Genomic DNA, 217,399 nt, shown 5'->3' on the forward strand with positions numbered 1-217,399 from the left:
TGCCGGGCTGCCTTTTGTCCCGGCCTCACTTTCCTTCTCCGGACAATCCTGTCACGAGGGGTCTCGAGCCCCTCGCCCCCTCCAAACCGGACCCGTCTCCGGCGTCAGTGACAGGTGGGTCCCGGTTGCGCGACGGGTTCGCACGGGCCCACGGGTCCGTGGCGCACGCCGCGGATGCGAACGTGCGCGTAGCTTCGCCGCGACGTGCACGGATAAAGAAGCAGGAGTCCCCCCCGGAGACGGAGACGCGGAGAGAGAGGCAGCAGGCAGGGAGGGGAGCATGGCGAGCGTCAAGCAGGGCGGGGACGCGGCGAAGGCGGCGGGAGGCGGAGGGGGGCTTGGGATGCCGGCGGCGGAGGTGGAGCAGGTGTTCCGGCGCTACGACGCCAACGGCGACGGCAAGATCTCGGCGGAGGAGCTGGCGTCCGTGCTGCGGGCGCTGGGCGCGCCGCCGGGGCCCGGGGAGGTGCGCCGCATGATGGACGAGATGGACGCCGACCGCGACGGCTTCGTCGACCTCGCCGAGTTCGTCGCCTTCCACTGCGGCGCCCAGCCGGCGGAGGGGCAGGACGACGGCGCCGCGGAGGCCGAGCTGCGGGAGGCCTTCCGCATGTACGACGCCGACCGCAACGGCCTCATCTCCGCGCGGGAGCTCCACCGCGTCCTGCGCCAGCTCGGGGACAAGTGCTCCGTCGCCGACTGCTCCCGGATGATCCGCTCCGTCGACGCCGACGGCGACGGCAGCGTCAACTTCGACGAGTTCAAGAAGATGATGGGCGCCGGCGCCGGAGCCAGGCGCTAGCAGCCAGCCAAGGCCCAAGGAGGAGGAACCTCCCTGCATGACTCCGATCCACACCCCCAAAGGTTTATTTAACCTGTCCTCCCTTGATGTATGTGTGGTTTATCTGCTTATTAGCTTGATTAATTAAGCCTGATTATTAGCTTCTACTACTAAGGTGAAGTGAGTAGCCTGCATCCATCCAGCTGAATGCCCTTCGATTTTACTTTAGGCCTCCTTTTACTGTAGTACTACATACCAAGCAAGCACGGTTTTGGAGGCACTCTGATCTGATTTCATGGTGAACAGCGGAGGTGATGTTGTCGTGTAAAGGTGTGATGACCTGCTACTGCTTTTGTGTCTGCCTTCTCTGCTCCTATATTATGATGTAATCTACTAATTGACTAATCCCTGCTGTCGCTAAACGGCTAAAGGAGGTTCCAACTTTTAATCCCTTTGTTTGTTTTTGTTATGGCAAGCCCTTTGTTTAATTTGCCAGGGCCAGGTGTGGGTAATATATGATCACCCTTCACTGGACCTCAAAACATATCGTTTGCTACCTGTTAAGTAATCCAGTTGTCCTGTACATGCATGCACATTTTGAATGATTTTGCCAGAAGATCCATTTAACTTGAGCTGTTTTTAATGACTTTGGTGGAGCAAATTTGCGGTACCATGAGACTGGGGAAGATATTCTCTATATTTTCAATCGGTATGAAATTCAAAGATAGACTCAATCCATGATTTTCGTTTTATAAGCTCAATATGTCTAGTAATGCCATCTTATCTTTCCCTGAAGCTTCCGTTCGAACGAAGATTTCATGATTTTTAAATGTTTTCAAAACTCTTGTGAAGTTCCAGCATGTTTCCCCCCCCTATAACATACATAGAATTTTCATGTTACAAAGTTCCAGCATGTTTTGGTCCGGTGGTTTGAGCATTTCAGGGCCTCGGCCTCCACAAACAAAATGGCCCAGTGCAAATTGGATTTCTTGGTTATCTTCGTAGCAATCATATATCGTACAAGTATTCTTTTCAAATAAACCTACATGAAGTTTGCCAATCATATATCCAATTATTTATCCTTAGCCTAGGCATGACACAATTGGAGTTTAGTCGTGCCATGCCGTCATGTTGGCATGAGCAGCCCGATGTCGTGCTGGCTTGCCAGCACGAGCAGCCCGGCGTGCCAGTGCTGGCCTGAGCCTGGCAGCCTCCACTGCCGTTGCTGTTGATGAAGGTCATGGTGGCGAGGTGCGGGGGAGGCCGCGGTGGTGGGAGCTGGGACGGCGAGGGGCGGGAAGGACGCATGACGCTAGCTCGGACGACGAAGGGTGGGGAGGCTGTAGTGGCGGGAGCTAGGACGGCGAGGGCGAGGAGCTCTGGTGGTATGCGCGCCGTTTGGTTGGCTGGAAAGGACGCGGCTGGGGCTGCAGCTGCGGCTGGCACTGTACTCACTGGAAACAAAGCTGCGGCTGGGCCCAGCAGCTCCAGCCCAGCCAAAACCGCGCATCCGAAGAGGGCGATGGTTGGTGGTAGATGGGACGGCAAGGCCACACGGGGAATGGAGCGGAGTGGCGGTAGGGTTGCAGTAGTTCGCAAATTTTTTTCGGCTACTGTAATATTTTTGTTTTTATTTAATAATTAGTATATTTAATTATAGACTAATTATGCTCAAAAAATTCATCTCATCATTTATAATTAAATTGTGCAATTAGTTATTTTTTAAAATTATATTTAATGCTTCATGTATGTGTTTAAAAATTCGATGTGACGAAAAATTTTAAAAAATTTTAGAAACTAAACAGGGCCGCAATAGAGATGAGAGAGGGGGAGGTGGGGTGAGGTGGTGGCCAGTTGGAGGATGTAGGAATAAAAATAAGAATTCGGAGTTCAAGTAGGTATACGAGATATATGAGATTTTAACATACTAAATTGTATCAACTACCAATCCATCAGTCATGTCGTGCCCAGTTCATATCGTGGTACTGTATGTTGGGTTTCGATTCATGCAGGACACGACTGCCTCGTATTTTTGGGAACGACGCCCTGTTTAGTTCTCAAAAAATTTTGCACAATACTTATCAAATCGAATTTTCGAATGCATGAAATATTAAATGCAGTTGAAAAGAATAACTAAGTACATAGTCTAACTGATTAGTATGAGCTAAATTTTTTAAACCTAATTAGTCTATAATTAAATATTATTTATCAAATCAAATAATAACAAAATATACTACAGTACCGAGCATCGAAGTGCCCGCCGTGTTGGACCACTGTGCCGCGTGGGGCCATCAAACGGACCATTTGGCTATCGATGCTTGAGCGCTCATCAGGGTTGAGTGCTTGACGAAGTCGATGGCCCACCAACGTTTTTTTTTAATCACCCACGTTAGAGTTGTAGGCCACACATACTGGTCGGTGAGCAGTGGGTATCTGTACCACCTATGTAAGACATGGACAAGTGTGTCTGAATGGGGATCGCAGGGCCGGCTCTAAGAGTGTTAGTTATTTGGCTAACTAAATTTGATGTGGCAACAAAAAGTAAGAGAGAGAAATCAATAGTGATGAGTAAATAACTGATCTATTTCACGTAATCTGAGAGGAGCATGTTGATCTAATAGTATAAAGTAGTATTTTCTTTTCTCTCTCATTTTTATATTAACAAACTAAATAGCTAGTACTAGTTATTACCATTACGAACGCCGAGAAGGATAGGCGCTGCCACCGCTCTGCGGCCATGGAGCTAGACCCAAAACTATATAGATAATTAATATATATAATTTTTTATTTGATATAATAAATCTTTGAAAGTCCATCACAAACCAACCCATTAGACCATAGCGTAGAGTCATAGGGAAGTCCTCCAGCCCGTAATCTGACCATCGGCGGAGTGCAGCCATGTTTCGACATTTTGTTTTTGTTTTCTGTTGGTTGCCGCCGCAGAGATCCTGGCATCCTGCCTATGCACTCGCGCTATTCTGGGTTCTGGCCGAGAGAGGAGATGCCGGCGTCGATCTTAGTTATTGAACATTTTGTATGAAGAAATATCCAAAGACGGTTTTTTAGAAAGCACTGAAGCATTATATTTTTATTTGATGCAATCATACTGGTTGTTTAGTTTTTTTATTACACTATTGTTTATGTTTTACTAGCTATACATATATTGCAAAGTAATTTTTTATTTGTAGTACTATATACTTTTGATACTAAAATTAGTTCAACGTGCTCTTCTTACTTGCCGAACGATCCTTAAAATTGTAAAGCCAGCCCTGTCTCAAAGTTCAGGTCACAGAGTTGGAAAAAAACACATGAGAAAAAATGAAACAGGTACACCTGTCTTTCTTCTAAATCTGAAGACCATGTCGCTAAGGAGAATTTTTTTAAATAATATTAATTTAATAATTAATCACAAAAATAAATGTCAAGTTTAAAAATTGCAAAAATAGGTGCTTGTCGGCTATTGGGGAGCCGACAGGCCAGTTATCGGCTCTTGAATAGCCGATAAGGGCCTGTCGATTCTTGAGTAGCCGACTAGCGTGGTCCACGTCAGCTCTGCCCGCTAGGCGAGCTGCCAGCGTGGCCTGTCGGCCATTCAAGGGCCGACAAGCCCTCTCGGCCCGATAAGGCACATATCGGCCTTTGGAGGGCCGATAGGCCTATCGGCCATTTACAGCACCCGATTCACCCTGCCGCCCATTCACTGCCGCCGCTTTTTACCGCTCCGCCTCCGCCTCCTCCTCTCGCGCGGCACCGCCTCCGCCAGAATGGCTCGCGCGTCGCCGCCTCCGCCAGATTCGTTCGCCCGCCGCCTCTGCCTCCTCCGGTCACACGCCACCGCTCCCTGCCCTCCGCCGCCTCTGCTCGAGCGGCGCAGATGCCGCGCCTCCGCGGGCTCCCTTAGCCACGCGCGGCCGGCGGCCGGCGCTCGGCTCGGCGGTTTGAGGGGGCCGGCGGCGGCAGCCAGTGCCGCACCAGCACGCCGGGCGGCGCCCGACAGTGAGTTTTTTTTTCAATTTTGTCATTTCTAATTAAGCTATTTTTTAATTTCAATTTGTTTTACTTATAGTATTTGTTAATAACATTATTTTTATTGTAGCTAGATTTATATATTCGGTATTAAGTAAATCATGATTTTTGTATAGAATTGTATTTAATATTTAATACATATTCGAATAAAATATAGTGTACGTACTTATTAATTGTCAGAATGAAATACAGTATTATTGCACAATTTTAGTACTTGGATATAGTGATTATTTAGTTAATTTTAGTTAACTTGTAGATTGAAAATTTAATAGATATTCGAATGAAATATTTAATACATATTGCAATGAAATATAGTTTAGGTTATTATATATTTGTGTCAGAATACATATTGTAATGAAATATAGTGGACATACTTATTGCTTTACATTTAAATGAATTAAAAATATTTGTAAAGAGATTTGAATTTAAGACCCGAATTGTACCAGCAAGTTTTTTAGTTTAAATAAATTACAAATATTTCGATGTGTCTTATGTCAGATTATGTAATGCATTAGCAGGGATGAATTCGGAACTAGTACATATCAGAGTTCATCATGGCAATGGGTTCATCAATTATTGTGACTCCGGGGTAGATTTAAGTCAGTTTCAATATGTAGATACAACTGTGAGCAATCCGTTACACATGAGCCATGGGTATATGTTAGGTTGGATCTACACTATCGGTGGTCCTTTCCTAGCCCTCTTTCCTCTCTTGAAGCCGAAACCCTTCCTACTAGATGATCCCCCACTACCCATTACTACTCCAGCAAAATTTTTGTTACCACCGGCCCGAATCGAGGTGTATATATAGGCAAAATCGGCGCTGGTGGGACCTACCGGGACTTATCGGCCCTTGGGTGGTTGACAAGGGCTTGTCGGCCCTTGGAGAGCCGATAAGGGCTTGTCGGCCATTGGCGGGCCGATAAGACTCTGTCGGCACCGAAACCCTTATCGGGACGATAGCCCAATCGGCCCGACTAGTGCCTGTCGGCCCTTGAATAGATGAAAAAGCCTTTTGGCGCCGACAGGCCGCGTCCGCAAGGGTCGTGTGGGCCACGTCGGCAATCGGCTTTTGAACAGCCGATAACAGGCCATTCGGCTCCCCAATAGCCGACAGACACCTATTTTACAATTTTTATGTTTTAGCATTTATTTTTGCGATTAACTATTAAAATAATATTATTAAAAAATCACAGAGCACCGACGTGAGACAAATGAACAGTAAGCTTAACCAGGTTTTGTTAGGATTACCAGCTTACAAAGCTTTAGCCGGTCTAGAAAACAAAGCTCCACCAATACAAAAAAAACATTTCTACATGTGGAGAAATAGCATTTCTTGAGGCGGTAAGATATAAATAGTATTTCCAGAGGCGGTGAGAGGTCTGCCTTTGAGCCTACGCCGTGGAAATGTGCATTTTCTATATTTCAGAATCACCAGAAAAGTATTGGAAATGCCTGAGATTCAATGCTTAATATTTGCATGGTATGGTTATCATGCATTTTGTCTTTATGTTCTCCTTGACTATGGTCTATGGGAAATTCCCTCCCCATCTAGAAGCTAGGAAATGGGTCCCTATATATGGGCACGCAAACTAGCGGCTTATGATTGTTGCTAGTTGGAGTAGGAGCCATGGGGCCAACCAAATTTCAACCACCAAGACAGCGATCTGAATAACCCCCGAGGCATCTTCCGTGGAGTATCCAGCAGCAGTGTCTTTTCAGAACACATGCATTCAGTCCTTGCACAGCATCATCATGGTTTTTTTTTTACAACAGAAGATTCTTTTGATGGTCGGAAACGGGCCGTGTTTGGATAGATTTCATGGATTTACTGTACCACATTTGACCAAAAATTTAGAGTAGCAAACGAAGTCTAATTACAAAACCATCTCCACAACTCTCCGTGTAAATCGCGAGACGAATCTAATGAGGCCTTTGACCGCGCGATTAAAGAATGGTTACTGTAGTATCACTGTAGCAAATTATAAATTAATTACCGCCATTAGATTTATCTCGAAAAGTTACACTCATCCCTGAAAAGGTTTTGCAAATAGACTTCATTTAGTACTTCATACATACGAGATTCTCTTTTCGAAAAACGTGCGCGAAAAATTTTCTGAGTAACCAAACACGGCCATCATAGCGAAATCACATCGGAGAAACTGACATGCATGGATGATCGAAGTAAACTGATGAACATTGGCACATTTGCATGCTGGATTAGCTGTATAGGACGACTGGACATTCTTTCTTCAGATGAGATGAGATACCCTCGTTGTTGGTGTAGTTGGACAAGGGCTGTGTTCACTTCCTCCAAATTTCTCCAAACTTTCCATCATATCGAAATCACATCGAAACATTAAATATAGAAAATAACCCATGCATAAGTACTAAATGTAGGTAAATAAAAAAACTAATTGCATAGTTTTGATGTACGTTGGGAGACGAATCTTTTGAGCCTAGTTAGGTCATGGCAGGACAATATTTACCACAAACAAACGAAAAGTACTACAGTGTGCTACAGTGTCCGATGCGACTTTTTCTACCAGCTTTTCGCGGATCTAAACACACCCAAGGTAAAAATTGGCGAAATGAACTATTTTAGCTTTGCCTTATAATGTCTTCATAAATTACCTAGATTCCAACAGTCAGATTTGACTGCCATCATTTTTATCATTAGAAATATAGGTTGGCCTTAGGAAAATGAATGAACAAATGAAGGTGACTTAGATATTGCATTTCCGTAAGTCACTTGTAACACTAGACACAAAAAAGAAGACACTAAAATAAAATAAAATAAAACAAAAACATAATAAAACAAAAAAAACAAAACAAGACACACAGATCGATCCTAGATGGGATCCAATGGTTCACGTTGGTGACTTACGCAAATATAAGATCTAAGTCACCTTAAAAGGAGTAAATCTCATAAATTAATGCCTTGAAGATCATTTCTCGGTATTATAATTGTATTTAAGTTTAGCACATAGGAGTACTCAAATTGTTCATTGGTGACCAGTTATGTTTCTCAGCACGCACCATCAAGCATAACTGAGAATAAATTTTCTTCTGCATTTTACAACACTGATTGAGAGGACAATGCGCATCCCAATCAGTGTTGTAAAATGCAAAAAAAAAAAGTGGTTTCCGGCTGGTTTTGCCTAACTTGAATTTCTTAGAACCTCCAGGATGGCAGAAAGCAACCGATCATAGTTGAATGGGATATGCAACATCAAAGCTAGGCATCCTTATACAATTCATAATGAAGGTAGTCGGTCAGCAAGCTAGAAACACATCAATTCTATATAATTATAACAACAAGTATGTGAAATAGGCATTAATCTGCTACATTATGTGAAATAGACATTAATCTGCTACACATGAATATATACTTGTCTACATGGAACACTAGCAGATCTTCTATGAATTCTAGTTGTACCTGAATCTATAATTAAAAGTAGTCTGGTAAAGCAGCCTGTTATTAGATGATAATAGACACAAAATTCTGATTTTATGAATGGTGTGGAATATTAACCCAGCTTTTCTTAGAACGGACCTTTTTCCCCAGATCAAGTCCACCCCATTTAAATTAATTTGATTCACTAGAACATGGAGTTAAGGTGTATAACATACCTACACGAATATACAGATTATCTATCTGATTAACAAGCTTGGGAGGAAAACCTCACCTCCCAAGTAGAGTTTTCTACGTATCCACATCTGAATGCAGGCGGGGCGGGTTGTGGCCCACCGCAAACCCACAATGCTTACTGCAAATGATTTTTTACGGGTTTGAGGCTGGCCACAAACTTAATCTAGCGGCCAACAATTCTTCATGGGCTTTGTGGACAATAAATGCTAATCCCGCATATCCCGCAAAAGTTGGCCGCACTGCATGCACGCTAAATACGGTATACACAAGATATACTCTGAATATTATATTAAATAAAAATGAAAAAAGAACAGCAAAAACAACATTGAGAACGGATGTGTCGTTCAATGTTACATCATTAAGTCATCACGGATGACACAAAAACAGTTACATCATTAATTCATCATCTAGGATGAACAAGGTGTGACAGACAGCACTTATAACACGAATAAACAAGAACCAGTAACTTCTTCCAATAAACTGTTAGTTTCTTCCAGACTAGGATGAACAAGATATGACAGTTACTTTTAGTAGATCGACTTGCAAACAATAGGCAAGCGGTAAGCTGAACCAGCACCACATGTCACTGAGGCCACGGTGAAGCAAACAATTAGCTGATAAGGTAACACTAGTATCTTCAGCGTCAGGACTTGAGTGCCCGTGCAGCCTGGACCAAGCTCTATCTGCTGCCCTGTGAAGCCTGCAATATAGGTGACATCTGATCATAGTAATTTAGAGTTGGCTCTGATTTCAGAACAATCATTGTTAGAATAACACACATTATATGCAAGCTATGCACAGAATTAGTGACCACAAGCATTGACAGTTATTATGTGTACTCTCTGGTGAGTATCCAGATCAAAAATTTCTTAACACAATACTACTCCTTAAGTTCAGAAAGTGGGAGACATAACACCTTAAATTCAGAAACTAATGTAACAATAGGAATTAGCATATATACACTGCGTTCGACAGGCTGGAGCTGGAGTTGTATAAGAGAAAAACACTGTTACTTGGCTAGTGGCTGGAGGCTGGAGCTGGAGTTGTGTGAGAGAAAAATACTGTAGGGCTGGAGCCGAACACGGTGATACTAAAGAGTATTGGTTGACATCTGGTCACAATTATTTAGCTTAGAAGCAGTATAAAATAGAGAAACGATGTGAATTATTTAGCCTTTAATTCAAAGAATTTGGACCAATATAAAGTGACAGATTCAATAGAACAAAAGAGCATACATCACTTAGAGCTGGTTGAGGAACTTGTTTGGCAGTCTCAAAAGAATCCAAGATGGGCCCGACAACGGCCGGAAGAAAAAGACCTGAAATCAGAGGGAGAAAATCGAAAGAACCATAAGCGCCTTGAATATATCAGTTTGACAGTCAAGCTTTTTTACAGAATAAATAACTCCAAAATTGCCTAACAAATTAACTGTAGTTTATTAAACATGGTATCGCCAAAAATAAGCTAAAATCATGGCTTCATTGCTTGCAGCAGCTCCACTCTTTCATGCCATCATAAATTAAAGGCTGAAATAACATATGTTATGTTAAGAAAATGGATGATGATTTATTAAACATCAATAGTAGGGTTCAAGTTTGTCAAGTCTGAAAAGCAGGATGCATGTATAACAGCACAAGTTACTAAAAATGAGATACCTAATCCCTTATAGGCACACTGCTGCATAACATATTCAACAAGAAAATACCATATTCAAGAAAATATCTGTTAGCTTTTATTCTAACTGACCCTCATCATCACTAATATCACCTTCTGCAATCTTGAAATTAGTATGGCCTGAAATAAGACAAAGAGGTGAATATATATTTTAGAATTACAATCTTGAACAAGCATATTATTAAAAACAATTAGCAATCTCATATGACTTTATACAACCTTGAATCCGAGTCCCTGATAGTTTCCCTAAGTGCTGACCTTCGGTTCCCATATGACTTTATAACATCCTCGACAACCGTAGTTCTGGAAACTATGGTAAACTATGGGTTTAAAGTAGCAATGAATCTCGGAAAAGGTGCATGCTCAACTAAACTGAAAGGTAACTCCTGCAATACTATAAAATTAACCATTGCTCCGTCTGCCGCCTCCATCTAGTGCCGCTGGAGCAGTGGCGGCGTAGGGCGGAGATGTACAGGAGTACAGGAGTAGAGCTCTCGACTACTCGCTGCAAAAAAGAAAAGCAAGAAATCACGGAGAAGAAAGCCACGCATAGCAAATAAAAAGGATTGGAAACGAAAGTTGAACAACGGAGCAAAGCATTACCAGATCTTTTCCGCAAAGGGAAAGTGAAATTAAGGGTAAAAGCAGCAGATCTGCTTGCAGGAGCAGAAAATTAATTAGCTAGGTGGCCGTGCGCTTGCGTGTTAATTTGATCGATCGATCGCTTACCCGGTGCTCCCGAACTCGTAGCTTGTCGTGGCTGGAGAAGATGATGAGCGCGAACTCGGCGTCGCAGAGCACGGAGAGCTCGTAGGCCTTCTTGAGCAGGCCGTTGCGGCGCGACCTGCTGGATGTAGTCCGAGCGGGTTGGAGATGCGGCGCCAGCGGACGGGCGGAGATGCGGGTGACCTTGCGCCGGCCCCGGCCACGCGCGCGGCTGCGATGGGAATGGATGGCGGCGCCGGCGGGCGAGCTCGCGCCGGCCCGGCCACGCGTGCGGCTGCGATGGGATGGATGGCGGCGCCGGCGGGCGAGCTCGCGCCGGCCCCGGCCACGCGTGCGGCTGCGATGGGATGGATGGCGGCGCCGGCGGGCGAGCTCGCGCCGGCCCCGGCCACGCGCACGGCTGCGATGGGGACTGCGGCGCTAGGGTTGTTGCAGCTCTTGCGGGCCTTGCGGGTTCCATCTATTGTTTACGGGTTTCAGTGGGCTGCTCCATGTTGGGACACAACAATATTGCAGCTGGGCCGCATTGGTCACAAAATCTGTTTTTGCGGGGCGGGTTAGCAGGTTTGTTTTAAAACCCGCCCCACCTGCAATATGATATCCACATGTGTGTTCCACTTTCTTTTTTTCTTTGAGAAACATGTATGTGTTCCACTCCACCGTGAAATAAAGGTTACTTTTTGCTAAAGAAAAAGGTTGCTTACTACGCGAGAGACGCGAAGGAAAGACAATGTTAACAGAAGGACGACATACATGTACATGAACGAGTGACATTTCTAAGGATTTCTATTAATAAGTTAACATGTTTTATTTATATTAAGAAGTATAGATCGAAAAGAGTGGTACATCTGTATGAGAATTTAGACATGCTGCAGTAGAACTGACAATTTTATTAGTAATGATTCAGTACTAGCTAGGACAATACATCAGATACATGAACAACGCTTTTATTGGTGACAGTTTGATAATGCGTCCACCTCTCAGGACAATGCTCATGTCACTTTCAGTACAGTTAAGCAGTGCAACTGTGCAACGAAATATTAAAGCCCCTAAGTTCCAATGTGTGAACATAGAACCTCCCTTTCACTAATTAATTAGTCAAGACACTCACGAAAACACCCGCAAATTCTCTCCCCAATAATCTTATACAGAATTGTCAATATTCCTCATCTTGTTAAAATCATTGACTGATTAGTATGGTGGGGCAAAACGTGAGATATATATCTGCAACAATTGATTGTAAACGTGATAAGCCATCCTTATTTTTAACAGGAAATATCTATCCTAGGGAGTTTTTCCGGGGCTACGGGTTTCAGAAGTCATGAGGACTCCTGGTGGAATAGAGCCCATAGAGGAAGACAGGAAGAAAGCAAGAAAGGATCTACTAACTTTAGTATCTAGGGAGTTTTTGGACGGCCCATTTAGACCCCTAAAACTAGGGTTCTTGCTATAAGAAAGTACTACATTGTAGGGGTCGCTCGGTCGCTCGGTATATATAGAGTGCAGTATCAGCAGCAACGAGGACTAAACATGCTGGTGGAGAGGAGCAGCATATGCTCCACATAGACCTGGGCATGGGTCACCCGACCCGAACAACCCGACCCAACCCGCCCGAAAAAAACCCGACCCGACCCGACCCGAGCTACGTGGCGGGTGGGCGCGGGCCGTATTTTTTGACCCGCAACAATCAACGGGCCGGGCACGGGCCGTGATTTTTGACCCAAAACCCGACCCAACCCGAAAAACCCGACCCAAAGACCAAAAAACCCGACCCAACCCGAAAAAAACCCAACCCGACACGCCCGCGCAGGGTGCACGGGCCAACCCGACCCGACCCGGTGATAGGTACGGGTCGGGCACGGGCCGTCCTATGCGACCCGTGACCCGACCTTGACCCGACCCGAATCCGACCCGACCCGACGTTTGCCCAGGTCTAGCTCCACAGAACAGAAAAGAAGCACAAGTAACCAGCCGGCCTTGATTACGCGCAGTTACTGCGGCCACCTCTTCACAACCCCCACCTACTTCAATGCCGTGATCTACTACCAGCACACGCTAGCTAGTGACCAGCGCCCTCGTGCCTCGCCACCACCTCCCCAACCGTGAATTGATTCGAAACGAACACCCAGCAAGCAGCTCGAGCTGCGTCGCCATTGCAGGCTTTCAGCTGAGCCGAGCACTTCTCTCTCTCTCTCTCTCTCTCTCTCTCTCTCTCTCAGACACAGAGGGAAAACAGGAGAGGAAAACGGCAGGTGCGTGAAACCCAATCCGGCGCATCCCCGCCTCCATTAATAGGGGGGATGCGTGTCGCGGCTACCTCAGCGACGCGAGCTGCCTAGGTGCCTCGCTCCTCCTCCTCCTTCTCCTGCGCCAGCTAGCTGCGCTGGCCACTCAGTGGAGACTGGAGAGAGGAGCCGCCAGCAGCTAGTAGGAGACAGGAGGAGACAGAGGGGAGTGGGCGGAGCAGCTAGAGATAGCGTCGTCGTGGAGATGGACGGCGGCGGCGGGGAGGCGTGGCGCGGGGCGGTGTCGCCGGCGGCGCGCTACGCGGAGTCCGGCGGCGCCAGCCTGACGTGGGAGAACCTCACGGCGGTGCTGCCGGGCGGCGGTGGCCGAGCCACCAAGAAGCTGGTGCAGGGGCTGTACGGCTACGCCGTGCCCGGCCGCGTCGTCGCCATCATGGGGCCGTCCGGCTCCGGCAAGTCCACGCTCCTCGACTCGCTCTCCGGTACGTCGTGGTCCCCCCTCGTCTTCCTCGCTCGCGCCGCGTGCCCACGCGGAAAGATTCAATACGCGCCTCCGTACTCCTACGCGCCTCCGTCCATCCTCTCGGACTCATTGGACTGTTTGGATCAACCTCTAACAACTAGTATTAATTAGCAGCAGTACTGTCATCAATTCAAATGGTTCCTGAGTAACCAAAATTAATCTTTTTGATCGAGCATAGAGAGGCTTTTTGAAGATTAAAACATGAAAGATTTCTATGGAGTTTCGATCCGTCGTTGAGGGCGATGGATGGATGTGCATGAGGAGATGGATTGATTTTGCATGAGCGATCTGCAGGGAGGCTGGCCAGGAACGTGGTCCTCACCGGGAAGGTGCTGCTCAACGGCAAGAAGAGGCGGCTCGACTATGGCGTCGTGGTGAGCATCACCTACCTCGCCATGCAAATAATCTGTCGATCATGCATGCGTTTCATACCCAACTTTCAGCTTTCGTCATGTCATGGCCAAAGAAAATCCCTAACTACTACAGTCTACATATATATCATACATATGTGCTTGTTTAGTTTGTTTCTTGCTTCAGTTTTATAAATTGATCATTCATACTCGATCCAATTTGAATTAAAACTTCTACAAGGTCGCCGGGCTGTCAGCTCGGATCATAAGCATCTTTACTCCACAACAACCATAAGGCTTGATGTGGATGGAGTGAGCTTACAAATATCTGCTGATAGTATTCAGACCCAGATCTTGTTTGGAGAGCAGGGTGGTGCATTGGTAGCTGTAGGTGGGTGACCTCCCTAGAACACCTGTCATCAATCAGAAGATTGAATTCAGGATCCAACGGTTGTGGTTTTATGGCAGCAAAATAGTATCCCACCTGTCTCAGAATGTACACTTAATCATCAAACCCCTTCTTAGTAGAAGTTATTTGGATGGGTGGCATGCACCAAACGAAGCCATTTAGGACTCGTCAGACCTTGATGTGTCTGCCCTTTTCTAATTAGTTTGCTGGTGGTTCCACATCAGAATTCTTTTGTCCCTCTTTTACCTACTAAACTTTCTTAAAGTAGGTACAATTTCCCTTTCAAAAAAAAAGTAGGTACAATTTCCAAACTAACCATCCTTGTATTGTTTGTGTCCGCGCGATCAAGAGGCTATAGTTGTATATGCCATGATGGAGCAATACTGTTTGTACAAAATCTCCCCTATTCAGGACTTCTAAATTTGCCTGGAGTTTGAGTATGCAAAATTCAGCACAGTTCCTCATATACAAATCCTCTGTTTCAGAGGAAACCTATTCCCTAGACTGTCCACTTCTCTGTCTTCCCAATCTGAAAACAACTAGCAGAGTGACACTGCGAATTGAATGCCCAACTAATTCCGGAAGTAGCATTCATTGCCCATGTAGTTGTATATCCCTTTCAAATCCTTGAATGGATATGTCATCACAAAGTTTGTCAAACCGTTATGGCAACAAGTTCTGGAGAACGTCGTTATGGTCAACAATTAACATTACACAATGGACTAGTCTATTCAGTATTCACTAGGCTCTAGCTCAACTACTTTGAGGTGTACAGTACGTGCCTGAATTAGTATGAAGCAAGACACATCAGGGAATCTTAATTTATTTTCAGAACAAATATAAACTGCAGAGGGAATATCTAGTTCTCCCAGGCAGCTTCTTCCTAAACCATGAAGCGCTGCATGAATGGCCATGAAAAAAATCTCTGAATAAAAAATGTGTATTGTGAAGCATGCTATCATAAACCATCCCTCAAAATTTCAATTCAAATATCAACTTGAAAAAAAAAAGACTACGAGGATAAGTGGGTATCCTCTAAAATTGTTGTCCCACAGTACCAATTAGCCGTGCTGACCTTGCGATAATTTGCATAAATCCTTATACTAGTCAATATTAGCAGGATGGACATAGGTTGTTTTGGAAAGCACAGAGAAATGTTTTTCACAGAGCACTGTGACTTCAAAGCTACTACAGGCAAATTATATATGCACTGAAAATTTTGATTGGATCTCTTTTGGTAAATTGTCTAGTAGTATTATCCAGTACGCGCATTATTTCTTGCCCCTACCAATCTACCTTGCCCTGTTCTTATATCACAAACAACAGCTGAGTTTTGAGTGAGCCTAGTCGATAGAATTTAGAGCTATGCTTACGTACAGTTTGCAAGTCTTGTGTTTAGAGACATAAAAATTCCAAATTAATGGATTTTATTTAGTGTGAGAAGTTAAGCGGTCATGGTTTCTGAAGTCAACGTTTGCGTGGACGCTACATGGCAGGCGTATGTGACCCAAGAGAACATACTGTTGGGCACGCTGACAGTCCGGGAGACGGTGACCTACTCGGCCCTGCTGCGGCTGCCGTCGAGCATGCGCAAGTCGGAGGTGCGCCGCATCGTGGACGACACGCTGGACGAGATGGGGCTCCGGGAGTGCGCCGACCGCCACATCGGGACCTGGCACCTCCGCGGCATCAGCGGCGGCGAGAAGAAGCGCCTGAGCATCGCGCTGGAAATCCTCACCCGCCCGCGCCTCCTCTTCCTGGACGAGCCCACCACGGGGCTCGACAGCGCCGCCGCCTTCTCCGTCGTGCAGACGCTGCGCCAGCTCGCCGTCGACGGCGGCCGCACCATCGTGTCCTCCGTGCACCAGCCCAGCAGCGAGGTCTTCGCGCTCTTTGACGACCTCTGCCTCCTCTCCGGCGGCGAGTGCGTCTACTTCGGTGATGCGAAGCTGGCAACGCAGGTACGTACATCTCAATGGCGAATGCTGTATATTTCTTTGCATTTTTGTGACACTGACAATCTGACATGTTGTTACGCAATTTGTGCATGCAGTTCTTTGCGGAAACAGGCTTCCCCTGCCCCAGCCGGAGGAATCCATCCGACCATTTCCTCCGGTGTGTCAACTCTGACTTCGATGATGTCCCTGCCACCATGAAAGGATCCATGAAGCTGCGAGCAGTACGTGCCCTAAACTCAGAGCCGTTTCTGTTTTTTTAATGCATAATGGTGGTTTCTGACGGAATTTTGGTCAAATTTCGTTTAAAGGAGGCAGAGCTTGATCCCCTGCTGAATTACTCCATGTCAGAGATCAGAGAACGGCTAGTGGAGAAGTACAGGATCTCCGATTATGCCATGATGGTCAGGAACACAATACAGGAGATAGCCAAGATTGTAAGCACCAGTTTATTATATTTATCTGCATTAAAAAAATTGTTCTGTCCATATTTTCAACAATCTGTTGTTGATGTGAATCTCATCCGTGCAGGAGGGTGTGGTGGAGGAGGTGATCCGTGGCAGCGAGGCGAGCTGGTTCAAGCAGCTGCGCACGCTGACGAGCCGGTCCTTCACCAACATGTCCCGGGACCTCAACTACTACTGGCTGCGCATCATCATCTACATCGTCATGGCCATCTGCCTGGGCACCATCTACTACGACGTGGGCACCAGCTACACGGCCATCCAGGCGCGCGCCTCCTGCGGCGGCTTCGTGTCCGGCTTCATGACCTTCATGTCCATCGGCGGCTTCCCGTCCTTCATCGAGGAGATGAAGGTTTTCACCCTGGAGCGCCAGAATGGCTACTACGGCGTCGCCGTCTACATCATCTCCAACTTCCTGTCCTCCATGCCGTTCCTGCTCACCGTGTCTTGGGCCAGCGCCTCCATCACCTACTGGATGGTCAAGTTCCGGCCCGGGTTCAGCTACTTCGCCTTCTTCGCCCTCAACCTCTACGGCGGCGTCTCCGTCATCGAGAGCCTCATGATGATCATCTCTGCCCTCGTGCCAAACTTCCTCATGGGCCTCATCCTTGGTGCCGGCGTCATTGTGAGTTTGGCTTGCTTTAGTGGCCACAGTTCATCACTGACACTACTTCATTTCACTCATGCTGATATTCTTCCATGGTTTTCAGGGGATCATGATGCTGACATCAGGATTCTTCCGGCTGCTTCCAGAACTTCCCAAGATCTTCTGGCGCTACCCGGTGTCCTACGTTGTGTATGGCTCATGGGGATTGAAGGTATACAATACAATGCGCTTCTAATTTCAGTATAACTGTATAAGCCCACACTAATTGAATCAAGAAATGCAAACCGGAAATTCAGATAGCAAAAATGTTCATGATGTTTGATGTTGCGCGCAGGGAGGGTACAAGAACGACCTGATCGGCCTGGAGTTCGAGCCCATGATGCCGGGGCAGCCGAAGCTCAAGGGCGAGTACATCATCACCGAGATGATGGGGCTGAGCCTGGACCACTCCAAGTGGCTGGACCTCGCCATGATCTTCGTCCTCCTCTTCGCCTACCGCCTCACCTTCTTCATCGTGCTCAAGGTCAAGGAGGCCGCCGCGCCGTACATCCGCGTCGCCTACACGCGCTTCACCGTCAAGCGCCTGGAGCGGCGCGCGTCGTTCAGGAAGACGCTGGCCATGACCTCGCTGTCCAAGCGGCACAACCAGCCGCACCCCATGGCCATCCAGGAGGGGCTCAACTCGCCCATGCCGTACTGAGCTAGCTGAGGAACACGAAGAGCCGCTGGGAGCTAATGGTAGCATCACCGGTTACTTGTGGATGTGCTTACAGATATTATATGTTTGTTCCATTGTTTAGGATTTGGAGCGTTCACAAAGATGATACCCACGATATAGTCTTCAAAGCATTCGTTTCACTGTAATAACTCTCTCTGAACACGATACACATACAAGATAGTGATGTGCCTACTTGTTTTTTTGTTTTACCTTCTGTTTTGTAAACATTTAATTCGTGCAATGGTCTTGGGGGGGAATCATGCAGGGAAAAATACTGTAGGATTTTTTAGTTTTTTTTTGTAATGTATGGGTATGTGAATAATGTTTTGTGCACTGTTTGGAGAATAAACTTTCTGGCCGAATCTTAATCTTATGGTGCTTCCTCTGTCAAAGATTTTCTGGACATCGGTGCGCATTTGCACTCATTTTGGCTGTTGCACACTTGCATTTGGCATCTTGAGAGACTTAAAGTCGTTATCATAAGACATGCATGCTTATAGTAAAAATCGATTTTTGTGTTAATAGGATGACTACTTATATACTTAAATTATGGGCACCGATACAAGCTCCAAATGCATAATTATTTGAAGTCCCCCCACCCCCTCGCTCCCCCTAGCGACTCGGGGGGCGACCTGCGCCGCCGCCACCACTCCCTCCCCAGGCCGCCGCCGACCGTTCGGGCGGCGGCGGCGGCCCGCAGCTGAGCCGAAGCCGGCCCAGCTCGCAGCTTCCCCTCCCTTCCTCCTCTCGTTTCCCCCTTGCCTCCCTCCTCCAGCCCCAGTCCTGACTGCCGCTCGCCGCCGGCCGGTAGGGCCAGATCCAGCCTCCCCCTCGCCGGATCTGGGGCCTCCCGGGTTGGATCCGTCCATCGCAGGCCTTTCCCGGCGCGGAGCCGCTTTGGCCCGCGCGGGGGCGTGGCTCGGCCGGCGGCCGTCTGAGCGGCTTACGGTGCTCGGCCGCCGGTAGGGGGTGCTGCGTCGCCTCCTCTCGCCAGGGCGGCTGCTCGCGGTGCTCGGCCACCATCGCGGCCGTCCTCGGCGGGCGCTGGCGGGGGCGCTGAGTCGCTCCCCCTTGCTCCGGTGCTCGGCCGCCGCCGCGGCCCTCGCGCCCTGGCCGTCCTCGCGGATGCCGAGGGGGGTTGCTCTGCTGCTGTTGGGCGGCCGGGGACCGCCGTCGCCGCCTGCTCCCCCCGGAGCCCAGGTCGCCGCCTCTTGGTGCTTCACCTGGGCGTGGTGCCTGTGACAGCCCAGGTTTTTAATTAGCTAATTTAAGATTGTTAGCACCAAATCATGCAGTATTAATCAGAAAACTTTGAAACAAATGCCTGAATGTCCGTGTGTCTAAGTGTATATGTGCATAGGTCGAAAACTTTAAATAGTTTTTAAACTGATGCAAGTTTGCTTGTGAAATTTCATAGGCACCTCACTAAAATCATAATAAACCAAAGTCTAGTTGAACCCATGGGAAGAAAGTGAGTTTTTGCACATGAAATGATAAGTCGATCCACATTACTTTTTCTCCCATAATTAATTTCAGAAAATGCTGAAACGATCCGAAAATACAAAGTGCAAACCATAGCTTAAATTAATTTTTGCCCAAAACAAAAGTTGTAGAGTTTCATATAACAAACAATTGTCATGTTCAAAGTTTTTCAAGTTAGCACACAAAATTTGGAGAAAAATTCGAAAAACAATGTGTTTAGGGTAATTTCTTTTGCATTTAAATTTGAATTTGTAACTTTCAAACCAAATCTCAAATGGGAAAATGCCTGAAACAAAAGTTGTAGAATTCGACATTTTGAACAACTTTCGTATTCAAACTTTTTCGAGCTTCCATTGAAAATTTTGAGAAAATTTAAAGTCAACTCTCTGACTTCTCTCTCTTTCTCTCTCTTCTCTCTCTCTTCCTTCACTCCCTGCACTCGAGCACCGAGCAGAGCCGTGCTCGCTGCGCCGCCGCTGCACGCCCGCGCTGCTGCGCGCTCGCTGCGCCTGCCGCTGCTGCCACGCTTCAAGGCCGACGCGCCTGCCCTGGCCTTCAATGTCGAGCCTACGCCGTCGCTGACGCCGAGCTCAGCGAGCACGCTGCACCCGACGCCCGCAACGCGACGCACCGCTGCTACCACCAGCCGCACGCGCGCCTCCGGCCAAGCCCGGGCCGCTGCCCGCCTGCCCGAGCTGCCCGGCCTCCCCAGCACCACCTCCCCTCCCTCGTGCGCCTATATGAGGCCGAGCTCGGACCCTGCACGCGTGCGCCCAGAGCTGCCGCCGCCATTGCCGTGCTGCCGCTCGACCTCGCCGTCGAGCTGCCCCCTCCGCTCGGCCTCTACCCCTGCCCACCCCGGAGCAGCTTCACCACCACCCACTCCACCTCCCAGGGCTGCCAAACCGCCGCTCCTTGCCCCCCACGGAGCCGGAATGCGCACTCCATCGCCGGTGCCCACCATTGCCGCCGCCCCTTCCCCTAGCTCAACGCGGAGCCCCCTCCTCCGCCCTCCCTCGACCCGAGCTGCCCCCGGGAACGGGTCCCCCTCGGCTCACTGGTCCTCCCCGACCAACCCACCGCCGCCCCAAGCCACCAGAGCGGCGCCGCCGCTGTCCGCCGCCGCCGTGGCCACCATTTGCGCCGCCGGCTGCCTGCCGTACGTGGAGCCGCGCCTCCGCCCTCTCCCTCCCAAATCAAACACCCCATCGACCTTCACCTCGCCCCAACGGAGCTCCCAAGCCCAGCCACCTCCGCCCATGGCCGCCGGAGCGCCATCGCCGCCGGCCAGACCCGCCGCCGCCCCTTGCCTTACGCCGGCGAGCCCCGTCCGGCCATCCCCGCGAGCCCCGAGACCACCCACAGGTGCGCCTCGACGCCCTCTTCTTTTTCCCCCACATCTCCCTCGCCGTCGACAAGCAAGCACGCCGGAAACCCGGTCGCCGCCAGTCCCCTGCTCTGCAAGTCCGGCCAGGGACCTCCTTGCAAAGAAAACAAAACTTCCAGGGTTTAAACTGCAAAATAGACATGAACATTAAGCTGCAAACTTTGAAATTCAATAACAATTCGTAGAAAAATCTGAAAAACGCAATCTCAACTGTTTTGGAATCCTTGTTACAATATCTACAAGTTTTGTTACATGCACATCTTCAGAATTTGTCTACATTTTAATCTAGGAAAAAGATTAGATTAAATGGGCTATGTTTTTTCTAGGAGTTATACTCAGTATCTATAGCTGATTTTTGGCTAGATGTTACTTCGTGCAATGTGTAGACCTGTGTAAAAATCTGAGCACCAATGGACACACCTAACTAGATGAAATCCTAGTCTTTGCTAGATCTAGCATAACACCTTGCTATTTATTTCTGGATGCTATACTATAGATATGTGCATGAAACTTTTTCCATGTTTTTGTAATGCTAGGTAAACACCACTGTCCAAGTTTGGTTAATTTTTGATCGGTCTAGCTATATGTGTGATTTTAATCCATGTTTAATAGTGCTATTTCATGATAAATAGTTCTGGTAACTAGAAAAATTTGAAAAATTCACAGCATACTTTACACCATATTAGAAATATTCAGAAAAAGTTTTAACACCAGAACTTGCATATCTTGTTGTGTATAAATAGGTTTTGTTTCTAGCAGTGTCTATTTGTTTTATTTTTTCACGATTAATTTGCTGACTAAAATTTCTTGAAACTTTTACAGTAGGATTCTTAGCATATCTGGAATACTCTGTAAAATCATGAGCACCATTACGGTCATATTCCGTCTTGTAGAAATGAATCTTGTTATAGAAGAATCTGTGTATTTTAAATTTTCATGTTAGATATGATTAATGAAAATGGCTGAAACTTTTATAGTAAGCTTTTTGTTTAGTTTTGTTCTCTGCATAAAAATTTCAACACCATAAACTCTTCCTAGTAATGATAGTAAATAAACTAAGTTTCTATGTGAAAAATGACAAAAGACAAAAATAAGAAATCCAACTTGCTCTGTAAGTTTAAGCCAAGTTAATTACTACTCTATAAACGATTGCCCAAGTAGGTGTAACTGAAATATTTTACAGCTTTATAGTGAAGTAAATAAAAGTTGTTATGGTCACACAACTCATGCATGCGCATTTCATATAGATACGCCTACTCTCACCGACGGTACGTACGAGCTGGTGCCGGAGTCCGAGAGTGAGCAGCGTGAAGCCCAAGCTAATCTAACTGAAGCCGCCGAAGACCCGAACCAAAGTTCGGAAGAGCCCAAGGCTAACTTTGCTTAGCAAGGCAAGCCCCGGAGCATGTCCTATCTATTGTAGATTTATGCAACTGCTTATATTTCTATATACTTGTGCATTTACGTTTACAAGAGTTGATTGAAACCTTAGTTGCATGGTCTTAGGTACCTATGCTTGAACACTAGTTGGTTTAGGTCGCTAGTTGGCTAGGCTAATGGTTCGGTAGAAGTCGAGTGATTTCCTGTCACTCGCGAGAATTATAGGAATTGAATGTCCACTACATACTGCAACTATAAGGTTCACGGGCGGGGTTGTGGTACTTGTGATACCCCGTTTGTTTAGTGAAAATGGATAAGGCCGTAGTGTGTGGTAGTGGTGGTTAAGCTTTTGAACGTACTAACCACATGCCGAGAATATGGTAATCGGTAAGCTTAAGTATTGGATTGAACCGAGGCCGGAACATACTCCCCACCGTCTTGAACTCGTTCACATCTAGCTAATGGTGAGTACAGAGTCGTCGTACTGCTATACTTGAGGGCGGTGGGCCTGTTCCGTGAAGCGGGAATTGAAGGGAACTGTTGCGTGGGTGACTCTGTCCCCATGCGTGTGTTTAGGTCTGCCTGGCCAGGTTAACAAATTCGATTCGAATCGTCCGCTTCTCACGGTTTGGGACTGCTTAACCCTTTTGCCACATAGAGTAAGAAGTGGAACACTGAGGATGATGAATATGGTTGAATGATGAAAAATAATTGTTTTCCACCATATATGCTATTGGATAGATGCTCACTTAGAATGGTCAATGGAACTAGAATTTTGAAGCTAAAACCTGAAATTAAGGATTCACTCTTAGTTGCTTTCGGCGAAACAAACCCCTCAAGCCAAAAGCCTAGCATGTCTAGATTAAGGGCTAAGTATATCCTTAGTCGGGTAAGCCTTGCTGAGTATTAGTATACTCAGTCTTGCTTGTGGCTCAACTTTGTTTTCAGGTGGTACGTTTGAAGATCAGGTAGCTAGCTTGACTTGGCCGTGTACTTTACCCCTTGGTTGGTCGGGGGAATGGGATTCGACTCCGGCCGACGATGACAATGCCGAGTGATGTCATGTACGGGCTTCATCATGACATCTTGTATCGTCGTTTAGAACTCGCTTTATTTTTCCACTGCAGTTGAACTCTGAACTACTTTCAATTTGATTTTCAAGTACCTTTTTAAGATTTCAAACTCGGTTTGTAATATTTAAGTTAAGACTCTGTGATGTAAGAATATGTGAAATGTTGTACTCTCCGGACTCATTTTCGTGTGAGTTGCATGTAAGTTTTGGGTTTCGAATGCAGCTCAGGTGGTTTTATCGGGACTCTACCCGACTGGACTGTCGGATTACTCCGTTTGAAGTGCGTGTTAGCCGGGATTACTTTTATGGTGATGGTTAGCGCACTTGAGCCGGATTAATTCGGGCGGTACTGCCACAGTGCCGTGTGTCCTCGCCGCTCTCGGTGGCCGTGTGGCCGTGGCTGCCGCTGCCGGACCCTTGGTGTGGCCCGGGGCTCGTGGCGGCGCCGCCGCTTGCTCTGTTGGCCGTCGGCTCTAGGTCGGAAAAAGGCGGTGGCGAAAGCCTTGGATCCGCTTGCGGACCGTTGACAACGACGCTCTCTTGCGCTGTTTACCTTCTTGAAGGCGTCATTTTTCCACTCTTTTCCTCCCTCTCCAGTGAGCCTTCCGGGTGAAAACCTAGACCATGTAGTCGGACAACGACGGCACCTGTGGCGTCGTTTCCTTTCTGGAGGTGTTGTTTTGGAAGCTCTGCTGGTGGCGGTCATCTGCTCTCCTCAAAGAGTTCCTGCTTCTACGCCTACCTTCGCTTCATCTCATCTGCATCGTCCGGGTCGCGTTTGGTCGTCGGATTCTCTTCGCTGGCAGATGCTTTGCCGCCGTTCCTGTCTAGCAGATACTTTGCCGCTGTCGTCGTTCCGGGCGGATGCTTTGCCACCGTGGTTGGTTGTTCGGGTGGATGCTTTGCCACCTTTGTTAGGTCGTCGGCCTTTGCTGTCTGGACGTTGTTGTTTGTGCTTGCAGGTTTAGTTGTAGGGTTGTGGGTCGGGGTGTGGGTTGTGCTCCTTGTCGTCTCCGTGTTGCTGCGCTGCTGTTCGTGTTGTCGTTTTGTCTTTTAGTTTGTGTGTGCATTTTTTTCGGTGTTTCTCTATTTTTAGTCGTTTGTGCTCTTGTGTCGGTCAAGCTCTGCTTGGCCGCATCAAGATTGTGTCTAACTGCTTTTTTCTTAATGAAAAACGTGCTCAGGGACGGTCGCAAAAAAAAATTATTTGAAGTTTCATATGCTTCGCCAAGTTCAAGCTCTGAGAACTACTACTTAGGCCCGTCTCAGTGGAAGTTTTATGGGCACAATTACCAACACTAGAAACTAGATAACCGTGCCAGATGAGTTTTATGATGATAAAACTCTCCTCACATCTCATGAAACTCCAGCATTCTCTCTCCTTGCCATGTCAGCAAAATTGATGATATTTAATGATATGAAACCCTCCATGAAACTCCCATTGAGACTGGCCTTAGTACTAGTCTATGCTTACTCCCTCCGTCCCAAAATAAATACAATTTTAAGATTGAACACGTAAACCAATGCTAAGTGCAAATTACCAAATTGCTCCTTGTCTTCTGTAAGAAAAATCTAGACATCGACTTGTCTTTTGTATGAGAAGTTTTCGGAGATTCTTATCTTTTGTGGTTGTTAGATCAAAGTTGTATTTTTTGTGGGATAAATTTTGAAACATAGAATTGCATTTATTTTGGAATGGAGTAGCAGTAGTCTATTCAAATAGAAGTGTTAATAGGATAGGATGACTCAAAAAATGAGCACATCCACACATGCGCTAAATCTTTTTGTTTGTTACTACAGGGACTCACAAATGAATATACCTTGTGTATACGGACACGGGACACCGCAGAAAGTCAAAAGCAGAGATAAATAAAACAAAATAAGAAAAATCTCCCCATTGCTCCTCCTGCTCTGCTTCGTTTCCACGCGCACGAAACCCTAGATAAGAATCCTCTCGATTCCTCGGTTCTCCTCGCCGCAATTCCCCCCTCTCGCCGCCCCCGGTTCCGCCCCAAGATCGGCCCGGTTCCGCCGCCCGGACCCCGGGGGACCCCCTCTCCTCCTCGATCCGTTCGGGCGGCCGGCCGGCCAGCGTGAGTGGCAGGGATGGTGTTCTACTTCAAGGCGCGGCCCGAGGCCGGCGACTACACCATCTTCATGGGCCTCGACAAGTACGAGAACGAGGACCTCATCATGTACGGCTTCCCCGAGGACATCTGGTAACCACCACCCCTCTCCTGTTTTCCTTTTGCTTCGCAGATTTTTGGGGATTAGCTCTGGTGCGCCTCCATGCTTTACTGACGAAAAATAGCGGATGCGAAGCTTGTGTGGGTTGTAGTAATTCGAGGTTTCGTGGAAGCTACAGGCTGTGCTTGACACTCTGTTCAGCTTGTTATTTTAGACCATTTAGTCAGCGCAATGGAATCATGAAAAGCTGAATTACTACTTAGCATTCCATTTGTATATTTTTGCTGTTAAGATTTAATGGCTCCTGTCTTGTGGTCTAGGTCAAAACCATCGCATTCATCAATTCGTGCGGTTGTGTACTTGTGTTCCTAGATTCAGTACTACAGTGTGCTCTCAGCAGAGTGTGAAATTGTTTGTTTCATGCGTTTTGTACTGTTTCATACTGGATAACTGCTAATGCCTTCCTTTTCTTTTTTCTTTATACTGTGAATCACCTTTTTGTACTTATCATGGCATATGTGGTTTCTTCATTATCTTTTCTCATTAAGCCTTATAATTAAGTGCAGTTTAAGTTTTCAGAATCATCTTGTCATGCATTGCACCTTATACTTGTTCTGGTAATGCAGGTTCCATGTAGATAAGATGTCCTCTGCGCATGTATATGTGAGACTGAATAAAGGCCAGACAATGGATGACATGAGTGAAGGTCTGCTGGAAGACTGTGCACAGCTTGTCAAAGCTAATTCCATTCAAGGTTGGACAAACTATGTTACAAATCAGTATTGTACATTTGTACCAAAAGTTCCATGCTGGAAGATGCTGAGTATATTTTTGTACAGGCAATAAAGTCAATAACATTGATGTAGTTTATACTCCATGGTACAATTTGAAGAAGAGCCCTTCAATGGATGTGGGTCAAGTTGGTTTTCACAACCCTAAATTGGTGAGAGCTCATCCCCTTCTTTTTTTTATTCATTATTCTTACAGCAGGATTACATACATATGATTTTTTTTATGTTTTGACAACAATCTAAAATTTATGTCATCTAATTCCAACTATTATATTTTTGAGGTACACTTATGATAGGATTCCGTAGGTAAAGCTAGTATCTTGATCTGCATATAGTCTAAAAGATGCCCATATTGTAACTTTGTGAGCACTCAGAGGGAAGAGTTTATTATTTTAAGCAGTATTGAATGGAATGTAATCTTTGTTTATATTTTTATCTGTACTTCTTCTATAACGACTTGAAGGGTATGCAATGCTTGGAATTCCTTTTGGTAGCATGTTTACTGTTACTATTCTGAGTTATATCTGTAATGTTTATCCTTTATTTTCAAAGTGCAACAAGCTTTCAAACAGTATTGAGATCTTGCATATCCATCTCAGTTGTGTCCTGCATAGCACCAATAAGTCATGTGATAACACTCTGACCCAATATACTACCTCCATACTGCTACCTCAACTGAGAGAACATATCACCATCAACTAACACCAGTGACAATGCAATCCATTAACATCTAAGAATTATCAGCACCGAATATAACAATGACCATCAACCATTGAACGAATAAATTTGTTAGAATGAGAATTTAATTTAGACTGCGGTAGCATTTTGAACCCGATATGAGGTTTTAGTGGGTGTTGCATGTGAAAAACTTTAATGTTGTGGTTCCTAATCAATTTGAAATAGTATTAGCTAGCTTGCTTGTTTATATACCTATGCTGTCCATTTTTGCAAGGCATCCTTATTATGAAAGGGGTTTTAAAAGTAGATTTTGAACTTTATTTCCCTTACAGTATGTTGCCAATTGTTGAAAGCGAATGCATCGATACTACATGTTCAATGTGTATATTTTAATAAAATCAGTCAAAACTTCATATATCTGACCTTTTCCAATCAAAATACGCCTTACGAAAGTAGACTAAGCAAAACCTCTTGTTTATCATTTTTCTTGTACGGAACTAGATTTTTTTTTGGATGAATAACATATTAGCTTTTTTTAATCATTTTTCAATAGAGTTATTTTTGGTACAGGGCTCAAATTGATGAATTATTTTGCAGGTTCGGACCATTAAAGTAGAAAAGAGGATCAATGAGATTGTGAACCGCTTGAATAAGACAAAGGTGGAGCGGAAGCCTGACTTGAAGGGTATAGCACATTACTTCGCAAGAATTCATTATGCTCATTTTATTCAACATGATACCTACTAGTTTCTTGAAACAGAAAATAATTAAATATTTCCTTTTTGTTCTGGGATTTTCAAAGTCAGTGTTTCATTCTTTTTTTTTTGCATGCTGTTGTTTCCTTGGAGACTGTCCACCAATGGAAATGAGGATGCAATGTTATGTAGGCTGAAACAATAAAATGAATCTATGGTACAATAGTAGCTAGATATGCAAAAAGGAGGTGTTACAATAACTATAGAACTTGACATGGATATCCCTTCTATTGTATTGAGAGAACAGTGCTGTTTCCCTATCTGGTTGGTGTTTATTAGGTCTATGAACAAAAGGCATGATTGATGAATTATTTATTTTATACCTAACCATAGATTTTGGTGCCACCTTGGTTTGATTCTTTGGCTTGCCACACCTACAGTTTTTTTAGTTTTCTCCTCTAGTATTATTGTGTTTGTTTTAACCTTGCATGTTGACTGCATAATCACGTCATCATTTGCTGCAGCTGAAAGAGAGGCTGTGAGTGCTGCTGAAAAGACAGAAAGAAAGGTACAGCTTAGAGACAAGGTAAGCTATTTTGTTCTTCTGCCAGGCAGTGTTTCCTTGTGTTTTTATGTGCTAGTTATGTGTCACTAAACCAAAGGTCTGCACAATTGATTCTCTTGTAACAAACACTAGGATTTTATTGAATTATATTTAAAAGGCGTACCCAGTGCCATAGGCTTCCCGCATCTGCCGGGGGGGGGGGGGTGGAGAGGAGGCTGGGGAGGGGTTGTTTCAAGCACCAAGCCTTTCCCGCACAAATGTGCAGAGGCTGCGGCGGTGGCAAATTAAACTGGTTGTCATGCATCTGCTGCTTCGTAGTGCCGTTCGAGACTGATCACTGGATGTGTATTTGATTAAATTGATTTCTGAATTGCTGAACTTTGACATTGAGTATGACTGGATTTCGTTTTCTTATTTTGTTTCAGAAACGTAGGGAAGAAATGGAAAGGCTTGAGAAGGAGAAGCAAGCGGAAATAAGGAGCTACAAGGGGCTTATGGTCCAAGAGAAGATGACTTCTAACAGGCAAATCGCATCTGGCAGCAAGACCCTCCAAGAGCTCGAAGAAGACTTTTTTTGAACAACATACCTGTATTATGGTTAAGGAAACGTACACATACCAGTACAAGTATGTATAAGGATACAGAGTACAGCTGTCCCCCCTAACTTTACAAAAAGGACCTCGAGAGAAAAGAAAATTGCAACTAAGTCCTTGGTCCCTTTCCCCTTCCGACGCCGGCGACGCCGGAAGGAAACGCAGCCGCCGCGATCTGAAGGAGCTCCATCGCTTGAAAGCTTTAGCAAGCTGCAGTTGCTGTCCAACACGAAGGCTGGAACGATATCATCGTTGAAGAAACCTCGGCCGGGGACGCGCCCCAAGCTCCACAGATCTCGAATCGGCTCCCGCCATCGACTAACGCCGAGAGGAAGTCGAGGCCGATCTGCTTGCCATCCGACTGCAGCTCCCACAGCCATCTCTGCACCTATGACGAAACGCGTCACGAGCACCGCCGCATCGACGAAACAACGGCCGACGCAGACTCCTGTACAGGAGCCGGCGAAGCCGACTCCACCTCTACGAGCTCGTTGGCGGCACTGGAGTAGAGCACCACTAAGGCGAGGAAGAACTCGAGAGGACCTTATTCCTTCACTGCGCCGCCGCCACTGCTTCGCCGCCACAGTCGGACACCGAAACCTAGATATACTAGGACCTAAACTACACTGCACCGCCGCATCGACGAAACAACAGCTGACGCAGACTCCTGTACAGGAACCGGCGAAGCCGGACTCTACCTCTACGAGCTCGTTGGCGGCATCGGAGTAGAGCACCACCAAGGCGAGGAAGAACTCGATAGGACCTTATTCCTTCACTGCGCCGCCGCCACTGCTTCGCCGCCACAGCCGGACACCGAAACCTAGATATACTAGGACCTAAACTACACCGCACCGCCGCATCGACGAAACAACGGCCGACGCAGACTCCTGTATAGGAGCCGGCGAAGCCGGACTCCACCTCTACGAGCTCGTTGGCGGCACCGGAGTAGAGCACCACCAAGGCGAGGAAGAACTCGAGAGGACCTTATTCCTTCACTGCGCCGCCGCCACAGCCGGACACCGAAACCTAGATATACTAGGACCTAAACTACACTGCGCAGCCGAGAAGCACCGATCCCATTCACATCCAACGCCGGAACGGCCATCAGATGCGGAGAGGATCGGCGTCCTCGCCGGCGGGAGCACACGGGGACGCGACTGCCTCCTTTTCGCCTCTCCCAAACTGTAGCACTCGCTCGGGAGCGAGAGGAGCGAGCCAGAGACGGAGAGAGGGGAGCTCGAAGAAGACTTCATGTGAGGAGACCGTGGCAATTTGTCATGCTGAAGCTCTCTAAACTGCCTCTGTCAAAGACAGGACAGGTGTCACCAGCTTGCTTGCGATTGCGAGCCACTGTCTGTGATGGCTCATGGGTTGGGCCATGACATGATGTGATTGTTGTCCTTATGGTCTCTGTAGACCTGTTTGATTGGTGAAACAACGAGAATGCATGCTCAAACTGTCTCTTGATATAATGATCAGTTTTTCATCGATCTTAAATGGTAATGGTAATGAAAGTTAATTCTCTTTGATTTTTCTACGATAATAGTAGTACTAACAGTAATGGTGATTGAAGTCACAAATGAGTCTCTGGACAATTGAATATATTCACCGTGTTCGGCTGGTGTACCAGCCTTCAGCCCTACAGTATTTTCCTCACACCGCTCCAGCACTAGCCTCTAGTCACCAGTCAGTCAACAATGTTTTTCTCTCACACCACTCCAGCTCCAGCCTCCAGCTTCAGTCTGCCGAACAGAGGCATTAGTTATTATAAAAATACACTAGAACGTATGAAAATACTTTTGAGTTGAGGCCCTGTTTAGATTTAAAAACGCAAAATCCAAAAATTTTGTAAATCGATTGCATGGTGTATTAAATGTAGTCGAAAAATAAATTGCATTACACAAATGGACTGTAAATCGCGAGACGAATCTAATGAGCCTAATTAGATCGTGATTAGACACTAAATTGCTACAGTAATGCTATAGTAGATATGTACTAATGATGAATTAATTAGGCTCATTAGATTCGTCTTGTAGTTTACAGAGAGATCTATAATTAGTTTTGTGATTAGTCTACATTTAATACTTTAAATGTTAAAGATTCTCTTTTAAAAATTCAAAAATGCAAAATGCAAAATGCAAAGTGATCTAAACAGACCCTCTACACCCATGATTTTCATGTTCCAAACTACATATTTTAGGCAAAGTAAAAAAATATGAATAAATATTGTCCAAAACTTGAAGTATTTATGATCGAAGGGAGTGATTTCAAGCAGGGAGGGGAAGTTCTCTCTTGGGCCTTTTGCGTGTCAGGTTTTCATTTCACCCAACAAAAGATGGTTCTTCCTATTGTTACCACATGGAAAATCACATACTAAAATTTTGAATTAATCCGCTTGAAAAGAGAATTCTTAACCTGCATCACACGGCCGGAACAATACCTTTCTCTGAAAGTGGGCCCTCGCGCTCATAAATCCTCTTCTCCCTTCCCCCAAAACCCGGCACAACAAGCAAAGGGGAGGGAACACGACTCTAGCCATGGCGCAGCAGCTGCTGCTCCTCCTGCCCGCGCCTTCCAGAGCCTACTCGAAGCCCCTCCCCTCCCAATCTCCCACGCTCGCCTCCCGCTCCCTTCGCCACCACGTCTCCGTCTCCGCCGCTGTCCGGCGCGGCCTGCTCCGATGCGGGATGAAGCGTTCAGGTGAGCCGCCGGCGCTGCTCCGCTTCTCTCCCGTCGGTTTCGAGCGAGGCATTTCGACGAGCCGAGAAATTGGTCGGCTGACATGGCCTCCGTTTGTGTGATCAGGCTTGGTGGCGGAGCTGGAGATTGCCAAGGATAAGCAGCCGCAGAGCAGGCGCGCCAATGGCATCTTCTGGATCTTGCTGCTCAATTTCGGCATCTACGTGGCCGACCATTTGTTCCAGGTACCCCGGAAACACCTCGCCGAAGCTCAATTTTTGCATAAAGATGCACATAGCACATGTTTTTTTAGGTCCATTCACGGGGTGGTAGAAATTTGGCATACGTAAGAGCAATAGAGTATACGCATTTGACTTGCTACTTAACTTTTGAAACTATTCACAACTAAACTGATAGGTGCCGATGTTTTGGGTGTGTTCGTTTGTCTTTTAGATGTGGATGAGGAGAGGTTGTAGTGGGCGGGACATTTCAGAACCACCCTGTTGTTAACTTTTATAGCATTCAAGCTAATACACTAATCATAATCACGCCCTACTGTCTCGGGCAAATAAATATCTTGTATCTTTTGTCTCACCATGATTGACAAGTAAATATACACTAATCAATCATTTAAGCTCAACACATATATGGATTTTAATCTGTTTGACATCAGCATATTTTCTTTTGTTATTCTTTTGAAGAATTTGAGGCACGCTTGTATATCCCTATATTATAAATGTTGATTCAAATTGTTCTGGCAATCTTGGCTAAAGGAAACATATTATGGCAATCTAGCAACATTGGAGCTTCACCTCTACATATTATGACAATGACTTATTTGTTGTCCAGAACTTTTATGGACCTTATGCGTAGACCATATAACAGTAGCCTTAGAATTGTAGGATTCCACAAGGATGAATTAGAGCTGATATGACCACACTGTTTCGCCGTAATAAGAGATTTCTTGAAATTGTTCACTTATATCTTAAGCCCATGGAATATATACATTTTTTTTTCTTCCTGTGCTGAACTATATATTTACTTGTCAAATGTTCCCTTGCATTTCAGATTCGGGAAATAAAAGCACTGTACCTGTATCATGCACTCCCTACATGGTATCAGTTTGTGACATCAACATTTTGCCATGCCAACTGGTTAGTTTATCTTGCTATTCTAGATTCATTTAATTTCCCTTCACTGCTTGGTAGACATTTTTGTTCCTTGAACATGCAGGAGAGCTGCGTATCTTTATATTAATAGACAGGAACTGCTTGGTAGACTGGTAGTTCTTTGTTCTGTTTTATGAATCTATGAAGTTTATCACGATTGGCCGATATATTATAATGCTGTTCTTTTACCTCTTTTTTGAGGGTATCTCATTAAGTCATTCTTGATTATCTACAGGAATCATCTTTCAAGCAATCTCTTCTTTGTGTATATCTTTGGTGAGAGTTGATTCAGAAAAAAATGCACTGCTTGCTACTTCTAGTTCAGCTAAGGACACCTAGTGCTGACCTAAATATACAGGAAAGCTTGTGGAGGAGGAAGAAGGTAACTTTGCTTTGTGGATGTCTTACATTTTGACTGGTGCTGGGGCAAACTTGATTTCATGGTTGGTTCTCCCAACATCCTCTGTGTCACTTGGAGCATCTGGTGCTGTTTTTGGCCTTTTCACCATTAGTGTTCTAGTTAAGGTGATTAACTCAATCTTTTCTTATTTCAAAATTTCTTACTTAACAAGGCAGAACCAGCCAGCCAATGTACTTCTTTTGAAATGTTTCCTCTATATACCATGGCAGATGTCATGGGACTGGAGAAAGATCATTGAGGTGCTTATCCTGGGGCAATTTGTTGTTGACAAGGTACCTCCATGACACTATTTTGCGATTTCCTTAACTATTTTTGAAGTAGAAGAACGGATATTTATTGCAGAACTGTCTTGAAATGGATGGTTTTATTATGTCACCACCTTATTTTACATGGAAAATGAACACTTACAGTATGAAAAGGTTTCCATGGAGGGCAATGGCAGGAACAACTGTGCTAGAGAGCAGTTATCGATTACAGTTTCAACTTTCAAAATCAGAACCAGGTTCAAGATAATTGAACATGCACTGAGCCAGGCAAATTTGCACCCTGCCACCCTCCCCAGGGGAAGTAGTTAAACATTTGACCATATTTTGTTGTGTTTGAATTGAAAACCTCTCACAATGTGCAACTCCACTGGTTAGTTACACATCCTCACAATGCTCTGAAAGACTAGAGCCGGTTCGACAGGAAGATTTTGAAAACGCAGTGCACCCAGGTAAATAAGGAACAAGGTGAATACAGACGTTAAACGAGCATCCCACACTCCGAAGGTACCCCACATAGGCCTTCCCCAAAACCCCCCAGTCACTAACGTAAACAAAGTAGAAAAAGCACCAATTTCTGTACCGCTTGGATAGTAATCCTAGTGATGATTTGAAGCACATCATATGTTAGTAGTTAAATTACACTAAAGTATGTACTCGCTGTTATGAAATGCTTAGTGGATTGTTGTCTCTTTAAGGCGTGACAATTGTTACAAATGAGATAGAGGCTAAACAGATCGATGTATTGGATAGCCCCAAATGGGGTTTATATAGTACATGAGCACCCAAACCCTAGACAATAGGAAAAGACTAAACTACCCTTGACTCATTTACTCTTATACCCTTAACACCCCCTCTCAAATGCAACGTGAATGCAATGTTGTTGCATTTGGAGAGTTGATACTAAGCACTAGACTCAACAAAAAAAGAAAATGATACATCCAAAGTCTAAAATCAAAGATGACATCAAAGCGTGCAACTCTTGAACTTGTCGATGTAGCAAATGGTCTCCTCCACAAGACAGCTGTTTTGGAGATTTTGAACCCGATGAGATTAGTGATGTGCCAAATCGAGCCAAATGAGAATAGAGATAAACCACATCTGCAAGACGGCATGCTGTGGTACTATCGTGTTGATGACTAAGAAGGCCACTTGGTGATGAAATGTAGCAAGAAGGCCACGAAAAGGCCAAATGGCAAAGATGCATCAACCACGACGACGAAGATGGGTTGCCACAAATCATGGCAAACCCGAAAAAGAAAATGGAAGTGGCTGATTTGGCAATGAATTTTGTGGACACGCACGGCATTGACAAACTCAAGATGTGTAGTGGACTTGGATAGACAATGGTGAAACAGAAGACAAACGAAGATGACTTGATATAGTAGTCACTAGCAGCAAGACAGATGCTATATAGCAGCAGCAAAAGGCGCTCTGCCTCAAAACAGCAGCAGAACAAAATATGGAGATGTTCAAGCAGCTGATAACTTGAAGTGTAGAAGCACCACATATCCAGGGGAAAGCCCCAAAGAACAAGGATATGAAGAAATTCTCCCAATTTAAGTAGCAGCCTGCAGCAATTTGGCAACAAGATAATGATAATGGTGGGATGAACAACCACCTGCAGATAGACATAGGAGATGACGGGCAGAGAGCTGCTACACAGAACAAAGGGCATTAAAGGATGACAACGTGGTGGAATCATGAAGTAATCACAAGGAAACAAGCTGCTTGGAGATGATGCAGTAATGGCATATGCCACCAATTTGAACAAATGCTGCTACTGAATTAGGGGGCCACATGAGAGCAAAGCAGTAGCAAAGATGACAGATAATCCCTTCCTCTATTCTCTCCCAAATAAGCAGCATGAAGCTACAGCAAAGGATGTGACTGATTGGAAGAGAAGAGATGAGCAGAGAGGGAAAATATCACCGCTGGGAAGAGGCTCATGGCTGCAGCAGATCGAGGGCCAACAGCTCGGCCGAAGCTCGCACGCGGGCGGACGGACGATGCAGAGCAGGGGAGCGGACGGATCCATGGGAAGACGTGCTGCTGCTGCTGCGGAAGAAGGCGTGACGACGGGTGGACGGCCGACGGCGGAGGGAGGCGCGACGGGCGTGCGGACAGCGCGCGCCGGACGCAGACAGCGCGGACAGGCGGCCGCCTCCAGCAGCCGGATCCGCGATGGGCCGAGTGGACGGCGGCAGCGACGGGCGCCGACCGCGAGGACGAAGACGGCAGGCGGAAGAGGCGTGGACAGCCGGATTTGCGACGGGCAGATCCGGCACAGACGGGCGGAGACGAGGCCGGACAGCGCCGGATCGAGGCGGCGCAGGTGGACGGACGGCGGAGACGATGCCGGCGGAGGAGGCGAGCGGCGACAGGCTGGACAGAGGCGCCGGAACTGCTGCTGCTGCTACACTACCTAAAAAAAATGGGTTTGGGGGGGGCTGGACGGAGGAGTTGCCGCCCCTGGGAGGATCGACCCTCCCAGGGACGGCGCAGCGGAGATCGACGGGGGACTACCGGATCGGGGATTTCAACCTTGGCTGTGATACCATGTTACAAATGAGATAGAGGCTAAACAGATCGATGTATTGGATAGCCCCAAATGGGGTTTATATAGTACATGAGCACCCAAACCCTAGACAATAGGAAAAGACTAAACTACCCTTGACTCATTTACTCTTATACCCTTAACAACAATAACCGAACCCATAACATGTACATTGCAGTCTGGTTGATAATTGCTATGTTCACAGTTGGCTATTTTGATAATGTTTGAAGTTCAGCTCTGTCAGTGCCAAACAAGAACTTCCCTTGAACGTCTGAAGTTCCTCTGATATAATCAACTTTCATTTACCTAATAGGTCATGGAAGCAGCACGAGCAACAACAATCACGGGCCAATCATTTCAAGTAAACAACATTGCTCATGTGTCAGGTGCTTTGATAGGTGCAGCGTTGGTGTTCCTGGTCAGCAGAATCCCCTTTTCATCCAACGATGATAGCCCGAAGACAACAAAAGAGAGTAAATAGGAAAAAAAATGATCAACTGACATCATATTATCATTCATTACATTTATTTATATGATAGCATGACATTGTTCGAGACATTTCTGATTTAAATGAAAGATCATCTGGAAGTTCATTTCTGGATCAATGCAAGCATCTTGTTTGTCTGATACTTCAAATGCTTTTCCTTCATTCCTTTTACAAGAATCAAAGATTGATAGTTGTGAGCAATAAAAAATTGGATAATCCGCCACATGATTAAGCCAACTGTGCCACTGTGGATTGGGGAACTATATGCTTGTCTTTATTGGCGGAAGTTATGGAATTTTGCATTTAAGTATCTGAAGGGAATCGGGTAGGCTACGCTAGCATCACTACCGCATATACCCAAGATACTTGCGAGTAGAAGATCATAGATCGTTACCACTAGACGCGCAGCGCAGCGGAAGAAGTCGCGTGTCGATGTAGAGGAAGTAGTCGATCACGTCCCACGAACCGAGCTCCTCTTGATCCCAGCAGCCAATCAGCGCAGCAGTCGCAGCAGCGCCTACACGGAGTCCACACGTACGGGGATGAAACGCCGGGCGTCGGTGTGCTAGCACCGCACGCACGGCATGGGCGGCGGCCGAGAGAGAGAGGGAGGGGCGGCGGCTAGGAGGTGGCGCGGCTCTCAGGTCGTCGCCCCCCTAGCCCCTCCCAAGTATATATAGGGCGTACTAATGGGCTTCTATCTCATAGGTCCATTAGTAACCCTAATCTCTCTTGGATCAATATCCTCTTGGGCCTTTAAACCGTATTGTGATGATGGGCTCTTGGGCATATCACCAACAGTATCCATTTCAGAGCGTACAAGGGAAATTGCTTAAGCTTATTCAATATTTCTAAATAAACTCCGTCTTAACTCTTGCAAGGAATTCACCTTTTTTGTAACAATGTCAAATATATAGACAGATACAATACGGTAACTCACAACGTCATCTTCTACAAATTATCTCGAACACAAGTGTCCTCTCTTCGGTTTCCTTCACATCAGCCCTTGTCATGAATATTTTTTTCTGCCTCCACCCGTCAGTAACACTGACAGTTGATGGATTCACAAGGAATAATATGGTTTGCAGGAACCAAATTTGATAGATGGTGAAGTGTGTCCTTGGCTGTAGCGGATCCAACACCTACGGCCGACCTACCTACCTCCCCGGCGGCGCATCACGTCCTGGTACCCTCCACCATGGCCGTTCCGGCTGCCGCCGGCAGCTCCCAGCCTCGCCACGGCAGCCGGCTCGACCTCCGGCCGGTTAACGGACCGAGCGGGCCCGACGGCGTCGACCGTCTTCTCGTTCATGCACGTCATCAGCAGGCTGCTGCCGGTGACGGTGATCCCTCTTCTCCTCCTCCGGTGGCCGTTGTTCGCCGCGGCGTGCCGCAACGTGCTGTCCTCGCCGTAGCTGAAGTAGTGGTAGTAGTAGCCCGACGCCGCGCTGGAGAAGTTGCCGGACGCCGCGCCGTCCGCGGTGACCACGCTCCAGACGACGCTCGGTGGGTACGCGCATCCGAGCTCGCTCGGAGTCGCGTCGTCGTCCTCGGCGCCAGGGCTCCCTCCGCCGCCAGCGGCCGCGCGCGGAGCATTTCCGGCGGCGATTGTAAAAGCAGCGTTCTGCGTCGCTGGACCGAGCGCGCTCCCTTGGCCGTCGCCCAACGGCCTGAACTCATCCAAAGATTTCACGCGCCGCCGCTCGCCGGAGGATGCCGTCGCTGCGGGATGCAAGACCACCGGCACGGGCAATTCGATCGAGCTGGCGGCCCGGCGGTGGCCGTGCCCTGCGATGTCAATGGGGGAAGACGCCTCCATTCTGGCAAGGATTTGGTCGCCTTCGAGGAGCCATCTGCCACTGCCAGCCCTGACCGTCACTGCCGTGGCCTCCTCGAACACGAGCTCCGGGATCATCTCTGCTTCGGCGTTATATTTCTTGCCACCGGCACCGAGGACGTCGTCGCCGGCTTCCGTTTCGTCGGCGCTCACCGACTCCCCGCTGTCGCCGCGGGCGCAAGCGCAACCCGCCACGGCGAGCAGCCACCGCCGCAGGTTAGAGTTAGACGACGAAGAAGCGCGCCTACGCTCGGCGCGCCCACTCTCCGCCCCGGAACAAGGCTCCGTTTCGGCGACCGGAGTGGCGGCGCCGGCGCCGCGCGACTTCTCATCCGATGGCTCGATGGGTACGGGCAGCAGCGCGGAGCGGCTGTTCCAGCTCGCCTCCGACGAGCTGGTGCCCGCCGTGACGACGGACCGGGCGTGCTCGAGCGTCCCCGTCCTGAACGCGGACGACGACAGCGACAGCGACGACGACGAGCGCTCGCACCACAGCGCGTCGTCCCCGTAGAAGTAGCGCTCGGCGGCGAAGACCCCGATCTCGTCGGGGTCGTCGGCGGCGTCCCAGCAATCCGGCTTCACCGCCGCCGGTGCTCTGCGTCTGTCCCTGCCCGCCTGCTGGCACACGGCATCGCATCTGCACAGAGCACGGGCGCCCTACCTATATCTCGCGCCCAGAGCGTGCGGGGAGATGGTCTCGTGGAGGGAGCTCTCGCGGACGCCATTGTCAGGGCTTGATTGCTATGGGTCCGACCGTGAGAAAATTCCCTGGGCGGCCTTGTCTGTTGGTCGCCGGTAGCTCTCGGGAGGATTTCCTTCCTTATCTTTGTGGCTGTTCTGCTCCGACGCCTCGCTGTCGCGGTCTCAAGAGCCATGGCGCCTCCTCCCCTTCGGACCCAAGATCGGTGAAATTGGCCAAGCAAATTTGGCCCACAGAGTAGCAAAGAAGCGGCCAAGTTCAGAGCCTCAAATTGGTCTACTCTCTTAAGGACTCTGCTAGCGAAAGGACCCTACCATGAGTGGAACAGCAAGCAACTAGCACGCAGGGCCCTGTTTGCTGTTTGGTTCTCTCCGCAGCACAGGTAGTACAAACTTTGATCAATAATTAGGGGTACTAAATAAAAACAGTTTACAAAACTAACTCCACAACCCCTGCGCTATTTTGCGAGACGAATCTAATGAGGCCTTTGACCGCACGATTAGAGATTGGTTATTGTAGCATTACTGTAGCCAATCATTGATTAATTATTGTTACTAGATTCGTCGCGAAAAGTTACATCTATCTATAAAAAGGTTTTGCAAATAAATTTTATTTAGTACTTCATGCATGCAAGATTCTTTGGTAGCGCGAGGAGCGCGGAGAGAACCAACCAAGGCCCAGATGTCTCCATTATGAACAAAGACACATTTAGGACATATTTGGAAGGGAAGTATGACTCCAAAAATTGTAGGAATTTGTTTTTAAATTTGCAGTAAATTCTAATTAGTGACTTGGTTCCCAAATCACCTTTTCAATTCAAACTTATGATTCTTTTTTAATCCAGATTAACAGTACTACGTAGGATAGAAAAAGAGAGGAATCTATGTGCCACTATGAAAAATAAACTAATGTGGGCCATATAAATCTACATTGGTAAAATTGGTTGTAGGACACCTTTCGAAGTTGGCCATATAAATCCTAGCATGTGTGGTAAAAATTTTACTACCTCTGTTCTAAATTATAGGTTGTTTTGACAAATCTAGATATATAATTTTTACTATGCATCTATATAAATACTATGTCTAGATACATGACAAAAAATATGTATCTTGATTTGTCAAAATGATCTATAATTTGGAACGGAGGGAGTAGAAAGTAGGCAATTCTTACACTCCCTGCATATATACGTGGTCAAATGCTCCAACAACGGCCAAGTTTAGCCGGCCATCCCGGTGCCTAGAAACGAGCTCCGCCTCTCGCGTGCAGCTGCGCATGGCCTATTTCATTCATCCACTTCTTTCACCCTCTCTATTTTTAAGTTGCTCGAGACTTGACATCTCTGAGGTTGCTAGCAGATCGCATCAGAGATAGCTAGCTCGCTCGATCATCCAAAACTAAACAAACAGAAGAGGATCGGACGGGGGCCACCATGCCGCAGTTTCGTAGTAGCCTCGTCGTCGCGCTGCTCCTGGCCGCCACGGCCGTGGCTGCCGTCGCCGTTGCAGGCAGCGGCAAGCCCGGGTTCGTCGTCACCGGCCGCGTCTACTGCGACAACTGCCGCGCCGGGTTCGAGACCAACGTCTCCCACAACATCCAAGGTGAGAGCCTCGCTCCTGCAGCCATTAATTAATTGTTTGGGCGTTGCCGCCATTGCCATTGCCGCTTGTGCCGCCACTGCCATTGCCGGTTTGGTGCGTGCATGCAGGCGCGACGGTGTCGATGGAGTGCCGGCACTTCGAGACGCAGAAGCTGCACGACAAGGCGGAGGCGACGACGGACGCCGGCGGGTGGTACCGGATGGACATCGGTGACGACCACCAGGACGAGATCTGCGAGGTGATGCTGCTCAAGAGCCCCGAGGCGGACTGCGCCGAGGTGGAGCGCTTCCGCGACCGCTCCCGCGTCCCGCTCACCCGGAACAACGGCATGGAGATGGGCGGCGTCCGCTACGCCAACCCCATCGCCTTCTTCCGGAAGGAGCCGCTCCAGAACTGCGGCGAGCTCCTCCGAGGATACGACCTCTACAACGACACGTCCGAGAACCCCTAATCTAATTGATGGACCACGCATTCATCAACATCAATTATTCATGGGTGGATAATGGATATTAGCAAACAGATTTAATTAATTAATTCCTTCTTAGAAATAAAACACTATTAGTATTTTGCATCTTGATTTCCCTTGCATTATACTATTGGTAGTTATTATCAACCGTACCGCTTTTAGTAGACTACTCTTGTACTAATAACCTTACACAGACAGAAAAGGATGGAACAAGTATGTTGCAGAATTATTCTTGATCTTGATAATCTTTGATATATCGAGCGAGCTCTGAAATTTAGATAGATCCTATATTCCTATAGTATGTAGCTGTTATATTCTGTTATGTGAATGATAGTTTCAGAGTTTGGGCTGCAGCCCAAATGTCCATACAGTTAGAGGGTGTTTAGTTGGTGAAAAAGTTTGGGTTTGGATACTGTAGCACATTTCGTTGTTACTAGACAATTAATACCCAATCATAGATTAATTAGTGTTATTAGATTCATCTCTATTGAATCAGTTAGACTATGTAACTAGTTATTTTTTTCAACTGCATTTAATACTCCATGCATGTGTCCGAAAATTTGATGTGACGGATACTGCGCAAACTTTTTTGGGAACTAAACACCCCCTTAGTTCATCTGCAGTCCAAAACAAAAGGAAGCGCCCTCAACAGACTGGAAACAAAGCCGTGCTTCAGAGTTCAGACAGAGTACAGAAAACCGAAAGAGAAAAAATCGTGTGCGTTGCAAATTCTACGGGGGGACGATCAGAGCGGCGCGTGCCTCGCCCTGTTCCCGCTGGCGCCTGGGGATCTCACCGAGGGTAGCAACAGCGCGTGCGAGGCGGCGGCGATGGACGTTGATGTCAGCGCCGGAGACCTGCCCGAGATTAGGAGTCTAAATAAATTTAATTAGATTTTCTGTAGGTTTGATAAGGTTTTATTTACTTTATTTTAAATTTAGAGCATTTATCGCAAGCTTAAATAAAATATTTAGCCATAAAATAAATGTAAGGAAAATAGGTATGTGCATCTCATGCTGCTTTGCATCTTTTATTTGTTTGGCGTTCAATTTAAATTCGAATCCTTGTGTTTGAATTTAAATTGAAAGAGTTTGAATCGTTTCAGAAAATGAAAAGGCTTTTCTTTTTCCCCTTCCCCTTCTCAGCCCAAACCGGCCCAACTTTCCTTCTCTCCCTCTTCCATTCTTTTCTTTTCCGCGGCCCGTTTCCCTCACGCGTCGGCCCATCTCGCGGCCCAGCCCGCTCCGCGCTTTCCTTCCCTCTTCTCTCACCGACGCGTGGGCCCAGCCCGTCGGATCCTCCGTTTTCCCCGCGTCGTGCCCAGGAAGGACTCTGAGTCCGCCCCGATCCCGTGCCGCCGCGGCCTCGGCGTGGCCCGCACGTCAAGGGGACGTCCGCCCCTATAAAAGCAACGCCGCGCCCCCCTGGAACCCTAAACCCGCAGCCGTCGCTTCGCCCTCGCAAAACCCTGGACGCAGCCGCCACCATTGTCGAGCTCCGTCCGAGCTCGAACTCCGCCGCCGCGCTGCCGTTTCGTCACGCCTCTGCCGTCTTCAAACCATCCAGGAGCTTCGCACTGAGGTAGTGAGGCACGCCGACCTCTTCTCTCCCTCCCTCTCGTTCTGTTCCGCCCGGGAGCGTTCGCCGTCGCCGCCGTTCCGACATGCGCCGCCGCGAGCGCTGCTCTGCCCGCCTTAGCTCGCGCCGCTGCCCTAGATCGATTGCCCGTTCCGCGCTGATGCTTCCAGTGTTTGCCGTGCTCGAATCGAGCCCCAGACAGCCGTTTTGGCCAAGTCCGGCGATGCGCCACCGCCGCAGCCTCGCCGCCAGCGCCGCCCGCTCAGCCCCAACCCTCGGTGGACGTCCGATCTAGATCAGGTGGCCCAGATCCAATCTAAGCAGAGTCAAACCAGATGCTTACCGGTCAACCAAGCCCGTTTTGCACATAAACCCCTCTGTTTTATCAAAATTAACACGTCGTCCACTGTTGTTGAAAAGTATTTACGAAAAAGCCCTTTCTTTTATGTTTTAGCCCCTGCGTATAAGATTTAATTACGTTTTAGCCCTTAGATATTGTTTTAGCCATAATTTTTCCGTTTTAGATCCGTTTTCGATGATCTTTACGCTCACGCGATCGTTGCAACGAGTAGTATAGTTTAGTAACCTCTTTTTTACTATTTATGTTGTCTAGTGTACTGTTTCTTATTGTTTGTACTTGTTTGTTTGTTTGTGCGTGGTTGGTGCGATAGACGATCCGCAGTTCGAGGAGCAGCAGCAAGATCAAGACTTCGGAGGACCGGACCAGCAGCAGTTTGAGGAAGGCAAGTGGACCCTTGATCATGTTTTTGACCCATGAAATCACCAAATCTATCACATTTACTTTTATGTACATGCATGTGTCTATAATATGATGGGAACCAAGTTAAGGACATGCCTAGTATTGTTTACCTTATTCCTTGATCAACTTGGGTTTATTTTCATATTGGGTAGCTATGCTAGTCGCTTTACCTTGGTTATGGTTGGATAATGTTAATACCAATGCTATACTTGTTTACTTCATGTTCATGATGACTTAATGTTGTTAATCAAGATCATATGTGTTAATTGGAACATGAAGAATCACCCAAGAAAACTGTGCAACCACAATACTATATGGCTCTGATCTTGGTTAAGTAACTAGATGATCTATATGTCGTGCCTGGGGCGTTTGATTGGTGGATTTTTGGGTTATTGAGCTTTGAGGAGCGGGTGAAGGAAGCTTCGTCTTCTGAGGTACCGCAGAAAAAGGGACCAGTGCGTACATATAGTGATTCTTTGGAAAAATCTCGTAGTGAATCCCTAGCCACTCACCAAAGGAAGTGTTTAAGGGCTTTACAAATCCGGGCGACATGGGAAACACGAGTTGTGGGTAAAGTGTACAACATCTGCAGAGTGTAAAACTGATATATCAGCCGTGCTCACGGTCACGAGCGGCTTGGACCCTCACATGATAATTGAACTTGAAGTTGATCTAAATCGATGCTCTAATTTATGGTTAATTGTTGTTTATCTTTACATATGCTTATCTTGTGGGTTTAGTGGTATATACTTATATCTAGATAATGCTTGCTAATAAAATATGATCAACTAAAATTGCTGAGTGCAGTTAAACCGTGTCAGCTATTCTTTAAATTAGCCTTGCATATATTATAGTTGTTTCCCTACCACTTGTTGAGTACCAACCATAAGTGTACTCACCCTTGCATACTTGCTTCTCAAACCATAATAACGACTGTCCGGAGTATCCAGAAGACTTCGAGGATTTCTAGATGTATGTCTCCCAGTTATCTGTCTGTGCTGAAGAAGATTCCGCTGCTACTCTATAGACGTTTACTTATTCGCTTAAGGCATTCGGTTTTGTAATAAAGACTTTAATACTCTCTTTACGCTTGCACTCGTTGTGATATTCACTTTATGGTCAATCATATATGTGTAAACTGATCCTGGCGCACATATAAGATGCATTCGGTTTGTCTTCGTAAACCGGGTGTGACACGGCGCCCACGGCCATGGCGGCGTTCAGGGCGTTGGTGCAGGCTGTTCGGTGGTGCAGGCTGTTCGGGCGCCGTAGATTTTGTGCTCGTTTAATTTTTGTTGTGATTCTGATTTCTGACGAATTTGTGAAGAAATTTTTTTACCTTGCAACATTGCATGAGAATTTCACTGAAAACTCGCTATCTTTCTCTCCAAATCAACGCTGATTCCTGATTCCAGGAGGCCGCCAACCGTTTTTTTTAATTTGGTTTCAATCGGACGAACTTGAGCCGTCTGATTGTCTTTTTCCTCTGTCATCTCTAGTTTCAGACGTTGGTTCACAAAAACTAGTTTGGGCCTAATCTCTCGTGGGTTGAATCGACACACACGATGTTGTTCACTCTGCTTCAAAGCCCAACTGAAGCGGAGCCATTTTGGCTAGTGCCTAAACAAAATGGGTGCAATTGGGAGGGTTGGGTGTTGTGATGGTGAGCACAGCCACAATTTTTTTTCAGAAGGATCTGAATTACGACAAGGTTAGATTGGAATTAGAACAAGTAGCATCATTTATCGAACCCCCTGCAGAGCAGGTCGAGGGTCTGACCTTTTTTTCCTAGCGTCTGCGCTCCTTTTGGCCCAATATTTGAAGAATGGGCCCACCCACTTCACGGTAATGAAAAAACTAAAAATTGTGTGCTGAATTTGAACAGGGGAAGCTTCCCCTTGCAAAATAAGAGTAATGGTGAAACCATTGAACTATAACCTAATATATGAATACCAATCCGAAAGAACTCTTAATAAAATTCAAAGTATTTAAATTTTCCAAATTTGAGCATCAATCTGACAGAAAAATTACCGAATTTCGGTGATTTTAGATGGAGACATGATGAAATACAGAGCAAGGTAAACAATTTTGTCGCTACGGTAAAAAATCTTTTTCACAAATATCTAAAACCTATGTGCCTATGCCCCTTCAAATCATTAGCACAACACTACGTCCAACAGTGAATGGCCATCTTTTGCCAGCGCCCAGCATAAACTGTTCGACAACGTTTCATCCCTGGCATTTCTTCATCATCCCCTTGCATATATGCAGCTTTGATCTTTTCTTTCACTGAAAAGTGATTCCATGTAATTCCGTGAAGACCTCATTTCTCTTGCTGCGATATTATGGCCGACAGGATCGAAAACCTTGAGAATAAAGCGAAATAATTTTACTGCAGCAAAATTCCTTTTTTTCTTTTCCCTCCAAAAGATCAAGAGAAAGAATGGAGGAGAGCTCACCACCAGGCACCAGCACCTCTCCCTGTCGTCTATCCATATTCCTGCTTCCAAAGCAGGTGGGTGGTCCCTGGATCGCTCGCGTCCATTCTGTCCGGGCATCGCCGTGCACCTCGCCGCTACGCCGCCGGGCCTATTTATACCCCTGCCCGGCCTCGCCATTCCTCATCACAAGCGAAGCAGAGCACAAGCATCAAGAAGCACCACACCTTCTTCAGCACCAGTTCCTGCTCGTGATCAACAGGATCAGCATGTCTTGCTGCGGCGGCAACTGCGGGTGCGGCGCCGGCTGCAAGTGCACCTCATGCACCGGGTAGGAATCTTATCGAACCTCACAACACATGATGATACCCTGTATTTTTATTTTCCATGACAAAATCTGCAGTTACTTTCCTTGGGGATAAAAAATCTTCAGTTACTGATCATATATCTGACGACTGATCGATGTGTATGATGCAGCTGCAAGATGTTCCCTGACGTGGAGGCCACCTCCGCCACCACCACCATGGTCATCGCCGCCGCCACCAGCAAGGCGTAAGTCGTCGGGATCATTTGTTTGATTCTTCTTCGATTCATCGCCGCCGCTGTTGTCCTTCAGTGCGCTCGCCGCTCAACTCAACCTCACCTGCGCGTCCGTTGCAGGAGCTCCGGCGGGTTCGAGGCGGCGATGGAGAGCGGCGGCTGCGACTGCAACACCTGCAAGTGCGGCACCAGCTGCGGCTGCTCCTGCTGCAGCTGCAACTGAGGCAGCGCCGCGATGGAGCACGAGGGGGAAAGAGAACCCCCACAGCGTACTATACTATATAGTAGCAGGCCAGCGTTTAAATAAGATCTTGATTGGAAACTGGAAATCGTGGTTAATTGAACACTACTGTATCAAGGAAATTGATGTGCCTGCCTGTTGGGGAAGAAGTTACATGCCCTCTTGAAATGAAGACATTACTACAGTTTGGCTAAGATCTTTCTGTCAATTGCACGAGTGAATATGACACTGCCATCTCACGCGTTAAGATTCTTGCAACATATCGTCTGTTTTTTTTTTGAAAGAAAACAGGAGGGGCAAGCCCCTACTGAAGATTTTATTAAAAGAAAAAAGCTTCAGACAAGAACAAGATACAAGATAGGAAAAAAGAAGAACAAGAATTACAACGCATCAAGCCAGGCTTGCATGGCCATATCGTCTGTTCATCGCCTCTTTGTCCAAAGATCAGATAATAATCGTCACGTTAACTTAGTTTGTCCAAAATAGCTATTGATGTGAATCCAGAACAAGATAAGTCTCTCTCTTTTTCATTTTCTGAACGATAAGGATATCCCTAACTTCAGTTATGGAAGCCATGTTCAGTCAATAAACCACCATCTTCAGTCTTGGATTCCTGATCGGCATTTTTGCTCTGTGTGAATGCCCTGACCAGTGACCACCTGCGATTGTGTGATGATGCCCTGAGAAACTGTGATTTATTGGAGTGAAGGGAAAACATATATGCGAGTTGCAGAACCTGGGGAGAAAATATTGTGTGCGATGATTGCTGGAGCTTGTGGACCTTCATGACCAGCAAGTGTCTGAACTTTCCTTCAGAGTTAACATTGCCAAAAATAAGCTGATGATATGCCCTCCGATTTCTGATCGTCAACTGACATCAGACAAGTTGTTTTGGTTGCCTCAATTCGTCGGGCGTAAAACGAGTCATTAGCTGCAGCGTCCTCATCAAATCCATTGGTAGATCTCAATGCAGCAATGGATCCTCAGCGAGTGAAAGTTGTCATTGTTGTAATGCTGTGGATCGTGAAGAACATGAGGAATTGAGGAGACCGTGAAGAACATGAGGGGGGCGGCGAGGAGCTGAAGGAGCTCTCCGTACGGAACAAGGACAGAGCTACGGGCTGCGGGAGAACCCGCTGGGTCGCCATCAACGCGGCCGTTGGCTGCCGGCGGCGGCCGGCGGGGACAGAGGCGACAGGCGAGCCAAATATTTGCAAAAATACCCCCTGATTGATCCAGACCTTTGCAATAACCCCCTATTTGGATCGCGATTAGTAATCGCGTTCGGAATATTTACAGAAACCCCTAGGTATTTACAAAAAGAGCCCCTCATATGATTATATTATTTCACAGTAGCCCCTCGTTTCGTTTACGCTGCTTCCTCCATTGACGGCTCCCTCTCCCGTGCCCAATGGCTTTCGCATCCGCTGCTGGAGTCGCCGGAGATGCGCAGCCGCCCCTTCTGGTGGTGCTCCTCCGCCAAATCCTCTAATGCTCGCCGTCGTCCTCCCTTCTCCACCCCTGGGCCCTGGATGTCGAGCTGCCCCAGGTACGTGTCACGGCGATGGCTTTCGAGCACGCCCGTGGCATTGATACGCCGGAGATCCGCGCCTGCACCTTCCCTTGCTCCTCCGGATCGGCAGATCCTCCTTGCGCTCTGCGCCGTCCTTTCGTTTTCCGCCTCTGGACGTCGAGGCTCTCTGACTCCGTTGCTGTCTGTTTGGGGCGGACCATGGCAGCTCGACTGGAATCGCGCGGCCGGTGACCCGTCGCCATTGAGGGCAGGAGAACCTCGCTCGTCATAGGCGCCCCGGGGATAGAGATTCCGCGACAGCACGACCGTTTCCAGCCGCCACGGCATGGTATGATCAGAATCTGAACTCTGAGCATGAGAGATGGTAAGCCTTTTAGGATGGATTAGGTTTTTTTTAGAAGAATCGTGAGTCAGGGACCAGAAATCAGCTGCCTCCGTGAGGCTCCAGCAATAACGAAATTCCTTGAGAGGCATGTGGATCGAACCTGAAAGATCGAGAAGCACTTTCTACTCTGCAGCGCTGAGTGCTCATTCATTCATAAGTTGATGACTGCCATTCAGTTTCAGTATCTCTGCCTTTGGTAAATTTATGGCCAGTGGATAATGCATTTTCTTTTTCTGTCAGCCTGTGCTAATTTTGTTCCTCTTAGGCGGAGATATCATTTTAGGCTTCTATCTTTGTTGTTGTTTCCTCGATCTACTGCTCCTTAACTTGTTCAATCGGTTCTCTGCCTCTTCGTTTTACTATAGTATTTATGTTTTATTGTTGAATATTCAGATACTTGTTGCTCTGTAATTCGTGATTGTCAATCTGTGCTTATTCTGTATTACATAGTTGCATAGGGTTGTACTCCCTCCGTTCTTTTTTATATGACACCGTTGACTTTTTTCTTCAACTTTGACCAACAATATTTAATTAATCAGTTAGTTAAATGAAATGAAATGAGTACCTTTATGTCTATTATCAAGAGTCTCTTGAATCTAACTTGAAGATTTGGCTATTTGCATAAATATTTGTAGAAAAGACGAATAGTCAAACGAAGAAAAAAAAGTCAATGGTGTCATATATTTAAGAACGGAAGGAGTAACTGATAGTTATCGCAACATGTCAATGTTAAATTCCTGCTGTGATTTAATATCAATATCCCTGCATTTGATAAATTTATGACCAGTGAATAGCGCATTTTATTTTCATCCTTGGTTAATGTTGTTGCTGTTTAGGCACAGTTGGCTCTCTTAGGGAAGAAAATATGGTATCCTCAATAGCAGCATATATCGGACAGCCAAACTTAGTGGTGGCTTATCTCTAAATTAGGAAGTAAGTACTGGTATGTCAACTATATGAATCCCACACACATCTGAGTCTTCCTAGTTTGCTACTCCAGTTGAAAATATTAAGGAGTACAGTGTTTGCATCACATATTCGATCAATAAATTGTAAAATAAGAGAACGAGGGAACACAAGAACCCATATGGTTTAGCAATTGCAGACCTCCTCTATTCATTCTGTTCCAAATTTGAGCATTAAAATTTGCTAAAAACAAAGTTTTGTAGCATCAACTACAGAGTATTTATAAATCATGACATCAAAGATGCATCAGAGCCTTCCGTGACAGATCCAGGGCCTTGCGTGATAGCTGCAAGCAGCCTTGGCACTGGGGGCATATCTATCTCCTGTAGACCCTCAAGAACACGAACCACTTCACCCATTGTCGGCCGATGAAGCTCATTATCTTGGATGCACCAAAATGCAACTTTGCAAACCCTTTCAGCCTCTTTCAAATTGAAGTCACCATGTAACTGTGGATCCACCAGACCTTGCACGTCTCCCTCGTGAAGCTTGCTGATAGCTTGCACAGGGAAATATTCAATTTGGTAATTGACGCTACTATATGCTTCAGGTGAATTTCTCCTACCTGATATGATTTCCAACAGTACCATACCAAAGCTGTAAACATCAACTTTTGATGTAATAGCTACTCCCCCAAGCCACTCAGGGGCAAGGTACCCTGCAGTTCCTCTAAATGTAGTCAGAACCCTGCTAAAGTCCCTTCCTACAAATGCTGCCATCCCAAAGTCTGCAATTTTAGGAACAAATGATCCATCTAGAAGTATGTTTTGTGGCTTAATATCACAGTGTATGATGCATTCTCGGCAACTCTGATGCAAGTAGGATAGTCCTCTAGCAACTCCAAGGACTATTTGGTGCCTGGTGTTCCAATTTAGGGCAGCAGCATTGCCCTGAAATAGATGGGCGTCGAGAGAGCCATTTGACATGTGTTCATACACAAGTAGCCTCTTATCACCTTCACAGCAGAAGCCAATCAATTTGACTAGGTTGATATGTTGGATCAGCCCAAGTGAACTCACCTCAGCCCTGAATTGCTTTTCTCCCTGACGGGCACCATCAAGCCTTTTCACTGCTATAGCAGTCGAGTCACTTAGTGTTCCCTTGAATACACAGCCAAAACCACCTGCTCCAAGCTTTTCCGAGAAATTTTTAGTAGCATGACCTAAATCAGTGTATCGAAAGGCTATAATTCCACCATCACCTTGACTGTCGTATGATGGCGTGCCACACCACTTGAATTTTTTTCTGAACAACAGCATGAGGATTAGTAACCCAACACCCATTATGCTTGCTGCAATAACAACTCCAATGCTTGATTTTCCTTTGTTTCTTCTCAGACTTGGCGAATCATTGGCGGCAAGGCGAAGATAAAGAACATCTTCGGAATTATTGTCGATGCCATCATTCTTATTTACACTAAACAACTCCCCATGCCAGACGAAGCATCTGCTACTGTTGTAGGAATAAGCAGTGCAGGAGCAGGAACTGAGGCAAGCTTCTTCACATTTGCTCTGATTGGTCGCACCATCTATGCTTTGGGGGTTATAGGGCAGTGTAACATGAGCAATGGGGTGGAAACCATCTGTCGAGCTTGTTGTGTTCTTCTCACTACTAGTGCAATGTAACTGGGTGTTTCTGGTGCAGCCTCCAGTTCGATCATCAAGCGCCCAATCCTGCAGTGACTTCTGGGAGAAGCTCTCCATACAGTCACAGAATGGACGGGAGGTGCCATTGCAAGTCGTGAACGGCCCGCAGGTCGCATACGGAGTGCAGGGATCAGCAGGTTGAGCAAATATGGCTTGCCAGGACTGTTCAGCCTGTGACCAAACATTCATCTTGATCTGGCCGGAGATGTCCAGCGAGACGAATGTCAAGGACGAGTTATCCAGTGAAGTGTACATGTAGTACTCCTCTTCATCATCATCAACGTATGTGGGGTCAATCAAGCCTTTTGTCTGTGGATTGGATTGCAGCATAGTCTTGAGTATCGGTATGAGCTTCAGAGTTGACGCTCCGGACGCCCAGCGCCAGTACATGACCGACGGGTTGCGGTGCTTGAGGACCACCCCGCTGGTGTCGATCTCGATGGAGTAGGAGCCGAGGTCCGGATCGATGAGGCTCTTCCTCGTGACGGCCCGACGGCTGAAGCCGGTGAGCTTGTTCCTGCCGAACTTGGCTCCTGGGAGCACCACGTCGGTCGGGTAGTCGAAGCTCTGCCACAAGGTGACATTGGATGATGGGCTTCCTAGGAGGGCGAGGTTCCCAGTGTCCAGGAGAACGGCGCTGGTGGTGTTTGTGCCGGCTCCTGTTGTCCTATTGGCAACAATGTGAGTGGACCAGACTATGGATTCAGGACTGCCATGGCTCACGATGGTGAGGTTGCCATCGCTCGAGATCTTCAGCTGTGTTAGCTTGGGGTCAGTGATTGGCTGCTCTCTGTTGGCGACCCAAACGGTCGTGAAAACTGGGATGTTGTTGAACCATATGCCGAGGTACCAGCTGGGGGAGGTGGTGTTGCCGGACTTACTGGTGACGGGGTCTGTTGGCTGGAAGAAGCCGAGCGCGAACTTGCCGTTGCTGGAGACGAGCCTGTCGCCGACGGCGAGCGCCTGGCCTGCCACGAGAGTATCGGTTGTTGCGCCTGCAGCGGGAGCTGGAGCTTGCACCGAAGCAAGGAGAAGAAGGCCGAGGGGTATGTGCAGGGGATTCATGGGCAAACAAGATCGGAAGTAGTACGAGCGACGATGGATGGACGTGTTTGTGCTGATCGGAGAAGGAAGAAGGAGGGGATGTATAGAAGGAAAGGAGGAGGTTGCAGAGAACGCTAAACTCGGCGACGACTCTGCTAGTCAAATCCGGTGCGCTGTGCTCTGGACAAGCACGAGCACTACCAACTTGGGCTCCCACTTGTGGTGGGTACACTGCACAAGGCCGTTGTGCTCTGTGTCTCGGAAATAGTGCGAGGCGGTATTGCCAATTTTGCCGTGAAAACAACGTGCTGGTGGCCGACTAGCTGCCGCCGCAGGCTACGAGCAGCCACGGAAAGCAAGAGAAAGAAGAAGAGCACGCAGCTTCTTCGGCTGCTGCTGATGAAGCTACTCATCGGCGTCCATGCTTGGTCTGAGGGGCCAAGTGGACTCATGTTCTGACAAGGTAGAGACACGAGTTGAACATATATTATTGCTGACATGTGTCTGATTGTTGTGATTTTTAGGATTGCATTTGTATCCAAGTGCTAGTAGGTGAAAGTGCTAAATATTAGCACTATTAGCTCATTCAAACGGCATTACTAATAAACTTTAGCATGTGTATGAGTTACTAATATGTGCTAAAATTTGACATTCAACTTTAGCTCATCCAAATATACCGACCCTATGTTCGGTTAGCTGTACAGCAGTCCCGTACCGTAATCCAAAGACATGCATGTACTGTCGCCCACGAGGCTGAATGTAACGAAATGAAGTATCACTGTATATATACTCATCTTCCTGCACGCGCCACCAGCTAGATTTTACTGTTGTCTGTCTTATTTCCAAATTCATTTGGACTTGATTATATTTGTAGGATCTAGAAGACAAACTACACCCACCACAGTGTTCAGTGCAGACTGCAGAGTTGCCAGTTGCTTAAGCTTCCTGTTCGCCCGTGAGGACTGAAGGACGGAAGCTGCCATCCAACTATCCGGTCCCAACTATCCAGAGGCTTATTTCGTAAATGAGTGTGCACCACGAGACAATTCTCTTGAAGCAAGGCTTATTTCGTAAATGAGTGTGCTGTTGGAAGGAAGAAAGTTATTCAGAGAATAGCCGAAGACGGAGAGGAAGTCCACCAATAGTTCCACTTGCCAGACCATAATGGACAGCCTGCCAAAAGTGTCAATCATCACAACAAGCCTTTAGGCCATACCACAATGGACAGCCCATCAAACCATCTACGGACGAAACGTCCGACCTGAACATGCCGTCAAGCACTCGGATTAGATTAGGGATAACAATGGTGCATGGGACCCAGAATGTCAGATACAGCATAGGCCCAGCAACCACAGGTGCAGTCTCCCTACAGTCTAGACCAACACCTCACCTGCGTTGGCTCTCGTTCAAGTTTTCACTCATTCAGGGTCACGCGTCGGACGCCACCGGCACAAGCCTGGAATGAAACGCGAGCGAGAGACAACCAGGCGTCCATGCCCCATCCCGTGAGCTGTCGCATGTGCCGTGCCGTGCCGTGCCGTGCTTCCAAAGAGCCGCAACACCAGCACGCCACAGATCTGCCGTTCCGCCTAACAATCTCCCGAACAAACTGGCTCCAGCGAATCACACAAACTTCACTTGCGGTAAAAGCATTACACCCAGTTGGATGGTGAGTTACCCGTGATAGCATCAGCATTAGCATACATGCACTGGAACAACAAAGCCAGCCCAGAAAGAACCTGGTCATGAGAATCAACATCGACCGACGTGGAGCTTCTAAACAGATCATCCATGCAGGGTATATCAACAGTCAATTAGCTCTCTTTGAATTGCACAGCAAACGCGCACATCAAGAACATACTTATCAAAGAATCAAAGATTCCAGCTACCAAAAGCTAGACTCGGGTACACCACACGCAAGTCAGCGACTTTGGTCATATAACTCGGCCAGACTTTACAAATTGCAATAGACGTCATAAGGACAAAGAAAAAAAGAGGGAAAAAAGAGGAAAAAATGGAACTCCCTCACGAGGCTCCGCTGTATCCTGAGCTGTAGCCGCTGCAGGCACTTTTCTTCATCGCGCCCGACTCCATCTCCTGGGTTTGGTGGCCCTCGCTGCTCGAGGCGGACGGTATCTGCCCGTATTCGCTGGTCGGGGCGCTGTACTGGCTGCTGGTGTAGTTGGTGTTGAAAGCCATCTTCCTGAACTTCTTCATGTCTTCGTTGTATTGGCCTGAGTCATAGTCGGAACTGCTGTACGACCCGAATAAGCGGCTGTGACCAGGTCGGACACCTTCGTTGAGATCCTCCAGCGACACATCGCCTTCCAATGCCCGAACAACCTGAACATCAATCAGGCAGCAGACTATTAGACCACCAAGTGAATATGAGCACATGGTGACATGGAGCTGTATGGATCGAGATGTGGTATGTAACATGTTTTCGTCATTCAAACTAGTGAACAAAGTTTCGTCATTCAAATCTCAGAAATCAGAACATCATCATTTGATCAACACTTGAATCAACACAGTAACTTTCATAGTTTTACAGAAATCATGAGCTATAAGCCTCATAGTAGTCCCAATTAACAATGCCCAAAGTAGATGTTGTAGAAATTAACAATGAAAAGTGTGATGAAAATTTACGGACACTTTCTAGGACAGTTAAAAAGATGTTTATGAATTACCTGGCTCATGCGTGGACGCCGACGTGCAGAATGGCGTACACATGCAGCAGCACAAGCTATCATTCTTGCCATCTCATTAGGATTGAAGTCCTTGCCTAACCGAGGGTCCACCAAAGAATCATATTCACCATCCTCAAGTGCTCGCATCAGTAAAGGCCTTGCCTGCAGGTGGTACAGTAATGTTACTTTCAGGAAGATTACAATGTAATAGTCCAAACAACAGATACTTTCTCAAGGCAGTAGACTACAAGCCCATAACATTTATTAACAACAGGACAACATAGTGGCCAGAAATATGCTTCTTGGCTAATAGAAGTCAGAAATAAAAACTTTTAAAAACGAGATACATTAATGAGACTTATCAGTAAAACTAAGTGTCTTTACTTAACATAACAAATAGCAGAAGAAAACTTTCATTTTGACCTAGCAGTTAAGAGGCATTATGAAAACATCAAAGCTAAGAAAGATGTCTGAAGTAATTACCCAGTCAACCAAGCTGTCATCCATATATGTTTGGGTTGTGTCAACTGGTCGCCGACCAGTTATTAGCTCAAGGAGCATGACTCCGAAAGAAAATACATCTGATTTTTCTGAGAGCTTGCCGGAAGACGCATACTCAGGTGCCAAATACCTAAAACCAGGAAGATGTATATTAACAAGACATATTTGAATGTTGGAATAACTATCATGCTAGCTGAGAATATGATGCAAATGTTAAGTTTACAAAATCTCTAGGGTGTTGTATCATTAAGAAAATTAACCATATTGTCAACCCTAATGTAAGTTATATAAGTAATGGCATCCACAGCTACAAGAATTTCAGAAGAACAGTGGTGCATGTGCCTAAAACCATATTTCAATTACAAAGTAGCTTTTGTACATACCCGAATGTGCCCATTACTCTTGTTGAAACATGGGTGTTGTTATCAGTAGTGAATTTTGCAAGTCCAAAATCCGCAACCTGTAGAGGGTCATTCAAGCAACTTGTTAATTAAAGTGAAGCTAAAAAATAAGAGTGGTACATTCAAGCAAGAAGGCTGTATAATTTCTCATCAAATGTGAGTATTGAAAAATTCCATTAACATGACAAAATTCAAAGCGAGCAAAACTTTAATGTTACCAAAATAGAGTAAATAGCAGAAACTACATTAAAACATCATTCAAGCCTTTTAACAGAGATGATTTGTGGACTGCCAAAATGTCCTAATGTAATATAGTTTTGTCAAGGTGGTAAACGCAAAATAAGAATTGCATAAGACATATTTTAAGTTTTAACAGAAACAGACAGAGAAAAAACTCAGAGCATACCTTAGCTTCAAATTTGAAGTCAAGAAGAATGTTTGATGCCTTTATATCACGGTGAATGATCTTCGGATGACCTGCACACAAAGAAAATGTCATATATAAGGTCCTCCTATATATCTAAATTTAATGAAAGAGATATTGTAATAAAATATAGATGGCAGTAATGGATGTAAACTCACAGTCTTCATGAAGGTACGCTAAACCCTTGGCAGCGCCCAAAGCAATCTTTAATCTAGTGGGCCACTCCATTGTCGGTCGATCTTTCCCTGCAGAAGGTGCAAATATGTTATAAGTTATAACAATGCGAAGGAGAACATGAAACAAATGAAAATAGAAGTCAACTTATATCATGCATGTGCATGTCTCAATCAAATTTTAGGATAAGCACTTAGTTAATCCATGGATTGCCCTATAGGGGGACTTTGCGCAAGCAAGACACTTGGTCGTAGATTGCCATTTTGAACATGAAAAAAGGCAAGCGAATACTGCCAAAGTGACCCGCTGAGCAGATTTTTTTTTTTTTGTTTTCAGGAGATGATGGCATCAAAAAGGCTAGAAGGTGGCTCTGGTGAATAGCAAACCAGCAATTGTTTCGTGCCAAAGGGAAGGTAGGTGAGTTTTTTATTTAGCAAACTGTCACAGGCTATAGAATTTCCTCCAACTGAACAATCTTAGACGTTCTAACTTTGTAACATGGTCTGAAAGAGAAACCAGGTAAAAAATTCAAACATTTGAAATGCATGCTCACAGATGGTGAAGCAAAAATGGAAGGAAAAACATACCATGTAAGTGGAATTCCAATGTGTTGTTGGGGACAAACTCATAAACAAGCAACCTCTTGCCTCCAGAAATGCAATAACCAACCAAAGACACAAGATGTTTGTGATGTACTCGGCTGATAATCTCAACCTCAGCCTGGAACTCACGCTCTCCCTGGCCACTTCCAAGCTTCAATTGCTTTACAGCAATCTCTTTGCCATTTGGCAGCAATCCTCTGTGGACGTACCCAAAACCACCTTGTCCAAGGAGATTAGCATCAGAGAATCCATCAGTTGCCCTCACCAACTCTTCATACGTGAATGTGCTCTTCGAGAAGCCAAGGGCAGCGCCAGGGGATGGTGGAGGTAGGATCTCGCCACCAGAGTAATTAGAACCAGACCCACCGCTACTGTTTAACATTGCCGGAGGAGGTGGCGGTGGCTGTGGAGGGCGGTTGGCATATGCTGGCGGAGGTGAAGGGTGCATCTTGACAACATGTTCAGGTGGTGGTGGAGGTGCATTTTGCTGCTGCCAATTTTGGTATGTTCCACCATATGGATCCTCTGCGGTAAGATAAAAGATCATGTGAGATAAATTATGTCAACATCTTGCAACAACTTACATTCTTCAAAGTTCAACTGGTATTTGATTTAGATAATGGGCATGACAACCATCAACAGTTACAAGATAATGTAATCTCAGGAGTAATTTATTGTTGAACTCCTGTCGTGGCTACGGGTTTACCATCACGACTAAGGATTATCAATGAAAACGAAATTCAGGTCCGATTCTCTTGAAATTGAAAATAGCATGTATACTTAGTGAACTTAATACTTTTCAACCTACTTTGCACATGTCAACAAGACCTACGCGAAGAATCGGGCACTCACACACCTAACACCCATGATGCCGCGACCTAAGATCCACCGCCAACCGAATTGCCAGGAAGACAAGAATTGAAACCGACAGCAACGTGACTAGTAGCTACTCGACACCGCACGCCAGACCTGGATATAGACAGCGACAGGCAGGCAGGCACGGGAGGTGTAGTAGTACGAGAGATCTGAAACTCACCCTTGTACGGCGGCGGAGGTGGCGGCGGGTACCCGTAGTGCTGTTGCGGCGGCGCGCGGCGGCGCTTCTTACGGAGGCAGCAGAGGCAGATGAAGCTGGCGAGGAGCAGCAGCACGAACCCGCCAACGGCCACGCCCACCACGAGCGACGTGGAGGGCCCGTTGCCGCCGCCGCCCCCCGAGTGGGACTTGGGCGGGGACGGGGAGTGGCTTGGCGTGGACGGCGACCTGCCGGACGACGGCGTGGAGGGGGACTTGCCGCCCCCTCCCCCGGACGACGGCGGCGAGGGCGTGTCGGAGGGCGGGGACGGCGCGGCGGGCGTGCCCCCACCGGGGGAGGAGGGCGACGGCGCGGAGGGCGTCGCCGGGGTGGAGGAGGAGGGCGAGGGCGGGGACGCGGCGGGGGTCGCGGGCGCCGGGACGGATGGGGAGGAGGGCGGCGGCGCGGCGGGGGCCGGTGGGGACGGCGCTGGCGGGGCGGGCGACGCCGGGGTGGACGGCGGCGGCGCGGACGGGGTCGGCGGCGGCGGGGTGGTCGCGTTGGCCGGCGGGGCTGGCGGCGTGGTCGGCGCCGGCGCGCCCGTCGGCGACGACATCGCGCCCCGGAACCCCCGCTGCTCCGGCTCCGGAGCTGGGACTGGGAGCTGGGGCCGGCCGGTTGCTTAGCGCGTAAGAGTGAAGTGGCGGATGAGGAGAAGGACGCCGAGATGCTTCGCGCTCGATTCGCGTCGAGAGTGAGAGAGAGAGAGAGAGAGAGAGAGAGAGAGAATCGCAGGAAAGCTAGCTAGTAATCAATCAGCTAGCTAGTAATCGCAGCGGGAGATGGGGAGGGAGGAGCAGCAGCCGCAGCCGCAGCCTGGGCAGGCGAGTAGGCAGGCGGGGGCGGTCGGGCGTTAAATGGAAGAAAGTGAGACGGAGGTGGGAAAGCGGTAGGTGACAGCGCGGGCGTGGTGGGCCCGCCGCCCCCGCGGCTCGCTCGACAGCCAGCGTTCGTATCGGGTCGGGTCGGGTCGGTCGTCCAGTTGCGTACCGGGATTCTTCAGCTGCACGGTCACCGACAGGTGGACGAGGCTGCCGCGGTGGGAGCACGGGGCCCACATGTCGGCGAGCTCGGGGGAGGATGACGTAGGGGGCGGCGTCGGTAGCGCCTCCCTCCGCGTCCGCCCGCGGGAGATGGTGGTGGGAACGGACGGGGGTGATCCACCGGATAAAAAGCGCGCGTCACCTTTTGCATGCAGCGTTTACGCCGGGTGACCGTGGTTTTACTTTTACTCCCCCGCGTGGGCCCCGCGGGTCAGCGTCAGCCTCCGAGCCAGTCCCACTCCCACCGTCCCATGTTTCGGTTGCTGACCCGCCATCTGGCTGCTTCACCGCCGCCGCCGCGGACCCGCGGTGCGGCGTCGTGTTCCGAGCAGGGTGCTCTCGCCTCCTACGTCATCACCTGAAAAAGACATGGTTGCTGTGGCAAATGCCAATAGGAGCATTCGAAGAGCTGTGACCTGTGAGCACGCGGCGCTCATACGACACCGTCAGGTTGTCACGTATGTTCACGTGCGCGCTCGCTCTGTTCCGTCTTCACCTGCGCGACAGCAACGTCCCCGTCGCTAGCTCGCCAATTGCTCTCGCCTCGTGGATGGCCAACGGGGGATATATGTGTTTCCGATCTATCTTCTCATCATTTCTCATAATCGCTCGACCCTGGATTTCCACGGGTACTGTAGCGTGCGTGCGGTGTGCGTGTGTTGTGGTGTGAGTGCTGCAGTATGGCGCGTTCCGAAACTACTCGGGTAGACTCGTTGAGTCCGGTCAACGTGGGCGTCCAAAATCTTACATGGCTCCCCGGTACTCTTGGGTGCTTTCAAAAAAAATAATAATTTCAGCACAAGTTGGATCGGATCGGAGGTAGTACTTTTGAATCTATCCGTCCAGGGAAAATATCAAAAAGACTTTGCTCGTTCACATGTATGGTGTCGACATAGTTATTATTAGTAGGTAAAAGCCAGCTCGGTCGGAGTAGAATACAAATGCGTTGTGGTCATTCGTTTGTTCTGAAATACTTTGCTGATTTACATGGAACTCACCATCTCTGTTGTTGCACCGCTAAAGTAACCTTTTCAAATCCTCTACGAGTATGACAAAAGTGTGGCATAACCCCATTGCGGGATGGTCCCTTTGTTCTCTTTCCATGCAGTGTAGAGTAGCTCACTACGTACGACACTGCATATCAACGGTAGCTGGTTAACTGTTCATTTAGTGCAGATTTTCAGAAGTTAGGGAGGCCATGACCCCCTTTCAAATGCACTAAGCTCCGCCAGTGCTGCATATGCTTGTTACACATGTCTTGATCATGTTCTGATTCATCGTCTTCCACCACTGCTTCGTTGAGTTGATCTGCTAGGTTTTGTGTTCTCCATTAGCTGCAATCCCATCAAGTTTGACCATGAGGTTGACATAGTAATTTGACCGAGGACAAACATAAAGGTTTGCTATATATACTTTGGGACTGCTGACGGAGTAGTTCCCTCTATGTGTAATAGCACCATGTATTAAAGCCGAATGCTTAGAGAGTTTTCTTTTTCACTTAGAGAGTTTTCTTTTTCACAATCGTTTTAACTTTCTAGATTCATAGCAAAGTGTATGAACATAGAAAAGCTAAAACGATTAATAATAATTTGGAATGGAGTACAGAAGAGGTTCTATATTATTTCATGAAAAATCTAGTTTACACCCTTGAACTATCGCGAAAGTCCGATTTTCAACCTTAAACTACAAAATCGGATAAGATTGGCCATCCAACTATAGAAACCGGAAAAATTTGACCTCTTGGGTGGTTTCGAAGGTGGCTTTCCATTTTATGAAAATTAAAAATATTTAAATTTAAACTAAAAAATTCATAAGTAATACATTTTAAATAAAAAATACAAACTTTCCTATGGGATCAAATTTTTTCCTAACAATGTAACCTATCTATTGGCACTGTAATTGTCAGTTATGCGAATCCAATTTTTTTATGTTCATAATATTTGGTTGCTTATAATTATGTCTATTATTTTTGAATAAATAAGATTCAGATAGATCAATGATAGATAGATTATATTTTTAGAAAACAAATTGGTACTAGTTTTATTTTTTTTTGTTTTAAAATAAATTAGTTTTGTTTTTTTAGATCTAATTAGATTTTTTTTATTTTTTTAAAAAATACAAAACCACCTTCAAAACCACCCTAAAGCTCAATTTTGTCCGGTTTTGATAGTTGCATGACCTATCTTATTCGGTTTGTAATTTAAAGTTGAAAATCGGACTTTTACGATAGTTGAAGGTTGTAAACCGAATTTTCCCCTATTTCTATATGCTCCGGCCTCTAGAATGTCCTAGGAGATGGAGACTATATGTCTGGACAAGCCCATTCTCGAATGAACACGTGAAGAAATGAAACGGTCTGAGTCTGACCTTATTAGCCACCCATTCTTCCTTCCCTTCCTCTCCACCTGGGATATATGGGACTGGGAGGGAGCATGGTGTAACTTACCAGCAAGTCATCAGGAGCAGAAAATCGAAACGGCCGCCCGGCTCCGGTGAGCCGGATATATCAACGGCGTGGATGAGCTAACGCGGAGGACTGGAGGCTTCGAGATACGTGAACCGACCAGCTGTTTTTTCATTTTTAGAGTCATACGGTCCAAATACAATTTATAATACCCTGCGCTTACAGAGCCACAGTTGTAATATAGAAAGAGGTGTTCTGGAATCTTCAGAAAACCACGTGTTCTCCTCCGCGTGCTTCTCGTCTTCTCCGCTTGGACCAATCTTCCCTGGCAATGGAGGAGGTCCTGTTCCATGGAGACACCGCCGGCGCCGCGGCGTGCGGCCACCGTGCTGGTGCCCGCTTGGCGCAGCCCGGTGGGGGCCGCCGGTGCCGGCGCTGCAGCGCCTGAGAGTGCGCCCGTACGCGGACAAGCACCAGGAGGCAACAGCCATGGAGGACATCGCGGCCCATCGTGAAGCTCCTCGTCGCCCCATACCTCAAGGTCGTTGGCTCCTCGCCATGAGTTGGCTCAAGCTCCTCGTCCCCCCATGCCTCGAGGATTCCACGGTGGCCGAATCCGACTCCGATGGCACGGCCTCCGACGCCGACCACACCATCACCTCCCCTGGTCCCGAGCTGGCCCGCCATCGCCGCCGTAGCCCACCCGCGCCACCCAAGAAGCGAGCGCCGCCGCCGCCGCCCGAGTCGTCGGGAGAATCCCGGCCCCTCGTCGACTCCGCCTCCAATCCCTCCCTCCGCTAGGCTCGGCGACTTTTGATGAGGAGGGCGAGGAGCACCGAGCACGCCAAGCTGGAGGCCCCAGCTGAGGTTGCGTCAGCGCAGGCTCCGGTAGAGGCTAGGCGGGAGCAGCAGCAGCCAGCAGGCGTGCAGGCCATGGTGGTCACCGTGGTGCGGGGCGTGGAGGCGAGAGAAGTGGTGGGCATGCAGGCATGCCGCCGCAGGTGCTAGTACACATTTGCAATTACTGATTCGTTCATGTTCTGTCCTACGCCTAAACACCACCAGCTCACTTGCAAGCCACGTATCTTTTTTCTGTTCTTGATTGATTTCTTTCCTAGGCCGTGTTCAGTTCCATTTTTCCAAATTCCAAATTTTTTTTCCGGCACTTGCATGGAGACTTAAATCTAGACGAAATAAAAAACGCATTGCGACTGCTGTCTGTAAATGGCGAGACGAATCTAATGAACCTAATTAGGCTGTAATCAGATGCTAAATTGCTACAGTAATGCTACAGTAAATAACCTCTAATGATGGATTAATTAGGCTTATTAGATTCGTCTCGCGATTTACAGACGAGTACTGTAATTATTTTTGTGATTAGTCTATGTTTAGTACTTCAAATATAGAAAGATGCCTTTTCAAAAAATTTACAGGCTGCAACCAAACACGGCCTTCTGACATTTATTGGTCCATTTGAGCCGGTTGCTTGTATTGCATGAATTTCCCATTTCAAATTGAAATATGTTCATCTTGTAAATCAAAGAACGTTAAGAACTTTTTATTCCATTGAAAACTGTGTGTACCAATTTGAGTTTGATTCTTTGTGTGGATAAAATATGTGCATTCTGGACTCTGTGCAATCTAGTGCATGACTTCGAATTTAAATTTACTGATGAACAAAAATACGTGCAGCTCTAGATTTAACATCTTTGAATTTAAATCTAGTTGATATGATTTCCCCCCTAATGGAAAAAATCATGTGCATGACTTTGAATTCGGTTTTTTCATGCACTAAGTTATGTGCATCTTTACATTTAATATTTCTGATTTTATTCATGCACCAAAATATGTGCACCTTTATATTAATATTTTCTTTTTTTTGTTGTGGAACTATTTGCATCACCTTGCAAATGGAAGTGGAAACTCTATCGGTCTATCCGTGCACAAAAGATGTGTCAGGAAATGTGCATCCAAAATTTTTTGTGTAACTCCAGATGGGTTTAGTTAATCTTGTGAATATGTGCATGTGGCCGAATTATGTGCTTTTGTCCCTCGATGAACTTTTTTAGTTTCATTTGTACAAAAGTATTTGCACCCTCAAACCTACATTTAAATAGTTGCACCTGTTGTAAAAAGATATCTGCACCTTTTTCTCGTATTCTTTTTTTACATTTCTCTACTCCTATTATAATGCAGCAGTAGTTCGTGCGTCGCCCTTCGCCTACGCCCCGTCCCCGTCCCCGTCCCGCTTCCTGCACTCTCGATACAAAAATCAAAACCACCGCCTGCCCTGCGCATCCTCCGCCCGCTCCAGAAACCGCTCGCCTCCCACGCACGCTCCAGAAACCGCTCGTCTCCCGCTCGCCTCCCACGCGCGCTCCACTTCCTCCCCAAGAGCGCCTTCCTCGTCTCCCTCCCCCACGCGCCCACGACGGCCTGAGCTCCCACCGCCGGACCGCCGTGGGACCGGGCCGCATCTGCCGCAGCCGTCGCCTTCCCCCCTCAGGCAGCAGGGCGCCCGCGCGCCCCCCGTGTCGCCACCGCCGCTGGCCCCTCCGGAACGCGCCCCTGTCGGTGTCCCCCTCCGGCCGCAGGGCGCGCAGGCGCCCCCGGACCCGCGCCGATGCCGTCTCCTTCCAGCCGCAGTGCACGCAGGCACCGCCGGACCTCGCCGCCGACGCTGTCTCCCTCCGACTGTGGGACACGCAGCCGCCTCCCGGCCTCGCGGCCCCCGAATCACGCCTCCCGGGCTTCGCGGCCACGGTCGCACCATGGAGGACGACATGAAGGAGGCGAGGCAGTGGCAGCATAGAGCGTTCCAGTGGGGGATGCTCAAGGTGTTCCTGCTGCTCGGCCTGGGGCTGACCGTGGCTGGCATGCTCATGGCGCGGCACGGGCACGCGGCGGCGGTTAAGCTGTTCCGGCCATGGCTTGGAGGCGGAGCCTCCCCTGCTGCCGCTGCCGCCAACACTGTGGCGGCGGAGGGACTGGATCACTCGATGACGGACGAGGACCTGCTCTGGCGTGCGTCGTTCCGCCCGGGGGTGCGGCGGTACCCATTCCGGCGTGTGCCCAAGCTGGCCTTCATGTTCCTCACGCGCGGCCCGCTGCCGCTGGCGCCGCTCTGGGAGCGCTTCTTCCGGGGGAACGAGGGCCGCTACTCCATCTACGTCCACGCGCTGCCGTCCTACCGGACCAACTTCACCTCCGAATCCGTCTTCTATCGACGCCAAATCCCCAGTAAGGTTAGCTAACCTCGCTCAAGATTGATCTGGATGAGTCAACAGCAGAAACAAACCCCGCATCCCATTTTAGTGCCAGTACATTGAGCTTAACCTACACCGTTCAATGAATTCCAAATCAACATTTATTATCCAGTACAGTATTATATTGTCACAGCACCACCAGTGATGTACTGAACTACTACTACTGAATATGCTTTCTTTAACGGTGAGTAATCTTGTTTCTAAAGCATATGTGTCACAGTACTGATGGTACTTCGCTGAATACTGTCCGTGGATCAGGATTATGCAGCTTACTTGAGTGCACATCATTTGATGTTTTCTATACATGTGACAAGAATCAACCTCTTCCGCTATAAAATTGCCGATTCCGCAGGCTGCCTGCATTGCATCTCCGTTGCAAGGGCCTCATAAGTCATAACTTCTCTTCTTTAGGTGCCGGAGCTTGGATCCCTGGCTTGCAGTCCACCTGCCCGCCCCTGCCCCTGCAGCTCGTCATCTTGATCGCGCAGCTCTCATCCACCCAGGCGAAATCAGATCGCCTGGAGCATGACAAGCACCCGCTGGCCTTCCAGAATAGGTTCTAGAGCATGCCCTTCTTGAACTTTGTTTATATGTTCACATCAGACCCATATCAATTGTTGTTGTTTCCTGAATTTAATTATTGTAGAGGCTTAACTCTGATCTTAACACAAGGCGTATAAGAAAGCAAATGGTGTGGAGCTCTAGATATTATAGAATTCGAAGGGAGTGTGTGAAACTGCTTACGATTCCTATGGCCGAAGGGAGCGTGTACAATTTTTTTATATACCTTAACATGATGGCACTGGTCCTTTTGTACTGCTTCTACCATTATCTCTGTGAATCTAAGTTCCCCAAATCAGTGGTCAGCTATGCAATCTTTGCAAACACTCACTTTAGTATACAATAAAAACTGAATTGCCCTTCCTAACATCACTTATCAGTTATCACCCAAAAGTAGGGGTTTAGTGATACAATATGCATGGTTTGAAAATCCCAGGCAAATCCAGATTATGCCTTTTCATTTCTTCTGCTTGAAAAATATTTGGCTTCATCATAGGCTTCTTGCTTGGATTGTTCTTTGTGCCTACAAGGGTTTCCGTTGATATGCAGGTCCCAACAATTTCTATTTTTCAAGTGAGTATAAATGGTTGAATGATTGGGTAACACTCACACGTAAGTACAGTTCCTGTGAACTTTAAGGTGCTCTTTTATAGAAACCTACTCAAGTGGCGAATTATGGTTTTGGAGAGATGTGACAAATATGTTGCATGATTTTTTTTCTTGTTTCATTGAGAGTGTAGATTACTTGATTTTTATGTCGGTGCAGTTTTTTTAGGGAATCACCATTAACACAGGGAGACTATCTTAGAATGTCTACCATGTCATCTAGGTCCATTTTCTTAAGTATGTAATCTGATGCATGACCGGAGGAGGGGGGCGGGGGGACACAGTTCGGTGTGTCTGATGATGGAATAGGAGGCGAAATGGATGTAATTTCAGTTTGCTTCCTGTTATTTGTTTTCCAGGTGTTTCTGAATTGCCCATCTGATTTCTAAACCTTGCCGCTATCCTTCTGTTCAAGGTATCATCCTATTTCCCATTCAAAATAGAAGTTGTTTAACAGTCTATTCGGTGAAATATCAGTGGCATTTGCCATATTAAAGCTGCTTGATTAATTGTCTAATAACCGATCAATCTGTAAATCAGGGCTACAATGCTCCATACTCTGTAAAAAATTCCATTTGAGTTGTCAAACTGCAAACTTTGATCAGAGATAATAACACGTCAATATGATTAGTAACACATTACAACGATGGTTGATGCAGTACAATAAATACACAATAACGGAATGTAAGTATGAGCATAGTGATCTTAGATATTTAGCCTTCACTAACCTAGCAAGCTGCAAAATAGGCTCCCTGAATATGTGGACTTGATCTACTTACTAAATTTTTAGTTTTTATGCGCAGAGTGTTGTCATTCTGAAAATGCTGGTGGCATCTCTCTGATCCTTGCAGGTTTATAGTGCCCCATGTTTGTGCTTGATATAATTTGGATATAATGTCCCATGTTTCTTCTCTTTGGTATTTGATCTTTGCATCGACTTACTCTAGCTCTGAGATTGTCTCCATTTCTGTAGATGGTCATTGCGTTCCTCCAATGCCTGCAAAATTAGGATATCTGATGTAACAAGCATATAAAAATACTTTCTGCAGGATGAAGCTAAAATCACACAAATGGAAAACTACTTCATCTCTGATCATGCTTTAATATTGGTTCCCAAAGTCTTTTTCATGCTTCATATAGTATGCCTCTTCATATTCACCATATGTACTGAAATTTGTAATTGTAAGCATAAGTTATAGAGGAAAGCACCCCAGTAATGAGTATTTAGAGATGGTCTGATCATTTAAAAATGCTTCTCTCCGTATTTTTTTATAAAGTGCCGGCAATAATTTAGACATCCATTTCAAGTTATGAATAATAATTTGAAATTAAACAAACATGCTCAAAATAATTTCAAGTTATTGTATGTGACAATTGCACTGGAATGGTCCAGGGTTATCACACACAAAAATATTTTTAATAAAGCAACTCTACTCCTGTCAACTAATAGTTGTCACCTCCTTATAATATTTACAGGCAGGTTTCGCCGGTGATGATGCATCAAGAGCTGTCTTCCCTTCCCTAGCATTGTGGGAAGACCACGCCATATACTGGTGTCATGGTAGGCATGGGCCAAAAGGATGCTTACGTTGGTGATGAAGCTGAGGCAAACATAGGCATCTTGACACTGAAACGATTGAACATGGCATCATCAAGAATTGGAATGACATGGAGAAAATCTGACGTCACACCTACAGCGAACTCCGTGTTACCTGAAGATCATCCTGTGTGTCGCTGACAGAGGCCCCTCTCAGTCCCAAGGCCAACAGAGAGAAGATGACGCAGATGATATATTTTTCATATAGATCTACCGACAACATTTCTATTGATTTTTTATATTGACACACATCGCTTCTGGAAATCATAAATTAGAATGATAATTAATATTCTGTATCTATATTTTGTACCACTATTTATACCACCGTGGCAACGCACGGGCACTCTACTAGTTTTCTATAATATTTGTGTTTAGAAATTTGTGATTTGCACAATTTTGTGAGTAACCAATTGTTCATAGGCAATATTTTTTATAATTTATGCAGTGGCATGTTGAGTTGGTGATGATGAACAATTTGCCTTAAATCTTGTGATGTAGGAAGATTAGTGCTTCATGCCCACCAGCAAGACTATTGTACATTTCTGGTGAAAAAAATAACTAAGCACAAAAATATATGAATAGTGCGCATGTGTCAGAAAGAAGGCGAAGCGCCCCGACGGAGATCTACTGTTACAGATTCTTTTTCTGGAACACTCCTTCCACGGTCTCCTTGATACATGTGCCGCCAGTGCGCTCTTCATTTTTAAATGGTCCGGCTGTTCAGCACTGTTCCGAAATACATTTCGAATACACAACCCGTACCTGCACCCCACGAATCTTGACGCCATCCTGTCCGTACACATATCCGGCTCCCCGGCGCCGCGCGTCCAAAACTCCACTCTCACATCAGGAGCCGTTCAATTCGTCGAGCGCGTAGGAAGCAGGAGCTGGACAGCTCAGGAGCAGCTAGCTAGCTACGCTTGAGTCCTCATCAATCACATGGGTTCGAGCTCTCAAAGTTGAAAGTTGTCAGGCGGCAGCCAAGTGGAGCTACCGCCCTGATTAATTTGGCCGCCGGCCTGGCTGCTGCCAATCTATACGCGTACAACATTTAGCTAGACACCGAGACGCAGCTGAGTCAGTGTGGAGTTGACGGCCGGGTTACTCATCATTTTAATTATTCCTCATTAGGAGGAGTTGACAACACAATTAGATAGGGACTCGTTCGAGCTCCCAAAGTTAATTGCGATATAAATTACGCAGAGAGTGACAGCAGAGCAGGGGAGGATAAAGAAGAACGAGGGCCGTGGCGATACAATAATCCGCGCCGCACATGCCGCGTACGCGAATCCTGCTGTCTGCATTGACGAGTTGATCATTCGAGTGCCGGCCAAAGGATATGCATATAGTAATGTATTATATCCAACGGATGATCTACAGCAGTTGGGTGTTTCATTTATTTGTATGTCTCCATCAGCAGATGTCTTATTTGCATGGGATGGAATGGAATGGATATTAGGAAACATATATATTTTCCCTTGCAACTGATGATCTACAGCAGTTGGGTGTATCATTTATTTTTAGTCAGACTGAATAACGGAGAGGGGTTGATTAATATTATTTCTTGTTTGTTACCAAGTCTACAGGGGAAGAGTTGTGTTTATATTTTCTATTGATAGGTTTATGAGAATGCACCTTGTTCACTCAAAGGGCAATGCAAAAATACTTTCCTTGCCACTGAGGGCAATCCGAAAATATTTGTGGCGCTGAGAGAAGCCATCAAAATATCTATGGCACGGAGGGAATTTACTCTTATTTCAACCATGGTAAAATTCCACCTGAACGATAGTCTATACCAGCGATAATTAAGAAGGTACAAGCTCTCCTTGACATTGATTGTGACACCAAGATACTACTTCAGTTGTTGCGGTCTTTGCTCAATCAGCCAGCACAATGATGGTATTTAAATTCCTACCAAATCTCTAGTCCTGCCAAACGTAATTGTCCTGTGGTCATCATCATTAGGCTTCAAGGGATGGTGTGTATTTGGATGCCTTTGTAACGAACATGGCACTATTTATGCCATTTCGAGTGATTTTGGTGATCGAATGACAACACAACACTTGGACTAACATGATTGTTAAGATGATCATTCTCAGGCTTTCAGGTTCAAGTGATGACAAAGAGAAAGAGAATATAGGCACAACACTTTTAAGAACCGACGCATGAAGCATCGGTGCATCCGATGGTTGTCGGAAGAACCGACGCCATGGCAGAAGGGAATCAAAGCCAAGTCAGCTTATAGGCACTGGATGAACCGACGGGTCAAAAAGGGGCATCGGTGCATTGGGCGTCCTATGTTCCAGAGACGATGTCAAGAGCCCAGGAGAAGATTCTTCAGCACCGGTTAAACTGGTGAAGCATCGGTACATACCATCGGTGTAATGACTTCAGCTGTCAGGAGAAGATCCTTAAGCACCGGATGAACCGGTGATGCATCGGAACAAAGTATCGGTTCAACCGGTGGTCACCGCGTCAGCTGTCAGAAGTTCAACGGCTACTTCGGGTTATGAGTGACCGGAAGAACCGACGCTACCTCAGCCAGAGGCATCGGTTCATCCGATGATACACAGATTTCTGCTGACCGTTGGAGCAACGGCTACAAGACTTGGTGGCCTATATATACGCCTCACCCCGACCATTTGAAGCTTGCTGGAGTTGCTGAACATCCCACACACACCCAAGAACATCTCCAAGCCATACAAAAACATCAAGATCATATCTTTAGCCCTTAGCACACTTTGAGAGTGTTGTGTAAAGGATAACTCTTAGTGAGTGAGATTGCAAGGCCTTTAGCCTTTGTGCTGTGGTTCTCTAGTGAACCAAACAAGAGCTTAGTGCGCCGGCCTAGTTGGAGCTTTGAAGCTCGCCGGCAACGTCATCGACCATCCGACTTGGTGTGGAGCGGCGACGACATCTTTGTACGGGGGACGTGGAGACCCCCATCCTTTGTGGAGAAGCTCCTTAGTGGAACCCGTGGCCAAGGTGACCGTGATTGTGTTCACGGAAGAGACTTTGTGGCCGAGTAGCAATACTCTTAGTGAGTGCTACAACAACGTGGATGTAGGTGTGTCTTTGTGGCTAACCGAACCACGGGATAAACACCTGCGTCAAGAGTTTGCTATCTCATATCCCGCTCTTTAAGATTCCGCATTACATACTAGTAATTTGTGTGCCTTTACCTTCATAGAATAGTTTCTTGATAGAAAAGGCTATAGGTTGCTAAACTTTTTTGGGATAGGGGTTTTCACACTAGAACAACATAGTTGCACATCTGGATAGCCTGTTTTAGTTTAAGTTTTGTGCAAACTAGTTGGAGTCATAGGTCTAAGTTTTTATTAGTGCCTAATTTACCCCTCCCCCTCTTAGTCTAGAGCACCAGATTCCTTTAAGTCTTCTCTGCTCGGAGGAGAATGGGTGTGGCTTCTTGGTATGTGCAGTGTAGGCATCTCAACTGCAGACCATGCATGTGCCTGCCAATCATATGCGCACAAGATGCTCCCTCGGCAATTTCCCCGCCATCATCCTCTCAACTTAATTTGCGCGCTTTATTTGTAATCAAAATTATAAGGTCTTAATTAATAATTGTAATTTGTACATGGTGTCCATGACAAAAAAAAAGAAACATTATTGGTCTTGAGCTCTAGATGCTGATGTTTCGCAAAACAAGCGTATGGGGAATGTTTTCCTGTTCCTGCGATGCGTGCACAGAAGAGAGCAAGGTAGACACGTTTGGTTGTTGGTTTGTTATATCAAGATGATGATGGTTAGATGCGTCGCATATATATATAGCCAGACACATCTTGTACGAAGTATTCCAGAAATAATGTTTTCTTTTCTGATAGATGTACTAATGTCGACAAACACAAGATAGCATGTCTGAATAAGTGTGCACAAACAATGCACAACATTTTCTTTCGAGAAGGATAAATATGTCTGAAGTCTGAACTGAAATATATGATGCTTTGTTGGCAAAGCTTGCAGTACTGGACAGTTTACTACTATACTCTCAACAGTACTACATGATGTTGTTCTCTCAGGTCAGTCTTCCGACTACACATGACATGAACAGTCACCTCGATTTGACATGAACTTCTGCTAAGAAAATCATGTCATTGGTATCCTAAAGAAGCAGAGATGAACTGTTAATGTTTGCTACGAAGATAGGCACAAGTGGAAGAGGACGGCGATGGCGATTAGCTGCAATCACGGTGCCGGGAACTGAAGGAATGCCTTATTATGAAAATCACCCGGGCCGGGGTACGCGGCGCAGAGTCAACACTGCAACCATGGCCGGCGAAGGGATAACAGCTGCACAAGAAACAGAGAGGTTTCACTTTCACCTTCTAATCTGTCTTCCATTCCATGATTGGAAACAGCAAGCCGTGGAATTATTGGCAGGTACGCGGTTTCCACACATGATTTACGACGACGCCTGATCGGTGCTCGCTGTCGCCGAAGATCACCATGACAGCGATGCTAGCTGGTAGCCTGCATGCTCTGGCTGGTGAAACTTGAAAGGGACATAAATAAGCTATGACTGATTAAAGAACTGATCTTTCAGTTTTAGCCCTTGTTTAGATTTCAAAACGCAAAATACAAATTTTTTATAAATCACTTGCATGATGTACTAAATGTAGTTAAAAAAATAAATCGCATTACACAAATGGACTGTAAATCACGTGACGAATCTAATGAGCCTAAATAGAACGTGATTGGACACTAAATTGCTACATGAATGCTACAGTAAACAAGCTCTAATGATGGATTAATTAGGCTCATTAGATTTGTCTCGTAGTTTACAGACGAGATCTGCAATTAGTTTTGTGATTAGCCTACATTTAATATTTTAAATATTGAAAATTCTCTTTTAAAAATGTAAAAATGTAAAATGTAAAGTGAAGTAAACACACCCTTAGAATCGAGACAGTGACAGAGAACTGTGAGGAGTGACATTGCCGATGCACAAGCAACAACCTTTTCTTCCCGATCTCAAAGGAAAAACGGCTTCTTAAAAAAACGGCATTTTACGATATTGATTGATGGAAGAAGAAGCCCAACTAAATGCAAGCCCAGAAAACTCTGGGCTTGGTGGCTATTTGGCATCTCAATTTTCAGCCCAACCCATTTGACCCAACCCGTGTACTGTGGATTGGGCTACTCTTGGGCTCTGACTGTTCTTCCGTCCTAGTTGGACCATTATGGGCTTCTATGATTATCCTTGATTTTCGTGCGTGCTTGGCTAGTATGGATTGTTGATTTTTTTTAATATTTCTAATAATAAAAAAACGTATTTCTAATGCTGTTTCTTGCATTAAGCCTTAAACAAGTTCAAATAGGTGGACAATAGTTCTGTTTAATTACTGTTTAGATATATTACTGCTCAGTGCATTTTATAAGTCTTGATTCCAAGTAACTTAACTTTGAAATCTTGTCATGCACTCGAAGATTTCAAACATAGTAAGAGTGCTCGTCCTGCGGTCCCGGTGGTAGCAAAATTAGCTAATTACTTCCTCCGTCCACAAAAGAATGCAATTCTTGTTTTTTGAGGAGTCAAATAATTTAAACTTTACCTAAATTTATAGAAAAATGTAATAACATTCATAATACAAAATAAGCACCATTAGATTAGTTATAGATTATATTTTCATAGTAAATTTATTTGAAGATATAAGTGCTAATACTATTCAATATAAATTTGGTCAAATGTGAACTAGTTTGATCGGCACGAATTCCATAATTGTATTTTTTTACGGAGGAAGTATTATATTCTATGGCCGGCCCGTTATTATGCACACTAATTAGGTGTAGTCGATATTACTATGAGCCAGGAGCTAGTGACAGAGGCACAGCTTTAAACTTGGTAGACTAGCAAGCTCCAGTCCAGTCTGACACGTCTAGTACATCCACAACACAGACGCACAACGGCACCACTCTGATCCAGGCGTGCGTGCCTCGATCGTTTTTGTGTTTTACCACACTCGGGCCCACGAACCAGTGGGACCACTGCACGCACCCGGCCACCCTCATTCTCCAGGAGCGCCGGCCGCGACATTGACGCATGCAAGACCTTGCACACTGCGCGCGTGGCATCTGCATCCATCCATGGGCAATGGAGCCTTGCCCCTGGCCCGTGCACGCCGCGCAAGCAAATGCGATGTCGCGCGCATGCATGTCGCCGGCCGCCCCGTACATGTACACATGCTGCCCGCCGACAGCTCCCTGGACGCGTATGTCGCCGTGCATCGCCGCCGGCCAGACTGACCACGCTCTCAGTCTGCCACAGAGCCCACAGCTGATGAGAGGGGTAATTTTGCTACTGGACACTCTATAATATTGATTTTTGCTAATGGACACTACTCAATTTATCTTTGCTCATGGACACTCTTCAAGTATGTATATTTGGTATAAGACACTTCAATCATTATAATAATTATTTTTAAAAGGAAGAAGGGAGGAAAATTTCAAAATGACCATATTACCCCTAACTTCAACCCTAACCAGTTCAGCCCATCCAACCTCCCTATCCCCCCACCCACCTCGGTCCGCCGCCCGCCTCCCACCCCCAGGCAGAGGCCGATGCGCCGCCTCCAATCGTCCACTGGCTGCCCCCCACCCCACCCGTCCGCCGCTTCGTCAGGGGCAGGGGCCGACACGCCGCCTCCACCCGGCCGCCGGCCGCCCCCCGCCACCACCCGTCTGCGCCCAATCTATCTCGCTCGCGCTTGGCGCCCCAATCCCACCCACCTGCTCTCCTCGGCCGGACTCCTCGACCGCATCCGGCCGCCACGCGTGAGCCGAGGCACGCCTGCGCCATGACCGGAGAGGGTGGCCCACCGCGCCAGGCCGGGGCCGGGGGCCTGCCATGCCGCCGTGAGTGGCGTCGCGCGCTGGGCGGGCGACCGCCCAGTTCGGCATGTGGAGGAGGCAGCGCTGCAACGAGCTGCCCTGCGAGGCCCGTCGCCGCAACCTACCGTGCGCGTGGAGGAGGCCGCCGCGCGAGAGCTGCCCTGCGAGGCCCGCCGCTCTGAGGTCTGAGCTGCCCTGCGACGCACGCCGCTGCGAGCTGCTCTGCGTGTAGAGGAGGCCGCCGCCCCGCGCGCTGCCCTGTGCGTGGAGGAGGCGGCGGGCGACCGTCGAGGCTGCACCGAGCGAGGAGGGTGGCCGGCATGTAGATTTGCAGGACTAGCAGCAGCAGGCGGCGGCTGGTGGCAGAGCTATGTGCGGTGGCCGTGTCGGCAGCGAACGCGGCCTTCTGGTGATGCGCGGTGGCGCTGGTGGCGCTCGTGTTGCCGGGCGCGTTGCATGCGAAGGCCGTGCCGCGCGGCGGGAGGTGATGGCGGCGGCGCAGGCGCGCTTGTCGGAGGGGCGGAGCGCGCCGTCCCGGGCGCGGAGGTGGTGCTGAGGAGCGCCGAGTCTTCCCGTCGCTCCATGGCTCGGGCATCCAAGTCGGCGGCGACGGTGCGTCGTCCACATGAGTACTGCCTGACTGGATCGAGAGGGAGGCAAGGCGAGCTCGAGGCCATCGCGGGCGCGGCCAGGGCCCGTGCTGCCTCGGCCAAGCTGGAGGCGGGCAGTCAGACGGCGGCCGCGGTTAGTTTGGCAATTTGGAAGTGCATCGCAGGGCAGCTTGCTGGCGGCAAGGTCATTGCTATTGAGCAGCCCCCTTTGCAGGGGTATTTTGGTCAATTTACTCGTTTTCTCTTTCCTCTAAGTTAGGAAATGATTATTATAATAATTAAAGTGTCTTGTAGCAAATATGCATATTTGAAGAGTGTCCATAAGTAAAGACAAGATTAAGTAGTGTTCACCAGCAAAAGTTAATATTGTAGAGTGTACAGGAGCAAAATTACCCAAGAGAGAGAGCAACGCCAACGCAATAGGCAATACTGAGAGGGTGTTTAGTTGGTGGAAAAGTTTGAGTTCGGGTACTGTAGCACATTTCGTTGTTATTTGATAATTAATGTCTAATCATGGATTAATTAGCATCATTAGATTCATCTCGTAGGAATCAGTTAGACTATCTAATTAGTTATTTCTTTCAACTGTACTTAATGCTCTATTCATATGTCTAAAAATTTAATGTGACGGATACTACGAAAAAAATAGAACTAAACAGCAGCCTGACTGCATCGAACCTGCATTTGGCCGGCCCATTGGACCCTGCTGCTACCGGCTTGGCCGCCGCTGACCCTGTGAGGGGCTGAGGGCAGGGCAGGCATCCGCTGCTGCGGGCACACCGGAGCCGACCAAACTCTGTGGAGCTAGAGCTGCATCAATGGCGACGCCTTGCCGCGCCGACAGAGGTGGCAGGCTTTGGTGGGGCATGGTGCACGCGAGCAGACGAGACGACGCAGCGGCCGCTGCCGGCCGGGCGGGCCGTGGAGAGCGAGGGGGTCGGAATAGGGTACGTGGTTGGTTCCAGTTCCAGGCCCAATCCTCGCCTGCGGCTTTTAATTTCGACCCGCTTCGGCGTGGGAAAGTGTTAATTTCTGCACGCCCTTGACCTAACCTAACCTAAGATTTTTTAATTTTTATATTATTTTTTTTCCGATTTATCAAAAATATATGCCGAAAATTTATTTTTGCAAAAATGTCATCCAGCCGCCAGTTCATCCGGCAGAAGGTAGGTACCACCAGAAAAACCGGCGGCAGGTGCACTGTAGAAAACATACCGCCGGTTCATCCGGCGAAAGGTTACTGTAGTGGCTTACTGCCAAATCAACCGGCGGTACTATAGCAATTCGTTGTAGCACATTTTCAAAAAAATTATAACAAATTCATATGGATTCGGATGGAGATAAAATTTATAAGAAAATTATAGACCTTGACGAGATCTACAGCTTTGTAATTCAAACTTTTTTCATTTTGAATCATTCTGGTGTTTAAATAATCGACACAACATTTAGATCTAAAAAATCAGATCTAAACAAATCGTGCTGCTCATCGGGAGTGCACCGGGAATCAGATCTAAACAACTTTGTAATTACAACAAGTCTAGCGTTGTTTAGATGAAAAATTCCCGGTGCACTCCCGATGAGCAGCACGACTTGTTTAGATCTAAATGTTGTGTCGATTATTTAAACACCAGAATGATTCCAAATGAAAAAAGTTTGAATTACAAAGTTGTAGATCTCGTCGAGGTCTATAATTTTCGTATAAATTTTATCACCATCCGAATCCATATGAATTTGTTATAATTTTTTGAAAATGTGCCACAGTGAATTGCTACAGGATGACATTTTATCACCGTCCGAATCCGGTTGAACTGGCGGCAGGATGACATTTTTTGAAGAAAAAAAATCGGCATATATTTTTGACAAATAGGAAAAAAATAATATAAAAATTAAAAAAATTCCTAACCTAGCCTAACCTGACCTGCCTACTGAAAGTCGAAGGCTCTCCATGGCCCATGGGTCCAAGCTCCTCCCCGGATTGTGCTAGTCTCCCTCTCCGCTGGCCGGGGCCGGGGCCTCCGGCGCAGTGGAGTTAACTAGGTAGGTTGGCGCGCTTTGCGCGCCTGTAGCAAAAGATTTGATGTAAAATAATAATAAAAATATATTATCGTATATTACAGTTAAAGCAATATCGTGCTGATATATTTTGGCAACGTGTTGATGTATTGAATGAAGTGTGATAGGTATAGTTGATAGATTATCATATAATTATATTTTGCGAGTTTATGAAGTGGAATTAAAATCCAATAAGTAGTAGGGGCTAGCACGTGTAGACGTAGTGTATGAAATATGGTTATTGTTTTCATGTAAATAAATAATTAAATATATTTTGTGGGTGGATTCCAATTAAATATTATGTGGGTAACACCTAAATAATAGAGGTAAATGTAGTATATAATTTTTTTTCATAAAAAACTAAACATTTAAACACATGGGGCCACTTTTTATTTTTTTTATTTTAAAATTCGAATTATATTTTTTATTATGAACAGTACCCGGGGGCCCACATGAGTAGTACGTTTTTATTATTTTTTATTAATAACATTTCGTTGTTATTTAATAATTAATATTTATTTATTTTTTAAAAATCTAAAATTAATTTTTTAGAATTAATTTTTAAAAAAATATCGTTCAATATGGACATCTTATTTTGAAGATTTTGTTATAAAAAAGATAATGGTGCAATTTAAATTTAATTTAGATATCCGGTTTAATATCTATAACATTTTTTAGTTATGAATTTGCATGCATATACTCCCTCCGTCTCACAAAGATTGTTTGTTTAGAAAATTTCAGATATACTACTAGTAGTGAAAAATGATCATGTTACCTCTAATTAACTATAGTAGTTGTGATTGAAGACCACACTGTTTATTAGGTTATCTAGATCCTCAATAAATACAAGTGCATTGGAACCAGAAAAGCATCTATGCATTTGATTGGCTCTATGACCTTCTCAGTGCAATTATTTCTTGGTAGTTGATATTACTTTGATTATATGGAATTTACTACAATCTAAACAAACAGTCTTTGTGGGACAAAATTTGAAGGCTAAACGAACAGTTTTTGCGAGATGGATGGAGTAGGTGACATCATCTTTCTTGTCTTTTTCTGCATGCATGCAAACAATCCCAACTATTTAGATGGCACCATAATACTCAAACAATTAAACGGATCGGGCTAACCTTAAAATCAAATGCTTCATGTGTCCAGTGACACGTAATCGCACCCCGCCTCGCTCGAGCCATGCTCCGCGGAAACGTGGATGGTGATCCCATATCCCACGAGCCAGGCCTGGTTCAACCTCGTCGTGCAGGATACCAACCAGGCCCAATGTGAATAAGATCGGATCGGATCTGTACGTCGAATATACTACCGTATCTCAACTTATCTCCAACGAACGAAATCTGCACCATACGCTCAGGCTTCTCATTCGATCACGTCACCGGCAATTCTCATCCATTGGATTTTGATCGAACTGTCCACAACTAATGTAGTTGAGCTGGCGTTTCTCTAGATACTTCGTCATGTGCTCGTCCTCGGCGTCTTCCGTCGTTCCGTGAGAGCTGGACTGGACTCGCCGCCGCCGCCTTGACCATAGTTGCATCCCCTCGCCTCCCGCGGCTGTCGAGGCGCAAGAGGGAGCTCTACCCGATCCACTTCAACCACAACCAGCACCATCGAGCTTCCCACATTGTCTCCCCCTCCTTGCTCTCAACTGCCAGCAACTTCGACTTCTCCGGCGAGTGTCGTCGTGGCGACACCGCTTTCACCAAGCTGGCTAACCCTCCTCCGCACCCGTCTTCCATCCCTCCAGCAGTCACTGATCAAAGTTGTTGTGCCTTCATCCTCAAAGGTCGTCAGCCTCTTCCGCGATTGCTGTTTGCTGTCCACACCCCACACATGGCTTGCAAGCTGCGGCGTCTACGCCGGCACTGTGCAAGATCCCGCGACAAAGAAGGAAAGTGGCAGCAATGTTGTGCGGCTCCCCATAAAGACGTAGGGCCATAGGGGGCGTCGACACACACTATGCACAATAACTGCTTGAGGAAATGCATCCAAGATACGTGCTCATTAAGTAGCTTGTTTTCAGGAGTTTGAGCCGAGTAGAACTTGCAAAGCTCATTTAGCTTGAAATATGGAAAATTGACTCTGATTCAAGGGAGCATGATGCAAGTTTCCTCACAATATTGAGATTTACTCATTTCTTCATGAAATTACAGATATAATTTTCGTTGTCCTAATGCTTCAGTGCATAGTTTCTCCAAATATGGTTGTTTGCAAGCCCACCTGGTGTGAAATTTTTTTTGAATATACAATGCCATTGATTATTGCTATAAGAGTAAGATTCATTTTTTTTATCTGCTAAATCATCAACAAGTTACAGAAATCAATGGGATCAGATATGGCCTGATTGCAACATCCAAGACATTCCTAGGTACTCTCTCCGTCCCAGAATATAAGTATTTGTTGACTTTTGCTGATCACATTTGACCATTCGTCTTATTTAAAAAATTTATAAAAATGTAAAAACAATTATGATATACTTAAAATATATACGATGATAAAACATGTCATAACAAAATAAATAATATTTTCACAAATTTTTTGAATAAGACGAACGGTCAAACATGAATCGCGGAAATCGATAAATGCTTATATTTTGGGACGGAGGGATTATGTTCTTATGTTCGTACTTCAGTTACCAACTGCGCTCCTTACTTTTTGGTATGAATTCTTATAAACATCATAGCTGCCAGTTTTGCCTTGCTCCCTAGCATGGGTAGCTACTGACAATGTGAATTTGATTTAATATGTACACATTCAGTGAAAGCTGATTGGGGCATCATAACGTTTTACTCCAGTTGATTCTAGGCAGTACTAATATCCTACTATTCCTGTAGGAAATCTCCCAGCTATAGCAATCAACTAAGAAACGAAGGTCTTGCTTATTACTTCCTACTAAACACCTGATTTCCAAATGTAACATTGTGAATCCAAGTATCAGACCACTTGTTACAATGTAGAATTATTAGGATTCTTATCAAGAGATTACCAAATCGATTAGCGCACTGCTTTCTTAGGATTTGACTAGCACATGTTGAGTATTTACAAGCTGCCAAATATTGCCAAACCCATCAAGGTCAAGCTTCAGTTCTTGCCTCCTCGTTGGTAGTATTGGTCTTGTTCTCATATGGCATTTCCAAAGTTGAAATTGAGAAGTCAATCCTTTCAGTTACAAGTAGCCTTCTCAACTTGCATCTGGTATTTCTACGTACAGGCTATTCATTCCCAAGTCTTGGTTTTGACATAGGAAATAGAGGTTCCACAGCAACATAGTTTCTCGATTGAAATTCCAAAGTGAGAATTGGAGTACTTTCACAGAAACAGGCATACCCATGATTTTGTGGATGGTTGATCCCTATGACACTCCTTATGTAAATGTTGCATGAGTATTTGATGCCCTTTTAGAAGATTGTAATATCTCGTCTAAAGTCAAAATTTGACATGCCTGCTGGATTTTTGTAATATTTCTTCCTTCAAAAGTTTTGGGATAATGTCAACATGTTTTTGAGGTAGCTCTCTCGATCACAGTAGTCAAAACAGCAGAGACAAGTAGTACACGACGGGGATGCATATCCCATACTATTTCTTGGCTAAGCTAATTTACTCAGAGAATAAGCAAAACAAAACAGGGAGCACTAAGGCACTAATCAGAATCACTTGTCCTATTACAAATAAAGCATGTGGAAATTTCATGTGAATCATTCACGCATATGCTGTACTACTTTAATGCTCCCAGACGCTGACACTGAAAAGCAATCGTGACATGATAAGGTTACATGAAAACACTGGCCAAACGATTAGCTTACAATTAAAAAAAACACTGGCCAGACTAGGAATGGCGCGGCAATGCCGCGCCCAGAGTTCTAGTTTGTCCTTATTTCCCGTCGTATTCCGATGCGCAATGTGGCAGTGTCGTCGTCGATGGCAAGTCAAGAACCGTATTAATGCTTGTGATAGATGGTTGCGCCCATGATAGCCAATCGATTTGAAAACCATGGAAAGGAAAGCCACGGCTGGCGTGACATTTGAGCAGGCCTGTGCTAAGCTGCTGCTCAGATACTACTAGACGTTCTCGTCGTCTTCCGAGATGTACGGTTCCTCATGCGCATGATATTTGTGCGAGTAAATTCCTTCTATGCCACCGAGAAATATAACCCATCCCTTATGTGTCATTGAAAAATAGCTCATCCCTTCTATGCCACTAGTTTTAATTTTTCATCCCTTGTGTGCCATTCCGTTACTAACGGCGTTAGTTGGGTCATTTGCTGCCGTCTCCATCTCGCCGCCGTCTCCTCTTCATGGACTTCCCTCCTCGCGCCGGCGCCGGACGAAGGGAGCAGGGAGGGGGTCGCGCGGGCGAGCTGCGCCCCGGCCGTGGCGACAGCGCGCGGGAGAACAGGGCCTCGCCGCGGAAGGCCTTCGCGCGCCAGGAGAGATGGGGCGGTGCGGCTCGCCGGCACCCAGGCCACCGGACGCCGCCGTGCCAAGCCCCGACCGCCGCGCGCAGGGGAGGGAGGCAGGGAGCAGGAGGCCCGGCGCGGAGAGGGAGGCCCCGCTCGACTCCGCCGCCTGTAGCCGCGCTCCGCCTACCGCTGCCATGGTCGTCGCGCCGGTGCACGAGGGCCCGGACATGAGCCTCCGCGCCACCGCCCGCTCGCCGCGCCGCCGGCTCGCTAGCTCGCCGTGCCCGCCCCGCGCACGCGCTGCCTCCCTCCGCGGCCCGGCTCGCCGCAGCTCCTCGTGCGGGCAGCGAGCAGGGACCGGCCGGGGAGGGAGCCCACGCAGCGCCGCGCCGCCCACGTCCGCGCCGCCTGCCCGAATGTCGCCCGCCCGAGGAAGACGAATATGACGTGCGCGTGCGCGGGCAGGGCCGCGACCGCGGCGGCGGCGATGGCGTCCGGGGGCGAGGCGTCGCGCGGCCGCCACAGCAGGCACGGGCGCACGAGCACGACCGCGGGGTGGTGTGCAGGAGCAGCGCGCGGAGGTCGGGGCCGGCGGCGAGGAGGAGCGGCCCGTGGCCGGCGGCGGCGAGGAGGAGCGGCCCGTGGCCGGTGGCGGCGAGTACCTCCACGCCCTCGGCTTCGTGTACCGCGACCTCAAGCCGGAGAACGTCCTGCTCCGGGGCGACGGCGAGCTCCAAGGACTGCGTGGGCACGCACGAGTACCTCACGCCGGAGCTCGTGAGCGAGAGCGGCCACGGCAACGGCGTGGACTGGTGGGCCTTCGGCGTGTTCCTGTACGAGCTCGTCTACGGCCGCACGCCCTTCAAGGGCCACACCAAGGAGGTCACGTACCCTCAGCTCGACGGCGAGGCCGACACGGCCCAGCTGCGGGACCTCGTCGGGCGGCTCCTCGAGCGCGACCCGCGCCGCCGCATGGGCGCCGCCGAGATCAAGCGCCACCCGTTCTTCACGGGCGTGGACTGGGCGCTGATACGGTGTGTGGCGCCCCCCGTGGTGCCGGACAAGGAGTCCCCCGCAGGCGTGGACAGGAAGGCAGCGAAGCTCGGGAGCTGGAGCAGCATGGGCAGCAACTGCAGCAGCAAGAAGCGCAAGAGCAGCAGCGTCAGGCACAACTAACGGCTGAAACTGACGGAATGGCACAGAGGGGATGAAAAATTAGAAACAATGGCATTGGAGGGATGACTATATTTTCAATGGCACGTAAGGGATTGGTCTAATTTTGCGATGGCACACATGGAATTAACTCTATGCTCATGGCAGGCATTGAACAAGTTCAATAAAATCATACATAGCCACTCATTTTGTACACGCATGCATAAGCATAGAAGCTACACCCTCCGTCCCAAAATAATTACACATCTAGAGTTTGAAATTTGTCCCATAAAAATTGTTACTTTGACCCATCTTTCATAAAAGATAAGAGTATCCAGAATCTTCTTATAGAAAAGACAAGACAATACCCAGACTCTACTCATAAAAGACAAAATGTATTTTGACAATTTCACACCATATATTAGTTTCCGTGTCCAATTTTAGAAATGTATTTATTTTGGAACGGAGGGAGTAGTTGCGCTTTGAAGAAGAAGATAGCCCCACACGGGCGGGGCAGCACACCCCAAATATGGTCCAATATCAAACCACCCCCTCTTAATTTATTATATATGAAAACAAATCCGGGGAGATAACGTGCACCCTCCATCGCCTTTCAAAACTCCACCTGGAAATTAACCAGCACGATTGCAATTGGAGAAAGTTTGAATGCAAACCTGGCCGGCCGTAGCGGTTTTGGCGCCAGGTGCTAGGCGCTTGGAAAGGAACAGGCACCAGACTGGGAGGCCTCATTTATGTCGTCGCCTCCCTTGTTCACGATGGGATAGGGATCTGATGCAGCGTAGTAGCCTTGGAATGAAGAGCCCGGCCGGTTTGGATTGGCTCAAATCCCATGGAATGGAAGCTCTGTACTAGCTCCTAGCTGAAACTCTGTGCACACCTTGGGAGCCATACTCTATTGCTGCCTTCAAATTCCATGCACATGCCATTTCTCTGTTTCTTGCAGGCTACTGTAGAGTCTAGCATACTCCAAGCACAAGTAGTGGTGGTAATTGAGGCATTTGAAATGTTTTCATTTGAAATGTTTTGAACAGAGACCTTTATTATTTTGAAATTGAAGCTGTGAACATCCTAAAAACTGTCATCTAAAATTACCCAAATAAATATATTAGGTGTACCCATAACACAGTCTTAATTTAACACAGAGTAGTGGAGTCTTACTTTACCGTGTGCTGTTTGGGCCAGCATACGGTAAACATTGTCTTTGCCGTGTGGTCAAAAAGATTTCACAGCAAAGGATTTAGCGCACGGCAAACACCGTGTTTCCGATAGTGGGTAGAACCAGTGGATCAAACATTAAACGTGACGATCAATCAGGCACAGCTAACCAGCCAGCATCAAGCTTGCTAACCTCACATCACAATCAAGTACAGCAGCTACCGTCTCACTCAGGCTCACCAACGATCATACTCCAGTTAATACACTACACTTAACATCCCAACTAATCACTCTCAGGCGCATGCACTAGTTGGATCCAACTAGCTAGTACGCCGGCGCACGGCGACGGTCCGGCTAGCCGCCGTGGAGGACGACCCAGATGTCGGAGAAGGCCTGGAGGATGACGGGGTGGAAGCGCGGCGCGTTGAGCGACAGGTACGACCGCAGCAGCCGCTCCAGCTCCGCCGCGCCGAACACCTGCTGCCCCACGATCATCTCCACCATCGACTCCCGGAAGTCGCCGTACGGGTCCCGCGACCGCTTCACCACCACCAGCCCCCTCCGCACCTGCTCCGAGGCCGCCGTCGTCGTCGCCACCAGCGGCCGGAACCCCGGCTCCCTCACGGCGCCGGCGCCGCACGTCGCCTCCATGCAGCTCACCGCTGGCCGCCGACAGCGCCGCCGGCTCCTCTGGCGGCGGCTCTTGTTCGTGGGCGGCGGCGGCGGCGGCAGCAGCTTCCGCCTGGACGTGTAGAAGGCGGCGGAGTCGGAGGACACGAGGCTTCTCGAGGATAGGAAGGCCTCTGTGTCGTCGTCGACGTAGCAGTCGTCGTCGGTGTCATCGCCATCATCCTCGCCGGAAGAGGTGAAGCCGTAGGGGTTGGAGGAGAGCGTCCTGACGCCGGCGGCCATGCCGACGACGGCGTTATTGGAACGCCGCCGGCTGCCGTGGCGGGAGGAGGAGGAGCTCCCCTCCTTGCGCGGCTCCTTGTCGCCGCGCGTGCGCTCACCGGGGGGAGGAGGGTGGCGCAGGCGGTCGAGAGCGGCAGAGAAGGGCTCGGCGCGGGGCCGCAGGGCGCCGGTGACGGTGTAGTTGGCGGCGGTGGTGGAAGTGGAGGAGGTCGATATCGTGGTGGTCTCGGTGGCGGTGGCGGCGGCGGCGGCGGTGGCTGTGAAAGCCGCGGAGGTGGACGAGGATGAGCTGCAGGGGGAGCGGCGGAGAGAGTTGCAATTGGCGGGGCGAAGCAGCTGGGCGAGGCGGTCCTTGAGGCGCCGGCCGCCGCTTCTGCTGCCGCAGTCCATGGATTGGGGACGTTGAGGAGCTTTTGGTTGCTGACTCTTGTGTCTTGTCTTGAGGGGTGGTGGTGATGGCCTGATGGGTGAACGCGCCGTGGTTGGGGCGACAAACAAAGGAGCGAGGCAGAATGCTACTGTAGTGATGATACTGAACTGCTATGCTGTTCACAACATGCATCCCAATGGGAAATGGTATTTATAGCCAGCTGCACATCAGCACATGAGGCCGGCATTTGTACACACTCCCTTAGTACTGTACTATGGTCATGCTGCCAACTACAGGAGTAGAACGGAGCATCACGTGGAGCTCGGATCATGCCCACTTTTTTTAGTGTGAAAATGACTAATTTTAATGTTTCGGACCGGGATGATATTTTCATGCCTACAGATTAGAACCAGCACCATGCGTCCATGCCCGGTCCTAAATCAACATCAGGCTGGACCAGGCTCATTTTATTCAATTCAGATCTACTGTCAACTACTAGTATTATTACTCAACTATCTAGTGTCAGCTCTTAAGGAGGAGTACTCCGGTATCATACTTACAAATTCACTCAATTTATACTACAGCATATTTAGATAAAATGCAACTCCAATCATCGCCACTATGTTAGAGATTCAGTCCATCCGTGCATATATATGTGCATGGCCGTATGGGCTTATTCGTTCAAACAATGGTTTTTCTATTTCAAAAATAAAAAAACAAACAATGGTGGCTGCTGTCAGATGTTCTTTACCATGACTTCACAAGGATTCACAAAGCTCATATTTTGCCACGTACTTTTGTGTAGACTCTAAAGTCATAATGCCCACCTGGATTTGATCAGCTCCAATTATAAGAGAAGAGAAGGCGTGTTGATCGAATATTCGAAATTTTGAATACATTCATTTAAGGCTGTGTTTAGATGCCGTAAAGGCAAAACGCAAAATTTTTGTAAATCGCTTGCATGGTGTACTAAATGTAGTCGAAAAATAAATCGCATTATAAAAATAGACTATAAATCGCGAGACGAATCTAATGAACCTAATTAAGACGTGATTAGACACTAAATTGCTACAGTAATGCTACATTAAACATACTCTAATGATGGACTAATTAGGCTCATTAGATTTGTCTCGTAGTTTACAGAGGAGATCTGTAATTAGTTTTGTGATTAGTCTACATTTAATACTTCAAATATTAAATATTCCCTGACAAAAATGCAAAAACGCAAAATGCAAAGTGATCTAAACACACCCTAAATGAAGTGTTCTGGAGTGGAAAAACAAATGATTTTTTTGAGGGAACAAAACAGATGATTTTATTATAAGGAGGAACAAAACAGATGACTGGTGGGAGAAACAAGAGATGAGAAATCGCGTCCTTGGGCAGCAGTTGTTGTTGTTTTTTTGTTGGAGGCCCTGTGCAGCAGTTTTTTTTTGGAGGGCCCCCTGTGCAGCAATTGTGCTCACGCCGCCCCGCCCAACATGCTGGGCCGATTTTATTGGACCGAGGCGCCTGCTGCTGGACCTCACCGGCCCACCTCCCAAATCCGCCGATGGCCAACCGTCGCGCCCCGCGCGCGCAAACGCCACCAAACCGGGGGTTTCCTTGGGCGTCTCCGGCTGTCGACTATTTGACCGGCTATTTGATTTTTTTCATCGATGAACAGTTTCCGTACAGTGGTCGCTAGCGTTTCTTTCGTCGCTACTCAGTAGCTCGCACACTCGCCGATCCTGATCAGTCTCACGCACGTCCTTCCCAAGCGTCTGGTGCCATCCCCTCTCTCTCTCCTCAAATCTTGTTAACGCGAAACAATCACACACTAAAATCCGAGAGCTCCGTACGTCAAGGTCGGACTGTACTTGATTCGAATCGAAGCGTGCCAATCAATTTGATCTGTAAATTGACAAGAAAACAGCAAATCGTCAAATACAAAAGCGTATCGGTTGGATTTCCGAATCACTCTTATACAGCGTATCAGCAAAGGCTCTGCCGATACAGAAAACAACAACAGATCGGGTGATAAAAACGTGTGGTAAAAGCGATCTGAAAGGAATCGGCAAGAAGCTGCCGATGCCGATATGCAGCTAGACAACTAGATCTAAAGCCGACACGTGCCAAATAATAATATGCAAACCCACGAATATATGGATCTATACAAAAGCTAAGCTTACAACCAATTTTATCAGTTTTTCAAGATCTAACACTAAAACAAAGGAACTGATAGCCGATTAAACAGATTGCTAAGCTGGATAAATTTTGAACAAATCTAAAAGAGAAAACAGTGATGCGCCCGAGATCAAAATTTAGATAAATTCGATAACGTTTGAATAGATCTGAACGAAGCCGCAGCAATGCGCCCGGAAGCTAAAATTCAGATTTACTCGATAAACGAAAATTTACCAGCAAACTAAGTCGCTCGAATGTGAGACGTCCTTGATCAGCTTGAAAGAATTTGCGGAAAAGATAAAAGATGGCGAAGCCGCCGACGGAAAAGTAAATTGTGAAAAAAGTAAAGTTGTGTTGTTTGGATGTGTATCAATCTTCTACAGTGACCGGGAGTTCATATTTATACCCCATACTAACAAAGTCCTAGCCAATTATGACAAAATACGATTCTAATCTAGAAAATAAAATTAATTCTAAAACAAGATATCTCCTGTCAAACCGAAACCAAAATACCTAGTCAACTTTACCTTCCTTCAGTCAACAAGATTTCTATTGGCGATGCACGATCACCCTTTCAAATTCAATATAACACTCTTACTTAACACGTGTTAAAATCTGGTGTTATCAAATAACTGGCTCAAATCGCACACCGCTGGAGACGCCATTAGCGCTCGCGCGCGAGGACTGCTAGCAATCAATCAATGGATCAGACAGCCCCCTCCCTCCTACTGTCCGACTCCCACCTTTGTGTTCCCGGTTTTTTTTAAATAAGGCAATTAATCTAAGGGCCCCTTTGGAGGGCTTCGGGGTGCTCCAGCTCCACTACTGTAGCGCACTGTGCTGCTACTGTAGTACCCCGGAGCCGGCGCCGGTGAGGCTGCGTTTTGGCAGCTTCACCGGCTCCAATCTTCATTTCGGCTCTTTGCTACAGTATAGAACAGTACAACTATAATAGTATTTCCTGTAGCATGAAGCCACAGCCGCGCGGGGCGCGGAGCCCTCCCCAAGGCGGCCTCCAACGGTCCCCCTATCCTTCCCCCCACCCCATATCGAGGGAGCTATAGGGGAAATCGTTTCCAACGGGTCCCCCTATAGCTCCCTCTATATATGGGGGGAGTTCCAACTCCCCTCACATATAGAGTGAGTTCCAACTCCTCCTATATTCTAATCACACCATTTCATCACGATATTAATCTCGTTTGAGCCTCGTAACATGATAATAATACGTATTATGACAGTACAAATACTGTATGATTTTTTTAAATTCAAAAATAATAAAAAATAGTTAGTTAATGAGTGATAGTATATAGGGGAAATAGACATGGGGGAATGGTTAGAGAGAACGAATTATAGGAGGAGAAATTTTTTGGAGGGAACTAGTAAAATATAATGAATAGTACGTTTTGTAGGGAACTAGTCTGCTTTCCACCTTCCGCACACTGCTCCTCGCGCAGCGCAAGCCGGCAGTCCACTGAGACCACTACGGGGACACCGCCGACCTCATTCTTTTCATAATTCAATATAAGCCACTGGGTCAGATAGGCCGGACGCTTCTGGTCGACAACTTCCTCGTCGCGTCCGGGACGTCGATGGCATGCCCGCACGCCAGCGGCATCGCGGCCTTGCTGCGCGCCGCGCACCCCGACTGGAGCCCGGCCATGATCAAGTCGGCGATGATGACTACGGCGAGCACCGTCGACAACACTAACAATCCGATCACGTACGATGGCTTTAGGAACGCCACCTTCGCGAGCCCACTGGCCATGGGTTCAGGCCAGGTCGACTCGACCCCAACGCGGCCATGGACCCGGGGCTGGTGTTCGACGCCGGGCCGGAGGACTTCGTCGCGGTCCTCTGCGCCGCCAACTACACGAGCGCCCAGATCATGGCGATCACGAGGTCGTCGACGGCGGCGTACGACTGCTCCTTCGCGTCCACCGACGTGAACTACCCGTCCTTCGTGGCCACCTTCGGCGCCGGCGCCACCTCCGGCGACGTGTATTTCAAGAGGACGGTGACCAACGTCGGGGCGGGCTCCACGGTGTACCACGCGTCCTGGACGTCGCCGAGCAACGTGGACGTGTCCGTGTCGCCGGGGACGCTAGAGTTCAGCACGGTGGGGCAGACGGCGACGTTCGAGGTGGTTATCAAGCTCACAGCGCCTACCGGCGGCGAGCCTGCTTTCGGGGCCATAGTTTGGGCCGACGTTAGTGGCAAGTATAGGGTGAGGACTCCCTACGTCGTGCTTTAGTGTCCGCGCACTGGTTGCGAATGTGCAATATGAGCCCCTGTTCCTGGATGTGTTCTTGTCTGATGACATCTCGTCTAGCTACCTTCGCTACGAAGCAGTGAAATGTTGTTACTCCAAGAGCTGCAAAATCCACATTTGGTATGAGCTATGTCTAATCTGACCACTCGAATATTCTGTACAAGTTCTAACTGCACACTGCTGTACATAAAAAGTTTACACACACACACACACACACACAGGAATAATAAGATATGGTGCTAGCTAGGATAATAGTATGATATGATCTGATTATTTGCGCGCGTACAACACAAACAAAAGGGCAGGATCATAGCAGGACGGAAGCAGCACAATGACGCCCATACTATGATACTAGAGTCCGATCGTTAACAGGTTTTTTAAATAAAACATCTACACCTCACCAAGATTGTCTGGGTGGTGTAGTTGGTTATCACGTTAGTCTCACACACTAAAGGTCCCCAGTTCCAACCTGGGCTCAGACACGATCCATTTTTTTTCCTGTCTCTGTTTCTCTCTTTATTTCTCCCTTTAGAACTGAAGACGAGATTTGCATATATTGCACTACTAGTGATTGTTTGGTCAATCGCTAGATTTCATTTTTACAATTGCTGCGCTCCAAAAGGCCATGGGCAAGCTGAGATCTTTATTCAGCTACCAGCTGAAACAAAAGCATACATGCACTGTGCTTAGTGGCGCGCCTTCCGCGCCCGCCACCCGGCCCTGATGCTGGGCTTCCTCTGCAATGACGTGTCCCGCGCCAGCTCAGGAGGTGGCGGCGGCGATGAGGATTGCTTGCACTCCATTAATTTGTAAAACTTTGTTGTGAAATTATTTCTCAGCTCTCACATGCTTGCAACTGAAATTTCAAATTTCTTTGATATGTAACCACCACCACCACATACACACAACGTTACATTTTGTCTCTGTACGAGACGTGTTGCTCGTGCGCCTGCCTGCATGCCCTGGCTGCATTATATATATACACGCACCCTAGCTCAGGGGTGGATCCAGCGTGGGGTAGGAGGCTCAAGCCTTCTACCCAAGAACTCCATGGAAAGAAGAGGAGTCGAAGAGGGACAAGAAGAGGAAAGAAGGGAGTATAGCTGTCCAAACGTGCCGGCACGGCACTACACGGCACGGCCCGTGCCAGGCACGGCACGACCTGGCACGGCACTAAGTGGCACGGCAAACTAGCCGTGCCGTGCCCAGTAGTGCCACCGTGCCGGTGTCAAGGCACTAGCACGACACGGCTAACACTTTGCCGTGCCGTGCCGTGCCAAGGGGCACAGTAGTGCCAGTGCCGGCACTAGCACTATAGCCAAAACACATCATTCAACTCTAAATTTCAAGCACTTTCAAGTCTCAAACATATAGAAGCAAATAACAGATAAGAAATTGAACTGAATCAAACTCAGACACAAACCAAACTCAAATAGTTAACAAAAAATCAATTTTATTAGGAGCTTGTGCAATGGCTGCCTCATTAAAAACCTCTCTAGGTAAAACTCACCCTTGTGAGAAACCCTAGAGAGGGAAAAAGAGTACAGCCAAGCTCCAATTAAGTAGTTCATTACATCACAGTTCAAACTTAAAGTTCTATAGTCCAAGTCCTAAATATTACAGGCCATTACATAAATGATCATGAATCAAGATAAAGTTCTTCAAAAGCTTCCTCAAGCTCCTTGTCCTCCACATTCTGTTGCAGTCTTGCTTCTGCAGCCTCCCAGTCTTTGATGCAGGTCAGCATCTCCACCATTTCAGGCTTCAAACTCCTTCGCCGCTCCTCGATAATCCTGCCTGTCATACTAAAAGTGGATTCTGAAGATATGGTAGACACAGGAACAGTTAAGATATCTTTAGCCATGATTGACAATACTGGATATGTAAGTTTGTGTTGATGCCACCAGTCCAAGATGTTAAAGTCATCAGTTAGGTGGTTTACAGTGTCACAGTCCAAGTAGGACACAAGTTCAGAAGCATTAGAAGCTGATGACCTTACTGCATTCAGTAGAGAAGTTGCAGATGTATCTCTAGACATGTTAGGATTACCAGGCAAGATAACACCACCCAAAACAGGACCATCATCATCATATATTTCATCCCAAGCAGATCTTGACTTACCAGACAGGACAGGAGGGTCAGTCCTCCTCAACCTAACAGCACCATATTTCTCATCATATTTATTGTAAACATCAGCAAGTCTAGCTCTAGTGCCAACCAAATAAGCAGAATAATCAGTACTGGTGAGATTACCTAGCCTTCTTAGCACCCTAGTAAAACCTTTCATTTTAGCTCTGGGGTCCAAGATGAATGCAAAAGAGTAAAGCAAAGGTATGTCCCTCCAATACTTATTATATTTGTCTATCATAGGTTGCACCACAGATCTGATGTGCACATCATTAGCATAGTTTTTTAGGTGCAGAGAAATCTTAACAAGATAATGAATCATAAGTGGAGATGTAGGATAGTACACACCAGACAATGTGACAGTAGCATCATAAAACAACTCAAGAAAGGATAGCACTTTTTGTGCCATCATCCAATGATCCTCAGTTAACAGCAAAGGCTCACCTTCATCCCTAGGATACTGAGCTTGGATGAAAGTAGTGAAAGGGGACTTATGAGGAAACAGATGTTTAAGCATTAGGTAGGTAGAATTCCACCTAACCTCCATGTCCAGTTGAAACTTTCTAGGCCTAACACCAGTTGCAATGCAGTAGCTTTTATATGCAGCAATCCTCTGATTAGATGAATTTAAAAATGATATTGCAGTTCTAAATGTTTCTATCAAAGGCTTAAGAGTAGTTAGTGCCTCCTTGACAATCAGATTCAGAATATGACATGCACAACGCTGATGCAAGAATATAGAATTGACTGCATTGTTTAAACTAGATGATGCATACTCTGATTCATCAATTACTTCAAGACCAAGGTATTTAGACAGAATAGGTTTCAGTTTATGCATGGCTGATGCATTAGACGATGCATTGTCCAAAGTAACAGCAAACACCTTTTCAGACAAACCATAATCAGCAAGAACAGATGCTACACGGTCAGCAATATTTTGTCCATTGTGGGACACATCAATAAGAACCAGACCAAGCACCCTCTTCTCTAGTTGCCAGTCAGAGTTTATGTAGTGAGCAACAACACTAATGTAATCCTCTTTGGCATTACCAGACCAAATGTCGGAGGTTAGACACACACAGTTAATAGAAGTAGTAAAAGTCTCAACAAGTTTAGCCTTGCAATCAGTGAAGTACTTTAGTATGTCTCTAGAGGTGGTTTGCCTAGACACTTTAGTATATTTAGGATTGTGAGCATTTTTAATGTACTCGACAAAAGCCTCAGATTCACCAAGAGAGATAGGAACATCTAGTCTAGCAATCAATCGAACAAGTTCAGTACGAGCGCGCATAGGACAGTAGTCCCAAGTACGCATACTACCATCAGAAGTAAAAGAGATTTGAGACTGAGACATGCGATCCTTTTCACGCTTCTTAACGCAAACTAAAATGTGCCGGGATAAGTGACCAGTGCCACCACTAGAGAAACCAGAGTAGACCTTAGAGCAGTGAAGGCATCGAGCTCCATACCTGACCGTCTTACCATTGATTTCCTTGAATAGTTTCTCATAGTCAGCCCAGACAGGAGAGGTAGAGGGGCGTGGGCGCTTGGCGGTGTTACCGTCAGGTGCAGGTGGTTCCTCAACGTGTTCGCCGTCGCCGTCGACGGGAATAGCATCATCAGCGGTTGCGCCGAATAGGGCAGCGCGGTCCTCGTCCATGTTGTCCTCGTCGTCATCTCCGGCCAAGCCGCACAACCGCCGCTCCTCGTTCATGCCCACCTCCACCGTCTCTTCGTCAGATCCGGCCATGCTCAAGCGCCAGTGACCTGGTTCCTCAACAGCTACAATGCAACACAGAAAAGAACAGGGGTTAGGGTTAAATCTTGGAGAAGAAACGGTACTGGATGACTGGATCTAGGATTAGGGTTAGGGTTTGGGACTTACCTTTGTAGCTGGAGCACCAGGTGCACCGGCGACGTGGATGAAGCACGGATCCAGCCCTCCGCTTCCGGCCCTGGTTCCTCAACGGATCCCTTCTACATCTACAGAAGAACTGAAGAAGTGAGTGAGAGTCTGAGACTGAGAGAATAGGTACGAAAGGGAGAGGATTCGTTTCACTTACGCTAGATCCGGATCCGGAGCACCAGAGTCCGGCGGCGGCGATGGCGACGGAGATGACGAGGAGGACGACAAGGAGATGAGGACGCTACATGGTCTGTGCGAGATCGAGATGATGGGTCTCCAAGGCCGTGCCGTCTGCTAGTGCCGGCACCAGGCCCCGGCCTCTCACCGGAGTTCAGGAAGACGAGGGGAGAGGCCGAGAGGCGAGAGGGTGAGAGATCAGAGACGAGAAGAGGGGCGAGGCGAGCGGCTGGCCGGCTGCCGGGGGGAGGAAATGAATCAGGGTTAGGGTTGGGAGGGAGGGCGGCCGGCGCCGGGGCTTATATAGCCCAGCCACCAACGGGCGGATCGACTCCCCAACGGGACGATCCAACGGTCACCGGAGGCGCGGGGGGGAGGCTGCGGCGTGCCCATCGGGCCGCCTCCGTGCCTCACGGGCCGAGGCCGTGCCTCCCCGTGCCGCCGCTTCTGTCGGGCCGGGCCCGTGCTAGTGCCGTGGGCCTTGATCGCGGCCCAGGCACGGCCCGGCGCCTGGCACGGGCCCGGCACTAGCCCGCCTGCTCCCGGGCCGGACCGGGACAGTGCCGTGCTTTCTTGGGCCGGGCCCGTGCCGGCCCAACGGGCTCGGCCCAGTTGGCCAGCTATAGAAGGGAGAGAAGAAGAAGAAAGGAGGGCTGTAAGAAGGAGAAGGGAGATGAACTCCCCCAAAGCGCAAATTCTGGATCCGCCACTGCTCCAGCTGGTCGTTTTCAGTCTTCGCCTTCGCCGCGGGCTTGGCACCCTCACCCCCCCTCAGTCATACCTCCTCCATCCTTAGCTTTGCTTGTCGCTGAGCCGATCATGGCGCACGCTTGCAGCTGCTGCCTTGTTGCGGTCCTCCTCCTGATGATGATGTTCTCTACAATGACCGATGGTTCTGCTTCAAGTTCAAGAAGGCCACGCGTGGAACCTCCAACTGTATGGGGGTATAGAACATTTATTGTTCTGCTGGATCGGAGCGTCCCCCAGGTGGTGCCACCATGAATGTCGCAACTCACCGAGCCTGGCATGAGTCCTTCTTGCCGTCCAAGATGACGGACCTCGGCGAGCCGAGGCTGCTCCGGTCGTATACCTTCCTCATCAACGGCTTTGCCGCCCGTCTTACCAAGGCGGAGCTGCAGCAAGCCCGGCTTTATCCGCGGTTTTCCCAACACCATATGTTACCTTCAGACGACGCAAACACCAATTTACTTGGGCTGCTGGAGAACGGCGCGGCCACCAGGAAAGACAACACTACGGGGCCAGGGTGATCATCGGGTTTTTGGACGGTGGGATCGACCCACGTCACCCATCATTGAGCGACATTGTTTATGACGGCGGCGACGTCCCCAAGTGTTGGAGGGGCTCGTGCCCCCCCCCCCCCCCCCCCCCCCCCCCCCCGAACAACTTCCCCTGCAACAGGAAGCTCATTGGTGTCGAAAACATGGTCGACTGCTATGAGAGGGCACCTCCTCTAGACGGGGAAAATGACCACATACGGCACCCACAAGGTTACCACAGCCGCGGAGAACTTCGTGAACGACGTCTCCATCAATGGAGTCGCCAACGGATCTGCCTCAGGGATGCCCCCTTGGGCGCACGTGGCCGTCTACAAGGTGTGAAAAGACAGCGGCGACTGCCCCGACGAAGCCATCCTGGACGGCATGGAGGCGGCGGTCCAGGATGGAGTGGACGTCATCTCATTGTCCATCGGTGGGCCCTCCAGCACGATGTATGATCACGATGTCGTCGTGATAGTTTGACATCCCAGAGTTTTAAAATGCTAAGCAAGAAATGTTAAACCTGTCATCACGCATCATTAACCAAGAATCATTGAAATGAATGCACGTGTATGCATGAATGTCTCTATGTATGTGTGTTTATGTGTATTTGAACTCAGGTGAGAAAACTTAAATAACTTTTAAAATAATGCAAGTTTGCATCTGAAATTGAATTGACATATCACTAACATCTTGGTCAACCAAAGTCTAGTTGATGTCATGGGGAGAAAATAAAATGTTACACATCAAATGACGAGTTCTTCAAATCAAAGTTTTTTAAATGTTTAAAATAGCTTTCCATTGTAACAAACAGGTTTTAAAAATAAAATTTAAACCGTTATTCAAATGAACTTTTGTCCAAAACCAAAGTTGTAGGGTTTTGAAAATAAAACAATTTTTTTGTTCAAATATTTTCAAGTTGCTATGCAAAAAGTGAAGAAAAGTTTGAATTTCGAAATGTATAGGACATTTTCAAATGCACTCAAATTTTAAAATTCTATCTTTCAAACGAAGCCTCAAATGAATTTGTGCCTGAAACAAAAGTTGTATCATTTGAAGTTTTGAACAACTTTCGTATTCAAAAGTTTTTCGTTTGACCTCGGGAGCAAGGAGAAAAATTGAATTTACAAACAGAACTTTGGAACTTCAAGTTAATTACGAGTCTGCCATTACTACATCTCTCCCTCCTCTGTTTCCTCTCACGCCGTGGTGACGCCGTGCCGACGCCGTACGCCAGCGCCGCCACTGGCCGGCCACACGCCGAGCTCTGGCCAAAACCGCCATCGCCCCCCCTCTCTAGCGCTGCGCAAGCGTGCCACGCACCCCCGGCGCCCCTCCGTGCGACACGCCGTCAAACGTCGTCGTCTCGCCGTTGCCGCTCTCGACATCCGAGCCACGCGTCGCCACGCCACTGTCCCCACCCATGCCGTCCTTATCTCGCTCGCAGGCCAGCTCGCTCCTCTCCCGAAGCCTCTCCGTGCTGCCTGAGCCGCCCACGCCTCTCCCTCTCCCTCTCGCGCGAGCACCACCACCCGCCATGGCGCCGCCACCCTTACCTCACCGTGGAGCCTCTAGCTCCGGCCTTCCCCGAGCCAAATCAACCCCGCAGAGAGCTTCCTCTCACCGCAGTGAAGCTCACCGGCCCCTCCTCTGTCCACTCCGGCCACCGGAGCTCGCCGGAGCAAGCCCGCCCCGCCGCCGCCCCTGCCTCCACGGCGCCCCGCGCCTCCGCCTCTCTCCAGCCCCAATCCTCCTCGCAGCAAGATCCCTCTCGCCGCCCAAAGCTCCTCGGCCCAGCCAAGCCGCCTCCGCCCCGCCGGAGCACTGCCGGCGCGCCATACCCGCCGCCGTGGACAGCCTGCCACAGTCAACCTCTGCCCCAACTGAGACCACCAGAAGGTGCGCACGAGCCCCCTCTAGCTTTTCCCCCACCCTAACCTCGCTGCCGGCGATCCCCATCGCCGGGAATCCGGCCGCCGCCCCTCCTCTGCTCTACAAGTCCGGCCAGGGACCTCCTTGCAAAGAAAACAAAACTTCCAGGGTTTAAACTGTAAAATAGACATGAACATTAAGCTGCAAAATTTGAAATTCAATAAAAATTCATTAAAAAATCTGAAAAATTCAAAATCAAGTGATTTGGAATCCTTGAAACTATATCTACAACTTTTGTTACATCCACTTTTGCATTTGACCAATAGTTTTATCTCTATATTAAATATTAGTTTTATACACATTTGTATGTATCTCAAGTTCTACCCATGATATTTAGTTGATTTTCGTACAGTGTGCTAAAACCTAGATGAGTAGCTTACTGTAAAAATTTGAGGACTTTTTGACAAATCTAGCTATAGGTTTCATTGGATCTTGGTTTATGCCTATGTTAAATAGAATTAAATCCACAGGGTTCTATACTAGTTTTCTTGAGCTGAAATTTTTTTAAAAGCAGACTTATCTTAGTTTCTAGATGCTATAGAAAAATTTTGGGAATTTTTAGTAAATTATAACTAGTCCTTTTGATTTATTCATGAATAAACTTTGTAAATCGAAAGCCCTAGTTTCCTTCATTAGAAAAATCTCATAATTTTTACTAGAGCTTGGTTTTCAGTACATGAGCATGTTTGTAAAATTTTAGCCACTCAAACTAAGTAGTTTACTCTGTAGATTTTTAGTTAGATAAATACCTAGGAAAGGAATCTAAATTCCTATGCTTGCTGTATAGCTCAATAAATTATGAAAACTTTAACACAATCTCATCTTAAGGAATCTAACCTACTGGTAAAATTTTATTACCAGAACTTGCATTCTTTACCCTAGAGATTTGTTTTTGTACACTAGTAGTAATAGATTCATGAGTTTTTATGATTTATTTGTTACATCAAATGACCTGAAAATTTTACTGCACACTAGTGACTCAGTAAAGCATCTCTCATAACAATATCAGCTCCATTCTATGCTTTTAGCTTTAGTTATAGTTTTCTCTTGTTTTCCATGTGTTAATATGATGAAAAACACTTTTTCTGCATTTTTCTGTACTAATATAAAAGAAAAGCAACACACCCAGCTCTTTTATGAGTTAGTATAGATAAAATTCATACTCTATAAATGACTGCCCAACAGGCTGAAAAAGAAAGTAGTAGCACCCTCCAACTTGATTTTAGTTGACCTTCATCTATATCAAGAAATAAATGCATTATATTCGTCTCATACATATGCATTATTGCATTTCACTTAGATACGATAGATGTACCACGTGAAGGATGTGATGTTGAAGCCGAGCCAGAAGACGGTGAATGGTGGATATGTTTAGAAGATGGACGGATGGATCCCGATGTGCACGACCGAAGGAAGATGCTCGTTGAACAATTCTTCTCTAACTAACACTGACCTAGTGTTAATCCCAGGCAAGCCCCGGTGCATCAATCCCAGTATTTTAAATGCTATTCAAATTATGTTCCTATTATGTATCTGTGCATTTACGTTTACAGGAGTTGACTGAAACCTTAGATGCATGATCCTAGGTACCCAGGTACTGGTTACTAGAAGTTAAGTGCGAGTAGATGCCTTGCTAATTAGGACCGGTAAAAGTCGAGTGGTTTCCTGCCGCTCGCGAGATGATAGGTTCTCTACTACATACTGCAGAATATAAGGTCTACGGGCGGGGTCAGGGTACTATGTTTCTGGATGAGACCCCGTCTGTTTAGTGCAGAAAATGCTAACGCCGCAATGTGTGGTAGTGGTGGTTAAGCGTTTGAACGTACTAGACACATGCCGAGAATATGATAATAGGTAAGCTTAAGTACTGGATTGAACCGAGGCCGGAACATACCTCCCCACTGTCTCGACTTTGGTCTCATCTGGGATGACGGGTGCAGAGCCGGGCTCTGTAGTCGAGGGCGGTGGGCCTGTTCCGTGAAGCGGGAATTGAAGGGAAAAGTTGCACGTGTGACTCTGGGAGTAACCACGTGACGTGTGTTTAGGTCTGTCTGGCCAGGTTAACAAAATCGATTCGAATCGTTCCGCCGCTCACGGACAATGAGACTGCTTAACCCGTTTGCCACATAGAGTAAGAAGTGGAAGATGATGATGAATTTGGCTGGTTGGATGATAAAAGATAATTGTTTTCACCATGTATGCTATTGGATAGATGCTCACCTAAAATGGTTAATTGAACTAGAACCTGAAAGCTAAAACCTGCAATTAAGGATCTACTCTTTACTGCTTTTCGGCAAAACAAACCCCTCAAGCCAAAAGCCTTGTATGTCTAGATTAAGGGCTAAGTATATCCTTAGTCGGGTAAGCCTTGCTGAGTATTAGTATACTCAGCCTTGCTTGTGGCTTTATTATTCAGGTGGTACATCGGAGGTTACGGTTGACGTCATGTACCGGCTTCATCATGACGTCTGGTTTCGACGCTAGACTATCGTTCGTTTTTCGTCAAACTTGAACTCTGTTGTACTTTTATAAATTCAAACTCGGTTTGTAATTATAACAATTAGTTTCATACTCTGTACTGTAAAATTTGTGGAATGTTGCATTCTCTGGACTGCTTTGTCGATCCTGTTTCAAGTGGTTTAATCGGGATTTTACCCGACAGCACTGCCGGATTACTCCGTTTTAAGTGCATGTTAACCTGGTTGCTGTTTCGTTGATGGTTAGCGCACTTAAGCCGGATTAATTTAGGCGGGGCTGCCACAGATAGGCGCCTTTAGCGCCATGGAGAAGGGCGTCGTGGTCGTCGATTGCTGCGGGTGGTTCCCTTCGCTTCAGCGCCTCTCGGACTAGTAGAGCTAGGATTTTGGGAGCACAAGGGCATGGCAGCCTCTCGGGCATGCTACCCTAGCGGCTCCCCTTGTCTTTATATGGCGCTGCATGAGAGGGGGCCCACAGCCGACTAACGGCTCTCGTGCCCCAGGAGATTTGGGTGGACTCGATTCTTTGACCGAGTCGGAGATCATACTAACATTCTACCCTTTGATCTCCACCTTTCTTACTTCTCATACTTAACATTTACTTCTTAATGAATCCATATACAAAGCATGTTCCATGATGATAGTTATTTCTGTACTATCAGACGTAACAACTACAGTACACCTATCCATCTCGAAATAAACACTAGGCCCGTTTGTAATCATAGGCGTACTTTTGTGCAGACTTAAAATGCCCACCTGGATTTGATCGGCTCCAATTATTAGAGAAGAGACGGCGTGTTGCTCAAATTTTTGAAGTTTTGAATACATTCATTTAAATGAGTTTTGGGGTGGATAAACAAATAATGCAGCCTGTTCGGATGGCCTAAAAATGGCTGGCTGGGCTGGGCTTGTTCCAGACGGCACAGTACCTGCTGGTTTCTACTGTAGCGGCTGGATGGATCCGCTAGATGGCAAAGATGCTGGCAGAAGTACCCCATGCGTCGGCCTCCGTTCCCGCGCCGCTGCTGCCCAAGCGAATATTGAAATTCAAAACTCCTCTTTCACACTCCCATTCAAATTCAAATTTTTCCACCAATGCAGCATATGAAAAGAATAAAATGGTGACACTGCTGCAACGGAAATGCACCCATGTCCATGAACCGCAACAATTATCCTCATCTCTTAAGTAGCACTTATTTTCATTACAAGGAAAAGACCTGACAATGACATTCAAATAACAGTTAATTACACATAACATTCGGACCAACAAACTACTAGTTCGACCATTCAACATTAACATTTAACTGATCAACATTAAGAATTAAAAAAAATCCCCAATCAACATATGGAAGCCCAGTGTGCACAAGTCCAGATATATAAACCTAAAGCTTCCATGGAACCGCAATCTTTTGTACTTTTCAGCCCATATGGAAGTAAGCGGTCATGCAAGTTCAGGAAAGTATCACGAGACATACGTAAATTATCTATGCATTTAGTAGGGTCATCAAGACTCAATTTCATCCATTGAGCTCCAGTCAGCTTGGTTATGGGACAAGGAGGATTTACCAAAGGTTGATGCATCCTGAGGATTGCTTTAATCCTTCTCAGCACCTCAGCTGCTGCAGCCAAGTTCTTAAAGTCGTGGCTGTCGGTACAAGACCCACTGGTCGACGATTCCTCGCTGCTGTCCATCTGCAACTCAAAATGGCAACAAAACAGTTTTATATTATCAACATTGTGAAGGAAGAATTTATACTTCCTGCTTCATAAACCAAACATAGCTCAAGTATTCCTAGTGGATGACCAGAATCATCCTGAGAGAGAGAAAACCTGTTTTATGCTAGAAGATTTAGTATATCATATATCATTACATTCTGAACCTGATCATATGGTTATCCAAAGCCTGAATTATTGATTTACTGATTCATTCAAAGAGATGCTGCAAGCAGAAAGCAGTTTTTTTTCTGAAGATTGTGTTTGTGGGCCTTTTTATCACTAACTGTTAGGGATAGATAAGTGTCTCTGCATGAGTGAAAGGCTGAAAGCCAGGAATTACCTTGAACACGCAAAGTTGATCGCACTGTCTGCTGTTGATATTCCTGGACGTAAGTTCTTTACCTGCCAAAGTAGTTTAGATAAAGATTGTAAAAAAATATTGGTCTTAGGCTAAGCTAGTCAAAGAGACATAATAATATAGAGCAAGTAGAATGCATAAACTACCTCATTATCAGTATAGAATACATAATAATATTTAGATTCTAACAATCGCATAAAATATGATGTAGGCACCAGGTAGTGCAGCTCACATAGTATGTTGACCACACAAACATTGATTATGAACCAAAGTTTATAACACAACACAAACATTGAGCATCAACCAAAGTTCATAAAACGGTCTGTAGTACAGCAACCATGACTCGAAGTACGCAACACTAGAATTAACGAAAACAGATACACACAACGGCCACGCAACAGAATGGCGGACGTTTGTACTTCTCACCAGCTGGTTCAGAACTTTCCTGCACGTGCGGCATGGTTCGACATGTTAGTAAGCAGTTAATGGAAACAGGCTCATATTATCAAGAATTGAAGGATAAGGTCCAAGCTAGTACCCCATGGATAGACGCATACCAAACGGGGTCAACTGCCACCTCACCGGTCTCCGGGTCACGGCCTAGCCCAGTGTGTTTGCACCCGTCGCGCCAGTTGAAGTACAATCTTTTGAGTTCATTGAACTTATTTTGGATCTGTTTCTTGCTGTATCCCAGTTTAGTGGATATTAGTCCAACCGATGGAGGTAGGGCCTTTCTCTCCCCAATGGCAAAGTTCTTTCTGCTTAGCGACTAGGTCAAGCATCAGGGGCACCTTCTTCATCCTTGGAAAGATGGGGATCTATTAATAGCCTTCTCCGCAAATTAGCATATCTGCATCAAACAGCAATTGAAGCTCAAGAGTCAAAAGACCTGAGACCCAAAAAAATTTGCCTCTTTTACCCCATACTAAAAAGCAGTAACAGCAAAGATCATCCGGTTCATGATAATTTGCATTTTCATTACTTTATCATCATATCCAAGCCATAAGCTTGTTTCACTTGCATGAGAGTGCACTTACAATCCAGTATTTCCAATCGCTTGCTAGTTCGTTATCATTGAATCCAACAAAACTCAAAATGCAAGAAAGATAAACAGAACAGTGGCATCGCATTTTGGTATCTCAAGAAACAAGGATTCTTTAGATCGGAGTCTAAGATAGCTCGATCCAAGAAAAATAGGTCCACAAATAAAAAGATTTGCCGAGTAGCTAAACATTTCAAGAAACGGAAGGAGCTTCTCCGTGGTGGAACGCAACAAGAAATGGAATGCCCCGAGACGAGACCTCTGGCGGGAGTCCGCGGCGACGCGGCGGAGCTCGTCAATGGAGACAGCGGCGGACCTCGCCGATGGAGACAGCGGCGGAGCTCGTCGATGGAGACAGCGGCGGCACGGCGGAGCTCGTCGCTGGAGACGACGGCGGCGCGGGGAGGCCCAGACGACGGCGGTGTGGGGCGGGAGGGAAGCCGGCGGCATCGGGCTGCATGGACGGCGGCGCGGGACAGGACGGCCGGCGGCGGCGCGAGGCAGGACGGGCGGCGGCGCGGCACCCAACCCTAGCCTTGGGTGGTCGGGACGCGGGGGAGGAGGGGGGCTGTGACGGGCTGAAGGGCGAGAGCCTTCGGGCGGACGGGGAAGTCGGGCGGACGCGCTATAAGCTGTTCGGCTGCTCCGTCCCAGCCGAACGGCTGGGCTTATCAGCCCAGACAGAATCAGCCCAGCCACGGCTTTTAGCCCATCCGAACAGGCTGTTTCTTATGGAACAAAAGGTATAAGGAGGACTAGTGGGAGAATTCGCGTCCCTGTGCAGCAGTTTTTATTTTTATTTAGGGTGCAGCAGTTACATGCTGGGCCTATTTAGTGGGCCGACGCGCCTGCTGCTGGGCCTCCGCGGCCCACCTCCCAAATCCGTCGATGGCGCGAACCGCCGGTGCGGCGCCAACCGTCGCGTCCCGTCCCGTGGCGCGCGCGCGCGGCCAAACGCCACCAACCGCCGCGCTCGCCTCCTGGCGGCGTACAAGTACCCGTTCCGACACGTTCCTGCCTGCCCCACACGTAGCAGTACCCTCTCGGTCCCTCCATGCGCCGCCGCCGCAGCCATGTCCGACGACGAGCCGTACGACGCTGACGGCGACGTCGGCCGCTTCCTGCATTGCCTTAGCCCGGAGCCGCAACTACTGTTCCCCTTGTCTGAACCGGAGGGAACTCCAGCGGGGCTCTTCCAGAATGCGCCGGCCACTGAACAAGTCCAGGGCAACAACCCGGCGGCGGCGCCGGCGCTCCCGGCGCCGGGCGAACAAGTCCAGGACCATCTGGCGCCGGACTTTGGCCGCCTCCAGTTGCCGGCAACTGAATCCCAGGGCCACCTTCTGGCGCCTCAGACGCAGAACGCGGCGGCGGATTTCGGCCTCCAGGCGCCGACGACTACCATCTACCCCGAGCAATATGAGGCGCCGACAATCGACGACGACGCCGAGCACTATGATGAGGCGCCGATCATCGGCGCCGAGCACCACCAGACGCCGGTCATGGACCATCAGGCGGCGGCGGGCATGGACGTAGAGCAGTACCAGGGGATGGCCATGGACGTCCAGCCGATGCACATGCTGGCCCTCGAGGTGCAGCGGGGTTACGGCTTCCAGGACCCGACGCTGGTGCAGGGCGACAACGGTGTCGACGCCGAGCACTACGAGGCGCCGATCATGGCCGCCGCCGAGCACTATCAGGCGGCGCCAGCCATCAACTCGGAGGTCCATCAAGCGCAGGCCATGGACGTGGAGCCGCAGTACCAAGCGATGGCCATGGACGGCGTCCGGGTCCAGCAGGCGACGCACGTGCTGGCGGGCGCCGAGACGCAGCAGGCGTTGGGGGCCTTCCCCGACCCAACGCCGCCGCCGATGCAGCAGGGCGGCGGTGTCGGCGCGTGGGCGCCCTGGTTGCCGGGCGAGAGCATGTACCCCCCTCCGAGCCCTTCTCTGCTGCAGAAGTTGCAGGAGCTCGCCGCCATGCTCGACGACCTTGAGGCGGGAGGATCCGGCAGCGCTGCTGCGGCTGGTGCCGAGGCCGCCGCGCTGTGCCCCGGCGAGGAGGACGTCGCCTTCCGGCCTATCGTCCGCGGCCAACTGGACTGCTCCAGGTGCCGCACGGTCCGGGAGGTCGTGACGCTTAATGGTAAAGCATAAGCTAAGGGAGCACACGTTGTTCTTTATTTGAATATTTACATATATATGTACACACACACACAATATACATATATATATGTCTGGTGGTGCGCAGGGCCGAGCAAGGTGCATTTCATGGTGCACAGTGCGCACCCGGAGACATTCCAGCATGGGATCGTCGATCGTATGCTCATTGGGGCAGATGGCAATTTCCATACCAACGTTCTTCTGCATCATGAGTAAGTGGCTCAACAACGACGACGACAACAACAACAACAAAAAGAATATCGATCGATCGCCACAATACTAGTAGTATTTTGAAAAAATAAATGCTGAATAATGTTTCTTTGCTGTTTCAGCCTCCGCGGCCGCAGGCATGAGTGGGTGATGAATTTCATCGCAATGAGCGTGGAGAAGATGAAGAGGCACGGGGTGCAGGTTTTGCAGGACACATGCGGCGGCCCTAGCGACGACGGCGCGGCATCCTCCACCGACGACAACCATGCGCACATGGATGTCGAGGTTGACATGCCCAACAATTCACTGTCGGCAACTGGTGAGATCATACACTCATGCATGGACTGTAACTAAAAGAAAATCTGACCCCGTAATGGCATTGTTATTGCATGCGTAGCTGATCAGCAGGCAATATCTCCTGAAGCCGCTCAGCCATCTATCCCTGAAGCTGCAGCCCCTGAAGCCGCTCAGCCTGCTGCAGCCACGCATCAGCAGGCGCAAGAACACGCTGACGCCGCATCCGAAGCTGCTGCCGATCAGCCCCCAACCTCACAGGCGCCGGAACGTAACGCCGATGCTGGGGAGAACTTTCCTCCTTTTAACTGGGAAGGATTCCAGGCAGAGATACTCGAGTCCTCTCATGTTGAGCCATACGATCCAGCGTCGGGTGTCAGCGTGTTAATGTACCCCAGCATGCAGGAGCAGCTACGCCAGCATCAACTCAAGAAGAAGGAAGGCAAGAAGCTCGCCAAGATGGCCGTTACGGATACCCCGGACTACCTGAACCTGAACGACGACCATTGCGCCAATGCACCCAACTTCTCGTCAGCACCGTTCAAACGTCTTTGCGAGAAAGACCGTACCTATCGCCTGTACAAGCGCAGAGTATGTACTTCCAATCTTAATCTGATCCGTACGCGTATAGTAGTTGATTCATGTCCATCGATCTCTGAACTCTGATTGTTGTTGCATGCTGCTCCAGGTCAGCAGCCTCACCAGAAAGATCAAGAAGCTGGAGCTAAGCGCGACCAGAGTCGGCACGGGGGGACTGTTCAAAATCAAGCAGAAGATGGAGTCCTACAAGCACGAGAAGGAAGAGCTCTATGACATGATCAAGAGAGCAATGCAGGAGAATGAAAGGCGTAACGACGACGGCGCTGGCCCTTCCAACCGTGCAGCAGCAGGTCCTACAAACAGTGCGGGGCCTTCCAATGGTGGCGCCGGTGCTTCAGATGCTGGTGCTGGTGCTCCGAACGAGGATGCCGGCGGCCCTTCAGATGTTGCTGCTGGTACTTCGAACACCGATGCCGCCGGTTCCTCAAGCGCTGCCGCCGCCGTTCCTTCCAACGTCGTCGCTAGTCCTTCCGTCACCAACTAGCTAGCTACTACTAGTCGAGGGCTCAACAATGGTGCAGTGAGAGACGCTGGATAAAATAAAGATTGCACACATCGTATTTATTTGGTGCTTATTTATTTAATTTGGATTTTCTACCGATCTGTAATAATACTTTGATTATTGAACTGATCATTGCAACACTTTCGTGGTTTATGGGAAAACTGGAGCTTTAATTTGGTTTCATACCTGCTGCTGGTTCGTATATATGATGATGATATCGTGATAAGACATGACAGTCAGACCTTGCTTATCAGAATAATACTTCGTGGCTCTCTCTTGTGCCGATGTTTTGTTTGCAGAATTCGTCTATTTTTTCGTTGGAATCTTCGTCGTCGTCGCCTGCACCACGGAAGCTTCATTTTCCTCGGCTATGTATGTGAAGACATAATCTCATGTAGGAGTATGAAGTATGGATTTGATTTTCTTTCTGTTATTTAGTTATCACCATTATTATCTATATATATGTTGCTACAATATGATTCTGACAAGAGTACAATGCAACAGAGGTCCATCAATTTGTAAGAGGGTGTCACATAGATCCATCAACTTCGAAATTGCATTTCTAAATTCATAAACTTATAATTTGTATCACCTAGGTCCATACCCCTCCACCTACTTTCATGTACTAGTTATTGACATGTATTAGGATTCAAAGGGTTGGGGCTTATTGATTGCCATTGGTGAGTTCTGAGAGTTCTGAAGTGACTCAACAACATGTGGATTGTGGTAGGGGATATAATGTCCTCTGTAGTGCCGGTGGCTGGATATGGTGGTGTTAGGTGTTATGGTGAAAAATCACACGACGATGTTAGACTTGGACTAACCTAGAGTGGTTCTCAGTGAGGGGTTGAAAGATATTCATGGATAACCAATATTTGGGGCAACCTTTGTGGGCGCCTTGGTGACCACATGACTGCTCATGGACCTAAAAATGCACTTTCGGAGTTTATGGATATAAGTGATACAAATTAAAGTTTATGGACCAAAAAATGCACTTTCGAAGTTTATGGACCTAAGTGATACAAATTACAAGTTGATGGATCTAAAAATGCAATTTTGAAGTTTGTGGACCTAAATGACATACCCTTATCTATATCATATGCCATGATACCAATAACATATAATGTGGCATGTCAATTTTTTCTTTACCAAAATCTTGTCAAGTTTAGAATAGCACTTGTTAGGTGGACTGCTTTTTTGGCCTTCAACTAAATGAGTGACAAAATTTATAAGCTTGCCTATATTTTAGCATGCCAACTGTTTGAAAGAGAACCAATCAAGCCCCCGTCTTGAACTCCCACTAGTGGCCATGCCATATTGAAAAATATATAAAGAAGCATGTGCCCTATTTTCAACAGTTCTTTTTTCTTTTTGGAAAAGGTTAACTTCCCAAGTCTTAACTACGGATTGTCCGTGGAGTCCCGGAAAACCAACCTTACCCCTAAAGAAAAATAACAAAACAAGCACGAGAACTAAGCCCCTTTGCTAATGAATCATTTTCTTGAATTATTTTCTGTTCTTTAGGGAGATAATTCAACTAATGAATTATTCTTGAATTTAGAAAGTATCTCTTTGGATTTTGATTGGTTGACAGCTGGCTTTGTTTGAGATTTTCTATAGGTTTGGATACTTGTTTGGAAATTTTTGGCATGCTGAATATTAAATTTCGGGGTTTCATGAGATTTGTTGAAATCTTTGCTCGGTAACATAGAATGCAACGCTCAAAATGTAGAGGGACAAGTTTTCGCGAGTCCCGTCAAGCTATACCTATGCTACTGCTACCTATCTCAACAGCTTATGGAACATTACAAATTTAGTTCTCATGCGTAAAGGGAACCGTAGAAGCCATAGCAAGCTATCTTATTCAGAAGCATCTTAACAAGTTAAGTACAGTGATGCCGTTGTAAAGTAACTTTTTTGAGCATTTAAGTGCAACTCTATTCCCAGCTAATGCAGCATTCCAAATGTTCAGTTTCAGAAGCATCCAAACATGATGACTCCCCACGCACTGAGTTAGCAACGTAGCAAAGCAAATGCAAAAGCAAGCCCAGAATGCATTCGGCGTGCCTTCAGTTATAAATAACCCTCTTACACGCACTTCCCTATCACCACCAACCATCAATTTCTTCGCAGTTCATCGACACCAATCAATAGCACAAAGATTGCAGCAGCCGGCATGAAGATCTTCCTCGTGCTCACTCTCCTCGCTCTGGCCGCGAGCAGCACCTCTGCGCAGGGCTTGGAGCCACAGGAGCAGCCAGGCTACTACGGAAGCCTGCACCCGTGTGGCGAGCTCCTCAGGCAGAAGTGTCCCATGGCAACGGGATGGCCCTTCCTCCGGCCGCCGATGTGGTACCCGAGCAGATGTCTGGCGATGCGGCAGGAGTGCTGCCAGCGGATCAGGCAGGTGGAGCCCCCACATCGGTGCCAGGAGGTATGCAGCCTGGTTGAGGCCGTGCTACAGCAGATGCTGCTGCAGGGCTCGGAGTATTATGAACTTCAGAGGGCTGCTCTGGGTGCCAAGAACCTGCCGGCCATGTGCGGAGTTTCACTGCCAAGTTACTGCACCACTCCGTGTGCCATCACTGGTGGTGGTGCCTGCTGCTGAAGAATCATAGAACAAGTAATAAAGTGTCGCACATCATCATGTATGGCCAATGGAATACAATAATATTAGTTCAATAAACTCTCTGGCTCTGGCTGGCCCCTTCCCAGTCTTCACTGTGCCACATGTTCCAGACTTCCAGTTGCTCAGTTTCTTCTGGTTAGATGATAGCCCACCATAAAAGATTAATCGGTTTTATGAATGTTCTTTATAAGACTTTTAGCTTACCAATCTAATGCATATAATAAAGTAGTATTTTTTTTTGAAGTGAATAATAAAGTAGAATTAGCCAACAAGATCCCTTCTTAAGTACTTCCAGTGGGATAGAATGACTCAACGTGCTCCATGTTTCATGCGGAGTTTGACATTGAAGTTTCAAGCGAGTCTCAGTCAGGTTTCAGGTTACGTTCAAGTCCAAAACTGTTTCAGGAAGGTTTCACGTTTTCGGACCAAGTTTCAGCAAAAGATTTTAAGGGTAGCTTCAAATAGATTTCAGCTAATGTAGAGGAGAAACTGCAGTTCTATTAAAATATACTGGACAGTTTTCTAAAATACTCCAAATATGAAATGCAGAAGTTATAATGGTTCGTTGTGCAAGATAAGGATGTCCGAGTACGGCAATAATGCAATAATGAGATAATTCATAGTTGAATCCTTCAGAAAGAACAATAAATTGGAAGTTTTGTGGACTTGCTCTTCAATAAATTAGATAGCTGACAATTGCAACCTGTTTTTTGTTTCACTCTATTCCTCTTTCTATTTGGAAAAAAAATCAAACAGAAAGATAGCAGAATTAATAAAATGGCAAACATAGCGATCACTTGCCTAGATTGTAGATTTCAAGAATTTATCCATGTAATCACGATTTGCAAGGATCAAAATAGTATTGAGTATTCTGTCCCACTTCAAACATATGCCATCATATTAGTAGAGTAACACATGAATTCCATTTGTCCTGCATCAGTAAAATGAGTATTATTAGATTTACACTATCATGCCAGATAATTGGAAAATGATAAGTGCTTAAACAGACAATAAGCTGACTGAATAATTATATTTGTTTTGAACAAAAGAAATGTGGATCTAACCATAATTCCTTCAGAGCAAGCATAATTGTCACAATAATTCTGTACATAAATTATCTATAGAATAATCGTTTATTTTATTCAGAATAACATTATTGTGTAGCGATAATACAGGATCACAGGTTCAGGCTTAAGCCTTCCTCATAAGCAGGCAGCATATATAAGGATACACAAACACAATGATACAATTTAAAACCATATGAAGAGGAATACTGAATACACAAACCTGAATGTGTTTGCTTGCATTGCATCAACTGTGGCAATGTTTTTGTTTATTAAGTTTGAAGAACTGATGCAACAGTCTATGGACTTCACCATAGTTTTTTGCACAAGAGTCGTGCTTTTATCCATTGAGGAAGCTTATCAGTTGGGCTGGAATAACTCTTGCTGGATGAAGTCTGTGCATAACGAGAGTCAACCAATAGCATTGCAGCATAATCGTTTATGTGCCTGATTGCTCTGCCTGCAATTGTTTCTTCTTATCATATAAGAAAGTATGCCAACAGTGAATAATCATCACAAATGCTTAAGTGAAGCAGCTTACCAATAGATTGATTCACAGCTTTCATGCACAGGTTCTCATAATACTCTCTTCCACCTTTAGTGCACTTCCGTAATATATTGTAACCAGGCTGAAGTTCACATTCATCATCATATTTTCTACCTGAGGCCTTATCATCTCCAACCAAAAATGAGCTAGAAATACTTTCGATATGCTTTATCGTCTCTATCAGCTCAACATCAGATGGACTTGGATAAGGCAAGCCAACCATTATTACACAACGACCCATCCCATCGCTGAAGTTTATGCCTTCAGAAATCTTACCACCGACGACGGCTAATAAAAGTGCCCCATTGACGCCTGTGTCTTGGGAATTTTTACTACATGATTGAATTGTCGCCTTGTATTTGTTGAGGACAGCCTCAACGTCAGCACTGTTCCTTGGTTCTCTGAAAACATGTTTCTTTTTACAAATCTTGGAAATTGTTCCTGCAGTAGTCCATGCATCATATACACGCCTTTCATAATCATAAGAAGAAAAAAACATAACAACTCCTTCAGGCACAATTGTTACAATATTGCAGATGAAACGTCCAAGCTCTTCAATCTGTGAACACAAGCAAATAAGAATGAGCACAAAGGATACAGTGCATTCAAGTAGAACATATTGCACCAGGATCAGGGACAAAGCAACAAAAGAAGCTGCAGATTAACTGCAGTACTGTGCTTAAGAATTTCAGGGGAAAAAAGGAATGTTGCTGTAATAGAGAAGGGTAGTTGAATGAAAATATGAAATCATACACTCAAATAGTAATTATATTTACCAAAAAAAACAAAGAAATTACGGGATAAACAAGGACTTTCACAAGTGTGTTCAACAAAGATTAACATTACAAGATAATGAAACAAAAAAGAAACACAGGTATACAGAAGCAACTTGTAAATACATTTTGCAGCAGAGTTTATATTATCCTTGATTGCTAACAATAGACAAGTTGATTAAGGGAGGGTACATGTTTACTACTGTCAATTAAACATTTTAAAATTGATGCTTACTGGAAAGAAGATGCCCTGCAAAATAAATATATATAATTCATATTTCACAATGTATGCTAGAGTGGCAGAAGCTAATGGGGTAGGGGTAGGGGTGGTAATGGGCCATGGCCCTAATGGCCTCTTCACAGCCCAATAAAGCCCTTAAAATTTTTAGTTCAAAAATACATGTTTAGAGCCCGGCCCTTTTAGGGCCCGATCCTTAGATTTTTTAGTTCAAAATGTTGGGCCCTTTACCACCCCTAGGTAGGGGATGTTATAAATGAGATAGAAAGTGCAAACCATGGAAGGAGAGCTCCTTGAACTGTAGCTGAAATCAAATGTCATGCCTGAGGGTCCACGTGTAACAGCTATGGGAAGAATACTCTCAGGAGGAACAATATGGTTGCACGTAAAGAATTTTATATCAGCTGGTGCTAAGCTTGGACACAAGCGTAGCCTAGTTTCTTCAATAGGCTGGAGGGTTCCACCAGCCAGGATAACAGCATAAGCATCCCGAGTGACCTGCAACAGGAAAGAAACAAAAACTCATAAGTAGCTACAGCATATCCTTTCAGCAACACAAAAATGTCAAGGTATACTACCTCTGAAAATATTTTTTCCGCACAAAGCATCACAAATTTGAGATATGCTTCTTCAGGTTGTCCACTGAGCTTTTGCTTTGCAACAATGATTCTTCCATCATCATTGCTGCTCATAAGGGAGCGTAGAAAGTCAACCAATGCCTGAAAACATGCTATACTGCTTCCTTCATCATGTTCCTGCTGGAGATCAAACTGATTTACACCATCTTGGATGCTAGTTGTCTTATTGGCATATCCACTAACCTGAGAAAACAACAATCAGATGACAAGGGCATTGGGCAATTGAATGGGTACATTGTGGTAGAATTCTTCACCTTGTGAATTATATTGCTTTCTTTTACATACTGACAGAGTTTCACTATATTTATGTTATCGATGTCAAGGGAAAACAAGAATTGGTTTATGGTCATAGAAGACATAGTGCTGGCACCATCTTGATTGTTGATCAAAACTCGTAGGAAAGACCTTGTTAAAACTGTCAAGGTCTGGATGTATCTTCGATTCCCAGCTCCCAAAACATCGTGAAATCTATTAAGGTATGCATCCAGGTGGGAAAGAACTGCCTTCAACTACAATTCAAAAGGAAATTAATATCAGGAAACAAAGTTTGGAAAGTAAGAATCAATTGGTGAAGTTTGTTTTCTGAACAACACTATTTTTCATACTTGTAAGCAGCACATTACAGAAGCAATGCTATAATCCCAATTTTAGGCCAAGGAAACACCAAAAAAGGCCAATTTAGAAGGAATGCTCAAGCCATGTACTGACTGAATTTTGCTTTCAACATTAAATTCTGAACATGAACCAGACAAAGACTATATTTGGAATCTTATTATGTGCCATAAAACCATGTAGGCAAGCCAAGGTAACACCACTAAAGGGCCCTCCTTGTTTAGGCCCCTTTAGCCTAATTCCTAAATTCCCCTTTTGTGTCTTGACAACAATACTAAAGTGCATCAGGATACAAAAGATGAATCTATATGCCATTTATGTCCTAGAACTAAATCCTAATAAATAAAATGTGTGGAATATATTTGATACTTATGTTTCTTGAATCATGAAAGAAAGAAATACAGTTGCTAGCAAATATTGATATCCACGACAGAGCAAGATACTATACCAGATTGTGATGAAAATATGAATGAAAGTTGAGAGTAACCTGAGAAGATGTAATCTTTGAATTGTACATGTTGGTCAGAGAATCAGCTAAGTTGTGAGCCTCATCTATGATGACAACACTGTTCTTCAGATTAAGGCCAAGCGATTCTCTAGCAGACTTCAGTAATAAAGACTGGTAAGGAAGGACTACAAGGTCAGCTGAGCGGACCATTTCTCGTGAACCATAGTTGGGGCATGTTCCAATCTTCTTTCCTATGTGCGTCAAATCCTCAATGTCTAATGCACCTTGGCCTGACGCTTCGCTCCTGAACTCTTTCTGTAGGCTTCTATTTCTTAACATTGGGCACCCACAAGAGTTCTTTGCTTGGCGTGCCTTTCATTTATCATCCTCAACCTACATATTCGTGGCCATCAAATGAATAAATCAACCAAGTTCAATATTGCAGAAGACTGTTAGTGTCACCTATTAATGGACGTCCCTAAACAATAATTATATTTTGCCACTCAGGTAAAGGTGTCAGGAAAGCGCTCCAGATAAGAAATAGTGCAGACTGCAGACAAAGAATGAATCCAGATCACCGGACCTTAGTTTTGCTGCTCTTCTTGTTCTTCTGCAGTTCCAAACACCTCTCATTAATCCGGTTCGCACTGCCAAGCTTTATAACATCTGCAGGTGAACACATCACGCACCAACTCACTCACACACAGGCCCACCTCCTAAATGGGAAAACAGCAATTTTAACAGATCCCCTTACCCTTGTTGATGCACAAGTTCTTCCTGGACCCCAAGGACACCGTCCTGATCCTCCCCGCAAACTCCGTCCTCTTGAGCTCACCCACGAACTGCGAGAGCTGCGAGTGCGTGCGGCTCGTGAAGTAAACCTTGGGCGTCACCTCCTCCTCCTCTTCCTCATCCGACTCGCCCTCGCTGCTGCTGCTGCTACCGCAATGTGCACGCTTCCCCACCCCGCGCATCACGCCGTCTTCGCCGTCGCTCTCAAACTCCTCCAGCAGGAACTCCCCGTCGTCGTCGCCGGCGCCTTGCTCCCCAAACCCGTCGGGTTTCCCCGACCCCGCCGTTTTCCTCATCGCCGGAGGCTTGGTCTTCTTCTTCTTCTTCTTCTTCTTCTTCGTGACCTCCTTCTCCGGCGGCAGCGGCGTGAAATCCCGCATCCAGTCGGGCTCGTCGTCGTCCTCCCCGGCGCCAGCACCGCCGCTGGGGTGCGCCGGCGCCGTAGCGGCGGCGTCGCGGCGGTCGAGGAGCCACTGGAGCGCGCTGCAGATGATGCTGAGCGTCTTGCCAGTGCCTGCGGGGTCACCAGAAAGAGAGGCCGACAGTCTCTTAGGGTTCGGAGGACGGCGGAGGGAGGATGTGCGGTAAGCGACTGACCGGTGGGGCTCTCGAGGAGGGCGAGGGCGCCGGGGCCGGAGGAGAGGGCAGCGTAGAGGAACGGCATGAATTCCGACTGGATCGGCGAACGGGAACGCCGGGAATTCCTTCCGCGGCGTTGGCGGCGGCTGCATCGGCGCCGGCGGCGTCGGCATTTCGGCGAGCTCGCGGCGGGCGCGGGAGACGGCAGGTGAGTCTGGGGGTTTTCCCGCGCGGGCGCCCGATGATGGTGGCGCCGTGGCGGCGGATGCAGATGCTGGCATGCTGCTGCTGGGATGTTGCGAGGAGATGGGCTGAATTGGGCTGGACTAGCTTTGGGCCTAGCCTATTTGTATCGATGGGCCATGGAATTTCTGCTTCCAAACTTGCTTTCATTGCCCAACATATGTTTTTTTTTAACTCGGTAGGATGACACATGGAGAAAATCTTTTTGCGCCTAGTATGAGGCGTTTTTTTTTTGGTAAAGAAGTAGTAGAAAGGTATCATCAGCCAATCAAAAAAAAAGAAAGGTATCATCAGCCAATCAAAAAAAAAAAGAAAGAAAGGTATCATCAGAGAGCGTACTCATTTCCCATTCTGCAAATGGAATTAGTTTAGGAACTCGTCATTTTCCACATGTCATGATTTCTCAACTCTATTTAATTTTTAAAAATGTCACATGTGCACCTTTTGTGGCTACCCTTGCGAAAACAGCACTCAATATTTTCCTCTCACGCCAAATCAACCAGCCAGCCAACCAGCAGTGTTTTTCTCTCACGCCAAATCAGCCAGCCATTCAGCCAGCCAGCCAGCCGAACAAGGCCTCAAGCCGGTCATATGGCGCACAGGCTGACTTGTACACCACACGCGATCTTTTTTGTTTTTGCCCAATGTAATTTATATTAGAAGAAGTGTCACAGTGAGAAATTTTCTTGGACTAAAACCTGATTGGAGGTATAACAAGTGCTCGGATCGGACCTGATGAAATTTATGCAATTCAATGAGGTTGGTTGTGATGTGGGCCAAAACAAAGCATGGTGGTCGACGTAGCAGTTAAGAAGCCCACAGGGCCCACAGTACTTGCCTCTCAGTCCTCATTGGTTTCGGTTTCCTTTACCTCCGTCTCCCACGGCATTCAAATTTTCAGCTTGAGCAATTGAGAAATTAGGATGCTAAATGCTAAAGTAGAATCGAGACTGCTTAAAAAAGCATATTTCCACGACAAATACCAATCCATACGACGCAATCGACTCTGTACATGTAGTTTTTACTGACTACTCCCTCCTTCCCTGTTTATAAGGCATGGTGGAACATGACACGGTCTTCTAAACAACACTTTGACCATTTATTTATCATATATTATATCACTTTTGATTATAAACTTATAATCATTGTAAACTATGTTTGATTATGAATCCAATCATATGAAATTTGCATTATAAAAATAAAAATTTAATAGTCAAATTATTGGTCAAAGATGAGAAGGTTTGAATCTTGATATACGTGTATGCCTTATAAACGGGGAAGGAGGGAGTATAAACTATACTGGATTACTAATAGCTGCAACCAAGCTAGCACCAATCCAAGCAGGCCAATCCGAGAATCGCGTCATTCCCCCACGTACGTGGAGCTCGGCGACTCCTTCAGGCTTCAGCCCCGTGGCCGCCGCCGCCCCATCAGGATTCAGGCAGGCCATCAGTGTCACTGCGCGCCGCCGCCGGCCGCGATGTCGTTGCTCTTGGTGCTTCCGTCCTCGCCCTGGCTCTCGTGCAGCTCCACGATGGGCTTCATCTTGCGCTCCGTGATGGCGATGGAGATGTCGTTGGGGAAGAGGTTCCGGAGCACGAAGGCGTGCACCAGCGTGGTGGCGAACAGCGCCGCCACCGTGAGCACGGCGACCGCGGACAGCGCCACGCAGAGCGCCTTGGTGAAGGTGTTGTCCACCTCCGTCGAGTAGCGGATGGACGCGATGGCGGCGCCGGTCATCGGGAACGTGTAGGCCCACCACGCCAGCGAGAAGCGGAAGCCGCGGAAGAAGTTGATCCGCACCGCCAGCGACGCGTACAGGAACATGGCGATGAAGTAGGCCACCCGGGAGCCGTACCCGAACTCGCCCGTGATCCTGGCCCACGCCATGGACGCCACGCTCGGCGCCGCCACGAAGAGGAAGAACACCGGGTGGAGCTCCTTGGGCAGCGTCTCGTTCGTGGGGAGCCGCTGGTACAGCGTCACGAACAGCACGCTGTAGTGCGCGAGCCCCACGGCGAAGAAGAAGACGGGGCCCTCGCGGAGCCCCATGGACGCGCCCAGCAGCGCGCCCACGAAGTCGCCCACCACGGACAGGTGGTTGGACGGGTTGGCCACCCTGGACAGCCGGTGCTGCCCGCCGGACATCCACTGGCCGTAGATCTTGAGCTCCAGGACCAGCACGGGCGCCATCAGCGCGTACCAGAGCCACCGCGGCAGCTCCGTCGCCACGGACGGCGGCACGCCGATGGCCAGGAACAGGCACGCGATCCACGGCGCGAAGAAGAAGTTGACGCGGATCGGGTGGTAGTACTCGCGCCGCACCGCCTCGAAGAAGAAGGCGACCTTGAGCGCGTACACGGCCGTGATGGCGCACATGAGCGCCACGGAGATGCACCAGAGCACCAGGTTCGCCCTGGCGCCGACGTGGAGGAACGTTGTGGGCGCCGACGTGGCGATCGTCTTCCACAGGATGGCCTGGCTGCTCACACCCAGGCAGATGCCGAACGCCGACACGGGGAACCGGAGCAGGAACGGCCACTTCTTGTCCGACGGCAGCACCAGCTCCTCGGACGACTTGAGCTTGTCGAGCTCGGGGCCCTCCAGCGCCGCGAAGAAGCGGTCCACCTTGGGCATGGACGTGCTGCGGCTGGCGGTGATGGCGTCGTCCTCGCCGTCCTCCTCGCCGTCGTGCGCCTCCGGCGCGCCCGTCAGGTGTGTGAGCTGCCGCTCCAGCTTCGGGGAGAAGGTCTTGAACGAGTCGTAGCGCTTGTCCCGGCTCATGACCCTGCTGCCGGCGCGGCCCGCCCGGGGGCGCGCGGCGGGCTGGCCGCCGGGGATGGGCTGCGACCGGAACACCACCTTGTCCGGCTGGTGCGCGAACCGGACGCTCCCTCCCTCCTTGTCCTGCTGCGCGGGCGGCGGCGACGGCTGCGCCGCGGCGTTCGCCATGGCCTGCCGGCGCAGGCCGTCCGGGTCGCCCGCGCCGGTCGCCACCGCGGGGACGGCCGGCGCGCCGAAGCCGCTCGGCGACGCGGGGAGGCTGATGGACACCGGCTGCACGGAGCGGTAGCCCGGCGCCTGGAACGGCGATTCCAGCGGCGGGAGCACCACCTCGCTGCGGCGCGTCACGCGGTCCAGCGGCGGCACCTGCATTAGCCGCGAGCGATGACCATCAGTTGTCCTGCATGAGCTCGATCGGAGCCTCGGAGGTAGGTAGATAGGCACGGTAGTCCACTCACCCCGGGGCGGGGCGCCTTCTTGGGGCTGGGCTGCGGGCGCGGGCTCGGCGTCGGGGTGACGTCGAATCCGGGCAGGTTGGAGACCTCGACGTCGGCGAGAAGCGGCGGCACGGCGCGGGGCGTGGTAGTGCCGTTGCTATTGCCGTTGGCCCCCTCCATGGCTCGCTCCGCCGACCGAGAGCGAGAGAGACCTGCGCGGCGCACATGTACTAGTGAGTACACCAGCTGGGAACTGAACTTAAAAAGAGACGGACACAGTGTGGACACAGCAGAGAAGGGGAAAAAAACAAGTGTGCATCCGTTGCAGGCAACTAAAATCGTGGCTCACAGCTGCTGGGAGCAGCAGAGACCAACAGAGGAACCATCTGAGAAAGAACTCACAAGTGTCGACGCGCTGGAAAACGAATTAAACCTGACGATGAGCAGATTTGGCAGACAAAACTGAAATGGCAATCCGATGTGAGGTGGCAGGAGAAGGAGATATCTGGACGGTTCCTGCGAATTGCTGGGCATATAGGAGACGAGGATCGCCCGATCTTTCTCAACACCAGCAGCAGCGCTAGAGGAAAATGTTGTCGATGGAGGACGCTGCGAGCATGTGCAGGGCATGAGGGCAAAAGGGTTGGGGCCTTTTTAAATGGCCAGTGTAGGCAGTAGCTGCTGATTGGTTGCATCGATGGCAGGCAGTGGCGCCAGTACCGGCAAGAAAGGCCCGATCTGCTCAACTGCAACGGATTTGCGCGCGTCCGTGACGGCCAGAATGCCAGTAGTTGGCACGCGCAACAGCAAATCGGGGGGTTTCCGTTTCTTCTGTTGCGTGACGGCAAACCGTATGATACCAAGGGCAGCTAGCTTGGCAGCCGGCCGGCACCCCGCAATGTAACCGATCGATGGCCTGAAGTAACGTCGTATAAAGAGGAACCTATAACAATTCAGACACGAGGCGGCGAAGTGCATGCCAACGGCGTGACAAGGAAAATGTCGGCAGCAATTTGGCGTTGTCGCCGCGTAGTACCTTGGATTGTATACGTGAGCAAAAGGCGCGCAACGAAGAAATAATCTAAGGGGCCGTTTGGATTCTCTCATTTTGGAGAAATTGAAATCTGCTTGATAAATTAGACTATCCAGCTTAGAATTTGACATCCCACCACTATACAAAGTTTAGATATAATAAATTCATATATTTTTTAGGAAATAATAAATTCATATAGTGGAAGATGGAAAATGATCGTATTAGCATCAAGCTATGTTTCTATTCCGTAATTTATAGCACGCTCTTTGACTCACTCTTGTTAGTATAAAAATATCACATAAGTATCTCCCTCGTGCCGTCACCGAAATCTGGCCGGAGCAGCGGTAGGCCGGTCCACGTACGCCGCCGTGACCGGCTCGCGCGCGGGATGTGCCGTGTGGCGCTGTAGTGCAGAGATAGTAGTACATGGGCAGATGACCAGTGCAACAGAACGGCCCTTGCGCAAGAGGATTTTAAATCATGGTTAGCTAGTGGGTAATGCAGGACAGGACGATGATTAGCTGGAGCAAGCTCGGGGATCGGTCAGCCTGGATCGGCCGCGCGCGCCGCCAATTGAATCAACGGAGGCGGCACGTAATCCTCGCTCGCCGCGCACGGTCCAGCCAATCACACGCTCGCGCGCGTTCGCCGCGTCGCCGTCGGGTCGGAGTCGGACGCCCGCGGCGGCGGCGGCGACCAAGTTACTGCGCCGAATGGCGAGTAGCAAAATACAATACTAATTAACTAATCGGCGCCGTGATTAGGCGGCCGGAAGGTTGATGGAGTAGTTGATCAATTAACTAATCGGCGAGCCAGCGGGGGTAATAAGTAAGAATAACAAGTAATCCAGCGATGAGATGGATCGTGTAACAATCCAAAATTAGAGATCAAATGAAAATTGGAACCTTACACGTGGACCCCACCTGTCATACTCTCTCCCTCTCTTCTCCCTGTGCTGCACGTTCGCATTAATGGCGCCGACGCCTCCGAAGCTCCCCCGGTGTGTCGTGGCCGTCGTGGAGGGCGATCCCGGTTTCCCGGCCGCCGAGCGTCGCCAAGTCGTCCACGACGACTCCCCGAGCTCGCCACCTGCCTCACTCCCGTTTATGCGCTCCCGTTGCTCTCCTTCTCCTTCCTCTGCTCGCCATGGACGGCGTTTGAGCAAGCTCACCGTCTCCACCCGAATCCGCGAGCTCCGCTCCACGGATTTCAAATCCACCGCAACCAAAGCTCGACAACCTTCCTAGCTTCCTCCTCGACCCCTCCTTCGCGAGCCTCATCGACAAAATCGCCGGGAACCGAAGCTTTTCCGGCCACCAGCCATTATAGCCGCCCGAGCTCCACTCCGCCGTCGAACTCCCACCTCCGGCCACCGTTTTCTTCGCTTGACGGCTCAAATCGATCCTAGGTGAGCCACTGGTGCTCATGCTCTCCACATTCCTTCGCGTTCGCGAGGTTTCCACGCTCGTTCTCGATCACGCCGCCGCCGGCCGAACTGCGCCGCCGCCGCCGTACGCCGCGGGCCATGCTAGCGCCACCCTCCCGCCTCGTTTGCGCGCGCACCGGAGTCGCCGAGCCGCGCTGGTGCTCACCCGCGCCGCCCCGCCGCCGCTTGGCCCCGTCGCCGCCGGCCCGAGTCGCGCCGCCGTCTCCTCTGCTTAGCGCGCCGCCGCTAGGGCACTGCAGCCGCTGGCCACCCCGCCGCCCTGAGTCGCGCGCGCGGGCCCCACCGCGCGCTGCTGCTGCGCCGCTGCGCGGGCCGCCTCCGGTCGCCGCCGCCGCAGGCCGCTTGGCCCTGCGCCTGGGCGCCGCCGCGCGCTGCGGTTTGCGTGGCCGAGCGGGGAAGAAACCCCTCCCACTGACCAGTGGGACCCGCTGGTCAGTGGGGTAAGGGGGGAGTTTTATTTATTTTGTTGATTTATTTCGGCTGTGATTTGTAAATTTCATATAAAATCAAGGAAAAATGCAAAAAATATGAAATAAATTTTGTTGGATTTGTTAGAGTAAGATCTATGGAGGAAAAATATCCACAGTGGCAAAATAACCTTTTTACCTCTGTAAAAATTTAGATTGTGTTTAGTCTTGCTTAATTAGTTTCTACAGTTTTGTTAATCTAAAAATCGTGAAATTTTTGCAGTAGCTTATTTTAAGCATGAGTGATCCACCATAAAATTTTCATACACATAGGACCTAGTTTAGTATATGAATATAATATGTAACCAAACTTAAATATGTGTATAGGTACAATAATATTTATTTTACATGTAAATTTTTATACAAATTATAAGAGACAAATAATAATGTCTTTGCTAGTCATATTTTATTTTATAGTAAATCATGCTCTAATTGATAATTTGGCCTCTAATTGTTCCTAGCACTTAGGGTTAAAGTTAATTATCACCATACCTGCGTCATTTTATGTAAATTGTTAATTTGTTTAATGTTTATCTTCTAGTGGCAAAGTCATGTTGGTGTTTACTCATTGTCTCATATGCATGGCATTTACACATTGTCTTATGTGCATACATATAGAATCCACGACCGAGAAAGTCGTGTACGAGGTGATCGCGGAGCCGCAGGAGCAGACGGAGCCAGCCCCGCAGGCGTTTCGTGACGACCCGGCCCAAGGCCCAGTGGACACTAGCTCTGAGCAGCAGCCCGCAGGCAAGCCCCGGAGCATAACCTATTATTTTAACTTATGAAATGTTATATCTATATTTACTTGATTATGCATTAAGTTTCTAGGCGTTGAATGAAACCCTAGTTGCATGATTCCTAGGTTCCATTGGTCGGAATACTAGTATGTGTATGTCGTTATCTTTGCCATGCTAAAAATAGGATTCGGTAGAAGTCGAGTAATGTCCTGTTACTCGCGAGACATAGGATGTCTTTATGAGTTGATTACGGAATATTGAAGTATGGAGCAAAGGAAATGAATATGAGACCGGGCGGGGAATGATGAGGATGTATAGGTATGGCAGCAGGACAGGGTTCCTGGGTGCCTTAGCCTCGTCTGTGTCGGTTAAGGACCGTACCGTTGTCGGCCCTGCTGATCATGTTTGAATTGTACTAACCGCATACCGGGAGTAGGAGGTAGTCGAAACCGGTAAGCCGAGTACTGCCTTACTTTGAAAGTATAGGAACCCGCACCCAACTCCTGGGGTAGTTGTGTAGTCGCGGAGAAATGGGGATGCATATGTTTACTTTTGGTGGTCTCACGTTGAGCTCGGCTGACCATATGTCGTTGGGCTGGTTCCTGTAGTTCGAGGCGGGGAGGGGAATGGTTGGTTTGTATTGTCCGACGGGGCAAATACGTGCCGTGTTGGTTAGGTCCACCTTGCAAGGTTAAATCGGATCGATTCGCCGTCAGTCGCTCTCGGATATGAGCACCTTGATCCCCGAGTCACATCGTAGTAAGATTATAGAAGTGAATGAGATGATCAGTATAGTTGTACCTAATCAATTGTTTTCCACACTGATTGGTATAGATATGCAAACTATAGAAAATAGGTATCATTCCTAATCTTGAGCTAAAATATTGAAAGTAAGGACTCACTCTTAATTGCTTTTCCGCAAAACAACCCACAGCCAGAAAGCCATGCATGTCTAGATAATGGGCTATGTATACCCATAGTCGGGTAAGTCTTGCGGAGTATTAGTATACTCAGGGTTGTGGCTCAAACTATTTCAGGTCAGGATGAGATCGAGTTCTGTCCTTGTTGTGCTAAGTTTATCCAGCTTGGAGCGGATGGTTGGGAGGTGGCCGGGCCAGATGTTTAGCCCTTGCTAGTTACCAAATCACACACCCGTGGGCTAAGTGTGTGATTCGTTACTGCGTTTCATGTATTATAGACGTCAAGTTTACTATATCGGACTTTGTTTTAAAGTAAAGTTGCTCTTGTATATTATTTATGTACTCAAACCAGGTTTGTAGAACTTAATATACTCTACTCGGTGTTGTAATCGTATTTATATGTACTCGTCATGTTTGTACTGCCTGCGCTCACCTTCGCGTGGGACTACTGGTGTTTGTTTCGATCGGAAGGTCAGTGCCGAAAGGACTGTCAAATTAAACCGTTAAGCCAAATGTGCCTGATGTGTTAAAATGATGGCCATTTAGCTTAATTTTAAGTTTTAATTTGGCGGTTCTGTCACATATCGTAATTAACCTGGTGGGAGGATCGGGAGGGTGTCGATCGACGGACGACGGCGGCGGCGGCCCGCACCACGCGACGGCTCGATCTGCCTGCAGGGCCGGCGTACGCCGAGCTAGGTGGTGCGCGCGCGCGGCGCCGCTCGCTCGCCGCCGGGAGGAGCAGCGCGCAGCTAGCGCGAGCCGCCACGGGCAGGTCCCACCACGCGGTTCCAGGAGCCGCGTGCTGTGCCTCGCTGGACGTACGTACCGGGGCGCTAGCTAGCTAAACATGGCGTGCGGCCGCCGCCGAGGCAGCTAGGCTGGCTGCCTGTGCCTGGCCACACCGCGCGGCGCACGCGCCACCCCGGGTCGCACAACTGCTCCTGCGCTGGCGGCGCGGCGCGGCCGTGATCTAGCTCTTCTCCAGGCCCACCTGACAGCTCAGGTCGCTCGGAATCGATTTCGAGAGGAAAAGACAAAACCAAAACCAAACGGCGGAGGAACTTTGCGACGGAAGCGAGCCGCAGGTGACCAAAACCAGCAAACGGCCGGAGAAGACGCAGAGCCACGTGGTACGGGCAGGGCGCCGTGCCGGCAGCAAGGATCGCCGGGAGATTTTGTTCGGCGTGGCCGTGGGGGTGTGTCGTCGGATCCGGCCGCTGGCATACACCTGTGGCTGCGTTGGTCGCGGCAGGACGATTGTGACTGACGTAGAATCGCATGCACGTCTCTCCCCTCCCTCCATCCACAGGAAAACACCGCACACATAGTATGCACAAACAGCTTGTTTCCGCAAGGTTCTTCTCCCTCTCTTGTGACGCAGCGAGCAGGCTCTTGCTCCACGCGCCGTCACGGCAACCTCGGCCACTAGCTACCTAGGAATTTTACTGGAATCGCCTATCTATAATCTCTCGCAATATTTGGCCAAAAATAGATTTCCATCAGGGTGTGTGGCCTTGCTTCTGCGTCTGACCAGTTCTGAAAAAATTCTGTTTACCAGTTTGTTGGCTTTCAGAGCGTCAATGATCAAGCTTTGGTGCGCACTAGGCACGCGCGGCGATATTATTCTTGTGTGATCTGATCGATCTGTGGTGTACTTGCTACGTCCATGCGGCATGTCTGTCTATCTACCAACTGGTCATTGTCCAGGGAATCCTATTCCCCATCTCTTCGATCCTTTTTTTTTTCTCTCTTGCTCTGACAGATAGCCTGATTGTTTCCTCTGCGCCAGCGGCTACAGCAGAAATACTCTCACCACATTCCACGGCCGAATGATGCAAACATGCATGATGTGGTGCTAGCAAGCACCACATTTCGTTGCTGTCGGCGCTCTTTACACTGGTGCTTGTACACTGGAGCTTTATTCAGTGGGCAATAATGCAATACCGCATGGCAGCGACGGCTACTCTGTTTTTCCCCCTCCCTTTTAGGCTTTTACCCTTTACAGAAAACAGGGTATTGTAAAGCTTGTGATGCAGAAAAAGTTGTGGCCAATGTTTACAGAGTAAAGACTCGGTTAGACAGTGAGCTCTTAGGCTGGCTGCGCCTGCGCTTCAAACTGAACCGTGACTAGCTAGTAGCATATGCAAGAAACCTACGACCCTGCCGTGCGATTCAAGTTTACGTTTCTACGATCTTCGTTAAGTGGATTCATCATTCTAGGATTTTTATCAACAGCACCTTTATGATATTTATGTTTAAGATCCAATATATGATTAGCTAGGACCACAGTACCTAATTAAAGACTGGTTTAATTCGAAATCTGCATCTTTTTTTTTCTCCCCCTCCATGTTTTACTTCCAAGAAGATAGGAGCGGGACCATTGGGCCAAGAAGTACAGCTAATGTTATGTGTTGCTCTGTCCATGTTTAATGGAGAGAGATTCTCCTCAATGACGTGTCCTTGTTCCACACAACTGCTAGGGCAGTAGCAGCATGTCCCCAAGATGGAGCCGATGCTGTCACCCTCAGCAGGATGTAGCAAACAGCAGAACCAGAGGTACGCAGTTGATTAGGCCCTTGTTGTATAATTCAAAATTCCAAATTTTTATTCCGACATCTGTATGGAGATTTAAATCTAAACGAAATAAAAAAACGTATTGCACAGTTTGCTTATAAATCGCGAGATGAATCTAATGAACCTAATTAGGACGTAATTAGACGCTAATTTGCTACAGTAAACACCCTCTAAATGACGGATTAATTATGTTCATTAGATTCATCTCGCGATTTACAGACGAGTTCTGTAATTAATTTTGTAATTAGTTTATATTTAATACTTTAAATGTAGAATTCAAAAATTTTACACCTGCAACTAAACAAATTCTAGATGGGGAGAGGAAGGTTGACGGGCTCACCTGACTATCGCCGGCCGAACGCCGACCACTGCAATCGATCTAGGGAGCCGCTGCAGGACACCACCAAGCCTGAACCAAGTGAAGACGCGGCGGCGGCGGCCACTGGAGAAGAAGACTGGAGGAGACAGAGGGCTTTCCCGTTCCTCCAGCTTCCCGGCTCCTTCCCCGCAGCGCTGTTTCCACTTTTCAGGAGAGGCGCGGCTCGGGGCTGCGTGTGTCCCTCCGGTTGGGTTGCGAGGTTGCTTCTCCTTCTCTGGTTTTCCTGCCCCTCTTATTTGTAGACACGGGTTCTGCCACACGCACGATTAGCCCTGCAAATGGGCTCAAAACTAAACCATATCCACACCAATCTATTCTCATAAGAGAAATTAATATTATCTACATCACTCCAAACCACCACCACAACAAATCAATCCAACCTAAATATTTCAGCTCATGATGTAATAAACTATTAGTCAAACTATAGTTACAACCCAATAAGAACCCGTTTTTCCAGAAAAAGTTTATAGTGTATATTTTGTCACACCGTTTTGCACAGAGTAGTTGCTAGTTATACCGAGTCATCTCCAACAAATTTCAGTCAATTTCGATAAAATTTTATAGTGTGAACGCGAGATTTTATTTGTAGGGTCCGGTTCTTGATGTGGGACCCATGTATAATTCTAGTCACGCTGTTTTACATAGAGTAGCTCCTAGTCATACTGAGTCATCTTCAATAAATTTCAGCCAATTTTGATAAAATTTTATGTGATCGCGAGGTTTTATTTTTAGGGTCCGGCTCTTGACGTGGGACCCACGTGTAATTCTAGCCATACTGCTTTGCACAGAGTAGCTCCTAGTCATACTGAGTCATCTCCAACAAATTTCAGTCAATTTCGATAAAATTTTATAGTGTGAATGCGAGGTTTTATTTTTAGGATCCGACTCTTGATGTGGGACTCACGTGTAATTCTAGCCACACTGCTTTGCACAAAGTAGCTGCTAGTCATACTGAGCCATCTCCAACAAATTTCAGTCAATTTTGATAAAATTTTATAATGTGAATGCGATGTTTTATTTCTAAGATCCGGCTCTTACGGATTGACATTTATATATAATCATACTGTTTTGCATAAAGAATCTATTTCAGTCCACCCAAACCACTCCAATCCATATTTACATAGAATCCACCCCACCCCATTAGCTAATACAACACATTTGAATCCACCCAAACATAATCAATATCAAAACCCAATCCATTAAACCCATTTCAACCCAAGCCATTAGTAGGGCTACGCACAATCATCATTTTTGTTTATACCTCGGGTTTAATAATTGATTAATTGTACCTATTTCTCCATTTTTTTCAATGCACCTGCTTTTTCACGTGGGGATTAAAGGGTAAGGAAAAAGGATTTTTTTTGCAAAAGTTTATGTCAAATATTTGTATTCAATTCTGCTCCACCGAATAGACCCGAAACAAATCAAATATTCAAGTTTGTGCATCGTTAGAAGCCCGTCCCCAAATCATGAGACGATGAGTTTCCGCAGACCGTTTTTGGGAACACTATGAGTGGAACCAAAGGAGGTCGAACCGTTTCACTTTGTGTCAGGGTGGCATTGCAAGCTGCAAGAGGAAAATCCAATCTATGATGGCTTTCCATGCTTTTTTGGTGCATCTATATATCGTCATTCCACTAAGAAATGGAGCACATATTTATGGGTGTCACGGTGTCACCTTCGTTAAAAAAGAAGAAAAGAAGATAAGACAAAAGAAAAGTAGATAAGAGAAAGGAAAAGATTCATGGTGTGACAGAGTCTGAAGTCCAGACTGTTTTCCACCACTGCCCAAGTAAAAAAAAAATGCATTTGGGCGGCTCCAAACCTTCTAAACGAGAGTTTTGAACATTATGGTTTGCGGATCCATTGAATTGCACCTTTGTACAGAGGCTGTTGTGTATTCACTATTATGGTTGGTCAACTTTCAGCCTGCCGCTGTGAGGTTCACCTACGAATGACGATACAGGTCAAATCCCAATATTATGCTCAAGCGCTCTGACCCAGCCCAAGAGCTGGACGGTGACGGCTCGCTCGTGTACGAGCCCAAGAGCACGCGTGAGAGTGAGTCCGAGCGCGCGGCCACGAAGAGGCGGAAGGCCGGCGCCGGCTTGCGCGGGAGATAGCGCTGTCGTCGGGCACGAGTGGGACAGCGGCGTGCTGACGCTCTTGCTGCCGGGAGGGAGCCGTAGACAAGCTCTTCCAACTGGTCGCCATCGCTCCGCAAGAAGCAAGCAAGCGTGCCTTCCACCTTTTCTCCAATTATTTCTCCGCAAGAAGCAAGCAAGCAAGCAACATAGGTATTCACCAAGCGTGCTTGAGGCACTATTGAAATTTGTTCCATCAGGGCAATCAGATGGAAGCGTCCTTCAGACCTGCCTACAATTATTTCAACAAATTGAGTTCGTCCCTGAGAAATGGACGAATACTAACAGACCGATTCAAGGCCAAAACCATGGTCACTGAATCAGCTTGTTTTTCTCCAATATCTCATCTTCAGATGACTGCTTGATGTAACATAAGCAGACCAGTTCTATCAGTGATAATTGTAATAATTCTAATGTTTCAATCTCTAGGTTTCAGTCACTACACTTTTGAGTAATATAAGTCAAATTAGGATGAATTTCGAATTACCTGAACATTTTGATTATTGTTAGTTAAGCATGGGTTTTATTATTATTTCAAGGCATGAACTATACTGTAGGTTCAGAATTATATTGGCAAGAGAAGAATCAATACGCATAGCTTACATGATCAGATTTTTTTCATTCAAATACGCATCCCTATTGCACCCGCAAAAAAAAATGCATCCCTAATAGGAGTATATCTTGGTCCATGGTTAATTCTAACATATTTCATTTTTTATTATTGTAGATGGAGGACCGAAGGTGGATGTATCTTGACAACAGAATTTGTGAAGAATACTTATCTAGTGTGAAGTCATTCATATATGCAGCAGAGGCTGATATGCTGAGTCAGAACAAGTCCTCTATGTTCTGCCCGTGCCGCGATTGTGAGAACATCAAGGAGTATAGAAACTCGATGCATATTCATGCTCATCTCATCATTCGGGTATTCATAAAAAAAATACAAGTACACATGTTGGAACAAACATGGTGAGGTTGGTGTCAATGATGGAGAGCTTGATGAAGACCTCCCGGAGAAGCAGCAGGACCAAGATGAAATGCATACATGTCAAGATCTCAGTGACGATGATATTGTCGATATCGGTGGCAACTGTGCCCGTGTGGTTGAGAATTTGGAGGAGATGGTCCATGATACCATGGTGAATGATGATGATATTGATGGGGAGTTCGCTACATTGAAACAACTACTGAGAGATGCGAAGATCCCATTGTATCCCGGTTGTAAGGAAAAGTATACAAAGTTGTTCATGGCGCTCAAGCTGTTGCAACTGAAAGCAACCCATCATTGGACTGACGGGAGCTTCAAGGCATTGCTGGATCTGCTACATGATATGCTTCTAGAAGGGAATGAAATACCTAAGTCCACCTACGATGCTAAGAAGATTATTTGCCCTATGGGATTGGAAGTAGAAAAGATACACGCATGTAAGAATGATTGCATCCTATTCCGTGGTGATAATGCAGATTTGACTGAATGCCCAGAGTGTGGCATCTCTCATTACAAGCGTAGAAAAGATGGTGGCGATGATAAAAGAAGGAATGGAGCTCCTCGTAAGGTGGCATGATATTTCCCTGTAATACCCCGCGTGAAGCGCATGTTTGCAAGTAAGAAGGAGGCTCAGTTGTTGCGCTCGCATAAGGAAGGGCACAAGGATAATGACAATTATCTACGGCATCCGGCTGATTCTACCCAATGGAGAAACTTCAATGCGATGTATGGACAGTTTGCAAATGATCCAAGAAATATTCGGGTTGCATTGAGCACATATGGTATGAACCCGTTTTGTAACATGAGTAGCTCTCATAGCGTCTGGCCCATTCTAAACGAGAGTTTTTGAACATTATTGTTTGCAAGGCTTTCATAGCACAACCGTCTTCCATTCAACCCTAAGGCAACACAACGTACCATTCTCGTTGCAAGGTGTTTCTAGCCCAACCCATCTTCCATTCAAACCAAAGGCAACACAACCATAGCACTCCTGCAAATTTCCCCAAATATAGAATGCTGAGTCCTCCTTGTTCAGACTTCGTTGAAAAGCTACTTGTGAGATAGACTGCCATGTTACAGGGTCCATGAAACTAAATGGAATGGAATGGAAAAAAGCACGAAGAAATGGCTACATACTTCCAAATTTCAAGAAGGATTATATTCAAATCGTTAGCTAGACTGCTACATATAAATACAATTAGCGTGTCGAATATGGCCCTTATCGCGCCAAATAATTAAGCTCACCGTTAAATTAAGTGTTTTCAGTGAGAAGCATGCATATCAAATAAACAAAGCGGCAGATAGCATCTAGATCTTACCTGTAACATATAGTATTACAGTACAGCTCATTAGAGATGAATACAGCTACACGTGAGAATATTTTTTTTTCAGGCCAAGGAACTATCTCTATCAATTTTGACTAGTAATTTCACTGGCTTATCCTGTATGTAGTTTCATTGCAATAAAAGTGACTAGTGGGGGTACTAAATAATATGTAAAGTGGCTAAAAAAAGTCAATTCTGTTGGTATTTCAGGTTAGATACACTTTGCTCTGGTCATGCAAAATCACAAAATTTTAAAACAATATTTATGTATATGTATAATCACTTCACACTTGATCAGTATCAGTCCATATGTTATATGCCGGTATGCTTACTTAATTTGACAAATAAAAAGATAGTCCTGATTCAATTTCCATACCTTAAATTGTTTTTAAATTTGCGGCCTAGGCTCACTTGGTTGGGTTCGCGTGCTAGTTGCTTGCGTGTTTCTGAATTTATTTCAGAAATAAATGTTGTCATTCTTTCAATAGCAGGCGACATGCGCTTATAGTTATAGGGGTAGAGTATGTGTGCATGTGGATTGCGAGTGTGTAAGGTTTCGAACCGAAATATCATGCTTCACTTTAGTTGTGAACAGCTGTGGATAACTATGATGGTTTGATAGGCAAGCAGGATAAATTAAGCAGCACTACACAGGAGCTGGCACATACACGAAAGGGACAAGAGCCTGAAGCTGGAATTAGCTTGCAGGTTTGTCCCCTGAACACTGCATTTTGACCTTGCAACGTCCTAGTACAGAATTTGTGATAATAACCAGCTGTTGACATCCTTACTATATCGATCTGAATTCATGGTAGCAAAATATCTACTACGGCCAACAAGTTTTATGCCAAATGGGTTACTGGTTGACGAAGAATACGTATTCAAAAAGGACACATGGGTTCTCTTCAAGCACTTTATACGTATTCAAAAAGGACACATGCCAACAAGTTTTCCATCAGGCTTGCAGGTTATAGTTGTTTATTCCTTCAGGCTCAGCAGAGGATTGTTCTTCTGAGTGCCAGAATGGTCGGAGATTGCTTTCGTCAGGATCACGATGTCATCTGATGACAGGGACACTAGCATTTAAATGTCATTAGCACTAAACACCTGCGACAAGACAACTCAAATTGGATGTTGGGTTACACCGGCCCAAATTGCCCATGTCAGAAGTTGAACCACAGCCATCACCACACAAACTTTCATGTTCCATCCTGATTAAAAAAAAACGTCAGATAGATGCAACAACTTTGTGCAAAGCAGAACTGAAGGAAATCATTACTAGTTCACAAATGACATCTTGTGATAGCTTTTATTAAGAAATATACATATGTAAATAAAGGAGACATATGTGGCTATTGTAATACAAAAGACTTGGTAAAATGAGCAACATCAGATTGCTAAATCTAATAAAAAAAAAGCAACTATATAAAAGTGAAATTGATATCTGCATAGGGACAGTAAATGTTTAGCAGCAAGTGAAAGCAAATTTACCATAGTCAAGCTCATAGAAGTTAAGATACAAGATGTGTGTTGTAACAAATGCCAGAACTGGGGCAGCAAACATCACCCTAGTAGCCTCATCTTTAACATTGAAAGACCGTAGCAATGAAAGGATTAAAGAGTACCCAAGCAGGGCAACAGCTGAAGAATAGTCCAATTTCTCAGTCAAGTCGATATCTCTACAGATTAGAATGATGAAATTAGATGTCACAGATTACAGTACTATATCAGAGTTTCACAATAAATCGAAGACTCTGAGCAACTTCATACCTAGTATGGAAGGTAGAGCTTCAGAACCATGCATTAATTGATAAGATTGCATAGATATACCATAAGCTAGTATATTCATAGTAAGTTCTCTTGGTCTGGGGTCTAAGAGGCAATTTGCAATTCACTAGAAGGAAAAATGAAAGCCAGCCAATGAACTGCATAAATAGGTTCACAGCAGATAGTGCAGCTGAAAGAGGTTCCTGACAAAGGATGTCAGATTTATTTGAGATGCTGTCAAGAACTAAATGAAAAAAAAGTTATTTCCCTCAGGATCACGTCAGCACAAGGCATACCTGGAACACATAAACACGTAAGAACAGCCACTTCAGCGCTTAGACCAAGAGATTGCATTTCTCCTTCTCTCCGCATCATGCAGAAATAGCGACAATCTGTCCTACAATTCAGTTGTTTCCACTGCATGTAAATTTCTTCCTAGTTGTACCAAGAACTTCCAACAGATGTGTCATTATCTTTGGACTGGCAGTGGCTGACGATATTCTCCCCAATGATCCCTGTACTTTGACACCCCCTCACACAGGTTCTGAAGTTTGATCAGCAGAATAAAGATTTCCATAAGCTCCTAAATCGTAGTAATCGGAAGTAATTCATCACAATCACAGTAACGGGTAATATGTCAGCATGACATTAACTAGGAGGGGCAAATAATGTGACATTTATTAAGGCAAATGTGAAGCCAAAACAACAAATAGCTTATCAGTTGTGTTTCATGAAATCAAATGATGTGCAAAATTGCGAGAATCACTTTCAAAATTCAGGAATGTTAATGGCACTAGCACACGCACAATGAAAGGAGCCTACAACATATAAATACTGCAAACACAGAATAACACCATAAAAGGTAAAATGGAATTTAATACCTTTAAGCATTCCTCACAGACTCACAGTATACCTTTCCAACACATATATCTACTTAAACATGAAATTTGGAGATTATGAGCACAGTCGCACAGAACACTGACCAAAGTTCGGAAAATGGCCTAATTAGGCTGTTCTATGTTTTAGTTCAGCAAATGCATGGACTCAATTTCAAATCCATACCTTGTTTTTAGCCATCTAACAAAACTGCATTTGAGCCAATACGGTAGCAATCCTACCATTTTTGTGGGGAGAAATACAGTTGGAGAGTCAACACTAGCTATGCTGTAGCAGTTGTGGTTTACGAGAACTGGTGCCATGAAGGGTCAGATAGGAGCTTTCATCCTAACTCCTAAGCATTAGTGTCCGACCATCTGCAACACATCTGTACACAACACAAGAATCTCTACGACTAGCTGTGCTATGTCCTGTCCAAGATTTAAAGTACCGACAAACTACAAGGGTTAACGATCAACAAGAGTCCAACTGCGAACACTTATTTCTGCAGAAGAAGTACTGAAATCGCACAGCGTAGTCAGTATTTGCTTCACGACTTGCAAGAGTCCAACCATGAACAATTTTTCCTGAAGAAGAATCACACAGGGATGCGCCTTACCTGTACCGCGGATCAATATCCCCGAGGCTGGCCTCGACGGAGCCGAGCACCAAACGAAGCGCAAGAAGGAAAGCCAACCGAACCACCCAGGCGCTTCCACCCATGGCGGCGGATGCGCCCAGGTGGGATCCCGCAGCGACGCCCGTAGACAAGCCGGTCACCTCCGGAATTGGGGAAAGGTGGCGCAGATCGTAGAGGGCGGAGACGGAAAGAGCCGCTCGGCGGACCGGTGGAAATGGAATGCGGCTGCAGTGATGGTGGAGATCGCCGGAGCTGGGGTAGACGGGATTTCGGGATACCGACCCGTTAAGACGTTAAGGGATGCAAAACGGGCCGGGCCGGGCCGGGCCGGGCCGGTCCACGACCAGATTTGTTTGGGTGGGCTAACTTGGAAGCCCAATCATGCAAAGGGAGGCGAGAGGCGACCGGAATTGCTCACGTGGCCCTCACGTGACCGGAAAAAGAGGGGGCTTGCTAATTATAATCACTCAGTTATTACTGATACAAATATTGAAACATGAAAATGCCGAATCAATATTTCGTGCAATTTTTTTTCTCGAATTAATAAGACACAAAAAAGTTGAATCATTAAAATGTGGAATGTTGAGTCAAGAAATTTGTCGAATATCTGAATGTGTTCTACTCTGTAGCGCCCGACCTTGCTGTGCAGAGTATCTTGGGCATGGTCGAAATAGTCATGGCCATAATACTATATTAGACACGTTATAAACGTCTCTGAATGACTGAATCCTACTAGTTTATTGCACTTCATCAGAAGATGGTGAAAGAAATTGTCGGATACCATGATTAGAGGCACTCTAACTAGGAGACTGAATTACCCTCAAAACGTAAATACGTGTTAAGCGATCGGGCCCGCGAAGGCCTGCAGTCTACTTTCGATCCAAAGGAAAGGAAAGGACTCAAAGAGACCCACTTCGCACTCGGCCCGCGGCCTGGCTCTACAGTACAGCCCATCCGAACCCCCTCGAACCCGCGGAGCAATCTCCGCTACGCTCGAGGCTCCCCCGCTGGAACTCTCGATAGCGCACCACACCTCCGCCTCGCTCGAGAGTAGCGGACCTACCCTCGGGAGAGCGGATCAACTCCGTCTCGCTCGAGGCCACCCCTCGGCAGAAGGGACTAGTGACCAATCTGCTCACCCGTCCGCCGTACGGAGGCATTAAATGCAAACAACTCCACCGCAACACCCGGGTCAGACGGCGTCAGGCCACCACTCCGCACAGCGGCTGTGACCGGATGAAGCGTCCCCTCATAAGAGAAGACTAAAATGTGATACAAAGCACCAGTCTCAGGAGGCTGATGCCACATTTATTACATCAGATGGTTCAAAACCGTACAAACCTTGGGGGACACTCGATACAGATGATAATAATAATTAACCAGGCTACGACATAACACCAGACCGCAAACCACATGGGGTCTAGCACGGGCTCAGAGTACTGCGACAGCGGAGGCATCTCGACAGGGCCGGTTCCACAGGCAAGGTTGGGTGTAGAACGGTAACCCTACTCGGCGTCGTCTGGAACGAAGTCTGGGTCTTCTTCTGTAAAAAGTAAGAGTAGGGTGAGTACAAACGTACTCAGCAAGTCCAACCACACCCACGGAGGGGGTTATAACAGAACAATATGCATAGGTAAATCAAGGATAAGGTTACGGTTTAATTTGCAGAAAAGCGGCATTTTATGCAGGGGTTTATTACACGGAAAATCTTTTAGAAATCAGTTTTTGCAGTAACACAGAATTCAGGTTTTAAAACTACTACCGGACTCCCCGTCCGTCGTAGCACACGGCACAACTGCCGGACACAAATCCAAAACAACTCACGCTAACCCATCCCAAAGTAAACACTAGTGGTGAGACCACACCGTAACTCGCCCAGTTCCGTGGGCACGGACTATTCGAATAGGTTTCAACTCTGCAGAGGTGTGCAACTTTATCCACAAGTAGGATACCACAACTCGAACACCGTCGTGTCGGTGTAGATCCCATCATAGCCATTACCCACCATAGCTAAGTCTGACTAGCCATCACGGGATGCACTAAGGGGTCATCGACCGTTCACTTAGGTATAACCGGGCATAAGTCACTCTGGGCTTATCCATTTTCCTTAGTCACCCGTTGCTCTCAGCTCTCCTGATGGCTATCAGACTAACTAGTGGGATTTATGCTAAGCCGTTGCCCATACAACGGTCGAGTGGTTTGCACGAAAGTGGAGTTAGGTGAGATGTAACACCAACTCGGTCCTTAGGGGTGACAAGATGGATATCTCCCTTTCTTGCCCTGCCACGCCGGCACGAGCACACCAATCGGCAAATCACACTGAAATGCCATCCATCCCGTCTAGATTCACTTTTCAAAAACACCACATTTATCCCTTCCCAATACGCACACATTTTCTTTATAAAACAAACAGTATTTATGAATAAAGTCCTAAGCGTTCTAATATTGATTAACGTCCAAGCAAAATCAGACATTAATCTAGGTAGTCAAGGAATGGTCATCACAAATCAAGGGGTGGCTATCCAACCGTGTTTTCATGCAAGCAAAAACGTATGCAGTTTTATAAAGTAGGCCATTGGGTTGTATTTGTAAAAACTAGGACAGAAACATGCATCAAAGGATGGGATTGAACTTGCCGTCTTCGTAGCCTTCGGGGAGGTCCTGTCCTTCGGGCTCGGGGTCGTGGAACGGGTCCTCGTTCACCTGCTCACAGCACTGCTCGTTGACGGGCTCTCCTTCGTTCACACCGTGGTCTATGACACGTACAAACAAACACACAATTAAGAAAAGAAATAAAAGTTTTATCATTGAGCTCGAATCGGAAATAAATTAGGAAACGATGGTAGAAGGAATATTTTTTTGGAGATTTTTGTATTGCATGGTCGGAATAATATAGGAAATGGTGTGGTAAAGTTTCGGGACGATCGAAGGATTTTTGGCGCATGAAATGATAAGTTAAAGGAGTGTTTACGGGCTAAACTAGAATCTAGGAACCTATCTGTAATTATTTTTTTGGAGTGATAGGGCTTAATTAGGATTTCTGAAAATATCAAGGCTGCCCTAGAAAATAGGTACAATGGATAGTATATGAGTTTTTAGGAACTTAGGAAAAGAATAAATAGAATCGGAGTGGGTATGGATTAGATATTGTGGTTATAAATTGTAGTGCTTAATTAATTTCGAAAATAGAAGAGAGTATTGCTTATGTGCGTGATGTCCTCCTAATTAATAGGTGCTGCGCGGCTGCTAGTCATTGGTGGGCTGGCCTGGTTCTCTAAAAGAAATAAGGGGGGGGGGGGGTTCTGGAAAAGTACCTAGAGAGTGGGGGAGGGCTCTTAATAGAAAAGGAAGAAAGGAAGGGGGCTCAGCACAAAAGTGCCTTCTTCTTCCTCCTCACGAACGCAAACAGAGCAGGGGAGGGGCTCACGGTGGAGGCCTTGGCGCCGGCTCTTCAGGGCACGGCGGCGGCCGGGGCTTGGGGCAAAACGGAGAGGAGGTCGTGGGGGTCCGATTCCCCTACTCACCTCGGCCGGAGGTGGAGCGAGGTGGCCTGGCCACGGCAGCGGCCCGAGCTCGGCGACGGCTCTGGTGGCTGCGGTACTGCAGAGCTTGGGAAGGGGAGGTGGCAGCCGGAATGGCTTGGTGGTGGTGGAGAGCAGCTTGGGGCACCTTTTATAGGCAAGGAGAGGCGGTGGAGGGGAGGACGCGGTGGCCGGCCGGTGCTCTGCGCACGGGCAGTAATGGCGTGGGGCGGCGGGGCTTGCGCAGGTGACGCGACGGCACGGGCGCTGCGCTGTGCGGCGTCAACGGCGACAGTGGGCGGGGCGAGCGCTGGTGACGCGACGCCTCGGCGCAGGCGGCGCTGTGCGTGCGTCAACGGCGAGCAGTGGGTGGCGTGCGCGTGCTCGCGTGGGCGGCTCGGCACGGCTGGTGTCGCGGCGTGCGCGCGAGCGTGGCGAGGAGCAAGGCCGGCGCTGGCAGGCGGCCGCGGCGTGGCGCGGTCGGCTCGGTGCGCCGGGGCTCGGTGCGCGCGGGCAAGCCCGGCAGCTCGCGCAGCAGGGCAGGTGAACTGGGCCGAGGCGCGTGCGGTGGCGAGCTGAGCAGCGAGCGGCGCGGGCGGTGCACGTGGGCACGCGCGCGGGCGGGGCCGGGGTCAGAGCAGAGCGGCGCGCGAGAGAGAGTGAGGCCCGAGCCGGGGCGGTGCGCCGAGCGGGGCGGCGCGTGCGAAGCGAGGGAGGGGCCGGCCTGGCGTGCGCGGGCGCGTGCGGCCAAGGAGCAGAGAAAGAAGAAAGGAGAAGGGAGAAGGGAGAAGAGAAAATGGAGAAAAAAGAAAAGAAAGGAAAGAGGAAAAGGGAAAAAAAAGAAAATAGAAAATGGAAAAAGGGAAGTAAAAATGGGAAAAAGAAAAAGGGACGAGGGAGAGGGGGAGTGAGTGCGCTCCGGCGGCGTCCGCGGCCGTGGTCGGCCACGCGCGGTGTCGGTCACGCGCGCGCGGGCCAGGGAGCGAGCGCGGCTGGGTGCGCGGGCCAGGGGGCAAAGGCGCGTGCGGCCGGCGCTAATTGCGGTCGGCGGTCGCGCGTGGGCGATAGGCGGCCGTGTGATGCGGGATGGGACGGCGGTGAGGACAAAGAGAAAAGGGTTCGGTCGGCGGGGAATAAAAATGGAACGACGATTGGAACCGGACGGCGGAAAAAAAATCTAGGAGGGAAAATAGGGTTTAGGGTTAATCGAGCTCAACGATGAAAACGAGTTTTGCACAAAATTTTAGCGTGTGATTTATTTGGTGAATTTTTGGGATGTTACACCGGAATACCATCCGCCAACTCCGGTCACTGCTCAACCATCTCCGGCACTGTGACGCCACTGTAGGTACCTGTGGCGCCCTGTACAAGACGTGCTCGGCGCTGTTTCCTCCATTGTGCTGCCAACTCCGTGTACCTTCTCCACTGCAGGACCCTCGATTGGCATGGGTGCGACCCTCGAACGCGGCCTAGACTTTGACCGGAGCGGGACTCCCACCTACAGGACCCTCGAGACGCCGCCACGTCAAGCATGGAGGATGGTACCCTCTACAGGAGACGCCACGACGCCCGCTGGAGCCGCAGGGGCGCCGGCGCGATCTCCGTAAGGCTAGGACGCCGCCCAGGACAACTGCACGCTCCGCGTCATGATCTCCAGAGCCCCACAGCGTACTTTCTACAGTAGTTGTTCACTGTGTGCCCCCGATTCGGGGAGAAACGACGACTTCTTCCCCCTCCTGTACATGTACTCCGCCCCTCCTTGTGTCTATAAAAGGGGGAGGCGGGCCCTATCTTCTCCATCTTCCTCGCTCGCTCGCTCATCCACGCTCCCTCAACAAATACACACACACCCGCTCCCCGGAGTACGATATTGGCACTTGTCTCAATCATCTAGCAGAGATTTGGGAGTTTTCCTCCCTCTCTCGCCTCGCTTGTACCCCCTACTACAGTCACCCCTGGTGCAAGATAGTACAGTGCATTCGCACACCCTATTGCTGGACGTACGGCCCCACGGCCGGAACCAGGATAAACCGGTGCGTTCCTGTGCTGGACCGTCGGGTCTGGACACCGATATTTGGCGTGCCAGGTAGGGGCTGCGCTGCGTGACTTTTGTCTTTGTTCTCACTAGTTCTCCGGATGGCAGACGAGCCACACCCGCTCCCGGCGGGCACAGTGCTCCGGTTCGGGAGTCTCGACTTCGTCGCAACCGCCAACGGTTACGACATGGAGCTTCTCCCGGCCGAGGCCAACCCCGACACTCCGACTCCGCCACCCCAGCGCAGGAGGCGCTCGGGCCAGCGCGCTCGACAAGCGCTCATGGAGCGGCGCTGGGCAGCACGCCTCAGCTCCCCCTCGTGGGTCGAGGCTGACGTGTCGTAGCCCGGTGTCACGGCAAATGGCGTCACCACTTCTTCACCACCACCGAGTGTAGCTCCGGAGCCTCCCAAGGAGGGCGCGACCGCACCGTCGCCCTTCGCCTTCGGGTTCTCTGGGAGTTCACCGGGAGGGGCCCATCACCTGGGTTTTAGCAGGCGTGGTTCGGCTGCGACCTACGCTTCGTCGGTCAGCACCAACATGAGCACGTATGAGGATATGTAGGGTCATCACCTTCTCTCGATCCGCAACCTCATCACGTCATCACCCGATGACTCCTACCCCGACACTGCCGGCACGATTGCCGACGACATCAACTTCTTCATGGACAATTTCATGGCCTCGGAGTGGGACTACTCTGGGGTCCGTAACCTCGACGCTTTCCGGTCGTTCCAGCTCGCGGCAAACTACTGCCTCACCTGCTTCGAAGACTCCAGCAAGGGGGATTACGATCCCACTCGGGAGTGCTTCATGATCGAGCTGGTGGATGGAGTAGTCGATGAAGCGCCGAGCGACGGAGGAAACAATGAGGAGCCCCCACCAGCAAACCAAGCAGTGGTGCCGGTTGCAACGCCGGCTGCTTTGTCAAGCTCGGCGGCGCGACGGGCACAGCTGGCGCAACTCACGGAGCTTGAAAAAAAGGCTCGAAGAGGAACAACGGCAGATGCGACTGCTACGTACCGCGCTCGAGCAGGAATGCACCGCGCACGGTGAGCGCCCCCGAGCGGCGGGGCGTGTCGCCCAGGAGTGGATCCTGGCCGACGACAACGTCGATAACCCGCTGGACCTGAAAAGGGCCTGCCAGAAGCTCATCGCGGCGACTTACCTACTTCGGGCCATGTCCGAGCCCTCAACGACCCAAGGTCGCAACCTGCGCAACGAGGCACGGGTGCTCATCGAGCAGGCTGCTGTGCAGCAGGCTGAGAGCTCCGAGTCTCGAATGCGCTCAGCGGCATCGGCAAAGGCCGGTGGGGCTGCACAACAGGACCACGAGGCCTCGGTGCACATCCCACCATGAGGAAAGGGCAAGGCAGCCACGGCGGACGATGCAAGGGCACCCTCGGTGCATGATCACATCAGGAGGCCTCCTGTGAAGGAGCGCATTCACGACGCACGCGGACACGCCAACGATGGCGACGTCCGCAACATCATCAATGGGAGGAAGTACACCCCTCGACGGGGTGGCCACTTCGACCCCGAGCTCGACAGGGGCGTGTCACCAGAGCCTCCGGGCACCTGTGTGTTCAGTTGGGAGATTCGCACCGCTCCCTTTTCCCCCCATGCTTTCGCCAACCCACTACCATCGTCAAGTACTCGGGGGAGACCGACCCTGTGGTTTGGCTTAACGACTACCGTCTGGCATGCCAGCTAGGCGGTGCGACGGACGACGCGGTCATCATCCGCAACCTTCCCCTTCACCTCGCCGACTCCACACGAACGTGGCTCGAGCATCTGCCTGCGGATCAGATCCACGACTGGGCCGACCTAGTCAAGGTCTTTGTGGGCAACTTTCAGGGCACCTACGTGCGCCCTGGGAACTCCTGGAATCTCCGAGGGTGTCGGCAAAAGCCCAACGAATCCCTGCGCGACTACGTGCGATGCTTCTCCAAGCAATGCACCTAGCTCCCTAGCGTCACCAACGTCGAGGTCATCAACGCCTTCCTTGAAGGCACGACGTGCAGGAACCTGGTGCACGAGCTCGCACGAAGCCGTCCCGCCAGCACCAATTAGTTGTTCGATGCCGCCACAAACTTCGCTTCCGGCGAGGAGGCAGTCGGTGCCATCTTCGACAACAAGACGAGCAAGCGCAAGGAAGATGCGCCTGCGGAGGACAGCAACAGCAAGGCCAAGACCCCCCCCCCCCCCCCCCCGCCAAGAAACAGAAGCGGGGGAAGAAGGGAAAGAAGCCGGTCCCACCGAACCAGCGCGGACAGGGGCAAGCGGAGGAGTCCGATGAGGCCTTCGTCGCTTCCCCAGATTGCAAGGGCCCTCGAGGTGGTGGCGGCCTGTTCGATGACATGCTCAAGAAGCCGTGCCCTTTATCACAAGTGCTCGGTCAATCACACCCTCGAGCAATGTGAGATGCTCCGCAAATACTACAACCATGTCGCGCATCGTGACGAGGACAAGAAGAAGGATGCGGGCGACAAGGGTGGAGACGGCAAATTCCCCTCGGTGGAAAATGCCTTCTTCATCTTCGGAGGGCCGACGGCGAGCATGACCTCTCGGCAGCGCAAGCACGAGCGCCGGGAAGTCTTCTCCGTCACCAAGGCCACGCCATCCTACCTCGACTAGTCGGAGGACACCATCTAGGATTGACATTCAAGTCGTAGAGTGCAGTTAGGGTAGTCCCAATGGACAGTGTCTAGGAGTAGTTTCTAAGAGAAAAAAGAGAGTAATTAATGGCAATAGAAACCATCCTTCCAAACCCATGATTTCTATATTAATGGTCATACAAATAATGACTTAAATGCCGCATAGAAAGGAGATAGATCAACTGTGGCAATTTTTCTGCAGCCAACGTGACCACATGAGTAGCGGCGCGAGCGCAGGACGGAGCGGCGGCGGCGGCGCGAGCGCGGCTGCTGCGCGCGTAGCGGGCGAGCGCGGGAAGGAGCGGCGGCGTCGAGCGCGGCAGCTGCGCGCGCGTAGCGGGCAAGCGCGGGAAGGAGCGGCAACGTCGGCGCGCGCGCGAACAGCGACCCCGAGTGAAGGCGCGCGCGGGAAGGAAGAGGACCCCGAGTGAACGCTCATGCCATGCCATGCCAGTACATCTCCACTCCACCTTGGACTAGTCAAGCTGCGGTCAACGGTCACAACTCACATCACCGCATGGCATACGTTTTTACCGTCTCACTTCCAGCCATAGAAATCTAGAAACTGACGACCAGACCATGACGTTAAGTGTGGTGACTAAAATGACTGGTAGACCGACGCTGTCAAATATTACTACTCGTGTGGAGTGGATGGAGTTGTGAGTTGTGTGACCAGGAATTGTGGACGGTTAGTGCCATAGTACGGGCAGGAGGAATGGCGGCCAACGGAGAGCCAGCGCGAGAAGGCGGCGGCCGGGCAGAGGTGGAGGAGGACGTCGACGACGAAGCCACGTTCTTTACCCTAGAGCTCGCGCTCACCGGCCACCGCGAAGAGGAGAAGGATAAAATGGAGGATGGTAATAAGGGGGTGACCGACGGTGGGGAACCTGTGGTCGCCGCGGAAGCTTTTCTTCGCCGGGAGCGGGTGGCTGCCGTGGAAGCTTTTCGCCGCGACGACTCGCTGGTGCAGGCCCAGGACGGCATCGCGAGCGCCATTGCGTACTGCAAGCTCTCCCTGTCACCTTCGAGAGGTACACCACTACTGACCCGCTACGTGCGTGTTGGCTTCGGACCCCACCACGCAGTGACCCTGCGATTCTAACAGTATAGTACATTTTCCTTGAATAGGGTTCGAATCTCCATTGTTGCCTTTCCGTGGATGAACTGGCTGGAGAAGAGAAGCACAAGAAGACGACACTGGCGGTTGGTGATTGCGATGCTGAGTTATGTATGATCTTGGTGAGTTATATATTCGGAATTGTTTGAGGAGCTGATGTGGATAGATGCACTGATTTTACAATTTACAGTGTCAAATTCTTAGATTTTACCAGCGCTTAATTATCAATTGTTAACTGATAATAAATCAGTGATTCTGTGAATTCCGCGCACGTTGCCGTGGAATTGGAGGGAACTTTTAGATAAAAACTGTGACTGAAAAAAAAAACAAAGTTACGTAGTAGAGGAGTAGTATTTAGGAGGAATTCATCATGGGCCGCACACTCACTTGATCAAGGAAGCCCATCCAAGGAAAGCACAATTGCGGTAAGAAGCGGCCCACCACAGAGGGGCCATGGCCCATGGGTCTCTTCCTCCGGTTTGCTGATTCTTCCGTCCGTGGGTAGGAGGCCCGCCGGTGTTGGCTAGGAAGACACCTGCCAATCAAAGAGTCCAGGACCCCTTGCGCTGGAAAAAAAGAGAAAAAAGAAAAGAAAAGGAGTCCAGGACACCTGCTCTGGCTGGTGGCTGCAAGAGCGAAACATGCAACAAAATTTCTATGCCACCTGCTACAGTGTTGGTGGTCACTGTGTGGGCCACTGGCCACTCAACATTTCGACAACTAACAAGGTAAAAAAAAAAGTCTACTCTACTACCAACGAGTACATGGTGAATCACCGTGTTCGGCAGGCTGGAGCTGGAGGCTGGAGCTGGAGTGCTGTGAGAGAAAAATACTGTTCGGCAGACTGGAGCTGGAGGCTGGAGCTGGAGAAATATGAGAAACAAATACTGTAGGGCTGGAGCAGCATACCAACAGCCGAACACGGTGATTTTCAAGGAATGAGTTACGTGATTGGTGAGCAGCATGTGGTGACTGGCCAATGCCTCTGCTGCTGGGATTTGCCACATCTATCTGTTTCTGTTGTCACAAATGTGCTTCCGCTGATGGAGCATGTGTTGGTTGCGCCGTCCACTTCCCAGATGGCTGCAGTCTGTACGCGCCCGGTCAAGTGGTCTGCTTGGCGCCGGAGGTGGCGGCAAATGGATCCGGAGGTGCCGGCCCTGGGAACAAATTGTTCCTGATCAACTTCTCTTGTTATGGCTGGATTGGATCGGATTCGGCGGCACGTCTCGGGAATTTACAATACATACTACTCTCTCCGTTCTTTTTTTATATGACATCATTGACTTTTTTCTTTAACTTTGACTAATATTATTTAATTAATCAGTTAGTTAAATGAGGTGAAATGAGTACCTTTACGTCTATTATCAAGAGTCTCTTGAATCTAACTTAAAAATTTGGCTATTTGCATAAATATTTGTAGAAAAGACAAATAGTCAAACGAAGAAAAAAAAAGTCAATGTGTCATATATTAAGATTGGAGGGAGTATATTCTATACACATCTAATACTAAAGCAAACAAATAAATCAGGCGGGCATCCCGACGATGATATGATATGATCTGCGGCAGGTCTGGAAAGTTTGTGCGTCCAGATCAGAGGCGAGGGCGAAAGGCGTTGGAGCCCACCTCAGGAATGGGATTCCAGACTGGACGATCCCGCGAACCGCCCCGCCGCAACGGTCGTGCATGTGCGCGGGCCCCGCGCCCCCGCGTCGCGCCATGGCAGCCCCAGCGAGGTCCAGCGGTTTTAGAGAGAGAGAGAGAGAGAGCCGTTGCCGAGCGTTTTATAAGGGGGGAGGGAGGAGCGGATGCACATGCGTACAAGCAGAGAACCACTCGGCCACGGAGATTTCTCTTGCCCCTTCCTCCCCTCTCTCCTCCCTCCCCGAATCACGCGCGGTCCCATCCGTCACCAGCCGCCATGGCAAGAACCACTCCGTTCGGTCTCGCCGTCGCGGCGGCGCTCGTCTTCGCCGTCGCCATGCCGGCCCTCGCCGCCGCGCAGGCCCCCGCGCCGGCGCCCACAAGCGACGGTGAGTCTATCATCTGGCAACAGTAGTAGTTCAGATTACTCCCGAGTACCACTCCTCTTCGTCCTGCGCTCTGTTCTAGCCTCAGCTACATTTTGCCCCCAGCAGCCAGCAGGCAGTTCTCTTGAAAGATTTCCCCGATCTGTTTTGCAGGCACGTCGATTGACCAGGGCATCGCCTACCTCCTGATGATCGTCGCCCTCGTGCTCACCTACCTCATCCACCCTCTCGACGCCTCCTCCCCGTACAAGCTCTTCTGAGAGCAGAGCAGAAATCTTTTTTCCTTCCTTGTTTTCATAGGGTAGTGGATTATTTGAGTGAGGGAGAGGCGTCATTGGTGGTCGGTCCGGTCCGTATTCATTTGTGGCGAGTTCTATTGGGTTCTGCATGCATGTGTATAATATTACTCCTACCTTCATGTACATGCTTTGGTGTCTTTGTTCCAATGGCTGTCAGATGTACTGCATTTCAGAGAATTTCGGAGTTCTGACCGTGTTTGGTTAATGTGATGAAATTTTTTTTCACAAAAAGACAAATGTATGCATGGAGTACTAAATGAAGTATTTTTTGCGAAACCTTTTCACGGATGGATGTAACTTTTCGAGACGAATCTAATGAGCCTAGTTCCATCATCATGATTGGCTACATTGATGCTACAGTAACCACGTCTAATCATCCTCTGATCGTACGGTCAAAGACCTCATTAGCTATAGTAAGTGCTACAGTATAATAGTTATGGAAATAGTTTCGTAATTAGACTTCATTTAATACTCCTAATTAGTGGTCAAATGACCAAAAAAATTTCATGAAATTTTTTTTGGGGGCAACCAAGCACGGGCAATGTTTGTGCGCATTCATCGGACCATCAGCAGTGGAGCCAGGTATCATTCGATGCTGAAGAGGCCCGTTTGCAGGATAGCTAGTCAATTCTGATCGAGCTCGCTATTTCGTCACAGCCATCAGTTTTTTTTTTAGTTCGTGTCAGGTTGGATCAGGATCTGCCTTCTGAATCATGGAATTCAGTTGCTACGATAGTAAATTTCAACGTCAGCAGAATAACATGCTGGACAGCTAGTATCAGCGACAAACAAAGAAAAGCCTTTAAAAAAAAGAATAATAAAGAAAAAAATTACCCTCCCATCTTTTTGGTATGTCAAGCTTCAACAACAAGCTGCAACTTGAAATGCTTTTTATAAGTTACCTTGACGGCTAGTGGAAGTAACTGTTTGGGATGCATACTTCAAGTGGAATATTTTCTTGAAATGAGCCTGGATACCTGGGTTCTTTTTTTCCCCCTTATCTTTCAAAATAAACACTGTATTTTCCTCTGCAAAAGAAAAATCCAATATAGACACGGAAGCGCAAACATTTTTAAACCAAAAATTAGGAGTTGTTTTCTATGAAAAAGATTATTGCATTCTCGTTTTCCAAGAAAAGGAATATTCTATTCTCGCACCATGCCGATACTGTGCGCGCGCTTACAACAGGCTTAGCTGTTATCTGTTGATCGCAAGCAAATCTCATACTGTCATCCCGCGTACAGCTAAGGTGCAGTCCTGTACGCGAACTGAACGGAGCGAATGGTCTTCAGTTCATTGTACATTTTTACGTATGGAGAATATGTCCAGTATCCACTGCATCACATATCCAGCAATTGATTGTATCTGGCCTCTTATTCCTTTCGCAGTAAATCCAGCGAAATCCAGTCGTTACGAACAACGCTCTGCACGGCAACCTGGCCAAGCAGGCAGTCCTTTGCAAGCACCATCACCAACACGGAAAAATGTGGCGCGCAAAAATCACACCTCATGGGCAGATCTGATGAAACAAGCCATCCACCTCAAACATGCGAGCACGCAGCACCAGCACGGAGTTTATCAATGCCTATTCATCTGTTTAAGGCACGCTAATGCATATATGTTCAACAGTTACCATCGACCTACGACTTCAGTTGCTATTACAATACCGGAATCGTACCATAAAAGGGATAAGATCCATTAGTATGTTATAGCGGACGGATTCCCTGCCTGCTGCTGCAGGTCTAACTGGCTAACCCATTGCATACTTCTGGGTCCAGTTCCTCGCAGAGGCCTCGTACTTGCTTCGGTCCACCTTGTACATGTGAGCTATCTCGGGAACCAGCGGATCATCTGGGTTTGGGTCTGTCAATAGCGAACAGATTGAAAGTAGCACCTACAACCAACAAGAATAGTGGAAATTAGCAGGAGATGGGGTTCGGTTTCCATAGTACTTCGATCTACACTAACAGTAGAAAGCATTTTGAATAATGCAAAATTCATAGCCCAAAAAGAATTAAGATGAGGCCAATCACCTTGGAAACAGTTAATGCCGGGCTCCACTGCTCTTTCAGGATATCAAGGCAGATGCTTCCATTGCTGTTGATATTTGGATGGAAAACCTTTGTCTTGAAAGCAACCTGCAGCATCAGACATACATTAGCATGATATATTTCATCACGATCAAGAGAGAAGGGATCGATTAATAAAAATAGAATGTTAAAGTTTCCATACACGTTACCACTAGCCATAAAGCAGCAGACTGGTTATTAAAGACAAAAAAATAAGAAAACTAAATTAGCTCATAGTAGACCCAACAACCTTGTATTCCCTCAATTCATCTTTACAAGGCTTATTTTGTTTCGTTCGGACAAGCCTTTGACCACAATTACTTATGTATCACATAATGACATATCAGTATACTAATGATAGGTCAAAGCTTTATCCTAACAAAACAATATACGCCTTGTTTAAGATGAATGGAGACTGAGGTGGAATGAATCCAACAAAAGCTGACCCGGGCAAGAAGCTGATGAAAAGAGATGATCAAATAAGGTAGAGTGACATACTATGGACTGTGTGAGTTAACCTATTATTCTTTAATGTTTGACTTCTCTCAATATCATGGTAAAAGTAAAACATCCATTGAACAACTAATTCTTACCAACAAAATTCACTATGGCAGGGTAAATCAGGTAAAGACAAAAGTATAAGGGCATATGCAAGTCACATTGGAAACAATATGACAGCACAGAAAGGATACAGTATGGTTGGTATTTTCTTGCTAGAGTAGCATAACACGAAATTTTCCTTGTATGTTAAGTAACACAAGCCCTTCTAAGATACTATTCCATATCACTATTTCTGTTGGAAACTAATCTTTAAACCTAGCACATGCAGAGGAAATCCTACCAACCAATCAAGTATAATGATACTTGGTACAAAGTTGAATTTCAAGATAAAAATTTAGGATGCACTCTTTTTTTTAGAATAATTTAGGATGCACTCTAGTGAGTAAGAATAAGTAGATCATTGGTTATCTCATTACTGCATGAAATTTACATGATAAATATTCAGACATAAGACTGGAAAAAAAAAACTATTGAAACTATCAGCCGAGGCATAAAAAAAGAGGGTCAGGGAAAAAGGGGGCAATGATTAGAGATAAAATAATTAAAGAAAAGCAGAAAATCCCTTCATTACTTCTCACAGGATAGTAACATGATAGCATCGTTTACATCTTGAATAAAATGTGTGCTTGTTCAAACTAATATAGACTTGCCTTTGGTGGCTTGAATGGATAATCCGGAGGGAAGTGGATTGAAACCAGAAACACGCCACCTGCATAGGGACTATCAGAAGGGCCCATGATTGTTGCCTGCCAATGGAACATATCCTCTCCTACGGGACCTGTGAAGTAAAATGATCGTTGAATCTAATTAAACAAAAGTAATATATGTGATCTCAATAAATCATAATTGTAATCTGTTAAAGCACGTGACCACCCTAGATTCTCTAAAGAGTAAAGACTACACAGGAAAAATCTAGTTCTTCCATGGAAGCGTGAATTTGTACAATGAGTTCTTTTTTTTTCAAAGGAGTAGGTGACAAGTGTAAAGTCATATTCATTGCAATCTTGTTGACTTAACAGTGACAGAATTAAAGAAACGCAACACTTATATTCTGATAAAAAGCATGATCTTCTTCTCGGCTGACCCAGCCTGGGAGACGACTGACCTGCATCTAATCAAACCATGAATCTAACGGACATAGAAACTTGAGCCACATGAATCTAAACCAACTCCAAAATAGGAGCAGCGTAGCCCTCTGTTCAGTCACAGAACGAATCAATCGACCACACAAGCAGAAGCACATAGTCCAGACCGCTCTTACGCCGTGACCCCTTCCAATCAACGGGTGGTGGAGAAGGAGAAACTCCTCACCTGCGCTGCAGGATGTGGGGGGATCCTTCTGCAGGTCCTTGAGCTCCTTCAGGATCCGCTTGGACGCCATCGCCGCCGACTCGAGAACTGCGCCCCAGCCACCGATTCCAACCCAAACAAGACAAAATACACACACGCGCACACGACTGAATACTCCATAAAAAAAAAGAAACAAGGTGAAGATGAAGAAGCAAGAACAGGATATGCCGGCTTCGCCGGCCGATGGGTTGATCTAACTATGACCTGGTTGAGAGGAATCAACAAAGAGTTCCTTGCAAGGCGAGGGAACACGCAGGGCCGGCGGGGGCAGTCGGGGGAAGAGGATGGGGAAAGAGAGGAGAGAACCTAGGCGTGCGGGCCCGTGCTTTTCTGTGGCTCCAGAAGCTTTCTCTGAGCTGGGACCCACAAGTCCCAGCGGCTTGAGGCTGAACTGTGGAAAGCCCAAACGCGAGCCCAATCGGGGACTGGACCGAAAGAAGAAGCTGGGCCTTAGGGATGGCTTGTCTTTAGTTGCAGGGAAAATCTATATCTACATCTACTTACCCTCTACCATATCTTTTAATTTCCGACGAGCAACATATTCTCCAAAGAAAATGTCTCGAAGAACCCCTCTATAATTTTATTTTTTCACAAATCGCTTCATGTGTAAGTATCTCGCTTTCCTTAATATATATCATATTTGTGGCACTTCTTAGTGTCTCTTTAAATAAATAGTATATTAAAATTAAGTAAATTGTAGCCTTATTTGTAGTTGACATATATGACCCCAAATTGACAAAATAGGCATGATTAATACTGATACTGACTCTGATCCCACACCATTTGTTAACGCCTTTCAGGATCAACACACGAACACACTCGAACGTGCGGCGCGAAGAGGCAGCTCGCTGCAGTGCCTCCTGCGTAGACCGGTCAGACCGGTCCCTTGGAGCGGTCCGACTGGTCGCCGCCGGCAGATCGGTGACGAAGCCTACGAACGTTAGCCTGGGAAGACCCGTCGGGGCAGGCGCACGTAGGATTGTTCTAGGGTCGGCAGGCCACCTAGAACGCCCTCAATCGACGTAGAGACGACGGAGGAACAACAAATAGTAGATTGGAAAAGTTAGGGCAAGAGAAAAGTAAAAAGATAAAAGTTATATTGATTTGATCGATTGGATACCCTAATCGGCCGTGACCCTTTATATTTATAAGGTGGGGTGGACTTATCCCGCAAGAAATTCTATTACAGATCTAAATCTACAAAGAGTTCTAGTTGTATTCGGATTCCAGGTAGACCGATCTGACCGGTCAGACCCACCGGTCAAACCGGCTACATGGTCCAGACCGGTCAGACCGCTCTCAAGCACCGGTCAGACCGGTCTGTTCGACTAGTGTCAATTTTGGTTGTCAACATATGCCCCCTTGTTTTTTGGTGATGCTAGCATGCCAAAAAACAAGCCTCTGGACCAAAATTGTCTAAGGACGATGATAAATATACATCGGTCATATTTTGTTCTAAGGGCGATAAATTCTATCGGCCATATCTTGCTTCTTTTTCAAGCTGATGACGAAACAACTTGCTTAGGCCTCCATACCTGCTTCATGGTCGCCGACCTTGCTGGTACAACCTCCGCTTGCTGTTCCATAGACTCCTTCTTGCGCATCCGCTGCAGCTTTCTCTTTTGGGTGTGAGACAAGCCTGAAGGGCACCACCTCGGCTGTAAATACTTTTTGTTTTGCTTTATGTCTATCTCACCCTCGCTGCAATCAGGCTTGCTTTTGACCAGATTATTACTAGCAACAATCGGTATTTGAGAGGCACCATAACTTGGATATATAGAAAAATATTGGATAAAATATGGATGCATATACATTCTACTATAATCCATAGGTGTGTAATAGTAAGGATACGACCAGAACCATGGAGCAATCGGCCCACCAAATGAATATGGCGCAAAAGCATTATTACCTTGTTGAACATGAGAAGTCGATTGCTCATGATGCTCCGATGATGGATTTGTATCTTTAGCTTGATCTGGTCGCTTCTTCTGTTTCTGAGTAGCTCCTTTCTCCTCATATTGGCCAAGAGTTGCTTGAAACTCGGCCTCTCCTTTTTGTTGTTTTTGGAAATTTTTTTAGAAATCCCAGATGGACCGGTCGGACCGGTCTCCAGACCGGTCAAACCGGTCTGAGCAGATCTGGCGTCCTTCTTCTGTTCTTGCCCCCCGAGCGCTGAATTCTTCAATGAATCTCCAGGGACCTTCTTTGCTGGAACTTCCTGATGAGATTTCGAAGGCTCAAACCTTTCTTCACCAATAATTATATTTTTTTCTTTTGTTGATTCGGCTTAATTTGGCCGAATTAACACTTTAGGATTACTCAATTCAAGCACATGTGTATGTGCAGGGAAAGGATTCTGATCCACCTTCATTTGTGGAACAATTATTCGGCCTTCGTTAACAGCCGATTGAATTTGCCTTCGAAGCACATTGCAATCATTAGTCGCATGAGAGAAAGTATTATGAAATTTGCAATAAGCTCGCCGCTTTAATTCTTCAAGCGGCGGTATGACATGCGACATCTTGATGTACCCATTCTTATATAATTCATCAAATATCTTCTCACATTTGGATACATCAAAAGTAAATCTTTCTTGCTGATCTTTATGAATCGGCTTAAGAGAACCGCAAACGCAAGGTTTATCATTAGAGGACCAAATAAATTCAGCGGTATAAACATCTTTACCTTCATCGTCCGAACAATTGGAATCACACCCGAGCACATAAACAGGACGATTAGGTTTTTCATTGGACTTTTGAGAATCTCTAGCTTCTTTAGCTCGGCTTTCATTAGCCAGAGCCTTTTGTAAGACTTGACTAACATATAAAAATTCTTGTCCCTCTAGCTTTGTTTTATGAAAATCAAGTAAACCAGCAAAAGCTAGATCAGCTAAATCTCTATCAGAAATTGTCAAACTATAACATCGGTTTCTAGTATCTCTAAATCTTCTAATATATTCAGAAACACCTTCATGTATCTTTTGCTTAACCGATATGAGATGTGACAATTTCAATTCAGTTTCACCACTAAAGAAATAATCATGAAATTTTTGCTCTAAATCAGCAAAAGTGAAAACTGAATTGGGTGGCAATGAAATAAACCATGTAAATGCGGCACCCGATAGAGATAAAGGAAATAACCTCAATTTGTAAATATCATTAGTGCTAGCTTCACCACATTATATAATAAATTGACATATATGCTCCAATGTAGTTCTACTATCATCACCAGTGAATTTAACAAATTCATGAATTTTAAACCCTTGAGGATATGCAACATAATCGTAATTCTCAGGGTATGGCCTTTGATAAGATCGGCATTTGGCTTTAGGCTCTATACCAAAAGTTTGCCGAAATATCTTAATCACCTCCTCTTTGATACTACCTAATCCAACATCATCGGCGTTAAGCCGATTTGTGATCGGTGTACTACTAGGTTGAGCAAAGTTCGGCGGTGTGGAATGTCGCAACGAACTTGCTGCCCCATATGGCACATTGGCATGAGGTGATGTATTATAATTAATTCAGCTTTGCTGATTAGCCGAATTAGTCACAATAGCATTATTAGTTGGAATTGCCGAACCATGAATTGTCTTATCAGTATTAGATGTAGACACATTATTACCGACAGACTTCATACCAAGATGTATTTCAATTCGGCTAAAACGGTCATCAAATATCTCATACATATTTTGACCAATAAATTCCAACTTATTATTCACATGAGAAGAAACATCATCATCTATAGCATTAGCTATTTCAGAATTAAGAACGGGTTGTTCGCTCTCATCGAATTTTACCTCAAACTGTGAAGCATCGAAGCCGGCATCCGTTGTGACCTTCCCTTGTCGGTCGATGGAGAAGTGCGAGATGTACTGCTTCATGGCTTCTTCCTCTAGCTTCTGGATCTCCTTCTACTTCTCCTCTCTGATCTTCTTCTGGATGTCATCAAGAGCCTTCTGTTGTTCGGCCGAAAGTTGCTGAACAGTCAGCCTTTGGATGTTGGCGGCATCAACATCGCTAGGTTTAGGAATTTTACTGGCCATGGCAGCCGATTGATTCTTTCTTTTCCCCAGCGGAGTCGCCAAAAAGTATGTTGACGCCTTTCAGGATCAACACACGAACACACTCGAACGTGCGGCGCGAAGAGGCAGCTCGCTGCAGTGCCTCCTGCGTAGACCGATCAGACCGGTCCCTTGGAGCGGTCAGACCGGTCGCCGCCGGCAGATCGGTGATGAAGCCTACGAACGTTAGCCTGGGAAGACCCGTCGGGGCAGGCGCACGTAGGATTGTTCTAGGGTCGGCAGGCCACCTAGAACGCCCTCAATCGACATAGAGACGACGGAGGAACAGTAAATAGTAGATTGGAAAAGCTAGGGCAAGAAAATAGTAAAAAAATAAAAGTTGTATTGATTTGATCGATTGGATACCCTAATCGGCCGTGACCCTTTATATTTATAGGGTGAGGTGGACTTATCCCGCAAGAAATCCTATTACAGATCTAAATCTATAAAGAGTTCTAGTTGTATTCGGATTCCAGATCAGACCGGTCAGTGTTGGCAGACCGGCTACATGGTCCAGACCGGTCAGACCGCTCTCAAGCACCGGTCAGACCGGTCTGTTCGACCAGTGTCAATTTTGATCGTCAACACCATTAACTCACCATAGTGATTTCTAGTAATTGACAGGTTATAGTGACTCTGGTCCCACACCATTAACTCACCATAGTTCAGCAGCAAGGAAAAGAATTTAAATCCATGAAATTGCATCTATCTCAAACTAAAAATGAGTAATTCTTCCTTCCTCGTCGTCTCGTCATTCGCCATGTTCGGGTGGGAAAAAAGCCAGCTCCAGCGGCTGCCGCCGGTTCCTTTTCCATGCTCCTTCAAAGTGCTGCTAAAATTGGGACTATTCACTTCTTGCTGCTGGGTTTTGCTATTTTAATTCCTTACCTGATAGAATATGATATTGGGTGGGAAATTCCCTGATGCTCTAATCTATCTTCCATAAGGAAAATTTACGGGATTGTTTTAGTTTTTCTTTTTCTTTTTCTTTTCTTTTGTCTGTTCACTTGCAGTGGTATATTATGCTCAGGAGATGCTTGCTGTTTCTTTAGGTTGAAGAACCTGTTGAGGTTTACCATGATAAGGAATTCAAAAACAGGAGATGGCACTTCCAATCCTACAACTTCACAGTGTCACTCGTCTGGGCTCCTTTCCTCATCAAATCTGATGTTTTTGAGAATGAGAATGGTGTATCGACCTCTGAAATCCAGCTCCACCTTGACATTCTTGATGCTAGCTGGACAAGTCAGTATGAGAGTTTTGATTATATTATTATTTCCGGCGGACAATGGTTTCTTAAGAGAGCAGTCTACTGGGAAAATGGTGCAGTAGTGGGCTGTCATTATTGTCAAAACAAGAACCTGATTGAACTTGGCTTTGAGCACCTGTATCGTAAGACTCTGCAAAAGGTTTTCAGCTTCATCATTTCATCAAAACACAAACCAGTTATATTCTTCAGGACCTGGTCGACAGATCACTTCGAGAATGGTGAGTGGTTCAATGGAGGATCTTGTAATAGGGTGGCGCCATACAAGAAGAGAGAGTACCGGGAGGGGTACAATGAACGTGTCATGAGGGGAACCGAACTTAAAGAGTTTAACAAGGCTGAAGCTACATTGAGAGGTTCTAGGGATTTGAAGAGACTGAAGCTCATGGATACTTACGGCCTCTCTTACTTGAGACCAGACGGCCATGTTGGGCCTTACCGAACACCCTATCCATTCGCAAAGGACAGAAAAAATGCTGTATCCGTTCAGAACGATTGTTTGCACTGGTGTGTGCCAGGGCCTATTGATGTGTGGAATGATCTTGTTATGAAGATGGCACTGGATTGATGAACTGTCTGGATTTTAGAGGTGTGTTCTTCGGTCATAATACCACGTTGTAGAGTTTACCGGATGCAGAATCAGGTTCCCGCCTGCATGGTACTTCACAGCATCAAAGTGGAGAGGACAAGGCAGTAAATTGCTTATACTGGTAAAAGTGTGTATGTTTTTGGTTTAAAGATACTGGTTTGTAGCAACAAATAGCTAAGTGGTTAACCCAGTATATGCGTATTTGCAATCTGCAAGATGTTTATGTTGTTTCCATGTTGTAAATTGGGCTTCTGCTGCCGGTTATTTTCAGTGGCCTTTTATGGAAGTAATCCTTGTTCTGGCAAAAACTTAGCAACTTAGCAATAATATAACAAGAGCATGTTCTGGCATGCAACAGTTAACCAGAAACATCTTTTCAGGTCATACTAGCAATTTCAGAAACACAAGGTTTTTTTCCCCATCATAACAAGGTAATGACGACAATATAATTGTTGCATAACAACATCCCCCTTACCCCCCCCCCCCCCCCCCCCTGTTCAGCTAAAAAAGAACAGATTGTTTTCTTGGATCACGGTGTGGTGCAGCACAACCAAAAGAAAAGGGAAATCTATCAACCCGAGACGAACGTAGGACTAGAAGAAGCGCCACTTGCTGCTGGTGTTGTTGATTTCCTTGATCCGGTCCTCGAGCTCCCGGATGAGCGCGTCCCTGTCCTCCTGCGCGTCCAGCGCGCGCCGGAGCTCCTCCACCTGCGCCTCGTGCCGCTCCGCCGCCGCCCGCAGCTCCGCCTCCGCCGCGTCGGCGCGCGCCTCCGCCTCCCGCCGCTTCGCCTCGGCCGCCTCCCGCGCGCCGCTCGCCTCCGCCAGCGCGCTCTCCAGCGCCCGCACCTCCGCCGTCAGGTTCTTGACCTCCTCCTTCTCAGCCGCCTTGGCCGCCCAGTCGTCGAGCAGCCTGCGGTGCAGCGCCGCCGCCTTGCTCTTCTCCCCCTTCTCCGCGTCAGCCGACGGGTCGTCCGCCCTAGTTGCGTGTGCGTGTGCGTGGGCGCCGAGGACGGCCAGCACCGATGACCAACACGACGCCATGGCGACCGGCCCCCTCTTCTTCGCCGGCTTGCACCGGCCGGCGACGCCTAATAGAACGGAAACTCTGTTTCGTGTTACGTGCACACAGGGGCTCCATGATCGAGTATTATACCGGGAAATACGATTGCATACAAGGTGGAGTTCGAATTCCAACGCTAGTTCCATACGAAATACGTTCGACGAGCGACAAGGACTACCTTGCTGCTGCTACTACTACTACTGTACACAAGCTTATTACAACTCAGAGACGTGGTGGGCCGGTTCTAATTTTTGGACAGGACAGCTGACCCACTTAATACCTGTCATCATCGGTCAGCCCATTGGGCCTATGAAGCAATTTCTATTTTCCTTTCCTTTTTGCGTAACTTTTATTTGCGGGCCTTTTTAGGGCAGCCTTTAGTTGCGGTTAACCCAAATAATTTTTTTCAAGGGGAAACCTAAAGAATATCCGAGTGTTTTAGAATGCTTTCAATAGTTCAATGCACGAATTTTGATGGATACCACAGATTTGTGCTTTAGAGATAACGAATATGTGAGTGAACATACGAGATAAGGAATATCAAGTAATATGTAGTCTTATATCTGATTATTTTATTTATACCTTATTTATTATTAGATTATATTAGAGTTGAGTTACTTTACAAATGAGTTCTTGCAAATTGCATGCACTCTTGTTTGTAATTTCTATATTACATAGTTAAATTAAAGTTAATAAGCATCAGCGTAGCACCTGTGTTTCAAGCAGCTGTCCGTCGTCGACGCCCATTTTGACTGCGCAGTAGAAATTTCGAACCCCACATCGATCTCCAAGCTTGAATACTCCTGTGAGCTGGCACGTAATAATTGCATGCGTGACGCAGGCAATGATGCAAACATCACCTGGTACATCACCAGGCGAGCGCAACGCAACAATCTTCGTCGTGTTGTGCACACAGAACGAGATCGGCGAGCCCTTCTCGACCGGCTTCAAGAATCCAACAAGAACAGCAACTGCGCGAGCACTCCACTTCCACTCCAAGCTCTCGCCGCGCCGGTTGGGCAGCATAAACCGTGCACTCGCCCTGTGCGGTGGCGCACCACCTCACCTGCGCCTGCGCGCCATGGAGCGGAAGCCGCGCGTGCTGCTCCTGTGCAGCCCGTGCATGGGGCACCTCATCCCCTTCGTGGAGCTCGCGCGCCGCCTCGCGGCCGACCACGGCCTCGCCGCCACGCTCCTCTTCGCCTCGGCCACGTCCCCGCCCTCGGAGCAGTACCTCGCCGTGGCCGCCGCCGCCCCCGGCGCCGTCGACCTCGTCGCGCTGCCCGCGCCGCCGCCGGAGGGCGCGCTCCCACCCTCCGCGACCGAGCGCGAGCGCGCCGAGCACGCCGTCGCCTCCAACGTCCCGCGCGTCCGGGAGCTGGCGCGCGCGCTGGCCGCGGACGCGCCCCTCGCCGCGCTCGTGGTGGACATGGTCGCCGCGGGGGCGCGCGGCGTCGCGGCGGAGATGGGAGTCCCGCTCTACATGTTCTTCACCTCGCCGTGGATAACGCTGTCCCTGCTGCTGCACCTCCCCGGGATCGACGCCGCGCGCGCCGGGGAGCACCGGGACGCGGCGGAGCCGATCCGTCTTCCTGGCTGCGTGCCGATCCACGCTCACGAGCTGCCGGCTTCCATGCTCGCCGACCGGAGCAGCAGCACGTACGCCGGGTTATTGTCCATGGCCAAGGCTATCAAACAAGTCGACGGCATTCTCGTGAACACCTCCCGCGCGATTGAGCCCGCGGTGGGCGACGGCATGGACGGTCTGGAGCTGCCGGTCCACCCGGTCGGACCGCTGGTCTGGACCAGACCGGTCGGCGAGGACAGGGACCACGAGTGCATCAGATGGCTGGACCAGCAGCCACGTGGATCCGTGGTCTACGTGTCATTTGGCAGCGGTGGCACGCTTACATGGCAACAGACGGCTGAGCTGGCGCTTGGCCTGGAGCTCGTTCAGTGTAGATTCATTTGGGCCGTCAAGAGACCGCATCAAAGTTTGGCGAATGGAGCATTCTTCGGGACTCAGAACGGTGAGGACACTTCACTGGATTTCTTGCCCGAAGGATTCATGGAGAGGACGAGAGGGTTGGGGTTAGTGACGCGCTCCTGGGTCCCACAAACAGCTATACTAGGGCATCCTTCGGTCGGGTGCTTCGTGACGCACTGCGGGTGGAACTCAATGTTGGAGAGTGTTATCAATAGTGTGCCCATGGTAGCGTGGCCACTTTACGCTGAGCAAAACACTGAATGCTGCGATGATGGAGGTCCAGGTAGGGGTGGCGGTCCGAGCCAAGATCGGTGTGGATCGATTTATAAGCAAAGAAGAGGTTGCGAGCGCAATTCGACGTGCGATGGTAGGGGTGGAAGCTAAAAGGATGAGAAAGCGAGCGAGTGAACTTAGAGACAAATCAGTGCATGATTTGAGCAAGGATGGTTGTTCAACTCATGATTTAGCGCGAATTGCAGATGTGTGGAAATGCCCTAGTAGCAAATGATGAAAATTGGGTGGGTCATTATTCCCAATATTGAATCTACAACTGACCGTAAGTTTCACAACTCACGGTCGATGTGTCTCTCGCTGAAAATATCTCCACTCCCGCACTCCTCTCTCACTCGGCGGCGGCACGCGAGACGGCGGCGGCAGAGCGGCCCAGAGCCGAGGCGGACACGGCGGCGGGTGCTATGGCGGAGCGGCGGCCTGCAGTGGCGGTGGCTCCTGGCGCTCCCTCCCGGCGGACCCCTCCCCAACCTCCCTCCCGGCGCTCCCTGAGCTCCATTCGCGGAGGCCGCGGAGCTCCGCTCGCGGCGGCGCGGGACTCCGCGAGCGGCGCGGCAGCGCGCTCCCCGACGGCGGCGGCGACCTCCTCGGCGGCGGGGCCGGCGGCGGGAGGCGCGGCGGAGCTCGCCTCCAGCGCCGGCCCCGGCCAGATCCAGTTTTTTTTCTTCTTTTCATACAATTTTTTTAAAAAAATGTTACCTGAGTTTTTTGTTTTGGATGTACATTTTTGTTTCTTTTATTTGATAAATTTCTCTCTGTCAAATTTTTTCTCGTAAATTTTTTTTTATCTCACCAAATTTGTTTCTTGAATTTTTTTCCTACCCACCAAATTTTCACTTGAAAAATTATTTGTCTCATATAAAAAATGTTTGAATTTTTTTCTCAAAAAATGACAAAAAAGTTTCTAAAAACAGAAAAAAGTTGCGGTCGGAAAATCGACCGTACGGACCCCTTCCGTACGGTCGACTGTAAAATAGTCAGCCCCATCATTATTTGGTATTCCTCTTATCGATGACGTTTCTTTTTTTTTTTGCTAGATGATGTTTCTCATTGAAATGAAGCTACAGAACATTTCAGACGACACTGCAAGATTAGATAGAAGTCTTTCTTCTGAGTAATGTTCTTATAATGTGCTGAAGTAATACATTAGAGCTAGTGTTTTTAAAGTGGTACCGATGAAAAAAAGGGGCCCAATCGATCATAGAATGGCATAACATTCTCAAGGACATAAAACTCGGTATATTAATAAGTTGTTTGTTTGCAAGCGGGCTTTATGGGAGTACGATTGGGAAATCACTAGGTTGGGAGTTCGAACTCCCGGTTTGTGAAAAAAATCTCCTCACTTATCTAAGTGGGTGGGCACATGTACACATAGCACTCTACTTACACTTTCATTCTCGCTTAATGTAAAAGAGTTAACTCAAATGTGCTATGGTTGGGGACAAAGGCTTATAAAGTTATAAGTTGACACTACCCGTACTCAGCTAGCAGTGTGGTACTAAACTCGCGCATACTACGCTCATGGACCACTACTGGACCGAAACAAATGGGCCGAGTGTCACAGAAAGATGAGGTTGTTATTAGAGTATAGTTAGATGCGTGATGAAACTGTAGAGGGGGGGGGGGGGACGATGAGGAAAAGGGCAGGTGATCTTAAGGACAAAGCAGAGCGATGGCTCAGTTTTGCGGCGACCTGGAGCATTATTTGTTTGCAGATTTGCGGAAATCAGCTGATAGCTATGCCAATTGAGGAATATTATTGGGTGCATTTGCTTAATTATGGCGTTATTTGTTTGCACCACTTGGATTTGTTTCCTAGGATTTCTTGTTGCTGAAAAGTGGCTACGGAGAGAGTATTACTTAACATTATGTGCGCGCCAGACATGAAAGGCAATATTCAGCTTCATGGAATGTTTGATTTTGATCTACTTGCCTCCAGCTTTGCCTTTGCCAATGCTAAGCAGCTTCTTTGAGCTAACGGTCCAAATTAAACGAATCCCTTGCACTGGAGTGGACACACTACTAAGAAAGCACCCCTGAGTCCTCGCATGACTAACTGTTCTTTTTTGTCATGGTCTGATGATGATGCATGCATGCTGTGATGCTGAGTCCTCAAAGTCACCCCTAGAGATTTTTATTTTTGATATGCGTAGAATAACTTTTTCTAAAGTTTGTCCAGTACTAAGACTGGTGAGCTGAGGAGTGGGAAAAATGAGACCACGAGTGATCCTAGGATGCAAATTATTTCAGAATATAAGAAGCCAGCATGGCCATATCATGATCATCCGACGTCCAGTGGAGTCCTATTTCTTGTTTTTTTTTTCAGGAAAAAGTGTAGCTTGGAACCTTCCTTCAGCCCACACAAATGAGATGGACCTATCTAGTTGTTGCATTTTCTGCAACTATATTACCGTCATAATTTGTACTCCAGTCTCCTGTTTGCACGTCTTACAACCCTTTTTCAAGCGACCAATCAAACAATCAATGTCTCAGTCAATGTTATTATAAATAAACTACAATAGATGCTCCGGCAAACCAAGCCACCCAACAACAATGCACCACAGTCAAACATGAAAGATTTTATGATTCTTAGAGGCTTATAGCCTTATAGGCGGAATCTATTTGGCAGATGCCAGCCAAAATATGAAAGATTAAGACTTTCTCTGACTGCTTTCCGTTCGCGTATTTTTTCATATGAACAGAAAAGTAGGTGATTCTACCATGGTGGCTTGAGCAATATCTTTGCCTCCTGCTTTAAAAATTATTTGCTTCCTATAAATAGGCCAGCATTATTGTAAACAATGTATCGCTGAAACATTTTAGCTCCTCGCCTCCTGTGGCAAGGCTAGTGAAGACTTTAGACTTGAGAGCATAAGAATGGTTACTAGCATACGTGTGATACTTGGAATTGTCGGTATATATTTTTTTTGTTTACAACTACCTAATCAGTTCACTTCATTGTTCTCAATGGAAGGGTTTTCCCTGCTTACCTTGAAAGCAAATTAATTCAACTTTCTAACACTACCTTGGCTCTTTCTTGCAGGATGTGCAGTCTGTATGCTTCTCTATTCAGCACCAATGTACATGATTGCATCCTTAACTAATATGATCATAAACACAGCATGCCATACTACTTACTGTTGTATTGTTTTCACTTTGTTTTCCAGATTGACATTTAAAAGAGTAATCAAGGAGGCTAGTGTAGGCGAATTCTCATGCATACCGTATATCCTGACTCTGTTCAGCTGCCTCACATATAGCTGGTATGGTTTTCCAATTGTTAGTTCTGGGTGGAAGAACTTGACAGTTTTCCTCAACTCAATAGGAGTACTCTTTGAAATATCATTCATCAGCATATACCTATGGTTTGCACCAAAAGAAAAAAAGGTAAGTCGTTTCTAAAGAACTCAATATTGCTCCTTAAGGTAGCTGAATGTTAATGTCTGTCAAGCTTCTCTAGTCAGTTCCACTATCATACTTGATATGGTAAGATCAAATCAGTAGGACATCAGAAGACCTAAACTGTAAAATGCAGAAGCAAATGGCTCCCCCCACACCCAAAAAAAAACAATACAGTTGCCACACGATATGCCAGTATACAGTTCATTTCAAACTTCAAAGCAAATCAATTCCTTCATGCAGCAACATGTAAGCAATTATTGAGGCCATGATGCGATTCCTCAATCTTCATGTTTAATTAGCCCTGCTAAAATGGATGTCATGTTGATTTTGTGGATGTGTGAATATTATTGAAACTTGGCTACCGAAAGGCAGCAACACAACAAATGTTAAATTGGAAGGTCTTTCTTTCTCTGAATTTACAAAAACCATATCACATATTCTTTTACAACACACACACAATACATAACAAATATCCAAACTTTGTTTTTCATTTATTCTTTAAAAATAAATATATAATGATGCTATTACATTAGTTTTGTCTAGGTAAGCATACTTCGAAGTTTCATGCTTGTTAGCATGGAGTTTTTGAAAGTACCAAACTATGCCTAAAAAAGGATTCAGTATTCATAAGCTGACCAAGAATCCTTACTAATTTGCAGAAGCTCGTTATCCTAATCGTATCTCTGTTTCTGGCTATCTTCGCCATGACCATATTAATCTCATGCTTTATAATCCACACCCACCACATGTCCACATACGCAAGGTATTTGTTGGAAGTATTGGTGTATTGTCTGCCATGCTGATGTACGGCTCCCCCCTTGTTGCTGTGGTGAGTACTATTAGTTATAGCAGCTCCAGAAACATGGACTGAGATCTAAACAATTACAGGCATCATCACAAAATCATGCATATGATCTAAGATTGAAAAAAATGTATGAAACTTTATAAATATTTTATAAAATACATATGATCCATAAGATGTATGCAACAACTCTATAAATACTTTCCATATACTAAATTACTACATAAAAATGCATTAATATAGACAAGGAAAAAACTAGAAGAACATAGTTTCTGGTGATGCACTTGATGCTTTTTTTTGTCATTTTTTGACACATTATCTAACGATTTAACCTTTTTTGCAATCCCACAATTGCAGAAACGAGTTGTGAGGACGAGAAGTGTGGAGTTCATGCCTTTCTACTTGTCATTGTTTTCCTTCCTAACCAGTTTAATCTGGATGGTATATGGACTCCTAGGCAGGGATCCCTATATTACGGTTGGTAACTTCATATGCAATCTCATCAAATGAGGAAAAAAACCTAATAAAAGTAGGGCCCTCCCGTGCTGCTCTATCAAAACGAACTTCATATGCAATATGGACTTAAAAATGGAATAAAAACATATTATCATGTCACTCATGTGCCTTCATTTGGTACAACTGCATTATTTTACTAATCTACCTATTTTCTCCTGAAGTCGCCAAGCTGTGTTGGGTGTGCAACAGGCATCCTTCAGTTGGTTGTCTACTGTATTTACAGCAGAAGCAAGGAAAGACCCAAGACGCAAAACAATATGGGAAATGATATGGAAGTGGCAACCGGTTGTAAAGACACGACAGAACGTAAGCCTTAACATGGAACAAGTATACCCTCTTTTCCCCAGAAGCGCCATTGCTGTATACCTAACATGTGAGGGAACATTATGGTGCCATTTGGAGTTTTGGATATTCATTTGTTTGTTGTATATCATGCAGCTAAATTGTCCTAGGAAATCATTCAGAGAAGCCATGAGGTCAGGACGTCCCATAGTCAGCCATAAGCTGAATGCAAATAATGTCCACAATAAATCTAGAAGTTGGATCCAGATAAAAACTGGAGTCCATCCATGTAACTACTCTAAGATACACATTGACAAAGTGGATCGGTTCCAGATCATTTCAAAAGCTAGCAATCATTGGCTGCCCTAAGAAGTTGAGACATGTCATAAACTGCAAGTTGACGATTGACTCCTAACCTCAAGACTTTTTGTGTCTATTAAGCTGAGTTGATCAAAATAATGTAATATCCATGGTCAGATTTCTATCAGAACTCAAGGAAATAGTCTTCATATTAAGTTCATACTGTGCAGGATCTCTTCTTGACAGCAGCTTCAAAATTCCAATGGCATTATCCATCCAACTGATTGCCTCTCTGGTCACCTTGTACAAGATATCTTTTGATCAGCAAAATGCAGAAGAGATCAGTTTGGTAGCTTTAACATGCACTTAATTATCTGCTACCTTCTAATGTGAGCAATGGCATTAAATGCCCAACAAGGAAAGCAAAACGCAAGCAAAAAGCTGACTCACGAAATTGATTTGACTCAGTGAATGGGAATAAATAAACATATAATAAGATTAAAGTTGAAACACTGACACCAGCTGCTCACCAAAATAAAGCATGACATACCAGGAATCCTCAGCTTAGTTAGTGGACAGTGTCCAAGTTCATATGAGTGAAGAAGATAATAGATGCAGAGCTTTTACAAGGATAAAGTAAACTAACATTTGTGATGTAATAAGAATCAAGTAACACACACAATTACAATATAGCCAACCAAAGAATATTAGATCATATTTTTCTTCGAGCAATGTAATATGAACTCTCAGCAGCACGAGTTCAAAAGAACACAAACAATATTGAAAGGACACCATGAGTTCCAAAGGCTGCAAAGAGAGCAAAACAGAGAGTTGACATTTTCGACAGCACAATACTTCCATGATGGAATAAACTATTTATCTGCTCAATTCTAACAAGCAAATACTTCTATACTGAGTTACCTAATTGTGTGAATTCATATTTAATAGTTTACATTGACAAACGAACTCCTGGGTAACAATAACAGCATAGTCCCAGTCAGTAACACTGATATATTCATGATATGCAGATAGCCAGCCAAGAAAGAAATATCAGTGAATTTGAAAATGCTAGATAATTTCTAGCATGTGATCATGTAACATCAAAAGAACATGTAATGGATGAAGACTGAAATCAGAACTAGCATCTTGCACTAAAGGATTACATTAACATATTAGTTTTATACGAAGCCAAAGATTAAGGTCTTGTACCATGAGGTGTTATAAGGAAAATATACAAGATGGCTAGGTACAGATCTCACTGAAGGAGTTCTGGACAAACTGCGAAATCGCTTTAACAGCTTCCATTTCAGCATCATGTTGATTTAGCCCTCTAGACTCTAGGTATTTTTTGCCGATCTTAAAAGAGTGGTCACCACCATCAATAACATGTAGTTCATTCTTGCAGGTCATCTTCTTGCGAGTGGACTCAAGTCTATCTAAGGGGCACAAGCCATCTTTACTTCCCTGGTAACAAAAGTAAAATGAGAAACACAATTTACTATGTTTCACTTTACAATATCAGAAAAAAGATCAAGAAAAATTACATTACCTGAACAAACATTGTTGGAACCTTCAGCTGTAATAGTGTCTCATCTCTCACTGCTCCATTCACTCCCTAAGTTGAATAAAGCACAATGAGATGAAAATAAGATTGATTCCTCAAAATTGTAATTTAATGGTGACCAGTACAGGTTTCTGGCTATAGGAGTGAGAAATTGCAAACAACGTGATGTCAGGTTCCCAGGACAGTCAGGAGCGGAAAACAAGCATGTTCAGAGAGGAACAAAAGGAGAAATTTGTAGTCTCATCTCCAGGAAAGGAATGGCCGTATTGATAACCACTCATAGTAAAACGTCAATTCATAAAGCTACAACATAGTGGGTGCAAAAGCAAGCACTTAAAAGACACGGCAACCATCATCCGTCACAATCAAGCTACAAAGGGAATAGAATCCATTTCTTATCTGGACATCAGTTTAAGAGTACCCAGTAGACGATAATATTCAGGTACAAGGCAACCAAAAAAGCAATGTGCAGACCAGCTAGACAGTGGCAGGATAGGAACCTTCAAAGGGTAACCCAAGCATACAACAGCAGAAACATCAATGTCATCGGAGCTTGCCACCATGCAGCTGACCCTGAGAATGTTGATACACCATTGTCAAATACTCATATCAGAACTCAGAAGAACATTTAGCGTTGGAGGATAACAGTCTACAAGCATTCAAATGTTGAACCAAGCAAAGAAGACACATATTTGTCCACTGAAAATTACCTCGATCCCATGGACTTCCCCATCAAAATAAGAGGATGTCCCTGATACTTGGCGGCAGCATCCTTCACGACGCCCAGGTGATGATCAATAAGCTTCTCTGCCTTTGGCGGCGCCCTGCGCTTCCCACCTGACATATCTGCAAGTTAACATTGTCTTGCCACCACTTAGCTCTTGCTGACAAATTTTGATCCAACGAAATGACAGGCCAAGGATAACGAATTAGCAACTACTTTACTGAATAAACTAACATGGGTAGTCAAAGGTCACCACTTCGACAGCATCCAGGGCGTCCTGCACCATCTCCTTCCAACTAGCACAACCAATCCGGTTTAGCACATCATGTTGCAAGTCTCAGGGGAGACGAATGTTTTACCAAGAATGTATCTGGAGATCCGATTGGCCGCTTGAGCGAGAGTCAGAGTCAGAGACAACTTACTGGACCATCCAATCGGAGGAGGAGGGGGCACCGGCGCCGTGGGCAAAGACGACCACCGGCTGACGTTTAGGCGTCCGAAGGGGAGGAGCTGGCGCCGTCGCCGGCAAGCTCTGATCCGCGCGGCGGCGCTTGGGAGCCATGAGGAACGGTGATTGAGGGCGGAACAAACCCTAGTCTGGGATTGGGGCGCGGGGGAACGGAAATGGATTGGCTCTCTTTGGTTCTCTCAGTAGTACAGTACAGGTAGTAAAATTTTGATTAATAATTAGAGGTACTAAATAAAATAAAGTCAGTTTATAAAATTAACTCCACAACTCCTGCGTTACTCTGTGAGACGAATCTAATGAGGCATTTGATCGTACGATTAAAAATTGGTTACTATAGCATTATTGTAGCCAATTATCAATTAATTACCGTCATTAGATTCGTCGCGATCCATAAAAAAGTTTTACAAATAAACTCCATTTAGTACTTCATGCATGCAAAATTCTTTGTAGCGCGAGTAGCGCGGAGAAAACCAAACAGAGCTATGAGCGCGGGAAACTCCTCTTGCTTCCCGCCCTTCCACGGTCGGCCAGGGCGTCAGGACTCTGGAGGCAGCCGGCACTTCGGTATAGGTAAAATGGCAGATTTCTTGAGATTTTTGTTTATTTCCTAGTATTTTCCTTAACCTACTTTAATTAATATTTTAGAATGAACCATGAGGCTCTAACTTTATAAACACTCCTTTTCACCATGACCATGACGTCACAGACCTTAAAGTTTTTATTTTTATTTTCAAACTAGCTATCAATAGGTAAAAGTCTTTTTCGCAAAAAAATAGGTAAAAGTCTTAAAAACAAATTATGTATGGCTGTTTCGCAAAAAAATTATATATTTATGAATAATGCCATTAAATCAAGCAAAATATGCCCAGATAATTTTTAAAGTATAAATGGAAAAAATATTTCCATTAAGCTTTCCATTTGAATAATTTGTTTTGGGATAGATCTACGAACCTCCAATTTAGGCCCATGGGTAACAAGCGGCGGCTGGCCCACGAGTGGGGATCACGGTGGGCCATGGCCGAAAACCGTGTACATCTGACAGATACCTATTCATCAGTATCTCAAAAAAAAAGATACCTATTTATCACAAATTATTTGGAACAGTAAAAATCATGTTGTCTCAAACTGCTGCCTTCGATGAGGCTTGCAGTTCAAAAACATGGGAGGCAAAGGCTCCTCCTGCACAGTGCCAGACTTGATTAGCATGCATCTACATTGGTAATTGACATCAGATACAAATAGACGATTAACCCATTTTATCTTTGTATAATTGGATCAGTAAATCAGATTGAAAAACATCACAATAAATGATGCTGGTCTACTCATTCGTAGCCGACCTAGATCAGATCAAATTTCTGGATGGTGCTTTTCCAACCCCAGTTACTTGAGGGGTAGGTGGTGTTGTTTAATTTGACCCTTTTTGTTTCCAGGGGCATTCAGTCTTTGTCACATCAAAAAAAATCTTATTGTTTAAAAGTATTAAATAAAATATATTTATAAAATTTTTTACACAGATGTGTGCTAATTCGGGAGACAAATCTAACGAGTCTAACCAATCCATAATTGCTACAGTGATACTACAGTAACCATCCGCTGCTTATAGTTAATATACCTCATTAGATTCATCTCACAATTTAGCCATAGAGTTCTGCAATTAGTTTTGTAATTAAATTTTATTTAATACTTTTAAATATCAAGATTCTTTTTGATATGATATGATCTAAAGTTTAGCCTATGATCTAAAGTTTAGCCTCTATATCCAAACAACCTCTGCTGATAAGCCCATGGAGCCAAATACTACAATGGCGGTGCTAACTTTAGTTTGGTGCTCACCAGCTCAACCATCCACCTAAGGCCAGGCATTCTATTAGAGTTTAAATCATCTGATGATCCACAGATAAAAGAGATTAATGGATCGGATATTCTACAAGAATCAAAATCTCACTAGTGCCAATTTAACCAACTCTCAACTTTTCCTTAAAAAAAACAAATCTCGACTGCGGAAAAGGAAAATACAACATGAGAACACATTGAACAAAGATCCTCTGAGTTTGAGATGCCTGGCCTCATGTTACTTAGCCATGAAAACTTACCGGTAGTTTTTTTTTTTGTGAAAATACTTACCGGTAGTTTGATGCTGAAGAGTAAAACGGTTCTTAGACTGTGGGTTGAAAATCAGGCTAAAATTACAGTTTTATGAACATAACTGTATGGCATCTTTGGTGTCTAACTCTAACCCTCAAAGGTGAAAGAACGGATATAGTCTCAAGACAATACTAGGAAGCCTACATATATTTCTCTGACTGCCCACACCTGTCCACAAAACTGCTACTTTATTTCTCTTTTGCGGATACAACAAAATTGTTCCTGACATGTCAAGACAGACATCTGGCGGCACACAAAATTTCCAAAATTACGAGTTTCTTTTGATCAACTATCTCAAAAAGGAAGAAATGACTCAACATATCCAAACGCGTATTCTTTTTTATATATTTTTCTCAAACTTTTGGAAGGAGCCAGCCCATAGCGTCAATGGCAGAGTAATGTAATGTACCCATCAGGATTGCCAGTAACAATGCAAAAGCAGAAACGACGAAACGAACAACAATAACAATGGTAGCGTGCCTAGAGAGCACTACCTCCACACCGAAAATGATAAAAAAGATATCGCCCTCCAGTGCTAAAACCACTCAAACAGCAGTAGCGCACAAACGCCCTCCAATATATATATATAGAGATAGAGCACCCCACTCCCTGCATTTCAATCACGACACACACAAATCACAGAGTGCACGGCCCTGGCATTTTTGCTGTTGCTTTGAGTGTTGGCAGCAGCATGGCCAGTGCTGCGATCTGCTCGGTCACCATCCTCCTCTTGGCTATGGCCGTGTTTGCCTCCGTCTCCAGCGCCTCACATCCATTGGCGGCTGTGGAGGCAACAACAGACCACGCCATCACCAAGGGGAAGGGCAACCTGCTAACAGTGCACAATGTCCATGACAAGGAACAGATGGAGGAGGCCAATGCCGGGGGACAACAAGGCAGTGCCACCGAAAAGGTAATGAGCTCGATGCCTGCTCAGGAGGAAGGTAAGAAGTCCGGATCCTATTGGGGCATAACCAAGAAGCTAGACGACGACGATGATTCCGATCATGATTCGGACTCGGACCATGATCACGATCACGATTCAGATACGGATCACCATGATCACGATCACGATCGCGATTCAGACTCGGACCATGCTCACGATCACGATTCAGACGGGGATTCTAACGACAACGATGATGAAGACGACGATGATGACCACAAATCTAAGAATGAAAGGAAGAAGAATCACGCAGCTCAGGGGAGGAAAGGAGCTCCGGGCAGTAAGCGCGATGACCAGCTGCCTAAGATAGTGAAAAAGGTGTGAGCTTTCATGCTTCCTGCAAAGATCATCGTGAACAAATGAAGCTTAATTAGTAGGTGGGTGCCTGCCTTTGTCTTCGTGTCTGTAACTCTAATAAAAATAACTGTAAAGTGATGTGTGTGTGACCCTGCTATTAATAAGTATTGGACCCTGTGAGGCTGTGAGCAGAATGTATATGCAAATGTGAACCTGACAGTCCATCTGTCTTTCAGCACATAAGAAAAATGCACTCATTGTTGGGTTGTTTTTCTCCCGGGCAGGCTGCATGTTGGGTTGTTTTTCTTCTTTTGGGCCGACGATTGTTATCCGATAAGATTCAGTGGGCCAGGAGTTGTTTGATGAGGTTTGGTGGGCTGATTGTTCGTTTTGCTATTTGACTATTTCTTTCTTTGATCAAATAGGTAATGCAGGCAAACAAATTTTCAAACTAGAATAGTAAAACTATGTGGAACATTTAAATATATAACATCGAGTGTTTGTATGTGTGAACGTGATAACATGTTCACCCCGTGTCTTTTTTTTACTACACATTATTGGCAAATAGTTAAAACGAAGAAAGAAATTTAACCAATTCAAATCGTGTCAGTCCATATCGGAATCTCTCTTTTAAGATGCAAGATCAACTTACCATTCCAGTGTTTGACTTCTTTTTTCTAAGACGCTAGTTGTCCACTTGCATCGGGCCACGTTGTGATATGCGATGTGCCGATGTTTATGGATCTAACACGCACATATATACGGCTTTGGAATGAAGTTTATTGTTTTTTATGCTGTTCCTCACGTGGATTTGTCCCTTCCAAATGGCTACCCTGCACAATCGCATTATATTACTAACGATCAGTTCTTCGTCCTGCCAATGCGAAGTAATAAAAGTCCGATCCCAATCTGCTGCACGCCTTCACATGAACCAAGCAAAAGAAAATCATCTTTCCTCATTACTCAATGGGAGTTTTAGAATTTTGAACGATGGCGATTCATGATCATAGATTATTGAAACCGGTGAGTATCCACTGGTACAAAAAGAGTATGTTGTCCCAGTAAAAACATTGTGTATCCTGCGGGATTTAAGCCTAAGACCTCTTGCGTTGCACTGCATATGCATGCATGCCGGCAGCGGGCAGAGAGTGTGTGCAAGTTCTATCCGATGGGAGAGAGAGCATGGAGAAACTAACGGGACACCGCTTGCAGGCAGATATGAGAAGGTGACAAAGTAACCCTTGCATGTGACGCGGTTCAGTACGATCGGATCATAGATAATTTTACTTTTGGATCGTTGAATAGCGTAGAAATTGACCAAATTATGATGCATACGGCAAGTTGGCAAGATGGAGCACAATCTCCAAAAATATAATTACCTCCAAAATCAAAATGAGCTTGACAGATCAGATGAATTCATATCTCTCTTGCATTTGGGTCAGGCAATCAGCTAGGTCTTGTGGAAAACCTGGTATATATGCACCTTGTAGACTGTTAAAAGCAGGGGCGAGTTTTTTGGATCCTTGGATTGTGTGGTGGCTAGGTTACTGGTTGTTTGATGTCAATATAGTCCCTTAGCTAAATGAGTAGATGAAGGCAACAGTGGTAATTTCTGGTCAACTAGATCCAATGGTAAGGTTTTTCATTTTTGATCTTGGTATGAGATGGTGGTTGTCACCAGCTTGTTGGCAGCCATGCATGCCACATGTACTATTCTATTGTCGTGCCAGCCTATTCAGCGCAAGTAGAAATAATCTGAAACGAAAAACAATGGGGTTCGTTGTTTTAACTTTTCATATCTGATCCACTAGACCCATTGAGTGGAGATAATATTTCAATATATATTATGGCTGATGAGATGATTTGGGAACATGGATGCCAAGTAGGTTACCTGGTTAGTAAAACTGAGGTTGCTGTGGTTTTGGAGCCACAAAATTGAATTGGGATGACGCTATGTCTTGTTTGGTTAGAGACATACTCACCCATCTCGGTAAACTGAAGCCATTTCTATAAGACCAGTCTCAATGGGGATTTCATATAAGGTTTTATGACATAAAGTATCATCAATTTTGCTAACATGGCAAGGAGAGAGAAAAATAGAGTTTCATGAGATGTGAGGAGAGTTTTATCATCATGAAACTCATTTGGTATAGTTATCTAGCTAGTTCCGAGTCTAGGTAACTGTGCTATGAAGTAATGCACCGAGACTGGCCTAAGATATATGCATCGGCACTTATTACGAGCGGGCACATATTTTTTTTTCAACTTTGTCCTTTGAATTTCAACTTTTTCGGCATACATTTCATATGTACGATCTCGGTGGAGATAACTTTATTTGGATATTCTGGATTTTTGTGACCGTTAGGTGGACTAGCCTATCAACCCATACCCCGCACGGATTAATTAGAATTAATATAAAAATTAGGCATATAGCTAATAATTATAATTATCTATCTCGTGCCCTCTTTCACCTATTAAATATTCTAAAACTCTAAATATATATTTTATCATTACCTAGTTGCAATAGATTTTATTTTGCATCACACATCCATGTATGTTATATATATATAACTGAACCATTTGTTTGTGAATTGGGTATTTTTATTTCTTCCATCATATATGAATACAATGATGACACATATTGTGGGTAGTATTTTATATAAATAATAATATATATAATAATAATAAATAGTAATTTAGAATTTTATATTGGTGCATTTCAATATTTTATTATAGTTATATAATTTAGATTCAGAATTAGATGATATAATTAGATATTATATGCAAATTTTAGAGGTTATTTGCATTATTTTTATAATAGCATAGGTTGGTAATTTACACAAAGATTATAGGTTACTTTACATTTTTTATAATGAAAGAGATGGGTAATTTAGATACATGTTTAGGGGTTACTTTAACCTATTTTTATAATAGCAGAGAAGAGTAATTTATTAGGAAATATAACAGATTCAGGCTATTATAATTAGAGTTGTTGGATTGATGACCAGATGTTTCTAATTTTTATGAGAATTTCTAAGATTTCTTTATCTTCGTAGAGTTCCACTTAGAATTCTAGGTGGCTTCACATGGAGGTTTAAAAAGAGCCTCGAATTAGTAATAGTAAGATTATAAATAAACTAACTCACACCTTTCTGCATAGGAGTATGACTAGAAAGCTCATAACTTTTATACTAGTGAGTATATACCCAATGAAAATTATATATCGAAATACAACAAAGTGCAAGATAATGTGCTTCCTATTCTTTATACATTGGAAAATGAAGAGGCCACGAGGCAAACGTGGTCAACTCCTGACTTTGCACTAATATAAGATAGGATCACTCGGATCTTACCCTTTTATTCTTAGGGTCTGTTTAGATGAAACACAAGAACTTTTTTGCGTTGGAATCTTGCTAATTTGAAGTATTAAATGAAGTCTATTTTTGCACAGATGGGTTGTAAATCGCGAGACGAATCTAATGATACTAATTAATTCATGATTAATCAATTATTATCGGATGGTTACTGTAGCACTACTGTTGCAAACATGGATTAAGTAGGCTCATTAGATTCGTCTCGCGATTTACAATCTATCTATGCAAAAAAATTTGTAAATAGACTTCATTTAGTACTACATGTATGTGTCGAAACATTCGATGTGACGGTTTTTTGTGTTTATGGGATTTATGGGGTGAGAACTAAACAGAGCCTTCGCTTGGTCAACTCATCCACATGCAGCAGCATCTAGCAGATCACTTACCCACCAATCAGATCCAAGAACCTAAACTATACTCCGATATCCTAGCTATCCATCCAGTACATTTACAGAAGTACATCTAACAAAACTAAATAAACTAAACCAGACCAAGTTGCAAATAAACAATGAGGATCTGGATTTTTTTTTTTTTTTGGAACATGAGGATCTGGATTCTGTAGCCTCCAAATGCAACTGCATGCAACCACTGCATGGTCGCGAGTCTCATCTCCACAATGCATGGTCCTACCGGCAGCAACTGCCATTGTTGAGCACACGCACCTCCTCGTTGGGAGCACCATCGATCCTCTATCCCGCTAGCACCTACTAGCCAGTTATGATGAAATCGGGCATGAGAAGGGTGCAGAGAGCAGCAGCAGACCGACAGTACGATGCTTGCTGGAGCATCAGTAAGGTCCTACCTACCATCGGGCCAGGTGACGAGTGCAACATCGCTCTCCGGACTGCAGCCTAGTGAGCCCATGTGGGGTGACAAGGAAAAAGAATTTCAGGCACTACTACACCACTGCGGAGGGCCTTATTGTAATACAGCAAACATGGATGGAAGCACAATCTCCAAAAAAGAATCCAAAGTCAAAATGTGCTTGACAGAGATGAATGAATGCATGCCTACCTGTCATTCTGCTACAAATTGTAAAGCTGGTATGTACTAGTACTACCTTGTGCAGTAGTACATTGTTAAAAGCAGGTGGGATGGACTGAATGCTTGGACCATTGGAACAGCCTTTTCACCTTTGTGAGTTGGTATTGGTGTGGTGGTGTGATTCACCATGTTGGCAGCCATGCCACATGTATTTAATTGACATGTCAGCCTATTCAGCAAAAGTAAAAAAAAACTAAAAAGGAACAATGTAATTAACTATTTTATCTGGCACGGTCCACTAGACGAGTGGAGAAAATATTTATTTGAATATGTTTTATGCGGATCGGATGACCTGGAAAACATTGATTACAGCAAGTACGCTTACCTGATTAGCAAAACTGAGGTGGTTGTGATTTTAGGGCTGCAAAGCTGAGTTGGGATGACCTGATATCATGTCTTGTTTGGTCTAGAAGCACATCCACTCAACCATGTCAGCACTACTTCATATGCGACCACTATGATTAGCCAGTGAAAATTATGGAGATCCGCCTGACTTCGCAGTAAGAAAAGGTAATGAAAGGGTCACTCAGATCTTATTTCCCTCCTTTCAACTCAGCCACATGCAACGTCCAGTTCACTTACTCACCAAGATCCAAGATCCTAAAATATATAGGCTGCTACATAGAAGTACATCGATCGAACGCAAGCAAACTAAACCAGACAAAGTTGCAAACAATGAAGAGCTGGAGCATCCCCACGGCGGCCGCCGTGGTCGCGGCCACCATTTTCTTCTCCCTCTCGACCATGGCCCTACCGGCGGCTTCCGCCATTGTCGAACACACCTTCGTTGTAATTAAGCTTGATCCTCTATTATTCCACGGCCTCGACCTCCACTGCACCTGGATGCCATCCTTCTGCATACTGTTAGCTGGCATCTCTGTCCTGAATTTGAATCTGTATGCAGGTGAGCCAGATGACCATGAAGCACTTGTGCAAGGAGACTCCCGTCACCGTCGTGAACGGACAGATCCCAGGGCCAACGATCGAGGTTACAGAGGGAGACTCGGTGACCGTTCATGTCGTCAACAAGTCACCCCACAACATAACAATCCATTGGTGTAGCTAGCATTTCTCCAAGCGCCGAAGATAGAGATTGCATGTTTTCATGGAGGATGATATGTTGGTGTTTCCTAATCGATCGATATGCAGGCACGGAGTGAAGCAGCGGCGGAATTGCTGGTCTGACGGGGTGCCGATGGTCACCCAGTGCCCCATCCTGCCGAACCAAAACTTCACCTACCGGTTCAGCGTCGCCGGGCAGGTAGGTACCCTGTGGTGGCATGCTCACGTCTCCTGCCTCCGGGCAACCCTGCATGGCGCCATCATCATCCGGCCAAGACTTGGGGCCAGCTCGTATCCATTTGACCATTTCCGAAGCCTGATCGTGAGATCCCCTTCATTATAGGTACTGTACCGTACGTCGTCAACTTTTCTGCTTCCATTCCATCTACTCGCTCGTCAACTTTTCTCCATGATAGATATGATGAGCATGTAGCTAGCAAAATTACATGTTTGGATGGAACTCTGAAGATTAGTCTTCTGTATGTATCGTCTATGCATGAATAATCGATCGAACTACTATTTTCAACTTTGGCATGGGTGCAGTACAACTACTAGCTGTGATATATATGTGATGCGTTCTGAGCTGAACTGTTGCTGTTAATAAGAGAATGAATGGTCTTCATGATGATGATGATGACAGGGGATTGGTGGGCGATGGACCTTGCCGTGGTAGCCAGAAGAATGGAGAAGGATAATTTCTTCGATTACTTCCCCAGTGCATCCACAATTAACGGCAAGCTTGGAGATCTATTCAACTGCTCTGGTAACAATCAACTATATATTATCGCATATATAGTAGTATATATCTCTATATACAGCATATATGTCCAATTCCAAAGCAAAATAGGAAGAAAGAAAGAAAAACTCCGATCCGTCTGTTACTCAATGGAGTTCTTGAATTCGATTCTGAAGGTGTTCCAGAGGACGGGTTCGTGCTGGACGTGGAGGCTGGCAAGACCTACTTGCTGCGCATAATCAACACGGCGCTCTTCTCCGAGTCCTCAAGATCGCCGGGCACAAATTCACCGTGGTTGCCTCCGACGCCAACTATGTCAGACCTTACACCACGGATCTCGTCGTGATCGCGCCCGGCGAGACCATCGATGCCCTGGTGGTCGCCGACGCGCCCCCGGGCAAGTATTACATGGTCGCCATGCCCAACCAGGCGCCCTTGCCCGACACCCAGACCCCAGAGCCATCCACGAGAGCCACCATGCAGTACAGCCCAGCCGGCAATGGCGGCAAGCCGGTGGCACCTGTGATGCCTGATCAGCACGACGTGGTGCAGTCACTGTATTTCCACAGCAACCTGAGCAGCCTGCGAGACCCACGGCACCCACTGCCGCCGGTGCCCAAGCAAGTGGACCAGCACCTGTTCATCACGCTCGGCTTGGGCATGGCTTGCCGGCGAGGCCTCAGCTGCAGCAGCGATGACGAGAACGACAACATGATCCTTGTTGCTACCATGAACAACATTTCCTTCCTGAAGCCCACGGCAGCACTGCTGCCAGCGCACTACTACCATGTCGGCAGCAACAAGGGCGACCTGCTGGAGCTTCCTGACAAGCCACCGAGGGTCTTCAACTTCACCGACCCCTCCCTGATCCCCATAGGACCCAAGGAGAAGGCGCTGGAGCAGACGTACATGGCGACACTGGCGCGGTGGTTCCGGTACGGCTCCGCGGTGGAGATGGTGTTCCAGAGCTAGCACGTCGATAATGCAGGGCGACTCCAACCCGATGCACCTGCACGGGCACGACATGTTCGTGCTCGCGCAGGGGCACGGCAACTTCGACGCGGCCAGGGACAGGGCAAGGTACAACCTGGTGGATCCGCCGCTCAAGAACACAGTGGTAGTCCCCAATCTTGGCTGGGTCGCCATCCGATTTGTCGCAGACAATCCAGGTTGGTACAACTACAAGATTGTTTATTTGTTTATTTCTCAACGAGCAAATCGAAAAGAATTTGAATTATCACTTAATAATTTATTTACTCCATGGGCAACTAATATAATTAATACATAATTTGGTGGTGTTTTTACACAGGGGTGTGGTACATGCATTGCCACTATGAGTTCCACTTGGCGATGGGCATGACGGCAGTGTTCATTGTAGAAGATGGGCCGACGGTGAACACGTCGCTCCCTGCACCGACCGCCAGTGGATTATCCATCATGTGGCCGCCGCAACAGCAAGGATAGTCTGCTTGTGCCGGATGAATCCTATCTCCAAACTCGGGAAATCAAAGCCTCACGTATAGATGGAGTCTAAAATCAAATATAACTCCGATAGATAGTTTCATTTTAAATAAAAAAAATTATAATAAAATATGGGCTATATTTGAAAGAATTTTTTGAGGTGGAGTAATGTATCTATAAAATTTCCATGAAGATTGTTTAAACATTGGGTTAATTGGATTGGTGTCATTGCAAATACTTGAGTTTATTTGGAGATAAGCTATTTACAGTTGACCTATTTGAACTCGTGCCGCTACACACGTGTAGTAGCTACTCTCACGTATGTATCTCCTGATGTATATGCCATTGCAAATACTTGATAAATAAGTATGTGGACATACTCATATATATGATGGTATACTCTCACGTATGTACTCTCTTTCTTTATTTTGGAAGATGTTGGATGAATGGTGTGATCTAGCTGGTGCTTGTGCATCCAGTGCCTGCATGTAATTAATCATCATAATAATCCCAACGTATACGTCTGCTCCCTATATATATGGCCTCAAATGAATAAGTTGCATTGCCAATTCTACAACCCCCGGCCCTATATTAGAACCCGCCCGGCATGGTTATACGTTACATTGTCAATTCTACAACCCCCTATATATATGGCCTCAAATGAATAAGTTTGCCTCGAGCCGATACATCGGTCCATTTACTCCCTCCATACTCAAAAAACCTGACGTTTAGGACAAGGTTTGAGTCAAACCTTGAGAATATAAATCATGAATAACTCTCAAGTTGTTGAGTTTTAAAATGTAAAAATTATATGAATAGATTTGTTTTGAAAAATACTTTTATGAAAGTATACATATATCACTTTTTGATAAATATTTTTAGAGGAATAAGAAGTCAAAGTTGTGTTTTGGAGACCGTGTCGCTGTCCTAAACGTCAGGTTTTTTGGGTATGGAGGGAGTATCTATGTGCATGTTGTTTTTGTCAACCTGTGAAGATGTAGTACTCCATATGCACAGAAATCCCACCAAGCTTGAAAAGCAAAGCTCACTCTCTTCCCCTTCCCTCACACTGCCACCAGTTCCAAAGCCACACCGCTGCCCAATAGCACGTGATGTGAGAAGGGAGGCAGGGCACTAATGGTAGAATCAGAGGTAGAAACATTAATTAATGGGTGATTTAGAAATAGTGGAGATTTTCCTTCTAGAGTAGGTAGGGCTAGATGCACGGAACTTAATAGACCAGTCTCAATGTATGATTTTATTGCACAGTTATCTAGAACAAAAACTAGGTATTGCCGAGTGTCGTAAGGATGAAACTCTTCTCACATATTATGAAATTCTCCCTTCGCTCTCCTTATAAATATCCTGCCATATAAGCAAAATTAAATGCCTATGAAACTCTCATGAAACTCCAGTCTCACTGGCAGTATCACATGAGTATCATGAGCATTAAATTTGCTGATATGGTAGAGTCATTTGAAGAGAGAGGAAGGGGAGTGTCATGGGATGTGATAGGAGTGTCATCATTATGACACTCCTCCAATTCGATTATCTAGTTCACAGTCTTGGTAATCGTGCGATGGCACTTCCTGCAAGGACTAACCTTAGTTTAACCTGTTTGGTGCATGAGATCGACACAAAGTGGTATATTAAAATAAACATTAGTATCATACAGTAAGTATATATACAAAGTGTTTACTATTGATTTTATCCTCCGAGCTGGGCGCTCTTAAGCTGCCTCCAACGACTGTTACATGGATTATCACCGACGCGGAGGTGAGAGAACAGAGAGAAGAGAGCTGGCGACTATTTCGACACTAGCTTATGACACAACTTTTCATGCTTGCGGGCTAGTTTTGGAGAGAACAAAGACAGGGAAAGAGTTAGTCAGCTTGGGGAGGCGAGAGTGGTAGATAAAACCCAAATCCTGTGCGGAGAGGCCTTTCGATTTGGATAAATCGAGAGCCCTCTCTGTTGCTTCTATGAATCTAAGGGGAAGTAACTTTACAAAGGGAGAAAGTAATAACCACAACTCCGGTGATCTCTTCTTCTTCGGCGAAGACTCCAATTTCGGCGAACTCTTCTTCTCTAGCAACGACCCAACTTCGGCGAGCCCTGTTCGGGTTAGGGTTTTGGGTTTTGAGTTTTGGGTTTAGGATTCCGGGTTGGGAGGGGATTAATGGCTGCCGGCTATAAAGGGAAGGTCGGGGAGGCCGTCGGACCAGTGGTGGTTGTGGGTTGTGGGCGGTGAGGCTGGCGGTGATGGCGCCGCTGGGTGGGTGGTGTCGATGGTAGGGGTAGGGGCAGAGGCAGGTGGTGGGGCAGGCGAGGTCACGGGGAAGTAGGCGATGGGGATGTGGACGAGTTGGAGTAAGGCGATGCCGATGAGGGGGAGGTCGGCGGCGGGGACGGAGGTGGGCGAACAGAGGCCGGAGGGGGAGGTGGAGGGGTTGGAGCAGCGGTCCTCGCTGGCGTCGGAGGCGACTCCGACGAGGGGGAGGTCGACGGCGGGTGTGGAGGGATGGAGGGGGCGGATGGAGGCGGAGGCAGAGGGGAGGGAGAAGAAGAAGACGAGGTGGGCCTGGTAGGGGGCGGTGGGGCTCTCGACCGAATCTTATCGGGAGAGCCCTCTACGCCTAGCAGCCTCCTAGATAAAATTAAGGGAAAAGTTTGGTTTACGCCCTCAAACTATTACAAAAGTCTGATTTTCAACCTTCAACTACGAAACCCGATAACAGCCATCCAACTATTCAAATCGGATAAATTTAGCCCCTTATATTGTTTTAAAGGTGGTTTTTCATTTTGTGAGAATTAAAAATATTCAATTTTAAATTAAAAAATTCATAAGTAATTCATTTTAAATTAAAATTTATGAAATATGTACTAAAAGTTTTCTAAAATGTAACCTATCTATTGGCAAATACTTGTCAATTATTCAAATCTATTTTTTTATTCATAATATTTGTTTGCCTTTGTTATAACTATGATTTTTGAATAACTAAGATTCAAATGGAGCAATAATAGATAGGTTACATTTTTAGCAAAATTTTGGTACTAATTTAACATTAGTTTTGATTTTTTAATCTCACTAGATATTTTTATTTTCTTTAGAAAAATACAAACCACCTTCAAAACCACCCCAAGGGCCATACTTGTCCGGTTTCGACAGTTGGATGACCTATGTTGTCCAGTTTTATAGTTGAAAGTTGAAAATCGGATTTTTGCGATAGTCGAAAGTGTAAATGAGACTTCTTCCTAACATTAATTGTTACTGTGGGTCCCACACATGCAGCTGAAAAATCTTCTCTGTGATGGCTACCAGCTGAGTTAACTGTTGGGGAGGACCATGCATAACGCACGTGAGCCCGGCAAACTCGGCAGTCAACTTGCGTATTGTCGACGTCGATCTTAATTTGTCGGTGTCGGGACGAATGAATCTCAAGCTTCAAACTAGGGGTCTAGGCCAATGAACTCCATATCATCCATAGATGAAACTCGAGATCGATCCATCCATCATGTTTAGTATTCTCTGGCATGATAACCTCGGAACGCGTGCCTTGCATTGACTTCCAGCACTGCATGTGCCTGCATGCAATAAGCATGCAATGCAGGACGGAGCTAGGACACTTAATTAGCAGCACTTCGATCGATCGTTAGAACTAGCCCCAGTTTGGATCTTAGTCCTCTTCTTTAGTCCTTTTTATATAGTCCCTAGGAAGCCCAATACTGACTAAAACCTTTAGCCCATTAGTCTCCAAGATGTGGTTAAAGAGACTAAAAAGCCCCACTTTCCACCTCGTCCCTCCCTGAAAATTCTATCCACTCGCAACCCCCCACCCCCCCCCCCCCCCCCCCCCCCCCGCTCCTATGCCCTCCCCGCCACCAGCCCTCGTGACCCTTCGCTCCACGCGGCGATTCCACACGCCCCATTTCGGAACTCCTTTTCTTTCTTTACTTCTCTTCTCTCTCTCTTCCCCCCAACTCCTCCCTAGCGGGCGGGCAGGCGACGGTGAAGGGCACCCGTGGTGACCCGACCAGCAGCCGTGGGCGCAAGATGGGTACCTCTCATGCCGTGCGGACTCGTCCATGGCGAAGTGCGATCCATCACCACCATCTCGTCACTCCCCATCTCGCGCCGCTCCAGGGGAGGCGGCGGCTCCTCCAGGCCTGTGGAGCTGCTTCCGCTGGCCGCCATCAAGCGCTTCGACTTTGCAGAGTTGGAGGCGGCCATATCCCATTTCATAGACGCCGCACTACTCACGGACTTGGCCTGGCGGACCACCCCATCGTCTACACCTCCCGGGGCCTCGTCGCTCTCACCTAGAAGGGCCACAACATGCGCGTCTTCCAAGGCGCCTCCACCGACCGCACCGCCGTCATGAGGGTGCAGGAGGTCGTGCTACGCTTCCTCGTCAAGCAGGTGCTCATCGACGATGCTAGGCGGAGGCGGGGGCGCCTCCATACCGCAGCGTGCAGGGGGCGGTCCTCGCCTCGTGCCACGAGGTGGCCAGGGTGGATGAGGATTTCTCGTGCGCGAGCCACATAGGGAAAATTATCGTTGATATGGATAATGTGAGCGGAGCAAGGATGGGAGAAGGGGTAACATGGTCTTTGTGCAGCTACGTAGATGATGTTTAGTCCGTCCATCCAAACAGGGTTAGGGTTGTGCAGGGACTAAAGTCTAGTCCTTAGTCCAGGGACTAAAAGGATTCAAACAGCGCCTTATATTGATCAAACGGCATGTAAATTGGTAATTTTCGTGAAAAACAGAGAGGAAGTCAATAAACACAACAGCCGAAATTAAAGGCTTTATTGGACTTAGCTACATTTCCTCACAATTCAATACTCCACAACAACAACGTACAATTGGCGAAAACACATATCGAAACTATTTAAGCATGCAATCATCAACACCATTAGTTAATCCCCTACATTAATTATATTATTTCTCCGATCGATCCCTCCATCATCATCTCGGTGGTCGTCTTCTGGATGAGCTCCCACGCGCTCCGGACGTGCCTCTCCTCCTGCGTCGACGACCCCACCGCGAACCGCAGCACGAACTTGCGGCCGACCACCGTGTGCGCCAGGTACGCCTTCCCGGTCTTGTTCAGGCGCTCCATGAGCTCGCGGTTGGCCTCCTCGGCCTCCTCCTCAGCCATGGCGCCGTGGGGCTTGATCCTGAAACAGACAAGCGCGAAGTTCCTCGGCACGACGACCTCGAAGCGGTCGTCGGCGCGCACCAAGCCCTCGAACATCTTCGCCATGGCGACGTCGCTGCGGATGTGCTCCTGGAGCTTGGCGGCGCCGTAGGTGCGCATGACCATCCAGAGCTTAAGGCCGCGGAAGCGCCGCCCGGTGCCGACCTGCATGTCCTTGAGGTCCGTGACGATGCCGGAGTCGCTGACGTCGTTCTTGAGGTACTCGGGCGTGGTCTCCAGCGAGCCGGTGAGCCGGTGCCAGTCGCGCACCCAGAGGCAGGTGCAGTCCAGGCACGTCATCAGCCACTTGTGCGGGCTCATGCTGATGGAGTCCACGCGCTCCACGCCGTCGATGTGGTGCCGGAACTCCGGGCAGATGCACGCGCTGCCGGCGTACGCGGCGTCGATGTGGACCCAGGCCTTGAACCGGGCGGCGACGTCGGCGACGGCGCCCACCGGGTCCACGGCATTGGAGGACGTGGTGCCGACCGTGAAGCAGACGTAGGTCGGCACGAGGCCGGCGTCGGCGTCGGCCTGCATGGCCTCCAGCAGCCTCGCCGGCTCCAGCGCGAAGTTGTTCTCCTCGCCGGTGGGGATGGAGCGGACGTTGGCGGGGTCGAAGCCGGCGAGGCGGCACGCCTTGAAGAAGGTGGAGTGGGTCTGGTCGGCGGCGTACACTGTGAGCCGTGTGATCCCGGCCATGCCGTCGGACCCGATCCGGCGCAGCGCCGCGTCGCGGGCCGCGACGAGCGTGACCAGCATCGCCTCGCTGGTGGTCCCGAGGATGACCCCGCCGCCGGTGCCTCGGCCGGCGGCGCCCGTGCGGTTCATGAAGCTCGGGGGCAGGCGCAGGAGCTGCGCGAGCCAGTCGAGCGCGAGCACCTCCATCTCGGTGGCCGCCGGCGACGCCTGCCACGTGAAGCCGACGCTGTTCATCGCGGAGGCGATGAGCTCCCCGGCGATGCCGGCAGCGCTGTTGGTGGACGGGAAGAAGGCGAAGAAGTTGGGGCTGGCCCAGTGCGTCATCCCGGGCACGACGGCCTCGCGGAGCTCCTTCATGGTGACACTGAAGGGTGCGGAGCAGGTGGGCGGGGCGGAGTGGAGCAGGCGGCGCAGGTAGCCGGGCTCGACGCTGGGGAGCACGGGCAGGGACTCGACGGACTTGTAGTAGTCACAGATGAAGTCGACGGACGTGTGGAGGTAGGAGCGGACGTCGTCGGCGTTGAGGGGCTGGAAGCTATCGGCATCGCCGGTGGAGAAGGTGGCAGGGTTGGTGTCAAGGCTGCCCATGTCGATCAACACGGACGATCGATCGAGCTAGTGGCCGGGTCGTTACTACTACTTCTCGATCGATCGAAAAAGATAGCAAGCTCGATCTAGATGGAGCTTGATGAGATCGTTCAACGATCGATACTGCGAGAAGGAGACGACACAACAACGTGACAGCTAGCAAGATCTCAAATGGTGAGACTTGCAAGCCGGACGACGTTGTGTGCCGTGATCCGTTAGGGTAAGAGGGTTTATATAGGCTACAGGTATGGATCTGGGGAGAGGAGAGGTGGGAAGCGGCGTGGACGGCCGCGCGATGGACGCGCCATCCGAGCTGGTGACCGGCGCGCGGTGTGCGCGCATCAGCATCATACATGTGGAACACGAATAGCCACGCCAAGCACATGAGCACAATGGATGGCTGGATCGATGCAATAGCCACGCCAAGCACAGTAAATAAAGCCGAACTGCTAGCAAGCTTTTTATCTTTATTTTCCGCTCCTTCCATGAAGTCCAGGCTGAGATATGCAAAGGCCTGGAAATTTATCAATTTTTAGGCAACAGGTCGCGGAAATCAGTGCCGAAACATCAAAAAACAACGTAACCTACAGAAAAATGTAATGTGGGAGTCGTAATATTATGTTTCATCGTTTTCCATTATTCTCATCTATAACAGCTAACAGCAACATCTATAACATCGAAGAATAACGTCCGCAACACACTAGAAAACAACACATACAACATGAAATATGTCATCTGATTGAAATGGTTGAGAAATTAAAATCAGATACCTTATATATATATATATATATATATATATATATATATATATATATATATATATATATATATATATATATATATATATATATAGGAGGTGTGCTGAATAAAATGTGCTCCTCCTCCTCCACTAACTGTGTTTTTGTCATGGTTTAGGACTGCAAATAATGTAAGCTGTTTATTAGACAAACTTTTTTTAACATGATCCATCATTAATTCATTATATTTGAAAAATTACATAGATTCATTAGACACATGGTTTATGTCATTAGATTGATCATGGGAAATGCTATTATGATATATAATGTTTACCATTTATGGTATATTTAACAAAATTGTAAATCAAAGCTAACAGTTTTTTTAGACTGAAAGTTTTGTTTCAATCAGAGAGTTAGTGCATCCTTATTAATGCATCGTTCATCCTTCTTCTTGCTCATTGAACCTATTTTTCTTTTTAATATGCCCATATTTCGATAGAGGAAAATATGATCAAATCCTTAGGTCATGAAAAAAAAATGCATGAAGCAGTCCCTTCATAAAAATGCATATATGCTTCCTCATAAATGCCTCTTAGCTAGAAAAGTAACAAGAACTACTGGAAAATATAGGTGTTCACTGCCAGATAAAAAAACAGCTTACTGACTATATATTGAAATGGCGCTAAGGTGATTAGTCAGTTGTCCCTTTGTGCAAAGCTCAATAATTACAGTCTTTATGTATCACTGTGCGTGATTGTGCTAAGAACTTTTGGATGTTGTAGATCTTTATCTAAAACTTTCTATGGTTATTTGAGCATCTCTCCTCCGTTCCCGCCGATATTCTCCATCACAACGTCAGTTTTTACGTATTACGTTGCTCCACGCCCACTTTCCTATATTCAACACATTTTATGATTAGAGTTAATCTGAGTGTCCATGTGTGTCCAGCAGTTGGGACCATTGAACTAGCTTCTAGCAGGCTGCTATATATGCCCTTTTTTTCAAATAATTAAATTTGGTCCACTTGGCTTCTAGCAGGCTGCTATGGCCCATTTTATTAGGTGTTCTGGATTGATGGACAAACCCAATGTAGATATATATAGATGATGGGATGGTCTGTCATGGGTTGTTAATCCTTGCGAGGAATTTGAAAACTTTAGCTTAGAAGTTGGTCAGTAATGTTGGTAAAACTTCTTACAACCAATTCTAGCTAAGTCGGTATATGTCTTATACCGACGACTGATCTGGTCACGCTGATTTGTGCCTTGTTGTAGCCTTTTCCTCAAGCTAAACAACCCCCACACATTAGGTTCTTGTGTTGTTATTAGATCCCCAATAATGGCCGGCTCAACCATATATGTTGCCTTGGCACGTTTCAGTCGTCATATGTATGCTGCAATAGAATAATACAAAATGCTTCCACTTGACAACGCCGTGATTATCTTCTAATTCTGCATGCAATTCCCACCTGCTGCATCAAAAAAAAAATATTCCTCATTACATGGGCTGACCAATGCCAACTGCATGATGAGCGACGACGTTCTGTATCACCTAGTGTGTGTGCATGGAATCTGCTTGAAAGGAGTACGCATGCAACTAATCCAATGATAACTTTTGATGTCCCAAGCCAAGACTACTCGTACGATAGCTACATACTTGTGCTATTGTGTGTTAGAACCTACTACTCCTAACACCCTGGATTATAGTTTCCATTTGAAGTTTAGCAGCCTTAGGATCCAAACGCAATTAGCAAGTTTTAGAATAGCATATGCATTATTTCGTGGTTCTGCATACACTGTGCGAAGTGCGAACGAATCAGATGTGAGTTGTATCAACACATAAAAAATGGATAGCCATAGCTCCATGCATATTATTTTGTATCCAAGGGTGAGATATGCATGGATATAGGCTGCAAAATGGATAGCTCCATGCATCTCTGGACCAATGGTGGTCACCCTTGGATGATGAGTGGTTGACAACATTGTATGCATTGATGTATATCATGGCTCGTGATGTGCAGGAACATGATGCAACGTGATGGTCGATGGATGCGATGAAGGTCAAACCAAAGGTTCATGCCGATGGATCAACGACGGTGAAGGATGGACACGAGTAGACTTGGATTGAGGGATCCGAAAAAGTCCGAACGGAGCCACATCCGATCCATGTACGTGCTAAACTGAAGAGCGAGAGTCAATGGACGGATAAAGATGGCGTTGGTTGAATCAAGTAGGATGGAGGCATCAAAGGCTTGGTGGAGGCCGGATATGCATCGACATTGAGGAGGTCGCATGGCGGCCAAGCAGAGATGGACAGTTTGGGTGATTTGCGCCTCAATGCAGGCATGTTTCCCGGTTTGGGCCCCAGAACTTGGGGCACGTTCAGTGCGGCCGGATGGCAGAGATGGAGGGCATGTGGCATCATCACTAAACTTGCATTGAGGCGAAGCAAAGTTGTGAAGGCGGTGTGTCCGTCTGATGCAAAGATAAAAACTTGGACGGTTGTGCTCCTACATGGGATTGTATCCAAATAATAGAACTTAGGGCATTTTGGTCGTTTGACCAAGACCTATACATACGAGGGGAGCTAAAATTTCAGCTAAGTTTCCCATTCCTCCCTCTCAATCTCTCTTAAGGCTAGGGTTTGCTTAAATGAGGGGGGATTAGGCTTAGGGAGTGATTGCTCTAGGTTTAGTTCTTCTAATCAAAAGTGGAAGGATGATGGGTGATTTTCTAGCCACAAATCTTTGTTAAAATTTTATTGATCTAATCATTCATGGTTGATTCATGGCTAGTCATCTCGTTTTTCTATTTTTCGGTGATTTTCGGATGAATTTTTTGATCTTGCGATTCATGGGTTTTGGCACGATTTTCTTAGGGCAAATGGAAGCTGGACGTGTACAATATCATCTAGGGTGTTCCCCTTGCAAATCTTTGCACGAGCTTGCTGGATTTAGAGTTTCTTTCCAAATTTTGAGTTCATATGTTCTTGATTGAAATCCATGAGATATAAGGTGAAGTCTTGATCTTTTTGAGGGGATCTTTTGGGAAAGACTCACCAAGTTGTTTCTAAGCTATGGTTAAAATTTTGTGTGGTTTGGAGTTTGTTTGATCCACTTTTGGGTTGTTGACTTTGTTTCGGGGCTGTTGTTCTGAGCATTTTGATCGAGTTAGTACAAAACCGGCTGAACCGAGTCATGTAGGCAGAGTCGAGTTGAGCCCTTTGTTTTGACACCGGGTGAACCGAGTTACATAGGCTGAGTCGACTTTGTACACCAGGTGAGCCGGTCAGGACCAGCTGATCTGCCCAGTTGAGGTCTTGGTTTTTGCATAGGATGGGGTGGTCCAACATGGTTGAGCCGACTTGGGCTCTCGGGTTGTCACTTGAAATCTCCGGTGCTTGTTTCCGCACTTCTAAAGTTTGCTCTCCTATAGCAACGTTTCTTGATCTTGCTAGCAGCGAGAAGTTTTGGGGTTGATTTTAGAATATAGGCCATGATTTTCACTGAGATTTTGAGGCTCCTATATTTTAGAGTATATTCACCTCCTCTAGTCGCCATTTCAATCCTTCAGTATCAGTGCCAAACTGATGACTGTATAATTAACGTAAGTGATCTGTTCTATTTTGCATAATTTATATCACACATGTACGTAGCGCTCCATTTGCCAACATGGAACAGATTAATTGAATAATGCAATATATTTAGTCGATCTGATACAGCTCTAGTTACGAACCATCATCAAGTTGTTGAATGCAATCCTTCCGGTGTGTCTTTGCCATGTTTACTACGACGTCGACCCTTCTTAATCATTATGTCCATGCATGATGCTCCAGTTGACTTCAGAAGGTGTGGAGGTTACATAGGATGGGACGAGTAGTACTTCAGAAGGCATATACTACAATATCCTAACAAAGAATGTAATTCTAGGTGCATAGCCAGTTCTTTGTTGGGAGGGAGGGAGTACACAGCTGGGGCAGCTTATGATAGGTGCTTAGATTCTAAATGCATGGAACCCTAAGAAAGAGCGAGTGATCTAGTACTATGTCGACAAATAATTGCACAACATGTACACTCATAACATGCGGGTTACGTTGATTTATATACATTAGAGAAGCACAACCACATGCAACTTAGATATATATAAGTAATGTGTGCATCACAAAGTTCTCTATACGTACCCACCAGAGCAGCCGCCCGGTAAACCATAGAATAAAGTCCCAAGCTCACCACAAGCCCCAAAAAAAAACGCAACAAGAAGTTCATCACCACAAGTCAAACTAATTTCTTAATTAGGACCCAGCGCTCTTTGACCTGTCAGGATCGGAGTTATAGCCCATCAGGAAATACACACTCATAGATCCAATCTATATTGATTCATCCATGTGTCACCCGAAAAATGCGCAAGTATTCTTTAGGACATGTAATGATGTAGTAAACAATTATTATAGAAAATGTGTGAATGGCATCCTAATAAGATGATTCGATTCGATTCGATGTAAAACCAAATGTCCTCATGAAACCATCACATGATGTGAAAGTGCGATGCTCATGCATCTTCATATGCCAATATTCTTAAATTAAACAAAATGTAAGGTCCAGTACGTTCCACAGAAGAATGTAGTAGTCTCTGCATGACTGCATGCAACATTGTGATTTGTTGGGATGCAATCGAGTTGAGGCTGCTAGCTAAGCGTAAATGTTTGCTGGCCCATGTGCCTTCATGTGGCAATTTCTCGTTTTAACCTGGATCTATTAGTCTCCAATTAACCCATGTGTGATTTCAGATTTGTTGGGTTTCTGCTTGATTAATTTCTTCACTCCAAAAGGAACACAGCATATGTCAAGCATCACTACCAAGTAAAAAATTGCTAACATAAATGTAAATTATGATGAACAGATCAGTTGAAATCAAGAAAGACATCAGCAAAATATACAAAATCAATATTTGATATTCGACTAGAATCAAACTGCTTAATATTATAGAAAAAATAGATGGGGAACTTGCCCTCTTCGTCCCTCTATCTTGACACTTCTTTTGTCAGTTGAGGGTAGTTCACACTCTGAACCAAGGTTTTAAATAACCGGCTATAGTTGCCGCTATAGCCGGATTTAGCCTTTTGGAAGCATAAACGCTAGGAGAAGGTCCATTTGGCGCTAAGCAGGATAGCCCGCTAATAACCCGCTATAGCCAGCTAAATCAGCTAAATTACCATCTCTTAGCCCGCTAAATTTATGCTTTCAGTTTGTTTGTGTGAAACTGTGAACTCATTTCTTCGTCGGTCTGTCGTTTGTTATAGAATTATGGTTGTTGCATCATCTGAACTTTGTATTAGATTTGTGAAAGCATGAAGTTGAAGTCCTGTGTTGTTTCTCTACATGATGAATTGATGATGTACTGAATATTCTGAAATTGTGAACTTGATTTGCAAAACAGCTAAATGGGTTAGCTAAGACTATAGCCGGATATAGTATTTTCTTAGCCTTTGAAAAGGTAACCGCTAAGGACCTTAGTAGGATATTTAAAACCTTGCTCTGAACCTAGTTGGTTAGGTTCTTTATAGAGAAACCTACCTAGCTATCTCGCCAAACGCGGGCGAAACACGGGCGGTCCTGTTCTTCCTTCAAAAGATTAGTGAGCCGACAAATTGAACGACAAGTTGGGGGTGAATTCCAAACCTTCCATGAGTCAACAAAAACCAAGTTGTGAGAACCAAGTACAGTACTTGATAAACACACACTAGTGGCCCATATAAGTGACGGGCATTTGCAACTGGTCACTAATTAATTGGTCATTAGTGGTGGGCCTAGCTAGCACGACCTGATGTAAGTCGTCAGGCTACGGCCCATTAATGACACACATGATCCATGCGTGTTCTCGTCAGTGATATGGGCTATAATTAAGCCCATAACATCATCCATCACTATTTTAGGCTTAATTATCAGAAACGAACCGCTTGGAACCCGTCCCCTAGTATTCGTTCGAGAAGAGAGTTGTTATACAGTATCACCCGTGATGATTGGTGTATCTGTCGGTGCATACAAATACCCACCCAAATAAGGATACAATATGCCCCATTAGAAAGGACATGAACGTAGTAAAGGTACTCTGATCGATACTTCAAACATTGATCCAAAAAAATACAAATACAGTGTACCTTCTGAAGGACGGGACAGGCGACCAGAGGGGGTGAATGAGAGCCGATAAAAATTATCCGAGAGAACAAGGCCTATGTCCCGAATTCAACCCGACGCACCTCTCTTCTAACCGCCAAAGTGACACACGCCAACAAGTGACGAGTTCACCCATAGTCACAAAGTTCCTGGGTCGACCGGGTCGAGGAACGGGGTCGAGGGTCGAGGGTCGTCATTTTATAAAATTGTGGTACGAAGGGGGTATACATCTATGGAACGATAAATTATTATGTGGGACGCGACCCTGATTCATCGGGGTCGATATCTTCGGGTCGATAAAGACAAAAACTATATATGTGCTACTAATGAAGAAACTAATCTGCACAAGCATATAAGAAACATATAAAAGAGTACATTTAGACCATGCTACATGTACTCAGCTCATTGTCTAACAAAAACCACACCAATCTACTGTCCTTAACCTCTTTATCCCAATTAAATCTGCTAGCAATGGGGCTGCGACCCCTTTCAAACCGGGACACGATCCAACCTTAAATGGGACGCTGACCCTCTTCGATCCCGACCCTCGAATCGGAACGACGTTCCCGGGTCGAGGGACGAGGCATCGACCCCGAATCCTGTGACTATGAGTTCACCCTAAGAACGGTTAGGAAAAGCTCGACGCAAAGCAGAAGCAAGTGAAATACGAAACGCTCGAGCAAAGCACAACACAAAGCGGAAGTTGAGTTTAATCAAAATACCGAAAGCTTGAGACAAAACAAAAGCCGGCATAAAGCAATCTACTTGTGCAAAGCCACCAACAATTCCACTTAACTAAGCATTCAATGTTGCATCAATGATTAGCAAAGCTCAACAAAAAGCCAATCAAGAGTCTCACCAAAAAGATTAACTAATCACCACAAAAGAGTTTTCTTGACTAAGCAACAAACTGGAGATTAACCTGGATGCTGAAAATAGTGTGAGACATTTCGTCGAACAGTATATGGGCATGTAACAACTCACTTGAAATTGACCTCACATTTACCTAAGATTTCTGATGAAGACCTGCACAAAAACAGAAGGTGGCACGATGGCCATCTCACAGCACGTCCTTGCTCAACTCATGATCAACGATGCTCACCTTGGGTTTGGAGCTGAAAACCAGGACATGCTCATCTGTCCCCTGCGCCAAGACCTGCCCCCTGCGCCAAGGGCCAAGGACCAGGGGCAGCGCCAAGGGCAGTGCCCTGCTGCTGATCAAGTGCTGCGCTAGATGTTGTGCTGTGCCTCGCCTGCTGCCGAGTGCCACCGCCGCTCCCTGCTGCTGTGCGTGCTTCCCCGCGTGCCAAGAGGAGGACGCCCCCAGCGCCCAGCACCTGCTCTGCTTGCACCTGCAGCACGAGGACCAAGGGGGCTGCCCCCCAAGTGCTGGCCGGCTGGTGGATGCCGCCCCGACGACCACCGTGCGCGCGCCTGCCTCACCCCGGTGTGCCCGGACCAGCGTCGCGCGCGAGCCACGCCGCCCTGCCCAAGAACAGAGACAAAACCCCAACGAAAATCCAACCACGGGAATAAAAGGAACACAGCGAATTGCAAATCAAAAGGCCCGAGGGCACATGGAGTGAAGGGCCTTCTTTCCCATCAATCTATAGCTCTAATCTCTCACAAATCCATCTCAATCCCTAACCCTAGGTGGAGAAGGGGAGGGAGAAAAGAGAAAAACAAAAGAGGAGGAGGGGCACTCCAAATGAACGGCCAAAGATGGATGGCTGCCCCTCCTCTTCTCTTATTCTCTAATTTCTCCACCGGAAAGACTAAAATAGTCCTCCGCTATTAATTACATTACACGCCCACGCAGGGATAAAGTTGTCCGAATTTTCGTAGACGCATCGGACGGACACGACTCCTCTTCGACTTCCCTTCGCCTCGAAGCAAGTTAGGAGATGACGCCACGTGCACTCTGTCCGGACCTTGACCGCGCCAAGTCCGTCCCCGGTTTTGAGGCCCAAACCGGTCAAACCCGCCGATGTCGACGCGTGTCCGACCTCCTGCTGAGCCTTGACACCTTCGAGTCGTTCGCGCGCGCCCGCCGCACGGGCCGCCAACTTGACTCGCCATCGTCCTCGCCGACTTGGCCGACGCCGTCTTCATCACCACTATGTACTCTTACTCTTCCGTGCACCATGACTCCGCCCAGCCTCCTCGGATCCCTCGGTCCAGGCCTAATCGCATCCACCCTTCAGCGTCTTGGTCTCTCGGCATGAATGTTTCGCTCCACCGAGCCTACTCGCGTCCATCCTTCACCACGGTCCTTCAGCGTGAATCTTTCGTCTGACTTTCACTTTGCGCCGTCGACCGCCATGCCGCATCCTACACCTACACATCAAGAGCCAAGAGATACATCAACTCCACATGATGTTATCAATCACTCATCATCCAAAGATGACCTTCATAAAAGAAATACAAATACCGAGGGAGAAGCAGAGACAGAGGACACGATGATGAGACAAATAAAAAAACCTGCGTGGGAGGAGAGAGTCGAGGAAAGAAGTCAGAAGTTGAAGGGTACGGCCATCTTCAGCAAAGCTAACAGGTTACCGTAGACTAATTGTGACTTTAAGTAACGTCTCAACTCTCATGGAAGATAGCTAAAATAGTGAAACGATAAAGAGCGATAACGAGTTTTTGAGTGGCACATACGCTGACACGCTCTTGTAGTCTAGTCTGGGGTCGGCGCACTAGAGCTCACACTTTTGCCTCGACCTGAAAAGTTAGAACAAGATAACATGACTCAGCTAGCAGTAGCGCCAATCTGCATCGCACCCAACACACTGCGTTACCATCACGACGCTCTCGGGGAGGAGAAATTTCTCCTCAAGAAGGGAATCCCACGCAAACGGAGCAACTCACCTACCACTTGTTACCATAGCTGACGCCCGCTCGATCAGTCGATCTCACCGGAGGGTCGCAACAGATATGGCCCGCAATGCCGCCGCCGTCCTCCTCCTCCTAGTTGTGTCCATCTACGGCGCCGGCGCCGGCGCCGGCGCCACAGTGGGCCCGCTGACGACGGCCGTGCTGCAGGAGACTGACGCCGCCGGCGCGGAGGAAGCAAGCAGCCTGCTGCCGGTGCATCGCGACAGTCACGAGGTAGAGGAGGAGGAAGAGGAGGCGGGCATCAAGGCTGGGACGCCTCGGGGCGCTACGGCCGGCGACGCGGCAAGCTTGGCCTCCGCCGCTGACGAGGAAGGCAAGGGGGCTGGATCCGACTGGGGCAAGCCAAACAAGCTGGACGACGACGACAAGAATGATTCCGATTCAGACTCTGATGAAGATTCAGGTTCCGACTCCGACTCGGGTTCAGACTCTGATTCGGACTCAGACTCTGACTCCGATTCAGACTCTGATTCTGACGACGACGACGACGACGATGAGGACCACAACTCCAAGCAAGGAAGCAAGAAGCATCCGGCTCCCGGGAGGAAAGGAGCTCCCGGAGTTGAGCACGATGACGACGTGCCTGAAATGGTGATCAAGGTGTGAGCTTTTCGTGCTTCTGCAAAGATGGATCATCATCCATCATGAACAAATAAGCAGGTCGATAAGTAGATGCCAAGCTTAGAACTTTATACTAAGATGTAGTCCTAATAATGCGCGGTTGTACACTTAATAGTTGAACTTTAATTATGAGCTGAATGTACCGTGTGTTCTGTTGCAAACATGTCGATATTCAGCAGCATCCTCCTGCTGCCATCTGCTGTAGGATAGTTGAGCAAATATATGTGCTCAGGCTGCTCTGTTTCTACACTGCCATGGCAACCTGCATGTGTTGGTCCTAGATATTCAGACAGAAAGAATTCAACTTTGCAGCATCTGAGCACACAGGGAGTAGTTAGTGACTACAGATTTAGCCATGACACCAACTGACACACAAACCAGAGTTTGATTTGTATTCTTCCAAAGTCCCGGTATATAATCTTAAACTGCATAAACATAGCAGGTGCTACTAGAGGTATGCAACTCCAAAACGAGGTGTAACTTTGCACCATAAGCTGGTGTGAAAATTACTTTGTGGCGACACAGGATACAAATCAAGATCCCCAGAAACCACAAACCAGTAACTAGACAATTGCCAGAGCAGAGCAGATTCCTGAAGCATAGCAGAAACCAGTTTTTCTTATGACTGTTACAGAGAAGAGTTTTCAGATAGCAACTACTGCTAAAACATTTGTTTAGAGTTGTAGACCTAAATGCCAAAATCAGGAACCTAGGTTGGGTCATAACTCAACTAAATGATTGATGCTTAGAAGTGTCAAGATTAAAACATTATGAGCTCCTACGCCTGAAACTACAAGGAGAGTAATGAGTGGTACGTCCAGTGACTGTTAGACCAGCAGGCAAGTGACTGTTAGAACGCTGGCGATGGTTGCAGACGAGTAAAGGTTGTAAATTGGTCCTAGTAGCTGTTAGACCAGCAGGCAACTGAAGCAAGCACACTAGCACATCATAAGACCGAGAAGAAACACAGGGTGAGGAACTGAGGATGAGCCAAGGGATGAAGGCATGAAGTATCGAGCGGGTGGTGCTGGCCGCGGCAAGACGGCGCAGGTTGCCGTTGTTATTTGCTCCGGGACTTGGAGTGTACATGGGCTGCATCTATTTGTTTCTAGGCCCATGGGTTTGTTTGGTTCTCGTTTGGATCTGTTAGCATTAACGGGCTGAATCAGTATTTACCGTCAGCCCGTCACTTAGGTGCTTGTGCTTTGTTAAAACTTTCCGGTGTGCACCCTCGTGTTTGAAAGCCATGGAATGTTGGAGTTGGCGAGACGGAATAAGGATTGATAGAGTCAGCGGAAGTCGATAGCAAAGAGGCAAATGCATCCGTAGAGATTCGATGCGCCATATAATGCCCAAATGAGAAGGTTGCAAGGCAGAAGAAAGATTATTTACAACGAAATTAATTAATCGATCCTTTGTTGTTAGACCAGCAAGTGAAATCCGGATCCACGGCCGGACGGGGACGGGCGGACCAGGGATTTTTTTTGAAAAGCTGCGGACCAGCCCCAGCGCCGCCGGGATCACGCGGCACATGCCCGATCAGGAATGGTGGGGACGGACGAGTAGGAGAGAGCGGCTGCCGTAGTGCCGGAGAAAGGTGCTGGACTGCTGCCTGCCACCACCAAACGTACATGCCCTCGCTCCTGTTCCTCCCTCCCTCTGAAATCGTCATGACAACAAGCTCGGAGCTTTGCTTCATGGATCGCCCATTGACGGCGACGGGAATGGCAAACCGGCCACTTGCTACATTATTCCCACCCGTCACCCCAAGCCGTCCGTGCGTACATGCAGTGAGTGATGGGGACGGAGACAGGAGCATGAGTGAGCCATGGCATGGCGCGCGCCCTGCTCCGGTGCTCCCCCTGCGTCGCTGCGGGCCTCGGCACACGGAACGGCGGTGATGGCGCCATGCCATCTTCCATTCCCCCCAACAGCAGCAGGGCACTGGATGGATAAGCGGATAAGGTAAAGAGAACCGCACGGCGGATTGCATGCGTACCTGCACACGCACATGCACCACAGTATAGTACTAGTACTCCTGCTCACTCCGTCACTAATAATTTGAAACGTAAGGAGTAGTACTTACTATATCATGAATTTTCAAGCAAAACTAGGGGTGTTAATTGATGATTCAAAATTTTGTACTATTTTTTAAAATTAAAATCTTATTTTAAAATAATAGTATAAAATTTGAACTAAAAAGAGTTGTAGGTGCATCTAAGGATCACCAATTAATACTCCTTAGCAAAACTCACATTCATCTACTTATGAGACACAAAATCGATAAATCATGCATGATATCATAGATTTTCAAGCAAAACTCGCCTCCATTTCTACGATCATATGCCAAATCTTGCGTGAGCCTTTCGTTCCATGTGGGGATACGATCGTACTCAAATTCATGCGCCTTTGAATTAAAAGTCTCTGAATTTGTCACACATGTTCCATTCCATCCTTGACTAATATGCGTCCACAAAAATGGCAAAACAAACTCATACTATTCCTGCCGTCTGAACACTACACAATGGCCGACGGAAGTAGCATGCTCATACAAAAACTAAAACCGTCATGGCATGGAGTCATGGAGTTAGGAGCAAGTCACTGTCACCCCCCATCGCCGTGCAGCTAATGCAACCAGGCCAGGGTTAAGTAAACCGACCGGTCCGGTCAAACCGGCGCGGTCCGGTAGCGGTTTACCGGACCGGTTTGATTGGAAACCGGTCAAATTCAAAATCAAATGTTCAACCGGTTCCGAACGGCTTACCGGTCGGTTTGACTGGTAACCAGTCAAATTCAAAAAAATTTTGGTTTAAATTCAAATGCCCGCAAATTATACTAAATAAATGTTTGTATAACATATTTTAGCCTAAATGAATCCTCCAACCCTCTTTTGTACTACTTTTACATTATATTTGTATATTTTTGTATGCACGTTTTTTTGTTTAACTTCAAATCCCCGCAAACTATACTAAATGAACGAATTTTTGAGAAAATTTGACACCATTAGATTTGTTGCACCTTGAAGTATTTTTAGAAATTTTTTTGGGAATTTTTTATTTTTTTGAATTTAAATTTAAATTTTGAATTTGGGCCGGTTTGGTACCGGCCAAAACCGGACCGGTTCCCACCGGTTTGGTAAACCCTGAACGCAACACCAACACCTTGCGCATTGTTTGGTCTGGCATGGCGCCTCTTCTCTTTTCTAGAAGCCGTTTCATGAGCTTTCTGGCAGCGACAGCGTCGCCTTCCGTCCGTTTCGTGCTCAGGGAGAGGATTAGCAACTTGCCGCTTGTCAATTAGTGCTAAACAGAGCGGACGAGTTAGAGGTGGCAACACTTGCTGGAAGTGACATCAAACCCCCGAGTGAAACAGAAAAGGCATGCAAGCATTCTTTTTTTTTTTGAAATATAATGCATGCAAGCATTCGCTGGATGGACTTCTCATCCTGGTCAGGATTCAGTTGCCGTCATGGGGTTCCCATCCCGGCTTTCCACGCATGAAGCCGGGAACACTTGATATTTTCTCACCAGTTCTGTCCACGACCACCCCAAGAATTCCTTCCGTTCTACAAGAATTCATGGTCTAGCTAGACTTATAGTTAGTGGTGATAATAGGTCATAACTTAATGCTCCCTTCACGCTCCAATTTAATCCTTATACATTTTTAGCTCAAAATTCAAAACTGTATAAAATTAGAGCCCTACTCTTTTAAAATTCGGTCCTTAAATTAGTCGAATTTCAAAACCCTTTACCACCTCTACTACGCCTACTTGTAGTCATGAGAGCTCACCATGGAGCAACACAAAAGGTATCTATCATCCAGTTCACATCCCAATTGCATTAGAGGATAAACAAATATATATATATATATATGGTGTACAGTATATATTACAGCCGCATTTCGAAAATCAAACCGAATCGAAGGTCCAAGACTCCAGCCAAGCCCTATGTGTCAGTGGAAAGTGTGTCTATCAAACACCAATATAATAGCCATCTCAAAATGCAGAAAAGAAAGGGTAGATCTCCGTGCACCAAAGAGGCAAAAACCGCTCCATGCTTCCCTAATTTCTACACATACTAGCAGTATGCATACATATCCATGAGACACCTAGGCGCAGTTCCTAAAGGCTAAACCATCACTAACATACAAGCTACTACAGATATTTGGTCCTACATATCACTAGTGCTTCCAAGTTCCAGGAGACATACACGCGGAAGACAATGGGAAACTACCAGTCTCAAAAAGATTGAACTCTGCAGCCATCCTTCGAAGCTTCTTACCGTTGGCGTTAATGTTCGAGTGGCGATGTAGGTGACTGAACTGCTAACCGCTCGGACACCTCCGCGAGAGACGTGAGGTTGCACTTGATCACGGCCTCGACAAAGTAGCATGTCTCATCCTTTGTGTTGCCTTCTGGCACATCGACCACAAAGGACTCAATCACAAGCGTCCCTGGCCTCCCGTCAATGCTCTCCGGGTGGACTGTTACGATGGATGAGTAGTTCTGAAGAAGTGGCAACACAGCTCATCAGTATGGATCAAAGGATATGCTTTAAGCAGGCGTAAATTAAAGATAGTAAGCATAGACATGTGCTTGAACAAAACCTTCACTTCCCAGTCAAGAGACAGTAAAAAACTCCTCAAAGTTTTACATTGCAAACATTAAATCCTTCCTAGTGACTACTGGATGAAGAACAGAGGAAGTAGTGACAAGGCCTAAGATATGCCCTCCCATGCAACTCTACCAGATAAGAAAGTTAAAGCAGTACGGTTGTTTCTGGATGGCTAAACAATCATGGGAAGCAAGGTAAATAGGTGAATGGCTTATCTCATCTTAACTAATAAGTAAATCAGCAATAATCAGTCGAGAAGTAATTGCTTTATCGCAGCCTGTTTTGATTTAGCTCCAAGAACGTTTAGAATTTAGCTCAAAATGAATACCAAAACATATGGATTTCGATCAGTCTCCCAGCTCCAAATAGGACTAAGATGCTATCTAACCTGTCACAAGTCAGAAGCACAACGCTGACACAAGTCACAACAAGGAAGATTTCTAATATCGGAAGCACACCGAATGTATTTCGTTCATAGCATCCAGGGATCACTATGGTAGCAGACTTGCAATACTGTCAACTTGCAGCGAAGTGGTAACAAATGAAGCAAGCAACTTCCCAAAAGGGGGGGGGGGGATGGATATAGTATGTGGAACAGGGCATGTGCAGCAGAACGGACCTGGAGGCGGTGGTCGCCGCCGACGAACTTGACGCCGAGTATGTGCTCGTCGTCGTCGAGCTGCTCGAGCCTCTCGGTGCTGGTGGTCGCCGGCAGGCCGGTCCTGACGTTGACCTCGCGGAGGCTGCCGATCTCGAGCTGGTCCCCGACCACGACGCAGCGGCTGACGAACGGCTTGTACCGCTGCGGCTGGTCGAAGCTCCGCACCAGCTCCCACACCTGCGATCAATCGCCGCGTCAGCACCAGCGCGCCATCATACTCGACGCAAACAATCGCGCAGTCGACGCGACGCCCCATCGATCGGGGGCGAGCACATCGGGAATCGAACGAGGAACTCCAGATCCGGGAGGAACAGCAGGCGGAAGCTTAAAGCCGACCGATTCCCCCAGGTAGTACGTGGTACTTTTCTATCCACCCACCGCAGCGAGAAGAGGGACGGAACGGAACGGAGCTTACGAGGTGGACGGGCGCCTTGATGTGCTTGACGAGGGTGGAGCTGCACTGGTGGTCGGCGGGCGCGTGGCGGTGCAGGCGGCGGACGTGGTCGGCCTCCCCTCCGGCGCTGGCCACCGCGGCCGGGTCGCCCGCTCCCAGCCTCCCGGCACCCGGCGCCGCGGCGCCGCCGCCGACCAGGCCGACCATCTTCTCCGCCTCCTTCCGGACTTCCTCCCTCCTTCCTCGACGCCTCCTCCGATCGGCGGGCCTGTGCTGTTAGATTTACAGGGTTGGCCCATATAAATAATTTTAATAAATTTTAAAAGAAGATACACCATCTATGAGTCCGGTATTGCTAATGGACGAGGGTGTAAGAAATTTTTCTCCCTTTAAATACGGATCACCTCCCTCATAGAAAAAATGAATCATAGATCGCTATACGTGGAGTTCCCAAGATTTGGGAAAGATCTAATCTGAGTTAGGGTTTTACCTCCTCTCGTTGCTGCGCCGCCACCGTAATCTTCTCCATCCCGAGAGCCGGCGTGCACCGGCAGACGGGAGAGCAGGTCTCCGGAACCGCTCGCTCTTGTGATCCTGCACCGGGAGAGGGCGAATAAGGTTTTTGGAAAGCGCTAAGCGCGACTGCTCATCTTCTTCGCCACGGCTCGTCCTCCGTCCAAGTCAGGAGCTGCGGCGTACCGTCGTCTGCTGCACTCCGTTCGAAGGACCGTCTTCGTATCGTCTGCGCCTTTCGTCTTCCCAGCGGCTCCCGCACAGTATGTATTTTATGATCAGATCTGTTTTATAATTATGTTTTCTGATATTATATTTATGATATACGTACTGTCTAGTATGTTAGAGTCATACATACTAGATTTAATTCTCGTCATGACAAATCTAATTCGGAATCTAATTCTCGGCTGGATGATGATGATGAAGAGAGAGAAAGAGAGAGGAGGAGGAGAGAGGGTTGTGTTAATCGGTTTGGTTGGTCTGCTTCCTCGCACGAACCGGCCGGCGGGTACAAAAATCTGCGGGCGGAAGGTTGCGCGGGGTGGGGCCCGCCCACGAGTGAGTTATCCATGCGCGGGGCCCGAGGCCGTGGGCGCGCGCGTGGGCTGGGTCCATGGACCACGCCACCATCACGGCCCGGTCCACGGGCGGCAGTGGTCGTCGTCGCGTTTGGCGTTTCGTTTGCTCCCCAGGCGGCCGTAGGGCGGGCTGACCGGCCGACTTGGATATTTTTGTCTGCTCGGGCTCCGTCGGTGCGGAACGCGAAAATATCTTCAAATATCTTCGAGTCCACGATGGGTTTAGCTTCGATCGAGAAATACAGTACTCCATATGAGATTTTGCAAATATTGGATTATATGTTTACAGATATATTTGTATTTTCAGATATTCTAATTTTTAAAATATTTACTGCATATGAGATTTGATACATTGCGAATGGTACAAAACAACCCAAATACTGCCCGGATAACAACCCAAATATTGGATTATATGTTTACAGATATATTTGTATTTTCAGATATTCTAATTTTTAAAATATTTACTGCATATGAGATTTGATACATTGCGAATGGTACAAAACAACCCAAATACTGCCCGGATAAGAACGCCTTGGGAGCACGAGCACCACTAGAAGGGGTCCACAGACGCGGTGCGCCGCGCTGGTGGGGCCCTTTTCTATTTTTCTACCATATCTACTCGACCTGCCGAAGCTCGCCGAGGCGCCGACCGCCTGTATTTACTCGGCCCCTCACAGTGACACGTGGGCCCCCGTAAGCTGTACTCCACTTGTCAATGAAGCGTCCACGTCCATTCGCCTGCGCTTTTTCTCACTGTCGTGTGGGCCCCATACTGGCCGTGGCCGACGATGGGGGTACCACGGGGCCTCGCGCTGCCTCACTGTCGTGTGGGCCCCATACTGCAGGAATTATGCGCCTCCCCACACGGTGGTTGTTGCGGGCGACGGCGAGGCCGAGGCGGTCCCTGCTGGGGCAGGCACCGCGTCGCGGTTCGGTGCTTCGCCCCGACACGACACGGCAGGAGCGACCTCACGGTGACGTCAGCATTAATGGAAGAAGAAGGACCCTATTTGTTTCGTGCTACCCAAACTTGGGCTACTAGAAAATCTTACATGTATGGAGTTCTAAACAAAATTTATTTGCAAAACTTTTTATGGATGAGTACAACTTTTCGCGACGAATCTAACGACAGTAATTAATTGATAATTGGCTGCAGTGATGCTACAGCAACTATCCTCTAATCGTGCGGTCAAATGCTTCGTTAGATTCGTCTCGCGAAGTAGCGCAGGGGTTGTGGAGTCAGTTTCGTGAACTGACTTTATTTAGTACTTCAAATTATTGGTCAAAGTTTGTGCTACTCGTGCTACTCATCAAATCAAATAGGGCCAAGGTATCTCACAAATGTTGAGAAAATTTCCGAACCTAGTCGCCCGTTTGCTTTCCTAGAATGCTAGAAAATCAACCATTTGACCGTTAGTTACGGTGTCAAACTAAGTCAGTTTACAAAATCAACTTCAGAACCCTGCACTATGAATCCTGATGAATCTAATAAGACCTTTGACCGCATGATTAGATGATAGTTACTGTAGCATCACTGTAGTCAATCATCGATTAATTACTGTCATTAGATTTGTCGCAAAAAATTACACCTATCTCTGAAAAAGTTTTGCAAATAGACTTATTCTGAACTTCATGCATGAAAGAATTTTTTCTCGACTTGCGTGTGCTAGGAATAGTGAAGAGAAAACAAACAAGGCACTGTACTCTTCAACCTTTGGCCGGAATCAGCAGAATAGTACGGTAGTCTTAGGACTATCTTAAGGTTTTGTGATTCCTTTTAATAATTTAACAAATTTTTGTATAAAATAAAGAAAATATTAACACATGTTGTTAGGACTACCCAACTAAAATTTTCGTTCCGCCACTGCCATCTTTATACAGTGGTACCGTAAAAGTCGAATCTAGAAATTGAGGAATGCTACTGTGATCGTTTAAGGGGCCGTTTAGATTTCAAAAAAATTTGGGGCCGTTTGACCACTAATTAGGAGTATTAAATATAAATTAATTATAAAACTAATTACACGGATTGACGGGAAATCGCGAGGCGAATCTATTAAGGCTAATTAATCTGTCATTAGAGGTTGGTTACTGTAGCACAACATTATCTAATCATTACACAATTAGGTTCATTAGATTCGCCTCGCGATTTCACCTGGGGTTATGGAATGAGTTTTGTCAGTTATCCACATTTAATACTCCAAATTAGTGGTCAAACATTGCAAGTATTGTAGCACGTGAAAATTTTTGGAAACTAAACGGGCTCTAAGGCTACCCGCACTGGGGTACTGCAAAAGATCCTGCAGTACACCGATGCCGGAAAAACCTGTACACCGATGCCGGAAAAACCTCTGCAGCGGGAGCCTGTAAAGCTAACGCTATCGCACCGGATGGCTCCGGGTCCGGTACTCCCAGCGAATTTAGGGGTTGTTTGGTTCCGGGGACTTTTTTTAAGTCCCGGGAACTTTTTAGTATTTAGAAGTATTAAATAAAAGTTAATTATAAAACTAACTGCAGAACCCTGGGGCTAAATTGCGAGACGAATCTAATGAGGCATATTAATCTATGATTAGCGGATGGTTACTGTAGCATCAATGTAGCAAATTATGAATTAATTAGGCTCATTAGATTCGTCTCTCGAAAAAGCACTCAGCTGTCAAAAAATATTTATAAACATATTTTATTTAATACTATAAAATAGTAAGATTCTTTTTGATGTGATAGGGACTTCTGAAAAAAGTTTGGTTCCAAACAGGGCCTTAGAGGACGTCCGCCATCGACCAACGAGACGTGGGGACCCCACCAGCCGCGCGCAGAACCAACTATCCCCGGCCCTCTTGTGCCCGCGCTCGGACGCAGCACTGCGGGGCCTCTGCTTGCCGGACGAAAGAGAGCTCGCCGTGGAAGAGAGAGGCCGGCCTCCACGGCCCGCGCCTGTGGCAGCCCCGCCTAAATTAATCCGGCTTAAGTGCGCTAACCATCATCAAAACGACAATCAGGGTTAATCCGCACTTAAAACGGAGTAATCCGGCAGTGCGGTCGGATAAAATCCCGATTAAACCACTTGAAACAGGATCGACAAAGCAGTTCAGAGAGTACAACATTCCACAAATTTTACTGTACAGAGTATAAAACTGAATTATTATTACAAACCGAGTTTGAATTCATAAAAATATAACAGAGTTTAAGTTTGACGAAAAACGAACGATAGTCTAGCGACGAAACCAGACGTCATGATGAAGCCCGTACATGACGTCATCCACCATAATCTCAGATGTACCACCTGAAAAACAAAGCCACAAGCAAGGCTGAGTATACTAATACTCAGCAAGACTTACTCGACTAAGGGTATACTTAGCACTTTATCTAGACATACAAGGCTTTTGGCTTGAGGGGTTTGTTTGCCGAAAAGCAGTAAAGAGTAGATCCTTAATTTCATATTTTAGCTTTCAGGTTCTAGTTCCATTAACCATTCTAGGTGAGCATCTATCCAATAGCATATATGGTGAAAACAATTATCTTTCATCATCCAATCAACCATATTCATCATCATCATCTTTCACTTCTTACTCTATGTGGCAAAAGGGTTAAGCAGTCCCAAACTGTGAGAAGCGGACGATTCGAATCGAATTTGTTAACCTGGCCAGGCAGACCTAACACACACGCATGGGGATCGACGTCTCGATTCGCCCACGCGACTTTTCCCTTTAATTCCCGCTGCACGGAACAGGCCCACCGCCCTCGACTACAGAGCCCGGCTCTGCACCTGTCATTAGTTAGATGAGACCGATGTCAAGACAGTGGGAAGGTATGTTCCGGCCTCGGTTCATTCCAGTACTTAAGCTTACTGATTACCATATTCTCGGCATGTGTCTAGTACGTTCAAACGCTTAACCACCACTACCACACACTGCGGCCTTATCCATTTTCACTAAACAGACGGGGTATCACAAGTACCACAACCCCGCCCGTGAGCCTTATAGTTGCAGTATGTAGTAAACATTCAACTCCTATAATTCTCGCGAGTGATAGGAAATCACTCGACTTCTACCGAACCATTAGCCTAGCCAACTAGCGACCTACACATACTAGTGTTCAAGCATAGGTATCTAGGATTATGCAGCTAAAGTTCCAAGCAACTCCTGTAAACTTAAATGCGCAAGTAGATAGAAACAATAATAAGTGGCATAAATTTAAAATAGATAGGACATGCTCCGGGGCTTGCCTGGAATTAACACTAGGTCAGTGTTAGTTAGAGAACAACTGCTCGGCGAGCATCTTCCTTCAGTCATGCACATCGGGATCCACCCATCCATCTTCTAGATGTGTCCACCATTCACCGTCTTCTGGCTCGGCTTCAACGTCACATCCTTCACGTGGTTCATCTATCGTACCTAAATGAAATGCAGCAATGCATATGTATGAATGCACAGTTCCGAGTTGTTTAGCGAGTTAGGGTTTATTATTTTTCCTCCACGATAAAGTTGTAGTCCAACATAAAGTGAGTTGGTATGGGAAAACTTGTCAATTAATATTTCCTGGGCAGTCATTTATAGAGTAGTAATTGTATCCATACTAACTCATAAAAGAGCTGGGTGTGCTGTTTTTCTTTTATAGAAGTGCAGAGAAACATTTCTACTCACAAATAGTTCCCTAGGCCAAAGAATGTAAGTGCTGGTAATGATCTTTTAACTAAAGATTATAATCCTTAAGATGAGTTTGTTGTAAATTTCCAAGACTCGGAACATAAGTATACATTGCATGAAAAATACAACAATGTACAGTTGTATGAAACAAGATTAATTAATTTTTTTACAGATAGTTCTACAAAGTTACAAGGGCTCTTAATTTACCAGAATAATTCTATCATTCAAGACAATCTCTAATAACAGTACTAGATTTTTCCGGGTAAAGGAACTATTTTTCTTCATTTAATGTATTTCTTCTTAACAAAAATCATTTGGTCTAGTTAGGCATAACTAAAAATTCTCAAACTTCTTCTACAGTAATTAGGAATCAAAATTAAAGGTACTGTAAAAGTTTCAACTCATGAAACAAAGTAGACAAATTGAAGAAATAAAACTATTTAAACTAGGCATAAATATAGATTTAATTAAAACTATAGCTAAAGATGAGAAATGATCATGAAATTTTTATAGTAACACTACAATCACATGTATATTCTACCATAAAAATTTCATAGCATGAATTGGCTTCAAACATCAGTTATTAAAAAGGTAAAAACAATTAGTCTTTATGCACTATTAAACATAAATCCATTTTTGCAGCAAAAGCTTCTAACTAAAATATGTCATATTATGGTTCCAGATTGTAGAGATTTTGATAAGGATTCCAAAAAGTATTTATTTGCTATTTTAGGATTTTTCTACGAATTTCTATTGATTTTACAAATTCACTGCAAAAATTTTAAAACAAATCTAATATTATGTTTAGACCCCTAGATTTGCAGAGGGGCCCCTAGAAAGATTTGGGGCTCGCAATTGGGTCCCTGGCCGGAGAACAGAGTAGGGGGCGGCGGTTCCCGGCCGGAATCCGGCGGATTCGCTCGCCGACGGTGAGGGAAAAGAGGGGGAGGGGCACAAGGAAGGGGAGAGGGACCTTAGGCGACGTTCGGGTGGAGCCGAGGCGGACGGGGGCGGGCCGGCCATGGAGCTCTGCTCCAGGCGGCAGCGGTGGGTGGCGGCGGCGCCACTCCGACGACCCTGGGCGACGGGGACCTTGCTGTGGAGCTTCAGGGGGAGGTGGGGAGACGATTCCCGAGGTTGTTTTGGGCGGGGAGAGGGCGGAACGACGAGCTCGACGGCGAGCTGCGGACGGCGGCGATGCTGTGCCACGGCGGCGGTGTTCCGGAGGCCCGGGGCGGCGGTGAGCGGGCTTGGGAGGACCAGTGAGGGCCGACGAAGCTCGCTGGGGATACAGTTAGGGGCGAGGAAAAGCGGAGGAGGGGGCTCCGCGTGAGCAGGCGGCTCGACGGCGGCCATGGCGTGGTGGCGCCTCTGCGCGTGCAGGGAGAGGTGGTGGTCCGGCCTAGGAGCTTCACTGGGCGAAGGGGAAGCTAGCTGGGTACTGGGTTGTGGTGGAGGAGGGGCAGGGCAGGGGTTTAGCGGTGAGGTCAAGGGGAGGCGGCGCTAATGGTGGCAGTGGCAGCGCTCCTGAGCAGGGGAGGGAGCTCGGGCTCTGGCTCTGAGGAGCGAGAATGGAGAGGCCAAATTGGGTTTTGCTCGTGAGTGGATCAGGACGACTTGAGGGGTGACGAGCTGCACCGGCGATGCGTGAATTGTAGATGATGAGATCGGCTTAGTTCAAAGGTTAAATTTGAATTCTTGATGAATATACATAAAAGCCATATTCGAGTTCAAATTCAAATTTTTCTTCACTTTCTGTATGGAAACTTGAAAATATATGAACATGAAAGTTGTTCCACATTTACAATGCTACAACTTTGGTTTTGGGAAAAAATTTGTTTGAGCTATAATTAAGAAATTATTTTCAAAGCAGATGGGTTTGAAATTTGAAAGATAGTTTAAATCTTTAAAAACCATGATTCAAAAGACTTGTCATTTCATGTGTAAAATTTTGTTTTCTCACTTTAACTTCAACTAGACTTTGGTTTATCATGACATTAGTGACATGCCAATTCAATTTCATATGTATACCTTTATTGGTTTGTGAGTTATTGATTGCCAAAGTGCATATACATGGGCACATACATACACACATACACATGCATGCACATATAAATGTATTCGATTCCATTTTTCTTGGTTGATTATGCATGAAATCATCTTTAATATTTCTTGCTTAGTATTTTAAAACTCTGGGATGTCACAGCCTACCCCCTTAAAAAGAATCTCGTCCCGAGATTCTGAACGATAGACTCTCGAGGGAAGAGGAGCAGACCAAGCATCAATGCCAGCAGGACAAAGTCACATTAGAGAATATTGATATTGACAATATGATCCTTTGCAGATAAGGATTGAGAACTTAGAGAGAGTTTAAGAAGCAAAGTATAAGAAACACGATATCTCCTACGATTTTACCTGATTAGTAACATGTCCAACTTTGCGTGTTTTATGCCCTCTTGTTCCAATGGTAATGGCATAGATTGCTTGAGCATCTGGGCAGATTAAACGGAGTCCCTTGTCTACCACCTCTTGGAGTCTTCCCACGTTCACATCCATTACCAGTTCCTTCGAAGATTATTCTCTTCGCGTCTTCAGAAGAAAGGCTTACTCGATTTGGGATCCGATATATAGATCTCCAGACAAACAATAGAGACAGAGTTGAGGGAGGCTCACGCGACACCTGCGTGTGCCAAGTGATAGAACCTGGGGTTAGTTGTCCACAGAAGGCTCTCGTTTCCGTCGTAGTACTGCCAGTCGTTACTAATAACACCACTAACGAGCATATCTTTAACAAGAATTTCCAGGTATGGCATTATGAGAAAGATGGATAGCGAAATAATGCATGGACGAGTATTATGAGAAAGATGGATAGCGAAGAGGTGATCCAAATACAAGGTATGGTATATGAGTGGTAGAGATTAATCGTACCATTGTGTGAACTAATCAATTGTTTTTCCACACTAAAAAGCTCCAGGGCTTCAGTTTTTGCAGCAAGAGTCTGTGGATAATATATGCGGACACAATCACCACCAAAGTCGGCTGGAAAGGACCGGTGGACTATTCTAGTACCAACATATAGCAGGATTTTGCAGAGAAGAGAGGATCTAAGTCCTGGAAGAATCGATTTCTCAATCTGGTGATGAATCTAGATAGAAAAGATATCAAGGTGAGTTTTTGCTCAAGGACATTCTTGCTCAAACTGGTGATTAAATTAAACAGTATGATGCGAGATGCATATGCTCGATGACCATGAGAATGATGCATCCTCGAGATGTATGATTGCAATGCTGGTGCAATGCAATGACGAAATGTTTTATACTCAATTGAAATGGTGCTTATGACATGATGCAATTGCCATGATGCTGACCCAATTTTACATACACTCTGATGCAACGATGATGATGCTCTTGACGGATGCATGTATGAGATACACAAGCATGACGCACATATGGATAAGTTGATGATGCACATAGTGCAATGCGCATACCGTACCTATTTTCCCGCGACTAAATCTCGTTAGCCCTATACCCTTGAGTAAGGATCAGAAGTTAGGACACTAATAAAGTTGCATAGAAAGGGATTGCAGTGAGTTACGTCACACATACCTAGACATCAGAGCGCTCCTAGTAGGTCAATCATGTGGCTGCAGCGCACACGAGAGTCTAGGTTCCGTCGCGGCATCAAGGTCACGTGACTAAACACCACCACAAGAGAAATCAAGAGTGGCAACCCAATAGCGCCAGCAACGACAAGATAGGAACCGAAGACAACCCACGAAGTGGTACTCAAACGCATACCCATTAGTCAGTCTACAGATTCCCGATCATGATGCAGCACCATGCACTGACGAATGACATGAAATGATGTGATGCATGATTGTTGTATCAAGGACTGTATTTCAAAAGTTATTATTATCATGAATTTTTTTAATTTATCCAAAATTAACCGAGCAAGAATGAAGGTACAAGTTTTTAAATGTTGGAATCAAGGTAGCCAGCAAGATCAGGCATAACACCAAGAGGAATAGAATGATTATTGATGGGGTTTTGTTAACAAACATCATGGCTTAGCCAGGGAGCCATGAAGGAAAAAAGGAACAATGGTTTTGATAGGAATAGATTCAAAGCATTGATCAAGGGTTGGATCGATTGACAGGTTAAGATCAACGGTAAGGTTCACGCAAAACCCAAAGCTACTAACATACAAAAGGTTCTCGCCGCTAGGCCGCGCGCCGGCGGTGTCGGCCGGCGGAGGCTCCGGGCACGTCTCGCTGCCGGGCCGCGCCCCCCTGCCGCCGTCGAGCAGGGGCTGGGAGGAGGGAGGGGTGGCGGAGCTCGCGGGGGCCGCCACCGCTGCCCTCGCTCCACGCCGCCATGGCCGCCGCACTCGCGCTCGCGCGTGCCGGTCGCCTCCGCCCCGGTGCGCGCACCCGCCGCTGCCATGGCCTCCGCCTCCACCCCGGTAGTGCACGCGACGCAGATCCACGCCGAGCCTCCCCCGACGCCGCCACCATGACCGCCGAGGAGGAGCTCGAGGCAGGGCCACTGCTCGCCGCCGCCGCCACCATGGCCGCCGAGGAGGAGCTCGAGGCGGGGCCGCTGCTCACCACCGCCGCCACCATGGCCGCCGAAGAAGAGCTCGAGGCGAGGCCGCTGCTCGCTGCAGCCGCCGTCCGCCCACCACGCCGCGCGCGACCGGAGGAGGGGCGCGGCCGGAGGACGGGCCGCGGAAGCCCCGGCGACAGCGAGGAGAGTCGGCGAGGGAGGCGCCGGAGACCTCCAATGCGAGAGGGGCACGGAGGCCGCTGCAGCCCGCCTGTCACGAGGAAAGAGGAGCGAGCTTCTTCCCAGCAGAGAGAGAATGGAAGGGAGGATGCGGTGTAAAAAAAGATAAAAAAATCTGACACGTGGGGTCCGCAGTTGGTAGTTGGTATAGAGGGAGATATAGAGGATGGATGGGTGCAGCGAAACTGAAGGTAGAGAAGAAAATCTTGATGATCAGGACGGAATATTTCTTTTAAAGAATGAATTTAGAATATCACAAGTGCAGATAGCCTAACCAATCCAGCACATGTTACTTCAGGACATCTCTCATTTCTATATATGAAAGCCCCGACGCTCCGCGCCGTCTCAGGCAGGCCACGTCGGCCAAAAAAATTTCGCCCGTCCGATTGCGATCCGATGGCTACAGATGAAAGAGAATCTAAAATCTATTTACAAAACCTTTTGTATGGATGGGTTGCAAATCACGAGACGAATCTAATGAGCATACTTACTTCATGATTAACTCATAATTAGTGAACGGTTCCTATGGCTACGGATGAACTACGGATGAAAGGGAATCTTTTTATTTCAGAGTACCCGCGCCGTCTCAGGCAGGCCACGTCGGCCAAAAAAATTTTGCCCGTCCGATTGCGATCCGATGGCTACGGATGAAAGGGAATCTAAAATCTATTTACAAAACCTTTTGTATGGATGGGTTGCAAATCACGAGACGAATCTAATGAGCATACTTACTTCATGATTAACTCATAATTAGTGAACGGTTCCTATGGCTACAGATGAACTACGGATGAAAGAGAATCTTTTTATTTCGGAGTACTAAATAAAATCTATTTACAAAACCTTTTACACGGCTGGGTTGCAAATCACGAGACGAATCTAATGAGCATACTTACTTCATGATTAACTCATAATTAGTGAACGGTTACTGTAGTTCCACTGTATGACTATGGATGAAAGGGAATTTTGCTATTTCGGAGTACTAAATAAAATCTATTTACAAAACTCTATTTACAAAACTTTTTGCACGGATGGGTTGTAAATCATGAGACGAATCTAATGAGCATACTTAATTCATGATTAACTAATAATTAGTGAACGATTACTGCAGCACCATTGTATGGCTATGGATGAAAGGGAATCTTGCTATTTCGGAGTACTAAATAAAATCTATTTACAAAACCTTTTACACGGACGGGTTGTAAATCACGAGACGAACCTAATGAGCATACTTAATTCATGATTAACTCATAATTAGTGAACAGTTACTGCAGTACCACTGTATGACTACGGATGAAAGGGAATCTTGCTATTTCGGAGTACTAAATAAAATCTATTTACAAAACCTTTTGCACCAATGGGTTGTAAATCACAAGACGAATCTAATGAGCATACTTAATTCATGATTAACTCATAATTTATGAACAGTTACTGCAGTATCACTGTTGCAAATCATAAATTAAGTAAGCTCATTAGATTCGTCTCGCGATTTACAACCTATCCTTGTAAAAAAGTTTTGTAAATAGATTTTATTTAGTATTCCATACATGTGCTCAAATATTCGATGTGATGTTTTTGGGATAAAATTTTTGAATCTAATCACGGCCCTAATGGTGAGGAGATGTCCCAGGACCGCTCCCGGCCGCCTTCGACGGCGAGATTGAGACGTCGGATTTCAGCTACTATTTTTTTGCTTTCTTTGCTTTAAAAATAAATATCTTATTTCTATCTATGTATATCCATTTGTCTATACATCTACTACAAACCTCTATATAAACTTATATTGACAAACGGAAACAAGAAAATAAATTACGCGCGCAAAGCCGCGCGAAAGGCACTCGTGTCTCGAGAAAGGAAAGAACAAACACGACGTGACAGAAGTGTCCAGTGTTTGGTTTGTATCGGTGGTGTCTCTTCGGAGTTCCGATCTTGATTTCTTCATTTTGCGTAAATTTTATTGTGCTTTAAAAATACTTCTCCGATCCGGATGTTTTTAAACTGGTGTACTGCAAACGTGCATTTGAATTGTTTGTGCCTCTTGCTTTTATTAAAAAATTTCTTCTTGTCGAAACCACTTCGAAAATGGCACGCCAAGAGTCCATTTTGACACCCCCCCCCCCCCCCTCTCACTTTGCAACTGGTTCTAGGTAGAGCGCTGAACCTTTCGTTTCTACGAGACCACGAGTGGCCGATGCCTTGTTTAGTTCACAAAACCGGTAAAAGCAACCGTGCGGAAAATAGATTACACCAATACTGGCAGTTGGATCACGAAAACAATTGTGATTGCTGTCACAGGTTATATACAAAAGTGGGATGCGTCTGTTCTTGCTTTCCCCCCCTAGGATGCAACTTGGCATTGCGACACCTTTCTAGGAAGGAGGTATAAGCTATAGAGGATTAGAGGTGTTTGGATGTGCTAGAACAAGGATGCTAATGTTTAGACCTAGATATACTAATGGGCTAAACATAGGCTAATGAGAGCAAATCAAAGGCTTATGGGATTTAATTACCAATTAGCATCATCCGTGTAATTAGGTCAGCAATTAGTTTATATTTAGTTCTATTATTTGATATGTAATTTAGTAAGTTAAAGTTTATTAGCCTTTCAAATCAAACACCTATGTACTGTCACACGGCGATCACTGAGATAGTCCCGTGCAAAAAAAAAAAGTGGATCCTTATGTTATTGTGATATAGTAGCAATAAACGGTCACCAAGGTGGTCCGTGGTCAGATCCACAGTGCGGTCGTGTTCGTTCCACACACGGCAATGGTGAGCTCAGATTAGTGTCGTATGAACGAGAAAAGCGTGGCCCCAAAGCAGCTGCTTTTTTCGTTCAAAAAAAAAGCAGCTGCTTTCATTTTTTTCTTCAATTTTGGTTCACTTTATAGATTATATGCAAATGGATACATCTGTTTTTTTCCTCTTACGTGCTTACAACACTTCAAAACAAAAACGTATGAAGACGATGGGTGTGGTAGCAAGAAGGCGGGTAGTGTGATAAAACGGTCGATCCCTATGGTGGTGTGATGATATAGTCGATTGTGATAGCAACCAGCTCTGAGATATGATTCGTTTTTCACCTGAACACAACAATAAAAACTACCACTTTATTTGTCCTAGTCTTTAATTTGTTCTCCACTTTTTTCCAAAATTATGAAACGATCCACGGATCTTCCATAGTTGTCTATCACCGACGTGCAATTTGCACCTCTAGCAGAAATGAAGAGCTTGAAAAGGATGTGCCAAAATTGTTTTGTGGTTTTTGGCTCTACTAATAACCTCTAGAAACAGCTCTACTGTGATCGGTCTTTTGATTAGACAAAAGCATGACGGATGATAGCAGGTCGCTTTTTCAAGAAATAACTGTGAGTGTTCACTCGATTTTTTTTTTGTAACGATGAGTGTTCACTCGATTAATTTTCCCCAACGAGCAGAGGAATTACCTTACAATATACAGTTACATTTTTTTTGTTCTTTTCCCGAAGGAAAATAAACACAAAAAAGTATGATGGTGGTGCTCCCCGTTGCCCCATCATGCATGCCTTGGTGCGGCAACAAGATCCAAATCCAGTTTGCCACCTGTCAGTACCAGTGCCGCCATTATGTGCTCCATCCATCGAACGTTTGTGTCATTGCTTGCTTGGCAATGAAAGCAAGATATACACTGCATTTTCCGCGTGAGAAAAAACAGATATACCCCCCCCCCCCACTATTGTAAATTATTGATCATTTTGACTTTTCTATGTGCATAGATTTTACTATAGATCTAGATATATATTATATCTAGATACATAGTAAAATCTATATATTTAAAAAAGCAAAATAACCAATAATTTGGGACCGAAAGAGTATTTGCTGTGTTCGCTTGGTTTGTCAGCCAACCAGCCAACAATACTGTTCTCTCATACTAAATCAGCACCAGCCACCAGCTACCAGCCAGTCAGCAGTACTGTTCTCTCATAACAAATCAGCACCAGCCATCAGCCACAGCCAAGCGAACACAGCAAATGGGCTGGTAGGCCATTACTCATGCGGTCATAGGGTACGTTACCTGTCCCTCGGGGGCACTACTAATCATGAGTTGTGCCGCGGATATCAAATATGTACTATTAGATTCTTTATTAAATATATTTTTATAATATATATGTTTGGTGCCATAAATTTTTATGATTCTCTGTAAAAGTTTGGTCAAACTTGAAAACTTTGACTCTCCATGAATGTTGGAATGCCTTATATTTCAGAACAGAGGGAGTAGAGGTTATTATCTTTGTAATAGTAAATACTCTTATCCTGCCGGGAGAGCCCTATTATGGGGTGTAGGGTTTTCAATGAAAATCCAAAACAAAACTAATAAAGCATGTTTTCTCAATTTATCTCTTCTCATTTTTGTAGTAGTTTCAACTTTTTTCTCACCGTGGGTAGTAGTAGCAACACATAAACATGGAAGATTAGTCGTAACCATTGAAATGATAAGTACGCAAGTTACTGTAAATATCTGGAGTGCATGACTGCATGCCTTGCTTGGACCAACACAGCATGAAAGCGTGCGTGACCGTGCTTGGGCTTGGTAAATAACTTTATCGTGCCAACACGGCACGGTACAGATATGCCGAATGTGTTTGGAAATCTAGACCCAACACGAACACAAGACACTACAAAAGAGTGACCGATCAGGCTGGTACGACACAGCCCCACCTCCAACTCCAAGTGGAGGTGCCTTTCGTGCCCGCTTCCTCACCAACAGTGCGTATGCTCTTTTTGTGTGGTGTACTGGCGTTGAATGCTAATTACTAGAACGATGTACTAATGTGAAAAAAGTATTAAGTTATGATCGTTGCAGTTTGCCAGAACTGCTAGCGTTCTCATTTTAGTCGGGGGTGAAGACGTCTTATCAATAGAAAGCACGGTTATTTCTGATTGCTGTTAACATGGCGCCATCCTCTACAACAACGGGCGCGTTTAGTTCCCAAATCAAAAAAATTTTGTTATCAAATCAACAGTTTGACCAGATGTCGGGAGGATTTTTCGGACATTAATTAAAAAAACTAATTTCAGAACTCATCTAGAAACCGCGAAACGAATCTTTTGAGACCTTTGACCGCATCATTAGCACAAGTAGGTTAGCGTAACACTTATGGCTAATTGTGCACTAATTAGGCTCAAAAGATTTATCTCGCCGTGTACATCCAAACTGTGCAATTAGTTTTATTGTTTAACTATATTTAGTACTTCATACACGTGTCCAAAAGGAGAGGCACAAATTTCGAGATGAATATTTTTGGTAACTAAACGCGCCCAACATTTGTCGCGGGGGCAGGCAGGCGGGCAGCCAGCCCATTGAAAACAACACGTGGGCCCCTTGTCTGCCTGATGCCTCGGCATATTCCACTTTAGGCATATGCTGCCATGCTGGTGGTGGCAGAACAGTCATTTTCTTCTCACAAACCGGGCCATTTTGTTTGTTCCAGACTAGTACTAGTATAGTACACAGGAAAGTAAGCCCAGATAGGGGTGCAAATGGATAACTTTTAGGTACACCTCCAACTCTTTTTAGTTTAAAATATTGTACTAGTTTTTCAAAATGGAATCCTATTTTAAAAAACTAATATAATATTTTGAACTATCCCATTTTGAAAAACTAATACAATATTTTGAACTAAAAAGAGCTGGAGGTGCACCTAAAAGTTATCTATTTGCACCCTTAAGCCCAGATTCAATGAAAGTTTTATGCAAGATTTTATAGCATTAAATATCATCAATTTTGCTAACATGAAAAAGAAGAGAGAAAGATAGAGTTTCATGGGATATGAGGAGAGTTTCGTCACTGTAAAATCTATCTGGCACAATTATCTAGTTACCAGTCTAGATAACTGTGCCCACAAAACTCCCACTAAAACTGGCCTAAGAGCCCTGGGCCTCTAAAGCAGTTTGTCGCATTTCAAAGGTGCCAGCTCAAATTTGATTTAAACTTGTTTTTTTTCTAGAAAAATAAAAGAAAAAGAAATTTCAGGGAAGACACACAGCTTCCACCGCTAGCTCCCCATTGGAGCCTGGCATGAGCAAAGTGGCAACCTTTTCTGCACACACATTTGACCATTTGGGGTATCAACATCAAGTGCTAAAGAAACACCGTCGTTGATTGCATTGCAACGGCTTTCAAAGGGCGCGGCAGGGGTCCCTCAAATCAATGATCTCCAGCGCCGTCTCGGCTGCATATTGCACTACACCACCACCGCTGGCCGAATAGCTATGGGTGTTCAGGTAATTTGGGTAATACAAAATTCGGTATCTAGAAATGCTACCTGAAATTGATCTGAAAAAAGAAATACCCGAAACATCGGGTACCCGAAATTTCAAGTTCAGATTTTCCCGAAATACCCGATCAACTGTCAAATCTTTGTATCTCCCATTAAACAAGTAAAAAGAGGATCTAATACAAAAATAAGATCAGCATGTCATTATTATTTCACAAATCAAACAAACAAGCAATCAACAAATCAAACAAATAAATTTCTTATTGGGTTGTTGAGATCAAGTGAGTGGATTAGGCCAATGATCTATTGGGTTTTCAATAAAGTTCGGGCAATTCTGATACCAGGAGTCAAAACCCGAATTAAATTCGGATTTCTTAACTTTCTACCCGAGATAGTGATCGGGTATATCGAGTTCGGGTAATTTGGGTTTAGGGTTTGGGTTCGGGAAATTGAGCCCACCCAATACTCGTGGTGGATTTCAGTATTTCAGACGCCGTGGGTCACTACTGGGTCGTCAGTCGTGTGGTACCTGCATTGGGCCATATTTACAAGAACGATGGGCCAGGCCAACAAG

At 46.8% G+C, this 217,399-nt stretch overlaps 24 protein-coding genes, 4 long non-coding RNA genes, 1 other non-coding gene and 3 pseudogenes across 48 annotated transcripts; 17 read left to right on the forward strand and 15 right to left on the reverse strand.

The window, feature by feature from the left end:
- The first annotated feature begins 242 nt into the window (after positions 1-242).
- Positions 243-1,403, forward strand: LOC120663925 (probable calcium-binding protein CML18). 2 transcript variants are annotated; one of them, XM_039942875.1, is made up of 2 exons: positions 243-864; positions 1,028-1,403. In XM_039942875.1, the coding sequence occupies exon 1, from the start codon at positions 281-283 to the stop codon at positions 800-802; it is 522 nt and encodes a 173-aa protein (XP_039798809.1). In that variant the 5' UTR covers positions 243-280; the 3' UTR covers positions 803-864; positions 1,028-1,403. The 2 variants fall into 2 exon arrangements, with proteins under 2 accessions (XP_039798809.1, XP_039798808.1); XM_039942874.1 differs by having other exon boundaries at positions 1,011-1,401.
- Positions 1,404-8,759: 7,356 nt separating this feature from the next.
- Positions 8,760-11,335, reverse strand: LOC120663927. Of its 6 annotated transcripts, none has more exons than XR_005670657.1 (6): positions 10,863-11,335; positions 10,737-10,786; positions 10,353-10,638; positions 10,206-10,253; positions 9,695-9,777; positions 8,760-9,159 (listed from the first exon to the last, which is right to left on the reverse strand). It is a non-coding gene; the product is annotated as an uncharacterized LOC120663927 (long non-coding RNA). The 6 variants fall into 6 exon arrangements; XR_005670661.1 differs by having other exon boundaries at positions 8,760-9,177; positions 10,863-11,284; XR_005670660.1 differs by having other exon boundaries at positions 8,760-9,177; positions 9,695-10,253; positions 10,863-11,293.
- Positions 11,336-12,930: 1,595 nt separating this feature from the next.
- Positions 12,931-18,504, forward strand: LOC120663928 (ABC transporter G family member 12-like). The gene is made up of 8 exons (XM_039942876.1): positions 12,931-13,587; positions 13,923-14,002; positions 15,884-16,348; positions 16,441-16,566; positions 16,654-16,779; positions 16,874-17,431; positions 17,517-17,624; positions 17,748-18,504. The coding sequence occupies exons 1-8, from the start codon at positions 13,350-13,352 to the stop codon at positions 18,111-18,113; spliced, it is 2,067 nt and encodes a 688-aa protein (XP_039798810.1). The 5' UTR covers positions 12,931-13,349; the 3' UTR covers positions 18,114-18,504.
- Positions 18,505-25,313: 6,809 nt separating this feature from the next.
- On the forward strand, positions 25,314-29,074 carry LOC120663929 (coiled-coil domain-containing protein 25-like). Its single transcript, XM_039942877.1, has 6 exons — positions 25,314-25,671; positions 26,266-26,393; positions 26,479-26,582; positions 27,706-27,793; positions 28,328-28,389; positions 28,794-29,074. Exons 1-6 carry the CDS (start codon positions 25,559-25,561, stop codon positions 28,944-28,946), a joined length of 648 nt encoding a protein of 215 aa, XP_039798811.1. The 5' UTR covers positions 25,314-25,558; the 3' UTR covers positions 28,947-29,074.
- A 2,363-nt stretch (positions 29,075-31,437) lies between these two features.
- LOC120663930 (rhomboid-like protein 11, chloroplastic) lies at positions 31,438-36,663 on the forward strand. Its single transcript, XM_039942878.1, has 7 exons — positions 31,438-31,661; positions 31,767-31,885; positions 32,709-32,794; positions 33,045-33,085; positions 33,168-33,334; positions 33,440-33,502; positions 36,364-36,663. The coding sequence occupies exons 1-7, from the start codon at positions 31,499-31,501 to the stop codon at positions 36,529-36,531; spliced, it is 807 nt and encodes a 268-aa protein (XP_039798812.1). The 5' UTR covers positions 31,438-31,498; the 3' UTR covers positions 36,532-36,663.
- Positions 36,664-37,690: 1,027 nt separating this feature from the next.
- On the reverse strand, positions 37,691-39,099 carry LOC120667481 (protein PHYTOCHROME KINASE SUBSTRATE 1). The gene is made up of 2 exons (XM_039947546.1): positions 39,095-39,099; positions 37,691-39,011 (listed from the first exon to the last, which is right to left on the reverse strand). Exons 1-2 carry the CDS (start codon positions 39,097-39,099, stop codon positions 37,691-37,693), a joined length of 1,326 nt encoding a protein of 441 aa, XP_039803480.1.
- Positions 39,100-40,282: 1,183 nt separating this feature from the next.
- LOC120667332 (major pollen allergen Lol p 11-like) lies at positions 40,283-41,380 on the forward strand. The gene is made up of 2 exons (XM_039947435.1): positions 40,283-40,672; positions 40,780-41,380. Exons 1-2 carry the CDS (start codon positions 40,504-40,506, stop codon positions 41,121-41,123), a joined length of 513 nt encoding a protein of 170 aa, XP_039803369.1. The 5' UTR covers positions 40,283-40,503; the 3' UTR covers positions 41,124-41,380.
- Positions 41,381-46,002: 4,622 nt separating this feature from the next.
- Positions 46,003-46,889, forward strand: LOC120663931 (metallothionein-like protein 2C). Of its 2 annotated transcripts, XM_039942880.1 has the most exons (4): positions 46,003-46,245; positions 46,392-46,466; positions 46,575-46,696; positions 46,729-46,889. In XM_039942880.1, exons 1-3 carry the CDS (start codon positions 46,184-46,186, stop codon positions 46,675-46,677), a joined length of 240 nt encoding a protein of 79 aa, XP_039798814.1. In that variant the 5' UTR covers positions 46,003-46,183; the 3' UTR covers positions 46,678-46,696; positions 46,729-46,889. The 2 variants fall into 2 exon arrangements, with proteins under 2 accessions (XP_039798814.1, XP_039798813.1); XM_039942879.1 differs by having other exon boundaries at positions 46,575-46,889.
- Positions 46,890-49,601: 2,712 nt separating this feature from the next.
- On the reverse strand, positions 49,602-52,612 carry LOC120663932 (G-type lectin S-receptor-like serine/threonine-protein kinase At2g19130). Its single transcript, XM_039942881.1, has one exon. The coding sequence runs from the start codon at positions 52,289-52,291 to the stop codon at positions 49,808-49,810; it is 2,484 nt and encodes an 827-aa protein (XP_039798815.1). The 5' UTR covers positions 52,292-52,612; the 3' UTR covers positions 49,602-49,807.
- A 1,457-nt stretch (positions 52,613-54,069) lies between these two features.
- LOC120663933 (proline-rich receptor-like protein kinase PERK1) lies at positions 54,070-58,690 on the reverse strand. The gene is made up of 8 exons (XM_039942882.1): positions 58,096-58,690; positions 57,045-57,584; positions 56,442-56,528; positions 56,266-56,336; positions 55,842-55,918; positions 55,441-55,588; positions 54,958-55,119; positions 54,070-54,613 (listed from the first exon to the last, which is right to left on the reverse strand). Exons 1-8 carry the CDS (start codon positions 58,688-58,690, stop codon positions 54,296-54,298), a joined length of 1,998 nt encoding a protein of 665 aa, XP_039798816.1. The 3' UTR covers positions 54,070-54,295.
- A 5,068-nt stretch (positions 58,691-63,758) lies between these two features.
- LOC120663934 (glycosyltransferase BC10-like) lies at positions 63,759-67,911 on the forward strand. Of its 6 annotated transcripts, none has more exons than XR_005670663.1 (4): positions 63,759-64,821; positions 65,259-65,403; positions 65,958-66,429; positions 67,491-67,911. XR_005670663.1 is itself a non-coding variant. In XM_039942885.1 (4 exons), exons 1-3 carry the CDS (start codon positions 64,353-64,355, stop codon positions 66,381-66,383), a joined length of 624 nt encoding a protein of 207 aa, XP_039798819.1. In that variant the 5' UTR covers positions 63,760-64,352; the 3' UTR covers positions 66,384-66,429; positions 67,491-67,911. The 6 variants fall into 6 exon arrangements, 2 of the variants coding, with proteins under 2 accessions (XP_039798819.1, XP_039798818.1); XM_039942885.1 differs by having other exon boundaries at positions 63,760-64,821; positions 66,374-66,429; XR_005670665.1 differs by having other exon boundaries at positions 63,766-64,826.
- LOC120663936 lies at positions 66,589-67,609 on the reverse strand. Its single transcript, XR_005670667.1, has 2 exons — positions 67,472-67,609; positions 66,589-67,011 (listed from the first exon to the last, which is right to left on the reverse strand). It is a non-coding gene; the product is annotated as an uncharacterized LOC120663936 (long non-coding RNA).
- Positions 67,912-81,570: 13,659 nt separating the features above from the next.
- On the forward strand, positions 81,571-82,714 carry LOC120667482 (serine/threonine-protein kinase WAG1-like). The gene is made up of 2 exons (XM_039947547.1): positions 81,571-81,935; positions 82,237-82,714. Exons 1-2 carry the CDS (start codon positions 81,571-81,573, stop codon positions 82,712-82,714), a joined length of 843 nt encoding a protein of 280 aa, XP_039803481.1.
- A 1,218-nt stretch (positions 82,715-83,932) lies between these two features.
- LOC120663937 (transcription repressor OFP8-like) lies at positions 83,933-85,477 on the reverse strand. The gene has a single exon (XM_039942887.1). It carries the CDS (start codon positions 85,166-85,168, stop codon positions 84,221-84,223), a length of 948 nt encoding a protein of 315 aa, XP_039798821.1. The 5' UTR covers positions 85,169-85,477; the 3' UTR covers positions 83,933-84,220.
- A 4,514-nt stretch (positions 85,478-89,991) lies between these two features.
- On the forward strand, positions 89,992-90,065 carry TRNAV-CAC. Its single transcript has one exon. It is a non-coding gene; the product is annotated as a tRNA-Val (tRNA).
- A 954-nt stretch (positions 90,066-91,019) lies between these two features.
- LOC120663939 (zinc finger BED domain-containing protein RICESLEEPER 2-like) lies at positions 91,020-94,391 on the reverse strand. 2 transcript variants are annotated; one of them, XM_039942888.1, is made up of 3 exons: positions 93,774-94,391; positions 93,596-93,693; positions 91,020-93,492 (listed from the first exon to the last, which is right to left on the reverse strand). In XM_039942888.1, exon 3 carries the CDS (start codon positions 93,458-93,460, stop codon positions 91,223-91,225), a length of 2,238 nt encoding a protein of 745 aa, XP_039798822.1. In that variant the 5' UTR covers positions 93,461-93,492; positions 93,596-93,693; positions 93,774-94,391; the 3' UTR covers positions 91,020-91,222. The 2 variants fall into 2 exon arrangements, with proteins under 2 accessions (XP_039798822.1, XP_039798823.1); XM_039942889.1 differs by having other exon boundaries at positions 93,596-93,704.
- Positions 94,392-108,196: 13,805 nt separating this feature from the next.
- LOC120663940 (ATP-dependent DNA helicase DDX11-like) lies at positions 108,197-114,128 on the reverse strand. Its single transcript, XM_039942890.1, has 9 exons — positions 114,067-114,128; positions 113,896-113,978; positions 113,352-113,705; positions 112,507-112,761; positions 112,193-112,435; positions 111,891-112,112; positions 110,598-111,162; positions 110,280-110,516; positions 108,197-109,923 (listed from the first exon to the last, which is right to left on the reverse strand). Exons 3-8 carry the CDS (start codon positions 113,649-113,651, stop codon positions 110,365-110,367), a joined length of 1,737 nt encoding a protein of 578 aa, XP_039798824.1. The 5' UTR covers positions 113,652-113,705; positions 113,896-113,978; positions 114,067-114,128; the 3' UTR covers positions 108,197-109,923; positions 110,280-110,364.
- On the forward strand, positions 108,492-109,079 carry LOC120663941 (prolamin PPROL 17D-like). Its single transcript, XM_039942891.1, has one exon. It carries the CDS (start codon positions 108,540-108,542, stop codon positions 108,969-108,971), a length of 432 nt encoding a protein of 143 aa, XP_039798825.1. The 5' UTR covers positions 108,492-108,539; the 3' UTR covers positions 108,972-109,079.
- On the reverse strand, positions 113,887-114,768 carry LOC120667483 (ATP-dependent DNA helicase chl1-like). The gene is made up of 3 exons (XM_039947549.1): positions 114,702-114,768; positions 114,067-114,618; positions 113,887-113,978 (listed from the first exon to the last, which is right to left on the reverse strand). The coding sequence occupies exons 1-3, from the start codon at positions 114,766-114,768 to the stop codon at positions 113,887-113,889; spliced, it is 711 nt and encodes a 236-aa protein (XP_039803483.1).
- A 1,092-nt stretch (positions 114,769-115,860) lies between these two features.
- On the reverse strand, positions 115,861-125,925 carry LOC120663942 (S-type anion channel SLAH3-like). Of its 2 annotated transcripts, none has more exons than XM_039942892.1 (4): positions 125,672-125,925; positions 118,169-118,359; positions 116,217-118,076; positions 115,861-115,957 (listed from the first exon to the last, which is right to left on the reverse strand). In XM_039942892.1, the coding sequence occupies exons 2-3, from the start codon at positions 118,325-118,327 to the stop codon at positions 116,382-116,384; spliced, it is 1,854 nt and encodes a 617-aa protein (XP_039798826.1). In that variant the 5' UTR covers positions 118,328-118,359; positions 125,672-125,925; the 3' UTR covers positions 115,861-115,957; positions 116,217-116,381. The 2 variants fall into 2 exon arrangements, with proteins under 2 accessions (XP_039798826.1, XP_039798828.1); XM_039942894.1 differs by lacking the exon at positions 125,672-125,925 and adding an exon at positions 118,550-119,751.
- A 4,900-nt stretch (positions 125,926-130,825) lies between these two features.
- On the reverse strand, positions 130,826-133,753 carry LOC120663943 (annotated as a pseudogene).
- An 8,857-nt stretch (positions 133,754-142,610) lies between these two features.
- Positions 142,611-142,997, forward strand: LOC120664791. The gene is made up of 2 exons (XR_005671009.1): positions 142,611-142,690; positions 142,788-142,997. It is a non-coding gene; the product is annotated as an uncharacterized LOC120664791 (long non-coding RNA).
- A 1,562-nt stretch (positions 142,998-144,559) lies between these two features.
- LOC120663944 (arabinogalactan protein 16-like) lies at positions 144,560-145,382 on the forward strand. Its single transcript, XM_039942895.1, has 2 exons — positions 144,560-144,810; positions 144,961-145,382. Exons 1-2 carry the CDS (start codon positions 144,699-144,701, stop codon positions 145,065-145,067), a joined length of 219 nt encoding a protein of 72 aa, XP_039798829.1. The 5' UTR covers positions 144,560-144,698; the 3' UTR covers positions 145,068-145,382.
- Positions 145,383-146,622: 1,240 nt separating this feature from the next.
- LOC120663945 (ubiquitin-conjugating enzyme E2-17 kDa-like) lies at positions 146,623-149,451 on the reverse strand. 2 transcript variants are annotated; one of them, XM_039942896.1, is made up of 5 exons: positions 149,291-149,451; positions 149,048-149,134; positions 148,387-148,514; positions 147,140-147,244; positions 146,623-147,000 (listed from the first exon to the last, which is right to left on the reverse strand). In XM_039942896.1, exons 2-5 carry the CDS (start codon positions 149,115-149,117, stop codon positions 146,857-146,859), a joined length of 447 nt encoding a protein of 148 aa, XP_039798830.1. In that variant the 5' UTR covers positions 149,118-149,134; positions 149,291-149,451; the 3' UTR covers positions 146,623-146,856. The 2 variants fall into 2 exon arrangements, with proteins under 2 accessions (XP_039798830.1, XP_039798831.1); XM_039942897.1 differs by having other exon boundaries at positions 146,678-147,000; positions 149,048-149,193; positions 149,291-149,416.
- Positions 149,452-153,909: 4,458 nt separating this feature from the next.
- LOC120667484 (protein trichome birefringence-like 26) lies at positions 153,910-155,313 on the forward strand. Its single transcript, XM_039947550.1, has 2 exons — positions 153,910-153,975; positions 154,202-155,313. The coding sequence occupies exons 1-2, from the start codon at positions 153,910-153,912 to the stop codon at positions 154,982-154,984; spliced, it is 849 nt and encodes a 282-aa protein (XP_039803484.1). The 3' UTR covers positions 154,985-155,313.
- A 1,690-nt stretch (positions 155,314-157,003) lies between these two features.
- LOC120663947 lies at positions 157,004-158,623 on the forward strand (annotated as a pseudogene).
- Positions 158,624-161,292: 2,669 nt separating this feature from the next.
- Positions 161,293-163,068, forward strand: LOC120663949. Its single transcript, XR_005670670.1, has 2 exons — positions 161,293-161,425; positions 161,513-163,068. It is a non-coding gene; the product is annotated as an uncharacterized LOC120663949 (long non-coding RNA).
- On the reverse strand, positions 161,393-166,576 carry LOC120663948 (KAT8 regulatory NSL complex subunit 3-like). Of its 5 annotated transcripts, none has more exons than XM_039942901.1 (9): positions 166,358-166,576; positions 166,170-166,231; positions 165,922-166,057; positions 165,712-165,784; positions 165,197-165,262; positions 164,857-165,111; positions 163,871-163,947; positions 162,397-162,571; positions 161,393-161,705 (listed from the first exon to the last, which is right to left on the reverse strand). In XM_039942901.1, exons 1-6 carry the CDS (start codon positions 166,495-166,497, stop codon positions 164,890-164,892), a joined length of 699 nt encoding a protein of 232 aa, XP_039798835.1. In that variant the 5' UTR covers positions 166,498-166,576; the 3' UTR covers positions 161,393-161,705; positions 162,397-162,571; positions 163,871-163,947; positions 164,857-164,889. The 5 variants fall into 5 exon arrangements, with proteins under 5 accessions (XP_039798835.1, XP_039798836.1, XP_039798834.1 ...); XM_039942902.1 differs by having other exon boundaries at positions 162,397-162,621; XM_039942900.1 differs by having other exon boundaries at positions 163,764-163,947; positions 166,358-166,575.
- An 8,541-nt stretch (positions 166,577-175,117) lies between these two features.
- Positions 175,118-177,719, forward strand: LOC120667388 (annotated as a pseudogene).
- Positions 177,720-182,282: 4,563 nt separating this feature from the next.
- Positions 182,283-184,143, reverse strand: LOC120667347 (tryptophan decarboxylase 1-like). The gene has a single exon (XM_039947442.1). It carries the CDS (start codon positions 183,955-183,957, stop codon positions 182,404-182,406), a length of 1,554 nt encoding a protein of 517 aa, XP_039803376.1. The 5' UTR covers positions 183,958-184,143; the 3' UTR covers positions 182,283-182,403.
- A 9,660-nt stretch (positions 184,144-193,803) lies between these two features.
- On the forward strand, positions 193,804-194,370 carry LOC120667485 (clumping factor A-like). The gene has a single exon (XM_039947551.1). It carries the CDS (start codon positions 193,804-193,806, stop codon positions 194,368-194,370), a length of 567 nt encoding a protein of 188 aa, XP_039803485.1.
- A 3,849-nt stretch (positions 194,371-198,219) lies between these two features.
- On the reverse strand, positions 198,220-200,337 carry LOC120663950 (abscisic acid receptor PYL5-like). Its single transcript, XM_039942904.1, has 3 exons — positions 200,075-200,337; positions 199,618-199,836; positions 198,220-198,889 (listed from the first exon to the last, which is right to left on the reverse strand). The coding sequence occupies exons 1-3, from the start codon at positions 200,258-200,260 to the stop codon at positions 198,674-198,676; spliced, it is 621 nt and encodes a 206-aa protein (XP_039798838.1). The 5' UTR covers positions 200,261-200,337; the 3' UTR covers positions 198,220-198,673.
- Positions 200,338-217,399: the final 17,062 nt, after the last annotated feature.

This window comes from Panicum virgatum, chromosome 3N, assembly GCF_016808335.1.
Source record: "Panicum virgatum strain AP13 chromosome 3N, P.virgatum_v5, whole genome shotgun sequence".
Lineage (NCBI taxonomy): Eukaryota > Viridiplantae > Streptophyta > Magnoliopsida > Poales > Poaceae > Panicum > Panicum virgatum.

Bases quoted from the DNA above. Each gene is read 5' to 3' on its own strand.
- LOC120663925 (XM_039942875.1), top strand. From the start codon at position 281: ATGGCGAGCGTCAAGCAGGGCGGGGACGCGGCGAAGGCGGCGGGAGGC.
- LOC120663928 (XM_039942876.1), top strand. From the start codon at position 13,350: ATGGACGGCGGCGGCGGGGAGGCGTGGCGCGGGGCGGTGTCGCCGGCG. The intron at 14,003-15,883 runs GTGAGCATCACC...GCTACATGGCAG, and splicing joins GGCTCGACTATGGCGTCGTG to GCGTATGTGACCCAAGAGAA. The intron at 16,780-16,873 runs GTAAGCACCAGT...TCATCCGTGCAG, and splicing joins TACAGGAGATAGCCAAGATT to GAGGGTGTGGTGGAGGAGGT.
- LOC120663929 (XM_039942877.1), top strand. From the start codon at position 25,559: ATGGTGTTCTACTTCAAGGCGCGGCCCGAGGCCGGCGACTACACCATC. The intron at 25,672-26,265 runs GTAACCACCACC...CTGGTAATGCAG, and splicing joins GGCTTCCCCGAGGACATCTG to GTTCCATGTAGATAAGATGT. The intron at 26,583-27,705 runs GTGAGAGCTCAT...ATTATTTTGCAG, and splicing joins GTTTTCACAACCCTAAATTG to GTTCGGACCATTAAAGTAGA.
- LOC120663930 (XM_039942878.1), top strand. From the start codon at position 31,499: ATGGCGCAGCAGCTGCTGCTCCTCCTGCCCGCGCCTTCCAGAGCCTAC. The intron at 32,795-33,044 runs GTTAGTTTATCT...GATTATCTACAG, and splicing joins ACATTTTGCCATGCCAACTG to GAATCATCTTTCAAGCAATC. The intron at 33,335-33,439 runs GTGATTAACTCA...ATACCATGGCAG, and splicing joins CCATTAGTGTTCTAGTTAAG to ATGTCATGGGACTGGAGAAA.
- LOC120667332 (XM_039947435.1), top strand. From the start codon at position 40,504: ATGCCGCAGTTTCGTAGTAGCCTCGTCGTCGCGCTGCTCCTGGCCGCC. The intron at 40,673-40,779 runs GTGAGAGCCTCG...GCGTGCATGCAG, and splicing joins CGTCTCCCACAACATCCAAG to GCGCGACGGTGTCGATGGAG.
- LOC120663931 (XM_039942879.1), top strand. From the start codon at position 46,184: ATGTCTTGCTGCGGCGGCAACTGCGGGTGCGGCGCCGGCTGCAAGTGC. The intron at 46,246-46,391 runs GTAGGAATCTTA...TGTATGATGCAG, and splicing joins AAGTGCACCTCATGCACCGG to CTGCAAGATGTTCCCTGACG. The intron at 46,467-46,574 runs GTAAGTCGTCGG...CGTCCGTTGCAG, and splicing joins GCCGCCGCCACCAGCAAGGC to GAGCTCCGGCGGGTTCGAGG.
- LOC120663932 (XM_039942881.1), bottom strand. From the start codon at position 52,291: ATGAATCCCCTGCACATACCCCTCGGCCTTCTTCTCCTTGCTTCGGTG.
- LOC120663933 (XM_039942882.1), bottom strand. From the start codon at position 58,690: ATGTCGTCGCCGACGGGCGCGCCGGCGCCGACCACGCCGCCAGCCCCG. The intron at 55,589-55,841 runs GTATGTACAAAA...TCCTGGTTTTAG, and splicing joins AGAGTAATGGGCACATTCGG to GTATTTGGCACCTGAGTATG. The intron at 54,614-54,957 runs GTAATTCATAAA...ATTGATGTTCAG, and splicing joins GGCGTCCACGCATGAGCCAG to GTTGTTCGGGCATTGGAAGG.
- LOC120663934 (XM_039942884.1), top strand. From the start codon at position 64,353: ATGGAGGACGACATGAAGGAGGCGAGGCAGTGGCAGCATAGAGCGTTC. The intron at 64,822-65,258 runs GTAAGGTTAGCT...TCTCTTCTTTAG, and splicing joins CTATCGACGCCAAATCCCCA to GTGCCGGAGCTTGGATCCCT. The intron at 65,404-67,490 runs GTTCTAGAGCAT...TAATATTTACAG, and splicing joins CCGCTGGCCTTCCAGAATAG to GCAGGTTTCGCCGGTGATGA.
- LOC120667482 (XM_039947547.1), top strand. From the start codon at position 81,571: ATGGGGCGGTGCGGCTCGCCGGCACCCAGGCCACCGGACGCCGCCGTG. The intron at 81,936-82,236 runs GTCCGCGCCGCC...CGCGACCTCAAG, and splicing joins CGCAGCGCCGCGCCGCCCAC to CCGGAGAACGTCCTGCTCCG.
- LOC120663937 (XM_039942887.1), bottom strand. From the start codon at position 85,168: ATGGACTGCGGCAGCAGAAGCGGCGGCCGGCGCCTCAAGGACCGCCTC.
- LOC120663939 (XM_039942888.1), bottom strand. From the start codon at position 93,460: ATGGCCGGATCTGACGAAGAGACGGTGGAGGTGGGCATGAACGAGGAG.
- LOC120663941 (XM_039942891.1), top strand. From the start codon at position 108,540: ATGAAGATCTTCCTCGTGCTCACTCTCCTCGCTCTGGCCGCGAGCAGC.
- LOC120663940 (XM_039942890.1), bottom strand. From the start codon at position 113,651: ATGTTAAGAAATAGAAGCCTACAGAAAGAGTTCAGGAGCGAAGCGTCA. The intron at 112,762-113,351 runs GTTACTCTCAAC...TTTGAATTGTAG, and splicing joins CAAAGATTACATCTTCTCAG to TTGAAGGCAGTTCTTTCCCA. The intron at 110,517-110,597 runs GTAAGCTGCTTC...AAACAATTGCAG, and splicing joins AGCTGTGAATCAATCTATTG to GCAGAGCAATCAGGCACATA.
- LOC120667483 (XM_039947549.1), bottom strand. From the start codon at position 114,768: ATGCCGTTCCTCTACGCTGCCCTCTCCTCCGGCCCCGGCGCCCTCGCC. The intron at 114,619-114,701 runs GTCAGTCGCTTA...GTGACCCCGCAG, and splicing joins CCTCCTCGAGAGCCCCACCG to GCACTGGCAAGACGCTCAGC. The intron at 113,979-114,066 runs GTAAGGGGATCT...GTTCACCTGCAG, and splicing joins GAACTTGTGCATCAACAAGG to ATGTTATAAAGCTTGGCAGT.
- LOC120663942 (XM_039942892.1), bottom strand. From the start codon at position 118,327: ATGGAGGGGGCCAACGGCAATAGCAACGGCACTACCACGCCCCGCGCC. The intron at 118,077-118,168 runs GTGAGTGGACTA...CGGCTAATGCAG, and splicing joins AGAAGGCGCCCCGCCCCGGG to GTGCCGCCGCTGGACCGCGT.
- LOC120663944 (XM_039942895.1), top strand. From the start codon at position 144,699: ATGGCAAGAACCACTCCGTTCGGTCTCGCCGTCGCGGCGGCGCTCGTC. The intron at 144,811-144,960 runs GTGAGTCTATCA...TCTGTTTTGCAG, and splicing joins GCCGGCGCCCACAAGCGACG to GCACGTCGATTGACCAGGGC.
- LOC120663945 (XM_039942896.1), bottom strand. From the start codon at position 149,117: ATGGCGTCCAAGCGGATCCTGAAGGAGCTCAAGGACCTGCAGAAGGAT. The intron at 148,515-149,047 runs GTGAGGAGTTTC...TTTACTTCACAG, and splicing joins CCCCACATCCTGCAGCGCAG to GTCCCGTAGGAGAGGATATG. The intron at 147,245-148,386 runs GCAAGTCTATAT...CTGATGCTGCAG, and splicing joins ATCCATTCAAGCCACCAAAG to GTTGCTTTCAAGACAAAGGT.
- LOC120667484 (XM_039947550.1), top strand. From the start codon at position 153,910: ATGTTCGGGTGGGAAAAAAGCCAGCTCCAGCGGCTGCCGCCGGTTCCT. The intron at 153,976-154,201 runs GTGCTGCTAAAA...CTGTTTCTTTAG, and splicing joins CTTTTCCATGCTCCTTCAAA to GTTGAAGAACCTGTTGAGGT.
- LOC120663948 (XM_039942901.1), bottom strand. From the start codon at position 166,497: ATGGCTCCCAAGCGCCGCCGCGCGGATCAGAGCTTGCCGGCGACGGCG. The intron at 166,058-166,169 runs GTTAGTTTATTC...GTTAACTTGCAG, and splicing joins GGTGACCTTTGACTACCCAT to ATATGTCAGGTGGGAAGCGC. The intron at 165,785-165,921 runs GTAATTTTCAGT...CAACATTCTCAG, and splicing joins GGGAAGTCCATGGGATCGAG to GGTCAGCTGCATGGTGGCAA.
- LOC120667347 (XM_039947442.1), bottom strand. From the start codon at position 183,957: ATGGGCAGCCTTGACACCAACCCTGCCACCTTCTCCACCGGCGATGCC.
- LOC120667485 (XM_039947551.1), top strand. From the start codon at position 193,804: ATGGCCCGCAATGCCGCCGCCGTCCTCCTCCTCCTAGTTGTGTCCATC.
- LOC120663950 (XM_039942904.1), bottom strand. From the start codon at position 200,260: ATGGTCGGCCTGGTCGGCGGCGGCGCCGCGGCGCCGGGTGCCGGGAGG. The intron at 199,837-200,074 runs GTAAGCTCCGTT...GATTGATCGCAG, and splicing joins TCAAGGCGCCCGTCCACCTC to GTGTGGGAGCTGGTGCGGAG. The intron at 198,890-199,617 runs GTCCGTTCTGCT...CCACTTCTTCAG, and splicing joins GCGGCGACCACCGCCTCCAG to AACTACTCATCCATCGTAAC.